We start from the raw sequence: 288,358 nt of genomic DNA, 5'->3' as shown, positions 1-288,358 counted from the left end.
ATGGGAGGATAGGAGGAGTGGATAGGGGGAGGGAGTGGATGGGTGGACAGGGGAGGAGAGGATAGGGAGTGGAGTGGATAGGGGGAGTGGAGGACAGGGAGGAGAGGATAGGGGGAGTGGATGGGTGGACAGGGAGGAGAGGATAGGGGGAGTGGATGGGAGGATAGGAGTGGATAGGGGGAGTGGATAGGTGGACAGGGAGGAGAGGATAGGGGGAGTGGATGGGAGGACAGCGAGGAGAGGATAGGGGGAGTGGATGGGTAGACAGGGAGGAGAGGATAGGAGGAGTGGATGGGTGGACAGGAGGAGAGGATAGGAGGAGTGGATGGGAGGACAGCGAGGAGAGGATAGGGGGAGTGGATGGATGGACAGCGAGGAGAGGATAGGGGGAGTGTATGGATGGACAGGGAGGAGAGGATAGGGGGAGTGGATGGGTGAACAGGGAGGAGAGGATAGGAGGAGTGGATGGGAGGACAGGGAGGAGAGGATAGGGGGAGTGGATGGGTGGACAGGGAGGAGAGGATAGGGGGAGTGGATGGGAGGATAGGAGGAGAGGATAGGGGGAGTGGATGGGAGGACAGCGAGGAGAGGATAGGGGGAGTGGATGGGAGGATAGGAGGAGTGGATAGGGGGAGTGGATGGGTGGACAGGGAGGAGAGGATAGGGGGAGTGGATGGGAGGACAGCGAGGAGAGGATAGGGGGAGTGGATGGATGGACAGGGAGGAGAGGATAGGAGGAGTGGATGGGAGGATAGGAGTAGTGGATGGGAAGACTGGGAAGAGAGGATAGGAGGAGTGGTTGGGAGGACATGAAGGAGAGGATAGGAGGAGTGGTTGGGAGGACTGGGAAGAGAGGATAGGAGGAGTGGATAGGAGGAGTGGTTGGGAGGACTGGGAAGAGAGGATAGGAGGAGTGGATGGGAGGAATGGGAAGAGAGGATAGGAGGAGTGGTTGGGAGGACAGGGAGGAGAGGATAGGGGGAGTGGATGGGTGAACAGGGAGGTGAGGATATGAGGAGTGGATGGGATGAGTGGTTGGGAGGACAGCGAGGAGAGGATAGGGGGAGTGGATGGGTGGACAGGGAGGAGAGGATAGGGGGAGTGGATGGGAGGACAGCGAGGAGAGGATAGGGGGAGTGGATAGGAGGATAGGAGGAGAGGATAGGAGGAGTGTTTGGGAGGACATGCAGGAGAGGATAGGAGGAGTGTTTGGGAGGACATGAAGGAGAGGATAGGAGGAGTGGATGGGAGAACATGAAGGAGAGGATAGGAGGAGTGGATGGGTGGACAGGGAGGAGAGGATAGGAGGAGTGGATGGGTGGACAGGGAGGAGAGGATGGGTGGACAGGGAGGAGAGGATAGGAGGAGTGGATGGGTGGACAGGAGGAGAGGATAGGAAGAGTGGATGGGAGGACAGCGAGGAGAGGATAGGGGGAGTGGATGGATGGACAGCGAGGAGAGGATAGGGGGAGTGGATGGGTGAACAGGGAGGAGAGGATAGGAGGAGTGGATGGGAGGAGTGGATGGGAGGACAGCGAGGAGAGGATAGGGGGAGTGGATGGGTGGACATGGAGGAGAGGATAGGGGGAGTGGATGGGAGGATAGGAGGAGAGGATAGGGGGAGTGGATGGGTGGACATGGAGGAGAGGATAGGGGGAGTGGATGGGAGGACAGCGAGGAGAGGATAGGGGGAGTGGATGGGAGGATAGGAGGAGTGGATAGGGGGAGTGGATGGGTGGACAGGGAGGAGAGGATAGGGGGAGTGGATGGGAGGACAGCGAGGAGAGGATAGGGGGAGTGGATGGGTGGACAGGGAGGAGAGGATAGGAGGAGTGGATGGGAGGACAGGAGGAGAGGATAGGGGGAGTGGATGGGTGAACAGGGAGGAGAGGATAGGAGGAGTGGATGGGAGGAGTGGATGGGAGGATAGGAGGAGTGGATGGGAGGAGTGGATGGGAGGAGTGGATGGGAGGACAGCTAGGAGAGGATAGGGGGAGTGGATGGGAGGACAGCGAGGAGAGGATAGGGGGAGTGGATGGGTGGACAGGGAGGAGAGGATAGGAGGAGTGGATGGGTGGACAGGGAGGAGAGGATAGGAGGAGTGGATGGGTGGACAGGGAGGAGAGGATAGGAGGAGTGGATGGGAGGACAGCGAGGAGAGGATAGGGGGAGTGGATGGATGGACAGCGAGGAGAGGATAGGGGGAGTGGATGGGAGGAGTGGATGGGAGGACAGCGAGGAGAGGATAGGGGGAGTGGATGGGTGGACATGGAGGAGAGGATAGGGGGAGTGGATGGGAGGATAGGAGGAGAGGATAGGGGGAGTGGATGGGTGGACATGGAGGAGAGGATAGGGGGAGTGGATGGGAGGACAGCGAGGAGAGGATAGGGGGAGTGGATGGGAGGATAGGAGGAGTGGATAGGGGGAGTGGATGGGTGGACAGGGAGGAGAGGATAGGGGGAGTGGATGGGTGGACAGGGAGGAGAGGATAGGAGGAGTGGATGGGAGGATAGGAGGAGAGGATAGGGGGAGTGGATGGGTGGACATGGCGGAGAGGATAGGGGGAGTGGATGGGAGGACAGCGAGGAGAGGATAGGGGGAGTGGATGGGAGGATAGGAGGAGTGGATAGGGGGAGTGGATGGGTGGACAGGGAGGAGAGGATAGGGGGAGTGGATGGGTGGACAGGGAGGAGAGGATAGGAGGAGTGGATGGGTGGACAAGAGGAGAGGATAGGGGGAGTGGATGGGTGAACAGGGAGGAGAGGACAGGAGGAGTGGATGGGAGGAGTGGATGGGAGGATAGGAGGAGTGGATGGGAGGAGTGGATGGGAGGACAGCTAGGAGAGGATAGGGGGAGTGGATGGGAGGACAGCGAGGAGAGGATAGGGGGAGTGGATGGGTGGACAGGGAGGAGAGGATAGGGGGAGTGGATGGGAGGATAGGAGGAGAGGATAGGGGGAGTGGATGGGAGGACAGCGAGGAGAGGATAGGGGGAGTGGATGGGAGGATAGGAGGAGTGGATAGGGGGAGTGGATGGGTGGACAGGGAGGAGAGGATAGGGGGAGTGGATGGGAGGACAGGGAGGAGAGGATAGGGGGAGTGGATGGGTGGACAGGGAGGAGAGGATAGGGGGAGTGGATGGGTGGACAGGGAGGAGAGGATAGGGGGAGTGGATGGGAGGATAGGAGGAGAGGATAGGGGGAGTGGATGGGAGGATAGGAGGAGTGGATAGGGGGAGTGGATAGGTGGACAGGGAGGAGAGGATAGGGGGAGTGGATGGGAGGACAGCGAGGAGAGGATAGGGGGAGTGGATGGGTAGACAGGGAGGAGAGGATAGGAGGAGTGGATGGGTGGACAGGAGGAGAGGATAGGAGGAGTGGATGGGAGGACAGCGAGGAGAGGATAGGGGGAGTGGATGGATGGACAGCGAGGAGAGGATAGGGGGAGTGTATGGATGGACAGGGAGGAGAGGATAGGGGGAGTGGATGGGTGAACAGGGAGGAGAGGATAGGAGGAGTGGATGGGTGGACAGGGAGGAGAGGATAGGGGGAGTGGATGGGTGGACAGGGAGGAGAGGATAGGGGGAGTGGATGGGAGGATAGGAGGAGAGGATAGGGGGAGTGGATGGGAGGACAGCGAGGAGAGGATAGGGGGAGTGGATGGGAGGATAGGAGGAGTGGATAGGGGGAGTGGATGGGTGGACAGGGAGGAGAGGATAGGGGGAGTGGATGGGAGGACAGCGAGGAGAGGATAGGGGGAGTGGATGGATGGACAGGGAGGAGAGGATAGGAGGAGTGGATGGGAGGATAGGAGTAGTGGATGGGAAGACTGGGAAGAGAGGATAGGAGGAGTGGTTGGGAGGACATGAAGGAGAGGATAGGAGGAGTGGATAGGAGGAGTGGTTGGGAGGACTGGGAAGAGAGGATAGGAGGAGTGGATGGGAGGAATGGGAAGAGAGGATAGGAGGAGTGGTTGGGAGGACAGGGAGGAGAGGATAGGGGGAGTGGACGGGTGAACAGGGAGGTGAGGATATGAGGAGTGGATGGGATGAGTGGTTGGGAGGACAGCGAGGAGAGGATAGGGGGAGTGGATGGGTGGACAGGGAGGAGAGGATAGGGGGAGTGGATGGGAGGACAGCGAGGAGAGGATAGGGGGAGTGGATAGGAGGATAGGAGGAGAGGATAGGAGGAGTGTTTGGGAGGACATGCAGGAGAGGATAGGAGGAGTGTTTGGGAGGACATGAAGGAGAGGATAGGAGGAGTGGATGGGAGAACATGAAGGAGAGGATAGGAGGAGTGGATGGGAGGACATGAAGGAGAGGATAGGAGGAGTGGATGGGAGGACATGAAGGAGAGGATAGGAGGAAGAGATGTCACAGCATTGTGTGTATACAGTGGCTTCAGAAGGTATTGAATTCTAAATAAACAGAGTAAAACTCACAGACGACTAGTAAATCTCAAACCAAGTTTATTCACCCACTGGGTCACACAGCTGCAGAAGACAAAGACATACTTACAGAAGCACTGTTATTTAAACCTTCCTCCTATGCTGAGTCTCCTCCTTACACATCTGGACAGCCAATACATCTCTGTTACTCGACTGGACTTCAGTGATGCCTGTTCTTTCTCACTTCATCTGACCTAAACTCGGCCCAAATTCCTCACTCTTCCCCAACTCACGGCTGTCCTACAGTACCAAATCTGTTGACTGAAACCAGACTGTGGCCCGTCTCCTCTCCATAGGATACCTGATGGCTAACAATAACATGTTGACAGAATGTAAACGTTATGCATTCCAGCCTCTCTCTCAGTATCATGAATAAGGATATTTCATATTTCAAGTTTAGAAGTCATCAGTTGTAATTACTACAATCTACACAAACTGCTCTGTAATGTCAAAGCGGAAGAAAAATTCTAACTTAAAAAAAAAAAAAAATACACACATCTTGATCAGATAAGTATTCAACTACACGTTAGAATCACATTTGGCAGCAATTACAGCTGTGAGTCTTTCTGGGTAAGACTATAAGAGATTTTCACACCTGGATTGTACAATATTTGCACATGATCCTTTTTAAAATTCTTTAAGCTCTTTCAAGTTGGTTGTTGATCCTTGCTAGACAGCCATTTTCAAGCCGATTTAAGTCAAAACTGTAACTAGGCCATTCAGAAACATTCAATATCATCTTGGTAAGCAACTCCAGTGTATATTTGGCCTTGTGTTTTAGGTTATTGTCCTGCTGAAAGGTGAATTTGTCTCCTAGTATCTGTTGGAAAGCAGACAACCAGGTTTTCCTCTAGGATTGTGCCTGTGCTTAGCTCTATCACATTTATTTTTATCCTAAACAAACTTCCTAGTCCTTGTCAATGACACAATACCCATTACATGATGCAGCCACCACCATGCTTGAACATAGGAATATGAATAGTGGTATTAAGTAATGTGTTGTGTTGGATTTGCCCCAAACATAACACTTTGTATTTTGGACATAAAGTCAATTTCTTTGCCAGATTTTTTGCAGTTTTACTTTACTGCCTTATTACAAACAGGATGCAGGCTTCCTTCTTTTCCCTCTGTCATTTAGGTTAGTATTGTGATGTAACCTCATTGTCACGCCCTGATCTGTTTCACCTGTCTTTGTGATTGTTTCCACCCCCCTCCAGGTGTCGCCCATCTTCCCCATTATCCCCATTATCATCTTGTTTGTTCAAGTCTACCAGTGTTTTGTGTCTCAGCTCCTGCTTGTTCCGGTTTCTCTTTTCTCGTCCTTCTGGTTTTTGACCCTTGCCTGTCCTGACCCTGTACCCGCCCGCCTGACCACTCTGCCTGTCCCTGAGCCTTCCGTCCTGTACCTTTGCTCCACCTCTGGATTACCAACCTCTGCCTGACACTGAGCCTGCCTGCCGTCCTGTACCTTGGTCTCTACTCTGGATTATCAACCCCTGCCTGCCTTGACCTGTCATTTGCCTACCCCTGTTGTTACAATAAACATTGTTACTTCACACAGTCTGCACTTGGGCCTTACCTTGTTATCTGATAGTATGAACTGGCAATGACTGACCCAACAGACTTGGACCAGCTATGCAATGCCATCTCCTCCCAAGGAGCCCTCATTGGTAGACAAGAGCAGATGCTTCGCGGTCTGATGGAAGGGTTCCAGGACGTGGCCGAACGTCACGACCTAGCCTTGGACACATTGCAGGAGCAATTCCGTGAGTTGCCTACTGGGCAGCCTACCACGACGGTACACTCCCAGCCCCTCTGTAACCCGGCTGGTAGTAGTGCCCTCACCCCAGTTTCGCGGGAACCCCACTTACCTCCCCCGGAGCAGTACGATGGAGTTTCCAGAACCTGCCGGGCTTTTCTCTCCCAGTGCTCCCTCATTTTCTCTCTGCAGCCTTCTTCATTCCCCTCGGACCGCTCAAAGATGGCATACATCATTACTCTGATGTCCAGGAGGACACTCGCCTGGGCCACGGCGGTGTGGGAGCAGCAATCCGCCATCTGCTTCAGTCTGGAGGTATTTGTGGCGGAGGTGTGAAGTTTGAGGGTCTGGTGTCTGGGAGAGAGGCTGCCTGGAAGTTACTCCAGCTTCGGCAGGACACCCTCAGTGTGGCAGACTATGAACCTGGAAGTTACTCCAGCTTCGGCAGGACACCCTCAGTGTGACAGACTATGAACCTGGAAGTTACTCCAGCTTTGGCAGGACACCCTCAGTGTGGCAGACTATGAACCTGGAAGTTACTCCAGCTTTGGCAGGACACCCTCAGTGTGGCAGACTATGAACCTGGAAGTTACTCCAGCTTCGGCAGGACACCCTCAGTGTGGCAGACTATGAACCTGGAAGTTACTCCAGCTTCGGCAGGACACCCTCAGTGTGGCAGACTATGCGATGGAGTTCCGCACGCTAGCAGCGGAGGGTACCTGGAACCCGGATGCGCTGCTCGTCACGCTCCTGCACGGATTATCGGAGGAGGTAAAGGATGAGCTGGCAGCCAGAGAACTACCGACAGATCTCGACTCACTCATCACTTTAACCATCCGGATCGATGGTTGGCTATGGGAACGTAGGAGGGAGAATAGGTCTGATTGCGGTCCCAATCGCTCACTCAGGGATCCCACCTGGCATCTGATGAACTCCGGAAGTCCCCGGCGTGTACGTCCCTAAAAGGTCCCGAGCTTACCCAAGTGCCTCCGGAGACTGCTGATTCATCTCTTCCCGAGCCGATGCAGCTCGGCAGGGCTAAGCTGTCTCCAGTCGAACGAGTACCAGAGACCCAGAGTTGTCTGTATTGCGGTACTGCTGGTTATTTTGTGTCTACCTGTCCCTTCAAGAGACCTAGCTCATTTGTTGGAGTGGGTACACTGGTGGGTCTTAAAGATAATTGTTCTTCTCGCCCCCCTCTCCATGCCACCCTGCTCTGGAGCGACCAGGCAAAGTCTCTCCAGGTACTCATTGACTCGGGGGCTGATGTGAGTCTCATGGACGTTACTCTGGTGTCCGAGCTGGGCATCCCCACTCAACCCCTCTCCATTCCCATGGGTGCTACAGCGCTGAATGAGCGGTCACCCACCGGATCACTCCCGTCAACCTACGAGTGTTGGGGAACCACAACGAGACGATCCAATTCCTGCTGGTTGAGTCGTTGCAGGTTCCCGTGGTATTGGGATTCTCTTGGCTCAAGCGACACAATCCCTACATTGACTTTGCTACTGGTGCCATTGTGGGCTGGAACCAGTCCTGCCACACTCATTGCCTGAAGTCAGCTCTGCCTGCCCCGGGATGTCTTCCTGGGGGCTTGGAAATTGCCCTGGACCTCTCTGCCAACGGCGCAGAGTACCAGGACCTTCGGGAGTGGTTCAGTAAGGCTCAGGCCACTTTCCGCAGCAAGCAGTATCTAAGAAGGTCAAGCCTGAGGCGCTGGCACGCTGCTATAGTGCTGCGGCTACACCCCTGGAAGCCGAGACCTTTCCCCCCCAGCTCCAAGATCATTAGCCCCTCTTTCGCCCCGTACCCTCCGTATTTTTCCTACCTTTTCTGTGTCTAGAGTCAAAACCATGTCTGACTGCCCCTTGTCTTCTGTTTCTAGGCCCATCCCTCCCACCCATGCATCGATGTCCCTGAGCCTGCCTGCCTGCCGTCCTGTACCTTTGCTCCACCTCTGGATTACCAACCTCTGCCTGACCTGACACTGAGCCTGCCTGCCGTCCTGTAACTTGGCCCCAACTCTAGATTATCGACCCCCTGCCTGACTTGACCTGCCGTTTGCCTGCCCCTGTTGCAATAAACATTGTTACGTCACGCAGACTGCACTTAGGTCTTACCATGGTGAAATGCCTGAGTGGTTTCCTTCCTCTCCGGCAACTGAGTTAGTAAGGACGCCTGTATCTTTGTAGTGACTGGGTGTATTGATCAAATCAAAAAAACATTTGGTCACATATACAGGATTAGCAGATGTTATTGCGAGTGTAGGGAAATGATTGTGCTTCTAGTTCCGACAGTGCAGTAATATCTAACAATTCCAAAAATATTTTCTGGGCTAACAATGTAAGAAATAATACATAACAAATACTGCATAGTTTCCAGAGGCGATCCTCTCTGTTGGCGCCATCCAAAGTGTAATTTATTACTTCACCATGCTCAAAGGGAAATGCAATGTCTATTGTTGGTCATTTTTTATGTACACCTACCAATAGGTGCCCTTCGAGGCATTGAAAAACCTCCCTGGTCTTTGTGGTTAAATCTTTTTGAAATTAACTGCTCAACTGAGTTAAGCTAGAAAAGGATCAGAGAAAATGGCTTCTCTATCCACCCTGCCTGAACGTCACACCATACTACACAAGAGAGAGAGAGATTAGGCTCAGGAGAAGAGAGAGAGAAAAGGCGAATGGAAAGATGGGATGAAATTGAAGAGGCTGGGGAAGGAAAAGTGAGGGTGGGACAGAAGTAGAGAGAGTGAGAGGAGAGATGGTTCTGTCTGACTCAGGATATGGAGTGAGCTCAACATGACCTTTACATAACACGACCAGTAGGGTTGGGAGGTATCCATAATTTCATACCGTCATAACGTGTCTGTACCATACCGGGGTGCACACAATGGTTTCAAATAACAATTTAGGCAACAGGGATCTTGATCCAGGAGTGGGATGAATGTCTCTGCTGTTGCCAAGAAGCTTGATCTGGACATCCAGCCGCTTAGCTAGCGAGTTAGCAAACCAAATACATAGCTGGAGCCCTGAGCTGGATATCATTTATTTGACACATCTTATATTTCATATAGTTATACTTAATTTATAGTTTATAAGCAGTGGTGTAGCACACACCCCCGTGACAAAAACATTGTCCAAGCCTAACAACCCGGGGCACTGCTCCTCACACACACACAGTGTGCTGACGTGTTCACATAAACACACTTACAGAGCGTGCTGATGTGTTCACATAAACACACACACAGAGCGTGCTGACGTATTCACATAAACACACACAGAGCGTGCTGACGTGTTCACATAAACACACACACAGAGCGTGCTGACGTGTTCACATAAACACACACACAGAGCGTGCTGTTCACATAAACACACACAGAGCGTGCTGACGTGTTCACATAAACACACACAGAGCGTGCTGACGTGTTCACATAAACACACACACAGAGCGTGCTGACGTGTTCACATAAACACACACACAGAGTGTGCTGACGTGTTCACATAAACACACACACAGAGCGTGCTGACGTGTTCACATAAACACACACACAGAGCGTGCTGACGTGTTCACATAAACACGCACACAGAGCGTGCTAACGTGTTCACATAAACACACACACAGAGCGCGCTGACGTGTTCACATAAACACACACACAGAGCGTGCTGACGTGTTCACATAAACACACACACAGAGCGTGCTGACGTGTTCACATAACACACACACAGAGCGTGCTGACGTGTTCACATAAACACACACAGAGCGTGCTGACGTGTTCACATAAACACACACAGAGCGTGCTGACGTGTTCACATAAACACACACACAGAGCGTGCTGACGTGTTCACATAAACACACACACAGAGCGTGCTGACGTGTTCACATAAACACACACACAGAGCGTGCTGACGTGTTCACATAAACACACACACAGCGTGCTGACGTGTTCACATAAACACACACACAGACCGTGCTGACGTGTTCACATAAACACACACACAGAGCGTGCTGACGTGTTCACATAAACACACACACACACACACAGAGCGTGCTGACGTGTTCACTTAAACACACACACACACACAGAGCGTGCTGACATAAACACACACACACACACAGACCGTGCTGACGTGTTCACATAAACACACACACAGAGCGTGCTGACGTGTTCACATAACACACACACAGAGCGTGCTGACGTGTTCACATAACACACACACAGAGCGTGCTGACGTGTTCACATAAACACACACACAGCGTGCTGACGTGTTCACATAAACACACACACAGCGTGCTGACGTGTTCACATAAACGCACACACAGAGCGTGCTGACGTGTTCACATAAACACACACACAGCGTGCTATTCACATAAACACACACAGCATGCTGTTCACATAAACACACACACAGAGCGTGCTGACGTGTTCACATAAACACACACACAGCGTGCTGTTCACATAAACACACACACAGCGTGCTGTTCACATAAACACACACACAGAGCGTGCTGACGTGTTCACATAAACACACACACAGAGCGTACTGACGTGTTCACATAAACACACACACAGAGCGTACTGACGTGTTCACATAAACACACACACAGCGTGCTGACGTTTTCACATAAACACACACAGAGCGTGCTGACGTGTTCACATAAACACACTTACAGAGCGTACTGACGTGTTCACATAAACACACACACACAGCGTGCTGACGTGTTCACATAAACACACACACAGAGCGTGCTGACGTGTTCACATAAACACACACACAGAGCGTACTGACGTGTTCACATAAACACACACACAGCGTGCTGACGTGTTCACATAAACACACACAGAGCGTGCTGACGTGTTCACATAAACACACACACAGCGTGCTATTCACATAAACACACACAGCATGCTGTTCACATAAACACACACACAGAGCGTGCTGACGTGTTCACATAAACACACACACAGCGTGCTGACGTGTTCACATAAACACACACACAGAGCGTGCTGACGTGTTCACATAAACACACACACAGAGCGTACTGACGTGTTCACATAAACACACACACAGCGTGCTGACGTTTTCACATAAACACACACAGAGCGTGCTGACGTGTTCACATAAACACACTTACAGAGCGTACTGATGTGTTCACATAAACACACACACAGCGTGCTGACGTGTTCACATAAACACACACACAGAGCGTGCTGACGTGTTCACATAACACACACACAGAGCGTACTGACGTGTTGACATAAACACACTTACAGAGCGTACTGACGTGTTGACATAAACACACATAAACACACACACAGCGTGCTGTTCACATAAACACACACACAGCGTGCTGACGTGTTCACATAAACACACACACAGCATGCTGACGTGTTCACATAAACACACACAGAGCGTGCTGACGTGTTCACATAAACACACACACAGCGTGCTATTCACATAAACACACACAGCATGCTGTTCACATAAACACACACACAGAGCGTGCTGACGTGTTCACATAAACACACACACAGCGTGCTGTTCACATAAACACACAAACAGCGTGCTGTTCACATAAACACACACACAGAGCGTGCTGACGTGTTCACATAAACACACACACAGCGTGCTGACGTGTTCACATAAACACACACACAGAGCGTGCTGACGTGTTCACATAAACACACACACAGAGCGTACTGACGTGTTCACATAAACACACACACAGCGTGCTGACGTTTTCACATAAACACACACAGAGCGTGCTGACGTGTTCACATAAACACACTTACAGAGCGTACTGATGTGTTCACATAAACACACACACAGCGTGCTGACGTGTTCACATAAACACACACACAGAGCGTGCTGACGTGTTCACATAACACACACACAGAGCGTACTGACGTGTTGACATAAACACACATAAACACACTTACAGAGCGTACTGACGTGTTGACATAAACACACATAAACACACACACAGCGTGCTGTTCACATAAACACACACACAGCGTGCTGACGTGTTCACATAAACACACACACAGAGCGTGCTGACGTGTTCACATAAACACACTTACAGAGCGTACTGACGTGTTGACATAAACACACTTACAGAGCGTACTGACGTGTTGACATAAACACACATAAACACACTTACAGAGCGTACTGACGTGTTGACATAAACACACTTACAGAGCGTACTGACGTGTTGACATAAACACACACACACAGAGCGTGCTGACGTGTTCACATAAACACACACAGAGCGTGCTGACGTGTTCACATAAACACACACACAGAGCGTACTGACGTGTTGACATAAACACACAGAGCGTGCTGACGTGTTCACATAAACACACACAGAGTGTGCTGACGTGTTCACATAAACACACACACAGAGCGTGCTGACGTATTCACATAACACACACACACAGAGCGTGCTGACGTGTTTACATAACACACACACACAGAGCGTGCTGACGTATTCACATAACACACACACACACAGCATGCTGTTCACATAAACACACACACAGCGTGCTGACGTGTTCACATAAACACACACACAGAGCGTGCTAACGTGTTCACATAAACACACACACACAGCGTCCGCACACACACACACACAGCGTGCGCGAACACACACACACTCAAATATAGAGCACAATACTTTACATGCGCACACTCAGGCACACAAACAGACACTAACACACACAATACACATATCTTAACCTTGTGTTAGTCATGTCTCCGGCTCACCAGTTAAGCAGTGTAGTGTGGACTCACACACACACACACACACACACACACACACACACACACACACACACACACACACACACACACACACACACACACACACACACACACACACACACACACACACACACACACACACACACACACACATTCTGTCACAGTGCTAGGGGAAACATTCTCTGTTGTCTCCTTAGACAGCAGCCCTGCATGATTGCTTTGGACCATCTCCCCTGAACTAAACTAGGCCATGTGTCTGTGTGAGTGTTAAAAAGAGCAAGGGGTGAAAGGGGAGGGAGACAGAGGGAGAGAGAGAAAGGGGAAGGCAGCATACTGTAAATGATTTATTCTAGCACTAAGGCAGGCCATGTCACTCACCCATTATTCTAATTTTGCTTCCAATGCTTATTGACCTTCATCAGAGAGAGAGAGATGGGCCTAGCACGTCTGTATAGAAATGGAGTGTGTCTGTAATCAGAGGGGTATGGGGGAGGGTAGCAGTTGTGCCTATTAGTAGTGTAATTAAATGAAATACATGTGGTCTTTACAGTGCTCTATGGGCAAACACCCCCTGTCCACTCAGGACATCCTCTTAACAGTTGTACATCATCATCTCCACATACTCCAATCAAATATACGTGCACTCGCACACGCAAACAATCAGATGTGTTCAGGCACAGAACTCTGATGTCACAGGCCCACTGGACCTCCTCTCATTTAATGAGCAGGCTTTGATCATCATGGTTGTGTGAATGTGCCTAATATACTTACTGTCAGGTTTCAGCACTGACAATGTGTATGACCCAGCCCCCCCCCCCCCCCCCCCCACCCTGCCCACTAAGACACCGACCTCCAGTTAGGTATGGAGTACGGCAAGTAGAGGAAGACAAAGTACTATCTGACACAGAGTTGACGAATAGACCCCTCATCACAGCACTCTTCAACCCTGCACTACTGATAAGACAGAGGGAGAGGAGGGGGAAAGAGAGAGGAGAGGGGGTAGTTCCATTGCTAGGGATGGATGAACCCAGATTGGTTGGACGTCAGTTGTCTGTGAGTGATGATATTAGCCCAGTTAAAGACTTAATGGAGTTGCATGATCCCTGCCCTGCTCTCTCCATAGAAGCATGAACACAAACTCACCCAGTCTCTGTGCATGTCTACCAGGCCACAGATGTACAGTAAGATGCCCCCGCAGTCTCTCTGCAACCCATGACCTTCTACCTCACTGCTCTTTCATATTAGACCACACACACACACGCATGCACACATTGGTACACACACACACAGGCCTTCCCCCAATGCCTGTCAAGCCAGACATGAACCTGCCCAGGGTGACTGGTACAGTCCAGGATTTATTTATGACACTGTGGGGGAGTGTCTGTGCTACTGTGTATAGTCTATAGATCTGGTGTGCGTGTGTTTCTGACTGCATATGACTCTGACTGTAGCTGGTCTGATGATGCATGATGGAAGTCCCTTCAGCATGACTTCAAGACAGTTCCCAGCTATTATATGGTTCCTCTTATTCAGAACAGCCCTGTCCCTGGTTCGGCATTCAACAAGAACTCAGTGGATGTTTGCTATGGGCTACTCCTGCCTGGTGGAGAGGTCAGAATAAACACAGACAAGAGAACAAGCCAGAGAATGGAGAGCAAAATGGCGATGGAGGGAATCTCCATGGTTTAATTTCAGAGGGGTGTGAGGTTGATTGTAACAGTGAGGCTGATGAAGTAAATGCATTTTTGTTGCCAAAGTTTGGCTTTTTATTAGCAGTGAGGAATAACAGTCCTACAATACATACAATATTTACCAAAACAACAAACCGGTCAAAGAGCAACAAAGAACATAAACGTGATAAAATACGAGCTTGCTTCAATCATGCCTGAAAACTTGGCAGTATGCCGACCTGTATATATATTTTTATTGAACCTTTATTTAACAAAGCAAGTCAGTTAATAACAAATTCTTATTTAGAATGAAGGCTCAGGAACAGTGGGTTAACTGCTGTTAACAATTGTGATGACCTTTGCAAAGGAAGATTACCCTTGCAAATAGAAACTCTCGGCCAAACACTCCCTTCCTAATTTCACCCGTGTTAATCATGGCCAAAAAGCTACGTTTTGTTTTCATTAATTTTTCCAACATATCAAATCAAATCAACCTTAGTTCATACAGCACATTTCAGACATGTAATTGAACACAATGTGCTTCATAGGAAAGAATAAATAAAAACAAAATGGAAATATTCACTAGACAAACATAAGAGGATTTTTTAATTTTTTAAAAATAACAATAAAACTGAATGACTTAAAAGCATCCTAAGGAAAAGCAAAGATACAAGTGTGTTTTAACATCTCCTTTAAAAATGTCAACAGTTTCGACCTCCCTCAGGTTCTCTGGCAGGCTATTCCAGAGGCTGGGGGCATAGTAACTAAAGGCTGCCTCTCCATGCCTCTTGGTTCTAGGCTTTGGGATAGTTAAAAGGCCAGAAAACCTGAGTGACCTACTGGGTGCAGAGACCTTAAAACCGGTGTAATGTGTGCTTTTAGTCTGGTCTTGGTCAGTACCCATGCTGCAGCATTCTGCATGTTTTGCAGTTGACCAATGGCTTTCTTGGGTAGACCAGACAGGAGCGCATTACAGTAGTCAAGCCTGCTTGTAAAAAAAGCATGGGTGAGTCTCTCTGTATCAGCCTGAGAGAAAAATGGCCGCACTTTGGCAATGTTCGTCAGGTGATAAAAAGCTGGAGGAAGTTATGAGCCATCCAAGTTGTAAGCCATCATAGTATTTAAATCACTAATACAGTCTAGCAATTTATCCATAGAGCTAAAATCCTCTGGTGACACAGAAAAGTAAAGTTGAGTATCAATGCTGTGTTTTCTGATAACGTTGCAAAGGGGTAACATACACTGCTCAAAAAAATAAAGGGAACACTTAAACAACACAATGTAACTCCAAGTCAATCACACTTCTGTGAAATCAAACTGTCCACTTAGGAAGCAACACTGATTGACAATAAATTTCACATGATGTTGTGCAAATGGAATAGACAACAGGTGGAAATTATAGGCATGTAGCAAGACACCCCCAATAAAGGAGTGGTTCTGCAGGTGGGGACCACAGACCACTTCTCAGTTCCTATGCTTCCCGGCTGATGTTTTGGTCACTTTTGAATGCTGGCAGTGCTTTCACTCTAGTGGTAGCATGAGACGGAGTCTACAACCCACACAAGTGGCTCAAGTAGTGCAGCTCATCCAGGATGGCACATCAATGCGAGATGTGGCAAGAAGGTTTGCTGTGTCTGTCAGCGTAGTGTCCAGAGCATGGAGGCGCTACCAGGAGAAAGGCCAGTACATCAGGAGACGTGGAGGAGGCCGTAGGAGGGCAACAACCCAGCAGCAGGACCGCTACCTCCGCCTTTGTGCAAGGAGGAGCACTGCCAGAGCCCTGCAAAATGACCTCTAGCAGGCCACAAATGTGCATGGGTCTGCTCAAACGGTCAGAAACAGACTCCATGAGGGTGGTATGAGGGTCCGACGTCCACAGGTGGGGACGCAACTGGCGCCCTGTGCTCTTCACAGATGAAAGCAGGTTCATCTGAGCACATGTGACAGAGTCTGGAGACACTGTGGAGAACGTTTTGCTGCCTGCAACATCCTCCAGCATGACCGGTTTGGCGGTGGGTCAGTCATGGTGTGGGGTGGCATTTCTTTGGGGGGCCGCACAGCCCTCCATGTGCTCGCCAGAGGTAGCCTGACTGCCATTAGGTACCGAGACCCCTTGTGAGACCATATGCTGGTGCGGTTGGCCCTGGGTTCCTCCTAATGCAAGACAATGTTAGACCTCATGTGGCTGGAGTGTGTCAGCAGTTCCTGCAAGAGGAAGGCATTGATGCTATGGACTGGCCCGCCCGTTCCCCAGACCTGAATCCAATTGAGCACATCTGCGACATCATGTCTCGCTCCATCCACCAACGCCACGTCGCACCACAGACTGTCCAGGAGTTGGCGGATGCTTTAGTCCAGGTCTGGGAGGAGATCCCTCAGGAGACCATCCGCCACCTCATCAGGAGCATGCCCAGGCATTGTAGGGAGGTCATACAGGCACGTGGAGGCCACACACACTACTGAGCCTCATTTTGACTTGTTTTAAGGACATTACATCAAAGTTGGATCAGCCTGTAGTGTGGTTTTCCACTTTAATTTTGAGTGTGACACCAAATCCAGACCTCCATGGGTTGATAGATTTGATTTCCATTGATAATTTTTGTGTGATTTTGTTGTCAGCACATTCAACTATGTAAAGAAAAACGTTTTTAATAAGAATATTTCATTCATTCAGATCTAGGATGTGTTATTTTAGTGTTCCCTTAATTTTTTTGAGCAGTGTATATAAAGTGAACAGTACTGGACCCAAAATTGAACCTTGTGGAATAGCACGTGATATGTATTTTCTCTGAGTTATGATCACCACGGGTGACAAACTCTCGACTGGTTAAATAGGTCCTAAACCAATTCAGAACTGTACTGGAGAGGCCAACCCACCTCTCCAGTCTGTCCAGAAGGACATCATGATCAACAGCGTCGAATGCAGCACTTAAAACTGAGAGTACAATGACATAGAGCTGTTTGGCATCTGTGTTAGCTCTAATACCATGTCCCACTTTAACTAAGGCTGTCTCTGTGCTGTGGTGGGCACGAAAACCAGACTGGAATTATTCACAAAAACAGCAATAATTTTGCTGTTTGAAAACCAATTTCTCCAGAATTTTCCTTAAAAATGGAAGGTTGGAGATTGGCAGAGAAATGCTAAGAGTTGAAGAATCTAAGCAATTTTTACTTTGTGGCTGTGGAATCTAGTGGAAACTGTTTGTCATCCGCACATGGGCTTGAAAATCACTGCATCAGTTTAAGCACAATCCTGATTTGTCTAAATAATCAATGACAAAAACCCAAAATCAGGAACAACTGCTGATCATAAATCACAATCACATTTCTACATGAGCCTTGACAGATTCTCGCCATTTAATGTCCACGAAAAATCTGTCCACGAGCGATTAAAAGTACAGTAGCATTACAGGTGTGTTGACTGGAGGTGTCGACAGAAGGAGACATTATCTCCTGCTTCAGCAGGGTCCCACTGGGCACAAACTGGTTGAATCAACATAGTTTCAATGTCATTTGTGACGTGGAAAAATCATCAACGTAAACTGTTGTTTTGAGGGTGAAATTTCAACCACAGGACTGTCATCATGGTAACCAAATTTCAACATAGACAAACCTTGCAAAATATGTTGAACTTGTACCTTTAAAATTCAGATTTTCCACTATCAGAAAAATAACAATAGGCTAGGCAGCATCTCCTTCTGGAGAACTCCACGGACAATTCCTTCAACCTCATGGCTTGGTTTTTGCTCTGACATGCACTGTCAACTGTGGGACCAAATCATGCCCAATCAATTGAACTTACCACAGGTGGACTCCAATCAAGTTGTAGAAACATCTCAAGGATGATCAATAGAAACAGGATGCACCTGAGCTCAATTTCAAGTGTCACAGCAAAGGATCTGAATACTTATTTATAAAGCTGTTTATTTAATTTTAAATACATTCGCAAACATTTCTAAAAACCTGTTTTTGCATTTTGCGGTATTGTATGTAGATTGACGATAAAAAAATAAATATTTTATCAATATTAGAATAACGGCAGTAAAGTAACAAAATGCGGTAAAAGTCCATCGATCTGAATACTTTCCGAATGCACCATATACAGTGGGGCAAAAAAGTATTTAGTCAGCCACCAATTGTGCAAGTTCTCCCACTGAAAAAGATGAGAGAGGCCTGTAATTTTCATCATATGTACACTTCAACTATGACAGACAAAATGAAAAAAGAAATCCAGAAAATCACATTGTAGGATTTTTAATGAATTTATTTGCAAATTATGGTGGAAAATAAGTATTTGGTCAATAACAAAAGTTTATCTCAATACTTTGTCATTGCCAACAAAGGGTATATAACTGAGGTCAAACGCTTTCTGTAAGTCTTCACAAGGTTTTCACACACTGTTGCTGGTATTTTGGCCCATTCCTCCATGCAGATCTCCTCTAGAGCAGTGATGTTTTGGGGCGGTTGCTGGGCAACACAGACTTTCAACTCCCTCCAAAGATTTTTTATGGGGTTGAGATCTGGAGACTGGCTAGGCCACTCCAGGACCTTGAAATGCTTCTTACGAAGCCACTCCTTCGTTGCCCGGGCGGTGTGTTTGGGATCATTGTCATGCTGAAAGACCCAGCCACGGTTCATCTTCAATGCCCTTGCTGATGGAAGGTGGTTTTCACTCAAAATCTCACGATGCATGGCCCCATTCATTCTTTCCTTTACACGGATCAGTCGTCTTGGTCCCTTTGCAGAAAAACAGCCCCAAAGCATTATGTTTCCACCCCCATGCTTCACAGTAGGTATGGTGTTCTTTGGATGCAAAAAGTTATATTTTGGTTTCATCTGACCATATGACATTCTCCCAATCTTTTTCTGGATCATCCAAATGCTCTCTAGCAAACTGCAGATGGGCCTGGACATGTACTGGCTTAAGCAGGGGGACACGTCTGTCACTGCAGGATTTGAGTCCCTGGCGGCGTAGTGTGTTACTGATGGTAGGTTTTGTTACTTTGGTCCCAGCTCTCTGCAGGTCATTCACTAGGCCCCCCCGTGTGGTTCTGGGATTTTTGCTCACAGTTCTTGTGATCATTTTGACCCCACGGGGTGAGATCTTGCATGGAGCCCCAGATCGAGGGAGATTATCAGTGGTCTTGTATGTCTTCCATTTCCTAATAATTGCTCCCACAGTTGATTTCTTCAAACCAAGCTGCTTACCTATTGCAGATTCAGTCTTCCCAGCCTGGTGCAGGTCTACAATTTTGTTTCTGGTGTCCTTTGACAGCTCTTTGGTTTTGGCCATAGTGGAGTTTGGAGTGTGACTGTTTGAGGTTGCGAACAGGTGTCTTTTATACTGATAACGAGTGGAGGACAGAGGAGCCTCTTAAATAAGAAGTTACAGGTCTGTGAGAGCCAGAAATCTTACTTGTTTGTAGGTGACCAAATACTTATTTTCCACCATAATTTGCAAATAAATTCATTAAAAATCCTACAATGTGATTTTCTGGATTTTTTTTCTCATTTTGTCTGTCATAGTTGAAGTGTACCTATGATGAAAATTACAGGCCTCTCTCATCTTTTTAAGTGGGAGAACTTGCACAATTTGTGGCTGATTAAATACTTTTTTGCCCCACTGTATAAAAATGGCATTGTTTTAAAGTGGCTAGTGATACTAGTATTACATCAAGATGGCAAGATGCAGTAGATGGTATAGAGTACAGTATATACATATGAGATTAGTAATGTAGGGTATGTAAACATTATATGAAGTGGCATTGTTTCAAGTGGCTGGTGATACATTTTTTACATCAATTCTTACATTATTAAAGTGGCTGGAGTTGAGTAGGTATGTTGGCAGCAGTCATTCAATGTTAGTGGCGGCTGTTTAACAATCTGATGGCCTTGAAAAATAAGCTGTTTTTCAGTCTCTCGGTCCCTGCTTTGATGCACCTGTACTGACCTCGCCTTCTGGATGATAGCGGGGTGAACAGGCAGTGGCTCGGTGGTGTAGGTGTCCTGGAGGGCAGGTAGTTTGCCCCCGGTGATGCGTTGTGCAGACCTCACTACCCTCTGGAGAGCCTTACGGTTGTGGGCGGAGCAGTTGCCGCACCAGACGGTGATACAGCCCGACAGGATGCTCTCGATTGTGCATCTGTAGAAGTTTGTGAGTGCTTTTGTTGACAAGCCAAATTTCTTCAGCCTCCTGAGGTTGAAGAGGCGCTGTTGTGCCTTCTTCACCACGCTGTCTGTGTGGTTGGACCATTTCAGTTTGTCAGTGATGTGTACGCCGAGGAACTTAAAACTTATTACCCTCTCCACTACTGTCCCGTCGATGTGGATAGGGGGGTGCTCCCTCTGCTGTTTCCTGAAGTCCACAATCACCTCCTTTGTTTTGTTGACGTTGAGTGTGAGGTTATTTTCCTGACACCACACTCCGAGGGCCCTAACCTCCTCCCTGTAGGCCGTCTCGTTGTTGTTGGTAATCCAACCTACCACTGTAGTGTCGTCTGCAAACTTGATGATTGAGTTGGAGGCGTGCATGGCCAAGCAGACGTGGGTGAACAGGAGAGGGCTCAGAATGCACCCTTGTGGGGCCCCAGTGTTGAGGATCAGCGGGGTGGAGATGTTGTTACCTACCGTCACCACCTGGGGGCAGCCCGCCAGGAAGTCCAGTACCCAGTTGCACAGTGCGGGGTAGAGACCCAGGGTCTCAAGCTTGATGACGAGTTTGGAGGGTACTATGGTGTTAAATGCTGAGCTGTAGTTGATGAACAGCATTCTCACATAGGTATTCCTCTTGTCCAGATGGTTAAGGGCAGTGTGCAGTGTGGTTGCGATTGCATCGTCTGTGGACCTATTGGGGCGATAAGCAAATTGTAGTGGGTCTAGGGTGTCAGGTAGGGTGGAGGTGATATGGTCCTTGACTAGTCTCTCAAAGCACTTCATGATGACGGAAGTGAGTGCTACGGGGCGGTAGTTGTTTAGCTCAGTTACCTTAGCTTTCTTGGGAACATCAATAATCAGAACCCATGGCTCAATCCGTGGAATAGAGATTGGTGGAGAACAACGTGATATCATTGTATGCAGATTACATTTCACTGTATTTATCTGAACCAGAACATTCAACTGTTGGACACATATGGTGCTGTATCAGGATTCAAGGTGAATTGGGAGAAAACTGAAATAATGCCCATTTCTAATTTCAAGCTTGGAAAGTAGATTTCAGTGAAAATGGACAATGGCCCATAAGAAATGCAGTACCTGAGTGTGTTGATACCATGCACAAATCAACTACTCCTTTACTAGATAAGACTGAATCCGATGTTCAGAGATGGAGAACTCTCCCTATTTCTATGTTAGGTAGGGTCAACATAATTCAAATAAATAATCACCAAGGTTCATGTATTTATTCCAAGACTTTAGCAGTTTCAATTCCATCCAACTTTTTTAAGAAAATGGCCTACTCTCCAACTTTGTTTGGAATGGAAAGCTCTCAAGAGTCAAATTGAATGTTTTCACACTTACCTTATAAAATGTATTACAGGGCCACACAACGGCGTTCACTTAAACAACAGACCAGAATGTTTTCGGCACTGAGCAAATTTCAGGTCTGCTGAGCGCAAACTTGAATGTTGTGAAAATTCTGTGCAACTTCCGGTGAGCGTTTACTGCGAACACTGAGGCTGTATCCACTTTACGTTACAGTTACATTACAGATAGAAGCCTACTGTGGAAATTTGATCTTAATGTCGGCTTATCAGAGTGGCCTACCATCGAAAATAATGGAGAAAAATGCCTCCCATAAAATGTTTATCATTCAGCCTGCTGTAGCAGCCAATGTGTGGTGTTCAATGTAGGTCTACATTCCATGAATCTTTTGAAAATAAACATGCAGAGCTTGACATTAACCTGTTTATCCACTTGTCCTTCAGACAAGGAGGAGGCTGAAAATGTTGTGTTGTTTGATGCAAAAGAAAACTGTTTAGAAAATAAAATACATTTTTATTCCCATACCGTTATCACAGAGAATCAGACAAATTATGCTACCCTCTCCCTATTGGCTATGAAAGCTTATTCAAGACCGTCTCAAAATACAACACTGCCCCTTTAAGATAAATGCACACATTTTGTGCACACATTGTGCTCTTGTAGGAAGCAATCGCTCCCCAATTGTTGACTAGAAATTTGCTATAACTGGGAAAACAACTCACTAACTAGCAAAGAATATGAACAAATGTGCACAGGTGGCTCTTGCTTTGATCTCAAAACAAGCACATCTATTTGCGACCGCTCATGCTGTAAACACAGTCCAGTTGAAAGTGAATGTCACAGATCCATATACGGCAATGGCTATTTGCATATAGGCGTACTGAAGCTCTAATTGGTTATGGCACACCGGTCTGTGTTGAGTATGGGCCTGAGTCGTGCCTGTTAATGCAATAGAATCCAACTTCAATGTGCTCTGCCTACAACAAAATCGCATGCACAGTTAGTTTTGCATGCTAAGTCTTGCATAGTTTGTTTTGTTTTGGTATGTTACATTGACAGTGGCTAATATCGCGTTGATTCAATCACAATTCCCACAGTAGAGCGAAACGTTGATCGTGTTAACTGAAGGGGAAAAACTCGAGAAAGTTGCTTCTCTGCACGGGCTGATATTTCTTCTACGGGGCAGCTTAGAGGGAACATTGCAGCAGAATATCCTTGTGCTTGGAGTATTGAGGCCATACATGTAATGCCCTATGATTTAAAATGTGTTCACTATTTTGGGTCCAAGGCAAAAAAAAAATTATACAAATCCAATGATTTTCAATTTGGATTTGGGAAAATGTACATAAAATTCATGAAATGTAAAAAAACGCAGATCGCCAGGCACCCCTATTTGGAACAACCCCACATTACCTCCAGCATTTAATGACAATACTTTTAAGACCTGGTTCCAAAGTGGCATCAGGATTTTTGAACATATGTATTATCATGGCTCTCCACCGTCATTCAATCAATTATAAGAAAGATGTGGGTTATCCAAGACAAGTTTCTTTAAATCTAAGACATCTTATTAAATCGCTTCAACAGAATCCGGATTAACCTAAAGCATCTAGCATTTAAGAAATACTGAAAGAAGCTCTAAGGACAAAGAAGTTGATTGTCAAGTTATATCAATGGTTGATTTAATTTCTACCTGATAAGTCAGAACCTAAGGAAAAAATGGGAAACAGATCTCAAAGAAGAAATTGATGAGAACTATTGGTCACAGATATGTGAAAATTTTCATATTTGCTCCTTAGTCATAAATTATTGCAATTCAAGATAATCCATATGATTTACTACCCTCCTGCCATAACGCATGTAATGCACCCAGAAATGTCATATCTCTGTTGGAGATACAAAATACTAAAATAAACACGATTACATACATTCGGAAAGTATTCAGACCCCTTGATTTTTTCCACATTTTTATTACGATACTGCGTTATTCTGAAATTGATTAAATTGTTTTTTACCCCCATCAATATACACACTATACCTCCTAATGACAATGCGAAAACAGGATTTTAGAAATGTTTGCACATTTATTACGAATAAAAAAACAGAAGTACCTCATTTAAATAAGTATTCAGACCCTTTGCTATGAGACTCGAAATTGAGCTCAGGTGCATCCTGTTTCCATTGATCATCCTTCATCATCCCGTTTCTTCAACTTGATTGGAGTCCACCTGTGGTAAATTCAATTGATTGGACATGATTTGGAAAGTCACACACCTGTCTATATAAGGTCCAACAGTTGACAGTGCATGTCAGAGCAAAAACCAAGCCATGAGGTTGAAGGAATGGTCCATAGAGCTCTGAGACAGGATTGTGTCGAGGCATAGATCTGGGGAAGGGTACCAAAAAATGTCTGCAGCATTGAAGGTCCCCAAGAACACAGTGGCCTCCATCATTCTTAAAAGGAACAAGTTCGTAGCCACCAGGACTCTTCCTAGAGCTGGCTCACTTGGTCACACTGAGTAATCGGGGGAGAAGGGCCTTGGTCAGGGAGGTGACCAAGAACCTGATGGTCACTTTGACAGAGCTCCAGAGTTCCTCTGAGGAGATGAGAGAACATTCCAGAAGGACAACCATCTCTGTAGCACTCCACCATTCAGGCCAGACGGAAGCCACTCCTCAGTAAAAGGCACATGACATCACGCTTGGAGTTGCCAAAAGGTACCTAAAGACTCTCAGACATGAGAAACAAGAATGCTAAGCGTCACGTCTGGAGGAAACCTGGCACCATCCCTATGGTGAAGCATGGTGGTGGCAGCATCATGCTGTGGGGATGTTTTTCAGTGGCAGGGACTGGGAGATTAGTCAGGATCAAGAGAAAGATGAACGAAGCAAAGTACAGAGAGCTCCTTGATGAAATCTTGCTCTAGAGTGCTCAGGACCTCAGACTGGGGCGAAGGTTCACCTTCCAACAGGACAACGACCCTAAGCACACAGCCAAGACAATGCAGATGTGGTTTTGGGACAAGTCTCTGAATGTCCTTGATTTGTTTTTTTAATTTTTAATTTATTTAACCTTTATTTAACCAGGCAAGTCAGTTAAGAACAATTTCTTATTTTCAATGACGGCCTAGGAACAGTGGGTTAACTGCCTGTTCAGGGGCAGAACGACAGACCTTCCGGTTACTAGTCCAACACTCTAACCACTAGGCTACCCTGCCGCCCCTGATTGGCCCAGGCAGAGCCCGGACTTAACAGCTCTGGTGAGACTTGAAAATAGCTGTGCAGTGATGCTCCCCATCCAACCTGACAGGCCTTGAGAGGATCTGCAGAGAAGAATGGGAGAAACTCCTCAAATACAGGTGTCAAGCTCGTAGCTTCATACCCAATAAGACTCGAGGCTGTAATCGCTGCAAAAAGTGCTTCAACAAAGTTCTGATTAAAGGGTCAGAAAACTTATGTAAGTGTGTATTTCAGTTTTTATTTTATTGTATACATTTCTAAAAATGTATGTAGATTGATGAGGGGGAAAAAACTATTGAATTAATTTCAGAATAAGGCTGTAGCGTAACAAAATGTGAAAAAATTCAAGGGGTTTGAATATTTTCTGAATGCACTGTATGCTGTGGTCCTGTGACAAACGGACACATTTTTGGGATAATGTCTGTGCCATTTTATCATTGTGTCTAGGAATGTATATCCATCCATCTCCACGATTATGTCTCTTGGGAAATTTAAATAATACTTTCAAAAACAGTATAGCTGTCAATTGGAAAGCATCATCCTCACCATCAATAGCGAACTGGAGGGCTGAACTACGTAGTTACATTCCATTCAATTCTGTGTTTGATCAAATTAAGCAAAAAAAAGACGTTTGATATAATCTGTAAACTTTACATTGACCATCTTGAGGAGTGTGACATCTCCCAACATACATCATCGTGTTTGGATTTGATTTGTTCAGTGCCATCAGAAAGTATTCACACACCTTGACTTCTTCTACATTTGAGATGTTTTTGTCACTGGCTTACACACAATATCCCATAATGTCAAAGTGGAATTAGGTTTCTGTTATTTTTCCAATTTAAAAAAAATGAAAAGCTGAAATGTCTTGAGTCAATAAGTATTCAATCCCGTTGTTATGGCAAGCCTAAATAAGTTCAGGAGTAAAAATATGCTTAACAAGTCGCATAACAAGTTGCTTAAAGAGTCATATAATTAGTTGCACCATCCAAACGCTGCACAGTATGAACACACGGGGATCATGCTTTACCATACTGTGTTCTGTCTAGAGATACAGTAGGATTTTAACACAGTTATAGCTCAGGAGGAGATTGCCATCCGGAGAGCTTGACCTCTGCCAGAGGAAAACTATCTGACAGAAGTATATATCAGGAGCTATTGAAGAGAAACTGGACCAGAACAGCAATGGGCTCTCTCTGTCTGTCTGTCTCTCTCTCTGTCTGTCTGTCTGTCTGTCTGTCTGTCTGTCTGTCTGTCTGTCTGTCTGTCTGTCTGTCTGTCTGTCTGTCTGTCTGTCTGTCTGTCTGTCTGTCTGTCTGTCTCTCTGTCTGTCTGTCTGTCTGAATGAATGAATTACACTGGGCTGTGGGTAGGAAGCCTGTTCATCTGTTAATGTGTATACAATATAGGCATTAATGTATGGATAGTGGCCATTGCTATTGACATGTTATAAGAGGTGAGTTAGAATGATAAAACACAAACACTGACTCAGCTCTTCTCCTTCTGGTAAGCAGAGGCAGATGGATGAAGAGATAGGGAGAAATGGAAAGAGAGAGAGAGAGAGAAGCTGCAGCAGTTCTTGGCCATGGCCCACAGTGAAGATGGATGTGGTTTATGTGAATGAGATGTGAGCTCCACATTCCCTCCCCTGGGTGGGTTTGTTTCAGCTGCACTGTCATTTCAGCCCAGGCCTCCCAGTCTTAATGTTGAGATACTGTATACCTACTGAGGAGAGGGAGGAGGAGATGGTGTTTGATATATAGGATAAAAAGAGATTTGTCCTCTATCTTTAATAACTTATTATTTACAGAAGTGATGGTGATCTGTCCTCATCAATCTCACCCCATCTGATGCTATACAAAGGTGATACTGTTAAACAGGTCATCAGCAAAGCAAACGGACAGAATACACATCCAGGCATACTCACATGCACATACCTAACCCTCATCATAGGCTTACATGAGAGACACAAACATTTCAGATCCCCCTGCTGAAATACCATGACATAAATAAACTTTAAAGGGTCATTTCACCGCTGCTCTTTCACTGTATATGTCCATTAATGTCCTTAACATGTCATTTGTGTCACTACACGCAAATACAAGCATTTATGCATCTCACGGGTGGAAACAGGCCATCTACATTTCCTAGTTGTAGCCAACCACAATATCCAGAATTCATAGCTATTGATACAAGGGGGCTGGGTGGATATAGTCAGTGGTGTAGTGGAGGGTGTCCACTGTATACCCACTTATTTTTCAGTGGTCATTGAGTATAATCACTTCTTAATCCCCACTGGTATGTATCAAAGTAGTGTAGTGAAGGTATACTCCATATCAATTATTAGGGCTGAGTGAACAGATTTGTAGCTTAAAATGTTGATAAACTATTATTTCTTAACATTTTAGCTGCAGCATTGTACACACGGCAGAAGGGCTACACGTGAATGTTCCAAAATGCAATTTCCTGGAAAACAAGCGGTTTCATGAACAGAGATGGAAATATATGTCAGAAAGGTGGGATTTAAAGATCCAAAAACTATCATTGGTTGCTAATATGATTAGGATAATGCCTCTAGACATTGTCGCAACGTTTCTATGGTGGAATGTATAGGCTACTTTGAAGCAAGGTAAGACATGCCTCATAATATGAAGCAAAACAGACAGGTTTCAAACAATTAAAGAACAGGAAAGATATAGCGATGCTCAAAAGAGGTCTCCTGATGTGGTTTAAGCATAGTTATAGAATTAGAATATACACTTTAGTTGATTTTCTGTTAAAAAAGTGTGACTTTGAGAACGAAACCCCTGAGAAAATTGGGGTTAATCTGAAACCTGTGAATGTCTGACTCAGTTGATCTGTTTCAATAGAAGGCCTACTATTAGCCTACTGCACAGTACAGCTTGTTGTTGTCCTGACTGTGAAAGACCAATATGGGACTGATCATTTAAGGTCACGTCACTGTTTCTCACAGAATATTTCACGCACAGCACTTTTCCATCGCTGGGTGGGCCATTTAGATTTTTTTGTGCAAAATTTGAGTATACCCACTTCTCAATGGACCACTGGATATTGTAACTTGTTAGAGTGTGTATTGACGGGGACAAAGTAGTGAAATGTTAGTTAATCATTGACTAGTTTGCGTCCTACAGACTAATCCTGCTGATAATGACCTTGACAACAGCTTCAGTAGTACAGATCCCGTAGACCATTGGATGAAAGTGTTCAGCCAGGAATCAGCTCAACATCATCTGACTCTGAGAGTTAAAGACTTCATGGGGCTGGCAAGAGACAAAGTGTATAGTCTATGAGTCCAAGGTCATGGACCTCATGAAGTCCTGCTAGACCAGCTACAACACAGGATGAGGTTCACCAGCTGAAGAACATTCATAACCCTGCCTGGAATATTCAGCCAATACAATATCCATATTCAGTTAGAGTGATGGTGTAGTATAATATAGAATACCTAGTATGCTCACAACTGCATTGTGGTATAGATACTGCTAGTTCTTATACATACTGTATGTATTTAGTACTGACTAAATTATTCCAGCTGCATCAAAAACCAATAAACCAATACATTGAAATGTATTTGGAAATAACTAGCTACAATTTTACTGCATGGGTTTATCATGGGAGTTGGTGTATCATTTCAACTTTCAATATAATATATTAGTCTGTCAATGGAGCAAATAAGTAGACATGGCTTGCATTCAAGACAAAGTGAATTTGCTCTGGAGACCGAGGTGAGTTTACACAGCAGTATTCAGGAACAATTATGGCAATGTATGACATACACACAGTATAATACAAATATAATACTAACTCCTATATAAATACTACAGTTCTACAAAGGCAATAGCTGCATATCATGTGTCTGGGGGGTGCCTCGACCTGACCCTCTACAGTAAGAACTGACCGCAATCTAATTTGTTGCAGCACAGACATTCCTCTTCCGTCGGCATGGATGGACAGCACCCTCAGAAACTGACCGTGGCTCCGCATTGCTTCTTGCTGTCTTTCAATTGTTTTTCTCGCTCTCTCAACTCCTCTTCAGTGTATTCCGGCTCAAATTAACAGGGCTGTATGTCCCTATGTAAAATAACATAAAAAATGGTTTGGTCGTCCAGCTCTTCTTGGAAAGAGGAATCATCAGAAGCCGCCATTGTAATTATTTAGAAATCTCGGATTGACATTGCACGGTAACATAGTTCCCGTTAAAACTGTAGATACCCCCATTTTGAAAAGCCTGCCTTCGAAGGTGGGAACACAGTTGGGAAAGGAAGTACAGTGCCTTGCGAAAGTATTCGGCCCCCTTGAACTTTGCGACCTTTTGCCACATTTCAGGCTTCAAACATAAAGATATAAAACTGTATTTTTTTGTGAAGAATCAACAACAAGTGGGACACAATCATGAAGTGGAACGACATTTATTGGATATTTCAAACTTTTTTACAAATCAAAAACTGAAAAATTGGGCGTGCAAAATTATTCAGCCCCCTTAAGTTAATACTTTGTAGCGCCACCTTTTGCTGCGATTACAGCTGTAAGTCGCTTGGGGTATGTCTCTATCAGTTTTGCACATCGAGAGACTGACATTTTTTCCCATTCCTCCTTGCAAAACAGCTCGAGCTCAGTGAGGTTGGATGGAGAGCATTTGTGAACAGCAGTTTTCAGTTCTTTCCACAGATTCTCGATTGGATTCAGGTCTGGACTTTGACTTGGCCATTCTAACACCTGGATATGTTTATTTTTGAACCATTCCATTGTAGATTTTGCTTTATGTTTTGGATCATTGTCTTGTTGGAAGACAAATCTCCGTCCCAGTCTCAGGTCTTTTGCAGACTCCATCAGGTTTTCTTCCAGAATGGTCCTGTATTTGGCTCCATCCATCTTCCCATCAATTTTAACCATCTTCCCTGTCCCTGCTGAAGAAAAGCAGGCCCAAACCATGATGCTGCCACCACCATGTTTGACAGTGGGTATGGTGTTTTCAGGGTGATGAGCTGTGTTGCTTTTACGCCAAACATAACATTTTGCATTGTTGCCAAAAAGTTCAATTTTGGTTTCATCTGACCAGAGCACCTTCTTCCACATGTTTGGTGTGTCTCCCAGGTGACTTGTGGAAAACTTTAAACAACACTTTTTATGGATATCTTTAAGAAATGGCTTTCTTCTTGCCACTCTTCCATAAAGGCCAGATTTGTGCAATATACGACTGCTTGTTGTCCTATGGACAGAGTCTCCCACCTCAGCTGTAGATCTCTGCAGTTCATCCAGAGTGATCATGGGCCTCTTGGCTGCATTTCTGATCAGTCTTCTCCTTGTATGAGCTGAAAGTTTAGAGGGACGGCCAGGTCTTGGTAGATTTGCAGTGGTCTGATACTCCTTCCATTTCAATATTATCGCTTGTACAGTGCTCCTTGGGATGTTTAAAGCTTGGGAAATCTTTTTGTATCCAAATCCGGCTTTAAACTTCTTCACAACAGTATCTTGGACCTGCCTGGTGTGTTCCTTGTTCTGCATGATGCTCTCTGCGCTTTTAACGGACCTCTGAGACTATCACAGTGCAGGTGCATTTATACGGAGACTTGATTACACACAGGTGGATTGTATTTATCATCATTAGTCATTTAGGTCAACATTGGATCATTCAGAGATCCTCACTGAACTTCTGGAGAGAGTTTGCTGCACTGAAAGTAAAGGGGCTGAATAATTTTGCACGCCCAATTTTTCAGTTTTTGATTTGTTAAAAAAGTTTGAAATATCCAATAAATGTCGTTCCACTTCATGATTGTGTCCCACTTGTTGTTGATTCTTCACAAAAAAATACAGTTTTATATCTTTATGTTTGAAGCCTGAAATGTGGCAAAAGGTTGCAAAGTTCAAGGGGGCCGAATACTTTCGCAAGGCACTGTAGGTCTCCTGGGAAAATGAGTCAACCTAGATATCCTGCAATGTTGTGGCAGGTAGGAACATCATTGAAACAAGTCCAATGGCTTTATTGAACAAGGACAACCATATCTACTCGCTGCCGGCGTGATCGTGTAATCGGCAAAACACAAAGGCCACAATAATTGCTACAATAAATGAAATCAGACAGCAGGCTCGTCATTGGTTGAACTCTCCTGGCGTGAAAATGTAAAAAAATACTACTATGGTGCATAATTATGTCTGAAACACCTCATCACTCAGAATTGCATAGAGAGAATGGAAAAGCATCCCAAATAGTGTCTAGCAGTGAGGTTTCCCTTTTATACCAGGTAAACGTAACTAGTTCATGTATTTCCCACTATAGTCTCTTATCTAAAGGCTCCCAGTCCAGACACTCCATGTACCTCTCCCTGGTTACCTGGTGTTCCAGGGAAACAAACGGGCATCTGACTGGCTAAAAGTGCCTGGTTTTGGGGGGACAGATGGCCCTGGCAGTACCACACAGAGATCGATGGACAGAGGGAGCATGGAGATGAGATGGAACATGGGGCGAGGGAGCTAGCGTAGCAGGCTAATATTCTATTAGCTCTCACAAGTATCAGACTGTGTGGCCCTGGGCCAGGGGCCTGACTTACCCAGCAGGCTACCAGACACATAGTAAAGAGAGGACCCAGCATACACATAAAACGGTGAGAAGATGGGGGTTTCCTGAATATGACTAAACCATTTCATGAATGGATGGAAACAGAATGTGAAGAATATAATACAACAACTGTTTATGTGAGAAATAGTAAATAACAGAGAAGTAGAGAGGGGGGAATTTATGGAGAGAGAGAGGCAAAAAGTGAAATAGCTGAGAAGGACAGAGAGACAATGTCATGTAATGTCAGTCAGAAATACAGCTCTGGGGACATAGAGCAGAGGGATTCATAATTACAGTCCATTTATTTGAACACATTAACATCTCACTGATGGCTAACTCTGACAGTAACCCTGACTGACTCTACCATGGTAACTCTGACAGTAACCCTGACTGACTCTACCATGGTAACTCTGACAGTAACCCTGACTGACTCTACCATGGTAACTCTGACAGTAACCCTGACTGACTCTACCATGGTAACTCTGACTGACTCTACCATGGTAACTCTGACAGTAACCCTGACTGACTCTACCATGGTAACTCTGACAGTAACCCTGACTGACTCTACCATGGTAACTCTGACAGTAACCCTGACTGACTCTACCATGGTAACCCTGACTGACCCTGACTGACTCTACCATGGTAACTCTGACAGTAACCCTGACTGACTCTACCATGGTAACCCTGACTGACTCTACCATGGTAACTCTGACAGTAACCCTGACTGACTCTACCATGGTAACTCTGACAGTAACCCTGACTGACTCTACCATGGTAACTCTGACAGTAACCCTGACTGACTCTACCATGGTAACTCTGACTGACTCTACCATGGTAACTCTGACAATAACCCTGACTGACTCTACCATGGTAACTCTGACTAACTCTACCATGGTAACTCTGACAGTAACCCTGACTGACTCTACCATGGTAACTCTGACAGTAACCCTGACTGACTCTACCATGGTAACTCTGACAGTAACCCTGACTGACTCTACCATGGTAACCCTGACTGACTCTACCATGGTAACTCTGACAGTAACCCTGACTGACTCTACCATGGTAACCCTGACTGACTATACCATGGTAACCCTGACTGACTGACGAGGTTGATTGTTATATAACATTGTATGATGTAAGATTTGGAGGTTATAAGTGAATGTGGATATTTTTTTCACTGAATAACCCTCCTAATGTAAGATGGCGCCGGAGAAGATGAAATAGCTGAGAAGGACAGAGAGACAATGTCATGTAATGTCAGTCAGAAATACAGCTCTGGGGACATAGAGCAGAGGGATTCATAATTACAGTCCATTTATTTGAACACATTAACATCTCACTGATGGCTAACTCTGACAGTAACCCTGACTGACTCTACCATGGTAACTCTGACAGTAACCCTGACTGACTCTACCATGGTAACTCTGACAGTAACCCTGACTGACTCTACCATGGTAACTCTGACAGAAACCCTGACTGACTCTACCATGGTAACTCTGACAGTAACCCTGACTGACTCTACCATGGTAACTCTGACTGACTCTACCATGGTAACTCTGACAGTAACCCTGACTGACTCTACCATGGTAACTCTGACAGTAACCCTGACTGACTCTACCATGGTAACTCTGACAGTAACCCTGACTGACTCTACCATGGTAACCCTGACTGACTCTACCATGGTAACTCTGACAGTAACCCTGACTGACTCTACCATGGTAACCCTGACTGACTATACCATGGTAACTCTGACAGTAACCCTGACTGACTCTACCATGGTAACTCTGACAGTAACCCTGACTGACTCTACCATGGTAACTCTGACAGTAACCCTGACTGACTCTACCATGGTAACTCTGACAGTAACCCTGACTGACTCTACCATGGTAACCCTGACTGACTCTACCATGGTAACTCTGACAGTAACCCTGACTGACTCTACCATGGTAACCCTGACTGACTGACGAGGTTGATTGTTATATAACATTGTATGATGTAAGATTTGGAGGTTATAAGTGAATGTGGATATTTTTTTCACTGAATAACCCTCCTAATGTAAGATGGCGCCGGAGAAGATGGCAGACGTTTTACGTGCCCTCAGCCGATTGTGTTTTTTTGTTGGTCATTTATTTTTGTACTTATTTTGTACATAATGTTGCCGGTACCGTCTCTTTTTTACTGCTGCTCTTTCATTTGTTGTTACTTTTATCTCTTATTCTTATCCTTTTTTTAACTGCATTGTTGGTTAGGGGCTTGTATGTAACTATTTCACTGTAAGGTCTACACTTGTTGTATTCGGCGCATGTGAATAATAACGTTTGATTTTGATTTGATTTAATTTAATATTCTCCCGTCATGGTGCATGAAGCAGCCTTGTCCACCGATGCGTATGCAACGCTAGCCGTGGGCACATCACACACACACACACACACACACACACACACACACACACACACACACACACACACACACACACACACACACACACACACACACACACACACACACACACACACACACACACACACACACACACACACACACACACACACCACTGTTGGATTGTACTTCCGTGTGAAGGACTATGTGCTGACTACTATTTTGCCATACAGTACCCTTAGAGTGGCTGTACTGTTCTGCCCTGTACTGTAATATTGTACTGTACTGTTAGGGGGTTGAGAGGAGCTGTGCAGATGGAACGTATCTGGAGGAGTTATGTCTCCTAATGGAGCAGCTAATGGAGTACTGCTGGGTTATTGATGAGAGAGAACAGGGAGAGAACAGAGGAGAGGACCAAAGAGAGGAGGAGAGGACAGAGTTAAACAGTGGAGGGAGAGAGAGGAACATGAGCAGGACAAGATGATTGGGAAGGAGAGAATAAGGAGAAGAGGAGAGGATGGATTGCTTTTTGGGGAGAGTCCCAGGTTCCAATTTTAAGAACTTTCTGACAAACATGTATTTATTTAAATGTTACTCAGACAATTTGATTGATTGATTACAAAACACTAATCAGATTGGTCACAACGCAAACTACCACAGAAGCATCCTGGAAGAAATAATTATATTCCCTCCCTCTCTTGAAAAGAGAGGGAATAGAAAACCAGGGAGGATCGGAGGAGGGAGGGCAGGAGGAGAGATAGAGGGATGAAGGGCAGGAGGAGGACAGAGACAAAAATACCTGGAGAGAGTGATATCTGAGATGGGAGGAGGATGGTGGAGGCAGGTAACTCTCTCAGGCAGTAGAATATAGCAAGACATAGAAGCCTAATTACAGTGACTCCATTGTGGGTTGTGGACCCACTGAGGCAATATTTCATAGGAAATCCTATTAGGTTGTACATTGGGTTTGGTAACTTGGTGGGTCACAAGAAAAACTGGTAACACTTAATAATAGCTTTCATTAATGAGCCATTAACTATTAACAAGTAGTAGGAGAAGATTACAAGTTAAAATATGTTTATTGTCACGTTACCAAAACACCCCTAAGATGCAATTGGAACACAGTCTGCACATGGTAGCTACATTTACATATTAGTCATTTAGCAGACGCTCTTATCTAAAGTAACTTACAGTAGTGAGTGCCTACATTTTCATACACTTTCCTCCTACTGTTCCCCCGTGGGAATCGAACTCACAACCCTGCTCTACCAACCGGGCCACATGGGACGTATATGTTTTGAAATCCCAGTGAGTACACCTCACCTCAGCCAGTGTAGAGGCATGAAGCGCCAGTAGGACTGTTGCGGTGACCGTATTTACCACCACACCGGCAGTCAGCAGTCATCAAATTCCATGTGACCGTTTAGTCACTGTAATTAGGCTTCTCCAAGCTCTGATGCTGCTGCTGGTCATTAGTAGCCTACCAAACGTGCTAACTGCCTGGTACTCAGCATTCTATTGTCCCTCTAATCACTCTGACATCAATGCAAATGTAATCAAAAATCTAATCATGAGAACACATGAGCTCATGTTGCGCAACATTTCGATAGGCTATGCAATTGCATGAGAAAACAGAGTGATGGCCTCTACTAAAAAGAGGAGGATCCCATCAGCTTTCTATAGGCTAGGCCTACTATATTTATTTCCTAATATTAAGCACATTGCTTATATTTACAACAGGAGTATAGCCTACCTGGCCGGCATGAAAATGAACCACGGAGGACACTTTTTCCATTCGCTATTTAAGTGCATCAATTAAGTGTTTTCCCCCCCGCTGCCCCTGTTTTAAGACAGGTGCATGATAATGTTCCATTCTAAATCAAAACAAATTTCACACATTATTTAGTATATGTAAAGACAAGATTCAATCAAGAATAATCTGATGGGTGACAATATTAGCCTATCACTTGTGAATGATATATTATCACCTGTGAATGATGCTCAGCATAAGAAACAATGCCTTTTTTGTGACTTTTTCTAATCATAGTCACACACCTCATGTAGCCTAGCCCATAAGCCTGTATGTTTTGATAAGGTTTGTATTACAACTAAAGTGGCCAAATAACTTCTTAAAATTAAGCACATTCTGCTTTACAAGGGGTGTAGAGCCTAACTGGCATACATAAACAGCCTGTGAGTTACAAGTTTGGGAAAGATCATTTTCACCATAAAAATGCACCTTTATAATAAAAACATTACATGCATAATTGCTGTTGTGGTCACAAAAGTTCTGATCTGTTGCGTCAGCCTCATTTGGTAAAAATAGTTTTTTTGATGCTACTGGTTGTATTAATTTGGGATCTATCACATCCCACAACTGTCCCAGACTATATTTGGAATATTTATTTCTCACACAGAATAGGTCGACTTTTGTACTATGGGGGATAGTAGATTGACATATGCTAGTGCTTTTGCTGGACGTTAGACCTACTCATCTTGTTGGCTGACGAAAAGTAAATGTGGACAGTTCCAATATCTTCAATATGCACCTCGGAATTGGATAAGAATGCGCACGGTTACATCCCCGATGTGTCTGTCTTCACTTGTAGCCTGTGAGAAGACCTGATCACGTGACGGAGAGCCATGTGAGTGAGAAGTGCTTCGGAGCGCACAGTACTCAGGGAGAAGGGCACTTGCCACAAAAAGCATGGATTTTTACCACACACAAAGGGGATGGCGCCGTGAAATTTGGGCCATTATCAAGTGCTTGTCAAATTGTGAATGAGTGACTGATGAAGTGTGTACAGCCTGCGCAAAAAACAAAGCAGAGCTCATGCCTTTCAAGCAACTTTTTTTCAAATCATCATTAGAGTAGCATCATACAACGTAATAAAAATCTAAACATATAGCCCAACGTTTGTAAAACAACTAAAGTTACATTAATAACTCTAAATTAAGCATATAGGAATCCCTATTTCTTTAACCGCTCAACACAGAATAGCCACGTGAGCACACCCACAAATAGTTGAGAAAATATACTTTCTATTTTGTACAGCTTTGTTCAATTGTATTCTTCATACTATAAAATAATGCCACAGGATTCTAAGCAAATCTTGTCTGCTAAATGAACTAGTGTAGCCCACAGCCATATGACACAGCCAGATCAGGGCCAAAGATAAGGACAACTCAGAATATGCTATTCTGTTCTTCTGAAATAGACTACATTTTCTTCATATCATGCTTCCTCGATCGGGGCTGTTTGATACCCCTGTTTCCTTCCTGCAATCTGAGAGGTGCAGTGGCTACTGAGTCTTTCACCTCCACCCCTCCTTTCTCTACCTCTTTCTCTCTCTTTCAAGTTTCAATGTCAAGTTCACAAATACAGTGAAATGCCTTTCTCGGTAGCTCTAAACCCAACAATGCAGTAATCAATGTCGTGTAGTAATAAAAATACCATAAGGTAGAACAAAGAAAATCAAAATAAGAAATAACAAGAACATGAGAAGTAAGTAAGCTATTTACAGGATCAGATCCAAAACCATATTTACGTGCAGGGATACTGCAGTGATAGATGTAGATATCTATAGGGGAAAGGTGACTAGGCATCAGAATACGATAGAGAAACAGCAGCGTATATGATAATTGTATGTGAGTGTGTATGCGTGTGTTTTAAATGTGTCAGTTATGTGTGTGTGAGCAAATTAAGTGAGTGTGTGTGTGTGTGTGTGTGAGTTGGAATGTCAGTGTGCGTGAGTGTGTAGAGTCCTGTCAGTGTGCACAGAGACAGCGCAAAAATTGTAATAAAATACAAGGGTCAACTCAGATAGTCCGTGTAGCCATTTTGTTAACTATTTAGCAGTCTTATGGCTTGGGGATAGAAGTTGTTCAAAAGCATGTTGGTGTCGGACTTGATACACCGGTACCGCTTGCCATGTGGAAGCAGAGAGAACAGTTTATGGCTTGGGTGTCTGGAGTCTTTAATGATTTTCCAGGCCTTCCTTTCACACCGCCTGATATAAAGGTCCTGGATTGCAGGGAGCCCAGCCCGAGTGATTTACTGGGCTGTCAATCGCATTGACCTACAGAGGGTGGTGCTGTTGCCATATCAAGCACTGATGCAGCCAGGCAAGATGCTCTCAATGGTGCAGATGTAGAACTTTATCAGGATTTGATGGCCCATGCCAAACATTTACAACCTGAGGGGGAAGAGGCGCTGTAGCACCTTCTTCACTCCTGGTTTTGTGTGTGTGGAACATTTGAAGTCTTTAGTGATTTGGGCACAGAGGAAATTGAAGCTCTCGACCCGCTCCACTGCGTCCCGTCGATGTGCTCGTTTTCCTAGTCTCCACGATCAGCTCCTTGGTCTTACTGAAGTTGAGGGAGAAGTTGTTCGTCCCGGCACCATACTGCCAGGTCACTGACCTCCTCCCTGTAGGCTGCCTCATCGTTGCCGGTGATCAGGCCTACCTCTGTTGTGTTGGAGTCATGGGTAGCCACACAGTTGTGGGTGAACAGGGAGTACAGGAGGGGACTCAGCACACACCCCTGTGGGGCCCCCGTATTGAGGGTCAGCGTGTCGGAGGTGATGTTTCCTACCCTCATCACCTGGGGTTGGCCTGTGAGGAAGTCCAGGATCCCATTACAGAGAGAGGTGTTCAGTCCCAGGATCCTAAGCTTGGTGACGAGCTTGGAGGGGACAATGGTGTTGAACGAGCTGTAGTCAATTAACAGCATTCTCACATAGGTATTCCTCTTGTCTATGTGGGTGAGGGCTGTGTGGAGAGCAATTCAGATTACATCATCTATGGATATGTTGGGGCAGTATGCAAATTGGAGTGGGTCTAGGGTGTCTGGGATGATGGAGTTGATGTGTGCCATAACCAGCTTTTCAAAGCATTTCATGATTACTGATGTGAGTGCTTCAGGGCGTTAGACATTGTCGTATAAAGCCTTAAAGGCGCTGCATGGTCATTCCGACATCTGCATTGGCCGTGCATCATTTATGGTGATATAGCCTCTGTAGAAGTTAGGGCATTCATACTTCTTGTGCTTCATGGAGCAGAGCTGTTGTGAAAGAAGTTGTCAAGGAAATTAGTTTGTGTTTATACAAGACCTCCCACCCCCACCTACTGTCAATCAATCATGTCAATGTGGATCTATACAGAGCCCGTGCGGTACCGAGCTCAACTTGGCCTCTGCATGCATTCAGAGGCTCCGCAATTGCGTCACACCATCCGTACAGCGCCTGCGAGCACATTTTCAAATCAAGCATAATTAGTCTCTCAGAGTTCTTGGGAACAGGAATGATGGTGGTCTGCTTGAGACGTGGGGATTACAGACTGGGACAAGGAGAGGTTGAAAATGACTGTGAATATGCCTGCCAGCTGTTCTGCGCATACTCTGAGAATGCACCCTGGAATATTGTCTGGCTACGTGGCCTTGCGAGTGTTGATCTGATTAAAAACCTTACTCAACACGGCCTCGAAGAGAGTCAGATCACCAATTCCTCTGGGTTGGTGGGGGCCCTCACGCACGGCACGGTGTTGTTATTGTCGAAGCATGAATAAAATGCATTGAGTTGGTCTGGTTGGGAAGATCACGGCTGGGTTTTCCGTTGTAATCCGTAATGGACTGTAGCCCCTGCCACATGCGGTGGGCGTCGGAGCCTGTATAATAAGATTCCACCTTGTCCCTATATTATACTTTTGCGCCTTAGGATCTGTGCTGACACAATATTGGGGAGGTGCACAAGCCTGTGTGTGTGCTCAGACTAAAGAGACAGCTGCTTTCAACCCCTATCACATCATTTAGGCTACACGGGCCAGATACAGGGCCCACTGAGTCCGACCTGAACTTCTCTCTCACTCACACACACACACACACACACACACACACACACACACACACACACACACACACACACACACACACACACACACACACACACACACACACACACACACACACACACACACACACACACACACACACACACACACACACACACACACACACACACACACACACACACACACACACAGTGTCTGTCCGGGCCTTCATACAGAGACGCACACATCTCCTGTGACAGTGTCAGAACAACTCTGCTTAAACAGTCACATACAATAGAGAAGAAAGCAGAGGGAGATGTGTGTGTAAGGTAGGGGGAGAGAGAATTTTGATTTAAAAGCTCATTTGTCTGGGGGAGAGCCCACCCCAGAGGGCTGCATTATAAACCGTAATAGCTTAACATGTTAATCTGTGACTCTTTTCTTTGAGCTTAATGAACACATTCATCCTCGGGTGTGTGTGTACTTGGTGTGGGTGTGTGTGTGTCATTAGAGTCAAGTTATTCTGAGATATATGCATACATGAACGCACATTAAACACAGATTACACATAAGCTACCGGTCAAAAGTTTTAGAACACCTATTCATTCAAGGGTTTTCTTGATTTTTACTATTTTCTACATTGTAGAATAATAGTGAAGACATCAACACTATGAAATAACACACATGGAATCATGTAGTTACCAAAAAAAGTGTTCAACAAATCAAAATGTATTTTATAGCTAAGATTCTTCAAATAGCCACCCTTTGCCTTGATGACTGGGTGTCAGGCTGGGGTAATACAGGGTGTCTGGGTGGGGTAATACAGGGTGTTAGGGTGGGGTAAGATAGGGTGTCAGAGTGGGGTAAGACAGGGTGTCAGGGTGGGATAAGACAGGGTGTCAGGGTGGGATAAGACAGGGTGTCAGGGTGGGATAAGACAGGGTGTCAGGATGGGGTAAGACAGGGTGTCCGGGTGGGGTAAGACAGGGTGTCCGGGTGGGGTAAGACAGGGTGTCCGGGTGGGGTAAGACAGGGTGTCCGGGTGGGGTAAGACAGGGTGTCCGGGTGGGGTAAGACAGGGTGTCCAGGTGGGGTAAGACAGGGTATCCGGGTGGGGCAAGACAGGGTGTCAGGTTAGGGTAAGACATGGTGTCAGGTTAGGGTAAGACAGGGTGTCAGGTTGGGTTAAGACAGGGTGTCAGGTTGGGGTAAGACAGGGTGTCAGGTTGGGGTAAGACAGGGTGTCAGGTTGGGGTAAGACAGGGTGTCAGGTTGGGGTAAGACAGGGTTCAGGGTGGGGTAACACAGGGTGTCAGGTTGGGGTAAGACAGGGTGTTAGGGTGGGGTAAGACAGGGTGGAGTAAGACGGTGTCAGGGTAGGGTAAAAAAGGGTGTCAGGGTGGGGTAAGACAGGGTGTCAGGGTAGGGTAAGACAGGGTGTCAACGTGGGGTAAGACAGGGTGTCAACGTGGGGTAAGACAGGGTGTCAGGGTAGGGTAAGACAGGGATCTAATGATGGCATGACTGATAAATCAGCACAATCAGAGCACAGGGGATGGGTATTATTCCCAACCAAAAACACACATCAACATACACACAACATTTACAGACTACAGTATGTGTGTGTGTGTGTGTGTGGTCTCTCCCATCCGCTCTTTCAGTGAGGAGTTAACTGTCTGCTTTAGTGAGCTCGAGCCTCAGCCATAATGCCTCTCTCTGCCCCAGGCTTCTGACTGGATAACTAATATGTCTGTTATAATTGAAATAAAATATTAAGCTGAACCTACCAGAATTTGACAACAGTTCGACAGTGCATTCACACACACACAAACTGAAGCAGACAGCCACAGGCCATGTACAGTAGCAGGCAGCCATGTTCAGTGGTGTAAAGCACTAAGTAAAAATACTTTAAAGTACTACTTAGTAGTTTTTGGGGGTATCTGTACTTTATTTATTTATCTATATTATGTTTTTACCCCAATTTCGTGGTTTCCAATTATTAGTAGTTACTGTTTTGTCTCATCGCTACAACTCCCGTACGGGCTCGGGAGAGACGAAGGTCGAGAGCCATGCGTCCTCCGAAACACAACCCAAACAAGCCGCACTGCTTCTTAACACAGTGTGCATCTAACCCGGAAGCCAGCCGCACCAATGTGTCGGAGGAAACACTGTACACCTAGCGACCTGTTCAGTGTGCACTGCGCCCGGCCCGCCACAGGAGTTGCTAGTGCGCGATGAGACAAGGATATCCCTACCGGCCAAACCCTCCCTAACCCAGACGACACTAGGCCAATTGTGCGTCGCCCCATGGACCTCCCGGTCGCGGCCGGCTGCGACAGAGCCTGGGTTTGAATCCAGAGTCTCTGGTGGCACAGCTAGCACTGCAGTGCCTGAGACCACTGCGATGCAGTGCCTGAGACCACTGGGATGCAGTGCCTGAGACCACTGGGATGCAGTGCCTGAGACCACTGCGATGCAGTGCCTGAGACCACTGCGATGCAGTGCCTGAGACCACTGCGATGCAGTGCCTGAGACCACTACGATGCAGTGCCTGAGACCACTACGATGCAGTGCCTGAGACCACTGCACCACCCGAGAGGCTTACTATTTATATTTTTGACAACTTTTACTCTTCTCTACGATCCTAAAGAAAGTAAATGTACTTTTTACTCCATATATTTTCCCTGACACCCAAAAGTAGTCGTTACATTTTAAAAGCTTAGCAGTACAGGAAAATGGTCCAATTCACACAGGTATCAAGAGAACATCCAAATCAAATAAAATTTTATTGGTCTCATACACGTGTTTAGCAGATGTTATTGAAGGTGTAGTGAAATGTTTGTGTTTCTACCTCCAACAGTGCAGTAATATCTAAAAGTAATATTTAACAATTTCACAACAATACACACAAATCTAAAGTAAAGGAATGGAATTAAAAATATATAAATATTTGGGCGAGCAATGTTGGAGCGGCCTAGACCCAGACACATTAGAATAGAATACACTATATACACATGAGACGAGTAATGCAAAATATGTAAACATTATTAAAGTGACTAGTGTTCCATTATTAAAGTGGCCAGTCTATATTTCAACTGGCTCACCCGTCTCAATGTCTTCTGAATGCCCATCTGCTAGCCTGCTAGCCGCGGCCTGCTAGCTGTCTAGAGCACACCGGACTGTTAGCTGAAGAAGTCCATCAGCACATTTTTTAGGGCTACTATACCTATTTTGCCAATTTGGCCTGGACCCTTCTACGACACGGAGCCCTGCTGATCCATCACGACTGGTCTGACGACATAACCACATGAACGGGCTACACACATCCTACCATACCTTTGTCTGTACATTATGCCTTGAATCTATTCTACCGTGCCCAGAAATCTGCTCCTATTACTCTCTGTTTCGTACTAGACGACCAGTTCTTATAGCCTTTAGCCATACCCTTATCCTGCTCGTCCTCTGTTCCTCTGGTGATGTAGAGGTTAACCCAGGCCCTGCAGTGCCTTCCTAACCATCTTAAATAAGCATGCCCCATTCAGAAAAAGTAAAACCAGGAACAGATATAGCCATTGGTTCACTCCAAACCTGACTGCCCTTGACCAGCACAAAAACATCCTATGGCGTATTGCATTAGCATCGAATAGCCTCTGCGATATGCAACTTTTCAGTTAGGAAGTTAGGAACCAATATACGCAGGCAGTTAGGAAAGCAAAGGCTAGCGTTTTCAAACAGAAATTTGCATCCTGTAGCACAAACTCCAAAAAGTTCTCCTCCCAGCTGCCCACTGCACTGAGGCTAGGAAACACTGTCACCACCGATAAATTCATGACAATTGAGAATTTCAATAAGCATTCTTCTACGGCTGGCCTTGCTTTTCACCTGGCTACACTACCCCGGTCAACAGCCCTGCACCCACCACAGCAACTCGCCCAAGCCTTCCCCATTTCTCTTTCACTCAAATCCAGATAGCTGATGTTATGAAAGAGCAGCAAAATCTGGACCCCTACAAATCAGCCGGGCTAGACAATTTGGACCCTCTCTTTCTAAAATTATCCGCCAAAATTGTTGCAACCCCTATTACTAGCCTGTTCAACCTCTCTTTCGTGTCATCTGAGATCCCCAAAGATTGGAAAGCTGCCACGGTCATCCCCCTCTACAAAGGGGTAGACACTCTAGACCCAAACTGCTACAGACCTATATCTATCCTACCCTGTATTTCTAAGGTTTTCGAAAGCCAAGTCAACAAACAGATCACCAACCATTTAGAATCCCACCGTACCTTCTCCTCCATGCAATCTGGTTTCAGAGCTGGTCATGGGTGCACCTCAGCCACGCTACGCTCAAGGTCCTAAACGATATCATAACCATAAGAGACAATGCTGTACAACTGTATTCATCGACCTGGCCAAGGCTTTCGACTCAACCACCACATTCTTATCGGCAGACTCGACAGCCTTGGTTTCTCAAATGACTGCCTCGCCTGGTTCACCAACTACTTCTCAGACAGAGTTCAGTGTGTCAAATCAGAGGGCCTGTTGTCCGGACTTCTGGCAGTCTCTATAGGGGTGCCACAGGGTTCAATTCTCGGGCCAACTCTCTTCTCTGTATACATCAATAATGTCGCTCTTGCTGCTGGTGATTCTCTGATCCACCTCTACGCAGACGACACCATTCTGTATACTTCTGGCCCTTCGTTGGACACTGTGTTAACTAACCTCCAGACGAGCTTCAATGCCACACACCATTCCTTCAGTGGCCTCCAACTGCTCTTAAATGCAAGTAAAACTAAATGCATGCTCTTCAATCGATCACTGCCCGCACCTGCCCACCCGTCCAGCATCACTACTCTGGACGGTTCTGACTTAGAATATGTGGACAACTACAAATACCTAGTTGTCTGGTTAGACTGTAAACTCTCCTTCCAGACTCACTTTAAGCATCTCCAATCCAAAATTAAATCTAGAACCGGTTTCCTATTTCGCAACAAAGCATCCATCACTCATGCTGCCAAACATCGTAAAACTTACTATCCTACCGATCCTTGACTTCGGCGATGTAATTTACAAAATAGCCTCCAACACTCTACTCAGCAAATTAGATGCAGTCTTTCAAAGTGCCAGCCGTTTTGTCACCAAAGCCTCATATACTACCCACCACTGCGACCTGTATAATCTCATTGGCTGGCCCTCGCTTCATACTCGTCGCCAAACCCACTGGCTCCAGGTCATCTATAAGTCTTTGCTAGGTAAAGCCCCACCTTATCTCAGCTCACTGGTCACCATAGCAGCACCCACCCGTAGCACGCGCTCCAGCAGGTATATCTCTTCTAGATTTAATTTTGGATTGGAGATGCTTAATGTGAGTCTGGAAGGAGAGTTTACAGTCTCACTAACTTTAAGCACCTGAGCCAATTCCTCCTTTGGCCGCCTTTCCTTCCAGTTCTCTGCTGCCAATGACTGGAACAACCTGAAAAAAAAAATCACTGAAGCTGGAGACTCATATCTCCCTCACTAACTTTAAGCACCAGCTGTCAGAGCAGCTCACAGATAACTGTACCTGTATATAGCCCATCTGTAAATAGCCCATCCAACTACCTCATCCCCTATACTATTATTTATTTGATTTATTTTGCTCCTTTTCACCCCAGTATTTTTACTTGCACACTCATCTTCTGCACATCTATCACTCCAGTATTTAATTGCTATAATGTAATTATCTCGCCACTATGGCCTATTTATTGCCTTATCTCCCTTATCCTACCTCATTTTCACACACTGTCTATAGACCTTTCATATTGTATTATTGACTGCATGTTTGTTTATTCCATGTGTAACTCTGTGTTGTTTGTGTCGCACTGCTTTGCTTTATCTTGGCCAGGTCGCAGTTGTAAATGAGAACTTGTTCTCAACTAGCCAACCTGGTTGAAGCTTTCCACCTTCTCCACTGCGGTCCCATCGATGTGGATAGGTGGGTGCTCCCTCTGCTGTTTCCTGAAGTCCACGATCAGCTCCTTTGTTTTAGATACTTTGAGTGAGAGGTTATTTTCCTGGCACCATAATCCCAGGGCCCTCACCTCCTCCCTGTAGGCTGTCTCGTCATTGCTGGTCATCCCTACTGCTTCTGATCTGGCGGATTCCCTAACACAAATGCTTCATTTATAAATTATGGAGTGTGCCCATGGCTATCCATTTCCTGGTTGCTAAAATTCTAATAATTCACCTAATTTCAGTTTATGTGGCAAAACAAGCAAGTAGAAAATCATTTGACCATTTAAACTGCTGTGAAATATATTTTCTATAACCAAAAATATTGTATTTTCAGCTGTTTGAAGCTGGTGTAGAAAAACGAAAGTAAAAGACGCAAAAACAATTCATAAAAGTGGGAAGCATTGAAATAGAGCACATAGAACAGATCTACCGGTTCTTAGACTTGCTTTCAATGAGAATGACAGATCTTTAACTCACATTTCTATGTGAGTTTTGTCAGGTTGCCCAAAAAGGTACATATTGCAGCTTTAATATAAGGAATTTGATATGATTTATACTTTTACGTTCGATACTTAACCCTTGCGTAGTCTTAACATTCTGTATACTCTCCTTGTCCTCATGGTCAAAAATGACCCGCCTTCACTTAAACCCCTAACATAAAGCAGCTTAATTGAATTTTAAACCCCAAATCTTTTGCATGAAGAAACAACCTGTCATTCATCACAAACTTTGTGAATATCCTGGTTTCCCCTCTTCACAATGCAGAAAGACTGCATTTAATCTGTGGACACCATTCGTTTTTATTACAACACACCTGTTATAATTGTTTTCTTTACTAAAGTAGAGGATTATTATTATTATAATTGAGAAAGGTCCTGCATAGGTGTAAACATACCGTAGTTTCCTGACCCAAGACAATTGTCCGCTAGATCTATTCAGATAGCAGCCGATAAGACAGCTAACGATTAGCGGGCCGCAGATGGGCGTTCAGGTAACGTTGCGACAGAGGGGCCAGTTGGATATCTCCCTCGAGCAGATAACGTCTGTAGTCCAGTCGTGAAGGCCCGGTGGGGCTCTGCATCGGCAGTAAAACGGATAGGGTCTGGATAGGTGATTGTAGCCCAGGAGTGGCTGATGGAACTCTTCAGCTGGCTAGCTCTGGAATAATTTATGTTTGCTCTGGGACAAACGTAAGCCAATAGTCACTCGGATAGCAGCTAGCTGGCTGTCAGATCCAAGTGTAAATATCCAGAGCTTGTGGTAGAAATCCGGGGATATGGAGAGAAAATAGGTCCAGTATGCTCTGGTCTGAGTCGTGTTGTACAAAACTGGCGATAGCTTTTCGAGCTAAAGTATAGCTGATGACCACCAACCGTGGTTAGCTGAATACTAACGTTAGCCAGTAAACTGGCTAGCTTCTGGGCTAACTTCTGGCTAACTTCTATTGTGGATTTCAGATTTGAGGTGAATAATACTTTTTTTTTTTTTTTTTTTTTGGTGAGGCGGGTTGCAGGAGAGTGTTTTGAAGTTGAGACTTTAAAAAAATATATATATATAAAAAGATGCGAAGAAAATATGTAAATATATATACAGTGGGGCAAAAAAGTATTTAGTCAGCCACCAATTGTGCAAGTTCACCCACTTAAAAATATGAGAGAGGCCTGTAATTGTCATCATAGGTACACTTCAACTATGACAGACAAAACAAGAAAACAAAATCCAGAAAATCACATTGTAGGATTTTTTATGAATTGATTTGCAAATTATTAAGATGCTCTTCTGGAGGCAGGAGGTCATAGAGTCATTATACCCTAATGTAGGACTATATGCCTACTAGCCAAAATAAAGCGCAGAGCATGCATGATGCTTGCAACTCATCCTTCATTCAGTTCAGTCAGTCAGTATGTCATCCATTCAGTCATTTGCCTGAGTTGCAATAGGAACTAAATCACAGAATAGAACAGTCTTAACCATTTATTTATTTAAATCCATGTGTGTATTCAAATTTGTCAAATTTCTCCAAAGTTTTTTAGCCTATCACTTTAATAATTCAATAATTAATGTTGGCCTATACAAATTAAAAAGGCCTTCAACTTGTATGCATTGCAATTTAAGATATAATTTTGGGTACGAGTGTCTTTTAATTGTAGAACTTTGTGTTTTATAACTGTTTTTATTATAGGGCTCACCTATAGAGACCCTAGCTCACAGTCCTCTAAATATAGCCTCTAAATATTTTTTCACCAAAATAGTTGAAGCACGTGCAGTGGCTGATAGGGAAAACAGATCTGGCAATAGGAATAGGCTATAGATAGTCTTGATCATTTGGGACCCCTTGGCTATTTCGCTCAGGAGAGGTTATAGCCAAGACTTAATCAATATTTTGTTTTGTCTCATTTATTAATATGGATATACCCTCTGTGTGATGAAGTTGTATAACACAAATGGCTATAACAAGCCTACATACAGAGTGGAATTCACTAATAAAACAGTCAAAATGCCTAATATAAGGTCTACAGTCCGCGTTCCCAACTACTGCAAAAAGTGTGATTCATCGTTACATTATCACCACAATAGCCCCACGCAGCTATAAAAATTAATTATGCAATTGTATGGCCATTAAATAACACAAAACAGCATGGCATATTTATATAGTGCAATAGGTCTATCCTAAATCATATTTACTTTCTATTTTGCAGCTCGGGCGGTTATTCTAGACAATGCGTCTTTATCATTCTCACACAAGTCATTTGCTGAAGGCCCAAGCCTATACTAAGTCATTTACTGGTATAACATTGTTATTGAATGCAGTTCTAAAACAAGCTCTAGACTTTTATTTTGGAAATTAAACCAGAAGCTGCAAAGCAACTCTGATGTCTGGTCTGAAGTTGTTTGATTGACTATCTAACTTCAAATAGCTACGTTCGGTTCATGTCCTTTGCAGATGCCACATTACTGACAAAAGTTTGTACGCATACAAAATATGTGTAACCGAGTGAAGGGAGACATAAAGTAAGAATTGAAAGAATAAGTGTTAATTCATAGTTGTAACGTAGGGTTTGTACGTTTACAGATCCATTCATGTTTGACGCATGGCTTTTCTTACGACGCTAACAATTTACGTCCTAACGATACGTTTGTTCAACCTTTTGGCAGGTATCTGGCTACATAGTCTAGTTTGTGGTGCGGGAATAATTACAAGCAGAGAATGCCAAAGCTGTCATCAAGGCAAGAGCTGGCTACTTTGAAGAATCTCTTTGTTTAACACTTTTTTGGTTCCTACATGATTTCACATGTGTTATTTCATAGTTTTGATGTCTTCACTATTATTCTACAATGTAGAAAATAGTAAAAATAAAGAAAAACCCTTGAATGAGTAGGTGTGTCCAAATTTTTTTCACTGGTACTGTACATATTCATATTTTTTTTTAAAGTGGTCATTTAAATCAAATCAAATTTTATTTGTAACATACACATGGTTAGCAGATGTTAATGCGAGTGTAGCGAAATGCTTGTGCTTCTAGTTCCGACATTGCAGTAATAACCAACAAGTAATCTAACTAACAATTCCAAAACTACTGTCTTATACACAGTGGAAGGGGGTAAAGAATATGTACATAAAGATATATGAATGAGTGATGGTACAGAGCAGCATAGGCAAGATACAGTAGATGGTATCGAGTACAGTATATACATATGAGATGAGTATGTAAACAAAGTGGCATAGTTAAAGTGGCTAGTGATACATGTATTACATAAGGATGCAGTAGATGATAAAGAGTACAGTATATACGTATACATATGAGATGAATAATGTAGGGTATGTAAACATTATATTAGGTAGCATTGTTTGAAGTGGCTAGTGATATATTTTACATCATTTCCCATCAATTCCCATTATTAAAGTGGCTGGAGTTGAGTCAGTGTGTTGGCAGCAGCCACTCAATGTTAGTGGTGGCTGTTTAACAGTCTGATGGCCTTGAGATAGAAGCTGTTTTTCAGTCTCTCGGTCCCAGCTTTGATGCACCTGTACTGACCTCGCCTTCTGGATGATAGCGGGGTGAACAGGCAGTGGCTCGGATGGTTGTTGTCCTTGATGATCTTTATGGCCTTCCTGTAACATCGGGTGGTGTAGGTGTCCTGGAGGGCAGGTAGTTTGCCCCCGGTGATGCGTTGTGCAGACCTCACTACCCTCTGGAGAGCCTTACGGTTGTGGGCGGAGCAGTTGCCGTACCAGGCGGTGATACAGCCCGCCAGGATGCTCTCGATTGTGCATCTGTAGAAGTTTGTGAGTGCTTTTGGTGACAAGCCGAATTTCTTCAGCCTCCTGAGGTTGAAGAGGCGCTGCTGCGCCTTCTTCACGATGCTGTCTGTGTGAGTGGACCAATTCAGTTTGTCAGTGATGTGTATGCCGAGGAACTTAAAACTTACTACCCTCTCCACTACTGTTCCGTCGATGTGGATAAGGGGGTGTTCCCTCTGCTGTTTCCTGAAGTCCACAATCATCTCCTTAGTTTTGTTGACGTTGAGTGTGAGGTTATTTTCCTGACACCACACTCCGAGGGCCCTCACCTCCTCCCTGTAGGCCGTCTCGTCGTTGTTGGTAATCAAGCCCACCACTGTTGTGTCGTCCGCAAACTTGATGATTGAGTTGGAGGCGTGCGTGGCCACGCAGTCGTGGGTGAACAGGGAGTACAGGAGAGGGCTCAGAACGCACCCTTGTGGGGCCCCAGTGTTGAGGATCAGCGGGGTGGAGATGTTGTTGCCTACCCTCACCACCTGGGGGCGGCCCGTCAGGAAGTCCAGTACCCAGTTGCACAGGGCGGGGTCGAGACCCAGGGACTCGAGCTTGATGACGAGCTTGGAGGGTACTATGGTGTTGAATGCCGAGCTGTAGTCGATGAACAGCATTCTCACATAGGTATTCCTCTTGTCCAGATGGGTTAGGGCAGTGTGCAGTGTGGTTGAGATTGCATTGTCTGTGGACCTATTTGGGCGGTAAGCAAATTGGAGTGGGTCTAGGGTGTCAGGTAGGGTGGAGGTGATATGGTCCTTGACTAGTCTCTCAAAGCACTTCATGATGACGGAAGTGAGTGCTACGGGGCGGTAGTCGTTTAGCTCAGTTACCTTAGCTTTCTTGGGAACAGGAACAATGGTGGCCCTCTTGAAGCATGTGGGAACAGCAGACTGGTATAGGGATTGATTGAATATGTCCGTAAACACACCGACCAGCTGGTCTGCGCATGCTCTGAGGGCGCGGCTGGGGATGCCGTCTGGGCCTGCAGCCTTGCGAGGGTTAACACGTTTAAATGTTTTACTCACCTCGGCTGCAGTGAAGGAGAGTCCGCATGTTTTCGTTGCAGGCCGTGTCAGTGGCACTGTATTGTCCTCAAAGCGGGCAAAAAAAGTTATTTAGTCTGCCTGGGAGCAATACATCCTGGTCTGTGACTGGGCTGGTTTTCTTCTTGTAGTCCGTGATTGACTGTAGACCCTGCCACATACCTCTTGTGTCTGAGCCGTTGAATTGAGATTCTACTTTGTCTCTATACTGACGCTTAGCTTGTTTTCTAGCCTTGCGGAGGGAATAGCTGCACTGTTTGTATTCGGTCATGTTACCAGTCACCTTGCGCTGATTAAAAGCAGTGGTTCGCGCTTTCAGTTTCACGCGAATGCTGCCATCAATCCACGGTTTCTGGTTAGGGAATGTTTTAATCGTTGCTATGGGAACGACGTCTTCAACGCACGTTCTAATGAACTCGCACACCGAATCAGCGTATTCGTCAATGTTGTTATCTGACGCAATACGAAACATATCCCAGTCCACGTGATGGAAGCAGTCTTGGAGTGTGGAATCAGCTTGGTCGGGCCAGCGTTGGACAGACCTCAGCGTGGGAGCTTCTTGTTTTAGTTTCTGTCTGTAGGCAGGGATCAGCAAAATGGAGTCGTGGTCAGCTTTTCCGAAAGGAGGGCGGGGCAGGGCCTTATATGCGTCGCGGAAGTTAGAATAACTTAGCAGACACTCTTATCGAGAGCAACTTACAGGAGCAATTAGGGTTAAATGCCTTACTCAAGGACAGACAGATTTTTCACCTAGTCTGCTTGGGAATTCGAACCAGCGACCTTTCGATTACTGGACCAATACTCTTTAACTCTAGGCTACCTGCTGCCTGTTCCGGGATTTATCCGATGGCATTGAGGAATTTATCACATCAGTCACAAGGCTTCATTAATAAGGGCATCGATGATGTCGTCCCCAGAAGCTTGGATTACAGGCAACAGGCCAGAGCTTCCGCATTCAAGGAGTGGGACACTAATCTGGACGCTTATAAAAAAAATCCCACTACACACTCCGACAAACCATCAAACAGGCAACGTGTCAATACAGGACCAAGATCGAATCCTACTACATGCTCGTCAGATGTGGCAGGTCTCGCAAAATATAATGGAATACAAAGGGAAAACCAGCCGTGAACTGTCCAGTAACGCAACCACATAGCTGAGAAAAGTAGGGGTGCTGCAGCACCCCCTGAAAAATCTGAACATCAAAAGATATATAAATTCTCACAAAAGTAATGCATTGTATTAGCGGACGAATGTAGCCGACTGTAGAGCGGGCAAATCCACCCTCCCTTCTTCGCTGTGAAAGAAATCACACCACCTCCAAACATCTTCCCGCGGCTATGCGCAAGCCTACCAGATGAGCTAAATACCTTCTATCCTCACTTCGAGGCTAGCAACACTGAACCATGCATGAGAGAACCAGCTGTTCTGGATGATTGAGTGATTACCCTCTCCGTAGCCGATGTAAGTATGACCTTTAAACAGGTTAACATTCACAAAGCCACTGGGCCAGACGGATTACCTGGACGCGTACTCAGAGCATGCGCTGACCTGCTGCCTAGTGTCTTCACTGACATTTTCAACCTCTCCCTGTCTGAGTCTGTAATACCTACATGTTTAAAGCAGACCTCCATAGTCCCTGTGCCCAAGAAAGCCAAGGTAGCCTGTCTAAATTACTATTGGTCCATAGCACTCACATCTGTAGTCATGAAATGCTTTGAAAGGCTGGTCATGGCTCTCATCAACACCATCATCCCAGACACCCTGGACCCACTCCAATTTGTTTACCGCCTCAACACATTTACAGATGATGCAATCTCTATTGCACTCCACACTGCCCTTTCCCACATGGACAAAAGGAATACCTACGTAAGAATACTGTTCATTGACTACAGCTCCGCGTTAAACACCATAGTGCCCTCCAAGCTCATCACTAAGCTAAGGACCTTTGGATTAAAAATCTCCCTCTGCAAATAGATCCTGGACTTCCTGATGGGCCGCCCCCAAGTGTTGAGGGTAGGCAACAACACATCCGCCACACTGACCGTCAACACGGGGGCCACTCAGGGGTGCGTGCTTAGTCCCCTCCTGTACTCCCTGTTCACCCACATCTGCGTGGCCACGTATAACTCAAACACCAGCATTAAGTTTGCTGACAACACAACAGGATAGGCCTGATCACTGACGACGATGAGACAGATTATAGGGAGAAGGTCAGAGACCTGGCAATGTGTTTCCAGGACAACTGCCTCTCCCCCAATGTCTGCAAGACAAAGAAGCTGATCGTGGACTACAGGAAACAGAGGGCCGAGCACGCCCCCATCCACATCGATGAGGCTGTAGTGGAGCAGGTCGAGAGGTTAAAGTTAATCAGTGTCCACATCACTAAAGAATTATCATGGTCCACACACACCAACACAGTCTTCCCCCCGAGGAGTCTGAAAAGATTCGGCATGGCCCCACAGATCGTCAAAAAGTTAGAAAGCTGCACCATTGAGAGCCTCTTGACTGGTTGCATCACATCAGCAGTGTGGTTCTCCAATAAACTCAAAAACCAACAAAAACACATTCCAAATTGAAACACATTTTTTGGTAGGATTTTCTTTTTTTACAATAACAACCTTACACAAACAAAATACAATGAACAGACACAGACAAATTTAAACAAACATGATTGACATCACACCTGCTCAGACGCACATGTTCCCACCTCAACCATGCGTATGTCTCAACCACAATCTCCCTCAACCTTCATCCCCTGGAACTTTCCAGTGCTTGTAGCACTCTATTCTAGATGGCCTCAAATTGCACTCTTCTATTTTTCTCTGTAGCCCACACCTTTTCAATATATAAAAAATAATACATTTAATTCATCCACTGTCGAAGAGACGGAGGATCATTTGATGTTCAGTTTATGAGTAGAAGTTTTTTCAAAATCATTAGTGAGAAAAGTATGGTCCACCCCATTGGGCATATGAGGGTTTGGGCTATGTCCCAATTCTCCAACTTTCTACCGTTGTGCCATTGCACAGTACCCATCATAGATTTCATGCAGACTGACGTTTGATGTCATGAATCTTGCCCTGGAGGCAGAACTGAGCAATTTCCACTCGATGGGCTAGCTGCAAGGTCAAAATTGGCTATATCCCAAAATACATCAAAACAAAAATGTGCTTTTTGTTCTTAATTTGTGGTTAGGGTTAGGTATCAGGGTTAGCAGTGTGGTTAAGGTTAGGGTTAAGATCAAGGTAAGGTTTAAAATCTGATTTGAATTATTTTAATGATCCAGGCTGCATCACTTCTGGCCGTGATTGGGAGTTCTATAGGATGCACAATTGGCCCAGCGTCGCCTGGGTTAGGCCGTCATTGTAAATAAGAATGATTTCTTAACTGACTTGCCTAGTTAAATAAATGTTAAACTTAAAAAAATATATATATGGCTGTGCCAGCTAGTGACCACTGGAGCTGCCTCCAGAACAAGATTCATTACAATAAATACCAACCTGTGGATTCCATGGTGGAACTCCCTCCATTCAATGCTTCCTTACATCAATCCAATGCTTTCTTACACCAATCCAATGCTTTTAAACCAATGACAGGGAGTTGGCAAATGCACACTTTGGCAGAAGGGTGGAGAATCGGGATGCAGCCACAGTCTCTTTTCCTTGTCTCCTGTCCTTCATTGCCATTGATAGGTCATTATAGAGATTGAGGGGAAGAGCAAGGGGGCTTGAACCAGTGACCCTGTGGTAAGAGAGGATTAACTATAGACCATGACCATCATCTCCTCTAGCACAACAGCAGTAGTCTGGGGAGGACACCGCTTAAGATCCACACCTCTTGGCAGAAGCTCTGCTGGGTTATGGAGGTAATTGGATACATGTATGTGTGTGTGGTGTTCTCTCTCACCTGAGGTAGAGCCGCGTAGATCTGACGCTGGAGCACATCCCTTTCATGCAGCGCACCCTGCAGCTTGGTCTGTGATTGGATGAGTGTCTCCTGGGTCTCGCGCAGGGACTCCAGCAGCTTATCTCTCTCGTCCAGCATGTTGACCATCAGTTGTTCGAAGTTGGCTTCCGGGTCCGAGCCGTTCTGAGCCCCTCCACCCCGGGGAGGACCCCCCGAGTCCCCCTCGGTGATCGTTGGCATCACCTCGCACATCATATTTGCTGCTTGGTGCTTATAGTCCTATAGGCGTGTATCGCTGTAATGATATGGGCGATATCCTCTGCTCTCTGTAGGCTACTCGCTGCCGCTGGCTAATAAACACAATGATTGATTGATGTGAATAGACTATTTATCGTTGATGATCGCGATTATTAGAAAATGGCATTAATCATCTTAATGAAAAACTTTCTTCCAGAATCATGAAATTTAAATCAGGCGATTGTTGACCTTTTTTCCATGTCTGCCGGCGATGGTTCATCTGGCACATCCGCCCAACCCCGCGCGCCACTCATGTAATTCCAGTGCGTGTGATTTGATTGACGGATCAGAGACACTGTGATGCCGCCGCTGACCCTGTCGATGACATGTTCCAATCAACTGATCTGGGTTCCGAGGTTTATTAGGCGCTCTTTTGCTTCAACAGACACCAGTTGCCGATAACCTTTTCACAGAGAGACGGCGATAGCCAGCTAGGCATGTCTGCGGCATCTGCCTTCTCAACCCCCCGCTGCCATCTCCACACCGCCACCGAGCAGACACACACACCACTCCTCCTTCTCCCTCACACACGGGCTCCCGCAGCTGTCACCACTACCGCTACGGAAACCGAGCAACTCGCCGCTTTCTACAAAACAATTTAAGCATAATTTACATCGATGTCACCGCATGTGACCACAGCTATCCACATGGTCGCACGTCGTTTATTTCCCCCCTTTTGACCAGCGGACAAATTCAGTATTGTGTTTAGACAACGGAAAATCTTCGAACGCTCTCTCCATAAAAAAAAAATTAAACATTTGCTCTAGCGGCAGAAGAACCCCTCACATCAGCACCACCTTGCGCGTCGACGCGCTATTATGCCACGCCGTGCATGCGCGCTCTGGCGACTGAGACCAAAATTGTGTCATGCGCAGCGCAGCCTGATGGGACCCGTTATGAATTATGGAACTGGAATTAAATGGAAACTAAAATACCGCATTGGGATATAAACTGGATGCTATTCATAAACAAATGCATTAGGGTGCCTAGCCTATAGCCCATTGGACAATAGTCTGCCCATAACCCTTCCAAACATTGGCTTCTGTTTGTCTTATTTTAGTGCGTTGTTCAGTAACACCACCACGCCTGGATGCTTGTGTTATATCTATAAATGCTGCATTTACCATTCATGAATCTATTTCTCATCTGATGCATTTTCGCCGGTATGGCAGAGCTATGACACAAATCCGGGATATTCAAAGATTCTAGTATGACTATGGCTGACATTGCAATTTCCGATTCCTGTAGTGGGCTAGGCTACTGCACTGTAAAGACTATAAATTCATGTTTTGACTAATGTTATGACCAAATCATAAAATGTAGGACGTCAGTAAGCTAAAATGGTTTCATAGTAGCCTGGCTGTCTCTCTTATGCTACTTCATAAGATTTAAGATGACAAAATATGTTGGGATTTTAACTCAACCTTCATCAGAGATACTATTGAGGAGATGGAAAATTCCATTGGAATCGTATTAACGCCCGTTGTGTACGTTGCCCACGCGCCGTCAATGTAGCGGTGCATTCTGGGAGAAGGGGCGCTAGCCCAAAAACACAATATGAACATATATTTCGTAAACAATAAGTGCAACATTATCAAATCTTTTCCGAGATAGTTCACTTGTTATCTGTAATATAGTATAGCTTGAAATCGTGACATTACGTACTTTCGAGGAATAGGCAGGGTTTTCAACATTTGATGCGTTCAAGACAACTGGGACCTACGTGGTCAAATCACAACGTTAGTAATCTTCAAGTCTGAGCTCTAGAAAGAGGCCCGAATTCCCGAGGCGGAATTGTTAGTTGGGTGACCGTTCAAAACTATTTTCCCAGTCAGAGCTAGTTTTTTCAAAGTTAACAGTTGTTTGAACGCGGCATCATACCCTGATTTTGATAAGGGATTGCGTGACGATTACACAATTGTTCGACAGTCTGCTGGTGAGGCGTTATACGGTCCTCCATTCCTTTTCCAATGGGATTCCTATCTCCTCCTTTCCTTAATATATCTGTCCTCATTCTGGGTAACCGACTAATCTGATTGGCGAATGACCACTCTTGTCCAATCAAACTCGATAAGGATGAGCTCGTCGTTGACAACTGAAACGAAGGAAGTCTCGCGTTATTTAATGTACGTCAACTAATTTGCGTCAGTCCCATGATGGCTGAAGATCCTGGAGGAACATTTTTCGATTGCTGTCCCACCTTTTTCTCTTTCTCTTTACCTCTGCTTGTCCTAGAGACATGGCAGGACACACAGCCTCGATAAGTGGCCACAGACCCCTCTTACCGTCATGCCCAAGAAAGGGAACCGAAAACGGCTGAAATTTCGGTCCGGGGACATCTGCTCCGAGTCAGGTAGCTAGCTCGCCAAAGCGAAGTCTTTCAGTGGTGGACATATTGGGTTGATCCTCGAGGATAAAAATCAAACTACCCGATTCTATTACCATCATTGATTAAAAAAAATAATAATTGCATGTGCATATTCATGAGGCTTGCAATGTCAGAAAGGTATGTAGGCCTATTTTTGGTTGATGTCAGGCATACCCATCAGAGGCGCATCGCAGTGTAGCTAACGTTAGTCAGTAGGGTTCGTGGGTGGAATCACTGGTGAAGCCGAGTCAATTTAAAAAAAGTCATTACAACCTACGTTGGGATATTTGCGTTTGCTCTGTAACTTATAAATACAACGTTTTTAATCACAAAACCAGAGAGCAGGTTCAGTCCACAAAGCAAATATTGCTTTGAAAGTTATGACCTGCAGCATGGTCAAGCAAGTTAATGTTTGACAGTTCACTAAAACACATACTGATTTATAACTACAGTTCCTGCAAGTCATCACAAATACAACAGGAGCACTGCCTCTGCTATTCCAGCACCATTTCAAATGAAACATTTAAATAAAATCAAGATATGCTTAGTTTAATACACGGAAAACAAACTTACAGATACCAAAAACAATTTAGTCCAATCAATGTTGCTAAATATCATGTGGCTGTCTATGGTACTGATTTTTGTCAGTGTGCACATGTAAGAACTAAAATTCCCTCACCCTACTTGTAGACTAGTTGAATGCCATCCTCCTCTCTTACATGTTGGCAAAATGGGCTATGGCTCTGTTTATATAGTAAGTTTTTAGTTTTCATTTTCATAGGCTAGCATGCATTTTAGCTAGGTTGCCTAACTTCCTCACATGGGCTAAAATTAACCACATACGTTAGCTAGTTAACGTGTGCTAACTAGGCTTCATCTAAGCTACATATTGAACTTCAATCGTCTCAGACCAGTGGCAGAATATATTCATTTATGGTTGGCTCATTTTTATTGGTCAAATATTTGGGGAAGCCTGGCTTCCCATGGGGCTCCTGAGTGGCGCAGCAGTCTAAGACACTGCATCTCAGTGCTAGACAACACTGAGTGTAGTTAGACTTCTCATTGTATTCCTTTCTCTGCTGTGTTCTGAGAAAAGTGAAAGGGCGTGTTCGAGCGGATCACTTTTGTCAAGCCGGTGACCATCGGCTTGCATACTTGGTTCTTTCAAGACAACTGGGAACTCCGAAAAAACAAATTGGAAAACTGGAGCTGCCATGCATTGAGCCTTGATGTTGATGACGTGTCTGACTTTCTGCTGTCGCAGATGCATCACTCCCCTGACTTGACTGATTGACTTTCGTCTACAGTCGGTTGCTTACCGTTAGCACTGAAATGAGCACAAAGAAAAGTCATGTTTGAGCCTATCAAATACATGATGCATCTTGGGTAAATTGTGACTGATTGACTGACTGATCGACAAGTAGTTATTTATGATGCAAAGGGAGTTGTTAATCAGTCAGTAGGCAGTTGCCTGCAGTGTCGAACAAGCCAAAAGTGTCTGACATACCTAACCAGTGTCTTCAGGTCACCACGGACAAAGGAAAAGGCATGAGGGGAGCAAGAAGTTTAGTACTATTGAGATGCACCCCATGTTATTGTGAGCTCTTGGTAAACGGCATATTCTCCCCTCTCTTGCAGTGACTGTCGCTGATTTTGCCAATGCTGACCCAGCCGTTGTGAAGTCGGGGAGGGTGAAAAAGGCTGTTGCCAATGCAGTTGAAAAAGAAGGTAAGATCATCAATCAAAATGCTTGGGCATGTCCATTCTACACACACAGCAATACATTGATAAACTACATTATTGTGCTTACTAACTTTCCACTGTGCTTGTCCTGCAGTGAAGTTGTTGTGTGGACTGGAGGCGTCGCAGGGTTCCTTACAGGAGGTGTTCTCGTCAGTGTCCAGCCTCACCGGAGACGCCCTTGAGAGTAGCGACGACCTCGACCCCAGGGAGGATGGAGTGAACGAGCCTAAAGAGGCACGCAAGAAGAAAAACAAGAGAAGGAAAGGTACACCGCCTCTAGTCATGCATTTTAGAGTTGAGGGCTGCGTCTCATTCCAGATGGTTGCTCCCTTCCCTCTGTCCATGTTAACTGATATTACAGTGTAACTGGGTAGGTGATAGCAATAAGCTGTAAACTAGGCCTACTTGGAGCTATTGTGTTCACCTATCCAGTCATTTCAGCACCGTATGTGAACAAGGATGGATAGGAGTGAACAACTTTTCTGAATAAAACACAGCCCATCGTTTGACTCTTATCTGTTTTCCCAGAGTGTAGCGAGTGCAGTGATGGAGAGGACTACACAGTGGATATCTGGCTGGTGCTGGCTTCTTATATCCGTCCAGAGGATGTGTGTACGTTTGCTCTGATCTGCAGAAACGCCTGGACCGTCACCTGCACTGCTGCCTTCTGGACCAGACTATACAAAAGGTAGGGTTAGACATTTTCATTGCCACAACTGATATTTTAGGTGGGCTCTTGCAGCTCTTGATAAGACTTGAATCCTGGAAAGTCAGATGCCCTTGGCAACTGGCCCCTAAAGGAGAAGTAGCCTAGTTTTCTTATTTACGTATTTTCTCTCCCTCTCCCTCTATCCCCTGTCTCTCCCGCTCCTATAGACACTACAGTCTGGATGCTTACCTGCCGTTTTGTCTGCAGCCAGACTCCATAGCAAGGAAGCGTTGTCTACGGGCTCGCGTGATTCGCTCCCTCTTCCACCTGTATGAGCCATTCAGCTCACGTGTCTCCCTAAGCCCCGCCCTCCCCGAGTCCCCGCCCACCACGCTACTTAACTCCAAGGTAAAGAATCAAGATGGCAACAGGCTAGCGGTTGTGCCATAGAACTGTATGGTGTGTGGAGTTAGAGGTTCTCGCCTTATTTGGATCCTGTGAGGGTCTGATAAATTGATCTGTACTATAACTCACTAATCCTGATCCATCAAGTTCTGGCTTTAATGTGCACTTGACACTTGTGCAATCCAATGCTAAGAGATGTTTTACTTTTTCTTTACACCCCAGTATCTCTACTTGCACGTTCATCTTCTGCACATCTACCATTCGTGTTTAATTGCTATATTGTAATTACTTTGCCACCAGGGCCTATTTATTGCCTTAACTCCCTTATCTTACCTCATTTGCACTCACTGTATATAGACTTTTTGTCTTTTGTTCTACTGTATTATTGACTGTTTTGTTTATTCTATGTGTAACTCTGTGTTATGTGTCGAACTGCTATGCTTTATCTTGGCCAGGTCGCAGTTGCAAATGAGAACTTGTTCTCAACTAGCCTCCCTGGTTAAATAAAGGTACAAATAAAAAATATGTTTTACCTGTTTTCTCCTCTGCAGTGTCTGCTGTTCTGGGTCAATAAGGTTGTGGGCACTCGTCCTGAGCCCATGTGGGAGTTCAACTTCAAGTTTGTGAAGCAAGTATGTATTCATGCCGAACTGTCTGAAGGACACTAGTGAAACATGTTTACTTTAAATTTGAAATAAAACATTTAATTGTAATGAAGGATACCATAGTTTGTGTGTCTCTCCTCTAGGCGATGAGGTGTAAGGCTGGCAGTGCCACCCGGGGTCTGCTGCTGCCCCGTCAGTATGAGGAGGTCCATGCCAACCCAGACTCGGACTGCTACCTGCTGCAGGTCACCACCCTCAACTTCATCTTCACCTCAATTGTCATGGGGATGACCCTTTCCCTGGTCAGTACACCACTCACTCATCCTGGTTTTTACTCTGTAAAGACCGTCTCCATCCATGAAGTTGCATTGTTAAAGTCACAATGTGGTTGTACCTCATAGTGGGGCTGTTTTAGGAGAGGGGAACCTGTGCCTCCTTCCTGTCTAACCCACTATGTCTCTGTTCCCTCTCCAGTTTAACGTCAATGTGAATGCGGACATGCGTCACCACAGAGTGTGTCTGGTGTTCCAGGACTCTCCTCTCCAGCAGGGGAGGAGGAAAGGGGAGCAGGGGGGGACACAGGTGGTGCTGGACCCTGTACACAGTGTGAGACTCATGGACTGGTGGCATCCTCAGTACCCTTCTTCCCCCTACACCTAGAGCCCTCATATTATCCCACATGCTCCACACAACACCCATTTAGTCCTAGAAATCACTGTAACCGTCTGCTCGAACACCTAGAACGCCCAAAACCATCCACAATACCGTCTCCCTGTACACCCAGAACCTTGCTTCACCTCACCCTTCTCCAGCCCACAACACAGAGTCCTCTAGTGTATTATTTACATCCCCCTACACCAAAAACCACCTACCTCCTCAGTACCCTAGCTCTCTATAGACAAACCCTCAACTTCCGATCCCCCTCACATTGCCTACCCTCAGACCACCCTATAAGTTTGTTGAACAGATGTAGACAATGTAATTTCTTTTAATATTTCCTCTCTAACTGTGACCTCTTTAAGGGACTATTCTACGGGCCAAAATTATGATTTGCTGCTTGCGTAATTATTTGATTTGATACCTCTAATCATTGCTTACTTTTAAATTGTAATTTTTAAAACCCCACCTCCTGATTCATCCCCTGTTTATTCTCCTCAGGAAGTAATGTCAGATCTGAAAACTCTGGTCAGTTCTGAGGCTGCTGCATTGTAACCCTAACCCTAACCCTGTCTGTTAGAATGTTTATGAACACCAGGAGACCAGTTGTATGTAAACAATGACCAGTAGAAACATGTTAATCATGCTTAATTTAAAAAAAAAAGTGGGGTATTTGAGGAATCAACATATAATACCCACAGGAGACTATTTCAGTTTTACTATTTACTCAATCGTCCAATCAAAATGCATTTAAGAACATTTGTTTGAATTCAGAAGTTTATCGTGTGTAGTGAAAAGCAAAGCTTTTTGTTGATGATCAGATCTGAAATTGCTTTATTGTAAATACATGTATAGCTGATTGACCTTGTGAAGGACATGTATACATGTTTGGCTGTGCGAGCCATCCATAATATCATTCTGCATGTAAAGTCTGGAAGCTGTCTGTATGTGATCTGATTGTTTGGCCAACCTCCTGCACTGTAATACAACTGTAAAGAACCCCTTTCATACTATTCTGTATTTCTCTATCAATACAAATGGGGTTTCTTACTATCATATGGTGAAATATACTTAAAATGTTGCTGCTATATAGCCGGTGGGGTAAAGTAATACTGTATTTAGTCCTATCCAACTGTTTCCTTGACAATAGTGCCCTTTTGTGGTAAACAGAGGTAACATGGAAAGTGTAACTTTAAAAAAATATTTTATTTAACCAGGTAAGCCAGTTAAGAACAAATTCTTATTTACAATGACGCCTTATGGGACTCCCAATCACATCTGGTTGTGATACAGCCTGGATTCGAACCAGGGTGTCTGTAGTGACGCCTCTAGTGCTGAGATGCAGTGACTTAATGCTGCACCACTCGAGTGTAGCTGCATAGATATATTTGATAGATTTTGGGGTGAAAGCATTTGTACAGTTTAAACCATTAAAAAAGAGAAATCCCAGAGTATCACACATTAAATTGTTAAATGTGGTCAATTGAATGTTTATCCATGTATTGCAATGTGGATAATTGATTGTTGAATTACACCTGAGCCGGAATCCACAAAGACAATAGGGCGAGGCCACGCAACCAGTAACGGTGCGTGGGTAAAATCACTGGGGAAGCAAGGAAAAAAGCCATATTACAACTTAGTGCATTCAGACCCCTCGGATTTTAACCCGATCGAAAATCTCTGGAGAGACCATAAAAACAGCATGATGACTTTGCTCATTGTAGATATATATAATTCATTCTTCCACCTATCCATGTGCTTTCGTCCTGTCACCTTTTCCATGACTTGTGGACTTCCGTGCACAACACATCAGCGCTCTGTGACTAGGCAAAAAAAACTTTCCAAGTCAAACCTTCATACCATGGCCGCTAACCGCTACACACAGCCTACGTTGTTGTCACATCATAGTCAACTAGAACTAACGCTTTACTAAACCCGCTACAATCATGCAGTACGGTGTACAGTCAGAAAGCAGTTTAGCAGTTACACCAGCGGGCCCTGTGGCAGTAAATTAATCAAACCAAAAGCTTACATTGACTTGGAAGAGTTCCAGTGTTGGATAGACATAGCATCCTTCTCTGTTTGAGTAGGCTGAACTATGGTTACACCATGGTGCTATTCTACAGACTGCTACTGAGGCTACTGTAGACCATCATTGCAAAACTCTGTTTTGATCAATTATTTGGTGGCATGAATATATTTAGTAGTTTGTCTATAAATTATCACTTTTTTTGGTTGACTATTTTTATGAAATTCACTGAGGATGGTCCTCTTCCTTCTCTGAGAAACCTCCACTGGTTGACTCACCCTACTTGTAGATTAATGCCAATGCCATCCTCTCATGTTGATGAAACGGTCTATCACTGTGTCATACAGTACACAATTTTATTTTTGCTGTCCAAGGCTACCCGGCTAAAATGCTTGATCGCTAGCCATACTTCCATTCATGGGCAACGTTAGCAAGTTAACATTAGCCTTCTACAACTAGCTACATATTTAACTTACATCCTCTCAGGGGCACAACAATGTTTGAATTAATGGTTGGCTCAGAATCGTCATTATAATCATTGGCCAGTACGGAGAATTAAGTAAAACCACAAGTCCAAATCCTTATCTCCATCCATGGCTAATTTAGGAAAGGGACAAATTTAGTTAGATAGCTAGAGCACTGGAGGACAACAACACAACAATTCAAGTTCTTTCTGTCAATGACTTATGCTCTCAATGCGATCTGATAGGAGTGATGCCAAAATCCAACCTGGTTACCCTTGACATTTTTTTTTGGTGCTCAGGACCATTCACCATTGAGATTGCCCAGTTTAGCTCAATGCTGGCTTCCCTTGTATTCCATTTAATGCTATGGGCCGCAACAATGTCATACTCGTTTGCACCAGACAGCATCAGCCAGATAGTTGCCAAAAGGTTGAACATGCGTATTGTTAGCATAGTAAGAAAATCCATACTTAAATTGTTAGGATCATAAGAAAAGCCATGCGTGAAACATGAAATGTAACCGTTGAATGAGGTCTGTAAACGTACAAACCCTACGTTACGACTATGAATTAACATTTACACGTCTAATTCTTACTTCGTCTCCTTTCACTTGGTTAGACATTTTTTTTATACGTTACAAACTTTTACCAGGAACGTGGACTCTGCAAAGGACATGAACCGCACGTAGCTAGTTGAAGTTAGCTAGTCAATCAAGCAACTTCATACCAGACAATAGAGTTGCTTTGCAGCTTCTGGTTTAATTTCCCAAATTAAAGTCTAGAGCTTGTTTCAGAACGGCATTCGATAACACTGTTATACCAGTAGATGGCGTAGTATTGGCTTGGGCCTTCAGAAAATTACTTGTGAGAGAATGAAACTATAAAGCCACAGAAGAGCATTGTCTAGGGCAGGTATTCCCAAACTGGGGTACGCGTACCCCCAGGTGTACATGCACCCCCAGGTGTACATGCGAATGCCGTTCTGTACCATCACTCATTCATATATTTGTATGTACATATTCTTCACCCCTTTACACTTGTGTGTATAAGGTAGTTGTTGTGGAATTGTTAGGTTAGATTACTCGTTGGTTATTACTGCATTGTCGGAACTAGAAGCACAAGCATTTCGCTACACTCGCATTAACATCTGCTAACCATGTCTGTGACAAATAACATTTGATTTGATTTGAATGCCTTCGGGGTACGCCAAATAAGCGAGATTTATATAAAATAAAAAAAGAGCCCACAGAATGGGATGGCGCAATATTGAATTAGTCATATTTTGATAAGGTGGATGCATGGGGATGTCCACGTCACCCAGAGATATGCCCATGCTGTAAAAATACACCTAGTGGACTGAAACTTCACTGTTGTAGGCATAATACAGCTAGTATCTAGACTTGCGCTGAGGAGTAATAGAGAATGGAGACTTTGAAAACGGTTTCCCTTACTTTTTTTATACTGTTATGTTTGTTTGGGTAGCACTCCTCACAGGCTGTTTGGTGTAGGGTTTTCTTGTTGGTGAGATGAATCTGCAAAACTCTTAAAGGTATTATTGTACTTCAGAATTGTAACAAGATTTGTTCAAGCCTAAAATGTTAGTCTGTAATCGTAACATGGTGTTTGTATGTTAACAGATTAAATTTCACATTTCATGTTTCACGGATGGCTTTTCTTACGATCCTAACATTGAACGTACGTATTGTTAGGATCGTAAGAAAATCTATAAGTACATTCAATATTTTGGTAGCTATCTGGCTCCATATACAGTGAGGCAAAAAAGTATTTAGTCAGCCACCAATTGTGCAAGTTCTCCCACTTAAAAATATGAGAGAGGCCTGTAATTGTCATCACAGGTACACTTCAACTATGACAGACAAAATGAGAAAAAAAAAATCCAGAAAATCACATTGTAGGATTTTTAATGAATTTATTTGCAAATTATGGTGGAAAATAAGTATTTGGTCACCTACAAACAAGCAATTTCTGGCTCTCACAGAGAGCAATTTCTGGCTCTCACAGATCTGTAACTTCTTCTTTAAGAGGCTCCTCTGTCCTCCACTCGTTACCTGTATTAATGGCACCTGTTTGAACTTGTTATCAGTATAAAAGACACCTGTCCACAACCTCAAACAGTCGCACTCCAAACTCCACTATGGGCAAGACCAAAGAGCTGTCAAAGGACACCAGAAACAAAATTGTAGACCTGCACCAGGCTGGGAAGACTGAATCTGCAATAGGTAAGCAGCTTGGTTTGAAGAAATCAACTGTGGGAGCAATTATTAGGAAATGGAAGAAATACAAGACCACTAATAATCTCCCTCGATCTGGGGCTCCACGCAAGATCTCACCCCGTGGGGTCAAAATGATCACAAGAACGGTGAGCAAAAATCCCAGAACCACACGGGGGGACCTAGTGAATGACCTGCAGAGAGCTGGGACCAAAGTAACAAAGCCTACCATCAGTAACACACTACGCCGCCAGGGACTCAAATCCTGCAGTGCCAGACGTGTCCCCCTGCTTAAGCCAGTACATGTCCAGGCCCGTCTGAAGTTCGCTAGAGAGCATTTGGATGATCCAGAGAAGATTGGGAGAATGTCATATGGTCAGATGAAACCAAAATATAACTTTTTGGTAAAAACTCAACTCGTCATGTTTGGAGGACAAAGAATGCTGAGTTGCACCCAAAGAACACCATACCTACTGTGAAGCATTGGTGTGGAAACATCATGTTTTGGGGCTGTTTTTCTGCAAAGGGACCAGGAAGACTGATCCGTGTAAAGGAAAGAATGAATGGGGCCATGTATCGTGAGATTTTGAGTGAAAACCACCTTCCATTCGCAAGGGCATTGAAGATTAAATGTGGCTGGGTCTTTCAGCATGACAATGATCCCAAACACACCGCCCGGGCAACGAAGGAGTGGCTTCGTAAGAAGCATTTCAAGGTCCTGGAGTGGCCTAGCCAGTCTCCAGATCTCAACCCCATAGAAAATCTTTGGAGGGAGTTGAAAGTCCGTGTTGCCCAGCAACAGCCCCAAAACATCACTGCTCTAGAGGAGATCTGCATGGAGGAATGGGCCAAAATACCAGCAACAGTGTGTGAAAACCTTGTGAAGACTTACAGAAAGCGTTTGACCTCTGTCATTGCCAACAAAGGGTATATAACAAAGTATTGAGATACACTTTTGTTATTGACCAAATACTTATTTTCCACCATCATTTGCAAATAAATTCATTAAAAATCCTACAATGTGATTTTCTGGATTTTTTTTCTCATTTTGTCTATCATAGTTGAAGTGTACCTATGATGAAAATTACAGGCCTCTCTCATCTTTTAAGTGGGAGAACTTGCACAATTGGTGGCTGACTAAATACTTTTTTGCCCCACTGTAGATGGCCTACATGTCAAGAGACAGGGGTGCTGTTTCACTCACTCGGATGCTTTCTCCTGTGAGATACAATTAGGCTCTTGTGAATTTAAGACAAGTAATGAAACACAGAGAGACAAAAGATATATCATTTTATATATTTTTCTTGGTACTTATTTTTGGGAAGCCTGGCTTCTCTTGGCACCATGAATACACTGATTGCAACTACTGTGAAACCCCGCCATACAGTTTCAACACCATGATTTAATAGCAATACACACACAAGCATTAGTGAGAGCGAAGACAAGGAAGGTGTGCAGCAATGTATGGTCCATTTAAAAGGAAAATTGTCAGGCAGTTGGGAATGTGGGACCATTAAAGCCAATCCTGGTTCAACCAAGTAAAGTACTGGGGTATAATCCTTACTCCAAACAGTTGCAAAACGTTTGCAACGTAAACTAGTGTTTCTATTGGACAGGTTCAGCAAACAGGGAGGGTCCTACCTAAATCTGTCCAATAGAAAAATAGTGTTTTGTAACTGTTTAGAGTAGCCTAAGGATAACACCCCATGCATGCACTGACAGTCAACTCGACTATAAAACGTCACTTCCCCTGAAAATACCCTTGTCCAATAGAACTACACGAACCCCGAAAGAATATGCAATTGTTTTTTATGTGATTCCAATGTTTTTTTTTAAATATTGCTTTTATTCCTCTGTGGTTGATGTAAGTAACATAGATTTACATTACAATATATTAATTGCAATATTAACATCAAATATAAATGTAGTAATAAACAGATTAGGAATATTGTTTGTGATACTACATTTCCCTCAGAAAGATTTTTTTGGCCGAATACCTGTGAAACACGCTATGGAAAGATTCAAACTGAATATTCTGTGGAATGGAGAAGGAGACCATTTAGCATTTGTTTTTTTGTTGCCTGTATTTATCGTAGAATGTTTTGGATTGACATACAGAATTTTGTTACAAAGAAAACAGGACAAGTTGTACAATTTAAGGGTTTTTGATAATGATTTATTTCAGAAAATCTGATATTGATAAAATTGTAGTATATTTAATTAAACTGCTAATAATATTAGTTTGTTTAGGATTCATAGCAATATAAATAGTTTGTATATATGTTTGTTTGCAAAACATTTTTTACGACACCCCCCCATATTTCCATGTGCGCTCTTCCAACCCCGTCTATTGGTTGCCGGAGTTGTCACAAGTAAACACAGGTGACCTGGGACGCGCCAAGCCCTGCTGACAACATCACAGCCAGCGGAAATAAAAACAATTAGCAGCTGGAGTGCCAGTGGAGTGTATCATCCATTTTTCTGAAATTATTAATGACACATAATGCCTTTTTTTTATATATTTTTTTTTTAGCGTAGTTTGTGTTTGAGGATACGAGCGATTCCACTGACCGCATTGGAGCGCACTGGTGGAAGACCCACGTAGTTTCCAGAACCTGCACTCCCAACTTCGTATCATCTGACCTTCAGAGCGTGTAAGTAATATTCCACCGATTAACTTCTGCTAATCGTAAATCGCCATGGGCCAACTCTGGAAAACTAGCTAGGTTATTTTTATATTAAAGTAGCTGATCATGCATTGTGCGCCATAGTTTGCACTTTGAAAATCGATTTCACGGTCATTCAGCTCCAGCGTTCACGGACACTGCTGGATAAAAAGGCTTGGGTTTTTACAATTTTAAGTGTCTTGAATTTTTTTATTAATGTTTTGCCTAATAATAAACAATATAGGCTAGGTAATTGCATTAATAAACAGTATAGGTTAAATAATTGTATTTGTTGGATATGAGTTGGTAGTCAGCCCATCCTTTACCTAAAGCATTGACAGCTACAAACATGTTATAAATATTTATGCTATGTTTGTGCAATTTGGTGCACTTTTTTAAATCTCTGAACTGTCAAATGCAATTTCCTACCCTGATGACTTTGCCATTTATGACCAACCTCTGGTTTCCGTGGACATATGGTTGATGACACTCTATCCAGAGCTATGCCGCTGCTATGTATAAACCGTGTTTGTGATACCCCGATACACCTCTTATATAAGGATAACTTTGCTGGAAAGCCGGGCGCTGGGGGCCAAACAGAGCCTATCAAGCAGGCTGGTCTCACTAGACGTACCCATAGTAGGGTGTCCAATCAAATACGCATATATAGACTAATGGGTAAAGTAATGCTCCTCCTCTAAGAAAACAATGGTCCAAACCTAATGTCTCTGTCATCTGTTCAAATGTTATTCGAGTTCTTACCTTTTGTAGGATGGCCAAGAGTACAGCCTGGTGTCATAGACTATACATAACATAGTAAACGTAAATACAGGAAATTCAAAATAGTCTTTATTTTATTTAACCTTTGTTAGGTTAAATAATTTTAACCCCAGAAACAGCTGGGGTTAACTTTAGAACCCAGTTCCTACATTTGAATATAAAAATTGATTTTATCAAACAAAACTATGCTACATTTTATCTCTGGGAGCCTCAGGATGACAAAACAGATTACTGAATGTAAGTACATTATTTACCTTCAGCGGTGAATGTATCAAACCAGTTGCCGTGTAAGTTTGTATTTTTTATGTGTGTTTGTGTGTGTGTGTGTGTGTATTCTCCTCAAACAATAGCGTAGTTTTTAGATTATCCGACAGTACCATCCTATTGTTAACCCTAAACTTAACCTAACCCTAACACCTTAACCCCTAGCCTAGCTAATGTTAGCCACCTAGCTAATGTTAGAATTAGCCACAGCATAATGGAATGCATAACACTTCAAATGTGTTGCAAATTTGTAACATATCATACAAAACAAGTGATGTGCACCACAAAATAATACATGCATAGTAGTTTGTGTCCCAGATTTTCATTTACTATGTTACGTCTGTCTACCAGTGAATCCAGGTTTCAGGAGCGAGATGGCACTGTCAAGTCCATGCGCTACTTGGCGGTACCTGTATTTTTCCTTCGTAGCTTGTCCCCCAACTTCTTTTTAGGGTGTTTTCACATATAATCCTCTTTCAAAAGAGCTGATCTCAGTCGTCTTTAAAGTCAACTCTGGGATAAAAAAAAGAGCAAATTAACTCTGTCCTCTGTATTCATACTGCCCTTGCCTTTGAATGAGGACTCAACTCTTTTGCCAGTTCACTTCAGCTATTTTGTGGTCCGAGTCCTCTTTGTATTTACATTGTTATGTTTAGAAAGGAACAAATATTTTTTTCCAACATTCACAAAGTGAGAGAGCGAGAGAGAGACTCCATCATTCACCTCTCTGTAGTCCAGGGTTTGACTGCAAGAAGCCCAAACGGATATCATTATTTCACTAAAACACAATTTCAAACCTTGCTTACAATTTAACAATTTTTTTATGTCCAACAATGAAAATAAAATTATGAAAAACATTATTTTTGCTCAGAAAACATGGGGGGCCAAATAAAACCACCTGCGGACTGAAGGTTGGGGAACCCTGGTGTAGTTCATACTAGGCCTATATGCAGTATATAATAATAATATATAATAATAATAATAATAATAATAATAATAATAATAATAATAATAATAATAATAATAATAATAATAATAATGATGATGATGATGAACTGGGTGGTTCGAGCCCTGAATGCTGATTGGCTGACAGCCGTGGTATATCAGACTGTATACACCGGGTATGATAAAGCATTTATTTTTACTGCTCTAATTACGTTGGTAACCAGTTTTATAAAATAAATAAGGCACCTCGTGGGTTTGTGGTATATGGCCAATATACCACGGCTAAGGGCTGTATCCAGGCACTCCGCGTTGCATATAAGAATGGCCCTTAGCCGTGGTATATTGGCCATATAACACACCCTCTTGGGCCTTATTGCGTAAGCATATTTGTACATGTTATAACACACAGTGGGAAACTGAGTTCTGTTGCCTGACCCTCACCATTTAAGACAATAGGGTTCAAATTTTAATTTTAATTTGGTTAGGCCTGGTCTTTTGTCCATCTCACTAAGTCCTGACTACATACCATTGACACTTCTATTTTAGAGGAAATCTCCCATTCCCACCCTGACTCAACTACTTTCACTATTGGGCGATTCCATTACATTTGCATGCAAAATCACAACTTTAATGTCTTTATAGACTAGACAAACAAAATAAATTAAACGTTTTATGTTTGTAGGGATGGGCAACTAGTGGCCCCTTTTTTTGTAGGCCTGCTGACCAATAATACAAAAACATACATACATTAGGAACTCAGTCTGGGTCTCAACTTACTGTTGAGAGTTAGAATAATAGAATACACAGACATTTCTGAACACAGAAATGAAAATGTTAAAAAGATTGTCATTTCCATTATTAGGATTTTAGTGAGGAAAAACAACGTGATGGATGTGTCACCCTTCGTTATGGATGTTAGATTCAGAAATTGCCATTAAATTCTTAAAGATTTGGCCTCCCAGGTGGCGCAGTGGTCTGCGCCACGCTGCATCGCAGCGCTAGCTGTGCCACCAGAGACTCTGGGTTCGCGCCCAGGCTCTGTCGCAGCCGGCCGCGACTGGGAGGTCCGTGGCCTAGCGTCGTCCGGGTTAGGGAAAACTTGGGTCAAACATTTCAGGTAGCCTTCCACAAGCTTCCCACAATAAGTTGGGTACATTTCTGCCCATTCCTCCTGACAGAGCTGGTGTAACTGAGTCAGGTTTGTAGGCCTCCTTGCTCGCACACACTTTTTTTCAGTTCTGCCCACAAATTGTCTATAGGATTGAGGTCAGGGCTTTGTGATGGCCTCTCCAATACCTTGACTCTGTTGTCCTGAAGCCATTTTGCCACAACTTTGGATGTATGCTTGTGGTCATTGTCCATTTCAAAGACCCATTTGCGATCAGGCTTTAACTTCCTGACTGTCTTGATGTTGCTTCAATATATCCACATTTCCAATTTTGTGAAGTGCACCAGTCCCTCCTGCAGCAAAGCACACCCACAACATGATGCTGCCACCCATGTTCCTCACGGTTGGGATGGTGTTCTTCGGCTTGCAAGCCTCCCCCTTTTTCCTCCTAACATAACGATGGTCATTATGGCCAAACAGTTATATTTTTGTTTCAACAGACCAGAGGAAATTTCACCAGAAAGTACTATCTTTGTGCAGTTGCAAACCGTAGTTTGGCTTTTTTATGGCGGTTTTGGAGCAGTGGTTTCTTCCTTGCTGAGCGGCCTGTCAGGTTGTCGATATAGGACTTGTTTTACTGTGGATATAGATACTTTTGTGCCTGTTTCCTCCAGCATCTTCACAAGGTCCTTTGCTGCTGTTCTGGGATTGATTTGCACTTTTTACACCAAAGTACGTTCATCTCTAGGAGCCAGAACGCGTCTCCCTCCTGAGCGGTATGATGGCTGCGTGGTCCCATGGTGTTTATACTTGCGTACTATTTTTTGCACAGATGAACGTGGTACCTTCAGGCGTTTAGAAATTGCTCCCAAGGATGAACCAGACTTGTGGAGGTCTACCATTTTTTTTTTCTGAAGTCTTAGCTGATTTCTATTGATTTTCCCATGATGTCAAGCAAAGAGGCACTGGGTTTGAAGGTAGGCATTGAAATGCATCCACAGATAAACCTCCAATTGTCTCAAATGTCAATTAGCCTATCCAAAGCTTCTAAAGCCATGACATCATTTTCCAAGCTGTTTAAAGGCACAGTCAACTTAGTGTATGTAAACTTCTGACCCCCTGGGATTGTGAAATAATTTCTCTGTAAACAATTGTTGGAAAAATTACTTGTGTCATGCGCAAAGTAGTTGTCCTAACCGACTTGCCAAAACTATAGTTTGTTAACAAGAAATTTGTGGAGTAATTGAAAAACTAGTTTTAATGACAAGTCTATGTAAACTTCAGTCTTCAACCGTGTATGTATGTATGTATGTATGTATGTATGTATGTATGTATGTATGTATGTATGTATGTATGTATGTATGTATGTATGTATGTATGTATGTATGTATGTATGTATGTATGTATGTATGTATGTATGTATGTATGTATGTACGGAGTAATGTTATATATATTACTACCGTTCAACAGTTTGGGGTCACTTTTTTTGTCCCTTAAAATACATCGAATTGATCAGTAATAGAGTGGAAACATGGTTAATGTTGTAAATGACTATTGTAGCTGGAAATGGCAGCTTTTTAATGGAATATCTACATAGGAGTACAGAGGCCCATTATCAGCAACCATCACTCCTGTGTTCCAGTGGCACGTTGTGTTCGCTAATCCAAGTTTATAATTTTAAAAGGCTAATTGATCGTTAGGAAACCATTTTGCAATTATGTTAGCACAGCTGAAAACTGTTGTGATGATTTTAAAGAAGCAATAATAACTGGCCTTCTTTAGACTAGGTGAGTATCTGGAGCATCACCATTTGTGGGTTCGATTATAGCCTCAAAATGTCCAGAAACAAAGACCTGAAACTCGTCAGTCTATTCTTGTTTTGAGAAATGAAGACTATTCCATGTGAGAAATTACCAAGAAACTGAAGATCTGGTACAACGCGGTGTACCAGGGAGTGGTACACAGAAGAAAATACAAATCTTTGAAATTGTTGCCAATTTTTTATATTGTTGTTCTCTCTCTCTCTCTCTCTCTCTCTAATTATGAACATGGTTTCATTTGTAAATGACTAACTTGATTTGTGCTCAGGTTGACTTCTACACAGAATCGCCCTATTAGACATTTCTGAGAAATAGCCTGTCAGTGTATGACCTCAAAGCAACCTTTTCACATGTATTCATGACCTTCATATGGGCAATGCTCAATGTCAGCAGGTGTTCCACAACTAAAGTTCCAAGCATACAGACTTTGTTTGTAAACAGAGTCAGAACAATTTAACATCTACATACAGACTTTAACTACAGTAAATTATGTATTTGTATATCAAATATGAATTTCTACAGGTCAACAGCAGAAATATTAGTCTTCTGGCCTGTTCAGTGAATTGTAATATGGAGAACATACAGTAGAATAGACCCATATTGTCTGTAGCACAACAGGTAAGCACTATTTGAGGAATGTGGATGGATGGGCCGTTGTAAAAAAACAACAAAAAAAACATGGTGGGATGTCTGTCTGCAACCCCCCCACTCCCTGTACTTCTATACAGGTTGTGGTATCGTCGTACCATCGTTCTCTCATCCTCAGCTTTACAATATTACCGGCTTATTACACAAGGGGGCGCCAGAGAAATGCAAAAAAGACCATTGGTTGTCGCTTGCCACAAAGCTAACAAAATTGGTACAAGTAACAGTGATTTTCCATGGAGGCTGCTAGCTAAATATGCTAACGATTGCACATGAAAATAAATGAATTGCAAAGACCGGTAATCTAGCTCATAAAGTTATACATAGGTAGGAGCTACTGAATGTCATTTCTGGTGAGTTTGGACATTTACAAGTTAATGTGATCATGGTGTAAATGTATTCGTGTCTGAAGGAAGAACAGTACTGGCTCTGGAGCAGCATGTTTACATGCTGTGTGGATTCTAGTCGCTACGGCTCTGGGAAAAGATTGGGGAGGATCAGACTGCTCAGAATGGAGAGGAGAAAAAAACACAAGGAAATCAAAAGATGTCAGTGGCAGCTGTATAGAACTCAACCAAAGGACTTTGACTGAACAAACACGGCAGAAAGCTAGTTACATATATTGCAGCTTAAAGATTAAATTCGCTGTTAGAACCTTTGTAGGAGCATCGTTAAATCTCAGAGCTGGTTCCCAAAAGCATCGTTATTAACATTGCACTTAAATTATGAGCATTTAACGCTTGCCTAAGGTCACTCGTAGAACATCTAAGTGCTTGGTTAGATACATTTTTGCCCTCCCACGTCGTTTTCTAGTCTACTCAGATATCTGCTAAACACGGAATCACATGGTTTATTCATCTTTGATCAATTGCAAGCGACGTATAAAAAGTGAGATGACTTCATTAAAATATAAACCGTAGGCTATGTCAATCATATTGGAATACATTTAGTATTCAACAGTTGTATTTTGCTACAGACTTCAGTCTATAATTTGTCTCTATATATTTCAAGATGTGTTGCCTAGAGTGCACAATGATTTTTTTGTTTTGTTTTATTGGGTAAGCATTAGAATAAGAATAACCTCAATGTTTGCAGATGTAGGTGGTAATATCTCTCTAGCCGCTGATGCGTCGTGTAGGAGCTGATCCGTCATCAGTATTGTGAAATCATGTAAATGTTAAGGTAATATGGAGAAAGCTGATCCAAGAGCAGCACTGAGTGCTCTGGAGCAGGTTTTCATCAAGGACCTCTCTACTTTGCTCCGTTCATCTTTCCCTCGATCCTGAATATTTCCCGTCCCTACCGCTGAAAAACACCCCCACAGCATGCCTCCACCATACTTCATCTTAGGGTTGGTGCAAGGTTTCCTCCAGACATGATGCTTGGCATTCAGGCCAAAGAGTTCAATCTTGCTTTCATCAGACCAGAGAATCAAAGGAAGCAGCTGCTCTTCCTGTGGTCCAGCAAAATTAATGCAGTTTGAAAATATTGTAATGTTTTTTAAATTGTACAGACTTTGTGCCCTCTGGTCCACCACTCCTACTCCACCACTACTATATATATATATATATATATATATATATGTATGTATGTATGTATGTGTGTATATATATATATATATATGTATGTGTGTGTGTGTATATATATATATATGTATGTGTGTGTGTGTGTATATATATATATAGTGCCTTGCGAAAGTATTCGGCCCCCTTGAACTTTGCGCCCTTTTGCCACATTTCAGGCTTCAAACATAAAGATATAAAACTGTATTTTTTTGTGAAGAATCAACAACAAGTGGGACACAATCATGAAGTGGAACGACATTTATTGGATATTTCAAACTTTTTTAACAAATCAAAAACTGAAAAATTGGGTGTGCAAAATTATTCAGCCCCTTTACTTTCAGTGCAGCAAACTCTCTCCAGAAGTTCAGTGAGGATCTCTGAATGATCCAATGTTGACCTAAATGACTAATGATGATAAATACAATCCACCTGTGTGTAATCAAGTCTCCGTATAAATGCACCTGCACTGTGATAGTCTCAGAGGTCCGTTAAAAGCGCAGAGAGCATCATGAAGAACAAGGAACACACCAGGCAGGTCCGAGATACTGTTGTGAAGAAGTTTAAAGCCGGATTTGGATACAAAAAGATTTCCCAAGCTTTAAACATCCCAAGGAGCACTGTGCAAGCGATAATATTGAAATGGAAGGAGTATCAGACCACTGCAAATCTACCAAGACCTGGCCGTCCCTCTAAACTTTCAGCTGATACAAGGAGAAGACTGATCAGAGATGCAGCCAAGAGGCCCATGATCACTCTGGATGAACTGCAGAGATCTACAGCTGAGGTGGGAGACTCTGTCCATAGGACAACAATCAGTCGTATATTGCACAAATCTGGCCTTTATGGAAGAGTGGCAAGAAGAAAGCCATTTCTTAAAGATATCCATAAAAAGTGTTGTTTAAAGTTTGCCACAAGCCACCTGGGAGACACACCAAACATGTGGAAGAAGGTGCTCTGGTCAGATGAAACCAAAATTGAACTTTTTGGCAACAATGCAAAACGTTATGTTTGGCGTAAAAGCAACACAGCTGAACACACCATCCCCACTGTCAAACATGGTGGTGGCAGCATCATGGTTTGGGCCTGCTTTTCTTCAGCAGGGACAGGGAAGATGGTTAAAATTGATGGGAAGATGGATGGAGCCAAATACAGGACCATTCTTGAAGAAAACCTGATGGAGTCTGCAAAAGACCTGAGACTGGGACGGAGATTTGTCTTCCAACAAGACAATGATCCAAAACATAAAGCAAAATCTACAATGGAATGGTTCAAAAATAAACATATCCAGGTGTTAGAATGGCCAAGTCAAAGTCCAGACCTGAATCCAATCGAGAATCTGTGGAAATAACTGAAAACTGCTGTTCACAAATGCTCTCCATCCAACCTCACTGAGCTCGAGCTGTTTGCTCGGGTGCGTGCTCAGTCCCCTCCTGTATGGCCATGCACGCAGTCAAGTTTGCGGACTACACAATAGTAGTGGGCTTGATTACCATCAACAACGAGCTGGAGGGAGCTCCCCCTTTCCACATCGACGGGACAGCAGTGGAGAAGGTGGAAAGCTTCAAGTTCCTCGACGTACACATCACGGACAAACTGAATTGGTCCACCCAAACAGACAGCGTTGTGAAGAAGGCGCAACAGTGCCTCTTCAACCTCAGGAGGCTGAAGAAATTTGACTTGTCACCTAAATCCTTCACAGATGCACAATTGAGAGCATCCTGTTGCCTGCTACGGCAACTGCTCCGCCCACAACTGCAAGGCTCTCCAGAGGGTAGCGCGGTCTGCAAAACGCATCATCAGGGGCAAACTACCTGCCCTCCAGGACACCTACAGCACCTGATGTCACAGGAAGGTCAAAAATATCATCAAGGACAACAACCACCGAGCCACAGCCTGTTCACCCCGCTACCATCCAGAAGGCGAGGTCAGTACAGGTGCATCAAAGCTGGGACAGAATGACTGAAACAGCTTCTCTCTAGTCCATCAGACTGCTAAACCAACACTTGCTAAACAACCAACACTAACACAGAGATGCTGCTTGCAACAAAGACAGAGGTCAAATGTTTTTTGTAAGTCTTCACAAGGTTTTCACACACTTGCTGGTATGTTGGCCCATTCCTCCATGCAGATCTCCTCTACAGCAGTGATGTTTTGGGGCTGTTGCTGGGCAACACTGACTTTCAACTCCCTCAAATTTTCTATGGGGTTGAGATCTGGAGACTGGCTAGGCCACTCCAGGACCTTGAAATGCTTCTTAAGAAGCCACTCCTTCGTTGCCCGGGCGGTTTGTTTGGGATCATTGTCATGCTGAAAGACCCAGCCACGTTTCATCTTCAATGCCCTTGCTGATGGAAGAAGGTTTTCACTCAAAATCTCACGATACATGGCCCCATTCATTCTTTCCTTTACACGGATCAGTCGTCCTGGTCCCTTTGCAGAAAAACAGCCCCAAAGCATGATTTTTCCACCCCCGTGCTTCACAGTAGGTATGGTGTTCTTTGGATGCAACTCAGCATTCTTTGTCCTCCAAACACGATGAGTTGAATTTTTACCAAAAAGTTATATTTTGGTTTCATCTGACCATATGACATTCTCCCAATCTTCTCTGGATCATCCAAATGCTCTCTAGCGAACTTCAGACGGGCCTGGACATGTACTGGCTTAAGCAGGGGGACACGTCTGGCACTGCAGGATTTGAGTCCCTGGCGGCGTAGTGTGTTACTGATGGTAGGCTTTGTTACTTTGGTCCCAGCTCTCTGCAGGTCATTCACTAGGTCCCCCCGTGCGGTTCTGGGATTTTTGCTCACTGTTCTTGTGATCATTTTGACCCCACGGGTGAGATCTTGCGTGGAGCCCCAGATCGAGGGAGATTATCAGTGGTCTTGTATGTCTTCCATTTCCTAATAATTGCTCCCACAGTTGATTTCTTCAAACCAAGCTGCTTACCTATAGCAGATTCAGTCTTCCCAGCCTGGTGCAGGTCTACAATTTTGTTTCTGGTGTCCTTTGACAGCTCTTTGGTCTTGGCCATAGTGGAGTTTGGAGTGTGACTGTTTGAGGTTGTGGACAGGTGTCTGTTTTATACTGATAACAACTTCAAACAGGTGCCATTAATACAGGTAACGAGTGGAGGACAGAGGAACCTCTTAAAGAAGAAGTTACAGGTCTGTGAGAGCCAGAAATCTTGCGTGTGTCTCCCTTGATCCTAGGTCCTGGCAGTGTTGTGCAGACTCAGGACTACTTAGGTTTGGAGAAATACCCAGATTTAAAGAGGAGTCCGTCATTTTCTTTCTAATGATCATGATCTTTTCGTCAAAGAAGTTAATTAATTTATCACTGCTGAAGTGAAAGCCATCCTCTCTTGGGGAATGCTGCTTTTTAGTTAGCTTTGCGACAGTATCAAAAATACATTTTGGATTCTTCTTATTCTCCTCAATTATGTTGGAAAAATAGGATGATCATGCAGCAGTGAGGCTCTTCGATACTGCATGGTACTGTCTTTCCAAGCTAATCAGAAGACTTCCAGTTTGGTGGAGCACCATTTCCATTCAAGTTTTCTGGAAGTTTGATTCAGGGCTCGGGTATTTTGATTTTTGTATTCTGATGTCCTTGGGTAGGTGGAGGGAGTCTGGAAGGGCATCTAGGAATCTTTGCGTTGTCCGAGAATTTATAGCACGGCTTTTGATGATCCTTGGTTGGGGTCTGAGGAGATTATTTGTTGCGATTACAAACATTATAAAATGGTGGTCCGATAGTCCAGGATTATGAGGAAAAACATTTTAGATCCACAATATTTATTCCACGGGACAAAACTAGGTCCAGAGTATGACAGTGAGTAGGTCCGGAGACACGTTGGACAAAACCCACTGAGTCGATGATGGTTCCGAAAACCTTTTGGAGTGAGTCTGTCTGTGGACTTTTCCATGTGAATATTCATGTCACCAAAAATTGGAATATTATCTGCCATGACTACAAGGTCCAATGAGAATTCAGGGAACTAAGTGAGGAACGCTATATGTGGCCCAGGAGGCCTGTAAACAGTAACTATAAAAAGTGATTGAGTAGGCTGCATAGATTTCATGACTAGAAGCTGAAGAGACAAATGCAGTCATATTTGTATATTTTTTTGTAAATTCAAATTTGCTATCGGAAGTCTTAGCAATACCACAGCTTTTGCAGGATGCTCGGGGGATCTGGTCACCTAGTGTAACTAGGAGGAGAGGTCTCATTTAACACAGTAAATTGATCAGGCTTAAGCCATGTTTCAGTCAGGCCAGTCACATCAAGATTATGATTAGTTCATTGACTAGAACTGCCTTGGAAGTGAGGGTTCTAACATTAAAAGTAGCCCCATTTTGAGAAATCACAATCTCTTTCAATAATGACAGGAATGGAGGAGGTCTTTATTCCAGTGAGATTGCTAGTTCAAACATCGCCATGTTTTTAGTTTTGCTCAACCTAGATCTGAGGCACAGACACGGTCTCAATGGGGATAGCTGAGCTGACTACACTGACTGTGCTAGTGGCAGACTCCACAGAGCTGGCAGGCTGGCTATCTCATTGTGGAGCTAGTGGAGTTAGAGCCAGCCTTGTCTATGTTCATAGATAAGATGAGAGCTAGGATGGAGTCCATCACTCCCCTGCAGGCCAGGCTTGGTCCTGTTTGTGGGTGAGTACCAAAAAGAGGGCCAATTATCTATAAATAATATATTTTGGGAGGGGCAGAAAACAGTTTACAATGAGTGATTGAGTTGTGAGAGACTGCTGTAGTGCTCATCACTCCCCCTAACTGGGAGGGGGGCCAGAGACAATTACTTGATGCCAACATCTTTCTAACTGATTTACATGCTGAAGCTACAGTATGTTGCACTTGGTGACCTCTGACTGTTTCATCCTAACATCGTTGGTGCCGACGTGGATAACAATATCCCTATACTCTCTACACACACCAGTTTTAGCCTTAGCCAGCACCATCTTCAGATTAGCCTTAACGTCGGTAGCCCTGCCTCCGGTAAACAGTGTATGATCGCTGGGTGATTCTTTTTAAGTCTAATACTGCGGGTAATGGAGTCGCCAATGACTCGGGTATTGAATTTGTCAAAGCTAATGGTGGGAGGCTTCGGCGTCTCAAACCCCGTAACAGGTGGAGGAGAGACCAGAGAAGGCTTGTCCTCTGACTCTGACCCGTTGCTTAATGGGGAAAACCAGTTTAAAGTTTCTGTCGGCTGAATGAGCGACACCAGTTGAACATTCCTACAGCATTTTCTTCCAGAAGCCATGAGAAAATTGTCCGGCTGCGGGGACTGTGCCATATACTACTATCTGTACTTATTGGTGGCACAGATTCCTGTTTCATCCTTTCCTAAACTTAAATTACCCTTGCCTAATGATTGCATCTGACGCTGGGCTTGCAGCACGGCTATCCTCACCATAAGGCAATCGTTCTCCTGGGGCTGCAGGTAGCCTAGTGGTTAGAGCATTGGGCCAGTAACCGAAAGGTTGGTAGATCAAATCCCTGGGCTGACAAGGTAAAAATCTGTTGTTCTGCCCCTGAACAAGATACTGTTCCTAGGCTGTTGTAAATAAGAATTTGTTCTTAAGACTTGCCTAGTTAAATAAAATATTATGAGTACAGCGACTACAATTAGAAGGTATAATGTTTCTTAGCTTCGGCTGGTGGAGGTCTTTATAGAACCATGTCCGGGGTGGAACATTTTTAAATATAGAACGGTAATTAAAAAGTAAAAACCGTGAAGTTGGCAGGTAGCTAAGTAACGTTAGCAACAGTAGACTGAGTGGAACCACGTCAAGGTTAATTCCATTCTCTTGACGAGACTCAAAGCTAGCTTGTGTGTGTCAGTGGAGTGCATGACTTTGTCTGTGCCATAGGTCATGAATTAGGAAAATCTATATTGCTAATGACATATGAGAGGAGACATTATTATTATTATTATTATTATTATTATTATTATTGCTAGCCCTTTCTTTGTAATATTGGAATTAAGATATTGAATTACTGTCTGATCGTACATCCTTAATATGATTTAGTTATAAAACCATTGAGTTAAATCTGTCCACACAACCTGCTGACATAGGGACCAGGCAGTTGTTTGTGTGTGTGTCCCTACATTCAGTTTGTGTAGTTGGTGCCAGTGCTCTACTTAGTCAGTTTCTCTAGTTTGGGCCTTTTTCTGTTAATGTGCAACCTGATCTGGTTTCCCCTTCTTTTCTCTCTCCCTCTCGCGCCCTCTCTCTCTCAAAACAAAATGCAGCTGCAGTACACCAACTACCCCTGGAAGATTAAGTTCACCGTAGGTTATAGGCTATTGGGGACATTGTTTGATAAACTAGAATAGACCATGTTAACTGATGCACGGTTAGATTTCTCATAATTTCAACATGGCCTATCACTTGAAGTATCAGTTACACATGTTTACTGTTAACAGCTTCCATTTCCTTAGAAAGGGGTGTGTCAGTAAGACTACCAGACGGGCTTGTTCCAGTGCTCATGTTATGGCTGTATCCTGTGTGTTTTTCTGTATTTTCAGGCTACTTGGACTAGTGTCTACATGGAAGTGGTGGTGACAGGGTTAATTTACTACAGGTAAACACAGGCATCTAGAGATGGGGTCAGTGGTGCCTGTAATCAGATGAGAAAGCAGCCGGTTGTGTGTGTGTGTGTACACGCCCTGCCCTGGTTCCTAGAAGTCTGGTATGGGCAATTCCACAGTAACGGACTTATGCTTTGACTCAGTTTCACTTTAAAGTGGATACCAAACAATTTACATTTTATTTCAAAGTTGAACAAACATTGCAAGTCTATAAACAAGGACTACTTTGAAACATTTATACAGAAAATGGCACAAAAACACATTTGCTGGAAGAATTGTGCTGATGCAAATTTGCTAGCAGAATTAAAATCTCTTTTTTTTTTTATGTGACCACGGTTTCCAGAAAGCTGTTAAAAATGGGAGCAGATACTGTATTTAAGATTCAAAAGATGTCTGCAGAAAGAATGGGGTATCAGATATGACATTCCACACGGAGTTTGAAATGATTATCTTTTGGTTATTGAACTATAGTAGGTGAAGTGGATTTACATCCAGTAATGAATTACGCTAATGGTATTGCATCATGGGTCCCTGATCTGTACTATACAGAAATGCACAATTATGGATTTCATATTTTCTTCTTGGTGATCCTGACTAGGTGCACAAAGGTATAAATATGCAATATCCTTCTTTTGCATATTTGGGTATTATTCTACACACTGGCTATTACCACTGGTTGGTCTGGAACAGACCAAATTTGAACCAATCGTAGATGTCTGTTTCACAAGTTTGGATGTCACTATACAGCACGTTATCGTACAGTAAAGTAGATCTTTTCAGAATAGACTCTACTTCTCTTTACTGTGCTGTACTTTTCTTTACTGTTCTCTACTGTACTGTCCAAACTTGTGAAACATAAGTATTTCTCTACACTCGTTATCTGCTAACCATGTTTATGTGACCAATAACATTTGTTTTGACATAGATGTCTATTTGGTTCAAATGTGGTCCGGCCAGGGTGGACTGACAACAATGTCAACTACTTTTCAACGTCTGTGGTTTTCCGGTGCTCAGTGGGTGAGGATGCTGGTTACAGTAAATGGAAAGCGGGTAGGTGTCAGTAAGATACTGGAGAGGGGACATTTACTAGAGAGCGGGGTCGTCCAGACTGTTTTCAGTCTTGCTTTGACCACAGGAAGAGAAAGAAAACCGTTATAAACTGAACATAACGATATGCCAGTTGAAAGGAGGACAGTAGCAGGTGATCCAACTGTGGTTTGACTACTATAATTTCCAGTAATTGCAGTAATTCTATTACAGATTTGAGTTTTAATCACTTCAAGTTTGTTTAAAGTTTATGAATAATTCAGTAAAAACACTAATTGGTCGGTGTACCACTACTTGTTACTTATGTGAACTTTCATGAATCCTTCAGCATGAGGGAGAGCGATTTAGAAACTATCTTAAAGATGATACAGTAGGTGGGTTTTTCATAAAGGAATTACAAAGCGCAAGGCAATATTTCTTCAACTTAGTTTGAGAAATAGTTTACCCTCTAAGTGTTTTATTAGTTGTCAGGGGTCTTCAAAATGATTATGCTGTGATCTATTTCCATTACCGTATGACCTTTCTTTGGTAGATGTTCTCGAAGATCTGGTTTCCATCTGACCAGAAGTCAAAGCCTTTGTTTATTCCTAACTGTTAGGATGGAAAATGGTTGTAAAATGTATATATGACCAGTTTGTGTTTGTGCCTCTTGCGTTTTGATCGGCTTATACATATGACCAAAGGATCAGGGTTGGTGTTCTGTTAAAGAAAACAACAACATTCATAAATGGAGTGTTATGCAGCCCTAATGCACCAACTCCTCTGTAAAGTACAAATTAACAGGGGACATGAATAGCTATGCTAGCCAAATGATGCCACGTACAGAGAAGGGTACAAATTAACAGGGGACATGAATAGCTATGCTAGCCAAATGATGCCACGTACAGTAATGAGCTAGCATGTACAGGATTCACAAATCAACAGAAATTTAAATGAATGAAATGTGTAAATATCACCAATATACTGGTAGAGGACTATAATATCACTAATCTACTGGTAGAGGACTATAATATCACAATGTCAGTGACAATATACACTAAATATCTGTGTTTAACCATAGAATTGATTATGATTTTCATGGGACAATTTTTCAGTAACCTTCCTCTTCCACATAGACACATTAGAAAGGGAAGAGTTAAGGGGGGCAGGGGATGTTTGAGGGGGAATGCAGAAGAAGGAAGTGTGCGTCATTAAAGGGGCACTTACAACAACATAAGGAATGTACACTAATATCTGGCATGGGAACAATGCAGATTTTGTGTAATTATACAACGTCAAATTCAGCACTTGTTACATATAAATGCTTTCATTTTAAAAAAGACTCTTAGCTTTCATTTGACACCCAATTTGACATGTTCCTATAAACTTCATGTTGGTGCTCATGGGTCCTTTTTAGATGGAAATGCCCTTATTTGAAAGCTTCAGTGGGTGCTCTGTGCTGCCTGATAGGTGTTTTTACTAGAATGCATACTTGGCTGACTCTTCAGTAGCACATGTGAGGTCTGTGATATGGAGTCACGTTATGGGAAATTATGTTGACCTTTAATGATTTGCTTCCGAAGTCATGAGTAGTAGACTTTCGTCTCTCCAGAGTCCGTACGGGAGTTGCAGTGATGAGACAGGACTGTAACTACCAATTGGATCCCACAAAGTTAGGGAGGAAAAATGGGTAAAAAAAGAAATAGAAAAGTAGAAAAAAATAGTTTTCCTCTTATGACAAAACACATTCTGCCAATAACTGCCATGTTCTCATCTATATTTTGAAAAACAAAAACACCAGGGTTAAACTGACAGACTGATTGACCAGAATGATGAAATGAGATTGAATTTGAATGAATTTGAAGCATGTGTGACACTGCTTCCTCTTAGCCCCACCCTCAGGGTCCCACTTCCTCTTTCTGAGTCTGATAGACCACAACCTATCAACTCTTCGCTTAGTAGTAGTCATTTCTGGAACCTGGAGTTTTTCCTGAGCCCATGACCCTGAAACATTTTAGGTCCTCATTATAGGCTACAATGAGAGCCAAGGGTTCATCCTGGACAGCTCATTTCATCAGTTAACTCCTGTCGTCTCGTTCTCCCCAAAGATCAATCTGTCATGATTTTTCCACTCAAAAATAGTCTAACGTGGAGCTGAGTTCATATTTCCTCATCTGTTGCTTAGCCCTGGCTAAATGCATTAGGGGAACTCTGCAGGCCCCGATCTCAAATGAATGGACACGCACACTGTCCAATCCAATGCTACTTTATTGTCAGGAAAAACATGCACAACATCACTACCGAACGGTAGGAATAGTCGATGGGGAAATGAAGGTGGCCTACTGTATAAGGTTTAATTTATATAAGCTCTCTGCCTGAACTGGATGGACATAAAGACAAACTACTATATCCTTCAAAAACACACCCATACATAGTATTCACACACATTTCTCCCAGGCCATTAAGTGCGGGTGAAGACGCGCTGTAAAGACTGTCTGTCCCATCAATGTTCCTGCTCAGTACTCAGTTGTTTCTAAGGTGCTTAAAGCCATCTGATATCAGCACTTCCTGCTTCAGTGTTGAAATAATTCCTTCCCTTAATGTTGATAACAGTACCTCAGCTCCCTCTCCTCCCTCATCTCTTATCTCAGTCTCAGCAGAACACTTATCTAGCAGCATTCATAACGCTGGAAACCATTCCTATTTTAATACTGCCTCATATGACATGGAGAAGCTTTATTGACATTTCTGATATGTCTTTTTGACATGTTTTCTGTCCGTGTTTTATCTAGGCCTAATTGTGTGTGTGTGTGCGTTAAATCCACCAGATCCCCCCCCTCAATGTTTAGTGATAAAGATTTGATGTGTTGAGCAGATCCTAAGTTGGCGTTACTGTTATAGTGACTTCCATGATGGTGCCACCAGTATTAGCAGTTTTAAGATATGATGCACACACACGGTTTGTTCTCTCAGTATTTCTCGTATTGAAACATGGCCACCATCAGCAGCGGCAACTGATTTAGCTCCCAAATCATCTCACCTCTCTCTCGCTCTCTCTCCTCCACTCTATCTGGCAGGCATAGTTGCCATACTTTAAAGTGAGTAGCTCCCTGTGGTGTGGCGGGGAGAGGGAGAGAGAAAAGAAGGGTGGTGGAATGGTGGGTATTCTTTTCGTGACGTCAGTAAGAGTGTGTGAGCGCCCAGACCTCGCCGACATTTCCTAATCTCCCAACTCATCTCCCAAACGCCTTTCATTCCAACTCTGCCAGCATTCCAACTTTTTATCCATGCCCCAAAAATGCTGTGTTGCTGGTAACTACCTCCCCAGTTCCCACCATGACTCTCTTTCTCTCTTACTCATGCTTCTACACCTGCATTGCTTGTTGTTTGGGGTTTTAGGCTGGATTTCTGTACAGCACTTTGAGATATCAGCTGATGTACGAAGGGCTATATAAATACATTTGATTTGATTTATACTCACGTATGAGCAGTGGTGGAAAAAGTATCCAATCGTCATACTTGAGCAAAAGTAAAGATGCCTTAATAGAAAATGACTCAAGTGAAAGTCACCCAGTAAAATACTACTTGATAAAAGTCTAAAAGTATTTGATTTTAAATATATACTAAAGTATCAAAAGTAAAACTATAAATAATTTTAAATTATTATATTAAGCAAACCAGGTGGCACAATTTTATTTAAATGTTTTATTTACAGGTAGCCAGGGGCACATTCCAACACTCCTAATTAGATATGTTCTCTTTAAGTGTGTGAATTGGACTATTTTCCTGTCCTGCTAAGTATTGAAAATGTAACGAGTACTTTTGGGTGTCATGGAAAATGTATGGAGTAAAAAGTATACTTTTCTTTGGGAATGTAGTGAAGTAGAAGTAGTAAAAAATATTAAAATAAAATACAGAACACAAAAAACGACTTAAGTACTTTACACCACTGCATATGAGTGCCTACACAAATGGGCACACATGCATAGTGGCCATATTGGAATGATCTTTTAAAGATTGCTTTCCTTATCCAACCATCCCTCCGAGGCCTCTGTTCTGGCACACCCGCAACAGTGTGAAATGTGTGCTATTTATTGGTCTGTAAAGAATCCTGTAGAATTTAGAAGCGTGTCTGTTGTGACAATTCATTCTGTTCCCTCTATGGCCCTCTCACGAGTCTCTTATTGACAGCAGTGCTTCTCCCATCAGCCCAGTGGAGAATGGAAACACAGATACACACGGCTGTTGTTAAGGCCCTCAACCCTACACAACCCCACACTGATTAACATCTCTCAACATGCACAAGTCATCTGCAGTTCCCTCTTTCTCTCTCTAAGAGGACCTGGTGAGAGCTGAATGTCAGGTTCCTGCTTGTGCGTGTTTTTTAAAATAATTTTCTTATGGGCCTGGCCTCTACATGGGCCATTGACAGGAGTGCAAGGCTTTGTTGGTCAGACTTCCCTCCCACACATGAGCTCAGCGATTGGTCAACAGCAACCAGCAGGCAGCTGCTCCTCTAGCCAATCAGCAGGCGAGCCTGCCCTGACCCAAAATAACACTCAATACACTGAAGTCTTTATCAGGCTATTAAAGATGCCACAGTGTGTTTGCAAACAAGGCCTTGTTAGCACAGATGAATGTGAGACCCATGCCTCAGTCATGTTCTGTTTTTCCTCACACCCCTGATGTTGCTGTGTCTGAATATGTCCAGTGGGTTGGGATGGAAAGAGCAGAGAGGTGAGAGAAGAGAAACACAGCTGGCTCTTTGTAAAGCACAACAAGCTTCCCTCTAGCAAAAGCCAACCAAAATCAGCCTGCTGGATTTCTCGGTCTCTCTCACCCTACAGCAGGGGTCTGCAACATTTTTCATGTGGAGTGCCAATTTACAATTTATCTTAGCATTTTTATGCGCACATTTCGTGGAAGTAATTTTTAAAAATTATAATAACGTCTTTGTATCTCAATCATTGTCATGTGATTAATCTAAATTAAAATGATACAAATCTACTGTGTGCCATTGGCAGCTAAAGAACCCAGAGATTAGCCTAATACAGTGCATTCTGAAAGTATTCAGACCCCTTTCCCACATTTTGTCACATTACACAATACTGGAGGTCGACCGATTTTTAATCGGAATGGCCGATTTTAATTAGGGCCGATTTTCAAGTTTTCATAACGATCAGTATTTTTCAGTATCAGTATTTTTGGACACAGATTTGGCAGATTTTTTTTTTTTTTACACCTTTATTTAACTAGGCAAGTCAGTTAAGAACACATTCTTACTTTCAATGACGGCCTAGGAACGGTGGGTTGAAGGCAGTTAGCCTTGTTCAGGGGCAGAACGACAGATTTTCACCTTGTCAGCTCCGGGATTCAATCTTGCAACCTTACAGTTAACTAGTCCAACGCTCTAACCACCTGCCTCTCATTGCACTCCACAAGGAGCCTACCTGTTACGCGAATGCAGTAAGAAGCCAAGGTAAGTTGCTAGCTAGCATTAAACTTATCTTATAAAAAACTATTAGAATCACTAGTTAAACCTAGTAATATCATCAACCATTGTAGTTATCTAGCATGTCCTGTGTTGCATATAATTGATGCAACACAGGCGGATGATTAAACAAAAGCGCATTTGCGAAAAAAGCACAATCGTTGAACGACTGTACCTAACCATAAACATCAATGCCTTTCTTAAAATCAATACACAGAATTATATATTTTTAAACCTGCATATTTAGCTAAAAGAAATCCAGGTTAGCAGGCAATATTAACCAGGTGAAATTGTGTCACTTCGCTTGCGTTCATTGCACGCAGAGTCAGGGTATATGCAACAGTTTGGGCCGCCTGGCTCGTTGGGAACTAATTTGCCAGAATTTTACGTAATTATGACATACAGTGGGGCAAAAAAGTATTTCGTCAGCCACCAATTGTGCAAGTTCTCCCACTTAAGATGAGAGGCCTGTAATTTTCATCATAGGTACACTTCAACTATGACAGACAAAATGAGAAAAAAAAATCCAGAAAATCACATTGTAGGATTTTTAATGAATTTATTTGCAAATGATGGTGGAAAATAAGTATTTGGTCATAACAAAAGTTTATCTTAATACTTTGTTATATACCCTTTGTTGGAAATGAGGTCAAACGTTTTCTGTAAGTCTTCACAAGGTTTTCACACACTGTTGCTGGTATTTTGGCCCATTCCTCCATGCAGATCTCCTCTAGAGCAGTGATGTTTCGGGGCTGTTGCTGGGCAACACAGACGTTCAACTCCCTCCAAAGATTTTCTATGGGGTTGAGATCTGGAGACAGGCTAGGCCACTCCAGGACCTTGAAATGCTTCTTACGAAGCCACTCCTTCGTTGCCCGGGCGGTGTGTTTGGGATCATTGTCATGCTGAAAGACAGCCACATTTCATCTTGAATGCCCTTGCTGATGGAAGGAGGTTTTCACTCAAAATGTCACGATACATGGCCCCATTCATTCTTTCCTTTACACGGATCAGTCGTCTTGGTCCCTTTGCAGAAAAACAGACCCAAAGCATGATGTTTCCACTCCCATGCTTCACAGTAGGTATGGTGTTCTTTGGATGCAACTCAGCATTCTTTGTCCTCCAAACACGACGAGTTGAGTTTACCAAAAAGTTATATTTTGGTTTCATCTGACCATATGTCATTCTCCCAATCTTCTTCTGGATCATCCAAATGCTCTCTAGCAAACTTCAGATGGGCCTGGACATGTACTGGCTTAAGCAGGGGGACACGTCTGGCACTGCAGGATTTGAGTCCCTGGCGGCATAGTGTGTTACCGATGGTAGGTTTTGTTACTTTGGTCCCAGCTCTCTGCAGGTCATTCACTAGGCCCCCCCGTGTGGTTCTGGGATTTTTGCTCACCGTTCTTGTGATCATTTTGACCCCACGGGGTGAGACCTTGCGTGGAGCCCCAGATCGAGGGAGATTATCAGTGGTCTTGTATGTCTTCCATTTCCTAATAATTGCTCCCACAGTTGATTTCTTCAAACCAAGCTGCTTACCTATTGCAGATTTAGTCTTCCCAGCCTGGTGCAGGTCTACAATTTTGTTTCTGGTGTCCTTTGACAGCTCTTTGGTCTTGGCCATAGTGGAGTTTGGAGTGTGACTGTTTGAGGTTGTGGACAGGTGTCTTTTATACTGATAACAAGTTCAAACAGGTGCCATTAATACAGGTAACCAGTGGAGGACAGAGGAGCCTCTTAGAAGAAGTTACAGGTCTGTGAGAGCCAGAAATCTTGCTTGTTTGTAGGTGACCAAATACTTATTTTCCACCATAATTTGCAAATAAATTCTTTAAAAATCCTACAATGTGATTTTCTGGATTTCTTTTTCTCATTTTGTCTGTCATAGTTGAAGTGTACCTATAAAAACAATTACAGGCCTCTCTCCTTTTTAAGTGGGAGAACTTGCACAATTGGTGGCTGACTAAATACTTTTTTGCCCCACTGTACATTGAAGGTTGTACAATGTAACAGGAATATTTAGACTTATGGATGCCACCCTTTAGATAAAATCCCGAACCGTTCCGTAATATCACTGAAATAATAAATGTTTTGTTTTCGAAATTATAGTTTCCGGATTCGACCATATTAATGACCAAAGGCTCGTATTTCTGTGTGTTATGTTATAATGAAGTCTATGATTTGATAGAGCAGTCTGAGCGAATCTAGGCAGCAGCAGGCTCGTAAGCATTAATTCAAACAGCACTTTCGTGCCGTTTTGCCAGCAGCTCTTCACAATGCTTCAAGCATTGCACTGTTTATGACTTCAAGCCTATCAACTCCCGAGATTAGGCTTGTGTAACCAATGTGAAATGGCTAGCTAGTAAGCGGGGTGCGCGCTAATAGCATTTCAAACGTCACTCGCTCTGAGACTTGGAGTAGTTGTTCCCCTTGCTCTGCAAGGGCCACGGCTTTTGTGGCGCGATGGGTAACGATGCTTCGAGGGTGGCTGTTGTCGATGTGTTCCTGGTTCGAGCCCAGGTAAGGGCGAGAAGAGGGACGGAAGCTATACTGTTACACTGGCAATACTATAGTGCCTATAAGAACATCCAATAATCAAAGGTATATGAAATACAAATGGTATAGAGAAATAGCCCTATAAATACTATATTAACTACAACCTAAAACCTCTTATCTTGGAATATTGAAGTCTCATGTTAAAAGTAAGCACCAACTTTCATATTTTCTGAGCAAGGAACTGAAACGTTAGCTTTTTTACATGGCATATATTGCACTTTTAATTTCTTCAACACGTTGTTTTTGCATTATTTAAACCAAATTGAATATGTTTCATTATTTATTTGAGGCTAAATTGATTTTTATTGATGTATTATATTAAGTTAAAATAAGTGTTCATTCAGTATTGTTTTTGTAATAATGACATTTACAACAATCGGCTGATTTAATCGGTATCGCCTTTTTTGGTCCTCCAGTAATCGGTAGTGGTATTGGCGTTAAATTATAATCGGTCGACCTCGACACAATACCCCATAATGAAGTGAAAACAGGTTTTTAGACATTTTTGCAAATGTATTTAAAAAAAAAACTGAAATATCACATTTACATAATGACCCTTTGCTATGAGACTTGACATTTGAGCTCAGGTGCATACTTTTTTAATTGTTCATCCTTGATGTTTCTACAATTGGATTGGACTCCATCTGTGTTAAATTCAACTGATTAGTCATGATTTGGAAAGGCACACACCTGACTATATAAGGTCCCACAGTTGATGGTGCATGTCGGAGCGAAAACCAAGCCATGAGGTCGAAAGAATTGTCCCTAGAGCTCCGAGACAGAATTTTGTAGAGGCACAGTTCTGGGGAAGGGTACCAAAACATTTCTGCAGCATTGAAGGTCCCCAGGAACACAGTGGCCTCCATCATTCTTAAATGGAAGAAGTTTGTAACCACCAAGACTCATCCTAGAGCTGGCCCCCCAGCCAAACTGAGCAATCGAGAGAGCGAGAGGGCCTTCCTTGGTCAGGGAGATGACAAAGAACCCAATGGTCACTCTGACAGTGTTAGGTGCCAAAACGACACAGACCATGAAAAACATGATTCTCTAGTCTGACATAACTAAGATTAAACTCTTTGGCCTGAGTGCCAAGTGTCATGTCAGGAGGAAACCTGGCACTATCCCTACGGTGAAGCAAGGTGGTAGCAGAATCATGCTGTGGGGAGGTTCTTCAGTGTCCGGGACTGGAAGACTAGTCAGGATCGAGGGAAAGATGAATGGAACAAAGTACAGAGGTCCTTGACGAGAACCTGCTCCAGAGCACTCAGGACCTCAGACCGGGGCAAATGTTTTTGCTTTGTCATTATGGGGTATTGTGTGTAGATTGATGGGGGGGGGGGGGGGGGGGGGGGGGAACTATTTAATACATTTTAGAATAAGGCTGTAACGTAACAAAATGTAGAAAAGGTCAAGGGTTCTGAATACTTTCTGAATGCACTGTACCAATGCAAGTAACATTTATATTACCATCTGGGTAAAAAGATCCTACATAAAGCCAACAAATAAAAACAGTGCAGTTAGAAAATATCCTGATCAAAATAAATATCTTACGAATCATATGCATATGCATGGCTATTTGTTCATGTTCTTTCAATTGCATTCATCTCTCTACTCCACCTGTCTATAACAAACTTGAAACATTGTATCAACTGGGTCCGGCCCAAAGCTCTTGCTAGCAAAATTGTAGGGACTATTCTGGGCTCTTGAGTTTTTCCCGTGCCAGTGAGCTCTGGACAGACACAGCTGTGTACGCGATAGGGAGAAGTAATCGGGAATTTTATTATGTTTCCACTGGATCAGAGAGCATTTTTCCCTTTCATGCCAAGGCTCATTGGTTATCATAAGGGAGAGAGCTGGAATGATTTGTCATATATTGATTGAGGAACAATTGTCATTCTCAATGGCTAAACGCTTTGAGAATGACACACATATTAATTTTCAAAGTCTGCTGCCTCAGTTTGTATGATGGCAATTTGCATATACTCCAGAATGTTATGAAGAGTGATCAGATGAATTGCAATTCATTGCAAAGTCCCTCTTTGCCATGCAAATTAACTGAATCCCCAAAAAACATTTCCTCTGCATTTCAGCCCTGCCACAAAAGGACCAGCTGACATGTCAGTGATTCTCTCGTTAACACAGGTGTGAGTGTTGATGAGGACAAGGCCGGAGATCACTCTGTCATGCTGATTTGAGTTCGAATAAGACTGAAGCTTCAAAAGGAGGGTGGTGCTTGGAATCATTGTTCTTCCTCTGTCAACCATGGTTACCTGCAAGGAAACAAGTGCCTTCATCATTGCTTTGCACAAAAAGGGCTTCACAGGCAAGGATATTGCTGCCAGTAACGTTGCACCTAAATCAACCATTTTTCGGATCATCAAGAACTTCAAGGAGAGTGGTTCAATTGTTGTGAAGAAGGCTTCAGGGCGCCCAAGAAAGTCCAGCAAGCGCCAGGACTCTCTCCTGAAGTTGATTCAGCTGCGGGATCGGGGCACCACCAGTATAGAGCTTGCTCAGGAATGGCAGCAGGCAGGTGTGAGTGCATCTGCATGCACAGTGAGGCAAATACTTTTGGAGAATGGCCTGGTGTCAAGAAGGGCAGCAACGAAGCCACTTCTGTCCAGGGAAGGCATCAGGGACAGACTGATATTCTGCAAAAGGTACAGGGATTGGACTGCTGAGGACTGGGGTAAAGTCATTTTATCTGATGACTCCCCTTTCCGATTGTTTGGGGCATCCGTAAAAAAAAAAGCTTGTCCGGAGAAGACAAGGTGAGCGCTACCATCAGTCCTCTGTCATTCCAACAGTAAAGCATCCTGAGACCATTCATGTGTGGGCTTGCTTCTCAGCCAAAGGAGTGGCTCACTCACAATTTTGCCTAAGAACGCATGATGGAGCACCTTGCCATAAGGCAAAAGTGATAACTAAGTGGCTCAGGGAACAAAACATCGATATTTTGGGTCCATGGCCAGGAAACTCCCCAGACCTTAATCCCATTGAGAACTTGTGGTCAATCCTCAAGAGGCGTGTGGACAAACAAAAAGCCACAAATTCTGACAAACTCCAAGCATTGATTATACAAGAATGGGCTGCCACCAGTCAAGATGTGGCCCAGAAGTTAATTGACAGCATGCCAGGGCGGATTGCAGAGGTCTTGAAAAAGAAGGGTCAACACTGCAAATATTGACTCTTTGCATCAACTTCATGTAATGAAGTCATCAATAAAAGCCTTTGACACGTATGAAATGCTTGTAATTATACTTTAGTATTCCATAGTAACATCTGACAAAAATGTCTGAAGACTTTGTTTACTTGCTGTTTGAGGTGAGAAAATTATGTTGAGAAGCTCCACTGCTCATTAGTGGTGGTGAGTTGAGTTGAAATACTACGCTCCAAACAAGACAATGAATAAATTGACAAAACTCGTAAGTGGAATGAAACAAACCGAAACTTGTTTCTCACGAGTGTAGCATAGTTTGTGTGCTCAGCAAACAATGTGTCAATTCCGACAATGAGAACAGTAAACGACTGTTATAATAGTATATTGAATGCATTAACAGAAATTACTGTAACCAAACATTGTAGATTAGAAATGATGGGGATTAAAGGTATTTCTCTTGCGATATGTCATGGGGAATTTATAGATGCTAACAATCAAAGGGCTAACAAGTCACACAATTAAGTTATGAAACAATGAATGCGCTCAAATTGGCGTGAGATAATGCATTCTGGAGAGAGACTCGCCTTGTGCATTTTAGCCACACTCCCCTTCTTGACTCAGTATTTTTAATAATACCCAAGATGCATTATCTTCACACATACTATAGGCCTAAGGAATACTTTAACAAATAGTGTGAAATTCAAAGCAGTAGTCATTGCTTGGCGTGCCAAGGCAAATACCTTTGCGTGCCAGCCTTGGCACACGTGCCTTACGTTGCCCATGCCTGCTCTACAGAGTGATGTGGCTGTGTCAAGATCCTGATTGATTGGTGAAAGACCACAATCTAAAACACACTGACCAACCAATCAATATGCTCAACACAAAAACAGCACTGTCCACAATGGTCCCCAGAGCCACACTGTGGAGTAAGATAGTTTGACCATCACAATTCCAACCAATAAGCATTAGGATAAACATTTATCGTAAAACTAGAAGACATAACATGATAATACTCAAAGCAGGGAATTATTGACCGGTGACAGCCCTGAGAATTTGCAGAATTGTAAACCTTGTTTAATTGATGTTTCCTTAAGGTGTGTTGTGCTGAAAAGGTCATGACCTCTCTAGAATGAACCCATGTTCAGCATGCTGTTCCTGTGTCAGTCCACATATCCAGGACATGCATACAACAACCATGTTTAGCCAAACCACAAAGATTCTATTTGGATATATATTTAGTGAATGCTGCTCATTAACAAAAGTATCTTATCAGGCTAGGGGAGATAAGAATGACCACAGGATGTTCAGGAAATTCTTCCCTTCTGCCAATAAGCAACTTTCCAATTTTACCCTCCTCTCACTGATTATCAATATGTGGTATTACCTTGGTTATTAGTAGTGACAGCCATAATCTAAGAGGAGTTAGATGGCCCTGTTCTAGATCATCAAATCTGTGATGCATTGTGGGCAAATTGAGACTGAATGATTGATCTACACATAATTTAAGAGTTCTTTATAATCCAAGATGGCGTAGCAGTCGGACGTCTTGTCGTGTCCCTTGTATATATCGTTTTTTACATATTTTTCTTTGCATATCTTTTAAAACATTTTGCTAAACCTCAACTTCGAAATACTCTCCTGCAACCCGCCTCACCCAATGTAGCGCGGATCTGCTTTTTTTTTCTAAAGTACTTATATTTACTTCGGATCCGGAACCCCTCAACTGAAGCTAGCCAGCTAACTACCAGCAAACCATTGCTAGCGGTCATCAGCTAACTGGTCATCAGCTAACCTTTAGCTCGGAAAGCTCTCGCCAGTTCGAACAACGCGACTCTAACCAGAGCATAACGGACCTATTATTATTTTTTATTATTTTATCCCCGGATTCCCACCGGATTCCCACCGCAAACGGAACATTTTCAGCTGGATCTTCACAACTAGCTAACTAGCTAACCGCAACCCCGGATGATTACTCCTGGCTAGCATTTCCATCCACTTAGCTTGAAGCTAGCCCGGCCAGAGCTCCTGTGCTACCACCGAAGCATACTCCTGGGCTACAATATCCGGACCCACGACCGGTCTATCGATGTCACCGCATGAAGAGGCATAAACAGACTCACCCCATCGCGACGTCCCCCAAATACTAACTTTCTAGCCCTTGCTATCTGCTTGTTGCTAATTCGGCCTGCTAACTGCTAGCTTGTTTAGCCCCGGTCCGCTAACTGCTACCTTGCTCAGCCCCGGCCTACTAACTGTTAGCTTGTTAGCACAGGCCTGCTAACTGTCTGTATCACCGCGTCCCCAGCCAGCCCAACCACTCACTGGACCCATATTTACTTTCAATCTCTTTTCGATTTTTAATTCGATTATACCTTCCGGTAACCTGCCTCACCCTGTGATACGGAATCGCTATTATTTTTAATTTTTAGAACACATTCAAGAACCTCCAGAAGCTAACCAGCTAACTAGCTACAAGCTATTTAGTCATTGTTAGCCACTGCTAGCGGCTATACCTTCTGCACAGCCAGCCAGTTTTTAATTTTTTTATTTTATTTTTTAACCTGGATAATACTCGCCAGTCCCATCCACCGCTGCCCCCTGGACACTGATCACTTGGCTACATAGCTGATGCATGCTGGACTGTCCATTAATCACGGTACTCCATTCTGCTTGTTTATGTTTTATCTGTCGGCCCCAGCCGCACTCAGGCTCTGTGTGTAGTTAATCCGACCCTCCCTGCCTAGTCAACGCCATTTTACCTGCTGTTGTTGTGCTAGCTGATTAGCTGTTGTCTCACCTACTGTTTAGCCAGCTCTCCCAATTCAACACCTGTGATTACTGTATGCCTCGCTGTATGTCTCTCTCAAATGTCAATATGCCTTGTATACTGTTGTTCAGGTTAGTTATCATTGTTTTAGTTTACAATGGAGCCCCTAGTTCCACTCTTCATACCCCTGATACCTCCTTTGTCCCACCTCCCACACATGCGGTGACCTCACCCATTACAACCAGCATGTCCAGAGATACAACCTCTCTCATCATCACCCAGTGCCTGGGCTTACCTCCGCTGTACCCGAACCCCACCATACCCCTGTCTGCGCATTATGCCCTGAATATATTCTACCATGCCCAGAAATCTGCTCCTTTTACTCTCTGTCCCCAACGCTCTAGGTGACCAGTTTTGATAGCCTTTAGCCGCACCCTCATACTACTCCTCCTCTGTTCCGCGGGTGATGTGGAGGTAAACCCAGGCCCTGCATGTCCCCAGGCACCCTCATTTGTTGACTTCTGTGATCGAAAAAGCCTTGGTTTCATGCATGTCAACATCAGAAGCCTCCTCCCTAAGTTTGTTTTACTCACTGCTTTAGCACACTCTGCTAACCGTGATGTCCTTGCTGTGTCTGAATCCTGGCTCAGGAAGGCCACCAAAAATTCTGAGATTTCCATTCCCAACTATAACATTTTCCGTCAAGATAGAACCGCCAAAGGGGGAGGAGTTGCAGTCTACTGCAGAGATAGCCTGCAAAGTAATGTCATTACTTTCCAGGTCCATACCCAAACAGTTCGAACTACTAATTAAAAAAATTACTCTCTCCAGAAATAAGTCTCTCACTGTTGCCGCCTGCTACCGACCCCCCCCTCAGCTCCCAGCTGTGCCCTGGACACCATTTGTGAATTGATCGCCCCCCATCTAGCTTCAGAGTTTGTTCTGTTAGGTGACCTAAACTGGGATATGCTTAGGCAGTCCTACAATCTAAGCTAGATGCCCTCAATCTCACGCAAATCATCAAGGAACCCACCAGGTACAACCCTAAATCTGTAAACAAGGGCACCCTCATAGATGTCATCCTGACCAACTGGCCCTACAAATACACCTCTGCTGTCTTCAACCAGGATCTCAGCAATCACTGCCTCATTGCCTGTATCCGCTACAGAGCCGCAGTCAAACGACCACCCCTCATCACTGTCAAACGCTCCCTAAAACACTTCTGTGAGCAGGCCTTTCTAATCGACCTGGCCCGGGTATCCTGGAAGGACATTGACCTCATCCCGTCAGTTGAGGATGCCTGGTCATTCTTTAAAAGTAACTTCCTCACCATTTTAGATAAGCATGCTCCGTTCAAAAAATGCAGAACTAAGAACAGATATAGCCCTTGGTTCACTCCAGACCTGACTGCCCTCGACCAGCACAAAAACATCCTGTGGCGGACTGCAATAGCATCGAATAGTCCCCGCGATATGCAACTGTTCAGGGAAGTCAGGAACCAATACACGCAGTCAGTCAGGAAAGCTAAGGCCAGCTTCTTCAGGCAGAAATTTGCATCTTGTAGCTCCAACTCCAAAAAGTTCTGGGACACTGTGAAGTCCATGGAGAACAAGAGCACCTCCTCCCAGCTGCCCACTGTACTGAGGCTAGGTAACACGGTCACCACCGATAAATCCATGATTATCAAACTTCAACAAGCATTTCTCAACGGCTGGCCATGCCTTCCGCCTGGCTACTCCAACGTCGGCCAACAGCTCCCCCCCCCCCCCCGCAGCTACTCGCCCAAGCTTCTCCGGGTTCTCCTTTACCCAAATCCAGATAGCAGATGTTCTGAAAGAGCTGCAAAACCTGGACCCGTACAAATCAGCTGGGCTTGACAATCTGGACCCTCTATTTCTGAAACTATCCGCCGCCATTGTCGCAACCCCTATTACCAGCCTGTTCAACCTCTCTTTCATATCGTCTGAGATCCCCAAGGATTGGAAAGCTGCCGCAGTCATCCCCCTCTTCAAAGGGGGAGACACCCTGGACCCAAACTGTTACAGACCTATATCCATGCCCTGCCTATCTAAGGTCTTCGAAAGCCAAGTCAACAAACAGGTCACTGACCATCTCGAATCCCACCGTACCTTCTCCGCTGTGCAAATTTCCGAGCCGGTCACGGGTGCACCTCAGCCACGCTCAAGGTACTAAACGATATCATAACCGCCATCGATAAAAGACAGTACTGTGCAGCCGTCTTCATCGACCTTGCCAAGGCTTTCGACTCTGTCAATCACCATATTCTTATCGGCAGACTCAGTAGCCTCGGTTTTTCTGATGACTGCCTTGCCTGGTTCACCAACTACTTTGCAGACAGAGTTCAGTGTGTCAAATCGGAGGGCATGCTGTCCGGTCCTCTGGCAGTCTCTATGGGGGTGCCACAGGGTTCAATTCTTGGGCCGACTCTTTTCTCTGTATATATCAATGATGTTGCTCTTGCTGCGGGCGATTCCCTGATCCACCTCTACGCAGACGACACCATTCTACATACTTCCGGCCCGTCCTTGGACACTGTGCTATCTAACCTCCAAACGAGCTTCAATGCCATACAACACTCCTTCCGTGGCCTCCAACTGCTCTTAAATGCTAGTAAAACCAAATGCATGCTTTTCAACCGCTCGCTGCCTGCACCCGCACGCCTGACTAGCATCACCACCCTGGATGGTTCCGACCTTGAATATGTGGACATCTATAAGTACCTAGGTGTCTGGCTAGACTGTAAACTCTCCTTCCAGACTCATATCAAACATCTCCAATCTAAAATCAAATCTAGAGTCGGCTTTCTATTCCGCAACAAAGCCTTCTTCACTCACGCCGCCAAACTTACCCTAGTAAAACTGACTATCCTACCGATCCTCGACTTCGGCGATGTCATCTACAAAATTGCTTCCAACACTCTACTCAGCAAACTGGATGCAGTTTATCACAGTGCCATCCGTTTTGTCACTAAAGCACCTTATACCACCCACCACTGCGACCTGTATGCTCTAGTCGGCTGGCCCTCGCTACATATTCGTCGCCAGACCCACTGGCTCCAGGTCATCTACAAGTCCATGCTAGGTAAAGCTCCGCCTTATCTCAGTTCACTGGTCACGATGGCAACACCCACCCGTAGCACGTGCTCCAGCAGGTGTATCTCACTGATCATCCCTAAAGCCAACACCTCATTTGGCCGCCTTTCGTTCCAGTTCTCTGCTGCCTGTGACTGGAACGAATTGCAAAAATTGCTGAAGTTGGAGATTTTTATCTCCCTCACCAACTTCAAACATCTGCTATCTGAGCAGCTAACCAATCGCTGCAGCTGTACATAGTCTATCGGTAAATAGCCCACCCATTTTTACCTACCTCATCCCCATACTGTTTTTATTTATTTTATTTTCTGCTCTTTTGCACACCAATATCTCTACCTGTACATGACCATCTGATCATTTATCACTCCAGTGTTAATCTGCAAAATTGTAATTATTCGCCTACCTCCTCATGCCTTTTGCACACAATGTATATAGACTCTCCTTTTTTCTACTGTATTATTGACTTGTTAATTGTTTACTCCATGTGTAACTCTGTGTTGTCTGTTCACACTGCTATGCTTTATCTTGGCCAGGTCGCAGTTGCAAATGAGAACTTGTTCTCAACTAGCCTACCTGGTTAAATAAAGGTGAAATAAAAAAAAAAAAAAAAAAAAATGACAGGTGAATTGTAGTCTGTTGTGACTCACCTGCGATGCCGGCTGCGATGTCAAACAAGCCCACTGTCTTCCATACACTAACAGTTTTTTGGGGGGGTTTTGTTGTCTTGATTTGTTTTGCCTGGTCATCCTTTTGAGTGATCACATGACCTGTTTGTAAACATGAGCCATGTGACCCAGTCAAAGGGTTGGTGTGTGTGTGTGTGTGTGTTAGTGAGTCAGTTGTTTTCCAACCTGGTTTCTGGTAAAGAGCACCTCACACTTTCTACAACTACATGAGGAAAGGGCTTTTCTCCTCTGTAGGATGAACCTGTCAGGGCCTCCATCAGAGGTTGGTACAGAGATCTAATCAGAGGGTTTGGAAAAATATGCCCCCAGGGACACAGCCTATCAGACCTGGGTGTTCCACGGTGGCCATTTTGTGCCAGAGCTTCACTCCACTTGGGCTATCATAGTGGAGAGGTGCGACTGGGGAGTGAATTCCCTCTCTTGGGTTAGGCTGTCGAGACACTGTCACCCATCTGTCTCAGACCTGATTCAGGGAACAGGATATTAGGATATCTTAAAGGGGCAGAATAAGAATAGGAGGTAGATCGAAACTGCCCTTAAAGCTGCAATATGTAACTTTTTGGGCGACCTTACCAAATTCACATATGAGTTATAGATCTGTCATTGAAAGCAAGCCTAACACAGAACCCAAACCAGCTGCGCGCTTGCATCATCGTGCATAAATTTATTTTGCCCCCCCCACACCAAACGTGATCATGACACTCAGGTTAAAATATCAAAACAAACTCTGAACTAATGACATTAATTTGGGGACAGGTTGAAAAGCATTAAACATGAATGGCAATTTAGCTAGCTAGCTTGCACTTGCTAGCTAACTTTAATTTGTCCTATTTAGCTAGCTTGCTGTTGCTAGCTAATTTGTCCTGGGATATAAACATTGAGTTGTTATTTTACCTGAAATGCACAAGGACCTCTACTCCGACAATGAATCCACACATAAAACGGTCAATCGATTCTAGTCATCTCTCCTCCTTCCAGGCTTTCATCTTTGAACTTATATGGGGATCGCATCTAAACTTTCATTATATTACAACGACAACCGGCAACAAAGTTAGTCTTTCAATCACCCACGTGGGTATAACCAATGAGGAGATGGCACGTGTGTACCTGCTTCTATAAACCAATGAGGAGATGACTTTCAGTGTGATCTGCGTCAGAAATAGGAAGGACTTCTATTTTAGCCCTTGGCGTCGTAGACGCTCGTTGGCACGCGCGAGCAGTGTGGGTGCAACAATTGAATAACATGGATTTCTAAATTTATTTTGCGATGCTCGCGCAGACCAGACGTGTCTGGTCTGGTCAGCATGTAAGGAGCGGTATAGCTGTTCTATGTGCTCTATTTCTATGTGTCACATGCACAAGTTTTGATTTTGCACACCAACTTCAAACAGCTGAAACATTTTGTGGGGGGGTATGGAAAATGTATTTATTTCACTGCTGTTTAGATGGTATGATGATTCTATACACTATACTTGCTTGTTTTGTGTCACAAACTGAAATTAGGTGAACTATTGGCGGACAATAGTGCACCTGTAACTACTGATACAGGGTCAGCTGTTAAAGGTAGACTCGGTGAGATGACATTGCAACGTACAGCACTGCAGATATAGAGATGAGTGCAATGCAAGACTTTGTTCTCACAGAGTATCTGCGCATGTGCACGTGTGCCTTTCACGCCGATACAACGTAGTAGCTATGGCAACAATACAGAAGTTTAGCCTCCTGCTTCAATGCTCTAAGGTGTTACCGAAGTTGACCCATGTATTTGCTTTGAGTCGCGTCATCATACTGTCTACCTTTTAATCCACCACCCTAATGAGTTAGTATTGGGAGTAGGGTAATCTGATCCTAGATCTGATGTCAATTTATACCGAGAGTGCAGAGTGGCACCAGCAGATGGGGCTAAACTTTTCTGAACAGATTGGGGAGAAACTCCTACCTGTGTACAGGTGGAATGTGTCTTTTGCTGTCATTCCAGCTATATCAACCCCTCCTTTAATTATTTAGACCAAGATTTCCTCTTAAAATAATCATGAGTTCATGTTTGTTGTTTTAATGGTATGAGATCTACTGTGACTCAATTTATGGTTGGTCAACTGTAGCATTTCTTAAAAATGGTTTAGGGAATGTTTGGTTCCGCCTCTGCACCCATGTGTTTAGGTCTCTGCAATGTCATTCCTTAGGCTGTTATCTGATGAAAAATGCCATTTTATTTCCAGTCTTCAGACTACATGTTTGAACAGCACTCTGTCCTGTAACAGACAGCATAATGGCCAGCCACCTTCTACTGATAACCAACTGGAGATACCAAGCGCAATAAACATGTATTACCTGCTTGTCTTCAGGAGCTTGCGCAGGTGTTATCAGAGATTCTTATCGTTGTGGAAGTGTGTGTCAGTGGACAGGAGTCTGTGTGTCGAGGGCGTCAGGTCCTGACTTGCTCTGTCAGAGATGGAGCGGCCCCCTCTTTCTCACGTGTGAGGAATGGATTTCCCAAGCATGGGAGCGGAGTTCTGTGGGAATTCTGTGTTTTTGGCAGGTGGCGTCTGCTGCGGGGATCCGGACACTGAGTCCCCCATGGGGCGGCAGGGTAGTCTAGTGGTTAGAGCGTTGGACTAGTAACCGAAAGTTTGCAAGTTCAAACCCCCGAGCTGACAAGGTACAAATCTGTAATTCTGCCCCTGAACAGGCAGTTAACCCACTGTTCCTAGGCTGTCATTGAAAATAAGAATGTGTTCTTAACTGACTTGCCTAGTTAAATAAAGGTGTAAAAAAATAAAAAAAAAATAAAAAAATAAAAAATAAAAAAAAATTCTCCCATGGACAGCATTCTGGTTAATTTAGGGGAAGTGGAGGAATAGGAGAGGGAACATAGTTGGCTTGAGGAGGAAGGGACAGGGACTAACCATGTCCCTGTGACTATTTTTGAGTGGAGAGGCACAGTGTCACGAGCAGAGACCAGAGAGAGAGAGTGTCTATAAGAGCTCAACCAGCCTAGCAGAGCGTGTCTCTCGTTTTGTGTGTAGTAGAGGTGTCTGGGATACAGTAACAGAATATGTTGCTCTAAGGATTGTCCTTCTCCCTGGTAAGGATGTGGGATTACCTGTGTCGTGATCTTTTCCCCACATCTGTCTCTGTTTCCATCTCGCTGTGGGATTGTCTCTGTGTGGAAACGACTGGACTCTGGAATTTCCTCATGGTGCTTTGGGTTGTGAGCAAGGAATGGGCTATAATTTGTCACTGGGCCACTGGAAGGTTGTTTGAATACATGCTTTGTGTGGTGGGTTGTTGGGTAGACTGGCTTCATTGTATAATGGGCAACTTGCCATGCAAAATGAAAGAATCATGTTTATTATTAAAGAACTCAGTTATGCGCATCCAAACCATTAGTGTTACTTCGACCAATGGCAAAATGATCTTCTAATGCCTTGTGGTGTTTTTCTGTAATTTATATGGAAATGTGGGAATATCCACTGGTCCTCAAGGTCTTGCTGGCTGTTGTATTTTCGAGTGAAATAGCACGGTGGTTAATTTGTATGGTAAAGGCCTTGCCTACAGGCTTAGTAAAGATAATTCAGATGTGGAACCTTGAGGCCAGAGAGTCCACTCATCTGCTACTGTGACAGGTTTGAATTAGTCCCTGATTTAGAGGGGAAGGATGAAAACCATGATTTTTGTTGACCTGAACGTGTATAGCCCTTGTTTATGATTTGTGTGGTTGATATGGTTGAGGCCAGGCAGGCAGGTTGTTTCCCTGGCCTGCTGTAACAGAGGAAGTTGTTGCTTCACTCCTGATCTCACTAGGAGTTGTGAAATCCAAGCCCATGAGGAAGGGAAACATTGTTTGTGGTTGTTTTGATGATGCAGCTCTTTTGTCTTTATTTAAGACTGATTTTGAATATGGATCGGGCTGCACCTCAGTGTAAAGTGTTGTTCTCTCCTCGTCTTTTCCACTGACATTAAGGACATGGACAGGGGAAAGCAACATCCTGGTAACTTGATTACCTACTTAGCTCCTCCTCTTTGCTCCCTGTGGAAAATAAGGTCGCAAAAAACATCCGCCGTGCCGGGCGGCCCTATGCTTTCAGATAACATGCTGACCATACGGGTGGCCCTCTGCTTTCAGATAACATGCTGACCATACGGGTGGCCCTCTGCTTTCAGATAACATGCTGACACGTGTGTGAGAGTTGCAAAATACATTCACACATGTTATTCAATAATTTCTTCCAAACTGCTTGCGTGTGTCAACGATCATCTGCTTAGCCAGGCGCTAAAATAGAACTTGGACTTCTATCTTTGATGCTTGACGTTCCCATCTCCTCATTGGTTTTTAGGAGCATAAACCCATGTGGGTGATTGAAAGATGAACTTAGGTCCACACTCCAGTCCAGTTGGTGGTGGCAATGCACCTTAAAGTTGGTTGCCAACCGCCATATAAAGTCCACAGAAGAAAAATAATTGTTTACCAGAAACTAACTAGGTTTCACCTTATATCTGTGGATACATTTTTGGAGTAGAGAACACACCATTTTGTGACTCGAAATCTACAAAGATCCCATAAAGGACTGTGCGTTTCAGGTAAAATAACAACCCCATTTTTATATCCCAGGACAAATTAGCTAGCACCAGTAAGCTAGCTAGCTAAATGGCCATGAACGTTTCATGTGTTTCAACCTATCACCAAATTAATACAGTTGGTTCAGAGTTCGTTTTGATATTTCAACCTGCGTCTCCTGATTGCATCTGATGTGGATAGACAAAATCAACATGCGAGCGATGGTGCAAGCACACGTGTACCCGATCTAGTCAACATTCAAGTGCCAATGAAGAAGATGAAGCTCTTTGTCAGTGTCTGCTAGCTCACTGACATTGTTGTGAGCACATACGCAATTAAATTGATGTGCTGTACGCACACACCTCCACACGGTGTTTTGCATCAATTGTTTTGGAAAGTAATTTCTATTATAAACCTGAGTATGTGTGCTGTTGCCTCACAGTAGCCTATGATGCCAGACCACCTGACTGGAACAGTTACTTCTGCTACTGTACTGTCCTACTAATATAACAAAGTACAACCTTGTTACAACAGTGCACATCCAGGTACTGCTGTAGTCTCATAATGTTTTTCTCTCTCTGTGTCTGCCTGTAGTTTCCAGTCCTCTCCAGGGTGTCCAGAGATGTAGGGAGCAGTGGGAGGAGCACCCCCCCCCCCCCCCCCTTCTCACTCTCTCAGCACCACTTTACTTACAAAGAGGTACAGTAAATGTGTGTGTGTGTGTGTGTGTGTGTCACTGTTTGTTTCTCACTTTTGTCTTGGTGTTCCTCTGTGTTAACTGTATTCAGAGAGGGAGTGAAGCAGGGTGTGCCAGGGCTCATTTTCAAAAAGGGATGCTATCCGAATGTGACTTCCCTGGTTTAATAATGGATAATTGCCATGCTGGCAATTTGATGCCATTTAATTTTGGTATCTCAAATTGTTCTGGCAATTCTTAGAAACTTCATTGGTAGGAAGGCTGTTTGATGTTTTTTTTTTTTTTTTTACATTTGGCACAAAAACATTTTCATGAAAGTGGACATTTTTCAGCCCAATGATCTGTTAACTGTACCTAATAGACAACATCTAGGTGTCATTATACTCATAGTAGTGTGCTTTAAAATATGGACTATTGCTATATTCAGACTTTATTTGTCATTGAAACTATTAATATGTCAAAAGTACACTTTTTGATTTGGTTCATATTTAGACATATTGTTTTAAGCAATATAATCTACAAGTACATCACATTTCTAGTGGGCTCTCTACAACTTTTAAAGTTCTGATCTATTTTATGAGCACCCCCAACTCAGTGAATGGAAAAATGGATTCAAAGTCAACTCCCTTCACTGTTGGTTTGTTGCAATCCTAAAGGAGGGCTGTGATTGATTAATGATCTATGATGTAATTTTATATGTATATAATTTATTTAAGAGAGAGAGCCCACTATGGAAAGTTGTTCACTGATCATTACGTGAGGCATGCACGTTCACTGATCATTACGGGAGGCATGCACGTTCACTGATCATTACGGGAGGCATGCACGTTCACTGATCATTACGGGAGGCATGCACGTTCACTGATCATTACGGGAGGCATGCACGTTCACTGATCATTACGGGAGGCATGCACGTTCACTGATCATTACGGGAGGCATGCACGTTCACTGATCATTACGGGAGGCATGCACGTTCACTGATCATTACGGGAGGCATGTATGCTGTAGGTCTAAAAAGGGTGTAAAAGGCCACTTTAATTCTAATAATAATTAAAGTGTGGGCCATGCTGTTGTGGAATCGCCCATTTAATATGTTCCTGCTTAGTTCATGTGGTCAGGACAACACCCTATGAAGAGCTAGTGGTCAGTGTTAAAGGAACTGGTACCTGGAGTCACCTGGATTCACCTTTTCAGGGTCGTAATCCCATCCCTAACCTGTAGCTGCCCCTGTATAGAAGTAGGGAAACCCCTTAACTCTCTGTTCCCTCTCTGGACTCTGTGGTTGAGTCTTCTCAAACCACATCTCCTCTGAGTGAATGCAGCCCTGCTCAGTCTATGGTATCAGATGGAGGTGTTTGTTATATTTGGTGTATCTGATCTGAGGGTGAATGGCAGCTATTTACCAGTCACTGTCTCTCACAGAGTAAATGAGGGAACCACAGAGGTGTGTGTTTCTCACTACCTACAGTAGTCTGTGTTGGATGACACTGCATCTCATGTGACAAAAATATGATTCAGTGAAATTTCCCTCAAAATTACATATCAAGTTTCAGACTGAGAAATAATGATTTTCAAATACCTGTGAATCTGATGCATTTTGTTATTCAATTATACTGAATATCTGTTTGTTGTTAAAGCTACAGTATATAAAAACTGACCCTAGATCAGAAACTTGATGGACCAGGTTTAGAGTGTGTAGTTGGGGAAGTGTTGGTCTTTGTCATTTAGGAGTATAAGCAGTGTGTGAGTTACAGGGCTCAGGGGGGGCTCAGCCCCTTCAAATGAGACACGCACTCCCCTAAATGCAACAAAAGTCAAACTTTGGGAGGACTCAAATTGAACCACTCTCCTATTTGTTTAAAATTCAAATTTGTATTGCCACAGTGGTAAATATGAAAATGAAAACTTATTCCAAATTAAATGAACACCCTCACCTCTGTGTCATGGTTTAAACCAGTGACAGTTGGTTCAGGTTCTTTCAATCACATTAATCTCTCTTCTCCGCCTGTCTGCCTCTCTCTCCATCTGTTTTGAGCTTTCGCTAGTGAACTTACAACATTGTTTCAACTGGGCCCCTCAGTTTCCTGCGCCAATGAGCTCGGGACAGACGCAGCTGTATTTGCGTCCTGTATTTCAGACCCTTTTCAGGTGTCTGGACTTTTCTTGTTACAAAAATGTCTGGCCATTTGTCAGCATGATGAATCCAGTGGCCCTTTACAGTCTTACCTGTATACAGGTTGAAAATGGCAGATTTGGACACTAAGCGCCTAAATTGGATTGCAGTGATTCCTCTGGGGGGTAAATGCTGAGTGATTTTAATGGTGTAAATTACGAGGACTCAAAGTATTTTGAAAGATTAGATTATAATAAATACAGTGGGGCAAAAAAGTATTTAGTCAGCCACCAATTGTGCAAGTTCTCCCACTTAAAAAGATGAGAGGCCTGTAATTTTCATCATAGGTACACTTCAACTATGACAGACAAAATGAGAAGGAAAAAAATCCAGAAATTCACATTGTAGGATTTTTAATGAATTTATTTGCAAATTATGGTGGAAAATAAGTATTTGGTCAATAACAAAAGTTTCTCAATACTTTGTTTATATACCCTTTATTGGCAATGACAGAGGTGAAGACTTACAGAAAACGTTTGACAAGGTTTTCACACAATGTTGCTGGTATTTTGGCCCATTCCTCCATGCAGATCTCCTCTAGAACAGTGATGTTTTGGGGCTGTTGCTGGGCAACACGGACTTTCAACTCCCTCCAAAATGTTCTATGGGGTTGAGATCTGGAGGCTGGCTAAGCCACTCCAGGACCTTGAAATGCTTCTTACGAAGCCACTCCTTCGTTGCCCGGGCGGTGTGTTTGGGATCATTGTCATGCTGAAAGACCCAGCCACGTTTCATCTTCAATGCCCTTGCTGATGGTAGGCTTTGTTACTTTGGTCCCAGCTCTCTGCAGGTCATTCACTAGGTGTGGTTCTGGGATTTGTGCTCACCGTTCTTGTGATCATTTTGACCCCACGGGGTGAGATCTTGCGTGGAGCCCCAGATCGAGGGAGATTATCAGTGGTCTTGTATGTCCTCCATTTCCTAATAATTGCTCCCACAGTTGATTTCTTCAAACCAAGCTGCTTACCTATTGCAGATTCAGTCTTCCCAGCCTGGTGCAGGTCTACAATTTTTCCTCAACAGAATGAGTTTGTTGTATTGAGAAGACAATTTGCTGCGGACCACGCATCTGAATGCACTAATGACTACATTCTATGTAGTATGCGTGCCAAAATGATCTGCTTCTCTAAATTGCATTGTGAAAGCCTAACACTGTAAGATTTATTTTTGTAATTTAGCTAGCTTGTTGGCAATCAAATACAATTTAATTGGTCACATACACATGGTTAGCAGATGTTATTGCGAGTGTAGCGAAATTCTTGTGCTTCTAGATCCGACAGTGCAGCAGTATCTAACAGGTAATATCTAACAATTCCACAACAAAACCTAATATCGAACAAATTCCACAACAAAACCTTAAACACACAATCCAGTGAAGGAATGGAATAAGAATATATACACTGCTCAAAAAAATAAAGGGAACACTAAAATAACACATCCTAGATCTAAATGAATGAAATTCTTATTAAATACTTTTTTCTTTACATAGTTGAATGTGCTGACAACAAAATCACACACAAATTATCAATGGAAATCAAATTTATCAACCCATGGAGGTCTGGATTTGGAGTCACACTCAAAATTAAAGTGGAAAACCACACTACAGGCTGATCCAACTTTGATGTAATGTCCTTAAAACAAGTCAAAATGAGGCTCCGTAGCGTGTGTGGCCTCCACGTGCCTGTATGACCTCCCTACAACGCCTGGGCATGCTCCTGATGAGGTGGCGGATGGTCTCCTGAGGGATCTCTCAGGTCTGGGGAACGGGCGGGCCAGTCCATAGCATCAATGCCTTCCTCTTGCAGGAACTGCTGACACACTCCAGCCACATGAGGTCTAGCATTGTCTTGCATTAGGAGGAACCCAGGGCCAACGGCACCAGCATATGGTCTCACAAGGGGTCTAAGGATCTCATCTCGGTACCTAATGGCAGTCAGGCTACCTCTGGCGAGCACATGGAGGCCCCCCCAAAGAAATGCCACCCCACACCATGACTCACGCACCGCCAAACCGGTCATGCTGGAGGATGTTGCAGGCAGCAGAACGTTCTCCATGGCGTCTCCAGACTGTCACGTCTGTCACGTGCTCAGTGTGAACCTGCTTTCATCTGTGAAGAGCACAGGGCACCCGTGGAGAATTTGCCAATCTTGGTGTTCTCTGGCAAATGCCAAACGTCCTGCACGGTATTGGGCTGTAAGCACAACCCCCACCTGTGGACGTCGGGCTGTCATTACCACCCTCATGGAGTCTGTTTCTGACCGTTTGAGCAGACACATGCACATTTGTGGCCTGCTGTGGAGGTCATTTTGCAGGGCTCTGGCAGTGCTCCTCCTTGCACAAAGGCGGAGGTAGCGGTCCTGCTGCTGGGTTGTTGCCCTCCTACGGCCTCCTCCACATCTCCTGATGTACTGGCCTGTCTCCTGGTAGCGCCTCCATGCTCTGGACACTACGCTGACCGACACAGAAAACCTTCTTGCCACAGCTTGCATTGATGTGCCATCCTGGATGAGCTGCACTACCTGAGCCACTTGTGTGGGTTGTAGACTTCGTCTTATGCTACCACTAGAGTGAAAGCACCGCCAGCATTCAAAAGTGACCAAAACATCAGCCAGGAAGCATAGGAACTGAGAAGTGGTCTGTGGTCAGCACCTGCAGAACCACTCTTTTATTGGGGGTGTCTTGCTAATTGACTATAATTTCCACCTGTTGTCTTTTCCATTTGCACAACAGCATGTGAAAGGAAGCAACACTGACATTACATAAGTGGACAGTTTGATTTCACAGAAGTGTGATTGACTTGGAGTTACATTGTGTTTAAGTGTTCCCTTTATTTTTTTGAGCAGTGTACATATAAGTATATGGATGAGCAATGACCATGTCATAGGCAAGATGGTATAAAATACAGTATATACAGTTGAAGTCAGAAGTTTACATACACCTTAGCCAAATGCATTTAAACTCTGTTTTTTACAATTCCTGACATTTAATCCTAGTAAAAATTCCCTGTCTTAGGTCAGTTAGGATCACCACTTTATTTTAAGAATGTGAAATGTCAGAATAATAGTAGAGTGATTTATTTCAGATTTTATTTCTTTCATCACATTCCCAGTGGGTCAGAAGTTTACATACACTCAATTAGTATTTGGTAGCATTGCCTTCAAAATGTTTAACTTGGGTCAAAAGTTACAGGTAGCCTTCCACAAACTTCCCACAATAAGTTGGATGAATTTTGGCCCATTCCTCCGGACAGAGCTGGTGTAATGGAGTCAGATTTGTAGGACTCCTTGCTTACACACACGTTTTCAGTTCTGCCCACAAATGTTCTATATGATTGAGGTCATGGCTTGGTGATGGCCACTACAATACCTTGACTCTGTTGTCCTGAAGCCATTTTGCCAGAACTTTGGAAGTATGCTTGGGGTCATTGTCCATTTGGAAGACCCATTTGTGACCAAGCTTTAATTTCCCGACTGATGTCTTGAGATGTTTCTTCAATATATCCACATAATTTTCCCTCCTCATGATACCATCTATTTTGTGAAGTGCACCAGTCCCTCCTGTAGCAAAGCACCCCCACAACATGTTGCTGCCACCCCCGTGCTTCACGGTTAGGATGGTGTTCTTCGGCTTGCAAGCCTCCCCATTTGTCCTCCAAAATGGTCATTATGTCCCAAATGTATTTATATAGACCTTCTTACATCAGCTGATATATCAAAGTGCTGTACAGATACCCAGCCTAAAACGGCAAGCAATGCAGGTGTAGAAGCACGGTGGCTAAGAAAATCTCCATAGAAAGGCCGAAACCTAGAGAGGAACCAGGCTATGAGGGGTGGCCAGTCCTCTTCTGGCTGTGCCGGGTGGAGGTTATAACAGAACATGGCCAAGATGTTCAAATGTTCAAGGAATAACCAGTAGGGTCAAATAATAATAATCACATTAGTTGTCGAGGATGCAACAGGTCAGCACCTCAGGAGTACATGTCAGTTGGCTTTTCATAGCCGATCATTCAGAGTATCTCTACTGCTCCTGCTATCTCTAGAGAGTTGAAAACAGCAGGTCTGGGACAGGTAGGTCTGGGACAGGTAGCACGTCCGGTGAACAAGTCAGGGTTCCATAGCCGCAGGCAGAACAGTTGAAGCTGGAGCAGCAGCAGCAAACAGTTCTATTTTTGTTTCATCAGACCAGAGGACATTTCTCCAAAAAGTACCATCTTTGTCCCCATGTGCAGTTGCAAACCGTAGTCTGGCTTTTTTGTGGTGGTTTTGGAGCAGTGGCTTCTTCCTTACTGAGCGGCCTTTCAGGTTATGTCGATATAGGACTCGTTTTACTGTGGATATAGATACTTTTGTACCTGTTTCCTCCAGCATCTTCACAAGGTCCTTTGCTGTTGTTCTGGGATTGATTTGCACTTTTCGCAACAAAGTACGTTCATCTCTAGGAGACAGTCTCCTTCCTGAGCGGTATGACGGCTGCGTGGTCCTATGGTGTTTATACTTGCGTACTATAAAGCCATGACATGTTCTTTAATTTTCCAAGCTGTTTAAAAGGCACAGTCAACTTAGTGTATAAACTTCTGACCCACTGGAATTGTGATACAGTGAAATAATCTGTCCCTTTTAATTGCTACCATAATCTGTCTGTAATCAATTGTTGGAAAAATTACTTGTCATGTAGATGTCCTACCCGACTTGCCTAAACTATAGTTTGTTAACAAGAAATTTGTGGAGTGTTTGAAAAACAAGTTCTATTGACTTCAACCTAAGTGTATGTAAACTTCTGACTTCAACTGTACATATGAGATGAGTAATGCAAGATATGTGAACTTTATTAAAGTGGCATTATTTAAGTGACTAGTTTATTTATTTATAATTTATTAAAGTGGCCAATGACTTCAAGTCTGTATGTAGGCAGAAGCCTCTGTTAGTGATGGCTGTTTAACAGTCTGATGGCCTTGAGATAGAAGCTGTTTTTCAGTCTCTCATTCCCAGCTTTGATGCACCTGTTCTGACCTCGCCTTCTGGATGGTAAGCGGGGTGAACAGGCTGTGGCTCGGGTGGTTGATGTCCTTGATGATCTTTTTGACCTTTCTGTGACATCAGGTGCTGTAGGTGTCTTGCAGGTCAGGTAGTTTGCCCCTGGTGATGCGTTGTGCAGACCGCACCACCCTCTGGTGAGCTCTGCTGTTGTGGGCGGTGCAGTTGCCATACCAGATGGTGATACAGCCTGACAGGATGCTCTCAATTGTGCGTCGGTAAAAGTTTAAGGGATTTAGGTGACAAACTGTTGCGCCGCCTTCACCACACTGGACCATTTCAGTTTGTCCGTGATGTGTACACCGAGGAACTTAACCTTCCACCTTCTCCACTACTGTCCCCTCCATGCGGATAGGGGGGTGCTCCCTCTGCTGTTTCCTGAAATCCACGATCATCTCCTTTGTTTTGTTAAAGTTGAGTGAGAGGTTATTTTCCTGGCACCACACTCAGAGTGCCCTCACCACCTCTTGTCGTTGTTGGTAGTCAATCCTAGTTCTTTTGTACCGTCTGCAAACTTGATGATTGAGTTGGAGGAGTGCATGGACACGCAGTCATGGGTGAACAGGGAGTAGAGGAGGGGGCTGAGCACGCACCCTTGTGGGGCCCCAGTGTTGAGGATCAGCAAAGTGGCGATGTTGTTTCCTACCTTCACCACCTGGGGGCAGCCCGTCAGGAAGTCCAGGACTCAATTATACAGGGTGGGGTTGGAACAAGCTTTCAAATTATGCCCACCTGACCTAGATTGCAATTTCTAATGGACTGCGTAAACAACAGTTATTGTGTAATGGCTGGGATGCAGGGCTGTGTTCAAAACAAGAAAAAATGTGGTTGCTCTAGTTCCTCAATGGCACAGCTTGGAGAGCTCATAAAAGTGTATTGAAATGAATTAGAAACTGCACACTTTGGAGAGGTGTGTGGCCACTTGTAATTACCAGTAAGACATCTCACTCAACATAGGTGCAACGTAAGACAAAACTATACCTCAAATTCTCCAAGAATTTTCCTATTATATTGCTGAATGTATCCAGAGTATTTTCAGATCATGTTATCAACAAATGTGGTGAAAAGTATAGTAAATGTGAAATGCTGATAAAATCAGGCTTGTCAGGTGGACTGTTGTCCTTACATTTAGTCTAATCATTTTCCCTTTTAATTGCCACCATGGTAATGCATATGCTTTCCATATTTCTTATGTAAGAAACATTTTAATTTAGCCCTCTCCATATAGGCCAAGTCCCACTAGTGTACAGGGCTAATTCAGACTACAAGAGTGGAGCACTAATTACAATCACTGCAAGTTATTTCACGCAAGCACAAAGCACACATCTGAGTTTGGTGGATGCCAGGAGAACGCTACCTACCTGAATGCATATTGGAAACTAATGTTTGGAGGAGGAATAATGGTCTGGGACTGCTTTTCATGGCCCCTTAGTTCCAATGACATTCTCAACGATTCTGTGCTCCCAGCTTTGTGGCAACAGTTTGGGGAAGGCCCTTTCTTGTTTCAGCATGACAATGCCCCTGTGCACAAAGCAAGGTTTTGTGGTTTGTCGATTTTAGTGTGGAAGAACTTGACTGGCCTGCACAGAGCCCGTGAATGGAAGCAAGTCCCCTCAGCAATCTAGGCTGTTATAGCAGCAAAAGGGGGGACCAACTCTGTATTTATGCCCATGATTTTGGAATAAAATGTTTGACGAGCACATACTTTTGGCCATGTAGTGTAATTCACACTGAGTGTTAGGTTGGTGTCTATGTAGTCAGAATCGCTAATTGGGTGTGTCCATGGTCGTCGGAAGCAGCTGTTTGTGTGGCAAGACCAAATGGGGAGAAACGGGTGCTGTGAAGCCGGGCAGAAAACTCACTGTCACTGTGGCAACTCTACACTGTGCATGTCTGCCGGTAACGGCTGTATACTGGCATGTTACGGACACTAACTGCAAGGTCTCCATGTTCAGTGACAAGTGTCGCACGCACACACACAAAACAAACAGTGTGCGCACACACACACACACACACACACACACAAACAAACAAACAGTGTGCACACACACAAACACACACACACACACACACACACAAACAAACAGTGTGCACACACACAGAGGACTCAGGGGAATAGGGTGTTACTCAAAAGGGGAACAGAGAGTGAGAAAAGTTATTTAGGGCTTTAGGTGGCATACGTCTTACAATAGAAAGGCTGTTTCTTGCTCTGTGTGTGTCTCTCGCTCTGTGTGTCTCTCGCTCTGTGTGTCTCTCGCTCTGTGTGTCTCTCGCTCTGTGTCTCTCGCGCTCTCCCTCTGTGTCTCTCGCTCTGTGTCTCTCGCGCTCTCCCTCTGTGTCTCTCGCTCTGTGTCGCTCTCGCTCTGTCTCGCGCTCTCGCTCTGTGTGTGTCTCTCGCTCTGTGTGTCTCTCGCTCTGTGTGTCTCTCGCTCTGTGTCTCTCGCGCTCTCGCTCTGTGTCTCTCTCGCTCTCGCTCTGTCTCGCGCTCTCGCTCTGTGTGTGTCTCTCGCTCTGTGTGTCTCTCGCTCTGTCTCTCGCTCTGTGTGTGTCTCTCGCTCTGTGTCTCGCTCTGTGTCTCGCTCTGTGTCTCGCTCTGTGTCTCGCTCTGTGTCTCTCGCTCTGTGTGGTGCTCTCTCTGTGTCGCGCGCTCTCGCTCTGTGTCGCGCGCTCTCGCTCTGTGTCGCGCGCTCTCGCTCTGTGTTGCGCGCTCTGGCTCTGTCTCTCGCTCTGTCTCTCGCTCTGTGTCTCGCTCTGGCTCTGTCTCTCGCTCTGTCTCTCGCTCTGTGTCTCGCTCTGTCTCTCGCTCTCGCTCTGTGTCTCGCTCTCGCTCTGTGTCTCGCTCTCGCTCTGTGTCTCGCTCTCGCTCTGTGTCTCGCTCTGTGTCTCGCTCTCGCTCTGTGTCTCGCTCTCGCTCTGTGTCTCGCTCTCGCTCTCGCTCTGTGTCTCGCTCTCGCTCTGTCTCTCGCTCTGTCTCTCGCTCTGTGTCTCGCTCTCGCTCTGTGTCTCGCTCTCGCTCTGTGTCTCGCTCTCGCTCTGTGTCTCGCTCTCTCTCTCTCGCGCTCTCGCTCTGTGTCTCGCTCTCGCACTCGCTCTGTGTCTCGCTCTGTGTCTCGCTCTGTGTCTCGCTCTCGCTCTCTCTCTCGCGCTCTCGCTCTGTGTCTCGCTCTGTGTCTCGCTCTCTCTCTCTCGCGCTCTCGATCTGTGTGTGTCTCTCGCGCTCTCGCTCTGTGTCTCTCCGCGCTCTCGCTCTCTGTGTGTCTCGCGCTCTGTGTGCGTCTCGCGCTCGCGCTCTGTGTGCGTCTCGCGCTCTGTGTGCGTCTCGCGCTCTCGCTCTGTGTGCGTCTTGCGCTCTGTGTGCGTCTTGCGCTCTGTGTGCGTCTTGCGCTCTGTGTGCGTCTCGCGCAATGTGTGCGTCTCGCGCTCTGTGTGCGGCTCACGCTCTGTGTGCGTCTCTTTCAATTTGCTTTATTGGCATGACGTAACAATGTACATATTGCCAAAGCTTATTTTGGATTTTTACAATATAAAAAATGAGAATCAAGTGTCAACGGGACAACAATAACCAAGGGTCAAAATAACCATAAATTGAACAACAACAATAAGCATACAGTAGAGGACATGTGCAGGTTGATTGGTTTGTCAGACACTGTCCCTCATCTTATGGCAGGCAGCAATGTAGTGCGCTGCCAACCCACAGCTCTCTGCGTCCTCCCCCAACAGGACGGGTAGCCTACTCTCATCAGAGAGGTCTTTGAAACCTTGAATAAGGGTTTCAAATTTGGGGAAATGACACTAATTGTTTTATATATTTTTTTATATTTTGTCAGGAAATGCAGCTTCGTCTCAGGTGCTGCTGTTGTGCAGTGGTTGCACAGCCATTCCTCTACAGGGAGCCAGGTTCTGCTGTTGTGCAGTGGTTGCACACACAGCCTTTCCTCAACTGGGAGCCAGGTTTTCCTGTGTCTACCCTTCTTAATGGCAAGGCTGTGCTCACTGAGCCTGTACTTTTTCAAAGTTTTTCTAAGGTTTTGATCAGTAACCATGGTCAAATATTTAGCCATAGTGTACTGTCGATTTAGGGCCAGATAGCACTGCATTTTGCTCTGTGCTTGTGTTTCCCAATAAGCAATGTAGTTTTTTGTTTTGACTGTTGTAATTTGGTTTATTCTGATTGATTGATTGGATGTTCTGGTCCTGAGGCTTCAGTGTGTTAGTAGAACAGGTTTGTGAACTCAGCCCCAGGACCAGCTGGATGAGGGGACTCTTTTCTTTGGTCAGCTCTTGGCATTGCAGGGCTTGGTAATGATATGAGAGGAGGTCACTGTATTTTAGATGTTTCTAAAACTTAATTGCTCTTTTTTGAGTTTTTATTATTAGTGGATATTGGCCTAATTCTGACCTCCATGCATTGTTTGTAGTTTTCCTCTGGACATGTAGAAAACTCTTAAAGAACTCTGCATGCAGGGTTTCAATGGGGTGTTTGTCCCATTTTATGAAATCTTGTTTTGCAAGTGGACCTCACACCTCGTTACCATAAAGTGCAATTGGTTCAATGACATATTCAATTAGTTTTAGCCAAATTGTTAATAGGTATTTCAATTTAAATTAATTTTTTAATGGTGTAGAATGCCCTCCGTGCTTTCTCTCTCAGTTCATTCACTGCCTCATTAAGGTGTCCAGTTGAGCTTATTTTTAAACCTAAGTAATTGTAGTGTGGGCAGTACTCTATATATTTTGTACCAATTGAGAACTTTGGTCTAATTCCCTGAGATCTGGATCTTCTCTGGAAAATCATTATTTTAGTATTTTTGGGGTTTATTGCTAGGGCCCAGGTCAGGCAGTACTGCTCTAGCAGGTCCAGGCTCTGCTGTAGGCCATGTGCTGTGGGTGACAGCAGGCATAGGTCATCTGCAAAGAGTAGGTATTTAACTTCTGAATTATGGAAACTAACACCAGGGGCTGAGGATTTTTCTAGAATAGTGGCAAATTCGTTGATGTAAATATTGAAGAGTGCAGGGCTCAGATTGCAACCCTGACGAAGGCCCCGCCCCTGGTTAAAGAAGTCTCTGTCTCTCTCTCTCTCTGTGTGCCTGTCTCTCGCGCTCGCTCTCGCCTCTCTTCTATTCAATGGGCTTTATTGGCATGGGAAACGTGTTAACATTGCCAAAGCAAGTGAGGTAGATAATATGCAAAAGTGAAACGAACAATACAAATTAACAGTAAACATTACACATACAGAAGTTTCAAAACAATAAAGACAATAGAAATGTCATATTATATATACATGCATACATGCATGCATACATACATGCATACATGCATACATTGGGGCAAAAAAGTATTTAGTCAGCCACCAATTGTGCAAGATCTCCCACTTAAAAAGATGAGAGGCCTGTAAATTTTCATCATAGGTACACTAACTCTGACAGACAAAATGAGAAAAGAAAATCACATTGTAGGATTTTTAATGAATTTATTTGCAAATTATGGTGGAAAATAAGTATTTGGTCAATAACAAAAGTTTATCTCAATACTTTGTTATATACCCATTGTTGGCAATGACAGAGGTCAACCGTTTTCTGTAAGTCTTCACAAGGTTTTCACACACTGTTGCTGGTATTTTGGCCCATTCCTACATGCAGATCTCCTCTAGAGCAGTGATGTTTTGGGGCTGTTGCTGGGCAACACTGACTTTCAACTCCCTCCAAAGATCTGGAGACGGGCTAGACCACTCCTTCGTTGCCTGGGCGGTGTGTTTGGGATCATTATCATGCTGAAAGACCCAGCCACGTTTCATCTTCAATGCCCTTGCTGATGGAAGGAGGTTTTCACTCAAAATGTCACGATACATGGCCCCATTCATTCTTTCCTTTACACGGATCAGTCGTCTTGGTCCCTTTGCAGAAAAACAGCCCCAAAGCATGATTTTTCCACCCCCATACTTCACAGTAGGTATGGTGTTCTTTGGATGCAACTCAGCTTTCTTTGTCCTCCAAACACGACGAGTTGAGTTTTTACCAAAAAGTTATATTTTGGATTAATCTGACCATATGACATTCTCCCAATCTTCTTCTGGATCATCCAAATGCTCTCTAGCAAACTTCAGACGGGCCTGGACATGTACTGGCTTAAGCAGGGGGACACGTCTGGCACTGCAGAATTTGAGTCCCTGGCAGCGTAGTGTGTTACTGATGGTAGGTTTTGTTACTTTGGTCCCAGCTCTCTGCAGGTCATTCACTAGGTCCCCACCGTGTGGTTCTGGGATTTTTGCTCACCGTTCTTGTGATCATTTTGACCCCACGGAGTGAGATCTTGCGTGGAGCCCCAGATCGAGGGAGATTATCAGTGGTCTGGTATGTCTTCTATTTCCTAATAATTTCTCCCACAGTTGATTTCTTCAAACCAAGCTGCTTACCTATTGCAGATTCAGTCTTCCCAGCCTGGTGCAGGTCTACAATTTTGTTTCTGGTGTCCTTTGACAGCTCTTTGGTCTTGGCCATAGTGGAGTTTGGAGTGTGACTGTTTGAGGTTGTGGACAGGTGTCTTTTATACTGATAACAAGTTCAAACAGGTGCCATTTAATATAGGTAACGAGTGGAGGACAGAGGAGCCTCTTAAAGAAGTTACAGGTCTGTGAGAGCCAGAAATCTTGCTTGTTTGTAGGTGACCAAATACTTATTTTCCACCATAATTTGCAAATAAATTCATAAAAAATCCTACAATGTGATTTTCTGGATTTTTTTTCCTCATTTTGTCTGTCATAGTTGAAGTGTACCTATGATGAAAATTACAGGCCTCATCTTTTTAAGTGGGAGAACTTGCACAATTGGTGGCTGACTAAATACTTTTTTGCCCCACTGTATATATATATATATAATATGACATTTGTAATGTCTTTATTGTTTTGAAACTTCTGTATGTGTAATGTTTACTGTACATTTTTATTGTTATTTCACTTTTGTATATCTACCTCACTTGCATTGGCAATGTTAACATATGTTTCCCATGCCAATAAAGCCCCTTGTATTGAATTGAGAGAGAGAGACACACAAAGAAAGAGATACAGAGAGACACCCAGAGAAACACACAGAGGTAAGGCAGGTGGAGCTGGAACAGCAGGTGATTACACTCCAGTCACCACAGACAACAGTCTAGCACAACAACACTCTCTTAACCAGACCCGGAGAGCTGGAGGTAGAGAGAGACATATCTGCACTCTGGACAGTGATGAGAATACTTCAACAGGAGCAGGAGAAGAACAGAGCACTAGAGGAGAGGATCAGATTGCTGGAGGAGAGGTTGAGGGGGATGGCGTGTGACAGAACAACCCACTAGAGAGGTGGCCACCCCCGCAGAGAAGCCAGCAGAACAGTCCACACCAGACCCTGACCATAGCGTCAACATCACAGCAGAACAGACAAATGAAGAACCCCAAGCCCAGCAGCTCTCACCCCCTCTGAGCACCCCCCCTCCGTCAGCCACCCCGATAGCCCTTCTGACAACCCCCCCACACCCACTGAGGACATACACAAGACACAGATTGTTCTCCTTATGGACTCAAATGGGAAATATATACAACAACAAAAAACTTTCCCCCCAAACACAGTGTGTCTAAACTCTGGTGTCCCAACACGCCCAGACCTTCTGTTTGAGGACCAAGTAGGGTCACCCAGCCACATAATAATACACACCGGTACAAACCACCTGAAAGCACAGCAGGAAAGGGTGGCCACAGCACTGAAGGGAGTGATTGAAAAATCTTCTTCTACTTTCCCCAAATCACAAGTGGTTATCTCCACCCTGCTACCACGAATAGACTTCCTCCCTGCCACAATACAGCGGGTAAATGCAAGTATTTCCCGTGACTGTGCCTCAAAACCAAATGTTTTCCTGGCCCTTGAACAGCCTCTATGACCAGGTCCACCTCTACAAGGCAGCAGTGCCCACCTTTGCCCGGGCTCTAAAGGACATCGCTCTCAAACATAAACCTGTGGGAAGTGTTGGGGCTAACAGGTCAATAGACACCCCGCCCAGACCAGCGAGACACTCTCCCAGAATTGCGGGAATCCCCCCCTGGACCTACACATAGAGGACCCACGCCAAGAGGACTTACAGTGCCTTGCGAAAGTATTCGGCCCCCTTGAACTTTGCGACCTTTTGCCACATTTCAGGCTTCAAACATAAAGATATAAAACTGTATTTTTTTGTGAAGAATCAACAACAAGTGGGACACAATCATGAAGTGGAACGACATTTATTGGATATTTCAAACTTTTTTAACAAATCAAAAACTGAAAAATTGGGCGTGCAAAATTATTCAGCCCCCTTAAGTTAATACTTTGTAGCGCCACCATTTGCTGCGATTACAGCTGTAAGTCGCTTGGGGTATGTCTCTATCAGTTTTGCACATCGAGAGACTGACATTTTTTCCCATTCCTCCTTGCAAAACAGCTCGAGCTCAGTGAGCTTGGATGGAGAGCATTTGAACAGCAGTTTTCAGTTCTTTCCACAGATTCTCGATTGGATTCAGGTCTGGACTTTGACTTGGCCATTCTAACACCTGGATATGTTTGTTTTTGAACCATTCCATTGTAGATTTTGCTTTATGTTTTGGATCATTGTCTTGTTGGAAGACAAATCTCTGTCCCAGTCTCAGGTCTTTTGCAGACTCCATCAGGTTTTCTTCCAGAATGGTCCTGTATTTGGCTCCATCCATCTTCCCATCAATTTTAACCATCTTCCCTGTCCCTGCTGAAGAAAAGCAGGCCCAAACCATGATGCTGCCACCACCATGTTTGACAGTGGGGATGGTGTGTTCAGCTGTGTTGCTTTTACGCCAAACATAACGTTTTGCATTGTTGCCAAAAAGTTCAATTTTGGTTTCATCTGACCAGAGCACCTTCTTCCACATGTTTGGTGTGTCTCCCAGGTGGCTTGTGGCAAACTTTAAATGTCACTTTTTATGGATATCTTTAAGAAATGGCTTTCTTCTTGCCACTCTTCCATAAAGGCCAGATTTGTGCAATATACGACTGATTGTTGTCCTATGGACAGAGTCTCCCACCTCAGCTGTAGATCTCTGCAGTTCATCCAGAGTGATCATGGGCCTCTTGGCTGCATCTCTGATCAGTCTTCTCCTTGTATGAGCTGAAAGTTTAGAGGGACGGCCAGGTCTTGGTAGATTTGCAGTGGTCTGATACTCCTTCCATTTTAATATTATCGCTTGCACAGTGCTCCTTGGGATGTTTAAAGCTTGGGAAATATTTTTGTATCCAAATCTGGCTTTAAACTTCTTCACAACAATATCTCGGACCTGCCTGGTGTGTTCCTTGTTCTTCATGATGCTCTCTGCGCTTTTGACGGACCTCTGAGACTATCACAGTGCAGGTGCATTTATACGGAGACTTGATTACACACAGGTGGATTGTATTTATCATCATTAGTCATTTAGGTCAACATTGGATCATTCAGAGATCCTCACTGAACTTCTGGAGAGAGTTTGCTGCACTGAAAGTAAAGGGGCTGAATAATTTTGCACGCCCAATTATTCAGTTTTTGATTTGTTAAAAAAGTTTGAAATATCCAATAAATGTTGTTCCACTTCATGATTGTGTCCCACTTGTTGTTGATTCTTCACAAAAAAATACAGTTTTATATCTTTATGTTTGAAGCCTGAAATGTGGCAAAAGGTCGCAAAGTTCAAGGGGGCCGAATACTTTCGCAAGGCACTGTACATCCAGACCACAGCACCACAGGCCACACCCTCACCCCAACCAATCAACACCCTCCCACGTCAACCATGCCCACACCCCATTTAGGCCCCCTCAGATCAGACTTATGCCCTTCCTGCCCACCCCATGCACCCCACCCCCGCAAAGAGGGCCTCAACATGGAAGTAACACATACGCCCAGGCAGTGAGCAGGAAAACAGGCCCAACCCCCACTCGTCCACTAGCTTAAGCCAATGGCATGTAACATATGCTCAGCAGGCTCTGCTCACACTTACTGGCCCAAGGCCAAACCACACGACCAACAACATTGGACACTTTATGGAACACAAAGCATTCACTATATCATCCTGGAATATCCCAGGCCTGAGGTCATCTGCCTTTGGCCTAAAGAGCAGGAACCCGGACTTCATCAAAGAAATCGGTAATGCAGACATTGTCATCCTGCAAGAAACCTGGTATAGAGGAGATGGACCCACTGGTTGCCCTCTAGGTTACAGAGAGCTGGTAGTCCCATCCACCAAACTGCCAGGCGTGCTCTGAATTCTGTCACTTGTCACATTACCAAGAGATTTGTAAGTTTGTAGAAAGTTTTGTACATTTGTAGAAAGAAAAATGTGCAAGTTAAAAAAAAATATGGTTTGAGCGTCTTTGGGGGCAGGACCTCTTTTTCTCCTGACCAATCAGCCAAAACAAACCACAGCTGCCTTTTGCTGCAAACGTTGGCTGGATTATTCCATCAATCAAATCTCAGGAAGTACCTTGAAGAGGACAAGTAATTTCTACAAAGTAACGTTATTAATGTTACTCGGCCTGAAGTACTAGAATAAAACATTCTATTTGAAGGTAATCATCTTTTGTGAACATCGTTTTTTGTTTTTAACTTTGGTGAGAAAAGTGCAAATCAATCCCAGATCAAGAGCAAAGGAACTTGTGAAGATGCTGGAGGTAACAGGTAAGAAAGTATCTATATTCACAGTAAAAATTCCTATATCGACGTAATCTGAAAGGCCGATCAGCAAGGAAGAAGCCACTGCTCCAAAATCGCCATAAAGCCAGACTACGGTTTGCAACTGCACATGGGGACAAAGATCATACTTTTTGGATAAATGTCCTCTGGTCTGATGAAACAAAAATAGAACTGTTTGGCCATAATGACCATCGTTATGTTTGGAGGAAAAATGGGGAGGCTTGCAAGCTGAAGAACACCATCCCAACCGTGAAGCACGGGGGTGGCAGCATCATGTTGTGGGGGTGCTTTGCTGCAGGAGGGACTGGTGCACTTCACAAAATAGATATCATCATGAGGTAGGAAAATGTATGTAGATATATTGAAGCAACATCTCAAGACATCAGTCAGGAAGTTAAAGCTTGGTCACAAATGGGTCTTCCAAATGGCCAATGACCCCAAGCATACTTCGAAAGTTGTGGCAAAATGGCTTAAGGACAACAAAGTCAAGGTGTTGGAGTGGCCATCACAAAGCCATGACCTCAATCCTGTAGAAAATGTGTGGCCAGAACTGAAAAAGCATGTGCGAGCAGGGAGGCCTACAAACCTGACTCCGTTACACCAGCTCTGTCAGGAGGAATGGGCTGAAATTCACCCAACTTATTGTGGGAAGCTTGTGGAAGGCTACCGTAAATGTTTGACCCAAGTTAAACATTTTGAAGGCAATGCTACCAAATGCTAATTGAGTGTATGTAAACTTCTGACCCACTGGGAATGTGATGTAAGAAATAAAATCTGAAATAAATCATTATCTCTACTATTATTCTGACATTTCACATTCTTAAAATAAAGTGGTGATCCTAACTGACCTAAGACGGGGAATTTTTACTAGGATTAAATGTCAGGAATTGTGAAAAACTTTGTTGAAATGTATCTGGCTAAGGTGTATGTAAACTTCTGACTTCAACTATAAATGCTAAATTGAAAGTGCTTTGGGGGGGACGACTTCCACCATCACTGTAGCTAATAATGTTGGCTTTCTAGAAAATAACTATTTGCTGTTTTAAAGACTTGTTGCTGACTTTTGAACACTTTTTGTCAAACTACTTCATTCCGCTGCCTGTTTATTGATTAATTGGTGACTGAAAAGGTTGTCAAGAAAAAGGCCCATTCTGCACATAGCTGTGTTGTTTTGGAAAAGTTGCCTGAATAGGCTTGTGCACATTTACATGAGTGTTTAATTAACCTAGTTGGCCAAATTACTGAATGACCAGGCTTATTGTTATTCATGTTTTTGATACAGCATTTTGGGTGGAGAGGGAGTAAGATCACTAAAAAGCAGAATGCTGCCAGACAACCACAAGGACCCTAGAGGTATTACAGGCAATTCTTCTGAACTGGATATTGTATGAGAATTGCCCATTTATATCAATGACACTAACAAAATGGTTGGATTCTTCAGCTACGTGCTGTAATTGCTAATCATGTATTTATTGTAATCTCGCTATCATGCTGTGACATGGAAGAACTGGGACATTTTCAGCTTCCAGGAATTGTGTACAGATCCTTTCGACATGAGGCCGTGCATTATCATGCTGAAACGTGATGGTGGCGTAAGAATGGCACGACAATGGGCCTCAGGATCATTTCATGCTTTCTCGGTGCATTCAAATTGTCATCAATAAAATACAGTTGTGTTCGTTGTCCGTAGCTCATGCATGCCCATACCATAACGCCACTGCCACCATGGGGCACTTTGTTAACAATGTTGACGTCAGCAAACGGCTCACCTACACGCTGCCACACACTGTCATCTGCCCGGTCCAGTTGAAAACAGGATTCGTCTGTGAAGTTCACACTTCTCCAGCGTGCCAGCGGACATCAAAAGTGAGCCCACTGCTGAACTGAAGTCCGGTCAAGACCCTGGTGAGGATGATGAGTGAGCATATGAGCTTCCCTGAGTCATTTAACAGGTTGTGCAAACTCACATTTTCATCAGCTGTCCGGGTGGCTGGTCCCACAGGTGAAGAAGCCAGATGTGGAGGTCCTGGGTTGGTGTGGTTACATGTGGTCTATGGTTGAGGCCGGTTGAACATACTGCCAAATTCTCTAAAATGATGTTGGAGGCAGCTTATGGTAGAGAAATTGACATTAAAATTCTCTGGCAACAACTCTGATAGACTTTCCTCCAGTCAGCGTGCCAATTGCACGCTCCCTCAACTTGAGACATCTGTGGCGTTGTGTGGCACAACTGCACTTTTTAGATTGGCCTTTTATCGTACCAAGCACAAGGTGCACCTGTGTAATAATCATGCTGTTTAAGCAGCTTCTTGATATGCCACACCTGTCTTCTGGATGGATTATCTTGGCAAAGGAGAAATGCTCACTAACAGGGATGTAAACAAATTTGTGCACAATCTGAGAGACATTTTTTGTGCGCATGGAACATTTCTTGGATATTTTATTTCAGCTCATGAAACATGGGACCAACACTTTACATGTTTTATATTTTTGTTCAGTTGTACATGAATAAAAATGTATTCACCCTGGACATGAGACTTGCATTGATTTTTGTTAAAATTTTGGAGTCATAGGTAGGTGTTGTCTTGATGGAGAAGGTCTGCATGTTGTTTTTGAGGTTTAAGTTACAAAAGTAGTTAGCATTTTCCTCACATTTCTATTATGAATAAGGTAGTGTTTTGTAACAGGACTGAGTTTTTGGAAACCCTGATCTAGGGTGCCATGACCCAGCTGGGGACACATGTTAGTTTGTCTGGGAGACTTTGAGGGACGAGATGGCATGAGTTTGAGTGAGCACAGTAAATCCAATTCAACCAGTGGCCCTGGATAATAATGTATGCTATATGTCATCACACAGACAGTCATAGCGAAGGAGGTTTCTACAGTACAGAAAGTTTTCTTCCACCAGCGGCGCTAACTTCTCTGCTCTGAAGAGGTCGCAGGTCAGACGGCTCTGGAGCTACTTGGAATATTCTCTCTGTAGCTCCTGTCGAAATATGGATCGAGGTACTGAATCCAGTTGTCAGAGAGCAAGAGTTAAAGGACAATTCCACACACAATCTATCCTTTTGGTATTTGTTTCATTCAACATTGTTGCCATAGTCGCAATGTTTTGCTTGTCAGCACTCAAGTTTTAAAGATATGCAATTTTGAAAATACAGAAATCATCCCTGTATGCTGCGTTCTATATTGTTGAGGACTACAGATTAAGGGTACCTTCCAATCAGACAAATGGATGTGTAAAAGACATAGTGCCCCAATGGCTTTCGAAAGGAGGAGTGTTTTCAGGGGGAGGCGTTGTGTTGTCTGTCAGAAAAGTTGCCAAAGAGCATCCTTCAACCAATTAAAAAAACATAGAACAGTGTTTTTTTTCTTGGCCAAACAACTGTGTTGGACATTCGTTTCATGCATTTTGGTTTAAAGGCAGCCTTACTCTGTGGTTCTTCATGTCTAGCTTCGCTCTTATTTTCCCTAAACCCCCAGCCCCTCGACCTCCCATTGGCCAAAGGCCTCCTGCCAAACCCTCTGAGTCTCTGACAGGGAGTGACTCCAGGAGAAAACATGTTCATGATGCGTAGGGCTTTTCCACTGCTCATGAGAGTGGAGTATTATAAATCTATTTTTAAAATATGCATGACTTAGTGACTTTAACCTGGATGCAGGGAAATGTCCTGCAGGACTCATGCCTTGGAGTATGGTTGTATCTACAGTCCCTTCAGAAAGTAGTCGCACTCCTTGACATTTTCCACATTTTGCTGTGCTACAGCCTGAATATAAAACGGGTAAAGTGTTGTTTTTGTGTCACTAGCCTACACACTACCCATTAATATAAAAGCGGAATTACGTTTTTAGAAATATTTACAAATGAAAAGCTGAAATGCCTTTAGTCAATAAGTATTCAACCCTTTTGTTATGGCAAGCCTAAATAAGTTCAGGATTTGAAATGTTCTTAACAATTCACATAAATTGCATGATGGTGTTTAGGTACTTATTCAAAAAATCATGTTAATCTCTGTACCCCTCACACACAATTATCTGTAAGGTCATTTTTAGTCGAGCAGTGAATTTCAAACGGACTCGACCACAAAGCCCAGGGAGGTTTTCCAATGCCTTGCGAATAAGGGCACCTATTGGTAGATGGGTTAAAAAAAGGAGACATTGAGTATCCCTAAGAGCATGGTGCAGTTATCAAATACACTTTGCATTGTGTATCAATACACCCAGTCACTACAAAGATACAGGCATCCTTCCTAACTCAGGATCTGCTCAGGGATTTCACCATGAGGCCAAAGGTGACTTTAAAACCGTTAGTTTTTTAATGGCTGTGATAGGAGAAAACTGAGGATGGATCAAAACATTAGTTATTCCACAATACTAACCTAAATGACAGAGTGAAAAGAAGGAAGTCTGTACAGAATAAAAATATTCCAAAACATGCATCCTGTTTGCAATAAGGCACTAAAGTAAAACTTCAAAAAAACGTGGCAAAGACATTTAACTTTGTCCTGAGTACAAAGTGTTCTGTTTTGGGCAAACACAACACACCTATTCATATTTTCAAGCATGGTGGTGGCTGCATCATGTTATGGGTATACTTTGTCATTATGGGGTATTGTGTTTAGTTGGGTGAAAGAGAAATTGATTTAATCCATTTTCAATTGGGGCTGAAACATAAGTTGTGGAATAAGTAAAGGGATCTGAATACTTTCTGAAGGCACCATCTCCACCAGGCTCCTGTAAATCTGATGACAAACCTGCATAGATTTAATACAAATAATGGTACCTGTATTTAGTCAATTGAAGTCATGACAGCCACAAGTTCTTTTTTTTAAACATTTTTATATACACAGGAGTGTACAGGATTTTGTACCAGCACTTCCCTAACACCTCATTCAACTAACTGTGGTCTAAATTGATCAAAAACTTGCACACAGTTCAGTACCCTGGGACAGAAATCACCCACGTCTGTACTATTGAATGAGCTTCTCAAGTTAAAAGCTTACAATTCTGCATGATAGAGAATAACGTGTGGATCTAGTTATATCTAACCTTGTCAATAAACTCCAAGAACAAGTGTCAATTTAGCGAGCTTGCTAAATGCATGTATATCAACTTTATCAAACAGATGGTTAACTAGAAAATATTATGATTTGTTTTCCCCTCGCATCTATAGCCGCCTGATGAAGCTAGTAAGTTGATAAACTTGTATCATGGGTTGAATGTCAGAAGCCAGCTAGCTAGCATTAGCTGCTGTTAATTTAGTTCTGAATTATAACATTTTGTATTTCACAAGTTAAACAAACTACTGTCAAAAAATCGATGTACACATAAAATAGATTGTTTAATTCTAGTACTTCGGGCCGAGTAGCGTTAATACTTTTCCTCCAAGGTACTTCCTGAGATTTGATTGATTGGAACATTTCAGCCAATGTTTGCAGCAATTTTATACTGTGGTTTTGGCTGATTGGTCAGAAGTAAAAGGTCCTACACCCCAAGCTGCTCAAACCATTTTTTTTACTAGTAAATATCTTTCTACAAACTTACAAATATCTTGGTAATGTGACGGAACTCAGAGCGTGCACAGCTAAAAAAAAAAAAGTGTAGTTTTGATTCACAGCAGAATATTCATAGTCGTAAATGGACAAGTAATAAATCGGAAAATTATGCTTTCAAATCTTATTGAATGTATTAAAATGTCAAGTTTGCCACCGTTGTTACATTTCACACATATAATTTTGCAAAATGTAATTGCACATTTGTGAATCGTACTTGCTACCATGAATCTCAATGTGCGACGACAAATTCTAAATACGAACTCACAGGGTTCTGTTGTTATTATCCAATATAAAGAGAGCTTTGAAGCTGAGCCGCTGTGACATCAGTGTCTGGCACACAATGGCCGCTTTGTGCTCCCACCGCGTCACAGATGCCTGCGAAACCAAGTGTATGCCAGGCAATTGGAGGGCTTAGTGGGAGAACCTGCTGCCGGTAACAGTGTGTCACTAAGTGAGATGTGGAAATGAGACTGTATTTATTAGGGATCCCCATTTAGCTGCTGCCAAAAGATAAAATAGTACATCATACAACATTACACAGCTAAATACAGTGGGGCAAAAAAGTATTTAGTCAGCCACCAATTGTGCAAGTTCTCCCACTTAAAAAGATGAGAGAGGCCTGTAATTTTCATCATAGGTACACTTCAACTATGACAGACAAAATGAGGGAGGAAAATCCAGAAAATCACATTGTAGGATTTTTTATGAATTTATTTGCAAATTATGGTGGAAAATAAGTATTTGGTCACCTACAAACAAGCAAGATTTCTGGCTCTCACAGACCTGTAACTTCTTCTTTAATTTCCTCTGTCCTCCACTCGTTACCTGTATTAATGGCACCTGTTTTTGAACCTGTTATCAGTATAAAAGACACCTGTCCACAACCTCAAACAGTCACACTCCAAACTCCACTATGGCCAAGACCAAAGAGCTGTCAAAGGACACCAGAAACAAAATTGTAGACCTGCACCAGGCTGGGAAGAATGAATCTGCAATAGGTAAGCAGCTTGGTTTGAAGAAATCAACTGTGGGAGCAATTATTAGGAAATGGAAGACATACCAGACCACTGATAATCTCCCTCGATCTGGGGCTCCACGCAAGATCTCACTCCGTGGGGTCAAAATGATCACAAGAACGGTGAGAAAAAATCCCAGAACCACACGGGGGGACCTAGTGAATGACCTGCAGAGAGCTGGGACCAAAGTAACAAAACCTACCATCGGTAACACACTACGCCGCCAGGGACTCAAATCCTGCAGTGCCAGACGTGTCCCCCTGCTTAAGCCAGTACATGTCCAGGCCCGTCTGAAGTTTGCTAGAGAGCATTTGGATTATCCAGAAGAAGATTGGGAGAATGTCATATGGTCAGATTAATCCAAAATATAACTTTTTGGTAAAAACTCAACTCGTCGTGTTTGGAGGACAAAGAAGGCTGAGTTGCATCCAAAGAACACCGTACCTACTGTGAAGCATGGGGCTGGAAAAATCATGCTTTGGGGCTGTTTTTCTGCAAAGGGACCAGGACGACTGATCCGTGTAAAGGAAAGAATGAATGTGTTTATTGATAGCATAACATCATGTACACTTAGCATCAGGAAGCTTGGTCACGAAAACCAGAAAAGCAATCAAATTAACTGTTTACCCTTTGATCTTCAGATGTTTTCACTCACGAGACTCCCAGTTACACAACAAATGTTCCTTTTGTTCCATAAAGATTATTTTTACACCCAAAATACCGACGTTTGTTTGTCGCGTTATGTTCAGAAATCCACAGAAAAGAGCGGTCACGACAACACAGACGGAAATTCCAAATAGTCTTCATAATGTCCACAGAAACATATCAAACGTTTTTTATAATCATTCCTCAGGTATTTTTTAAAATATATATTCGATAATATATCAACCGAGTGTGTTCCTCCCGCTGTTATTGAAAAACCTACAATGGCGGCTTTACTCTGTAGCGCAAAAACTCACTCTGAGAGCCCCCACCTATCCACCTACGCAATGTGATCTTTCATGCTAATTTTTCGAAATAAAAGCCTGAAACTATGTCTAAGGACTGTTGACACCTTAGGAAAGCCACAGAAAAAGGAATCTGGTTGACATTCCTTTAAATGGAGGATAGGCATGCATAGGAACAGAGAGGTTTCAAAATAAGAGGCACTTCCTGATTGGATTTTCCTCAGGGTTTCGACTGCAATATCAGTTCTGTTATACTCAGACAATATCTTGACAGTTTTGGAAACTTTAAAGTGTTTTCTATCCTAATCCGTCAATTATATGCATATTCTAACATCTGGTCCTGAGAAATAGGCAGTTTACTTTGGGAACATTATTTTTCCAAACATAAAAAGAGTGCCCCCTTTAATTAAAGACAGCCCAGTGCATTCAGCTTGTCAACACTTCTTACATAAACAAGTAGTGATGAAATCACTCTCCTCCGCTTTGAGCCATGAGAGATTGACATGCAAATCATTGTTAGCTCCCTAACAGCCGTGCTGCCCTGTTCTGAGCCAATTGTAATTTTCCTGTCCCTCTTTGTGCCACCTGACCACACGACTGAACAGTAGTCCAGGTGCAAACAAAACTAGGGCCTGTAGGACCTGCCTTGTTGATAGTGTTGTTAAAGGCAGAGCAGTGCTTTATTATGGGCAGACTTCTCCCCATCTTAGCTACTGTTGTATCAGTATGTTTTGACCATGACAGTTACCATGACATACAGGGTTACTCCAGGCAATTTACAATATTTTAGTTGAGGTTTAGGGTTTAGTGAATGCAGTGGTGTAAAGTAAAAAATACTTTAAAGTAATTCTTAAGTATTTTGGGGGGGGTATCTGTACTTTACTTTACTATTTATATTTTTGGCAACTTTTACTTCACTACATTCCGAAAGAAAATCACTTTTTACTGCATACATTTTCCCTGACACCCAAAAGTACTCGTTACATTTTGACAGGAAAATTGTCCAATTCACACACTTATCAAGAAAACATCCCTGGTCATCCCTACTGCATCTGATCTGGCCGACTCACTAAACAAATTATTTGTTTGTAAATTATGTCTGAGTGATGGAGTGTGCCCAAATCTAACTGCCTGTAGCTCAGGCCCTGAAGCAAGGATATGCATATTCTTGGTAGCATTTGAAAGGAAACACTTTGAAGTTTGTGGAAATGTGAATTGAATGTAGGAGAATATAACACAATAGTTATGGTAATAGAAAATACAATGAAAAAACAACCATTTTCTTTTTTCTACCACAGGTCCCACATCTAGACAGACACTCTGGCAGTGTATGTGCAAAGTTTCAGACGGATAACTTGAGGTATGAGCGAGCTACATGACATTTAGTGTGATGTCACCTAGGTACATTTGGGCAAATTGTGAAGGAGACATTTACATTCACATTACATTTTTCTGCAAGAATATGGTCAAGTCTGTATACTTGGATTTTGATTTAGCTTGTCAAGTATTAGTAGCCACATAAGTTCAACATTTGCAAAACACAGTTTTCGTAATTTGCCATATTCTTATCATTTTTGTCCAAAAGGAAAAGGCTTGCTGTCGCACAAGGTGGGCAGCTACATTTTGCGACAGATACGGGGTTTCCCGATACTCCCGTAAAGCCCAGCTCATTGGTTATCTAGCTAGCTTTGTTTGATCCCGATTGGTGCTTATTCGTCAGAGTTAGTCGATCAAGTGAAGACCACCCGCGTCTTCGGCGTGGAGTGAAGGCGTCGCTCTCTGACCAAATTTGGTGTCCTATAGGATATACTACACCCCTAAGGGTATAGTGAAGTCTGGTTCCGTTCTATGATCTCTGAGGAATAAATACGAACGTGATTTGACTGGTTGAAACAACGTTTAGGGTTAGATTTTTAGAGATTCCTTTCTTTGCAAATTGAATGAGTGGAAATCCAAAAGCACACATTTCACCTCCAGAGGTGAATTTATCAAACCTATCGCAGTGAAAAGTTTTGTTAGGAGCTATCAAACAATAGCATGGCATTTTATCACAGTAATAGCTACTGTAAATTGGGCAGTGCAGATATACTAAAAATAATTTAAGCTTTCAGACGATATTAGACACTTATGTACCGACATTTGTTGCTTCTCTAAAATCTGCGATCGTGACAAGGCGCTGCATGATTTACAACTGTCCCGTTGACGGGACGCCTATCTCTAAGATGCCTCAAGTCCTCAACTGGCAGCTTCATTAAATAGTACTTGCAAAACACCAGTCTCAACGTCAACAGGGAAGAGTCTTCTCCGGGGTGCTGACCTTCTAGTTCCTCTGTCCGGTGTCTGTTCTTTTGCCCATCTTAATCTTTTTATTTGTTATTGGCCAGTCTGAGATATGGCTTTTTCCTTGCAACTCTGCCTAGAAGGCCAGCATCCCAGAGTCGCCTCTTCACTGTTGACGTTGAAACAAGTCCATAAAGTCCTGATTGGTGGAGTGCTGCAGAGATGGTTGCCCTTCTGGAAGGTTCTCCAATCTCCACAGACGAACTCAAGAGCTCTGTCAGTGACCATCAGGTTCTTGGTCACCTCCCTGACCAAGGCCCTTCTCCCCAGATTGCTCAGTTTGGCCGGACGGCCAGCTCTGGTCTTGGTGGTTCCAAACTTCTTCCATTTAAGAATGATGGAGGCCACTGTGTTCCTTCAATGTTGTAGAAATGTTTTGGTACCCTTCCCCAGATATGTGCCTCGACACAATCCTGTTTCGGAGCTCTACGGACAATTCCTTCAACCTCATGGCTTGTTTTTTGCTCTGACATGCACTGTCAACTGTGCTACATTTATATAGACAGGTGTGTGTGCCTTTCCAAATCATGTCCAATCAATTGAATATACCACAGGTGGTCTCCAATCAAGTTGAAAAAAACAAACATCTCAAAGATGATCAATGAAAACAGGATGCTCAACAGGATGCTCAATTTAGAGTTTCATATTAAAGCGGCTGAAATACTTATTAAAGAAGGTATTTCTGTTTTTTGTTTTTAAAAACTGTTCACTTTCTCATTATGGGATATTGTGTGTAGATTGCCGAGGAAACATTTTAGAACAAGGCTGTAATGTAACAAAATGTGGAAAAAGTATTTCCGAATGCACTGTATAGCCTCATTGTAATTTTATTTGGTAAATATTTTCTTAACTCTATTTTCCTAACTGCATCGTTGGTTAAGCATTTCACAGTAAGGTCTACCTACACCTGTTGTTTTCGGCGCATTTGATTTGATTATATACAGGGTCAGTCAGTTCCAGGACCATGTTTACAATGTTAATTTGAGTGTTATTTGTCACATGTGCCAAATACTACAATACTGTCAAATGCTTACTTACCTACAAGCCCTTAACCAACAATGCAGCATTTTTTTTAAATTAAGAAAATATTTGCTTAAAAAAATGTATTCAGGGTTTACCGCTACCGAGTCAATGTGTGGAGATACAGATTAGTTGAGGTAATCAAGGTAACATGTACTGTAGGTAGGGGTAAAGTGAATAAGCATACAGTCGTGGCCAAAAGTTTTGAGAATGACACAAATATTAATATTAATTTTTGTCAGATGTTACTATGGAATACTGAAGTATAATTACAAGCGTTTCATAAGTGTCAAAGGCTTTTATTGACAATTACATGAAGTTGATGCAAAGAGTCAGTATTTGCAGTGTTGACCCTTCTTTTTCAAGACCTCTGCAATCCGCCCTGGCATGCTGTCAATTAACTTCGGGGCCACATCCTGACTGATGACAGCCCATTCTTGCATAATCAATGCTTGGAGTTTGTCAGAATTTGTGGGTTTTTGTTTGTCCACCCGCCTCTTGAGGATTGACCACAAGTTCTCAATGGGATTAAGGCTGGGGAGTTTCCTGGCCATGGACCCAAAATATTGATGTTTTGTTCCCTGAGCCACTTAGTTATCATTTTTGCCTTATGGCAAGGTGCTCCATCATGCTGGAAAAGGCATTGTTCGTCACCAAACTGTTCCTGGATGGTTGGGAGAAGTTGCTCTCGGAGGATGTGTTGGTACCATTCTTTATTCAAGGCTGTGTTCTTAGGCAAAATTGTGAGTGAGCCCACTCCCTTGGCTGAGAAGCAACCCCACACATGAATGGTCTCAGGATGCTTTACTGTTGGCATGACACAGGACTGATGGTAGCGCTCACCTTGTTTTCTCCGCACAAGCTTTTTTCCGGATGCCCCAAACATTCATCAGAGAAAATGACTTTACCCCTGTCCTCAGCAGTCCAATCCCTGTACCTTTTGCAGAATGGAGAGGAGTGGCTTCTTTGCTGCCCTTCTTGACACCAGGCCATCCTCCAAAAGTCTTTGCCTCACTTTGTGTGCACATTAGAGGTCGACCGATTTATGAGTTTTCAACGCCGATACCGATTATTGGAGTACCAAAATACGATTCCGATTAATCGGCCGATTTAATAAGTAAGTAAATAAATAAATATATATATATATATATTTGTAATAATGACAATTACAACAATACTGAATGATCACTTATTTTAACTTAATATAATACATCAATAAAATCAATTTAGCCTCAAGTAAATAATGAAACATGTTCAATTTGTAATTTGGTTTAAATAATGCAAAACAAAGTGTTGGAGAAGAAAGTAAAAGTGCAATATGTGCTATGTAAGAAAGCTAACGTTTCAGTTCCTAGCTCAGAACATGAGAACATATGAAAGCTGGTGGTTCCTTTTAACATGAGTCTTCAATATTCCCAGGTAAGAAGTTTTAGGTTGTAGTTATTATTGGAATTATAGGACTATTTCCCTCTATACCATTTGTATTTCATTAACCTTTGCCTATTGGATGTTCTTATAGGCACTTTAGTATTGCCAGTGAAACAGTATAGCTTCCGTCCCTCTAGTTAGTGCGCGCTAACTAGCTAGCCATTTCACTTCGGTTACACCAGCCTCATCTCGGGAGTTGATAGGCTTGAAGTCATAAACAGCGCAATGCTTGACGCACAACGAAGAAACGCACGAAAGTGCTGTTTGAATGAATGTTTACGCGCCTGCTTCTGCCTACCACCGCTCAGTCAGATACTTGTATGCTTGTATGCTTGCATGCTCAGTCAGATTATATGCAACGCAGGACACGCTAGATAATATCTAGTAATATCATCAATAATGTGTAGTTAACTAGTGATTATGATTGATTGTTTTTTCTAAGATAAGTTTAATGCTAACTAGCAACTTACCTTGGCTTACTGCATTCGCGTAACAGGCAATCTCCTTGTGGAGTGCAATGAGAGAGAGGCAGGTTGTTATTGCGTTGGACTAGTTAACTGTAAGGTTGCAAGATTGGATCCCCCGAGCTGACAAGGTGAAAAGCTGTCGTTCTTCCCCTGAACAAGGCTGTTAACCCACCGTTCCTAGGCCGTCATTGAAAATAAGAATGTGTTCTTAACTGACTTGCCTAGGTAAATAAAGGTATAAAAAAATAAATAATAATAATCGGCGCCCAAAAATACAGATTTCCGATTAATCGGTCGACCTCTAGTGCAGATGCACTCACACCTGCCTGCTGCCATTCCTGAGCAACCTCTGTATTAGTGGTGCCCCGATCCCGCAGCTGAATCAACTGCAGGTGATGGTCCTGCCGCTTGCTGGACTTTCTTGGGCGCCCTGAAGCCTTCTTCACAACAATTGAACCGCTCTCCTTGAAGTTCTTGATGATTTGAAAAATGGTTGATTTAGGTGCAATGTTACTGGCAGTAATATCCTTGCCTGTGAAGCTCTTTTTGCGCAAAGCAATGATGAAGGCACTTGTTTCCTTGCAGGTAACCATGGTTGACAGAGGAAGAACAATGATTCCAAGCACCACCCTCCTTTTGAAGCTTCCAGTCTGTTATTCGAACTCAATCAGCATAACAGAGTGAACTCCAGCCTTGTCCTCGTCAACACTCACACTTGTGTTAACGAGAGAATCACTGACATGATGTCAGCTGGTCCTTTTGTGGCAGGGCTGTAAATGCAGTGGAAATGTTTTTGGGGGATTCAGTTCATTTGCATGGCAAAGAGGGACTTTGCAATGAATTGCAATTCATCTGATCACTCTTCATAACATTCTGGAGTATATGCAAATTGCCATCATACAAACTGAGGCAGCAGACTTTGAAAATTAATATTTGTATCATTCTCAGAACTTTTGGCCACGACTGTAGATCATAAACGGCGAGTAGCAGCAGCGTGTCGAGCAGTTGCCATACCAAGCGGTGATGCAACCAGTCGATGGTGCAGCTGTAGAACTTTTTGAGGATCTGAGGACCCATGCCCATGCCCTCTTCACGACTGTACTTGGTGTGTTTGGACCATAATAGTTTGTTAGTGATATGGACGCCAAGGACCTTGGAGCTCTCTACAATATGCAGGGATATTGGAGTGGAGTGATACTGGAGTGATAGTGGTGGGTAAGGTGACTAGTTATCAGTATACACAGTGTATGATAAACAGAGTAGCAGCAGCGTGTATGTGCGTGTGTGTCGTCAGTGTAAAGGTGTGTGTGTGTGTGTGTGTGTGTGTGTGAGTGAGCAAATGATGTAGTGAGTGTTGGTGTGCATGAATGTGTAGGGCCCTATGAGTGTGTTTTTACACAAATCAACTGTACTAGTTGTTCAGGCTCTGGTCTTGTCCCGCCTTGATTACTGTCTAGTAATATGGTCAAGTGCAGCAAAGATGGATGCAGCTGGCTCAAAACAGAACAGCACATCTTGCCCTCAACTTCACACACAGAACTAACATCAAGAACATGCATGCCAGCTTTTCCTGGTTGAGGGTTGACGAGAGATGAACTGATTCCCTTCTAGTTTTTATGAGAACTATTACTGTGATGAAAATTCCAGATTGTCTGCATAATCAGATAACATACAGCTCAGACACCCATACATACCCCACAAGACATGTCACCAGGGGTCTCTTCACAGTCCCCATGTCCAAAACAAATTCACGGGAATGCACAGTATTTTTTTTTTAAACATACATTTTTATTAACGATCACATAAAGAACATGTACCATACATACACAACTTATCTTTACTGTCTTTACTAAGGAGCGTAGTTAGTCACATGTTAAGGGTACATTTTGGCTGTATAGAGCAACTATTTCTAGAGTTTGAATGATACAATTTTGATTAAGCCACTCAAAAACAACAGACAAACAAAAATCCCATGAATTACAGAATAACGATACGATATGTCAAACTCTGACCAGACACTTTCATACCTATGCTGTCTGTTACAAGATTGAAGTAATTCTCTCAACGTCAGCAAGTTCCTCGCAAAGACCTAACCACACATCTTTGGAGGGTGCATGTTCATTTTTCCAGCATTTTGTTACATTTCCTTGCTGCTGCTTAAAGATGATCTATCAATTTAAAATCAAATTTTATTTGTCACATACACATTATTTAGCAGATGTTAATGCGAGTGTAGCGAAATGCTTTTGCTTCTAGTTCCGACCATGCAGTAATATCTAACAAGTAATCTAACCTAACAATTTCACAACAACTACCTTATACACACAAGTGTAAAGGAATGAATATGTACATAAAAATATATGAATGAGCGATGACCGAACGGCATAGGCAAGATGCAGTAGATGGTATAGAGTACAGTATACTTGAAAATAAAAGAGAGCCGCACACTAGGAGCTCAGATGCAAAAATGTAATTACCAAAAATGTTTCGACAGCCAAGCTGTCTTCATCAGGGTATAATCACAAACACTGCGGGATGACTCGTTTATGTAGTGTCAAAAGACACAGGTGTCTGTAATCATGGCCAAGAGTGGCCTAATATCATTTGTTAATGATCAAATATTAAAATGTCATACAAACAACAAATGGATAGCATACGATCATAGATTAATTTGACTACACAAGCTTACAAACAATTACAATGGCAAAGTCACAATAATCACAAGAATGGCTTCAGATCAAAGTCTACGTTGAGACCGAAGGGCGCAAGGGTCTTTAAGTTAAAGATCCAGGCAGCCTCTCGTTTTAACAATACATTATCAAGGTCACACAGAGTACAGTATATACATATGAGATGAGTAATGTAGGGTATTGTCGTTGTTGGTAATCAAGCCTACCACTTGTGTCGTCTGCAAACTTGATGATTGAGTTGGAGGCATGCATGGCCACGCAGTCATGGGTGAACAGGGAGTACAGGAGAGGGCTGAGAACGCACCCTTATGGGGCCCCAGTGTTTAGGATCAGCGGGGTGGAGATGTTGTTACCTACCCTCATCACCTGGGGAGCGGCCCGTCAAGAAGTCCAGGACCCAGTTGCACAGGGCGGGGTCGAGACCTAGGGTTTCGAGCTTAATGATGAGTTTAGAGGGTACTATGATGTTAAATGCTGAGCTGTAGTCTGAAGAGCATTCTTACATAGGTAATCCTCTTGTCCAGTTGGGTTAGGGCAGTGTGCAGTGTGATTGCGATTGCGTCGTCTGTGGACCTATTGGGGCGATAAGCAAATTGGAGTGGGTCTAGGGTGTCAGGTAGGGTGGAGGTGATATGGTCCTTGACTAGTCTCTCAAAGCACTTCATGATGACGGAAGTGAGTGCTACGGGGAGGTAGTTGTTTAGCTCAGTTACCTTAGCTTTCTTGGGAACAGGAACAATGTTGGCCCTCTTGAAGCATGTGGGAACAGCAGACTGGGATAAGGATTGATTGAATATGTCCGTAAGAGCGCGTGCTCTGAGGACGCGACTGGGGATGCTGTCTGGGCCGGAAGCCTTGCGAGGGTTAACACGTTTAAATGTTTTACTCACATTGGCTGCAGTGAAGGAGAGCCTGCAAGTTTTGGTAGCGGGCCATGTCAGTGGTACTGTATTGTCCTCAAAGCGAGCAAAGAAGTTGTTTAGTTTGTCTGGGAGCAAGACATCGTGGTCCGCGACGGGGCTGGTTTTCCTTTTGTAGTCCGTGATTGACTGTAGACCCTGCCACATACCTCTCGTGTCTGAGCCATTGAATTGCGACCCTACTTTGTCTCTATACTGACGCTTAGCTTCTTTGATTGCCTTGCGGAGGGAATAGCTACACTCTTTGTATTCGGTCATGTTTCCGGTCACCTTGCCCTGATTAAAAGCAGTGGTTCGCGCTTTCAGTTTTGCGAGGAATGCTGCCATTAATCCACGGTTTCTGGTTCAGGAATGTTTTAATAGACGCTGTGGTTACAACATCACCGATGCACTTGCTAATAAACTGGGGCGGCAGGGTAGCCTAGTGGTTAGAACGTTGGACTAGCAGCAAGTTCAAATCCCGAACTGACAAGGTACAAATCTGTCGTTCTGCCCCTGAACAGGAAGTTAACCCACTGTTCCGTCATTGAAAATAAGAATTTGTTCTTAACTGACTTGCCTAGTTAAATAAAGGTAAAATAAAAATTTAAAAACTCGCTCACCGAATCAGCGTATTCATCAATGTTATTGTCCGACGCTATACGGAACATATCCCAGTCCACGTTATCGAAGCAATCTTGAAGCGTGGAATCCGATTGGTCGGACCAGCGTTGAACAGATCTGAGCACGGGCGCTTCCTGTTTTAGTTTCTATCTATAGGCTGGGAGCAACAAAATGGAGTTGTGGTCAGATTTTCCGAAAGGAGGGTGGGGGAGGGCTTTTTATGCAATGATCCAGGGTTTTGCCAGCCCGGGTCGCATATTCGATATGCTGAGAAAATTTAGGGAGCCTTGTTTTCAGATTAGCCTTGTTAAAATCCCCAGCTACAATAAATGCAGCCTCAGGATATGTGGTTTCCAGTTTACATAGTCAGATGAAGTCCTTTCAGGGCCATCGATGTGTCTGCTTGGGGGGGGATATACACGACTGTGATTATGATCGAAGAGAATTCTCTTGGTAGATAATGCGGTCGGCATTTCCAAAAGGAATTCTAGGTCAGTTGAACAAAAGGACTTGAGTTCCTGTATGTTGTTATGATCACACCACGTCTCGTTAATCATAAGGCATACACCCCCGCCCTTCTTCTTACCAGAGAGATGTTTGTTTCTGTCGGCGCGATGCGTGAAGAAGCCAGCTGGCTGTACCAACTCTGATGACGTATCCCGAGTGAGCCATGTTTCCATGAAACAAAGAACGTTACAATCTCTGCGGTCTCTGGAATGCTACCCTTGCTCGGATTTCGTCTACCTTGTTGTCAAGAGACTGGACATTGGCGAGTAGTATGCTCGGGAGTGGTGCGCGATGTGCCCGTCTACGAAGCCTGACCAGAAGACCACTGCTTTTGCCCCTTCTTCGACGCCGTTGTTTTGGGTCGCCGGCTGGGATCCGATCCATTGTCCTGGGTGGTGGACCAAACAAAGGATCCGCTTCGGTAAAGTCGTGTTCCTGCTCGTAATGTTGGTGAGTTGACGTTGCTCTTATATCCAATAGTTCCTCCCGACTGTATGTAATAAAACCTAAGATTTCCTGGGGAAACAATGTAAGAAATATCACAAAAAAACGAAATACTGCATATTTTCCTAGGAACGCGAAGCGAGATGGCCATCTCTGTCAGCGCCAGAAGTAAGTGGAGAGGATTGGAGTGTATCCACAGGACCAATACCTAGGAGGAGATGACCTGGGTCTGGTTAAATAATAATACCTGTGATGTCCTGAATAACATGGAGAATTTCAGACCAAAAAGACTGGATTTTCCGACATTGACAAAATATGTGATAAAGTACCTATTTGTCGACACTCCCTCATACACATAGGTAATATTCATATTTTCATTTTGTTAACTTTATCAGGGATCATAAAAAAACGATGTAGTTTGAATTGAAACTTCTTTGTTCGGTTACATGTAGTGGCTTTATATAGTGTTTTGGCAATGCACAGTATTATACAGAGCTATGATTACATGGAACGCCCATCTCCAATTACTCAAGCAAAATGACATAAAACAAATGGATAAAACAACATCTCATGGCAAAGTAGGGACTGTGAAATGACACACACACACACACACACACACACAGGCCCACTCTATCACACTATAACACTCACAATCTGCACACACTATTCTTTAGTTGTATTTGTTATATATTGTTGTATTTAAAGTGTGTGTGTGAACTTGTTTTGTAACTTTTTGTGTGGACCCCAGGAAGAATAGCTGCTACTTCGGCAAAATAGAGAGCCGAATAAACCAATAATGTCATCATGGCGGTGTGAGCAGAGTGTGTTTGAGAGAGCGTGAAAGAATGCATTGGCAGCACTGAAGTGACTCAGGAGGTGTCCAGTGGGGAAGCTTAGCCAGACACGAACTGTTGAAGCATGTCGCGCTAGTCTCTGCTAGTTTAAAGTTTCGCTATTTTAGTATCATGTTCCCAATTGTTTACTTTTGGGTAGGAGCAAGGGCTCTATTTGGAACAGAACATGCAGTTAAAATCAGAAGTTTACATAACACTTAGGTTGGAGTCATTAAAACTAGTTTTTCAACCACTCCACACATTTCTTGTTAACAGACTATAGTTTTGGCAAGTCGTTTAGGACATCTACTTTGTGCATGACACAAGTAATTTTTCCAAATTATTTCACTTATAATTCAGTGTATCACAATTCTAGTGGGTCAGAAGTTTACATACACTAAGTTGACTGTGCCTTTTAAACAGCTTGGAATATTCCAGAAAATGATGTCATTAGAAGCTTCTGATAGGCTAATTGACATCATTTGAGTCAATTGGAGGTGTACCTGTGGATGCATTTCAAGGCCTACCTTCAAACTCAGTGCCTCTTTGCTTGACATAATGGGAAAATCAAAAGAAATCAGCCAAGACCTCAGAAAAAAAATTGTAGACCTCCACAAGTCTGGTTCATTCTTGGGAGCAATTTCCAAACACCTGAAGGTACCGTGTTCATCTGTACAAACAATAGTACGCAAGTATAAACACCATGGGACCACGCAGCCTTCATACCGCTCAGGAAGGAGACGTGTTCTGTCTCCTAGAGATGAACGTACTTTGGTGCGAAAAGTGCAAATCAATCACAGAACGACAGCAAAGGACCCTTGTGAAGATGCTGGAGGAAACCGGTACAAAAGTATCTATATCCATAGTAAAACAAGTCCTATATCGACATAACCTGAAAGGCCGCTCAGCATGGAAGAAGCCACTGCTCAAAAAACGCGATTAAAATGCCAGACCACAGTTTGCAACTGCACATGGGGACAAAGATTGTACTTTTTTGAGAAATGTCCTCTGGTCTGATGAAACAAAAATAGAACTGTTTGGCCATGATGACCATTGTTATGTTTGGAGGATAAAGGAGGAGGCTTGCAAGCCGAAGAACACCATCCCATCCGTGAAGCACGGGGGTGGCAGCATCATGTTGTGGCGGTGCTTTGCTGCAGAAGGGACTGGTGCACTTCACAAAATAGATGTCATCATGAGGTAGGAAAAGTATGTGGATATATTGAAGCAACATCTCAAGACATCAGTCAGGAAGTTAAAGCCTGGTCGCAAATGGGTCTTCCAAATGGACAATGACCCCAAGCATACTTCCAAAGTTGTGGCAAAATGGCTTAAGGACAACAAAGTCAAGGTATTGGAGTGGCTTGCACAATGTCCTGACCTCAATCCTATAGAAAATTTGTGGGCAGAACTGAAAAAGCATGTGCGAGCAAGGAGACAGTTACACCAGCTCTGAAAGGAGGAATGGGCCAATATTCACCCAACTTATTGTGGGAGGGTTGTGGAAGGCTACCTGAAACATTTGACCCAAGTTAAACATTTTGTAGGCAATGCTACCAAATACTAATTGACTGTATGTAAACGTCTGACCCACTGGGAATGTGATGAAAGAAATAAAAGCTTAAATAAATCATTCTCACTACTATTATTCTGACATTTCACATTCTTAAAATAAAGTGGTGATCCTAACTGACCTAAGACAGATAATTTTTACTAGGATTTAATGTCAGGAATTGTGATAAACTGAGTTTAATGTATTTGGCTAAGGTGTATGTAATTTTCCGACTTCAACTGTATGTCCTTGAGTGTTGGCATGCATTAGCGTTAAGCTAAGCAAAGAATTGTCTGTCACATAAAGGTTTGCTAGCTAATATGCTAAGCCTTAACCTGCTAGAGCACATTGAGGCATGCTAATATGAAGCTCTGCTAGATCACAGATGTGCAGGAAAGATTAGCATGCTAAGCTAAACGAATGCTAAGCTAAACTTTGGAGTGGACACAGAGGCACTTGTCTCCCTCTGGCAAGCATTCCTACCCGAGCCGATTTGAGTTTTGAGATGTAATCACCCCATTCGTCAGGGTGTATAAATACACTGTGTGTGTTGGATGGGTATGTTCAGTGAGGTGAGGGTTGTCTTACAAGTACTTTTAGAGTTATGGGATGGACTAGAGTTGCAGGAAAGAACCTGCTTGAGCACAGGGCCTGTCAGTGTTTTGTTTTGGTGGTAGTAGTAGTGGTGGACAAGAGTTTTTTTTATTTATTTTTTTCTTGGTCAAGTCATGTTTCTGATGTAGTGTATTTGCAGAAGTAAACGTGGTATAGCATTAGGGCATGTAGTGTTAATAGCAGCAGTAGTGGATTTAGTTTGCTCCTAAGTTGAGTGTTGGTTCACTGTGTGTAGTTTGAGGCTTTGCTGTCACGCTGTAGTAGACCGCTCTTGGAGTCAAAAGTGTGTGTGAGTGTGGACCAGCCAGTGGGCACAAAGCGAGCAGTGTGTGCACCTCAGGCACTGAAATGTACGCGGCGGACAACAGGCGGCCTCAGTCCTTCTCAATAGGAGCTGCCCTTCTTATTGTACCTCACACACAATGCGCTTTTTTTTCTCCCCCCCCCTTCTCTCTCGCGCTCTCTCTATGCCCATATATGGGCTGTGTGTCTGATGAAAGGATGAGAAGTCTGCTTTGATTGGTTGGTGCCTCTGGCATGGCTTCTTATTGTGCATCTGGATGAGACGATAGAAACACACTATCAGGCCACGACTGCACTTTTATTGACATTGACTCAACTTTGATTTCTCTGAAAGGAACTGTCCCAGAAGGTAGAATAACACCAGATAAAGAGTAGTTTTAACACTACTGAAAGGCGAACTCTGGGGCTTTCCTAATTGAGAGACAGGTGGGTGGGAGGTGGAGGAAGGAATGGTGTGGAGGTGGGCGAGGTTGAGGGTGCTTCCTTCGAAAGGCTGCTCACATGACCACCACACAACAACAGGACCACATGACTCCCACATGACTTCCCCAATGGTAACCATGGTTACGCTCCTCGGCCCAAGGCTTGGGCCTGGTGGGGGTTTATCTGATGTTCTTCCACCCTACCCTTCCCTTCTCCCCAAACCTCTCCCCACCCATCCTCCACTGCCTCCCTATGCATGGCGTTATTCAATCTAAACCACATTGAGGAAAAGACAGTAACTTGCACTTGAGATTCCTTTTTAGTTTCAAATTGTAAATATGTTTTCTTTGTCTTATCCTGAAGTCAACATTAATATGATTGAATAGGGCCCTTATCTACTCTAAAGATGCCTAAAGACATGTTCTTATGTTGAAAGACTGGCTACTTTGCTAGTCATTCACTAAATTAATAAGATCGTTCATCCTAGTGGCATGTTTTTATTAAAGTCACTTGTTTATGTTTACATGATGTGAACACCATAGATGGTACTAACCACATCTAATAGATGTCTGGTGTGTGTGTGTGTGTGACTGGTGATCCAGTTGTCCTCTCGTCCCCCCTGTTTTAAAGCCCTGGGGTAGCTCCTTGTTAACAGACAGTGAATATATGGCATTGTCTGGTATGGAAACATTTAGAGTGATGTTATTCATTAGATGGCTAGACATCATATGACTGGCTAATACAGCATAAACAGACTGATGTACTGTACAGATATTTACTGTATGTTCGAGCTGTCCTGACTTAGAGCTGTTGAGAGACAGGGGTACATATCTGGAGGGATATGGTAGTGGATTATGTCCTTGTTGATTACACTAATTGATCCATTAGCAATGAATGTGATTGATAGTCTAGTTTTCGTCTGTAGATGATTAGAAGGACATGGTGATTTTGGGTTGGTGGGGTTGATGACCACTGAGACATGAGGCCTTACACTGGATGGACCTGTGTGACCTTGTAACATAGTATTCTAACACCACTTTTTTTCTCTTTTCCTTCAGCTTCCTCTCTCTCTCGGGCTGGACTGTGGTGCATCTGCGTCTGCACGCCCCCCCCTCCCCCCTCGCCCTCCAGCCATGGCCTCGCGAGTAGGGCTGCGTCTGCAGGTAAACATATGTTGGACTAATTGATTGATTGGTTAACAGACATGTTCAGTATTACTGTATACAGTAGACGTATTGACTGACGTGTTGCCTGACTGACTGATGTGTTGCCTGACTGACTGATGTGTTGCCTGACTGACTGATGTGTTGCCTGACTGACTGATGTGTTGCCTGACTGACTGACGTGTTGCCTGACTGACTGACTGACGTGTTGCCTGACTGACTGACTGACGTGTTGCCTGCCTGACTGACTGACTGACTGACGTGTTGCCTGACTGACGGACGTGTTTACTGGCGGATGTGTTGACTGACTGACTGACGTGTTGACTGACGGACTGACTGACGGATGTGTTGACTGACTGACGTGTTGACTGACTGACGTACGTGTCGACTGACTGACGGACGTGTTGACTGACTGACGGACGTGTTGACTGACTGACGGACGTGTTGACTGACTGACGGACGTGTTGACTGACGGACGTGTTGACAGACGGACGTGTTGACAGACGGATGTGTTGACAGACGGATGTGTTGACAGATGGATGTGTTGACTGACGGACGTGTTGCCTGACTGACAGATGTGTTGACTGACTGACTTACCGACTGACTGACGGACGTGTTGCATCCGTCAGTCACTCAAGTCAGTCAACCAGTCAACACATCCGTCAGTCAGTTAGTCTGTCAGTCAGTCAACACATCCGCCAGTAAACACGTTCGTCAGTATGTCAGTCAACACGTGTTGCCTGACTGACGGACGTGTTGCCTGACTGACGGACGGACGTGTTGCCTGACTGACGGACGCGACGACTGCTTGACGGACGCGCTGACTGCTTGACGGACGCGCTGACTGCTTGACGGACGCGCTGACTGCTTGACGGACGCGCTGACTGCTTGACGGACGCGCTGACTGCTTGACGGACGCGCTGACTGCTTGACCTGTTGACTGACTGACTGACTGACGGACCTGTTGACTGACTGACTGACTGACTGACGGACCTGTTGACTGACTGACTGACTGACGGACCTGTTGACTGACTGACTGACTGACGGACCTGTTGACTGACTGACTGACTGACTGATGGATCTGTTGACTGACTGACTGACGGACCTGTTGACTGACTGACTGACGGACCTGTTGACTGACTGACGTGTTGGCTGACTGATGTACTGACTGACATGTTGACTGACTGACAGATGTGTTGACTGACGTACCGACTGACTGACTGACTGACGTACCAACTGGCGTGTTGACTGACTGGCTGATGCTGACGGACATACTAACTGACTGACGGACGTGTTGACTGACTGACCTGTTGATTGACGTACTGACTGGTGTGTTGCCTGACTGATGTACCTACTGACTGACGTACCAACTCGCGTGTTGACTGACTGGCTGATGTTGATGGACGTGTTGACTGACTGATGGACGTGTTGACTGACTGACTGATGGACGTGTTGACTGGCGGACGTGTTGACTGACTGACTGGCGGACATGTTGACTGACTGACTGGCGGACGTGTTGACTGACTGACTGGCGGACGTGTTGACTGACTGACTGGCGGACGTGTTGACTGACTGACTGGCGGACGTGTTGACTGACTGACTGAATGGCGGACGTGTTGACTGACTGACTGAATGGCGGACGTGTTGACTGACTGACTGAATGGAGGACGTGTTGACTGACTGACTGAATGGCGGACGTGTTGACTGACTGACTGAATGGCGGACGTGTTGACTGACTGACTGAATGGCGGACGTGTTGACTGACTGACTGAATGGCGGACGTGTTGACTGACTGACTGAATTGCGGACGTGTTGACTGACTGACTGAATTGCGGACGTGTTGACTGACTGACTGAATTGCGGACGTGTTGACTGACTGACTGAATTGCGGACGTGTTGACTGACTGACTGAATTGCGGACGTACTGACTGACTGACTGAATTGCGGACGTGTTGACTGACTGACTGAATTGCGGACTTGTTGACTGACTGACTGAATTGCGGGCGTGTTGACTGACTGACTGGCGGACGTGTTGACTGAATGATGTGTTGACTGACGTACTGACTGGCTGACATGTTGACTGACTGACATGTTGACTGATGTACTGTCTGATATGTTGACAGACTTATGTTGACAGACTTGCTGCCTGACGTGTTGACTGACTGACGTGTTGACGTACTGGCGGATGTACTGACTGACGGACGTGTTGACTGACGGACGTTTTGACTGACTGACCTGTTGTCTTACATACTGACTGATGTGTTGACTGACATACTGACTGACTGATGTAGCGACTGGCTGACGTACCAACTGGCGTGTTGACTGACTGGCTGATGTTGACTGACTGGCTGATGTTGACTGACTGACGGATGCGTTTATTGACTGACGGACGGATGTGTTTATTGACGGACGGATGTGGTTATTGACAGACGGATGTGGTTATTGACGGACGGATGTGTTTATTGACTGACGGATGTGTTTCTTGACGGACGGATGTGTTGACTGACGTACCGACTGACTGACGTACCAATTGGCGTGTTGACTGACTGGCTGATGTTGACGGACATACTAACTGACTGACGGACGTGTTGACTGACTGACGGACGGACGTGTTGACTGACTGACGGACGTGTTGACTGACTGACTGACGGACGTGTTGACTGACTGATGGACGGACGTGTTGACTGACTGACTGACGGACGTGTTGACTGACTGACGGGCGGACGTGTTGACTGAATGATGTGTTGACTGACGTACTGACTGGCTGACATGTTGACTGATGTACTGTCTGATATGTTCACAGACTTATGTTGACAGACTTGCTGCCTGACGTGTTGACTGCCTGATGTGTTGACTGCATAACGTGTTGACTGACTGACGGACGTTTTGATTGACTGACCTGTTGTCTTACGTACTGACTGACGTGTTGACTGACATACTGACTGATGTAGCGACTGACTGACATACCAACTGGCGTGTTGACTGACTGGCTGATGTTGGCGGACGCGTTGACTAACTGACTGACTGACGGATGCATTGACTGACTGACTGACGGATGCGTTGACTGACTGACGGACGGATGTGTTTATTGACGGACGGATGTGTTTATTGACGGATGTGTTGACTGATGGACGGATGTGTTGATGGACTGACGGACTGATTCATGTACTGACTGACTGATGTATGTATTGTCAGCTAATGCGAGACCAGCTGCAGCAGGAGGAGCAGCGGGAGCGGCAACAGCAGCAGAATGCGGCGCTGCAGTACATTCAACAGCAGAGTATGTCTGCCCCTGCTCCCAGCCCCGCCATCAACGCTCCACAACACTACCAGAGCATGCAGGTTCCTGTTGAGGTGCTCAAGGTAAGACATAGAGTAGATGTGTTTTTGTCCTCTGGGATCGTGCACATTCAATCAACACCCACATCAGAGGGTGGAGGGAGGCAGGGTCAAGGGGAGGGAGGGAAGGGTATGGGCGGAAAAACTTAAGGAAGGTTTAGTTTGCGCTGTGCTGCTGCTGCAGATCAAACACCCACCCACATCCCCAATACCCACCCACATCTCAAACACCAACCCACCTAAATACAGCTCTCCTGGCCCCGGCCTGGTCTACTGTAGTGGTCCTAACCTACTGACTAGCTTGAGATACAGGCACATAACTCTGACTCACCTAAATCATGTAATGATATCATTAGGAGATTTGGGAAAACATTTTGGGTACATGTGCCAATCTTAAATTAGGATTCACGTTTAAATTCATTAGAAGTGCACTGTGCCAAGAGGGGAGATGGGATAGAGAAGGGAAAATGGAAGATAGCGGATATGTGAAAAAGAGAATTTAAATTTAATTTAATTTTACCTTTATTTAACTAGTCAAGTCAGTTAAGGACAATTCTTATTTTCAATGACTGCATAGGAACAGTGTGTAACCTACCTTGTTCAGGGGCAGAACGACAGATTTGTACCTTGTCAGCTGGGGATTTGAACTTGCAACCTTTCGGTTACTAGTCCAACGCTCTAACCACTAGGCTACCCTGCCGCCACAAAGGGGAATGGGGATTTTTGAAAAAGAAAATACACATGAGTTCATAGAGAATGGGGAGATTTAGGGGATAGAAAAATGGAGAGTGAAAGAGGGGAGAGGTTCAGGCAGGGATTTAGGAGTAGGGGTAATCCACTCACGTGTTGCTGAGGGTCAGCCAGCCAGCCAGCCTCACTGAGCACCTCCTGGGAGGAGTGGAGGTGGTCAGGACTGGATCAGTGCTGCTAGCTGGACTGTACTGGAGAGAGGTCGATTCAGCAAAGAAGGAGAGAAGAAAAGAGAGGGAAATAGAGGGAAATAGAGGGAAATAGAGGGAGAAAGAGAAAAATGCGGTGGAACAACAACAAGGTAGGGTGCTGGAGAATCAGTCTTCATCATGGTGTGTGTGTGTGGAGAGATGACAGACAGGAGAGGAAGATACTGAATGTCAGAGGCAAGGAGATAAAGGTTTGCTGACATTTTGCCTGATTCCACAGATAACTGTGAATGTTCTTATCTGTGTGAGTGTGTGGAGTGTACATACGGGTCTGTCTCTCTGTCATTGTCTCTCTGTCACTGTCTCTATGTTTCTGTCTGTGTAGTGGGTTCATACTGTATAAGTGTGTGTGTAAATGTAAGGAGAGGCAAAGGTGGGTGTTTAAAACTATGCATCAGTGTTGAAATGAATTTCTTCCAAGTAGTGAGCAATGCTCCACGCAATGCTCCACTCTATATCTCCACCTCTGTACTGTTGACAAGTGTTGGTTGAAGACAGTCTACTTGTCATTCCTTTCAATTAGTGCATGTGGAGTTAATGTGTTCTGACAGAGTGAGAAATTTGGTATGTCAATAGTTGCGGTTACTGTCTAGTCCATGTGGGCCCATGGCAACGTGTCACTGACACTCTTTAAGCTGACAGTTGTTCAGCTGTCAAAAAACACACCCACACTTACTCATGGACACACACACACACACAAATAGGCACGCACTAATCGTTCAGTACCGTAGCTTATTAACGTCCATAAATAGGCCTACTTCAACTGACCAAAATATCAGAGGCCCATTTTGATATAATCTAGAGGGGTGTACTACAAAGCAGGATCAATGACTTATCCAGCTAACTTTGATAAGCAACCAGGAATAGCTATTGATTTTCTGGTTAATTAAGAAAGCTAAACTGTGTTTTTGGTTTTTCAGTCAATTAGGCCATGTCCATTTTAAGCTTACCTTTCCAAAAAATGTAAAAGTGTAGTATACCCCTCTGGTGTGTTATACAATCTGACGTGAGTGTGTGTGTGTGTGTGTGTGTGTGTGTGTGTGTGTGTGTGTGGGGGGGGGGGGGGGTCGTCATCTCTTAGAGTAGTAGGAGCGTAAGGAATTGCTGATCTCTGCTCTTTGATGTGAAAGAATGAGGCCAAGCCATAACAGTCCCCCCCCTTGCCCTATTCTCTACACTCCTGGTCAGGTCTGGGGACTTACTATAGGCTTTACTATGGGCTCTACTGTAGGATTACAAGAACATTGTTGTGGTTCCATGAACAACATAGGTCTACTGTTGTGGGTCATACCCAATGGACAACCAACACGCAATGTTGAATGAAGCTGTTGACATGTTTAAAAGAGAGAATTCACTAATGTATGCCTAAAATGATGAGCAGTTTGATGTGAACTGCGTGATTAACCCTTGGTGTGCTGTGTTACCTGTGTGTGTTCAGGTCCAGACTCACTTGGAGAACCCAACAGACTACCACATCCGCCAGTCCCAGAGACAACAGGTGAAGGAGTACCTCTCCACCACCTACGCCACCAAGCAGGTACCTCGCTGTCTGTGCCTGTCTTTCTTTCTTTCTCTCTGTCTGTCTGCCTCTTTCCCTTCCCTCTTTCTTCACACACACACACACACACACACACACACACACACACACACACACACACACACACACACACACATACACACACCACACACACACACACACACACACACACACACACACACACACACACACACACACACACACACACTTTCTCTCTCTCCTCCTCTCTGTGCAGACGGTGCATGCAGTAGCAGGTGTGGTGCAGCCCTCCCCTCCCCCTCCCCACCACTCCCCCCGGCTCCGTACGGAGCAGCTCATCACAGGAAACAGCGCCCCCAATAGCCCCATGGCCATGCTCAACATCGGCTCCAGCCACGAGAACGAGGTACACGAGGTACTTATACACACACGTGCACATATACAATTAATACGTGCGCACAGATGCAGTTCATTCTACCGCAGTCCTGGATTATACCTACCTACTGGTCGTCACTAGTTACCATAGCTGCAAAGTCATAAAGCCTGCCTATTTCTACAATTGTTCTTCTTAAAATGTGATTCTAACCTTAACCATCAAATGAACCACACCGCTATCCTTATGCCTAATCCTAGCCTTACATTAAGACCCCCAAAAATGTTAGATTACATTAATTTCTATGATATAGCCAATTTTAACATTGTGGTTGTGGTAACTAGTGGAAACACTAACAGATGGCGCTAACCTTACTGCTGTCCTAAACACACTCAGCAAAAATGGTATTAATACTGTTTTAGGGTCTCCGTTGTGTACCTCTCCTCCATGTTCTCAGTTTTCAGTACATACTTCGTGTCCCACTTCTCATCAATTTGATGGATCGTTGCAGTGATCTATGACAGAATGTTCATAGATGTCCAACAAGTCTGATTCTAGATATGCCATTAGGGTATTGAAGCCAACATCCTTTACCATTGACAATGGCTGCAAATCAACTGCAATCATTTCTGTAATCAGTGATTTTCTCACTCTCTCTTATCGCACTGTTGTCAGCAACAGGTGCACCTGTACTGCCAGTGTAGCTCAAATCCACCTCGCATAAGATATTGGTTTAATTTGTATTTGAACCTTTATGATGATGATGATGATCGTGCCTGTTAGTGGTAGTTTTGTGTTAACTAGATCATTTTTTGTAAAATGTGATGTAAAAAATATATATATATGTAGGTTAGGGATTTTTTTCTAAACGTTAACGATCTCGGTGTCTTTTAAACGTTCCATTAACATTGAGGGGGCTGTAGTGGAGCGGGTCGAGCGTTTCAAGGTCCTTGGTGTCCACATCACCAACAAAATATCATCGCCCAAACATACCAAGACAGTCGTGAAGAGGGCACGACAAAACCTTTTGCCCCTCAGGAGACTGAAAAGATTTGGCATGGTTCCCCAGATCCTCAAAAGGTTCTACAGCTGCACCATCGAGAGCATCCTGACCGGTTGCATCACCACCTGGTATGGCAACTGCTTGGCATCTCACCGTAAGGAGCTACAGAGGGTAGTACCCCAGTACATCTCTGGGGCCAAGCTTCCTGACATCCAGGTCCTATATAATAGGTGGTGTCAGAGGAAAGCCCATAAAATTGTCAGAGACTCCAGTCACCCAAGTTCTAGACTGTTTTCTCTGCTACCGCACGGCAAGCGGTACCGGAGGCTCCTCAACAGCTTCTACCCCCAAGCCATTAGACTGCTGAACAATTCATAAAAATCGCCGCCGGACAATTTACATTGACCCCCCCCCCCCCGTACACTGCTGCTACTCGCTGTTTGTTTGTCACCTATGCATAGTCACTTCGCCCCCACCTACGTGTACAGATTACCCCAACTAGGCTGTACCCCTGCACACTGACTCGGTACCGGTGCCCCTTGTATATAGCCTCATTATTCTTATTGTGTTATTTTTTATTTTAGTCTACTTGGTAAATATTTTCTTCTTCTTGAACTGCACTGTTGGTTAAGGGCTTGTAAGTAAGCATTTCACGGTAAAGTCTACACTTGTTGTATTCGGCGCATGTGGCAAATAAAGCTTGATTTTACACACAAAACCTTGCACACAATTACATTGCGGATATACTCTTGCACACTCAACACAAACGCGTGTTTGAAAACGCTCTTGTACTAAAGGTCATGTCTAGACTAACAGAAAAACCTGTCTCAGCTGTGATAATCTGAGAAAGTGTTGTACTGTAATTCGCTGTGTTTCTGAGGACCTTTGACCTGATGTCAACAAGACATGTCATAAAGCACGTACACATTCCCTTGGTCCATAAATCCTAGAAATGTGTGGGATTTGACATATAACCATGCAATATCTCCGATACAACTTTGATTACCAGCCTGTATATAGATATGGTTTAGAGATTACGTTATGTTCTTCAGTTTATGGAGATCATAACTTTATTGCACCTTGTTATGAGTGAGCTGGGTCTGAGCCAATGTCACCTCTAAAATCTCTGCTTTTTGTGTGATAGTGCATGTGTATGAAGACTGGCTATTGATCTCGGTGGCATCCACAGACTCATGGCCAGCTCTATAAAGGTGTCACCCAAAGGTCGCTGTGTTAGCTAACTCAGACTAACTTGCTCTGATTGTCATTGCACTTTAAATGCTCCATTATGGCCTTGGTAAAGTAATTAGAGTTTAACGAATGACAGGGTATAGCAGACACTGCAAGGCCCTTTGAACCCCACAGACTTTGGTACACACACATGCATGCAGTTTAACTTCACCAGCATCTTCTACAGACCTGAGCAGACCACCAACTGCAGAGTTCAGAAGTGCATCCCACAACTTCAAGAGACAAACAACAGAACCGTTAGTTAACCTTAACCTCCGATCAGTTAGCAGAACAGTTAACCTTAACCTCCGATCAGTTAGCAGAACAGTTAACCAACACTGCTGAGCCGAAAGGCTCTAGTCCTCTGTGACGATGTGGATTTATGCACACGGTCTAATCTGCCATTAGGCCCTATATTAAAATAGCGTGCTATTTCTCTTAAGCATTTTGCTATTTCCTTCTAGAAAAAATGATACTGCACATGACCATATTATTATTCAGCTCCTTTGTAAGCAGTAAGCTACTGTTTATAGTTCATGCCCAGTTCGGTAGGGACATTTTTGTATGGAAAGTTATTTTCGTGTAACTGGTTCGACACAAATTGCGGTTATTTTCCTGTCTCTAACCTTCCAGAGTGAAACGATGTTTCTGTGCACAGAATCATCGTAACACTCACGAGTTAGAGACTCTGTTTCATTCTGTTAATGCATTCCTTTGTTCATACTTCCCACGTTGTGTCGGAGCTCCTTGTGTCCTGTCTGTGGCAGGAGCGTGCACTCCTTTGTGCACCACTATATGTTACTGGGTTGCCGTCATTCGCCGGTTCCATTCATGTAAGAATTACTGTTTAACAGGGTGTACATGTAATGGGGTCATTATGAGTAAGCCAGTTACATTTGTGTACCAGTTATGTGATTACTTATCATTGGACATGGATATGTCTCAGGGAGGGGCTTAGAGGATAGAAGTGCCTGTTTTGGTATTTCTGGGTAGTTTGGGTTTGGTGACAGTGGGGAGGCTGCTTGAGCCTGGTTACCAACAACCTGTAATAGCTATGGAAGCTCCAGCGTAAGCCTGTTTTAGGCTTAGTGCACTTTATTTTGTTTGACAAGTAAGTCTATTGTCTATCTTGTAAATATTCATCACCGGCTATCAGTGTTGGACACTAAAAATAAACATGGACACCTTTGCAACAGAACCTTCTGCCGCCTCCTGAATATCTGCCCTTAAGACCACATCTCTACGTTACCTATTTCACATCCTGTTAGAGAGAAACATAGCCCATTACATACTGTATGTTGCAGTCCAACCAAGGTGTAATATTGTAGGTTGAAGGATAAGCTTATTGTGTTCAATGAAAGTTCAATAAAAAGTTAATGATAAGTGTTTTGTTCCAGTCATCATATTTATTTGGATAGTCTGTAGTGCATCTTCAGATGGACTATCTACTAACCCTAACCTTATCCTAACCCTAAACTTAACCCTAACCCTTATTCTTAACCTAACCTTGGATAAGCAAGTAGTTGCTTATCCACAGATAGTTTGTTGATAGTATGACCATCTGAAGAGCATCTACAGCATCTACAGATGGAAAGTAGGGACTATCCAAATGAAGTGTGACCGTCGTCATAATTAATTTTAACCAAAGATTATGGATATACTGACAAGATACAGGTCTCTCTGCCCTAAACAATGGGAGTTGTGGTCCACAAAGTGGCACGGGGGGCTGCCTAGCTTCCTCCTATCCTTTCTTTGGGTTGGTGGATACATCTCATTATTGTAATCCTTTTTTGAATATTCAATGAGGGTTGTTGACGGCAACTTTGAGAAAAAACACTTCATATTGGCGTTGTCTCAAGATGGCGGTTGCCTGTATTCAATGGAGAGAGATGGTATGCTACTTGCCTCATGCCATGAATATGCATAGCCATCTCCAGACAACTCCAATATTACGTGTTTTTTCTCAAAGTTGCCGGGATGACACGTCCTACTTGTATCAGTACGCTCGTAACAACTTAAGCATTACAAAACTATTAGATAAAAATGTCTGAATGAACCTCACGTAGCAAATAATCCATTAATTTCTTTGTTGACCAAATTCGACATTCTCTCATTGACCCCCATACAAAAACTCCTTGCATGGTGGGTGAAACAATAAAAAAAACGCCACCTGCTGGATGGAATCAGATTTTCAGCCGAGTTGATCCTCTCACTTCCTATTCCTGTCTGTTCTAACACATTTTTCAGAGAGCTGTTTCACACTTCAGTGTTAATGCATTCCATATTATATAGGAAACTCACTTTATCCACCACCCATGTATACAGCATCTACAGTATCTGTAAGAAATGACTCTTATGTGATAATAAAGTTGATTGTCTCTCTATGCACAACATGGCTGCCTTAGTCTGTCTGAATATATTCTCTGGTATCACTGATCTAAATGTATATTAATGTAGAAGTATATATTTTTTTTAAATCCCTCTTTGTTGGCACAGATGGATGAGGTCATCGATGACATCATCAGCATGCAGTCGAGCTATGATGACATCCAACAGTATATTGACCCTCTTCAGACGTCCAACACTGTAAGTATTAAACCATACAGTCACTACGTACCTATAGAACGGCATTTTCACCTGGGTGGGATTGTGAAGGGTTGAACACTTGAACTGGTTGAAATGCTCACGCAAAAGAATAGGTAGGTTAATGGGTGTTGAGATAAGACTTATATTTTAGGGCAATTCCACGGTAACTGAGTGACACTGACACTCAGATCTTTAACTTTAAAATGTATGTCAAACCAAACCAAAACCATACAACTCTATGCACTATGACTACATTTAACCATTTCTACTGAAGATTTTACAAAAATACATTAACATGAAGAACAGTGCCTATGCAAAGTTTGGTAGCACAATGACGGCACAAACCATTCTTCATGTTAGTGTTTTTGTCAAATGAAGTGAATATTGTTAAGTACTCCTTGCGCGTTTCTTCAACAGAGTTGTATGGTTTGTTTAACGTTGCAGTCGTTGATTTTTGTTTGACATACATTTTAATGTGAAATATCTGAGTCTGTGTCCCCCTTCTCTTCCCTCTATCCTTATCTACCTCTAACCCCTGTCTTACCCCCTCTTGTATTTTTTGGTCCACTTCTGCCCCTCCCTGTGTGAGTCAATGGGGTGATTATGCCGACTCATCAGGACTGAGGCTGTGGCTCTGAGAGGAGAGGAGAAAGACTCCTTGTTCTGTTTATCATAATCCCTCCTTCTTTAGCAACAGGCTCCTCCGTGTGTTTGTGTCCCATCTTAAAACTACTGTTGCTGTTTTGCTACTGTTATTGTTGTTGCTGCTGTTGCATGAAACTTCCCAAACATCAAAATGGCTGATATTTGATGTTGACTGGGGGGCATTTGGCCTGTGGCTGTTTGTTCCTCAGTGTTTAATGAATAACTGCTGATCTATAGTGGCTTCAATCAGCTGTCTGCTGCTGCTGCCGTCCCACCCCAGGGGAAACCTTCAGTTGGCTTAAAGGAATCTAAGTTTTTAATTGATTTAAATTATTGACGTGAAGTGCTGTGGTTTCAGAGACCAAGATAGGCATTCGTAGTCCTAAAAAAAATGCAGTGGTCCAAGAGTGTCCATCTTAGAGCAGAAGCACAGAGCTCTGTGTTTAAAGGAATGGCTCCGAATTAACAATTAAACCACCGCCAGTTAGAGTTCAACTTGTTTACAAGGCATTCAGAAAGGGAGGAGGAGGAGGGAGAGGCACAGGAGAGGAGGGGAACAGGGGATGAGGGTCATTTGTGAGAGGGAAAAACAGGCTGAAAGTCCAGTTAGGGGAAAGTTCACTTAAGCGGTGTGGAGAGGGTAGAAGAGAGAGGGATTTGGTGAGACGGAGGTTAGTCTCTGAGGGCTGGAGTGAGTGAGCAAGTAAGTGTTAGAGAGAGAGTGTGTGTAAGAGAGTGAGAGACAGCGTAAGAGAGTGAGAGACAGCGTAAGAGAGTGGGAGACAGCGTAAGAGAGTGAGAGCGCACAGACCCACAGAAGGAAGGATGAAGGAGATGAATAAGACGTATGCCATTGTGGAGATGATAGACGGGGAACAGATCCAACTGGTAAGAAGTCTGAGTTTTACTGTGTGTGTGTGATCTATGTGTGGCTGAGGAATATAAGGTTTGTGTGTTTTGTCCGCCCATCTTGGTCAGTATTGAGGCAGGCTAGTTAGGAGAGTTATGCCCCCCTGCACCCCCCTCTGGGTTGGTGAGGGCTGGAGCCGGGGCAGGGAGGGTCAGCTATAACTCCCAGCCTCAGGTCTCTGATTAGGGGATGAGCCTGGCTCTCGGCCGCCTGGGGCTGGTGATGGAGGCTGAGAGGGAGCAGCTCTTTGAAGTGGTAGCGGTTGAGCTGAGCCCTTCCACTGTGGGCACACTTCCAATGAGGGACACGTTCGGCCATTAGAGATAAGACACAATAGGATGTTAATTGTCCAGCATGATGGTCGCTGCTGGCCTCTCCTCTGTTTCTCTTCTTTGGCCCAGCTCCCTCAGCCCCTCTGTGTGTGTGTGTGTGTGTGTGTGTGTGTGTGTGTGTGTGTGTGTGTGTGTGTGTGTGTGTGTGTGTGTGTGTGTGTGTGTGTGTGTGTGTGTGTGTGTGTGTGTGTGTGTGTGTGTGTGTGTGTGTGTGCGCACAATGTCTCTGAGTGGAATAGAATGGCATTCTCTGGGTTTATCTCTTGGTGCTCATGCTTCAGTTGATTGGCCCTTGATTACTCAGTGTGTGTGATGATACACGATCTCATAGTCATTGATTAGATTGTTATTTTACTATTGATTGGCTCTCAGGGAGCTAAGTTGATCCATATGGAACTCTGATTTGCACACAGGGACAGTGGTATAGTGTGTGTGATAGTGGCTCCGTGCATGAATGCAGCTCTCTGGAGGGACTACTGATGGTGGTTGCTACAATGTTGCCCCAGGTGTGCTTGTATTTTTAGTTTGGTGTAGTCTGATTTAATATACAGGCCTCTAAATAGTTCTGCTGTTCTCTTTCTCTTGGTCTCGCTCTGTCTGAGATGTGTATAATGAGATCCCTCAGGACTAATGTTAGTTACCTTACACATCTCCTCTCTGTTTTTGGAGGTGCTCGCCTCGTTAGCTTTTCTTAAACACAGAGTTTTCCCCCTAATGAATGAAACTCATCTTCTAATCTGTGACCAGGATTATCGCGGTAAACTCAGTAGCATCTGGGAGTTTAAGGAGATCTTGGGAATGCCGCAGAGAGAGAATACTAAGCATGACTGACCTGGGTCTGAATGTGTGTGTGAGAGAGAGTTTGTTATAAAATGGGTAGTTTCTCGCGCTCTGTGTGTGGGTGTGGGCGATGGGGGACAGCAGGAGTCAGTGGTTTGAGACTAAAGCATTCTGTGTGAGAGAGGGGGAGGAAGGGACAAGGTGAGGAGAGGGTTTCACCTAACTGAACAACATGTCCCTGGTTTGACAAAGGAGAGGAAGACCCTACTGATGATGGGATCTGAGGTCTCGGTCCACAGCCTGTAGTTTTACTATGTGTGAGAGAGACCTGGCTGCACTTCAGTTGTCTCAATGATAAGGTATCTGGCTCTCTTATCTGTCAAGCCTCATTAGTATTGTAGAATAGACATTTAACCACATCCTCAAGTTTTTCTATTATTGTAAACCAGCACGTTTCATCACCAATTCCTCATGAGGGAAGTTGACTAGTAGTAGCCATAGGGACTGCTTCAGAAGTTAAACAACGTCTACACAACTTATACAGAGGACACCGCTAGTCTTCCACACAGGTGCTGGGTTACAGATGGGGTCAGAGAATCCACAAAAAGACTTTGACCTGAACCAGACAGCGGGTGAATGCAAGCATTTTGCCAGACTGTGCCTCAACCTATTGTCTACCTGACCCACCACTCCACCCTGGACCTGAACAGTCTTTATGACCAGGCAGCAATCCCAACTTTTGCCAGGACCCTGAAGGATGTCACCCTCAACCGTAGCCCAAGCACCTCACACAGGAGCAACAGATACCCCGCCCAGCGAGATCCCCTCCTAGACCTGCACCAAGAGGACCTACGCCCAGACCACAGCATCACCAGCCACACCCCAACCAGCTAAGACCACCCCAAGCAAACCCTGGACACACCCTGTATAGGCTCCCCCATATCAGACCTATGCCCCTTCTGCCCACCCCATGCCCCCGCACACTGCGGCAATGACCTCAACATGACAAGAGTACATACTGCATGCTAGGCTGTGAGCAGAGCAACAGGCCCGACCCTCACTATTACACCCACCCAAGCCCCATCCTGCAACCTAAGAGGTATGTGTCAGATGCTCAACATGCTCGGCTCACACCTACTGTGATGGTCCAGGCCTAAACCACACAAAAACACTAGACACTATGGAACACAAAGCTTTTACGATCTCATCATGGAATGTACAAGGTCTGAGGTCATCTGCCTTTGTCCTAAAGAGCAGGAACCCAGACTTCATCAAAGCAATTGGAAATACAGACATTGTCATCCTACAAGAAACATGGTATAAATGAGACGGACCCACTGGTTGCCCTCTAGGTTACAGAGAGCTGGTAGAAACTGACAGGTGTGAAACAGGGAAGCGACTCGGGGGGTATGCTAATTTGGTATAGAGCAGATCTAACCCACTCTATTAAATTAGTCAAAACAGGAACATTTTACATCTGGCTAGGAATTAATAACGTACGACAGACCACATATTCACCCTTCACACCCTAATTGACAAGCAAACAAACCAAAACAAAGGCACTCTTGTCATGCTTTGTTGATTTCAAAAAAGCTTTTGACTCAATTTGGCATGAGGGTCTGCTATACAAATTGGAAATTGGTGTTGGGGGGGAAAATATATACGAATTTATAAAATCCATGTACACAAACAAGTGTGTGGTTAAAATTAGCAAAAAACACATTTCTTTCCACAGGGCCGGGGGTGAGACAGGGATACAGCTTAAGCCCCACCCTCTTCAACATATATATCAACGAGCGAGGGCACTAAAACAGTCTGCAGCATCATCTGGCTAAAAATACTTTAATCAGTTATAGAACCCATTGCCCTTTACGGTTGTGAGGTCTGTAGTCCACTCACCAACCAACAATTTACTAAATGGGACAAACACCAAATTGAGACTCTGCATGCAGAATTCTGCAAAAATATCCCCCATGTACAACATAAAACACCAAATAAGGCATGCAGCTGAATTAGGCCAATACCTGCTTTTCAAAATCAAAAGAGCTGTTCAATTCTACAACCACCTAAAAGGAAGCTACTCCCAAACCTTCCATAAAGCCATCACCTACAGAGAAATTAACCCGGAGAAGAGCCCTCTAAGCAAGCTGGTCCTGGGGCTCTGTTCACAAACATAAACAGACCCCACAGATCCCCAGGACAGCAACACAATTGGACCCAACCAAATCACGAGAAAACAAAAAGATAATTACTTGACACATTGGAAAGAATTAACAAAAAAACAGAGCAAACTAGAATGCTATTTTGCCCTTAACAGAGAGTACACAGTGGCAGAATACCTGAACACTGTGACTGACCCAAACTTATGGAAAGCTTTGACTATGTACAGACTCAGTGAGCATAGCCTTGCTATTGAGAAAGGCCGCCGAAGGCAGACATGGCTCTCAAGAGATGACAGGCTATGTGCTCACTGCCCACAAAATAAGGTGGAAACTGAGCTGCACTTCCTAACCTCCTGTCCAATGTATGACCATATTAGAGACACAAATTTCCCTCAGATTACACAGATCCACAAAGAATTAGGTGAAATACCACAGTGTACCATCACAGCAGCAGGATTTGTGACCTGTTGCCACAAGAAAAGGGCAACCAGTGAAGAACAAACACCATTGTAAATCATTTTATACTTTGATTGTTTTATTTTCCCTTTTGTACTTTAACCATTTGCATTTCATTACAACACTGTATATAGACATAATATGACATTTGAAATGTCTTTATTCTTTTGGAACTTTTGTGAGTAATATTTACTATTCATTTTTATTGTTAACTTTTGTTTATCTATTTCACTTGCTTTGGCAATGTAAACATATTTCCCATGCCAATAAAGCCCTTGAATTGAATCAAGCCTTACAGAGATAAGGGATGATTGTGTGTAGGTCAGAGCAGAGGCAGTATTTTCCAGGTGTGATATTGGCCTGAGATCTTCTGCTATCTTCTCTTTACAGCCAGTCACTACACATGTAACACACTGTGTGTTTATAGAGTTTGATCTGGCTCAGAGGGTTAACCAGGGTTACCCACAATATGATGCCATAAAACTCTCATGAGACACCGACTGCCTGTTTGTCTATTATACTCTCTCTCGCTCGCGCTCTGTCTACTCTCTCGCTCTGTCTACGCGCGCTCGCTCTGTCTGCTCTCGCGCTCACTCTGTCTGCTCTCGCTCTCGCTCGCGATGTCTACTCGCTCTCGCTCGCGATGTCTACTCGCTCTCGCTCGCTTTGTCTGCTCTCTCGCTCGCTTTGTCTGCTCTCTCGCTCGCGATATCTACTCGCTCTCGCTCGCTCTGTCCGCTCTCTCGCTCGCGATGTCTACTCGCTCTCACTCTCGCTCTGTCTCGCTCTCTCTAAGGTAATTGAGGGTGATCTCAGTGAATTTGATGGAAAAAGGAGTTTGTCCTCGACCCTTGAGGTTTCCAGCATTGTTTTTAAGATGTTCCTAGGTTTTGTTCATGCATGGTTTCCTGAATGTTGTTGTGTGTCAGGCGATCACCCAACCACAACGGCTTAAAGTGGGGTCCTAACTGACTTGAAAATAGGGTGTCTGGTTAGGATAGTATACTGTATCTATCGTTTCTCCATCTAAAGGATGTGCTTGGTTCATTGTTTGAACCCATCCTTCATTAAACTTGATGATGAATTGACTAGTAATTCATATAACCCCTGCTTAACCCTACAATATTTTCTAGGACAAATGTATTGATACTCTTATTTCTCCTGGATTTCAATCTCACAAAGAGAGTCACCCTATATACTCTTATTGAGATTATAGAGTGAAATGTAGGTTGTGGTGCTCATACTGATTTGTGTGTCCTCCCCAGCTCCCTCTGTCCAGCAGTCACCTGGACGTGTACACGGGCCCTGGGATGACCGGTCAATCTATCGCCATGACAAGCAATTCCTGCCCTGCCAACCTGGCCATCAAACGAGAGCTGACAGGTAGGACCAATCAAAGCCACGGCAACCAATCAGAGACGAGCTTAGACACAGCAAACAAGCAGCCAGCTCTCAGACATTTACAGCTTTCAGAAACATAGTAACCAATCAGAGACAGACCTGCAGGCCAAATGCTTTCCCCACCTGGTTTCCCAGGTCTGAATCAGATGCTAAGTAATGAATGGAAACCAGCAGACCAAAGCTAGAAGGATTAGATAGTTCCAAATACATGGCTACCAGTGGTATATTTTTCTCTAGAATGAGGGGACGATTTAATGTCATTTGTGCTGAGTTTGAATTCAATTCGTAAATTAAGCTAATTAACTAATGATTAGGGGGAAATACTGTATCCATGCATAAACTAAATCTCAATGAATTTGGTTAAAGTGAGCCTCTAACATGATTTTCAAACTCTCTATGACCCCAAACTATATACACTCACTATACACACTTTGTGGACAGTGTTAGTTCATTGCTTGTTGTTTTTATCAATGCAGAAACCCGTGCAATGGCCAAAGAGAGACAGAAGAAAGACAACCACAACCTGAGTGAGTTTATCCCCCTCTTTTGTGTGCTCTCTTTCTCTCTCACTTTCACCCTCCCTCACAAAAACACAATAGGAATGAGTGTGCACTTTTTCAACATCCATCATTTTTACTACCTCGCACAGCTTAAAGTACACCTGCCACTCTGTCTGTCTGTCCCTGCCACTCTCTGTCTGTCTGTCTAAAAACACACACACAGTGGTTTATTCAGCTGACACAGCTCAACCCACAGGTAGATGGTTAACCCACAGCTGTCTGCTGCTCTGGCACTAAAGTCTAATTGCCTGTGACACTTTCTCGGTCTCTCTCTCTCTTTCTTGGACTCTCCCTTTCTTTCTCGGACTCTCGGTCTCTCTCTCGCTCTCTCTCGCTGTGTGTCTCTCTCTCTCTCGCTGTGTGTCTCGCTCTCTCTCGCGGTGTGTGTCTCGCTCTCTCTCGCGGTGTGTGTCTCGCTCTCTCTCGCGGTGTGTCTCTCGCTCTCTCTCGCGGTGTGTCTCTCGCTCTCTCTCGCTGTGTGTCTCTGGCTCTCTCTCGCTGTGTCTCTGGCTCTCTCTCGCTGTATGTCTCTGGCTCTCTCTCGCGGTGTGTCTCTGGCTCTCTCTCGCGGTGTGTCTCTGGCTCTCTCTCGCGGTGTGTCTCTGGCTCTCTCTCGCGGTGTGTCTCTGGCTCTCTCTCGCGGTGTGTCTCTGGCTCTCTCTCGCGGTGTGTCTCTGGCTCTCTCTCGCGGTGTGTCTCTGGCTCTCTCTCGCGGTGTGTCTCTGGCTCTCTCTCGCGGTGTGTCTCTGGCTCTCTCTCGCGGTGTGTCTCTGGCTCTCTCTCGCGGTGTGTCTCTGGCTCTCTCTCGCGGTGTGTCTCTGGCTCTCTCTCGCGGTGTGTCTCTGGCTCTCTCTCGCGGTGTGTCTCTGGCTCTCTCTCGCGGTGTGTCTCTGGCTCTCTCTCGCGGTGTGTCTCTGGCTCTCTCTCGCGGTGTGTCTCTGGCTCTCTCTCGCGGTGTGTCTCTGGCTCTCTCTCGCAGCGTGTCTCTGGCTCTCTCTCGCGGTGTCTCTCGTTCTCTCGTTCTCGTTCTCTCTCTCACTGTGTCTCTCTTGTTCTCTCTCTCACGGTGTGTCTCGTTCTCTCTCTCACAGTGTGTCTCGTTCTCTCTCTCACGGTGTGTCTCTGGCTCTCTCTCTCTCTCACGGTGTCTCTCTCTCGCTCTTTCTCACGGTGTCTCTCTCTCGCTCTTTCTCACGGTGTGTCACTCTCTCGCTCTCTCTCACGGTGTGTCTCTCTCTCGCTCTCTCTCACGGTGTGTCTCTCTCTCGTTCTCTCTCTCACGGTGTGTCTCGTTCTCTCTCTCACGGTGTGTCTCGTTCTCTCTCTCACGGTGTGTCTCGTTCTCTCTCTCACGGTGTGTCTCGTTCTCTCTCTCACGGTGTGTCTCGTTCTCTCTCTCACGGTGTGTCTCGTTCTCTCTCTCACGGTGTGTCTCGTTCTCTCTCTCACGGTGTGTCTCGTTCTCTCTCTCACGGTGTGTCTCTGGTTCTCTCTCTCACGGTGTGTCTCTGGTTCTCTCTCACGGTGTGTCTCTGGCTGGCTCTCTCTCACGGTGTGTCTCTGGCTGGCTCTCTCTCACGGTGTGTCTCTGGCTCTCTCTCTCTCACGGTGTGTCTCTGGCTCTCTCTCTCTCACGGTGTGTCTCTGGCTCTCTCTCTCTCACGGTGTGTCTCTGGCTCTCTCTCTCTCACGGTGTGTCTCTGGCTCTCTCTCTCTCACCGTGTGTCTCTCGCTCTCTCTCTCTCACGGTGTGTCTCTCGCTCTCTCTCTCTCACTGTGTGGCTCTGGCTCTCTCTCTCTCTCACGGTGTGTCTCTGGCTCTCTCTCTCTCTCACGGTGTGTCTCTGGCTCTCTCTCTCTCTCTCACGGTGTGCCTCTGGCTCTCTCTCTCTCTCACGGTGTGTCTCTGGCTCTCTCTCTCTCTCACGGTGTGTCTCTGGCTCTCTCTCTCTCTCACGGTGTCTCTCTCTCGCTCTTTCTCACGGTGTCTCTCTCTCGCTCTTTCTCACGGTGTGTCACTCTCTCGCTCTCTCTCACGGTGTGTCTCTCTCTCGCTCTCTCTCACGGTGTGTCTCTCTCTCGCTCTCTCTCTCACGGTGTCTCTCTCTCACGGTCTCTCTCACGGTGTCTCTCTCACGGTGTCTCTCTCTCGCTCTCTCTCACGGTGTCTCTCTCTCTCACGGTCTCTCTCTCGCTCTCTCACACGGTGTCTCTCTCTCGCTCTCGCTCATGGTGTCTCTCTCTCGCTCTCTCTCACGGTGTCTCTCTCTCGCTCTCTCTCACGGTGTCTCTCTCTCTCACGGTGTCTCTCTCTCGCTCTCTCACACGGTGTCTCTCTCTCGCTCTCGCTCATGGTGTCTCGCTCTCGCTCTCGCTCACGGTGTCTCTCTCTCGCTCTCGCTCACGGTGTCTCTCTCTCGCTCTCGCTCACGGTGTCTCTCTCTCGCTCTCGCTCACGGTGTCTCTCTCTCGCTCTCGCTCACGGTGTCTCTCTCTCGCTCTCGCTCACGGTGTCTCTCGCTCTCGCTCACGGTGTCTCGCTCTCTCACGGTGTCTCTCTCTCTCACGGTGTCTCTCTCTCTCACGGTGTCTCTCTCTCTCACGGTGTCGCTCTCTCACACGGTGTCTCTCTCTCGCTCTCTCGGTGTCTCTCTCTCGCTCTCTCGGTGTCTCTCGCACTCTCTCTCGGTGTCTCCCGCACTCTCTCACGGTGTCTCTCGCACTCTCTCGGTGTCTCTCGCTCTCTCTCTCACGGTGTGTCTCCCTCTCACGGTGTGTCTCTCTCCCTCCCACGGTGTGTCTCTCTCTCCCTCCCACAGTGTCTCTCTCTTTCCCTCCCACGGTGTGTCTCTCTCTCCCTCCCACGGTGTGTCTCTCCCACGGTGTGTCTCTCTCTCCCTCCCACGGTGTGTCTCTCTCTCCCTCCCACGGTGTGTCTCTCTCTCCCTCCCACGGTGTGTCTCTCTCTCTCTCCCTCCCACGGTGTGTCTCTCTCTCTCCCTCCCACGGTGTGTCTCTCTCTCTCCCTCCCACGGTGTGTCTCTCTCTCTCCCTCCCACGGTGTGTCTCTCTCTCTCCCTCCCACGGTGTGTCTCTCTCTCTCCCTCCCACGGTGTGTCTCTCTCTCTCCCTCCCACGGTGTGTCTCTCTCTCTCTCCCTCCCACGGTGTGTCTCTCTCTCTCCCCCTCCCACGGTGTGTGTCGCTCTCTCTCTCACGGTGTGTGTCGCTCTCTCTGTCACGGTGTGTGTCGCTCTCTCTCTCACGGTGTGTCGCTCTCTCTCTCACGGTGTGTCGCTCTCTCTCTCACGGTGTGTCGCTCTCTCTCACACGGTCGGTCTTGCTCTCAATAATAATAATAATAATAGAGATAATAGTATAATACTAATAATAAGTAAGTTACTAATTTCTATGCAGATATTATTCAGTGTCCATCAGGCTATGGCAGGCAAATGCATATTTGGCTGGAAGAGGAGCCGTGGCTCCTTCTCCCATGAGTATGTTTAGTTTTTCCTCTGGGTTTAATAAGTTAACATTTGTAATAAATGTAGTAATATCTGTGAATAATGAATCTCTTGGTGAGGAATATTTCTCACAGTAACGGAGAAAGTGCATCTCTGTTTCTACCTCCCCTGTCGCACAGTGACCACATACACGCTCCTCTTTGTGTAGCCATGTTTTTTTATGTCTGCCGGTTTCTATTGCCAATTGGTGGTCACTCAGCCTGTACTTGGTAAGGATCTGTCTCTGCTTCGTATCTCTGACAGAGTAGAGATAGTCAGCCAATTCATATTCTCTGTTTAGGGTCAGATAGCAGTTTAGTCGGCTTTGGGATTTATTTTTTTCGTTTTTCCAATGTTGTATATATGAGTCCTTTGATTTTGTTTATTGGAATTCTTTATTTTGAAGCAGTGCTGGTGTCAGCTTGGTTGATGAGGTCCAACACCAGCTGACTGAGAGGGCTCGTTTCTGGGCTCAGCTCTTGGGTTTGAAGTGCTTTAAAATGCATACTTGAATTTAGATGTAGCCAAAACTTTAATGATTTTTTCTATATTTTCATTACTACTGGAAAGCGGCCCAATTCTTCCCTACATGCATTAGTTGGTGTATTTCTCTGGACTTGTAGAATCTTCTGACAGAATTCTGCATGTAGGGCTTCAATTAGATGTTTGTCCCACATTTTAAAGTCGAGTTTGAGTGGCTCCCAAACCTCACTTCCGTAAAGAGCTGTTGGTAGGATTCCACTGTCAAATATTTTGGTCCACATTCTAATTGGGATGTTGATATTGAATCATTACATTTTATTACATACATTGCTCTGCGGGCTTTTTCTTTGAGTGCATTCACTGCCATATTAAAGTTTCCCGATGCAGATATAGTCAGACCAAGGTGTTTGTTCAATTCTGGTGTTGTTCAGGGTGAATTTATATTTGTGTTTCTGAATAATTATAGATTTTTGGGGAAAATCCTGATTTTTGCTTTTTGGATATTTACTACCAGAGCCCAAGTATGGCAATATTGCTCTAGAATGTTAAGGTTCTGTTGAAGACCTTCTTTGGTTGGTGATAGAAGTACCAAGTCATCAGCATATAGCAGGTATTTCACCTCTGTGTCAAATAGTGTGAGTCCTGGGGCTGGAGAATGGTCCAACATGTCTGCTAATTCATTGATATAAATGTTGAAAAGATTTGCACTCCAACTTCAGCCTTGTCTCACACCTCGACGTTGTGGAAAGAATTCTGTTTTTTGGTTTTTGATTTTTATTGCACACTTGTTTTCTGTGTACATACATTTTATTAAGTCATACACCTTACCACCAAGCCCACTTTGGAGATTTTTGTAGAATAGCCCTTTGTGCCAAATAGAATCAAATGCTTTTTTAAAGTCAATAAAGCAAGCAAAGATTTTCACCTCTTTTTTTTGGTGGACGTGTTTATTAATTAGTGTGTGTAAGGTGTATATAGGGTCAGTAGTGTGATGGTGTTTATTAATTAGTGTGTGTAAGGTGTATATATGGTCAGTAGTGTGATGGTTAGGGAGAAAGCCAATTTGACATTTACTTATTACATTGGTTTTCTTGAAGAAAGGTTTGAATTCTTGAATTCTAAATGCTACAGAAACCCTTTCTCAAGTTACTGTTTACACAAATTCCCCTGTAATTATTGGGGTCTGAATTGTCTCCACTTTTGTGGTTAGGGGAGATGAGCCCCTGCTTCCAGACATCAGGGAAGTAGCCAGAAGTTAAAACCATGTTGAACTATTTAAGCACAGCATTATGCAATTCAGGTGTGCTGTTTTTCAGCATTTCATTTCTGATGTTGTCTAGACCACAAGCCTTCTTTGATTTTATAGATTTGAGCTTTTCATTTAGTTCCTGTTGGATTATTGGGTAATCTAATGGATTTTAGTTGTTTTTTGTGACTGATTCAAGGATGTTCAATTTCTTTAATTTCTAATTAGTTCTGTTGTATCTTTTTGTGGGATGTTTTTGTATAGATTATCAAAATAAGTTTTCCAAATTCCTACATCTTGTATGGCTAATTATTGTGGCTTTGTCGTGCTTAAATTGTCTTGTTGGTATAATTCAATTTCTTTCAGTGTATGTTTATGCTGTTTCAGAGTATTCATAGCGTAGCTCTGGGTTGTTTTGCTGCTTATGTTTTTCATTTGACATTTGTTTTAGGTGTTTTCTAATTGTTTTAGATTCGTTATCAAACCATTTTCAGAAACATTTTTTTTGTTTGTTTCTGATGTTGCATTTCTCTGGTTTTCTCAAATTTTCTTTTGATGCTGCTTTTTGAAATATGCAGATGATGTTTTGAGTAGCTGAATTGACACCTTTATTGTTTTGGTATTGAGGACCTGTATAGAGTTCATCATTTCATTTGAGTTCAATGTTTCAATGAATCTCTCTGCACTGTTTTGACCCCATTTGTACAGTTGGTTTATGTTGTAGAATTTATTGGGCTGTTTTGACCCCATCTGTACAGTTGGTTTATGTTGTAGAGTTTATTGGGCTGTTTTGACCCCATCTGTACGGTTGGTTTATGTTGTAGAGTTTATTGGGCTGTTTTGACCCCATCTGTACAGTTGGTTTATGTTGTAGAGTTTATTGGGCTGTTTTGACCCCATCTGTACGGTTGGTTTATGTTGTAGAGTTTATTGGGCTGTTTTGACCCCATCTGTACAGTTGGTTTATGTTGTAGAGTTTATTGGGCTGTTTTGACCCCATCTGTACAGTTGGTTTATGCTGTAGAGTTTATTGGGCTGTTTTGACCCCATCTGTACAGTTGGTTTATGTTGTAGAGTTTATTGTGCTGTTTTGACCCCATCTGTACAGTTGGTTTATGTTGTAGAGTTTATTGGGCTGTTTTGACCCCATCTGTACAGTTGGTTTATGTTGTAGAGTTTATTGGGCTGTTTTGACCCCATCTGTACAGTTGGTTATGTTGTAGAGTTTATTGGGCTGTTTTGACCCCATTTGTACGGTTGGTTTATGTTGTAGAGTTTATTGGGCTGTTTTGACCCCATCTGTACGGTTGGTTTATGTTGTAGAGTTTATTGGGCTGTTTTGACCCCATCTGTACAGTTGGTTATGTTGTAGAGTTTATTGGGCTGTTTTGACCCCATCTGTACAGTTGGTTATGTTGTAGAGTTTATTGTGCTGTTTTGACCCCATCTGTACAGTTGGTTTATGTTGTAGAGTTTATTGGGCTGTTTTGACCCCATCTGTACAGTTGGTTTATGTTGTAGAGTTTATTGGGCTGTTTTGACCCCATCTGTACAGTTGCTGTTTTATTGGGCTGTACGGTTGGTTTATGTTGTAGAGTTTATTGGGCTGTATCTGTACAGTTTTATGTGGGCTGTTTTGACCCTGTACAGTTGGTTTATGTTGTAGAGTTTATTGGGCTGTATCTGTACAGTTGGTTTATGTTGTAGAGTTTATTGGGCTGTTTTGACATCCCTGTAGAGTTTATTCTGTACAGTTGGTTTATGTTGTAGAGTTTATTGGGCTGTTTTGACCCCATCTGTACAGTTGGTTTATGTTGTAGAGTTTATTGGGCTGTTTTGACCCCATCTGTACAGTTGGTTTATGTTGTAGAGTTTATTGGGCTGTTTTGACCCCATCTGTACAGTTGGTTTATGTTGTAGAGTTTATTGGGCTGTTTTGACCCCATCTGTACAGTTGGTTTATGTTGTAGAGTTTATTGGGCTGTTTTGACCCCATCTGTACAGTTGGTTTATGTTGTAGAGTTTATTGGGCTGTTTTGACCCCATCTGTACAGTTGGTTTATGTTGTAGAGTTTATTGGGCTGTTTTGACCCCATCTGTACAGTTGGTTTATGTTGTAGAGTTTATTGGGCTGTTTTGACCCCATCTGTACAGTTGGTTATGTTGTAGAGTTTATTGGGCTGTTTTGACCCCATCTGTACAGTTGGTTTATGTTGTAGAGTTTATTGGGCTGTTTTGACCCCATCTGTACGGTTGGTTTATGTTGTAGAGTTTATTGGGCTGTTTTGACCCCACCTGTACGGTTGGTTTATGCTGTAGAGTTTATTGGGCTGTTTTGACCCCATCTGTACGGTTGGTTTATGTTGTAGAGTTTATTGGGCTGTTTTGACCCCATTTGTACGGTTGGTTTATGTTGTAGAGTTTATTGGGCTGTTTTGACCCCATCTGTACGGTTGGTTTATGTTGTAGAGTTTATTGGGCTGTTTTGACCCCATCTGTACAGTTGGTTTATGTTGTAGAGTTTATTGGGCTGTTTTGACCCCATCTGTACAGTTGGTTATGTTGTAGAGTTTATTGGGCTGTTTTGACCCCATTTGTACGGTTGGTTTATGTTGTAGAGTTTATTGGGCTGTTTTGACCCCATCTGTACGGTTGGTTTATGTTGTAGAGTTTATTGGGCTGTTTTGACCCCACCTGTACGGTTGGTTTATGTTGTAGAGTTTATTGGGCTGTTTTGACCCCATCTGTACAGTTGGTTTATGTTGTAGAGTTTATTGGGCTGTTTTGACCCCATCTGTACGGTTGGTTTATGTTGTAGAGTTTATTGGGCTGTTTTGACCCCATCTGTACGGTTGGTTTATGTTGTAGAGTTTATTGGGCTGTTTTGACCCCACCTGTACGGTTGGTTTATGTTGTAGAGTTTATTGGGCTGTTTTGACCCCATCTGTACAGTTGGTTTATGTTGTAGAGTTTATTGGGCTGTTTTGACCCCATCTGTACAGTTGGTTTATGTTGTAGAGTTTATTGGGCTGTTTTGATCTGCTGTTTTGACCCCATCTGTACAGTTGGTTTATGTTGTAGAGTTTATTGGGCTGTTTTGACCCCATCTGTACAGTTGGTTTATGTTGTAGAGTTTATTGGGCTGTTTTGACCCCATCTGTACAGTTGGTTTATGTTGTAGAGTTTATTGGGCTGTTTTGACCCCATCTGTACAGTTGGTTTATGTTGTAGAGTTTATTGGGCTGTTTTGACCCCATCTGTACAGTTGGTTTATGTTGTAGAGTTTATTGGGCTGTTTTGACCCCATCTGTACGGTTGGTTTATGTTGTAGAGTTTATTGGGCTGTTTTGACCCCATCTGTACGGTTGGTTTATGTTGTAGAGTTTATTGGGCTGTTTTGACCCCATCTGTACGGTTGGTTTATGTTGTAGAGTTTATTGGGCTGTTTTGACCCCACCTGTACAGTTGGTTTATGTTGTAGAGTTTATTGGGCTGTTTTGACCCCATCTGTACAGTTGGTTATGTTGTAGAGTTTATTGGGCTGTTTTGACCCCATCTGTACAGTTGGTTTATGTTGTAGAGTTTATTGGGCTGTTTTGACCCCATCTGTACAGTTGGTTTATGTTGTAGAGTTTATTGGGCTGTTTTGACCCCACCTGTACAGTTGGTTTATGTTGCAGAGTTTATTAGGCTGTTTTTTTAAATGAATATTGCCGGTTAATTTCTTCAGAAACACGTTGATTTGACAATGGTGTCTGTGGTCTGACAGTGAATGCACTAATGGAGGAGGGGTCAATGTCAGTGATGGCATAATCGACTACACTTGTCCCAAGAGCTTAGCAGTAAGTAAACCGACCTAAAGAGTCCCATCTGATTCTATCATTAAGCATGTACAGGCCTAAGGCTCGACAGAGATGTACTAACTCCTTCCCATTTTTGTTCAGTATTTGGTCAGGACTGTTTCTATTATTTTATAAAAAGGTTACTGTACAAGGAGGGGTGTCCAAATATGTGATGGTTACCTCCCTCATCAGTGTAGTCAGGCTCAACCTGTTCTTGCATTGAAATCTCCACAAAGATGCACTTTACTGAAATGTTGTTTTAAGGACATTACATCAAAGTTGGATCAGCCTGTAGTGTGGTTTTCCACTTTGGAGTGTGACTCCAAATCCAGACCTCCATGGGTTGATAAATTTGATTTCCATTGATAATTTTTGTGTGATTTTGTTGTCAGCACATTCAACTATGTAAAGAAAAAAGTATTTAATAAGAATATTTAATTCATTCAGATCTAGGATGTGTTATTTTAGTGTTCCCTTTTTTTTGAGCAGTGTATTTTTAAACCTGCATATTTTGCACACAAAAAATCCAGGTTAGCAGGCAATATTAACTAGGTGAAATTGTGTCACTTCTCTTGCGTTCATTGCACGCAGAGTCAGTGTATATGCAACAGTTTGGGTCGCCTAATCTGCCAGAATTTTACGTAATTATGACATAACATTGAAGGTTGTGCAACGTAACAGCAATATTTAGACTTATGGATGCCACCCGTTAGATAAAATATGGAACGGTTCCGTATTTCACTGAAAGAATAAACGTCTGGTTTTCGAGATGATAGCTTCCGGATTCGACGATATTAATGACCTAAGACTCGTATTTCTATGTGTTATTATGTTATAATTAAGTCTATGATTTGATAGAGCAGTCTGACTGAGTGGTGGTAGGCACCAGCAAGCTTGTAAACATTCATTCAAACAGCACTTTCGTGCATTTTGCCAGCAGCTTGTCGCTGTGCTTCAAGCATTGAGCTGTTTATGACTTCAAGCCTATCAACTCCCGAGATTAGGCTAGTCTAACCGATGTGAAATGGCTAGCTAGTTAGCGGGGTGCGTGCTAATAGCGTTTCAAACGTCACTCGCTCTGAGACTTGGAGTGGTTGTTCCCCTTGCTCTGCAAGGGCCGCGTAGCGATGGGTAACGCTGCTTCGAGGGTGGCTTGTCGATGTGTTCCTGGTTCGAGCCCAGGTAGGGGCGAGGAGAGGGACGGAAGCTATACTGTTACACTGGCAATACTAAAGTGCCTATAAGAACATCCAATAGTCAAAGGTATATGAAATACAAATCGTATAGAGAGAAATTGTCCTATAATTCCTATAATAACTACAACCTAAAACTTCTTACCTGGGAATATTGAAGACTCCTGTTAAAAGGAATCACCAGCTTTCATATGTCCTCATGTTCTGAGCAAGGAACTTAAACGTTAGCTTCTTTACATGACACATATTGCACTTTTACTTTCTCCTCCAACACTTTGTTTTTGCATTATTTAAACAAATTGAACATGTTTCATTTTATTTGAGGCTAAATTGATTTTATTGATTAAGTTAAAATAAGTGTTCATTCAGTATTGTTATTGTCATTATTAAAACAACAAAAACATCGGCTGATTAATCGGTATCGGCATTGAAAAATCATAATCGGTCGACTTCTATCTAGTAATGCTATGTGTGATGGGCCGGATCTAGTAGAGCTGTGATGGGCCGGGTCTAGTAGAGTTGTGATGGGCCGGGTCTAGTAGGGTTGTGATGGGCCGGGTCTAGTAGAGTTGTGATGGGCCAGGTCTAGTAGAGTTGTGATGGGCCGGGTCTAGTAGAGTTGTGATGGGCCGGGTCTAGTAGAGTTGTGATGGGCCGGGTCTAGTAGAGTTGTGATGGGCCGGGTCTAGTAGAGCTGTGTAGTGATGGGCCGGGTCTAGTAGAGCCGTGTTGTGACGGGCCTGGTCTAGTAGAGCCGTGTTGTGATGGGCCTGGTCTAGTAGAGCTGTGTTGTGATGGGCCTGGTCTAGTAGAGCCGTGTTGTGACGGGCCTGGTCTAGTTTAGCTGTGTTGTGACGGGCCTGGTCTAGTTTAGCTGTGTTGTGACGGGCCTGGTCTAGTAGAGCCGTGTTGTGACGGGCCTGGTCTAGTAGAGCCGTGTTGTGACGGGCCTGGTCTAGTTTAGCCGTGTTGTGACGGGCCTGGTCTAGTAGAGCCGTGTTGTGATGGGCCGGGTCTAGTAGAGGTGTGTTGTGATGGGACGGGTCTAGTAGAGCTGTGTTGTGATAGGCTGGGTCTAGAAGAGCTGTGTTGTGATGGGACGGGTCTAGTAGAGCTGTGTTGTGATGGGACGGGTCTAGTAGAGCTGTGTTGTGATGGGACGGGTCTAGTAGAGCTGTGTTGTGATGGGACGGGTCTAGTAGAGCTGTGTTGTGATGGGCCTGGTCTAGTAGAGTTGTAATGGGCCGGGTCTAGTAGAGCTGTGTTGTGATGGGCCTGGTCTAGTAGAGCTGTGTTGTGATGGGCCTGGTCTAGTAGAGCCGTGTTGTGACGGGCCGGGTCTAGTAGAGTTGTGATGGGCCGGGTCTAGTAGAGCCGTGTTGTGATGGGCCGGGTCTAGTAGAGCTGTGTTGTGATAGGCCGGGTCTAGTAGAGCTGTGTTGTGACGGGCCTGGTCTAGTAGAGCCGTGTAGTGATGGGCCTGGTCTAGTAGAGCTGTGTTGTGATGGGACGGGTCTAGTAGAGCTGTGTTGTGATGGGCCTGGTCTAGTAGAGCCGTGTTGTGATGGGCCTGGTCTAGTAGAGCCGTGTTGTGATGGGACGGGTCTAGTAGAGCTGTGTTGTGATGGGACGGGTCTAGTAGAGCTGTGTTGTGATGGGACGGGTCTAGTAGAGCTGTGTTGTAATACGCCGTGTCTGGCTTTTCTCTCCTGGGGATGGTGAGGGTACTGACAGAAAGTGCAGCGGGGGGTCTCTGCTGCTGGGTTGATGGGTGTGTGGGTCCCTGCCAAGTGTTGCATCCTTTAGGTCCTTGGCAAAGGTTCTGATACTGTCCTCATCAAGATGTACATTATCGTATAAATGTTGACATGTCAGAGTGGGGTGGTGAGCCGTTCTGACGTTGAGCAGTGAGGCACAGTCCACAGTGATCTGTTGATTTATTTCAATCAACTTTCCTGGGAAGTCTTTTCTTGGTAAGAAGGTGGACACAACTATATTGGTTGTAGGGAACATAGCCTGTGCCCGTTCTGCCACTCTTCTCACTGCCCCAGATACATTTTCACCTTTGGCATGAAGGTGGTTTGTGCCAGTGTGGATGATGATGTTGTCGGGGGTGTCAATCCTGGTCTGATTGAGTAGCTGCATTGCACTGTCAGTTGTAGGACACCAGAACTTATACATCTGGTGTCTAGGGAATAATCTTTCCTGGACTAAGAACTTCCCATTTTAATCAATAAGGATTGCAGTTGTGGGTGACTGTCTGGGTGGAGCAGACTGAGAGGCTGGTATTCTGACCTGGGCTGGAGCAGACTGGGAGGCTGGTATTCTGACCTGGACTGGAGCAGACTGGGAGGCTGGTATTCTGACCTGGGCTGGAGCAGACTGGGAGGCTGGTATTCTTACCTGGACTGGAGCAGACTGGGAGGCTGGTATTCTGACCTGGGCTGGAGCAGACTGGGAGGCTGGTTGGTTGATCTGGGCTGGAGCAGACTGGTAGGCTGGTGCAGTGTCATCAGGCTGTGTGGTGGAGGCCAAGCTGGTGGACATGTTCTCTAGATGCAGAGGACATAATGACTAACTGCTGGTTGAGGGTGTCAATGTACCTTTCTTTGTTCTAGCTCCTTTCTCGTTGTGCTCAGATGGTCTCTGAGGTCATCATTTATCTGACTGTTTGTCCATTCTGCTTTCTAATTTAGCAATAGATGGTCTGCTCTCCTCCCTGGAACTGTTTCATCTCTTCTTTTAGTTTCTGGACAGTGTCCTCCTCTTGAAGCTTGTTCTCTCTGAGTTCTATGACCTCTGCTTCGACTAGAGAGAGGGAGTGGTGGAAACGTTGCATAGCAGGTGTTCTTAGTGTTGTAGGCATGTCCTTGGCTCTGTCTGCTGCAGGTGAGGTAGGTAGCGGGACACTGAGGGCTTCTTGCTGGGTCACAGAGACCGTTGGGGCCTGCTTTTCTCCATCTCCCTCCTTATCGTTTTCCTCCGTTTCTGAGATGAGTTTAGCTTCTGCTTTTAGGGTAGCAAACCTATTCTCAAAAGCCTGGAGACTCAAATCATTGCCTTGTATCAATACAGTTCCATTATTATATAAGTTTACTGTTTGATACGTGCTGCTCTGGTCAGCTTCTTCAAAAATGCTGATCTGACATCCTTGACTGCCTCCTCTTTTTTTAGAAAGGGAAATGGTTGCAAATAACCCTTGGTATTAAATTTGCTCTTGTTTTGCAACTGGTAAGATCGGCAAACAGGCATTTGTGGTTCTGTCCCATCAACAAACTTTTGAAACCTTTCTTAGCGTTCTCCGTTTGGATGTCTGGTGGGCGTAGCAACTGGTAAACAATTCAGCTAGCTAAGATAACTGTACAATTTGATGAAAAGTAAAATAAACTATCTTTGTTTGTTGCTTGTTTTGTCTCCTATTCAGTCTTGCAGTTTTCTTTTGTTTTTGTCCTATGTACTTCACTCTAAAAACCATGTAAATTTCAATATTTGTAGGAGCTAATTTTTTCAGCAGCTGCTGCTCAATTTGGAACTCCGTAATCTTTCTCTCTCTCTCACAAAGTCAGTCTCGGTCAGTCTCGCTCTCTCTCTCTCTCTCACGGTCGGTCTCACGGTCTCTCTCTCTCTCTCTCTCTCTCTCTCTCTCACGGTCGGTCTCTCTCTCTCTCTCACGGTCGGTCTCTCTCTCTCACGGTCGGTCTCTCTCTCTCACGGTCGGTCTCTCTCTCTCACGGTCGGTCTCTCTCTCTCTCTCTCTCTCACGGTCGGTCTCGCTCTCTCTCTCTCTCTCACGGTCGGTCTCGCTCTCTCTCTCTCACGGTCGGTCTCTCTCTCTCTCTCATGGTCGGTCTCTCTCTCTCTCTCACGGTTGCTCTCTCTCTTGCTCTCTCTCACACAGTCTGTCTCGCTCTCTCGCTCTCTCACACGGTCGGTCTCGCTCTCTCACACGGTCGGTCTCGCTCTCTCTCTCACGGTCGGTCTCTCTCTCTCTCATGGTCGGTCTCTCACGGTTGCTCTCTCTCTCGCTCTCTCACACGGTCGGTCTCGCTCTCTCGCTCTCTCACACGGTCGGTCTCGCTCTCTCACACGGTCGGTCTCGCTCTCTCACACGGTCGGTCTCGCTCTCTCACGCGGTCGGTCTCGCTCTCTCACACGGTCGGTCTCGCTCTCTCACACGGTCGGTCTCTCTCTCTCACACGGTCGGTCTCGCTCTCTCACACGGTCGGTCTCGCTCTCTCGCTCTCCCTCTCTCACACGGTTGGTCTCTCTCTCACACGGTTGGTCTCTCTCTCACGCGGTCGGTCTCGCTCTCTCACACGGTCGGTCTCGCTCTCTCACACGGTCGGTCTCGCTCTCTCACACGGTCGGTCTCGCTCTCTCGCTCTCCCTCTCTCACACGGTTGGTCTCTCTCTCACACGGTTGGTCTCTCTCTCACACGGTTGGTCTCACTCTCTCTCTCACACGGTCGGTCTCTCTCTCACACGGTCGGTCTCTCTCTCTCTCTCTCTCTCACACGGTCGGTCTCTCTCTCACACGGTCGGTCTCTCTCTCACACGGTCGGTCTCTCTCTCACACGGTCGGTCTCTCTCTCACACGGTCGGTCTCTCTCTCACACGGTCGGTCTCGCTCTCACACGGTCGGTCTCGCTCTCCCTCTCTCAGACTCTCGGTCTCTCTCTGTCTCTCTCTGTCTCTCTCTCGGTCTCTCTCACACGGTCAGTCTCTCTCTCTCTCTCTCTCTCTCTCTCTCTCTCTCTCTCTCAATTCAATTCAATTTGCTTTATTGGCATGACGTAACAATGTACATATTGCCAAAGCTTACTTTGGATTTTTACAATATGAAAATAATAAGAATAAAAATTGTCAACGGGATAACAGGAACAACACTTCTCAATGGCAAGGCTGTGCTCACTGAGCCTGTACTTTGTCAAGGTTTTTCTAAGGTTGTGATCAGTAACCATGGTCAAATAGTTAGCCACGGTGTACTGTCAAATTAGGGCCAGATAGCACTGCATTTTGCTCTGTGCTTGTGTTTCCCAATAAGCAATGTAGTTTTGTTTTGACTGTGTTGTAATTTGGTTTATTCTGATTGATTGGATGTTCTGGTCCTGAGGCTTCAGTGTGTTAGTAGAGCAGGTTTGTGAACTCAGCCCCAGGACCAGCTGGATGAGGGGACTATTTTCTTTGCTCAGCTCTTGGCATTGCAGGGCTTGGTAATGATATGAGAGGAGGTCACTGTATTTTAGATGTTCCAAAACTTAAATTCTCTTTTTTGAGTTTTTATTATTAGTGGATATTGGCCTAATTCTGCCCTGCATGCATTGTTTGTAGTTTTCCTCTGGGCATGTAGGAGAATCTTACAGAACTCTGCATGCAGGGTTTCAATGGGGTGTTTGTCCCATTTGACGAAATCTTGTTTTGCAAGTGGACCCCACACCTCGCTGCCATGAAGTGCAATTGGTTCAATGACACATTCAATTAGTTTTAGCCAAATTTGTACAGATATTTGAATTTGTACATTCACTGCCTCATTAAGGTGTCCAGTTGAGCTTATTTTTAAACCTAAGTAATTGTAGTGTGGGCAGTACTCTATATTTTGTACCAATTTAGAACGTTGGTCTAATTCCCTGAGATCTGGATCTTCTCTGGAAAATCATTGTTTTAGTATTTTTGGGGTTTACTGCCAGGGCTCAGGTCTGGCAGTACTGCTCTAGCAGGTCCAGGCTCTGCTGTAGGCCATGTGCTGTGGGTGACAGCAGGCATAGGTCATCTGCAAAGAGTAGGCATTTAACCTCTGAATTGTGGAGACTAACACCAAGGGCTGAGGATTTTTCTAGAATAGTGACCAATTTTGTAAATATTGAAGAGTGCAGGGCTCAGATTGCAACCCTGGCAAAGGCCCCGTCCCTGGTTAAATAATTCTGTTATTTTCTTGCCAATTTTAATGCTGCACGTATTACCAGTATACATTGATTTAAATATGTCATACGTTTTACCCCCTACACCACTTTCAATAACTTTGTAGAGCAGTCCTGTATGCCAAATAGAATCAAATGCTTTTTGGAAGTCGATAAAGCAAGCGTATGTTTTAGTATTATGATCAGTCGTGCAATGTTTTGGTATAAATCCAATTTGGATTTTACTCAAGACATTGTGCCTTATTAAGGAAGTTTAGAACTCTAACATTTATAATACTACAGAAAACCTTCCCCAGGTTACTGTTCACACAAATGCCTCTGTAATTGTTAGGGTCAAATTTGTCTCCGTTCTTAATGATTGTGGTTATGAGTCCTTGATTCCAGATGTCAGGGAAATAACTAGAGGTCGACCAATTCATCTGAATGGCCGATTAATTAGGGCCGGTTTCAAGTTTTATTTAACTTGCCTAGTTAAATAAAAGGTATATAATAAAAATAAAAATAAATAAACAATCGGAAATCGGCGCCCAAAAATATTGATTTCCGATTGTTTATTTATTTTTATTATATACCTTTTATTTAACTAGGCAAGTCAGTTATGAACACATTCTTATTTTCAATGACTGCCTAGGAACTGTGGGTTAACTGCCTTGTTCAGGGGCAGAACAACAGATTTTCACCTTGTCAGCTTAGGGGTTTCAATCTTGCAACCGCACAGTTAACTAGTCCAACGCTCTAACCATTGCACTCCACGAGTAGCCTGCCTGTTACGCGAATGCAGTAGAAGCCAAGGTAAATTGCTAGCTAGCATTAAACTTATCTTATAAAACACAATCAATCATAATCACTAGTTATAACTACTGATCCAGTTTAGCAGGCAATATTAACCAGGTGAAATTGTGTCATTTCTCTTGCGTTCATTGCACGCAGAGTCAGGGTATATGCAACAGTTTGGGCTGCCTGGCTCATTGCGAACTAATTTGCCAGAATTTTACGTAATTATGACATACATTGAAGGTTGTGTAATGTAACAAGAATATTTAGACTTAGGGATGCCACCTGTTCGATAAAATACGGAACGGTTCCATATTTCACTGAAATAATAAACGTTTTGTTTCTGTGTGTTATGTTATAATTAAGTCTATGATTTGATAGAGCAGTCTGACTGAAGAGCAGCAGGCCCGTAATCATTCATTCAAACAGCACTTTCGTGCATTTTACCAGCAGCTCGTCGCAAGCACAGCGCTGTTTATGACTTCAAGCCTATCAGCCTAATGGCTGGTGTAACCACTGTGAAATGGCTAGCTAGTTAGCTGGGTGTGCGCTAATACTGTTTCAAACGTCACTCGCTTTTAGATTTAGAGTAGTTATTCCCCTTACGCTGCAAGGGCCGCGGCTTTTGTGGAGCGATGGGTAACGATGCTTCGAGTGTGGCTGTTGTCAATGTGTTCCTGGTTCGAGCCCAGGTAGAGGCGAGGAGGGGGACGGAAGCTATACTGTTACACTGGCAATACTGTAGTGCCTATAAGAACATCCAATAGTCAAAGGTATATGAAATACAAATGATATAGAGAGAAATAGTCCTATTATTCCTATATTAACTACAACCTAAAACCTCTTATCTTGGAATATTGAAGTCTCATGTTAAAAGGAACTACCAACTTTCATATGTTCTCATGTTCTGAGCAAGGAACTTAAACGTTAGCTTTTTTACATGGCACATATTGCACTTTTACTTTCTTCTCTAACACTTTGTTTTTGCATTATTTAAACCAAGTTGAACATGTTTAATTATTTATTTGAGGCTAAATTGATTTTATTGATGTTTTATATTAAGTTAAAATAAGTGTTAATTCAGTATTGTTGTAATTGTCATTATTACAAAAATATAAAAATCGATTAATCGGTATCGGCTTTTTTGGTCCTCCAATAATCGGTATCGGCGTTTAAAAATCATAATCGGTCGACCTCTAGAAATAACTTACACTCAGGATAAAATTAAACAGTTTTAATATAGCCAATTGAAATTCTGCACTGAGTTTGAGCATCTCATTTAGGATGCCATTAGGTCTGGATGCTTTAAAAAAAAATCATTTGAGGGCCTGAAGTTTCTTAGAGTTCCTGGTCAGTAATTGGGGAGTCCAATGGATTTTGATTGTCCTTTACATCTTTTTCTAATCCATTCAACTTCTCATGAATTTGGCGTTTTTCTGCGTTTGTGCCAGAAGTTGTTGTGTTTATGGACTCCTCAATTAGTGTCAGCTGCTTGCTGTTGCACTGTGCTTTTTTTGGTTCTGAGTGTACGTTTATAAGTCTCACAGTAATAAAGGTGTAATTCACCATTATTTGGGTCTCTGTGCTTTTGGTTGGATAGTGTTCTAAGTTTTTTCCTTATAATTTTACAATCTGCATCAAACCAGTTGTCATCTGTGGTCTTTTTTGGTTAGTTTTTTATCAATTTCAATTGTGCTTCTTTTGCCGTTTGCCTGAATATATATATATATATATATATATATATATATAGTTGATGTTTTGTACTGCCAGATTGATGCCTTCTTTACTGTGAGTAAATGTGGTATCCAGAAAGTTATCTAAGAGTGTTTGGATATTTTGGCTACAGGTTGCTTTCTGGTTTTCTTCTGTGATGTTTTGGGCCCATCTGTATGAATTTCTGATGATGTACAGCTTACTGGGCTGTGAATGTGTGGTTGTTTTCATGTCTGTTCTTTTGAGGAACGAAGTCATTTGGCTGTGATCAGACAGATGTGTTAGTGGCTTGACAGTGAATGAGCTGAGAGAGAAAGGGTCAATGTCTGTAATCATACTGTGCTGTGGCCAAGAGGTGAGCAGTAGGTAAATCTCCCCAAAGACTCCCCTGTAACCTACCATTAACTAAGTACAGACTCGGGCTTCTACAGAGCTGCAACAGATCCCTTCCGTTGTTGTTGACGGTGCTGTCACTGTTGTTTCTATGGGGGAGATGAAGATGAAGACTCCTCTGAGTAATATGGGGATTCTGAGGGGGAATATACAGTTGAAGTCAGAAGTGTACATACACGTTAGCCAAATGCATTTAAACTCAGTTTTTCACAATTCCTAACATTTAATCCTAGTATAAATTCCCTGTTTTAGGTCGGTTAGGATCACCACTTTATTTTAAGAATGTTAAATGTCAGAATAATAGTAGAGAGATTTATTTCAGCTATTTCATCACATTCCCAGTGGGTCAGAAGTTTACATACAATCAATTAGTATTTGGTAGCATTGCCTTTAAATTGTTTAACTTACGGTAGGTCAAACCTTTCGGGTAGCCTTCCACAAGTTTCCCACAATAGGTTGTGTGAATTGTGGCCCATTTCTCCTGACAGAGCTGATGTAACTGAGTCAGGTTTGAAGGCCTCCTTGCTCGCACACGCTTTTTCAATTCAATTCTCTCTCGGTCTCTGTCTCTCTCTCGGTCTCTGTCTCTCTCTCGGTCTCTGTCTCTCTCTCGGTCTCTGTCTCTCTCTCGGTCTCTGTCTCTCTCTCGGTCTCGGTCTCTCTCTCGGTCTCGGTCTCTCTCTCGGTCTCGGTCTCTCTCTCGGTCTCGGTCTCTCTCTCGGTCTCGGTCTCTCTCTCGGTCTCTGTCTCTCTCTCGGTCTCTGTCTCTCTCTCGGTCTCTGTCTCTCTCTCGGTCTCTGTCTCTCTCTCGGTCTCTGTCTCTCTCTCGGTCTCTGTCTCTCTCTCGGTCTCTGTCTCTCTCTCGGTCTCTGTCTCTCTCTCGGTCTCTGTCTCTCTCTCGGTCTCTGTCTCTCTCTCGGTCTCTGTCTCTCTCTCGGTCTCTGTCTCTCTCTCAGTCTCTGTCTCTCTCTCAGTCTCTGTCTCTCTCTCGGTCTCTGTCTCTCTCTCGGTCTCTCTCTCGGTCTCGGTCTCTCTCTCGGTCTCTCTCTCGGTCTCTCTCTCGGTCTCTCTCGGTCTCTCTCTCGGTCTCTCTCTCGGTCTCTGTCTCTCTCTCTGTCTCTCTCTCGGTCTCTCTCTCGGTCTCTCTCTCTCGGTCTCTGTCTCTCGGTCGGTCTCTGTCTCTCGGTCGGTCTCTCTCTCTCTGTCTCGGTCGTTCTCGGTCGTTCTCGTTCTCGTTCTCTCTCACATTCTCTCTCTCTCGGGTCCTTTATATTTACATTGAAAGGGAATCGTCCGTGTTCCGCTCTGCATGCATTATTTGGTACTTTTCTTTTGGATATTTAGGATAATGGATATTTAGTACAATGCTTGTACTTGTAATTACAGGTTTCACTCCAAACCTCGCGTCCATATAGTACAATTGGTCAAATTGCACTATTGAACATTTTGCACCAGATTTGGATATGAATATTTGTTTATTTTTATTCAGTTAAATACATTGCAGGCTTTTTCTTTAGCGCATTCACTTCCAGAAAAAATCCCCCAGAGGCAAAGATGTTTTGTTCCAGGTAGTTGCACCATTGGGTATGTTCAACCATGGTATTTCCTAATTTGAAGGAGTGTCTGATCCTCTGATTCCTGGCCTTTTTCTGGAAAATCACATTTTTTAAAAGTTGATATTGATTGCCCAGTTGATGCTGTATTCCCCAAAAATGTTAAGTTGTTCCTGTAGAACTTGCTCTATTGGTGACAGTAGGACAAGGTCATCTACCTAGAGCTGGAATCTGACTTCCTCATCTGTCTCTCTCTCTGTATCTGTCTGTCTCTCTCTGTATCTGTCTGTCTCTCTCTGTATCTGTCTGTCTCTAACCTCCAAGCTGACAACAACTCATCTACACTGTCTTTAGTGTAGTCAGCAATAACAGCCAGAGTGTATAGTCACGTCAGTGTGTGTGTGTGTGCCTTTGTGTTCATGTTATTGAGTTATTGAAGGTGGACTGCCTCACATGAAATTCCAAATGCCATTGTTGTAACACGTTTTCCCATGTTCTCTTCACCTCCTTTCATCGTTCCCTCTTTTCCTGTGGTTTAGTTGAGAGGAGGAGGAGGTTCAACATCAACGACCGCATTAAAGAGCTGGGCGGCATGATCCCCAAAACCAACGACCTGTAAGTCACCTCACTTCACCGTCTTAATATTTGTTGTTCTATGTCTGAGACATGTAGACTTTTTGTATATGTTTTAGCAGAAGATGTATTCTTATGTGTCCTGCTTCTTGTTTGGCCAACTGAACTATACTCATGAGAAAGAAATGTGATCCTTCTAACCGTATGAGCAAAAGATGTTGAAAAGACATATGTTTGGTTGCGAAGACATTGAAAAGACATATTTTCAACATCTAGTGCTCACTGGGAAAGGTGTTCTTCTGTAATGTTCTATAGGGACGTGCGCTGGAATAAGGGCACTATTCTGAGGGCATCCGTAGAGTACATCAAGCGTATGCAGAAGGACATGCAGAGGACCAGAGAGGTAGAGAACAACTTCAAGAGGATGGAGATGGCCAACAAACAGCTGTGGCTGCGCATCGAGGTAACACACACACATTCATTCATGCAACACACTCGGTCACACGCATACAACCATTGAGGTAAAGAGCATGTACAGTATGAGCTCTAGAATGCTGTGCCATGCAGTCATCTGTATTTAATCATCTCTCCCTCTCTTTACCCTCTCTTCTTCCTCCTCTGTGTGTTTGTAGGAGTTGGAGATGCAGGCTCGTCTGCACGGCCTCCCCAGCTCCTCTCCATCTGGGATGGGTTCTGGGGACCTGATGGGTTCCTACATTAAACAGGAAACCAGCCCTGAGGAGAAGCTCCAGCAGCAGCAGCAGGCCCAGCACCAAGCTCTTTCCCAGGGCCAACAACACCTCCACCACCCCCAGTCCCACCACATTCAGCCCCAGCAGGGCCATCCCAGACAGCTGCCTCCTCTCCCCCCTCACCTCCAGCCCCAGCTTCCCCTCCAGTACCCAGCTGTGGGCAGCTCTCAGCCCTTTGACTTTGCCCAGTCGCTGGACTTGTGTGACGGGGTTCCTGGCTACCCGGAGGGCTTGTCAGGGCTAGGTGAGCTTGGCCTCCTGGGTACCCAGGGAAGGAGAGGCGACCTGGGCTTCCTGATGATGGACGAGCCCCTGTCTCCTCTAGGTGGAGACCCTCTGCTCTCTGCCATGTCCCCTGAGGCCTCGGTTGACTCCAGCCGCAGATCCAGCTTCAGCATAGAGGACACAGATATACTGTAGAGGGAGTTTACACACACACAGACACACACACACAGACACAGGCACATATGGTACGTACAGAACACCCAATGGACATACACCCCGAGAGCACAGATATACTGTGATATATGCTTTTGCTCTGTTCCTCAACCCTGCTACATATGCACTCCAGACGCCCTCACATACACTGTAAGCACTCGCGTAGACACTGTACACACACTGAGACATACTTAAACACACACACTCACAATTCTCATGGATGCACACCCTTAACACTCACATTCAACAGCAATATGAGAAACCAAACCCATGTTTCGGATTGCAATAGTTGTTCCCTACCACTGTAAATATCAGAGCACCTCTAAATGATACACAATCTAGTACACACACAAATACACAACGAGCACAGACAGCTTCTTGTTCACTCTAACACAGAAGGGCCCCTGTTATTTGAAGGGAAATATGTGAGGGACTGCCAACGGTTTAACACACACACACACACACACACACACACACACACACACACACACACACACACACACACCCTTCTTCTGTAAAACACACTGCCATGACCTCTATGGTACTGCCATCTCCTGTGTGATCTATGACCTTTAGCCTTTAGGGTACTGCCAAGTCTACTCCATGACCTCTGACCCCTGTGTGAATGTTGAGGAGAGATGGATTGGCCCTGCATTGTGAGATAGTGTAGCGATTGAAGAGGTTATGTCGCTCCACAGTGTAAGTAATTCCACGTAGCGACTCAGGATCTTCTGTAGCCCAGTCCTTAACCTGCCAACGTGCCTTGTGTTAGCCACCTGAAGCCCCACTCTATCTGGGTGGAGAGTGAAGGAGTGGGTTGTGTTTTAGTATATTGTAGTGCAGGGTTCCCCAACTGGTGGCCTGCGCTACATACAACATACCCCGCAAGTTTTCCGAGACACTTTTTAAAAAAAAAGATTGTTTACATAAAAGACTGTTAAATGCCAGAAAATCAGCTCCAAGTAATTTTAGGGGTAGTAAAATAAAAGTATTCCCAAGCGTAATAGATGTGATCGTATACAAATGTAAGAAAGGTTTGAAATTATGTTTTGATATCTGTTTGGGCTTCTTGCAGTCAATTAGCAGTCTACAAATTCTTTGTAATTATGTTCTGGCCCCCTGACCATCCGCTCAAGAAATAATTGGCCCGCAGCTGAATCTAGTTGATGATCCCTGTTGTAGTTTGTAGTTAGGAGATAGAGGAGCAGTCAAATAGATTGGTCTGTAGTGTCGTATTCCACACTGTAAAAACACAGCACCAGCCTAACACACACACGCACACAAAGCAGTGTGCCATTAGGCTGTGTTCAAATCAACACTTTGAGCGAGACTTCTGTACCTCACCCAGTTTGTGCTTGTAGAACTGCCAGCTTTGGGTCAGCCAGATAAAACTACACACACTCACCAGGTACAAACCAAACCAACCCTGTAGAAACCAAACTACGGCTGTACAATACATGAATAAACTAACAGGTAACAAATGAGTTTGGATGAGGGACTAGGGGTAACACTTTGATTTGATATGGCTTATGATCAGTAAAGAAAAAAAGGAAGAAACATGATGATTTAAAAGGTATTTGTTTGTATTCTTGTTTATAGTTGGTTTTATTTTATCTCCCAAAGCACTGGAACCTATATTTTATTGACTTTGTACATGAAATAATTTATGAAATTAGTTTTATTTCATATGTTTTATGCCACTAAGCCACTTAAATGTATTTGTCCTTTTTTATTTGATTTTATTCCAAAAGTACCTTTTTCCTCTAACAGCCATTTAAATATGAAAGTATTTAAGCCTCTAGTGTGAAAGTGTACAACCAGTGGGGAGACATATTCTATACTTTTCTTTGTGTGAAGATTTGTTCAAATTTCACCTGAGAACAACATGTACAATTATATTATGCCATTTGTATATTGATTGGGATTGGTTTCTCTTTTTTAACCTGTAGAAATTGGAACCAGAGACTGTTGAGAGGTGATTTATTTGATTTGATTCTGTTTTAATTGTGCTTTTTGTGAATGTGAAGATGGCCTGTAGTACTGGTCCCCAGCCAAACCCAAATACCACAAGATAAGGGTATTTTCCTTCATGGTCTTTGATTTCCATGGAGATAACTACCTTCTAATGGTACTCAGAAATACCATCGAGGAGATCCGTTGGCATAACCTTGAACAGACCCGACTTTCTCTCTCTCTGTCTGCCAGAGTTTGTCTTCATCCTAATCAATTGTTTTATTTTTGTTTTTATTGTCCAACCGACACGCCAAAGAGCTTGTCTGCAGATAATGTGGCGTGTTGTCCCCTCTTTGACTGTCCCCCTCCCCCATGTCACTGTATGGGACTGAAACTGGCTGACTGGGCAGGGGAATCTGGCATTCTGGTTTTGCTTTGGATATAAAATGTTTTACCAAAATCTGAGTATTTTTTTTGTGTTTGTGAGATGCTTTTATTTTAGTTATTTAAATAGGGAAATCCCATTGACACCAAAAGCCTTATTTACAAGGGTTCCCTGCATCTACACAATTATCCGAATTCTCAATATTTACAATTGCAAAGCAATACAAATATACAATATTTACAACCCAATTTTAGAAAACTAACTTACAAAACACTAACACATTCCTTAGTAAAAAGGTCATCAACCAGCTGTCTGAACTGTCCTAGATGCACCAAAACATCAAAGTAAGGTGCAAAAAAACTAAATGCAGGTCTACTTAACTCAGGAGACAAAAGGGATCTCCAGAGTTAGCCATCTCTGACACTGGGTCTAGTAGCTCGTATGTCTGTAGGTTAACAATGAAGTAAGATTTGTGCAAGAGGTCTTTATAAACAGAAATAGTCTAATCCATCCAATGGACACCTGCAAAGCAAAAATGCGATTTGTAATTCTGAAAGAGCCTTGTCAACAAAGTGGCAGAAGAATACAAAACATTATCGTCCACATAAAATGGAGGATTCAAATTTCTTACAGACAAACCAATATTGTTTATAGAGCTAGTAAAAAAATACTGGGCCTGAAATCAACCCTTGTGGGCACCTTTTAGTAATACCAAGGAAACCTTAACACCATCCGAAGAGACACATTGTGTCCTGATGCATGCAGATGAAGAGTGCTATGAGGATGTGTGCATGTATCAGTGCCACGAGACAACTTAATCATACTGTCATTGTATTTGTCACATGCTTCCAACTGTAGACCAACTGAAATGCTTACTTACAGGCCCTTCCCAACCATGCAGAGAGAAAAAAAGGAATAAATGCACAATTCATAACAGTAACTTGGCTATATACACGGGATACCAGTACCGAGTCGATGTGCAGGTACGAGCTAATTGAAATAGCCAAATCCACTAATTTGAACGAGTGTCCACATACCTTTTGTGTATATATAGTGTATGTACATATAGGTAGGGGTAAAGTGACTAGGCAATAGGAGAGAATAATAAACCATAGCAGCAGTGTATGTCATGAGTCAAAAGAGATAGTCTGGGACGCTATTTGGTTAACTCTTTAGCATATTACGGCTTCAGGGTAGACGCTGTTCAGGGTCCTGTTGTTTCTACACTTGGTGCATCATTACCGCTGGCTGTTCAGTAGCAGAGAGAACATATGACTTTGGTGGCTGGAGTCTTTGACCATTTTTGGGGCCTTCCTCTGGCACCGCCTGGTATAGAGGTCCTGGATGGCAGGGAGCTTGGCCCCATGTACTGGGCCATACACACTACCGTCTGGCGCCTTGTGGACGGATGCCAAGCAGTTGCCATACCAAGCAGGGATACAGCCAGTCAAGATGCTCTCAATGATGCAGCTGTATAACTTTTTGAGGATCTTTGGGCCCATACCAAATCTTTTCAGCCTCCTGGGGGGGAAGAGGCGTTGTCAGGCCCTGTTCACGACTGTGTTGCTTTATTCGGACACCGAGGAACTTGACGCTCTTGACCCGCTCCACTACAGCCCTGTCGATGTGGATGGGGGCGTGCTCAGCCCTCTGTTTCATGTAGTCCACGATCAGCTCCTTGTTTTCTTGCTGACGATGAGGGCGAGGTTGTTGTCCTGGCACCACACTGACAGTTCACTGACCTTTTCCCTATAGGCTGTCTCATCGTCATGTGTGATCAGGCCTACCACCTCTGTGTCATCCACAAATTTAATGATGGTATTTGAGTCGTGCATGGCCATGAAGTCGTGAGTGAAGAGGAGGGGACTAAGCGTGCTCCCCTGGGTTGAGGGTCAGCGTGGCGGATGTGTTGCTTAACCTCAACACCTGGGGCCGGCCCGTCAGGATCCAGTTGCAGAGGGAGGTGTTCAGTCCTACGGCCCTGCTTAGTGATGAGCTCTGAGGGCACTATGGTGTTGAACTCTAGTCAATGAACAGCATTCTCACATACAGTGCCTTGCGAAAGTATTCGGCCCCCTTGAACTTTGCGACCTTTTGCCACATTTCAGGCTTCAAACATAAAGATATAAAACTGTATTTTTTTGTGAAGAATCAACAACAAGTGGGACACAATCATGAAGTGGAACGACATTTATTGGATATTTCAAACTTTTTTAACAAATCAAAAACTGAAAAATTGGGCGTGCAAAATTATACAGCCCCCTTAAGTTAATACTTTGTAGCGCCACCATTTGCTGCGATTACAGCTGTAAGTCGCTTGGGGTATGTCTCTATCAGTTTTCCACATCGAGAGACTGAAATTTTTTCCCATTCCTCCTTGCAAAACAGCTCGAGCTCAGTGAGGTTGGATGGAGAGCATTTGTGAACAGCAGTTTTCAGTTCTTTCCACAGATTCTCGATTGGATTCAGGTCTGGACTTTGACTTGGCCATTCTAACACCTGGATATGTTTATAATTGAACCATTCCATTGTAGATTTTGCTTTATGTTTTGGATCATTGTCTTGTTGGAAGACAAATCTCCGTCCCAGTCTCAGGTCTTTTGCAGACTCCATCAGGTTTTCTTCCAGAATGGTCCTGTATTTGGCTCCATCCATCTTCCCATCAATTTTAACCATCTTCCCTGTCCCTGCTGAAGAAAAGCAGGCCCAAACCATGATGCTGCCACCACCATGTTTGACAGTGGGGATGGTGTGTTCAGCTGTGTTGCTTTTACGCCAAACATAACGTTTTGCATTGTTGCCAAAAAGTTCAATTTTGGTTTCATCTGACCAGAGCACCTTCTTCCACATGTTTGGTGTGTCTCCCAGGTGGCTCGTGGCAAACTTTAAACAACACTTTTTATGGATATCTTTAAGAAATGGCTTTCTTCTTGCCACTCTTCCATAAAGGCCAGATTTGTGCAATATACGACTGATTGTTGTCCTATGGACAGAGTCTCCCACCTCAGCTGTAGATCTCTGCAGTTCATCCAGAGTGATCATGGGCCTCTTGGCTGCATCTCTGATCAGTCTTCTCCTTGTATGAGCTGAAAGTTTAGAGGGACGGCCAGGTCTTGGTAGATTTGCAGTGGTCTGATACTCCTTCCATTTCAATATTATCGCTTGCACAGTGCTCCTTGGGATGTTTAAAGCTTGGGAAATCTTTTTGTATCCAAATCCGGCTTTAAACTTCTTCACAACAGTATCTCGGACCTGCCTGGTGTGTTCCTTGTTCTTCATGATGCTCTCTGCGCTTTTAACGGACCTCTGAGACTATCACAGTGCAGGTGCATTTATACGGAGACTTGATTACACACAGGTGGATTGTATTTATCATCATTAGTCATTTAGGTCAACATTGGATCATTCAGAGATCCTCACGGAACTTCTGGAGAGAGTTTGCTGCACTGAAAGTAAAGGGGCTGAATAATTTTGCACGCCCAATTTTTCAGTTTTTGAGTTGTTAAAAAAGTTTGAAATATCCAATAAATGTTGTTCCACTTCATGATTGTGTCCCACTTGTTGTTGATTATTCACAAAAAAAATACAGTTTTATATCTTTATGTTTGAAGCCTGAAATGTGGCAAAAGGTCGCAAAGTTCAAGGGGGCCGAATACTTTCGCAAGGCACTGTATATACACTACCAGTCAAAATTTTGGACACACCTACTCATTCAAGGGTTTTTCTTTCTTTATTTTTTACTATTTTCTACATTGTGGATTAATAGTGAAGACATCAAAACTATGAAATAACGCGTATGGAATTATTACCAAAAACGTGTTCAACAAATCAAAATGTATTTTTGGTTCTTCAAAATACCCACCCTTTGCTTTGATGACAGCTTTTTCACACTCTTGGCATTCTCTCAACCAGTTTCATTAGGAATGCTTTTCCAACAGTCTTGAAGGAGTTCCCACATATGCTGAGCACTTGTTGTTTGCTTTTCCTTCACTCTGTGGTCCAACTCATCCCAAACCATCTCAATACGTTGAGGTCGGGTGATTGTGGAGGCTAGGTAATCTGATGCAGCACCATCTCTCTCCTTCTTGGTCAAATAGCCCGTACACAGCCTGGAGGTGTGTTTTGGGTCATTGTCCTGTTGAAAAACAAATGATAGTCACACAAAGTGCAAACCAGGTGGGATGGCGTATTGCTTCAGAATTTTGTGGTAGCCATGCTGGTTAAGTGTGCATTGAATTCGAAATAAATCAGTGTCATCAGCAAAGCGCCATCGCTCCTCCTCCATGCTTCACGGTGGGAAACACACATGCAGTGATCATCCGTCTCACAAAGACACAGAGGCTGGAACCAAAAATCTCAAATTTGAACTCTTCAGACCAAACGACAGATTTCCACCGGTCTAATGTCCATTGCTCATGTTTCTTGGCCCAAGCAAGTCTCTTATTATTATTGGTGTCCTTTTAGTAGTTTTTTTGTTGTTGCAGAAATTCGACCATGAAGGCCTGATTCACACAGTCTCCTCTGAACAGTTCATGTTGAGATGCGTCTGTTACTTGAACTCTGTGAAGCATTTATTTGGGCTGCAATCTGAGGTGCAGATAACTCTAATGAACTTATCCTCTGCAGAAGGGGTAACTCTGGGTCTTCCTTTCCTGTGGCGGTCCTCATGAGAGACAGTTTCATCATAGCGCTAGATCGTTTTTGCGACTGCACTTGAAGAAACTTTCAAAGTTTTTTTTAATTTTCAGAATTGACTTAAGTAATGATGGACTGTCATTTCTCTTTGCTTATTTGAGCTGTTCTTGCTATAATATGGACTTGGTCTTTTACTAAATAGGGCTATCTTCTGTATACCACCCCTACCTTGTCACAACACAACTGATTGGCTCAAACACATTGAAAAGGAAAGAAATTCCACAAATCAACTTTTAAAAAAAAGCCACACCTGATGCCAAGCGTTTGCAAAGCTGTTTTTAAGGCAATGGGTGGCTACTTTGAAGAATCTCAAATATTAAATGTAGTTTGATTAGTTTAACACTTTTTTGGTTACTACATGATTCCATATGTGTTATTTTGTAGTTTTGATGTTTTCACTATTATTTTACAATGTTGAAAATAGTAAAAAAAATAAAGAAAAACCCTGGAATGAGTAGGTGTGTCCAAACTTTTGACTGGTACTGTACGTACGGTCACTGTGGGGACGTCGTCGTTGTCGATGCACTTAATAATGAAGCCGGTAACAGATGTGGTGAACTCAATATTATCAGATGAATCCCAGAACATGTTACAGTCTGTGCTAGTGAAACAGTTCTGTAGTTTAGCATCTACTTAATCTGACCACTTCTGCATTGAGTGCGTCACTGGTAGTTCCTGCTTTGACTTTTTGCTTGTAAGCAGGAATCAGGAGGATGGGATTCTGCTCAGATTTGCCGAAGGGAGGGCGAAAGCCATCGATCACTTGAGAGTTCATTCATTCCTATGTGAAGACTCAATAGCGCATTTGAAGCCAAGGAAGTCGGTTAAGATGGCGTCATGTGGGAGATTTATGTAGACATACGATGCACAGTTTGAGCTACTCCAGGAAGTGATATTGCAGGCCAGCTCAGTGTTTTTCCTCTAATTGAGGATCTCAAGTTGAGGGCCAACCGGGTTACTGCAGGCTGCCATTAGCTACTAAATTATCCTTAACCTCTTCTGTGTGTGATTTAAAAAATTATAATAATTGGTTCAAAGGCATACATCTTGTGTAATAGAATAAATTATTGGTACCAGGAATGCTTCAAAATGTGTGTTTATTTACACAAATATTGCCATTTACCCCTTCTATAATGGGGGATCCTGTTTTCTGCAAACAATGCCTGCAGTACCGTGCTCAGCCTTGAACTTCGGGGCTTCAATGAGAAGGAGCAGTAAGTTCTCCCCTGGACCTGACACTAACACTGCTGTTCTTATTTCTGTCCACCAGGGAGAGGCAGAGAACCACCAAACTCCAGGTTGAGACCCTCCACAATTGTCCCCTTCTGTCTTTTTCTCTCTCTCTCTCTCCCCCTCTCTCTCCCTCTCCCCACAGCTCTCATCTCATTATTCTCCATAACAATCACAGGAATAGAGCTGCAATGCAATTAACCTATTTTTAAATACCATTTTATTAGGGCAGTTTATCCCCTATGAAGAGAGGCTTAAAATAGGACGAGGGAGGGAGGATAATGAGTGCTGTAATTTCACGATGGCTCACTCACCACGTCTTTCACACACACACACACACACTGTCACACCCTGACCATAGTTTACTTTGTATGTTTCTATGTTTTGGTTGGTCAGGGTGTGATCTGAGTGGGCATTCTATGTTACATGTCTAGTTTGTCCAGTTCTATGTTCGGCCTGATATGGTTCTCAATCAGAGGCAGGTGTTCGTCATTGTCTCTGATTGGGAACCATATTTAGGTAGCCTGGGTTTCACTGTGTTTGTGGGTGATTGTTCCTGTCTATGTGTTTTCACCAGATAGGCTGTTTAGGTTTTCGTTACGTTCTTTATTTTTGTAGTGTTTGTTTATTAAAACATGGATCGAAATCTACACGCTGCATTTTGGTCCGACTCTCCTTCTCATACGGAAAACCGTTACAGAATCACCCACCACCAACGGACCAAGCAGCGTGTCAACAGGCAGCAACAGCAGCGAAAAGAGGAGATACATAGTAAGGATTTCTGGACATGGGAGGAAATCCTCGACGGGAGAGGACCCTGGGCTAAACCAGTGTAGCCGCACAGGTGCAGCAGGAGAAGGAACAGAGGCAGCAGCAGCAGGAGCAGCTGCAGTGGGAGAGGCTGCACCACTGGAGAAATGGACATGGGAGGAGGAACTGGACGGTAAAGGACCCTGGGCTCAGCCTGGAGAATATCGCCGCCCCAAGGAAGAACTGGAGGCGGCGAAAGCTGAGAGGCGCAGATATGAGGAGGCAGCACGACGTAGTGGATGGAACTGAGAGGCACACTTAGGGGGGGGCTAACAGGGAGTATGGCTACGCCAGGTAGGAAACCTGGGCAGACTCCCTGTGCTTACCGGGGGGCTAGAGAGACCGGACAGGCACCGTGTTATGCAGTGGTGCGCACGGTGTCTCCAGTGCGGGTGCATAGCCCGGTGCGGTATATTCCAGCTCCGCGTGTCGGCCGGGCTAGATTGAGCGTCGAGCCTAATGCCATGAAGCCGGCTCTACGCAGCTGGTCCCCAGTGCGTCTCCTTGGGCCGGCTTACATGGCACCAGCCTTGCGCTCGGTGTCTCCGGTTCGCCTGCATAGCCCAGTGCGGGCTATTCCACCTCGCCGCACAGGGCGACCGTGAGCATTCAACCAGGTAAGGTTGGGCAGGCTCGGTGCACAGTGCGCCTGCACGGTCCGGTTTTTCCAGTACCACCTCCACACCCCAGCCCTCCGGTAGCAGCTCCCCGCACCAGGCTTCCTGTGCGTGTCCTCGGCCCAGTACCACCAGTGCCAGCACCACGCATCAGGCCTACAGTGCGCCTCGCCTGTCCAGCGCTGCCAGAGCCTTCCTCCTCTTCAGCGCTGTCGGAGTCTCCCGCCTGTTTAGCGCTGTTAGAGCCTTCCTTCTCTACAGCGCTGCCGGAGTCTCCCGCCTGTTCAGAACTGCCAGTTTGCAAGGAGCTGCCAGTTTGCAAGGAGCTGCCAGTTTGCAAGGAGCTGCCAGTTTGCAAGGAGCTGCCAGTTTGCAAGGAGCTGCCAGTTTGCAAGGAGCTGCCAGTTTGCAAGGAGCTGCCAGTCTGCATAGAGCTGCCAGTCTGCAAGGAGCTGCCAGTCTGCATAGAGCTGCCAGTCTGCAAGGAGCTGCCAGTCTGCAGGGAGCCGCCAGAGCTGCCAGTCTGCAGGATGCCGCCAAAGCTGCCAGTTTGCAAGGAGCTGCCAGAGCTGCCAGTCTGCAAGGAGCCGCCAGAGCTCCCTGCAAGGAGCCGCCAGTTCATCTGAAAACAACACAGGAACAAAGAGAAAGAAAGATTGAAAAGGGCCTGCAATCTTTGGTTTGTCTTGGCCTCTGTGTAAAAAAGCCAACAACCACAATGTATTAGGAAAGCCAATGTTACGGTTGGGGCGTGTTTATTTGTGCAAATCATCCATCAATGTCAATGGGCTTGTATTTGTGAAACTTCGAAATGTGAATGAGTTAGGTTTGAGGCCAATGTTTTGTCTGCAGTTATTATTGGGCCTAGTGTTCCCTTTAGTTGTGAGCCAGTGGTTTTCCCACCCTCCCATTGGTCTGAGCCAACCCTCAACACCCCCTTCTCCTCAGCACATGGTGTGGTCTGTCTGTCCTCTGTCAAAACCCTGATCCATCATGCCTCCCAAATCTGGGTGAGTATATACTTGATATTTTAACACACACACACACAAAGTCTAACAGTTGATAGTGTGGTAATCCAACGTTACCATTAAGTGGTTTGGGACCTACAATGTCATGACACATTCCTGCTGGGTCACAGGAAAGAAAATGGGTCATGAATAATGTTATCTGGTTTATACAGTAGGTGGATGGGTCACAGAATATTGGAAAACCTTGAGGTTGTGGGTGTGCGTGCATGTCTGTGTGTAGAGTGTGGTTTTCAGCGTTGACGTGTGTGTGTAGCTTTCCCAGTGTGCGTGTGCTGTCATTCATTAGTGGTCATCAGTCAGTACAGTAGCAGATCTCTCCGAACCCTCCACCCTCCTTCTACCCCTCTTCTCCTCCCTCTCTGATTCATTAGGTCCAGTGCTGCCATGGGGTGATCCATATTTGCCGTTTAACATTCTTTATGGGCTTAAATCACAGCAATCCGATTCCTCCAACACACACATGCTCCAGAGTGTGTGTGGCTGGCGTACACCGGCCATCCAAAGCCCTATTCTCCCAGGTCTTTATGATGCTAATGCACTCCCCAGTCTAATAAATCCCTGTAGAGCTGAAATGGCTTCCTTAGAACAGCCCCCCCCCCCCCCCCCCCCCCCCCACCACACACACCTTGATTAACAGAGCAGGGAGCCTGTTCGCCTCCTCTCCCCACAGTCAGGCCCTGACCTGGGCTTGGCAGCAGCACAGCCCTCTCTGGCCATTGCTGGGCTCCATAGATGAATAACAGAAGAGAGTGAAAGGGGAAGAAGGAGAGACTGGAATGGTGATGAAAATGAATCAGAGATTCTTTTACTTGTTCAATAAATAGAAAACAAGGAGCACCATTCAGGGCTGGGAATATCCCCAGTATCAGATTAGGCTGAATTCATGTTTTTTCTCTCTCTCACTCTCTTTCCCTCTCACTCAGCCTCCCTCTCTGCCCCACTTTCTCTCTCTACCTCTGGAGCTTTCATGCCACTCCCATTCTCCTCCCTTTCATTCCTTTTCCTCCTCCCATTCCTCATTTCCTCTCTCCCTCTCAGTCTTATCTGTCTCTGTCAGTATCTATCTGTAGGCCTATCTATCTATCTGTTGCTGGGCTCTACTCTATGTCTATGAGTCCAGCGCCTCCCAGGGGACCAGTATGTCACTCAGCTCCAGGCCCAGTGAGGGGAGGTGAAAGGGGGCTGATTGAGCTAATTTAGCCCCTGGATGCGAGAACAGGGAAGGCCTCACCCTCCACTAATAGACAGACATCAAAATGGAGATGAGGGAAGAGGAAAGGAGGGGGATTAGAAAAAGAGGAATGACTATGAAAACCAAGCAGAGTTTTTGATGGATTTATCCCTTTTTATCCTAAGATATGAGGAGGAGAGGCTTTTATGAACCGTGAGTGAGTGACATTGTGAAGTTGGTAAAGGTTTATGTGTATTGCCTTGTGTTAAAACTTCTGATATTGCTTATTGATCCCCATACATTAAGTCAGTCAATCACAGGCCTGGTGTGTGAACTTTTCTGGCCTCTGACAGCCCATATCCCACTGACACACAGCCTGAAATGGGCCCAAGACCTCTACTTTTAGTGCTGGTCTCAGCCGTAATGAGAGAAAGCCTAACGAAGACAACTGGCTGCTGAGACACTGCTTTATGACTTTGATAAATCATTGGAGCAAGAGTCTGAGGCTAGATTGCTTCTTTTAGTCTTTTAAGACCGAATCCTAACATAAAGATATCAATCATAGATTGACTTCAATTAGATATTTGTGTGAAAATGTGAGTTATACGCTGGCATCTTTAGTCATTGGGTAATGCAGTCTGATGAAGGTCAGCATTGATTATATGTTTTTAGTGTCATTCATCAAGGAGGGATTTTTTTTATCCTGGTAACTTATTCTTCTACTATTTGCACAGGGCCATGAGTGTTTTGTGACACACGACTTGACCAGAAAAAACTCCAGTACTCATGGTCACCAGGAGGTTGCACACCTGAAGGCGGGATATTGAAGCAGACACCAAAACATCTGACATGGGCTAGAACAAGATTGAGAATACTGCTGATGGCCTATTGATGGCCTATTCTCCCTGGGGGACGATGGTCCTAAGTAAATAAGTAACCTGTGATCTATTTCAGACAGTATCTCAATTAAACACCAGTACAAGTAGTGTCCTCTAGTGTCTCTTAGTCCCAGCAGTAATATTTATTTCTCTGGCTTTTACTGTATGAGGGGCTGATGGGATTGATGTAAATTAGCGCTTGGTCCCTGTCCAATGGCAGGCCTCAGAAAGGTAATAATAAAGGCAGAGCTTTGACACACTGGGGGTGGTGTCACCGCAGTAAGAGGCCTCTCATCTAAAAAGGTCATGGATGTTCAGGGACGGCTTCCACTGTGACAGACACACCGTCTATCACTTCTCTTTCTTCACTATTTCCTTTTTTCTCTTCCCTTCGTCCGGTGTTCTCACTCTATGTACATATTTAATATTTTCACACCTTGTCACATCTCTCTTAATTCCTTCACTCCTTTTTCTCTTCCTTCCCTCTGTCCGTTGTTCTACATATTTAATCCTCCTCCCTGACTCTTCACATGCCTTCATCTCTGAAAGTAGCCCCATTGGCAGGAGAGATGAATAATGTGCCTACCATTAACACCCAGAGAGAGGGATCATTCTTTTCATGTGCAGAGGAGAGGACTGGGAGACATCGCTCGGTCTTGGGACACAGGCATGCCCACATCCACGTACACACACATGCACACACACACACACTTTTTGTTTCACAAGGAACACTGAAGAAGGGGAAGGGGGCAGGGGGAAAAACCTGTTCAGTCTTGTGGGGGTCTTTATGGGCCTCAAACTGTATTCCCAGGGTGTGGCCTGTGACCTGCTGCCTGATGGAGTAATAGGCAGAGAGATGGAAGAATAAGAGCCCTATAGAGACCTCTCACAGCAGCTAGATCCAATCACCTCCCTGGTTATTAATGTGTGGAGGGACAGAATAAAGGAATAAACGACAGTGTATGTGTTCTTTTAGTGCTGCCACTCTGCAGTCATTAAGGATTAACCCGCAAGGTTGCTTTGAACCAGGGGATGACCTTGGAGATCAGCTGCCATCACCCTAGTGCAGGCAGGCTGGCTTGCTTGCTTATGAGTGTGACTGTGTGTGTGATTTTATTTTATTAGGATCCCCATTAGCTGACAACATGAAGACAGCTAGTCTTCCTGGGGCCTGACACATAACGAAAAAGACATTGCAGACAAAAATACTTTACAATTTACATACATTTAAAATACCCGAATGGTAACATTTAACTGTCAATAAGCATATCCAGGGATCAGTATCTGTCCAGACTTATGGTAAATCACATTCGATGTTCATATTTTCTTGAATGGGAATTTACTTTTCACTTGGAAAAAGAGTTGGTAAGGAGTTCCATTCAGTGATGGACAAGCATTTCATTGTTTAATAGACCAATAAGAAAGAGTTCCAAACCTCTCTGCCAATAACAGCTAGTTTCTTGCTTGAGAAATTGCTCTTTGCTAACAAGCTATTTTTTATTTATTTTTTACCATTCTAATTGAAATAGATAAAATCACAGTAAATACTTAATTGTTACCCAGAAATAATTTGATATTGAGATAAAAATGGCTGCATTGGACCTTTAAAGAAAACTCTTGGCCTTCTCCTGGATAGTTAGCCAGGATTGAGCAGTGGATATGAATCCATGTCACTCAAATTCACCTATCAATTACATCAAAAGCAGCGCTAAAGTCTAACACTGCACCCACTAACTTCCTGTTATCCATACTCTAGCTAATCATCTGTCATTTGCAAGACCATACATGTAGAATGACCTCCGTATAAATACAGCTAACCCATTATCAGACCGTTACGTGAGACAAATCTGCACAAATAAAAATGTTGCCATTAATTTAATCAACACAGGATGTTCAATCTTATAGGATGTTAGGACCAGTGAAGGTAGATTTTAGCCACTGCCCTTAGCCACTGCGCCACGCGGGAGGCCCCCGCACTTAAAAATATGTCAAATTGGGGTGGATATATGGTTGGCTGTGGCTACGCAATTTTCAGAAAGAGACATCTTTTCAACCTCTTTTTCTACTTGGTGAAATTCAAGCATGAATTGCATCTCTTTAATGATACAATCTTTTATAAGGGTATAACAGTAAGCCATCAGATGGACTCAGGGCATTTCTCAATATGTCTACCTTGCCTGTAAAGTAGTTACTAAATTAATTAGCAATGGCACATGGTTTAGTAATAAAAACACCTTCTGTTTCAACAAAATAGGCAGACATGTTTGAATTCCTACACATTATGTCATTCAGAGTTCTCCACAGTTTTTCCCATCATTCTTAACTTCATCATTTTTGTGCTGATAATATCTCTGTTTCTTCTTCTTTTTAAATGTTTTTATTTTATTTATTTTTTTTACATTTGTTTAGTTTGGTCACTACATGCCTTAATTTACAACAAATTTGCTGATCAGATCTGTCTGCTACCTTTTTGGCATCATTACGCTGAACCATCCGATTTCTCAGCTCATTATCAATCCATGAGCCACTGTTTCATCAGATACTTTATCCAACATTTCACAAATTATACTGAACAAAAATATAAAATGCAACAAGCAACAATTTCAGAGATTTTACTGAGTTACAGTTCATAGTTTTCTCTGTATATATCAATGATGTTGCTCTTGCTGCGGGCGATTCTCTGATCCACCTCTACGCAGACGACACCATTCTGTATACTTCTGGCCCTTCCTTAGACACTGTGCTAGCTAACCTCCAGACGAGCTTCAATGCCATACAACTCTCCTTCCGTGGCCTCCAACTGCTCTTAAACGCTAGTAAAACCAAATGCATGCTTTTCAACCGCTCGCTGCCTGCACTAGCATCACCACCCTGGATGGTTCCGACCTAGAATATGTGGACATCTATAAGTACCTAGGTGTCTGGCTAAACTGTAAACTCTCCTTCCAGACTCATATAAAACATCTCCAATCTAAAATCAAATCTAGACTCAGCTTTCTATTCCGCAACAAAGCCTCCTTCACTCACGCCTCCAAACTTACCCTAGTAAAACTGACTATCCTAGGATCCCGCCTTTCCCTCACCAACTTTAAACATCTGCTATCTGAGCAGCTAACCGATCGCTGCAGCTGTACATAGTCCATCGGTAAACAGCCCACCCAATTTACCTACCTCATCCCCATACTGTTTTTATTTATTTACTTTTCTTCTCTTTGCACACCAGTATCTCTACCTGCACATGACCATTTGATAATTCATCACTCCAGTGTTAATCTGCTAAATTGTAATTATTCGCCTACCTCCTCATGCCTTTTGCACACAATGTATATAGACTCTTTTTTTCTTTTTTCTACTGTGTTATTGACTTGTTTATTGTTTATTCCATGTGTAACTCTGTGTTGTTGTCTGTTCACACTGCTATGCTTTATCTTGGCCAGGTCGCAGTTGTAAATGAGAACCTGTTCTCAACTAGCTGGTTAAATAAAGGTGAAATAAAATAAAATAAAATAAAAATACAAAATCTGTCAATTTAATTAAATTAATTATTCCCTAATCTAAGGATTTCACATGACTGGGAATACAGATATGCATCTGTTGGTCACAGATACCTTTAACAAAAATGGACTCACAATGGGCCTCAGGATCTCGTCATGGTAATTCAGTGCATTCAAATTGCTATAGATAAAATGCAATTATGTTTGTTGTCCGTAGCTTAAGCCTGCCCATACCATAACCCCCCCACCACCATGGGGCACTCTATTCACAACGTTGACATCAGCAAACCGTGCGGCCACACAATGCTATACAGGTGACTTGCGGTTGTGAGGCTGGTTGGACGTGCTAAATTCTCTAAAATGACAGCTTATGGTAGAGAAATGGACATTGAATTCTCTGGCAACAGCTCTGGTGGACATTCCTGCAGTCAGCATACCAATTACACGCTCCCTCAAAACTTGAGACATCTGTGACATTGTGTTGTGTGACAAAATGCACATTTAAGAGTGGCCTTTTATTGTCACCAGCACAAGGTGCACCTGTTTAATGATCATGCTATTTAATCAGCTTCTTGATTTGCCACACCTGTCAGGTGGATGGATTATCTTGGGAAAGGAGAAATGCTCACTAACATGGATGTAGACAAATTTGTACACAGAATTTGAGAGAAATAAGCTTTTTGTGCATATGGAACATTTCTGGGATCTTTTATTTCAGCTCATGAAACATGGGACCAACACTTTACATGTTGCGTTTAGATTTTTGTTCAGTGTACATCAAGATATTTCACATCAGTGAATGCACTCAGTCATTTTTGGCGTTGGTCAGTGTAGAGCATAGAGCGAGGCTAGAAAAACACTGTTTTAGATCAGGAAGGTGCCCTGCACTCAGATGACCAGTAGGGGGAGTGGAGGGTCCACACAGATCACCAACCCCAATAAGCTACAATCAATCAGGCTTCAAGGTAAATACATGTTTTAGAGAATAAGAAGACGTATGTAACCTGTATCAACACACTTCGTGGTGCTATAAGTGGGGTACTATACGTGATTTCTGAAGTCTCCATACCATGCCCCCGTGGTGGGGTACATGGTGACAGTAGGCTACCTCAGGTCACAGGGAAGGTGACATCACTCTAGAGAAGCTAAGCTCACTTTGACTTGATTCCATCCCTTATACAGGGAGCATGTGCATTTTTCCCATTTTCAGAGACTTGAACCAATCTCCACCCCCTTTCACTCTCCTGGAGACAGTCCCTTTGCAGAGCCAATCACAATGGCAGAGGAGCAGCACATTCCAAATAGACTCCTAGCCCTATATATAAAGTACCAGTCAAAAGTTTGGACAAATCAAAATATATTTGACATTTGAGATTCTTCAAAGTAGCCACCCTTTGCCTTGATGACAGCTTTGCACACTCTTGGCATTCTCTCAACAAGCTTAATGAGGTAGTCACCTGGAATACATTTCAATTAACAGGTGTGCCTTATTAAAAGTTCATTTGTGGAATGTATTTCCTTCTTAATGCGTTTGAGCCAATCAGTTGTGTTGGGTAGGGGTGGAATACAGAAGAGAGCCCTATTTGTACAGAAGATAGCCCTAGTCCATATTATGGCAAGAACAGCTCAAATAAGCAAAAAGAAACGACAGTCCATCATTACTTTAAGACATGAAGGTCAGTCAATGTGGAACATTTCAAGAACTTTTAAAGTTTCAAGTGCAGTCGCAAAAACCATCAAGAGCTATGATGAAACGGGCTCTCATGAGGACCGCCACAGGACAGGAAGACCCAGAGTTACCTCTGCTGCAAAGGATAAGATCGTTAAGTTAGCAGCCTCAGAAATTGCAACCCAAATAAATGCTTGAGTTCGAGTAAAACACGCATCTCAACATCATCTGTTCAGAGGAGACTGTGTGAATCTTTATGGTCGAATTGCTGCAAAGAAACCACTACTAAAGAACAACAATAATAAGAAGAGACTTGTTTGGGCCAAGAAACACGAGCAATGGACATTAGACCGGTGGATATCTGTCCTTTGGTCTGATGAGTCCAAATTTGAGATTTTTGGTTCCAACCGCCGTGTCTTTGTGAGACGCAGAGTAGGGGAACGGATGATCTCCGCATATGTGGTTCTTACCGTGAAGCATGGAAGAGGAGGTGTGATGGTATGGGGGTGCTTTGCTGATGACCCTCAGTGATTTATTTAGAATTCAAGGCACACTTAACCAGCATGGCTACCACAGCATTCTGCAGCGATACGCCATCCCATCTGGTATGCGCTTAGTGGGACTATCATTTGTTTTTCAACAGAACAATGACCCAAAACACACCTCCAGTTGGTGTAAGGGCTATTTGACCAAGAAGGAGCGTGATGGTGCTGCATCAGATTACCTAGCCTCCACAATCACCTGACCTCCACAATCACCTGACCTCAACCCAATTGAGATGGTTTGGGATGAGTTGGACCGCAGAGTTAAGGAAAAGCAGCCAACAAGTGCTCAGCATATGTGGGAACTCCTTCAAGACTGTTGTAAAAAGCATTGCAGGTGAAGCTGGTTGAGAGAACGCCAAGCGTGTGCAAAGCTGTCATCAAGGCAAAGGGTGGCACCTTTGAAGAATCTATAATATAAAATATATTTAAATTTCTTTAACACTTTTTTTGGTTACTTAATGATTCCATATGTGTTATTTCATAGTTTTGATGTCTTCACTATTATTCTACAATGTAGAAAATAGTAAAAATAAAGAAAAACCCTTGAATGAGTAGGTGTGCACAAACTTTTGACTGGTACTGTACATCCTGGGCACTGCATAGATCAGAAAAGAAAGGAACTTTCACCGTGTTCCTCACATTGTCTTGTAAAAGGAGCTAGAGGTTGGACTGGAACTGGGTAACTGTCTCCATGACAATAAGTCGAGCCTCTCAGATGACAGACAGTTGTCCTTGAATGCCAGTGGGGTGTGAGGATCACAGTCACTATCACCCGGACACGCAAGATTTAATTTATCCTAAGCTTTTAACATCTATTTGTCTATTTGTTACTTTACTATTCGTCCTTCCATCCATCCATCCAACAAGCGATCCAATCCTCTTTAATTTGTTTTGTTTCATGGTGAGTGTATGAGTGAGAACTGTGCCTGACTGTTTCAGCGAGCTGACTCTCTGAAGGTCGCTGAGCTTTCCCACCCCCAAACTTAGCATAATTATATAGCCTACAGCACTTATCACACATTTATACACTTCCATTCTCTTCTTCTTTTCTCTTCTCTCTTCTCTCATTCCCAGAGACCTGTAGATAACGACATGACGCCGTCGTCCTCAATCACTCTGATACTAAGAGCTTTAAAGTTCTGTTCTAAAACTGACATTGTTCCAATCCTACTTAACCCCTCCCACCCCTCATCCTTCCTCCCTCCCCTCCCCTTCTCCTGAGTATACTAACTAACCTAACCCTTGTGAACTTCAGTCAGAGTTACCGAAGACCCACTATGCCCCTGGGAGTGGGCTACCGCTGAGACAGAGACAGAGACAGAAACAGAGATAGACAGAGACTTAGCCGCCTGCTATTCTCTCCCTCTCTCCGGTAATAAGAAAAGTTTCTGTTCTCTCCTCTGTGGTACAGCACTGAGATAATTCTAGGGATCACACACACACACATGCAGGGAAGCACACACACCTAAAGTACGAACATACACACTGGCACACACACAGGCTTGCCTACACCTACACACACACATGCCAGGGATCACTCCTCCGCACAGAGCTTTATCCAAGCGGAGGACTCAGTGAAAACCTCTCCCATATATTACGAAAGAGAGCGGGAGAGAGATAGAGATACAACAAGTTTAGTCTGTAAATGCAACAGAACGCTGGTAAGAATTGGAGGGCTATTTCCAAAAAGGTCAATGTATTCAGACAATATCCTAAGAGAGAGGAAATGTAATACCCCTTTTTGGTTGAATTAATTCATTATAATATTAGGCTAGCTCAAAGGGACCCTTTTCCCAGTAATTAAGTGAGCACATATTTTAAAGACTTTCCAAATCTCCTGGGCACTGTGCTTGTGAACATGAGGTGAGACAGATATGTATAGATGATGGGATGGACTCACCTCTATGGCAGACACCACTGGCTTATTTATTTACACCTGCAATGAAGTGTTCCTCTGTTCTGTATGGAGGTTTTCTGTCATTCTTATTCCTCTGGCCTGTTCTGGAACCATGTGCTGTTCTGGCGTCAGCATGTTTCCTCTTTAAATATCACGGATGGATTGAATAGTTTCACTCGCTTTGGCCAGTGCGTGTGTGTGTGTGTGTAAATAGTAACTTGGCTGACTTTTGACCCTCAGCTGTCAATCATATGCTTAACGCCAATGTGTGTTTGTGTGTGTGTGTTGATCTGCCAATCAACAATCAGGAAGGCCATTTTATCTAATTTGAATAGCCCCTCCCCAACCCCTCTAAATGTCCTTCATGTACACGATCATTGAACTCATGATGATGTTGAAATGGCCCAACACACACACACACACACACAGTTGAACCAAAGGAGTAAGTTGAGTCATCCTTGTTTCTAGGAAACCATACACAAAATGTATAATTTGACCAAATCTTTAGGAAGAGGTCATTATTTAATGAAGTCTGTGAAGGAAGAAATCACATGGAGTAAGTGGAAAGCCAGTTAGGTCCAAAAAATGAATTTTCACTAAGTCAAAATAATTTGTTTTAGATGTTTCATGATGCTTGTATATTTTAAGATTTCTCTATACATCAGTTGGGATCTTTATAAGCTTCAATATGAGGTCCTAAACCTAGCATGGAAATGCATCCTTGTAACTGTGTGGGCTAATGTAGTCAAAATGTTTGTTTGGGGTAAGTTTGGCCAATGGTTGAGCCAATGGAAAGTTGAGCAAATTTAAGTGTTTTCTTCTCAGGTGTAATGCAAAGAATTATCACTGGCATATGAGGTAACGACAGGGCCTGGCCTATGTTAAAAGTGTTAAGAAAAGTTCAAAGGTGTTAAGCCTGTGTTAAAAGATGGTGTTAAGCCTGTGTTAAAAGATGGTGTTAAGCCTGTGTTAAAAGATGATTAAAATAAAAAAAGGTGATTGTGTTGAATTGTGTTTGGGAAATAAAGATAGACATGAGGTAGTGGTAATATTTCATTCAGTTAAGAAATTTGTAGTCGGCTTAACTTACCTGTTCCGTGGCTTAATTTACCCCATTTCCGGGGTAAGTTGTGCCAAGAGACCACTTTCTCTGGAAAACTTGTTTTCAAAATGATGATGTTCACATCAATTCTGAATATTTCCAGGGATAAACAACATCCTGAATATATATATATACACAAACGTTTGGGGTCACTTAGAAATGTCCTTGTTTTTGAAGGAAAAGGAAATTTTTTGGACATTAAAATAACATCAAATTGATCAGGAATACAGTGTAGACATTGTTATTATTAATGTTGTAAATGACTATTGTAGCTGGAAACGGCCCATTATCAGCAACCATCACTCCTGTGTTCCAATGGCATGTTGGCACGTCCAATGGCACTCCTGTGTTTATCTGTCACGTTCTGACCTTTATTTCCTTTGTTTTGTATGTAGTTTGTATGGTCAGGGCGTGAGTTGGGTGGGCAGTCTATGTTTGATTTTCTATGATTTGGGGATTTCTATGTTTCGGCCTAGTATGGTTCTCAATCAGAGGCAGGTGTCATTAGTTGTCTCTGATTGAGAATCATACTTAGGTAGCCTGGGTTTCACTGTTTGTTTGTGGGTGATTGTCTATGTTAGTGGCTTGTGTCAGCACAGGTCTCATTTGTAGTTCACGGTCGTCATTGGTTTATTGTTTTTGTATAGTGTTGCAGTGTTCAGTGTTTTCGTTATTAAAATTCACTATGAACACATACCATGCCGCATTTTGGTCCTCTGATCCTTCTCGCCTCTCCTCTTCAGATGAAGAGGAGGAAGACCGCCGGACAGAATCACCCACCAACCAAGGACCAAGCGGCGTGGTAAAAGACAGCGACGACCGCAGCAGCAGCAGCAACAACCGCGGCCAGCATCACAGGACTCCTGGACATGGGAGGAGATACTGAACGGAGAGGGACCCTGGGCACAGGCTGGGGAATATCGCCGCCCCAAAGCAGAGCTGGAGGCAGCGAAAGCTGAGCGGCGGTGGTATGAAGAGGCAGCACGGCAGTGCGACAGGTACGAGAGACAGCCCCCCCAAAAATTTTTGGGGGGGCACACGAGGTGTGGAGCTAAGCCAGGTAGCAGACCTGAGCTCACTCCTCGTGCTTATTATAAGCAGTGCGTTACTGGTCAGGCACCGTGTTATGCGGTTAAGCGCACGGTGTCGCCAGTACGTGTCCATAGCCCGGTGCGCTATAGGACAGCCCCCCAAGAGTGTCATGCGAGTGCGGGCATCGAGCCAGGGCGTATGGTGCCTGCTCAGCGGGTCTGGTCTCCGGTACGCCGTTTTGGTCCAGGGTATCCTGCGCCGGCTCTGCGTGCTGTGTCTCTGGGGCGCTGGGAGGGTGCAGTGGGTCCTCTGCCTGCGCTCCGCTCGTGCCGGGCAAATGTGGGAGTGGAGCCTAAGGGAGAGGTGCGCGTAGTAAGCACTAGATCTCCCGTGCTTACCCACAGCCCGGTTCAACCTGTGCCTGCACTCTGGAGGGTCCGGGCTAGAGTAGTTGTCCAGCCTGGGGAAGTGGTGCCAAGGTTGCGCCCCAGAGCTCCAGTGCTCCCCCACAGCCCGGTCCTTCAGGTGCCTCCTAACACCAAGCCTCCTGAAGGTCTCCCCAGCCTGGTGGTTCCTGTGGCAGCAACACACACCAGGCTGTCACTCTGTCTCCTCTCTTTAGGTGGTCCCGCCCGTCCGGCGCTGCTGCCGGAGTCTCCCGCCCGTCCGGCGCTGCTGCCGGAGTCTCCCGCCCGTCCGGCGCTGCTGCCGGAGCCCCTCAGCCCAGAGGCGCCAGAGCCCCTCTGTCTCGAGCTTCCGCCCCTCTGTCCCGAGCTTAAGGTTTTGCGGCCGGAGTCCGCACCTTTGGGAGGGGGGGGGGGGGGGGGGGGGTACTGTCACGTTCTGACCTTTATTTCCTTTGTTTTGTATTTATTTAGTATGGTCAGGGCGTGAGTTGGGTGGGCAGTCTGTTTGATTTTCTATGATTTGGGGATTTCTATGTTTCGGCCTATGGTTCTCAATCAGAGGCAGGTGTCATTAGTTGTCTCTGATTGAGAATCATACTTAGGTAGCCTGGGTTGCACTGTTTGTTTGTGGGTGATTGTCTATGTTAGTGGCTTGTGTCAGCACAGGTCTAATTTGTAGCTTCACGGTCGTCATTGGTATATTGTTTTTGTATAGTGTTGCAGTGTTCAGTGTTTTCGTTATTAAAATTCACTATGAACACATACCATGGCGCATTTTGGTCCTCTGATCCTTCTCGCCTCTCCTCTTCAGATGAAGAGGAGGAAGACCGTGACATTATCATTTTAAAAGGCTAATTGATCATTCGAAAACCCTTTTGCAATTATGTTAGCACAGCTGAAAACTGTTGTTCTGATTATATGTGTATGTTTATGTATCCTTGTTAGAGTACTATATGTTCCTTGACTGAGTGATGCTGAATGTAAGAAATGGCTAAACTTACCCAACTCTCCCCTATATGACACTCAGGTTTCCTTTAGCAATAATGATCTAAGCCAAATTAAAGCCCTGCTGGTTTCTGACACAGGGGACAAGGGTGAGGACAGAAGATAAGGGGTTAGGAGGAAGGAGTAGGGTGAGGAAAGGAGGGGTAGGAGTATTGAGATGGAGAATGAGGGGAGACAGGATGAGTGGAGGAGAGTGAGGGATAAGGAAAATGAGAGTAGGATGAGGATAGCAAGATGTATGGCGGAGAGTAGAAGGGGTTCAAATGGATTGGGTGGGGAGAAGAAGAGAAGACAGGAGAAAAAGGGTAAAAGGAGTGGTGAAAGCAGACCAGGGTGATTGTGGGCTCTGTACTTCCTGCATTCATTTCCATGTGATGCTAATAGTTTAGCTAGCGTTAGCGACTGTTGTAACAGCTCACCATAGTGAGTCTGCCACCACACACACAAACATGCATGTGCATGCAAGGATACACACAAACACACACACACACACTAAACACCACAGGCGGTGTGCCCAGCTGCATGACCTCACTAAAGATTCAGGTACAATTAATTATTCCTTCCTGATCTAACGAACACCATGCACTGATTGGACACCCTGAGGGGGCTGGACTTTATTTTAAAAACACTTTCTGGTCATGAATTTTAATCACGCCAAATGTATTGATAAATGATTTATTAAGTGACTTAAAGCAATGCCAGGTGGGCATAGATTCAGAAAGAATAGTAAAATGCTGTTGGGGAGTAAACTCTGTGAAGTAAACTCTGCTGTTTTATTCAAAGGACTATTTCCAGGCTATTATTAAAGAGTTGGTCCATGGTCCTGTTTGGAGTATCTAGGAGTGGGCATTTTTCGCTCATTTGTGGGAATTAAGAGTTTTTCACTATTTATTTTATTGCAGCAGTGTGTCTGCTGAAGGCTAGACACACACACAGTTTTGTATAGTCTCTCGCTCTGTGTGTGTGTGTGTGTGAACCTCGCTCAATAACCTACCACTAGATACAGTATGTACAGTACATGAGTCTAGCCAGCAGGTGTTAAAACAAAGTGTGTGTGTGTGCTGTGTGTCTGTGTGTGTGTGTGTGTGTGTGTGCTGTGGGTTAACCTGGTGAGTGGGAACAGCGCAAATGACAAATTACCTGCTTTATTAGACCTGACCTAAAATGTCCTCCTCATGAATATTCTTTATGCAGGCCTCTCGGTGGTCCCAGAAATGAGTTCCCTCTCTCCTCGGAGTGGCCGCTGAATAAGAGTGATTAATGGAATTCTCTCCCATATGAATCCTAATTCCCCGGATGGAGGCAGGGATGGTAATAAGGATCCAATTAGACCCTCAGCAGGTGGGACTCCGCAGGAACGCTGGGAAGACTGGACAGGATGGGAAGACCGTTCCTCACTGCTCTTCACTCATGCCGGAACCACATACTTATTGAACAAATCCATGTACCTGTCTATCTCTCTTTCTCCTCCCTCACTTTCTCTTGATCTTGCCCGGGACAATGGCTGCTCAGATCATACCTTAACTTTACTTGAAAAACCACAACATGGCTTTGGGGTTGAACCTGCCAGTCAACTATTATCACTACTCCCCCTCCCTATCATGGTGTGTGTCTGTCTCCCTAGCTCTCTGTGACTGAGGTGCTGTTTTGTGTGGGCACCCTTGCCTACCCTCTCTCCTGGTTAATTTCATGTTCTGGTGCATTCTGAGATGGCTCATCCTGCAGCCAAATATTTGTGCTGGGAGACTGGCTAATATAGGGATGGGTACACACACACACGCTTATCTGCCTCTGGAGAGTAAGTGTGGGAGGTAGGTGTGTGTATAAATGTTGTGCGTGTACTTGTGTGTGTGAGTCCACTGTATGAGCAGTGTAGTGGTCCCAGGGTATGGAGATTAGAGGTGCAGTCATGTTTAGAGTTATACACTACAGGCCACGGACCTCTGGCTTTGATGGCTTGGAGAGCACTGGTGATGGTGGGGAATGTAGGGCACGTCAGAGGGAGAGAGTTTAAGGAGTAATCTATGACAGGTCTACTTCTCATAACCTCACCCCACCATTCCAAGATGGCATGTTTAGCCTGTAGCCAACATGATATCCACTTCCTCCAACATCTCTATTGTATCTTCTTCCATTCCATCAGCCTCCTTTCTCTCTCTCTCTCTCTCTCTCTCTCTCTCTCTCTCTCTCTCTCTCTCTCTCTCTCTCTCTCTCTCTCTCTCTCTCTCTCTCTCTCTCTCTCTCTCTCTCTCCCTCTCCCCCTCTCTCTCTCCCTCTCCCTCCCTCTCTCTCTCTCTCTCTCTCTCTCTCTCTCTCTCTTTCTCCCTCTCTCTCAGTAATTAGCTAAAAGGCTTATCAGGGATATAATCAGTGTGCTGGCTCCTATCTGGTTTGGCACGTTTCCATGGCGTCCACCTCGATGGCAGAGATTGGTCTTATATGGGCGGTGTTGGGGAGGTGTCACCCCACTCTTATTTGTTCTGAATATAGATGTGATGTGGATTGAATATAATCATAAAGGCAGGCAGAGCAGAGATGAATCCTAAAGACCTGGCATTTATCTAACGGTGTTCCTTCTTTAAGAAAGTCTAATTCAGGACGCCATGTAGTCAACCAGAGAGAGAGAGAGAGGGCTGTTGAAAGAGAGACAGATTGACATTTGTTCTTTTACATGTCTCCCTCAGCCACACACACAATAACGTTGCTTATACTCATTAACAATTAGCAGACACTTGCTGGCTAATTGTGTTATTGCTGCTAATTAAGCAGGTAATTATTGAATGTCAATTTAAATTTAATTACTAAGTGCTTTGTTAATTCCTACTGAGCATAAGTTACCCTTTTCTCTATCTCCTTCCCCCTCCTTTCCTCACCCTCTTTTCCATATGAAACCTTTCATCTGTTCTGAGGTCCTGCACTTGGTGCCAGGATGAGGATGGGGTACATAAATAAATGAGGCTAGGTGTTTGAGCAGAGAGAACAGGGGGTTTACAGAGTAATGAAGAGCTTTTACCCACGGCTTTCCAATTGGCCAGCTGTTCTTAACGAACATCACAGAAAGCCAGTTCCTCTAGGGCCTCTTAGCTGCCTGATTGTCTCTCTGCCCCGCTACATACACACGCTGTCCTACTGGTGCTCTGTGCTGTGACGTGTGTTTGTGTGTGCTTGAGCGCGTTTGTGTGCTTGTTGTCACGTGGCTAATAATTATCCTCCTCATTTTAACGTAATCCCTAAGAAATATAAACTCGCACTCACATACTATATACAAACAATATCATGCTCATTTTGCAGACACTTATCCAAAGCGACTTAACGTTCATACAGTGCATTCAGAAAGTACTCAGACCCCTTCCCTTTTTCCACATTTTGTTACGTTACATCCTTATTCTAAAATTGATTAAATAGAAACATTTCCTCATCAATCTACACACAATACCCCATAACGACAAAGCAAAAACAGGTTTTTAGAAAATGTTGCAAATATAGAAAAATGTAAAACAGAAACACCTTATTTACATACAGTACCAGTCATAAGTTTGGACACACCTACTCATTCCTTGGTTTTTCCTTATTTTTACTATTTCTACATTGTAGAATAATAGTGAAGACATTACATCCATGAAATAACACATATGGAATCATATAGTAAGCAAAAAAGTTTTAAACAAATCAAAATATATTTTATTTTGGAGATTCTTCAAAGTAGCCATCCTTTGACATGATGACAGTGTTGCACACTATTGGCATTCTCTCAACCAGATTCATGAGGTTGTCACCTGGAATGCATTTCAATTAAACGGTGTGCCTTGTTATAAGTTAATTTGTGGAATTTCTTTCCTTAATGCGTTTGGGTCAATCAGTTGTGTTGTGACAAGGTAGGGGTGGTATACAGAAGATAGCCCTATTTGGTAAAAGATCAAGTCCATATTATGGCAAGAACAGCTCAAATAAGCAAAGAGAAATGACAGCTCATCATTACTTTAAAACAAGAAGGTCAGTCAATCCGGAAAATGTAAAGAACTTTGAAAGTTTCTTCAAGTGCAGTCACAAAAACCATCAAGCGCTATAATGAAACTGGCTTTCATGAGGGCCGCCACAGGAAATGAATACCCAGAGTTACCTCTGCTGCAGAGGATAAGTTAATTTGAGGTAACTGCACCTAAGATTGCAGCCCAAATAAATGCTTCACAGAGTTCAAGTAACAGACGCATCTCAACATCAACTGTTCAGAGGAGACTGCGTGAATCAGGCCTTCATGATCAAACTGCTGCAAAGAAACCACTACTAAAGGACACCAATAATAAAAATAGACGCTCTTGGGCCAAGAATCACGATCAATTGACATTAGACTGGTGGAAATACGTCCTTTGGTCTGATGAGTACAAATTTGAGATTTCTGGTTTCAACCGCTGTGTCTTTGTGAGACGCAGAGTAGGGGAGCGGATGATCTCTGCATGTGTGGTTCCCACCGTGAAGCATGAAGGAGGAGGTGTGGGGGTGCTTTGCTGGTGACACTGTCAGTGATTTATTTAGACTTCAAGGCACACTTAACCAGCATTGCTACCAAAGCAATCCCATCTGGTTTACACTTAGTTGGACTATAATTTGTTTTCAACAGGACAAGACCCAAAACACACCTCCAGGCTGTGTAAGGGCTTGTCGTGACATGACCATCATTAATCTGATGACTTATTGATTTTATGAATCATGTAACAATGAACTCATTAGGAATCTGGGGCACCACGGGAAAAGTTGTTTAACAAGTTACTATCTCCCGACTTAAATTCTAAAGATATATAGATATCTCTTACATCAATAACAGTCAATTATTAATTATTTGTAGCGGTCCTATGTGTAGCTGGTGTAGGGAGTCAGGTGCAGGACAGCAGATATGAGTAATTGAAGTATTTTACTCAAAAAACACAAATATACAAGGCAACAAATGATAGCCCACAAACACGGACCGAATTACAACAAACAGTCACTCACGACACAACATGGGGAACAGTATAATAATCAGTACTACACAAATTGATTTAATCATTTATTTACTAATTAACTAAATAATAACACAGAATACACATACACACTTACATGAGATAAAAATCCCTAGTGGACTGACATGATATGACGGCTTGTTACACAGTGGAAAGGGGGTGGGGAAAGATAAAGAGAGGGAGAAACAAAGAGAGTCAACTTATCGTACATACATTTGGAAACTACGTTCACAGTAACCAGTATACTTAGCACACTAACCACTGTTAATTCGGATTAGAAATGCAATATATATTTACGCGTAGCTGTCTCTCTCTGTCGTCTCTCTGTAGAAACCAATCAATCCGTCTATGGGTAGTCGCTCGATGTACGGTTCTGGTTGTCCACCAGAAGTCACAATGTCCTTCTTCTTTGTAGAGTTTCTCAGGTCTTGGAATAGTCATTAGAATAGATATTTCAGATGTACCAACTGTTGTATCACAGGGGATTGTCCCCCCCCCCCCCCCCGTGTCTTCAGTCAAAGTTCTATGGACTACTTTTACATGCACAGCTGCAGACTTGAATGTTCTGATGTAATCTTTACCTTCTACACTCGTGTTGAGAGTTTCAGAGATTCTAACCATTTTCAGCTGTGTAGCCACCACTCCACGCTGTCTGGTCTCAGTACAAAGTTTCTAACCATTTCAACGTGTATACCACGGCCTCACGTCTTTTTGGTATGTAGAGGTTAAACCATTTCGTAATGTTCAACTGACGCTGTACGTCAGGCTGGTCTTGGCTAAATTTGGTTAGCTAGTCCTTTTAAGCACTCTGGCCAAAAGGGGGCATTCCATCACACAGACACAATGTCTGTGCTCACTTGGGAGTGGTAATTGACTGGGCACAAGTTTATATGGAAAGCAATTATCTCATTTAGAAGGATAAAGTCACATTGCTATCTTCACAAAAGTATTTTCATATTTAATCATATATTTTATACAACATTTAGAACTGGATACATAGGATGAGTACACTTTCAAAGTTACAGTTACTTATTCATACTGTCCTTAATGACATCACAAAATAATAAACCATATGACAGGACTATTCTTTAGATCCCCACGGACCATTCTTACCATTCCTGTCTTATGAATATTGTTCCAAATTTCATTCTTTGGCTGTTAGAGTTGTTGAAGGCAAAGGTCTGTAGACAAAAGGATTTGTTTCGCGATACTGCAAGGCAATGAAGGAGAGTTTCTGCAAACGATTTATGACCAGCTGTTAAGTTATAACCCCCCCTTATCTGTCAGCCATGTGCCAAGCTGATTTGGCATCTTTTACCCTCACCAAGGAGAGAGAGTCATGACAGGCAATTTGACCAAAGAGAGTGATGGAGTGCTGCATCAGATGACCTGGCCTCCATAATCACCCGACCTCAACCCAATTGAGATGGTTTGGGATGAGTTGGATAGCAGGGTGAAGGAAAAGCAGCCAACAAGTCCTCAGCATATGTGGGAACTTCTTCAAGATTGTTTGAAAAGCATTCCTCATGAAGCTGGTTGAGAGAATGCCAAGAGTGTGCAAAGGTCTCATTAAGGCAAAGGGCAGCTACTTTGAATCTAAAATATAAAATAGATACTGATTTGTTTAACACTTTTTTGGTTACTACATGATTCCATATGTGCTATTTCATAGTTTGGATGTATTCAATTTTATTCTACAATGTAGAAAATAGTACAAATAAAAACCGTTGAATGAGTAGGTGTGTCAACTTTTGACTGGCACTGTAATTATTCAGACCCTTTGCTATGAGACTCGAGCGCAGGTGTATCCTGAGCTCAGGTGTATCCTGTTTCCATTGATCATCCTTGATTGGAGTCCACCTGTGGTAAATTCAACTGGTTGGACATGATTTGGAAAGGCACACACCTGTCTATATAAGGTCCCACAGTTGACAGTGCATGTCAGAGCAAAAACCATGCCATGGAAGGAATTGTCCGTAGAGCTCCAATACAGGACTGTGTACCAAAACATTTCTGCAACATTGAAGGTCACCAAGAACACAATAGCCTCCATCATTCTTAAATGGAAGAAGTTTGGAACCACAAATACTCTTCCTAGACCTGGCCGCCCGGCCAAACTGACCTATCAGGGGAGAAGGGCCTTGGTCAGGGAGGTGACCAAGAACCCGATGGTCACTCTGATAGAGCTCCAGTCCCTCTGTGGAGATGGGAGACCCTTCCAGAAGGACAACCATTTCTGCTGCACCTTTCCAATCAGGCCTTTATGGCAGAGTGGCCAGGCGGAAGCCACTCCTCAGTAAAAGCCACTAGACATCCCGCTTGGAGTTTGCCAAAAGGCACTTAAAGGACTATCAGACCATGAGAAACAATATTCTCTGGTCTGATGAAACCAAGATTGAACTCTTTGTCCTGAATGCCAAATGTCACATCCGGAGGAAACCTGTCACCATCCTTATGGTGGCAGCAGCATCACGCTGTGGGGATGTTTATCAGCGGCAGGGACTGGGAGACTAGTCAGGATCGAGGGAAAGATTAACAGAGCAAAGTACAGAGAGATTCTTGAGCAAAACCTGCTCCAGAGCACTCAGGACCTCAGACTGGGGGATGGTTCACCTTCCAACAGGACAACGACCCTAAGCTCACAGCCAAGACAACACAGGAGTGGCTTCGAGACACTTCTCTGAATGTCCTTGAGTGGCCCAGCCAGAGCCAAGCCTTGAACCCTATCTAACATCTCTGGAGAGACCTGAAAATGGTTGTGCAGCAACGCTCCCCATCCAACCTGACAGAGCAGGAGAGGATCTGCAGAGAAGAATGGGGAAAAACTCCCCAAATACAGATGTACCAAGCTTGTAGCGTCATACCCAAGAAGACTTAAGGCTGTAATCGCTGCCCAAGGTGCTTCAACAAAGTACTGAGGAAAGGGTCTGAATAGTTATTTAAATGTGATAAAGTTTTTGCTTTCTCTCTCTCTCTCTCAGCGCTTTCACTCTTCTCCTAACTGCCTAGTTCCTTCATAGTCCTGCCAAAATACCATAAGATAGGGTATAATATATATAATTATACCCACTTACATTAGCCATTATGCCAGTGGAGCATTGCTCGACAAATGACACACGACCTGTCAAGACTTCATTCAGGCCATTAATAAGAGTCATTAGTGTCTAGTTTGAATACCCCTCTTGCACACTGCAGTCATTTCAACATGTCATAGATTTTAATTTGAGGGTAAAAATAGCTATGAGGATATTATGCACTCTCCCAGCCTGTCTTTGTGATCGTATAATGGGGGGTGGGGGGTAGTTCACCGTATGACCTTGCCTTTTCTCTTTATTGGAATTAAAACTATAACTGCATCTCAAATGACACCATATTCCCCCGTAAACTGTGCTAGTTTTGACCAGAGTCCTACAGAGGCCTATGGAGCTCTGGTCAAAAGAAATGCACTTAAAGGGGAATAGGGTGTAATTTTCCACATTTGCTTTATTACTACTTCTACACTGATGTCGCAGCACTGAACGCCCTACCATCAGGGCTTAGCTGAGGTTTCACTTTATGATCCTGATGAACAAGGTTCTACTTCACTCACAGGTCTATTGTGGTATAGAAATGTAGTTTATTATGATTGTATTATATTCTTTTGATATGAAAAATGAATAATTATGCTTTTTGGGGGGGGGGGGGGGTAAATCTCCTGAAATGTGTCTGTCAGAAATGTTCTAAACCTACCCCTCTGTGTATTGCACTGGAATGAATAATTTATTTAGTGATCCACCTAGCTAATATCTTTGAAGTTTCTTTTTTCTTTTTATACAAAACAATTCTTCTTGCGTAGGCAACGACCCCAAAGGGAATCGGCAATGGCCCACCAGTGTATCTCCTCCCATTATTTGGGAAACACATGTTTTTGATTAGGTGATCCAACAAAGAGTATTGGTGTGTTTTAAGCCTTGTTCACATTATCAATTTGAAGTGACTCAAATACATATTTTTTTGCATACTTGACTCTAATCTATTATTTTTCATAAAGTCTGAACAGCCAAAAAGCACATGGAATCGGACATATCAAGCCACATTTCAAATGACCTTCGTAGGTAGTTTAGATTTTCTTTCACTAGCCTACACACAATACCCCATAATGTAAAAGTGTAATTATGTTTTTAGAGATTTTTACAAATTAATTTAAAATGAACAGCTGAAATGTCTTTAGTCAATACGTTTTCAACCCCTTTGTTATGGCAGCCTAAATAAGTTCAAGAATAAAAATGTGCTTAACAAGTTACATAATAAGTTACATGGACTTTCTGTGTGCAATTATAGTGTTTAACATCATTTTTTAATTACTACCTCATCTCTGTACCCCACATAAAATTATCTGTAAGGTCCCCTAGTCGAAAAGTACATTTCAAACACATATTCAACCACAAAGACCAAGGAGGTTTTCCAATGCCTTTCAAAGAAGGGCACCTATTAGTAGATGGGTAAATAAAAAAATAAGCAAACATTGAATATCCCTTTGAGCTTGGTGAAGTTATTAATTACACTTTGGATGGTGTATCAATACACCCAATCACTACAAAGATACAGGCGTCCTTCCTAACTCAGTTGCCGGAGAGGAAGAAAACCGCTTAGGGATCTCACCATGAGGCCAATGGTTACTTTAGTAACAGAGTTTAATGGCTGTATCCAGGATCGATCAACAACACTAACCTAAATGACAAAGTGAAAAGAAAGAAGCCTATTGTCGTGTCTGTTACTATCATTAAATGTGAAGACTATTATTTTAGCAAATCAATTCTCTATGTGTAATTATTATTTTGTGATTAAACTAATCTTGTAAACTTTAATTAACTAGGAAGTCTGAGCACCATGGGAAAATGTTGATAGTCTCTATTTCCCGAAGAGACTCTTCAGATATTTTCATATCTTATCAGTCTTCTATTAATTCATTATTAAATGTTACCTCATTAGTCTCATTCCAAACGTCGTAAAATTCTTGGTTATCTGCACGAACCCTAGTTTTCAAAATTTATTTATTGCTCCTACTTGAGACGCAGACGTCCCTGGCACCTGGAAATGCAAATGCACTACGCTAAATGCTAAATGTACTCGTTAAAACTCAAACGTTCATTAAAATATACATGTAGGGTATTGAATTAAAGCTACACTCGTTGTGAATCTAGCCAACAAGTCAGATTTTTAAAATGCTTTTCGGCGAAAGAATGAGAAGCTATTATCTGATAGCATGCAACACCCCAAAATGCCTGAAGGCGACGTAAACAAAAGAATTAGCGTAGCCGGTGCTACACAAAAACGCAGAAATAAAATATAAAACATTCATTACCTTTGATGATATTCTTTGTTGGCACTCCTATATGTCCCATAAACATCACAAATTGGTCTTTTTCCCGATTAAATCCGTCCATGAATGCCCAAAATATCCATTTGTATAGCCTGTCTGCATCACGAAAAAAGCTCTCTTCCAACACGCAACGTCATGTTTAAAAATTATATAAGTTGCCTATATTCCTTGACAAAACACTTCAACCTACTTTTATAACCCAACTTTAGGTATTTGTAAACGTTAATAAGCGATCAAATTGATCACTGGGCGATCTGTATTCAATAGCAGCTACAAAAGAAAACAGTGTCCATTTTTCAATCTTCCAAAATCGATTGAGGTAGGCTGGATGGAATCACGGATCTATTGATAATGTCTCAATGGATTTTTGTCAATGAAAATGACGTTTTTGGCGACATCGTGTGGAAGCTGTAGGAATTGCATCTGTCTCCATATTAAATTTGGTTTCCTTTAAATAATCCATGAAAGGGGCGCATGGATACTTTTTTCAGATTTCAGTGACCAGTTTTTCTTGCGCTTTTCGATGAAACACACGCTCTGTTATAGTCACAGCCGTGATTTAACCAGTTTTAGAAACTTCAGAGTGTTTTCTATCCACACATACTAATCATATGCATATACCATATTCATGGCATGAGTAGCAGGACGCTGAAAAGTTGCACGATTTTTAACAGAATGTTCGAAAAAGGAGGGGGTAGGATAAAGAGGTTAATCAGCAATATACAAATTGGCTTAATTATTTATTTACTAAGTAACTAAATAATCACAGAAATACATCACAAACAAACAGTAGATATTGGTTGTTAACAATGATAGAAAAGTCTCTAGTGGGCTAAGCCGATATGACGATTTGATAGACAAAGGGAAGGGGTGGGGACAGAGAGCGGGAAAGACAAAATGGATTCACTACACACAGTCTATAATTATATTCATTGAAATGCTAAACCTTTGCACATGAACGGCCGCTCATTCGAGAATGTTTGCAATTTATATATTTATGCCCATATGTCGTTGTTGTCTTCTCTGTTGGAATCCTCGATCGTCCTGTAGAGTTCATCAGAGTCTCTGGTTAACTCTCCCAGAAGTCACAATGGCTGCGGTCCAAACACTTAAAAGACACACCCTATCCCCTCAGCCCTCAAATTAAGTGGACACTTCTGATGACGTATCATGACGTCTGATGAGTATACGCTTGCAGGGCAAGGGGCGAGGGAGGAAGGAATGATTTTTAAATGGACCACCATTGGCCGGAAATTCGTCACTCATTCATGCGCAGTGATTGTGATTTCAGCCACCGGTAGCTTGTGGGTGATTTATATGTGCTATATTCAATTATGAGTGCATGTCTACTTATATTAAATATACAATTATTAATATATGCGTACTGTATGATAGCTAGCAAATTAATGAGCTAACTAATGTTAGCCTGCCTAGCTGTAACTTCTGAAGAAGGGAAATGTTTTATTTCTACAATTTCCAAAGATAACCAAACAAAAATATATTTACTTTTTACGTAGTAGCAAAATGTCTAACTTATTTGCATTCATTTTCACTTACACCTGTATGTTGTCTTCTCCATTGATGTTGTTTTTAGGTTTTTAGGTTTTCAGGTACTTTCTTAGCGGATGTACAATCGTCGTGAATTTAATTACGGGGAGTTTCAGGCCTCGGAGTGAACATAATTGTACACTCGCAAAGCCGACTGAAAACGAGGGCTGAGGGGCTAACGATGCAAACTATCCTTGCTTGGCTATTAATTTGGACCACCCTCCAAGATGGCGACCACCAAGGGCATAAGGTGTGGGTAAGTGGACAAGTGTTATGACCGCACCCAATGTCTTTCGTGGTTGTAGGTTAGAATGGATACTTCAACGGACCATTCGGAAATGTTCTCATAGAATAGTTACTTCGGCGGTTGTCTGTATTCTCGCTCTAGACTTATGTCATTTCTAGCTGCAGACTAGTAATTCTACGTCTAAGATTTGTTCTTATTCTGTAGTGATCGATAGTCTCAGAGTTTAACCATTTCCAGCCGTGTAGCCAAACTACAGCTGTATGGTCTCCGTTCTTGTAGTTGTAAACCATTTCACACATAGCTTCAGCTACATGTTTTCTAGTCTCATGTACATTTTATTAGGTAGTATTGTTGTTCAACCATTTGCAACCTCAGCTTACACCGTGGTTTGCGTGGTCTCGGGTGAATTGTGTCACAAGTGGGTTTTATACAAGGACGGTCCGTGTCTATGCTCACATGGGTGTGGCCATTGATTTGGTTCACTTTATATGAAAAACCCATACTCTCATTTAGAAGGTTAACATCACATTACATCTTTTCACAAATAGTTTCATGTTTAATCACATACTTTTCACAATATTTAATGTAAACCTGATAAAGCTGGGAAATTATAAAGCTGGGAAATGTACACTTTAAGAGAGACAGATATGTGTGTTTCCTGTCCTTCATGAGATCAACAAATGAAACACACTTGTCATAACTGTCCCATAAGTGTCCACAGACCATGCCCACATTCTCAAAAGTATAAATATTGTTTATTTCTCCCATTTTGGGGATTAGGAGTTTGGCCAAGAGAGGTCTTTGTTAATTTAGACTCTCTCAATACTGTGTGGCAGGTTCTACCAGGTATTTATGACCTGTCGTAAAGTCATAAAAAACTGTGGAGAGAGCTTATGGTTATGATCCTCCCCCAGGGCACGTCATGACACTGTACAAAATACATATATTCCTAAACACGTATCCTGTTTGCAATAAGGCACTAAAGTTAAACTACAAAAACTGTGGTAAAGAAATTAACGTTGTCCTGAATACAAAGCGTAATGTTTGGGGCAAACACGACACATCACTGAGTACCACTCTTCATATTTTCAAGCATGGTAATGGTTGCATCATGTTATGGGTATGCTTGTCACTGGCGAGGACTAGTGAGTTGTTTTTGGGAAAAAATTAATGGAATAGAGCTACGCACAGGCACAATCCTTGAGGAAAACCTGGTTCAGTCTGCTTTCCAACAGACACTGGGAGACAAATTCACCTTTCATCAAGACAATAACCTAAACACAAGGCTAGATATACACTGGAGTTGCTTACCAAGACCATATTGAATGTTTTTGAGTAGCCTAGTGATAGTTTCGACTAAAATCGTCTTGAAAATCTATGGCAAGACTTGAAAATTGATGTCTAATAATGATCAACAACAACAACAATCAACAACAACCAACATGACAAGCTTAAAGAATTTTAAAAAGAACAACGTGCAAATATTGTACAATCCAGGTGAGCAAAGCTCTTAGAGACTTACCCAGAAAGACTTGCAGCTGTAATTGCTGCCAAAAGTGATTCTAACATGTATTGACTCAGGGGTGTGAATACTAATGTAAATGAGATATTTTCAATACATTTGCTAACATTACTAAAAACATGTTTTCACTTTATCATTAGGGGTTATTGTTTGTAGATGAGTGAGAAAAAAATATATAATCCATTTTTAATTCAGGCTGTAACACAACAAAATGTGGAATAAGTCAAGGGGTATACATACTTTTTGAAGGCACCTTACACTATAATATGGAACTTTCAAAGCAATTGGGAAACATCCACGGCAGGCATTGTTGTCACTTTAGCTTGCTACATAACTTCTGAGCACCACCACCAATCAGCCTACACCACTGTGCACACACCCGTCATTACTATGACAACTAGAGTAGCCATGTCAGCAAATTACTTCTGTCTGAACACACAAAAATCCGATTTGGTCACTTGTAACTTGTTGTTTGGACAGTCAGGATTCCAAAACGGATCTGAAAAAGGGATTTAAGCATTAAGGCCTGCAGTGTTTACAAAGCTTTAGAGTGTTGCTCGAGTAGAGTAGCATCCCACAGGTGTAAGTGTGTGTGTGTGATTGTCCCACAGGTGCGAGTGTGTGTTCCCCTTCTGACAGGCGTGGTGCAGTGGCTTTGATCGTTAGTGACTCAAGTTGTTTATTTAGTCTGTTTCTGTAACAACTGGCGGGGCTAATTAATCACAGAAAGTACTACATCAAATCACCATGAAGCTTGCCTCCTGTCAACCACCATGCACCTTGGCATTCCACTGCACAGCACAGCCATTCATGTTTCCTCTGTACTACACGCACGCACACACACACAACACTCTCCATCACTGCGAGACATTCAAACACTGATCTGTGCTTTAGGACTCCCACTGAGAGGGTAGTGTGTGCGAGACAAGGAAATAACCTGATCAGAGCTTAGTCCCACAGCTTTCTGTGATTTACCACATTACAAAAGAAGATAGGGAGGGAGAGACGGAAAGATGAAGAGAGGAAGACAGATGCTTCGTAAACAACAGGTATAGACTAACAGTGAAATTCTTACTTACGGGCCCTTCCCAACAATGCAGAGAGAAACATAAAGTCGATGTGCAAGGGCATGAGGTAATTGAGGTAGATATGTACATATACAGTGCATTCTGAAAGTATTCAGACCCCTTGACTTTTTATAGCCTTATTCTGAAATTGATTAAACTGTTTTTTCCCCCTCATCAATCTACACACAATATCCCACAGTGACAAAGCAAAACCAGCCTTGAGCCTTGAGTCTTCCTGGGTATGACGCTACAAGCTTGGCACACCTGTATTTGGGGAGTTTCTCCCACGCTTCTCTGCAGATCCTCTAAAGCTCTCAGGATGGATGGGGAGCGTCGCTGCACAGCTATTTTCAGGTCTCTCCAGAGAAGTTTGATTGGGTTCAAGTCCGAGCTCTGGCTGAGCCTCTCAAGGACATTCAGAGACTGTGCTGAAGCCACTCCTTCTTTCCTTTATGTGCCTTTTGACAAACTCCTAGCGGGCTGTCATTTGCCTTTTACAGAGGAGTGGCTTCCATCTGGCCACTACCATAAAGGCCTGATTGGTGGAGTGCTGCAGAGATGGTTATCCTTCTGGAAGGTTCTCCCATCTTCACAGAGGAACTCTGAAGCTCTATCAGAGTGACCATCAGGTTCTTGGTCACCTCCCTGACCAAGACACTTCTCCCTTGATTGCTCAGTTTGATCGGGCGGACAGTTCTAGGAAGAGTCTTGGTGGTTCCAAACTTCTTCCATTTAAGAGGGATGGAGGCCACGGTGTTCTTGGGGACCGTCAATGCTGAATAATTGTTTTGGTACCATTCCCCAGATCTCTGCCTCGACACAATTCTGTCTCGGAGCTCTACGGAGAATTCCTTCAACCTCATGGCTTGGTTTTTGCTCTGACATGCACTATCAACTGTGTGACCTTATATAGACAGGTGTGTGACTTTCCAAATCATGTCCAATCAATTGAATTTAGCACAGGTGGACTCTAATCAATTTGTAGAAACATCTCAACGGTGATCAATGGAAACAGGATGCACCTGAGGTCAATGTCAAGTCTCATAGCAAAGGATCTAAATACCTATGTAAATAATGTATTTCTGTTTTCACTTTCACTTTCACTTTGTCATTATGGAGTATTGTGTGTAAAATGATGAGGATTTAGAATAAGGCTGTAACGTAACAAAATGTAGAAAAATGGAAGGGGTCTGACTACTTTCTGAATGCACTGTAGGTAGGGGTAAAGTGACTAGGCAACAGGATAGATAATAAACATTAGCAGCAGCGTATGTGGTGAGTTGAAATAGTTACTGCAAAGAGAATCAATGCAGATAGTCCGGGTAGCTATTTGGTTAACTACAGTGCCTTGCGAAAGTATTCGGCCCCCTTGAACTTTGCGACCATTTGCCACATTTCAGGCTTCAAACATAAAGATATAAAACTGTATTTTTTTGTGAAGAATCAACAACAAGTGGGACACAATCATGAAGTGGAACGACATTTATTGGATATTTCAAACTTTTTTAACAAAAATTAACAAAAAATTGGGCGTGCAAAATTATTCAGCCCCTTTACTTTCAGTGCAGCAAACTCTCTCCAGAAGTTCAGTGAGGATCTCTGAATGATCCAATGTTGACCTAAATGACTAATGATGATAAATACAATCCACCTGTGTGTAATCAAGTCTCCGTATAAATGCACCTGCACTGTGATAGTCTCAGAGGTCCGTTAAAAGCGCAGAGAGCATCATGAAGAACAAGGAACACTCCAGGCAGGTCCGAGATACTGTTGTGAAGAAGTTATAAGCTGGATTTGGATTTGGATTTCCCAAGCTTTAAACATCCCAAGGAGCACTGTGCAAGCGATAATATTGAAATGGAAGGAGTATCAGACCACTGCAAATCTACCAAGACCTGGCCGTCCATCTAAACTTTCAGCTCATACAAGGAGAAGACTGATCAGAGATGCAGCCAAGAGGCCCATGATCACTCTGGATGAACTGCAGAGATCTACAGCTGAGGTGGGAGACTCTGTCCATAGGACAACAATCAGTCGTATATTGCACAAATCTGGCCTTTATGGAAGAGTGGCAAGAAGAAAGCCATTTCTTAAAGATATCCATAAAAAGTGTCGTTTAAAGTTTGCCACAAGCCACCTGGGAGACACACCAAACATGTGGAAGAAGGTGCTCTGGTCAGATGAAACCAAAATTGAACTTTTTGGCAACAATGCAAAACGTTATGTTTGGCGTAAAAGCAACACAGCTGAACACACCATCCCCACTGTCAAACATGGTGGTGGCAGCATCATGGTTTGGGCCTGCTTTTCTTCAGCAGGGACAGGGAAGATGGTTAAAATTGATGGGAAGACGGATGGAGCCAAATACAGGACCATTCTGGAAGAAAACCTGATGGAATCTGCAAAAGACCTGAGACTGGGACGGAGATTTGTCTTCCAACAAGACAATGATCCAAAACATAAAGCAAAATCTACAATGGAATGGTTCAAAAATAAACATATCCAGGTGTTAGAATGGCCAAGTCAAAGTCCAGACCTGAATCCAATCGAGAATCTGTGGAAAGAACTGAAAACTGCTGTTCACAAATGCTCTCCATCCAACCTCACTGAGCTCGAGCTGTTTTGCAAGGAGGAATGGGAAAAAATTTCAGTCTCTCGATGTGAAAAACTGATAGAGACATACCCCAAGCGACTTACAGCTGTAATCGCAGCAAAAGGTGGCGCTACAAAGTATTAACTTAAGGGGGCTGAATAATTTTGCACGCCCAATTTTTCAGTTTTTGATTTGTTAAAAAAGTTTGAAATATCCAATAAATGTTGTACCACTTCATGATTGTGTCCCACTTGTTGTTGATTCTTCACAAAAAAATACAGTTTTATATCTTTATGTTTGAAGCCTGAAATGTGGCAAAAGGTCGCAAAGTTCAAGGGGGCCGAATACTTTCGCAAGGCACTGTATTTAGTAGTCTTATGGCTTTGGGGTAGAAGCTGTTCAGGGACCTGTTGGTTACAGGCACCGGTACTGCTTGCCGTGTGGTAGCAGAGAAAACAGTTTATGACTTGGGTGGCTGGAGACTTTGACAATATTTAGTGCCTTTCTCTGACACCGTCTGATATAGAGGTCCTGGATAGCAGGGAACTGGGCCGTACGCACCATCCTCTGTAGCGTCTTATGGATGCCAAGCAGTTGCCATTCCAAGCGGTGATGCAGCCAGTCAATATGCTCTCACTGTTGCAGCTGTAGAACTGTTTGAGGGTCCATGTCAAATCTTTTCAGCCTCCTGAGGGGGAAGAGGTGTTGTTGTGCCTTCTTCACGACTGTTTTGCTGTGTGTGGACCATGTTAATTCCTTAGCGATGTGGACACAGAGGAACTTGAAGCTCTCAAACCGCTCCTCTACAGCCCCGTCGATGTGGATGGTGATGTGCTTGGCCCTCCGTTTCTTGTAGTCCTGGCACCACACTGCCAGGTCATTAACCTCTCTATAGGCGGTATTATGGTCGTTGGTGATCAGGCCGACCATCGTCATGTCGTAAGCAAACTTAATGATGGCGTTGGAGTCGTACTCCATGTTCACCCATGACACACATGAGGGGACTAAACACGCACTCCTGAGGGACCCCCATGTTGAGGGTCAGTGTGGCGGATGTGTTATTGCCTACCTTCACCACCTGGGGATGACCCATCAAGAAGTTCAGGATCCAGTTTCAGAGGGATGTGTTCAGTCACAGGGTCCTGAGCTTAGTGATGAGGAAGGCACTATGGTGTTGAATTCAATGAACAGCATTCTCACAATTGTCCAGGTCGGAGAGGGCAGTGTGGAGTGCAATAGAGATTGTGGCATCTGTTGGGATGGTATGCAAATTGGAGTGGATCCAGGGTGTCTGGGATAATGGTGTTGATGTGAGCCAGCCTTTCAAAGCATTGCTATGGGGGTGATAGTCATTTAGACAGGTTACCTTTGTTTTCTTGGGCACAGGGACTATGGTGGTCTGCTTGAAACATGTAGGTATTACAGACTGGGTCAGGGAGAGGTTGAAAATGTCAGTGAAGATACCTGTCAGCTGGTCAGTGCATGCTCTGAGTTCGCATTCTGGTAATCCGTCTGACCCACGGCCTTATGAATGTTAACCTGTTTAAAGGTCTTAATCACATCGGCTACGGAGAGATAGATCACACAGCCTTCCGGAACTGCTGGTGCACTCATGCGTGGTTCAGTGCTGCTTGCCTCGAATCGAGCATAGATGGCATTTGGCTTGTCTGGTAGGCTCGCATTACTGGGCAGCTTCTCCCGGCTTTCTTTTTGATTATCCAAACTTTATAATTACTGACAGTGTTGGATAATTATCAAGCATACAGCTGAATATTCTCACCCTGGACTTAACCCTGGTGTGAATCTGTGATAGAAGGGGAGAAGGGGGTTGAGAGAGGGTAGAGCGAGGTCTGAGTGTCTGTGTTTTAATTGGTGTGTGTTGTCAGTAAGGGCTTGTCCTTGGTGTGATATCTCTGTCTCTCTCTCCATCTATTCATCCCTCTCTCCCTTTCTCTCTCTTTCAAAGCAGTCTCACACTGTCAGTCTTATAGCAGTCCACTGATCGGGTTGAGAAGATGAGCGGAGGAGATGGGGGCAGGGTGGGATGGGACATCATCTTGTTAGAGTTATCTCCCACTACGACATACACACACCGCCCAAAACATGCATCCGTCACCCGCCTCGTCCATTACAGACCCACATGAGCCAAGATGGCTGACATGAGGTCCTGTCGCTGTTAGAGATAGTGTGATCGATGGGACTCTGCGATGCCAGGGCACGGAATGGTTGCCGTCTGGCACAATCTAACTAACAGCAGAGTAAATAGAGTCAGACCACTCCGAGGTGGAATGATTGCCATGACACACAGAGGCATACACACTCGCATAGACACACACACATGCCTAATATAAACGTGCACGCACGCACGCACGCACTCTCACACAGACACGCACGCACACACACACAGTGCCCTAGCCAGTGCTGTACATGGATGGTGTAATGATGGAAGAGATTATCTAAATATGCAAGAGAAGAGTAATTACACATTGGTCATAAAACTGTCCTGTCTTTGTGGGTAATAATGACATTAATGTAAGATGGTCATCTTTAATTCACTCTACCCAGTGGGCTCAATAACCCAACTCGCATCCATCACTCACACACTGGATGGAGATGATCTACAGAAAAACAGTTGACTGAATATTTTTGAAAAATCACTGATGTTTTTATTACGCAATGAGAGAGAGAGAGAGAGAAATGGTCAGGTCAAGGGCTTGGCCGATTATGTGTGCTTAATTAGAAACAGACAGAGGAGGGTGGGGAAGGAATAAAGAGACTGTGACTGTCCATCATTCATCACTCAGTAGGAATCTGCTGCCATTTTAGTGGTGTTTGAAATTACCAGTGGCGGCCATTTTGTTAGTATTTGATTGCACAGAACAGTTATAGCACCCTTCTGTGTCACGCTCAATCTCCATGGGTCTGGCAGACATATAGCTACAGTAGACAAGGCCAAAAGAAGAGGGGAATTAGTGAAGTGAGGGAAGGAGTGGTAGAACAGGAGGATGGGGTGAAAGAGTGATGGAGTCAAAAGCAGTTGGGATTGATGGGGGATTAAGAGAAAATAATGAAGGTAGAAGGAATAACAAGGGGACGAGGAGGAGGAAAGTGGATGTAGTGCTAGAGAACGGAGGTATAGGTGTATGGTCTTTCTCTGTCTCTAACTCTCTCTCCTTCAGCTCTCCTCTGAATCTGTGTGATTGGCAGGGATGTTAAGTGACGTTTGACACCTGAGAGTGAGATGCGTGTGATAGAAGGAGAGAGAGATGGACAAAAGATGGGCGAGGTAATGAATTGGAGTCGTCGGCAAGATTAAAATGGCTGTTAATTTCTCCTGGGAGATAGGAGCCCCCAGCAGCATGAATCACACTGCCATGGGATGACTCACCATGACCTGGGATGGAGAGAAGGAAGGAAGGAAGGAAGGAAGGAAGGAAGGAAGGGAGAAAGAGCTATGGGTAAACGTTGGGATGGGAAAACACTATGGGGTAAGGAGAGAGGAACGGGAGAATGGAGGGGTAGAGGGAGGAAAAGGAAAGGGGAATGAGTGGCGAGAGGGATGGAATAGGGAGAGAGGTTGGGGGGATGAGCGGAGAGGGAGATGGGAGGTGTGCCTCTAAAAGAACACTGAGTGGTCCTCAGAAATTAGAAAAGAGGAGGAGAGGGGGGGAGTGGGAAGGAGATAAGTAGGCAGCAGGCCTTGTTAGCAGTGAAGCGTGCAGTGTGATTATGAAATCTACAGTAATAGTCTTGATTGTTCAGTTCCATCTGTCTGAAAATGGCTTTTTGTTTCTCATGCCCAATGACAACATAAAAGTAGACATCCTCAGCAGTCCACTAAGCAGCAGTTCTCACAGAGCAGGAAGCACCACATCTTACCCAACACAACAGTAACATTTAAATACACAGGAAGATAACTAAGCATAAAGGATGTTGTAATACTGCAGCTCTCCATTGCACCATGTAGATGGACTGTTTACTTTAGATCCATATACGTGATTGCTGCCACATCCTGGACATCATAAAAAGAGAGGTTTAGGGAGGAAGAAATGGAAGTATTATGATTAATACATGGATGTGTGTATTTCAGTTATGAGACAGAAGATGTCACCCAAACATGTTTTTTTAGGCCAGACCAGGATGCAGGTTCAACTTTGATACCATGCAGATGTGTGTTCATCACACTATTTCCTGTACAGAGACCAAGAACACACACACACACACACACATTTAACCTATGACCTGTGTGTGTTCCACACAGTATGACCCTAAGACTTCCTGCCCACCATGACTCACAGGAAGCTGTCATCACTTATTTTTGTCAATGGCAGCTGACCCTGATAAAGAGGGTTCTGTGGGGTCAAAGCTCAAAAGGTTAACAGAGGTCCAAGTGGCTAAATGGCAGGTCACAGGGCGGTTGGTGTTCTTTGGTCACAGTCAGCCTGCTTATCTAGTGTGTCATTGTCACCCTGTCATCATGGTGATTATGTGTGGTCATGGTGAGTTTGGGGTGTGAGGGGTTTGGGATTGAGTCACAGTGGAAAGTCTCACTAGAGACAGAAAGTTTCTCCACTTCCCTCCTCTCCCCTTTCCTCTCCTCTCCTCCTGTCCCATCTTCCCTGCCTCCAGCCTTGTGGCCATTGACAGCAAGTAAATTACCTCCCGCTGGCACTCAAATTACAGAGGGCAGGGAGAGGGGGAAAGTGGGAGAGTGCGGGAGAGAGAGGGGATGAGAAAGTGAAGAGTATCCACGGTCACATTCTTCCCCTCTCTCTACACCTGATAATTAGGTAGAGTCCGTTCTCCCCTCCCTCCCACTGGGCCTATATGCTATGGCACAAAAGCTCTGCATTTCTGGAGTCCCTCTTCTAATTTATTTCCTTGATTTGGCAACGATAATCGTAATAATTGTGCTGGAGGTGCCGTATTCAAATTAACTGCTATTCCTCCGGCACTATCGGCCAACCATCACCTCCGAAAGTGTCGCCGCACCTCCTCTTCCACTCTCCTCTCCGTGCCTCGCTCTCTCAATCTCTCTCTCCCTCCCTCCGTCGCTCCCTCCCTCCTGGCAGGAACACAAAGGCCATTGAAGCAGGTCCTCCTGATATGTTTCCTTGTTGAGCTTATTCAAATCAGCTGTTTGAAAACTAGCCTTGTTTGCATTGTAATGTTGGGACGCGGCTGTTGACAATTTACTGATAGAGCCCTTGTAAGAGGGCCGGGTGTGCCTCCCGCCTGTGAATATGAAATTAATTCCATTACTCCCTGTCTGTATTCACATCACAGTGGAAACATGATAGTTTACACGAGTGTCTTTGAAAGCGACTCTAACTAAATAAATTAGATTTTGAAAGGGTGTGTTTGTCAGATTGGCCCCCTCGCCTCGCCAGGTGCTGTCAAGGATAAAGCAGCCAGTTTATTGTACATAATAGGATGCAGTGATCCTTAAATATACATGAATTATATTAAGCGTCGCTCGACAGGACGGGAGGCACAAAAGGCAACGCTTGCGGAGAGGGAACCACACACATTCATCAGTATGCTAAAGAGATGTGCGTGCACTGAAGAGGCCATTGCACTGTCACTCTTACTTTGCACCTTTTAGGAACAAAGACAATAAAATGTTGCTGCAGCACAAACCACCTGGGGGATGACTGTCACAGCGGAGACACCCCTCTAAGAGAGTGGAGACCCGGATTGTGGTGTGTTTGTCTGTGTGTGTGTGTCTTGTAGGGTGTTTTATGGAGACAGTCCCCCCCTATTTTAGCTTTGAAGTACCAGCTGCAGTGCACCTGTCAACTGAGGTGTTTCTGTGTTGGTTATTGTCCATTGTAACAGATGGACAATAAAGTACTGCATGAAGTACTACTGTTTTCTATTTGGCATTTTCCAATATGACTAGTAAATTCTGTCTCCAAGCTGTTAGGCTCTGGCTGTGTATCCTCTCCTGTTCTCTCGCGTGTTCTCTGGCCCAGCTGAGCTCTTAATTACATGATGGAGCTTGTTATGTGCTTAATTAGAGAGGTTCAGCACAGGGCAGAGACAAGGAGGGAGGAGAGAGAGAGAGAGAGAGAGAGAGAGAGAGAGAGAGAGAGAGAGAGAGAGAAATAGAAGAGGTGGCTAAGACCAGTAACACAAGGTTCATGGTAGCGGATCAACAGCCCAACATTAACTCTTCACCCCCCACATTAAGCCAGGCTCTCTCTGGTCCTGCCCTTGTTAGTGGGTGTCAACACAAGGCCTGCATTAAGGATGCTTTCAAACTGATTGAACACTCCACAGTGCAAACAGAGGGTTTTCTTAGTTGCAGCTTTGATTGTGGTAATATTCAAATATCAATAAAATAATTTGACACAACATAATAGTATTTTATTCTAAATGATCTGTTTATCATGTAGTGCTAAAGTAAATGTCAGGTGAATAGTGGACTGTGAAATAGTGCAAAAGTAACAGCACAACCCTGAGGAAAGAAAAAGTTGACGTGTGTAACTCCGAGAAAGAGAGAGCAATGTTTTAGTTGTACATTTTTAAGAGTATACTTTTGGGTCAGTTAACGATAAAGATCAATTGATTTAATTTTTTCTCTGATTTTTTCCTCTGGTAAGGAGATAAATATTTATGAAGGCAAAAAGTCCCCTGCCTCTCCTCCTTGTGTCAAACACTCCACATGATCAAAGCCATCGCCAAAAAACACACGACACACTAAAAAACATCAAGGCTTTGTTGGCATTGTTGTTCCATAGCATGCACATAGCATATTGCACAGCACACACTCCCCTCCCCTCCTATCCCCTTCCCATCCCTATCCCCTCAAATAACAGCTCAAGACAGCGCTAGGTTTGGGACCGGTGCACTGTCGCTTTAAGATAGAATATTCTATCTCCTACATCATAATTATCTCCTTAAGGTAGAAATATTAGCATATCCACCAATCTTATTATCTGAGAAATTGGCTCATTAAGTCAGCAGGCTCCCCTTGTGCCCACCTTGCTCTCCGTTGTCCACATTTCATCAGTGTGCTGTGGGGCATTGTGACAGACAGACGACAAACAGGACCCTCCCGTAAAACAGCCTCCACTGGGAGGAGAGGCCGAGGGGGCATCTCAATAGGACACATGAAGGAAAGGAGAAGAGGGGCGGAAAAATGTTTAGACTATTGAGATGTACCCCAGGAGACACATCCTTCTGGCAGTGGGCACCACATCACTTTGAGTTCAGGTGCAAGCCGAGATCTACCGCTCAGATTGTTATAAACATGACTTAAAAAACATAAGCCTATGCAACATTAACCAATCAGGGGAGGGAGGGAGCAGCGGTGAACCGCTAATAATAACGCAAGCCTATGGAACACTTTCCTGTAGTCATTCATTGCATCTGCAGTGCTGGTTGTAGCATGAGTGGAAGTAGGGAGAACGTGTATTTTATGGCTTATAACATTTTGAATAAAGTGTTGACAGTGCTAAATAACCACTTAGGCCTAAACATATACAGTATATAAAATAGCAGCTCTTTGCTGTATTCTTTGAATCTCTCTCTAGTCATGGTTTTAAGAGATTTGAAATCTCACAGTACAAACTTTGATGTGCGTTCAATGATGTGCGTTTTTTTTTACAGTCTGTGGCTCGAGGAAACTGTGCAGACACAGTGATCGGAGCTATCTGATTGGCCAGCGGTAAGCCTATAGGTGCACTTGATTTGCTCTCTGGGCCTGCTGGGTAGGCAGAGTTCTACCTTCAGACACATTAATTGTTTTAAAATGTGAACACTTTGCCTTCCCAGCGCTAGAGTTGCAGAATAAAGTGCACCTACCGCCAACAGCAGGAATGGAATATATATATTTTTTTAAATGCAAGGCTTTATCATTGGGTTTTTAACAGAACTGTTTGGTGATTGACTAGGAATGCCTTGGAGCGATCGACCACAACTCTATGGGGACTAGGAGAGACTAAGCCAGGACAAAGGTGTATCTCAATAGGGTAGATGGAGAGGAGACAAGGGAAGGAAACATGTTTAGACGACATCAGAACAGCCTTATACAGTGAGACCAAGGTATGTGTATTCAAGGATGAGTGTATGTATGCTAAATGTGCCTATATGTACACTAGACCTACAAGGTCTCCTTCTCAGCCAATACACCATATCTTTACATTGGGAGGCCTGGCATATGAGTGGGAACCACAGAACCACTAAGACCAGCCCAGAAACAGTGTTGAAATAGCCATTTAGGGCTTACAGATAAAAGTATACGTTCGTTTAGTAATCAGAAAGAGGGTCCCCACAAACTACATTTCCCTGCTATTAGATATTAATGAGATGCCTTAGAATATCCCAGGCCTATTATCTGCACAATATAATCCCCAAAATGGAACCTGACTGGTTAGTCCTAATGAAATCATCCCTTTTAATCCTGGAAATGGTCTTTATTAATCTCACGGCTTTACTGAACAATGGGACACTATGGAGAAACAGCGCTATGGACTGCAAGGCCTGAGGGAGAAAAAGAGAGAGAGGAGGACAGGAAGGGGGGGGGGGGGGGGGGGGCAGAGAGCGAGTGAGATACCAGAGAAGTGTGAAAGAATGGATGGAAGGCAGACAGCGGTTGAAAATGGATGAAAAGAAGGCGAAGGAGAGAGACAGATGGAGAAAAAGAATGATAGCGAATATATATCTGTTAAACAATAGTTTAGCTCTTTCTCGTGTGCAGCAGTGTGGGTGTGTAATTCAGTGGTTAATTAGAAGCCTGGCTAGGCTAAATTAATTCAGCCCCTTTTTCTACTGTAATACAGGACCACAAGCTGGGCGCTCTAATGCTCTGCTTAGGAGTCACAGGGGGAAAAAATTACATTTCTTTCATTCATCTGCCAGATTCATTAACAAACCAAAGGTAATAATCATGAAGGAAAATTTCACCATGAATCTATACATATATTATTATATACATACTATTAAGCAGATCAATTTATAATATCTTATTATGGAATTTCATATCACCAATTCAATGCAGTAAAGATGTTATCAAATCATCATATAGCAAATGTATTTCTTAGAATCTGGAATACAAAAATGTCAGCTTGGCTGTGAGTGGCTGTCTTCACTTTATAATGGCACATCTCTTATGGTCAAATGTTTAACCTGGGAGGTATGTTTGGGAGAAGAAGTTTGATTATTACAAATAAATGGTATTAGGAATCCCATACATTTGTGCCTGCATGAGTGTGTCCGCACACCTAGGTGTAGGTACGCGTGCGTGTGTGTTGGCGGTCATGTAAGGGGCAGGTGGGTCGAGTCCCGATCTGCTTAACAGCCAATTTACAAAGGTCAGGTGAGAGAGATCAAACCACTGGGTAAATCACACCTCACACTCATAAATGAGAAACAATCATTCAGGAAAGGTCATACAGCCAGAACTGAAGATTATAATAATAGAGTAGGCCTCCCCTCCTTGCTCACTCCCTTGCTCCATCGCTCTCTCCCTCTCTCTACAGGGGGTACAACACCTCTCTCAATAGTTCTCCAGACTGCTGGGAGTCAAGACCTCTGTATTTAAATCAGAGGTAAGGAAAGACACACATTTGAACTACAACCAGTATGTAGAACTTACATCGCGGGGGTATTCTCTCCTGTACAAGAGATATGGTTATTACATGGCCAACCAATTGAAATATTGCACACAACCAAAAGGGCAAAAGCAAATTATCTTTGTAGATTTGATCTATAAATGTTGCTCCTAGTCCATCAGGTGGTAGGTTTAATCTACTACACATACCCAGTGTGTCCCACCTCCTATCTCTGATTGTCCTTCACACTGACCCTCAATTAATTAGAATTAAGCTGCTTGTGGCTGTACAAGTACAACATTACTAATGAGTTGATCACAGGGTTAAAATAACATCCATCATAAAATGACATACTACATACACCTATCAGCAGGGCAAGGAGTTTTTCCTGAACATGTGACCTGACCAGGAAAACCACAGGGCCCTGAGTCACATGGTAAGGTAAAACTCCTGGCCCTAACCATTACAGATAGTCTCTCTATCTCTCCCTTCCTCTTCTCACTCTTGCTTTCTGTGTCATAGTTAAGCGAAACACTTTGAAAATATTTGACAGTGCAACAACAGGGGGCAGTATTGGGTCACAATGCCGACCAGAGAAGCTCCCTCCCTCCCGCTCTCTCTCTCTCTCAATTCAATTCAATTCAATTCAAAGGGCTTTATTGGCATGGGAAACATGTGTTTACATTGCCAAAGCAAATGAAATAGATAATAAACAAAAGTGAAATAAACAATAAAAAATGAACAGTTAACATTACACTCACAAGTTTCAAAGGAATACACACATTTCAAATGTCATTATGGCTATGTACAGTGTTATAATGATCTCGCTCTCTCTCGGGTCCAGTCTCGCCACCTCTCAGGATTAATTACACTTTTTCAATTAATGTCTTAACGAGAACTGGTGGAGCCGCGCTGATAACACTGTTATATCTCAGTATGGAGGGAGAGATGGAGGGAGATGGGGATGGAGAGATGGAGGGAGACGGGGATGGAGAGATGGAGGGAGATGGAGAATAGAGAGAAACAGAAAGGTAGATGGGAGATAACATAGGGTTATGGAGTATCATCTCAGCTCTAACTATGGCTGCAAGAGAAAGACACACAGAACAAACACAAACAGCTCCAAAAAGAGCATTTAATGTGTCAGATAACACACCCTTTATCTATATACAGTACATACACATCGAAAACACATACATACTGTACATCGACAGAAAACAGCCGCCTTGTGACATTTTGACTTCGCTATAGTGACATCCCTAGTCCGGCTCTGACACACACTCTTTCCCATAATTCTTCGGGTTACCACAGTAATGAGCTCTACTGGCACGCACCAGGAAACCTGTCACACTCACACTCTCTCTCTCATACACACACACACACACACACACACACACACACACACACACACACACACACACACACACACACACACACACACACACACACACTAGGAGATCTGTCATATGTAAATTATGCTGCTGATGTGTCACATGACAAGCCTTAAGGTCATTAATTGGTCAGCAATCGGAGGTTTGTGTGTCGGATATTGGAGGGACAATTTGCATAAGGCAGCGGAGCACTTAAGATCCTTTCAAGCAGCCTTTACAATGAGAAATCTTTCCATAGGCTCGCTCTCTCCCTTCCTCTATCTCTGTCTCTTGCTCCCTTCCTCTATCTGTCTCTCGCTCCCTTCCTCTATCTCTCTCTCCCTTCCTCTATCTCTGTCTCTCGCTCCCTTCCTCTATCTCTCGCTCCCTTCCTCTATCTCTCTCTCCCTTCCTCTATCTCTCTCTCCCTTCCTCTGTCTCTCTCTCCTTTCCTCTGTCTCTTTCCCTTCCTCTATATCTATCTCTCTCTATCCCTGTCTCTTTCCCTTCCTCTGTCTCTATCTCTCTCTTCCTCTCTCAATTCAATTTAAAGCAAATCAGAGGGCTTTATTGGCATGAGAAAGATGTTAACATTGCTAAAGCAAGTGAAATAGATCATAAACAAAGGTGAAATAAACAATCAGAAGTTAACAGTAAACATGACAATTTTTGGTAATATATACATGTAAACAGGGCTGAAAGGTGACTGGTAGCAGGACTACTGGTAATATATACATGTAAACAGGGCTGAAAGGTGACTGATAGCAGGACTACTGGTAATATATACATGTAAACAGGGCTGAAGGTGTCTGGTAGCAGGACTACTGGTAATATACACATGTAAACAGAGCTGAAAGGTGACTGGTAGCAGGACGACTGGTAATATAAACATGTAAACAGGGCTGAAAGGTGACTGGTAGCAGTAATACTGGTAATATATACATGTAAACAGGGCTGAAGGTGACTGGTAGCAGGACTACTGGTAATATATACATGTAAACAGGGCTGAAAGGTGACTGGTAGCAGGACTACTGGTAATATAAGTACTGGTAATATATACATGTAAACAGAGCTGAAAGATGACTGTTAGCAGGACTACTGGTAATATATACATGTAAACAGGGCTGAAAGGTGACTGGTAGCAGTACTACTGGTAATATATACATGTAAACAGGGCTGAAGGTGTCTGGTAGCAGGACTACTGGTAATATATACATGTAAACAAGGCTGAAAGGTGACTGGTAGCAGGACTACTGGTAATATAAGTACTGGTAATATATACATGTAAACAGAGCTGAAAGGTGACTGTTAGCAGGACTACTGGTAATATATACATGTAAACAGGGCTGAAAGGTGACTGGTAGCAGTACTACTGGTAATATAAGTACTGGTAATATATACATGTAAACAGGGCTGAAGGTGTCTGGTAGCAGGACTACTGGTAATAAATACATGTAAACAAGGCTGAAAGGTGACTGGTAGCAGTACTACTGGTAATATATACATGTAAACAGGGCTGAAAGGTGACTGGTAGCAGCACTACTGGTAATATAAACATGTAAACAGGGCTGAAGGTGACTGGTAGCAGTACTACTGGTAATATATACATGTAAAAAGGGCTGAAGGTGACTGGTAGCAGGACTACTGGTAATATATACATGTAAACAGGGCTGAAAGGTGACTGGTAGCAGGAATACTGGTAATATAAGTACTGGTAATATATACATGTAAACAGAGCTGAAAGGTGACTGGTAGCAGTACTACTGGTAATATATACATGTAAACAGGGCTGAAGGTGACTGGTAGCAGGACTACTGGTAATATATACATGTAAACAGGGCTGAAAGGTGACTGGTAGCAGGACTACTGGTAATATAACTACTGGTAATATATACACGTAAACAGGGCTGAAAGGTGACTGGTAGCAGGACTACTGGTAATAAATACATGTAAACAGAGCTGAAAGGTGACTGGTAGCAGTACTACTGGTAATATATACATGTAAACAGGGCTGAAAGGTGACTGGTAGCAGGACTACTGATAATATATACATGTAAACAGGGCTGAAAGGTGACTGGTAGCAGTACTACTGGTAATATATACATGTACACAGTGCTGAAGGTGACTGGTAGCAGTACTACTGGTAATATATACATGTAAACAGGGCTGAAAGGTGACTGGTAGCAGGACTACTGGTAATATATACATGTAAACAGGGCTGAAAGGTGACTGGCAGCAGGACTACTGGTAATATATACATGTAAACAGGGCTGAAAGGTGAATGGTAGCGGGACTACTGGTAATATAACTACTGGTAATATATACATGTAAACAGGGCTGAAAGGTGACTGGTAGCAGGACTACTGGTAATATAACTACTTGTAATATATACATGTAAACAGGGCTAAAAGTTGACTGGTAGCAGTACTACTGGTAATATATACATGTAAACAGGGCTGAAAGGTGAGTGGTAGCAGGACTACTGGTAATATATACATGTAAACAGGGCTGAAAGGTGAGTGGTAGCAGGACTACTGGTAATATATACATGTAAACAGGGCTGAAAGATGAGTGGTAGCAGGACTACTGGTAATATATACATGTAAACAGGACTGAAAGGTGAGTGGTAGCAGGACTACTGGTAATATATACATGTAAACAGGGCTGAAAGGTGACTGGTAGCAGCACTACTGGTTATATAACTACTGGTAATATATACATGTAAACAGGGCTGAAGGTGACTGGTAGCAGGACTACTGGTAATATATACATGTAAACAGGGCTGAAAGGTGACTGGTAGCAGGACTACTGGTAATATAACTACTTGTAATATATACATGTAAACAGGGCTGAAAGATGACTGGTAGCAGGACTACTGGTAATATATACATGTAAACAGGGCTGAAAGGTGACTGGTAGCAGTACTACTGGTAATATATACATGTAAACAGGGCTGAAGGTGACTGGTAGCAGTACTACTGGTAATATATACATGTAAACAGGGCTGAAGGTGACTGGTAGCAGTACTACTGGTAATATATACATGTAAACAGGGCTGAAGGTGACTGGTAGCAGGACTACTGGTAATATATACATGTAAACAGGGCTGAAAGGTGACTGGTAGCAGGACTACTGGTAATATAACTACTTGTAATATATACATGTAAACAGGGCTGAAAGGTGACTGGTAGCAGGACTACTGGTAATATATACATGTAAACAGGGCTGAAAGGTGACTGGTAGCAGGACTACTGGTAATATATACATGTAAACAGGGCTGAAAGGTGACTGGTAGCAGGACTACTGGTAATATATACATGTAAACAGGGCTGTAAAAGGTGACTGGTAGCAGGACTACTGGTAATATATACATGTAAACAGGGCTGAAAGGTGACTGGTAGCAGGACTACTGGTAATATATACATGTAAACAGGGCTGAAAGGTGACTGGTAGCAGGACTACTGGTAATATATACATGTAAACAGGGCTGAAAGGTGACTGGTAGCAGGACTACTGGTAATATATACATGTAAACAGGGCTGAAAGGTGACTGGTAGCAGTACTACTGGTAATATATACATGTAAACAGGGCTGAAAGGTGAGTGGTAGCAGGACTACTGGTAATATATACATGTAAACAGGGCTGAAAGGTGATTGGTAGCAGGACTACTGGTAATATATACATGTAAACAGGGCTGAAGGTGACTGGTAGCAGGACTACTGGTAATATATACATGTAAACAGGGCTGAAAGGTGACTGGTAGCAGGACTACTACTGGTAATATATACATGTAAACAGAGCTGAAAGGTGACTGGTAGCAGGACTACTGGTAATATATACATGTAAACAGGGCTGAAAGGTGACTGGTAGCAGTACTACTGGTAATATATACATGTAAACAGGGCTGAAAGGTGACTGGTAGCAGTACTACTGGTAATATATACATGTAAACAGGGCTGAAGGTGTCTGGTAGCAGGACTACTGGTAATATATACATGTAAACAAGGCTGAAAGGTGACTGGTAGCAGGACTACTGGTAATATAAGTACTGGTAATATATACATGTAAACAGAGCTGAAAGGTGACTGTTAGCAGGACTACTGGTAATATATACATGTAAACAGGGCTGAAAGGTGACTGGTAGCAGTACTACTGGTAATATAAGTACTGGTAATATATACATGTAAACAGGGCTGAAGGTGTCTGGTAGCAGGACTACTGGTAATAAATACATGTAAACAAGGCTGAAAGGTGACTGGTAGCAGTACTACTGGTAATATATACATGTAAACAGGGCTGAAAGGTGACTGGTAGCAGCACTACTGGTAATATAAACATGTAAACAGGGCTGAAGGTGACTGGTAGCAGTACTACTGGTAATATATACATGTAAAAAGGGCTGAAGGTGACTGGTAGCAGGACTACTGGTAATATATACATGTAAACAGGGCTGAAAGGTGACTGGTAGCAGGAATACTGGTAATATAAGTACTGGTAATATATACATGTAAACAGAGCTGAAAGGTGACTGGTAGAAGTACTACTGGTAATATATACATGTAAACAGGGCTGAAGGTGACTGGTAGCAGGACTACTGGTAATATATACATGTAAACAGGGCTGAAAGGTGACTGGTAGCAGGACTACTGGTAATATAACTACTGGTAATATATACACGTAAACAGGGCTGAAAGGTGACTGGTAGCAGGACTACTGGTAATAAATACATGTAAACAGAGCTGAAAGGTGACTGGTAGCAGTACTACTGGTAATATATACATGTAAACAGGGCTGAAAGGTGACTGGTAGCAGGACTACTGATAATATATACATGTAAACAGGGCTGAAAGGTGACTGGTAGCAGTACTACTGGTAATATATACATGTACACAGGGCTGAAGGTGACTGGTAGCAGTACTACTGGTAATATATACATGTAAACAGGGCTGAAAGGTGACTGGTAGCAGGACTACTGGTAATATATACATGTAAACAGGGCTGAAAGGTGACTGGCAGCAGGACTACTGGTAATATATACATGTAAACAGGGCTGAAAGGTGAGTGGTAGCAGGACTACTGGTAATATATACATGTAAACAGGGCTGAAAGATGAGTGTAGCAGGACTACTGGTAATATATACATGTAAACAGGGCTGAAAGGTGACTGGTAGCAGTACTACTGGTAATATATACATGTAAACAGGGCTGAAAGGTGAATGGTAGCGGGACTACTGGTAATATAACTACTGGTAATATATACATGTAAACAGGGCTGAAAGGTGACGACTGGTAGCAGGACTACTGGTAATATATACATGTAAACAGGGCTGAAAGGTGAGTGGTAGCAGGACTACTGGTAATATATACATGTAAACAGGGCTGAAAGGTGAGTGGTAGCAGGACTACTGGTAATATATACATGTAAACAGGGCTGAAAGATGAGTGGTAGCAGGACTACTGGTAATATATACATGTAAACAGGACTGAAAGGTGAGTGGTAGCAGGACTACTGGTAATATATACATGTAAACAGGGCTGAAAGGTGACTGGTAGCAGCACTACTGGTTATATAACTACTGGTAATATATACATGTAAACAGGGCTGAAGGTGACTGGTAGCAGGACTACTGGTAATATATACATGTAAACAGGGCTGAAAGGTGACTGGTAGCAGGACTACTGGTAATATAACTACTTGTAATATATACATGTAAACAGGGCTGAAAGGTGACTGGTAGCAGGACTACTGGTAATATATACATGTAAACAGGGCTGAAAGGTGACTGGTAGCAGTTATATAACTACTGGTAATGTATACATGTAAACAGGGCTGAAGGTGACTGGTAGCAGGACTACTGGTAATATATACATGTAAACAGGGCTGAAAGGTGACTGGTAGCAGGACTACTGGTAATATATACATGTAAACAGGGCTGAAAGGTGACTGGTAGCAGGACTACTGGTAATATATACATGTAAACAGGGCTGAAAGGTGACTGGTAGCAGGACTACTGGTAATATAACTACTTGTAATATATACATGTAAACAGGGCTGAAAGATGACTGGTAGCAGGACTACTGGTAATATATACATGTAAACAGGGCTGAAAGGTGACTGGTAGCAGTACTACTGGTAATATATACATGTAAACAGGGCTGAAGGTGACTGGTAGCAGTACTACTGGTAATGTATACATGTAAACAGGGCTGAAAGGTGACTGGTAGCAGTACTACTGGTAATATATACATGTAAACAGGGCTGAAAGGTGACTGGTAGCAGGACTACTGGTAATATATACATGTAAACAGGGCTGAAAGGTGACTGGTAGCAGGACTACTGGGTAATATATACATGTAAACAGGGCTGAAAGGTGACTGGTAGCAGGACTACTGGTAATATATACATGTAAACAGGGCTGAAAGGTGACTGGTAGCAGGACTACTGGTAATATATACATGTAAACAGGGCTGAAAGGTGACTGGTAGCAGGACTACTGTAATATATACATGTAAACAGGGCTGAAAGGTGACTGGTAGCAGGACTACTGGTAATATATACATGTAAACAGGGCTGAAAGGTGACTGGTAGCAGGACTACTGGTAATATATACATGTAAACAGGGCTGAAAGGTGACTGGTAGCAGGACTACTGGTAATATATACATGTAAACAGGGCTGAAAGGTGACTGGTAGCAGGACTACTGGTAATATATACATGTAAACAGGGCTGAAAGGTGACTGGTAGCAGTACTACTGGTAATATATACATGTAAACAGGGCTGAAAGGTGACTGGTAGCAGGACTACTGGTAATATATACATGTAAACAGGGCTGAAAGGTGACTGGTAGCAGGACTACTGGTAATATATACATGTAAACAGGGCTGAAAGGTGACTGGTAGCAGGACTACTGGTAATATATACATGTAAACAGGTCTGAAAGGTGACTGGTAGCAGGACTACTGGTAATATAAGTACTGGTAATATATACATGTAAACAGAGCTGAAAGGTGACTGTTAGCAGGACTACTGGTAATATATACATGTAAACAGGGCTGAAAGGTGACTGGTAGCAGTACTACTGGTAATATATACATGTAAACAGGGCTGAAAGGTGACTGGTAGCAGTACTACTGGTAATATATACATGTAAACAGGGCTGAAGGTGTCTGGTAGCAGGACTACTGGTAATATATACATGTAAACAAGGCTGAAAGGTGACTGGTGGCAGGACTAATGGTAATATAAGTACTGGTAATATATACATGTAAACAGAGCTGAAAGGTGACTGTTAGCAGGACTACTGGTAATATATACATGTAAACAGGACTGAAAGGTGACTGGTAGCAGTACTACTGGTAATATAAGTACTGGTAATATATACATGTAAACAGGGCTGAAGGTGTCTGGTAGCAGGACTACTGGTAATAAATACATGTAAACAAGGCTGAAAGGTGACTGGTAGCAGTACTACTGGTAATATATACATGTAAACAGGGCTGAAAGGTGACTGGTAGCAGCACTACTGGTAATATAAACATGTAAACAGGGCTGAAGGTGACTGGTAGCAGTACTACTGGTAATATATACATGTAAAAAGGGCTGAAGGTGACTGGTAGCAGGACTACTGGTAATATATACATGTAAACAGGGCTGAAAGGTGACTGGTAGCAGGAATACTGGTAATATAAGTACTGGTAATATATACATGTAAACAGAGCTGAAAGGTGACTGGTAGCAGTACTACTGGTAATATATACATGTAAACAGGGCTGAAGGTGACTGGTAGCAGGACTACTGGTAATATATACATGTAAACAGGGCTGAAAGGTGACTGGTAGCAGGACTACTGGTAATATAACTACTGGTAATATATACACGTAAACAGGGCTGAAAGGTGACTGGTAGCAGGACTACTGGTAATAAATACATGTAAACAGAGCTGAAAGGTGACTGGTAGCAGGACTACTGGTAATATATACATGTAAACAGGGCTGAAAGGTGACTGGTAGCAGGACTACTGATAATATATACATGTAAACAGGGCTGAAAGGTGACTGGTAGCAGTACTACTGGTAATATATACATGTACACAGGGCTGAAGGTGACTGGTAGCAGTACTACTGGTAATATATACATGTAAACAGGGCTGAAAGGTGACTGGTAGCAGGACTACTGGTAATATATACATGTAAACAGGGCTGAAAGGTGACTGGTAGCAGGACTACTGGTAATATATACATGTAAACAGGGCTGAAAGGTGAGTGGTAGCAGGACTACTGGTAATATATACATGTAAACAGGGCTGAAAGGTGACTGGTAGCAGGACTACTGGTAATATATACATGTAAACAGGGCTGAAAGGTGACTGGTAGCAGTACTACTGGTAATATATACATGTAAACAGGGCTGAAAGGTGAATGGTAGCGGGACTACTGGTAATATAACTACTGGTAATATATACATGTAAACAGGGCTGAAAGGTGACGACTGGTAGCAGGACTACTGGTAATATATACATGTAAACAGGGCTGAAAGGTGAGTGGTAGCAGGACTACTGGTAATATATACATGTAAACAGGGCTGAAAGGTGAGTGGTAGCAGGACTACTGGTAATATATACATGTAAACAGGGCTGAAAGATGAGTGGTAGCAGGACTACTGGTAATATATACATGTAAACAGGACTGAAAGGTGAGTGGTAGCAGGACTACTGGTAATATATACATGTAAACAGGGCTGAAAGGTGACTGGTAGCAGCACTACTGGTTATATAACTACTGGTAATATATACATGTAAACAGGGCTGAAGGTGACTGGTAGCAGGACTACTGGTAATATATACATGTAAACAGGGCTGAAAGGTGAGCGGTAGCAGGACTACTGTTAATATAACTACTGGTAATATATACACGTAAACAGGGCTGAAAGGTGACTGGTAGCAGGACTACTGGTAATATATACATGTAAACAGGGCTGAAAAGGTGACTGGTAGCAGTACTACTGGTAATATATACATGTAAACAGGGCTGAAGGTGACTGGTAGCAGGACTACTGGTAATATATACATGTAAACAGGGCTGAAGGTGACTGGTAGCAGGACTACTGGTAATATATACATGTAAACAGGGCTGAAAGGTGACTGGTAGCAGGACTACTGGTAATATATACATGTAAACAGGGCTGAAAGGTGACTGGTAGCAGGACTACTGGTAATATAATTACTTGTAATATATACATGTAAACAGGGCTGAAAGGTGACTGGTAGCAGGACTACTGGTAATATATACATGTAAACAGGGCTGAAAGGTGACTGGTAGCAGGACTACTGGTAATATATACATGTAAACAGGGCTGAAAGGTGACTGGTAGCAGGACTACTGGTAATATATACATGTAAACAGGGCTGAAGGTGTCTGGTAGCAGGACTACTGGTAATATATACATGTAAACAGAGCTGAAAGGTGACTGGTAGCAGGACTACTGGTAATATATACATGTAAACAGGGCTGAAAGGTGACTGGTAGCAGGACTACTGGTAATATATACATGTAAACAGGTCTGAAAGGTGACTGGTAGCAGGACTACTGGTAATATAAGTACTGGTAATATATACATGTAAACAGGGCTGAAAGGTGACTGGTAGCAGGACTACTGGTAATATATACATGTAAACAGGGCTGAAAGGTGACTGGTAGCAGTACTACTGGTAATATATACATGTAAACAGGGCTGAAAGGTGACTGGTAGCAGCACTACTGGTAATATATACATGTAAACAGGGCTGAAAGGTGACTGGTAGCAGTACTACTGGTAATATATACATGTAAACAGGGCTGAAAGGTGACTGGTAGCAGGACTACTGGTAATATATACATGTAAACAGGGCTGAAAGGTGACTGGTAGCAGAATACTGACTACTGGTAATATATACATGTAAACAGGGCTAAAAGGTGACTGGTAGCAGTACTACTGGTAATATATACATGTAAACAGGGCTGAAGGTGACTGGTAGCAGGACTACTGGTAATATATACATGTAAACAGGGCTGAAAGGTGACTGGTAGCAGGACTACTGGTAATATAACTACTGGTAATATATACATGTAAACAGGGCTGAATGTGATTGGTAGCAGGACTACTGGTAATATATACACGTAAACAGGGCTGAAAGGTGACTGGTAGCAGTACTACTGGTAATATATACATGTAAACAGGGCTGAACAATGACTGGTAGCAGTACTACTGGTAATATATACATGTAAACAGGGCTGAAAGGTGACTGGTAGCAGTACTACTGGTAATATATACATGTAAACAGGGCTGAAAGATGACTGGTAGCAGTACTACTGGTAATATATACATGTAAACAGGGCTGAAAGGTGACTGGTAGCAGTACTACTGGTAATATATACATGTAAACAGGGCTGAAAGGTGACTGGTAGCAGGACTACTGGTAATATATATACATGTAAACAGGGCTGAAAGGTGAGTGGTAGCAGGACTACTGGTAATATATACATGTAAACAGGGCTGAAAGGTGAGTGGTAGCAGGACTACTGGTAATATATACATGTAAACAGGGCTGAAAGGTGACTGGTAGCAGTACTACTGGTAATATATACATGTAAACAGGGCTGAAAGGTGAATGGTAGCGGGACTACTGGTAATATAACTACTGGTAATATATACATGTAAACAGGGCTGAAAGGTGACGACTGGTAGCAGGACTACTGGTAATATATACATGTAAACAGGGCTGAAAGGTGAGTGGTAGCAGGACTACTGGTAATATATACATGTAAACAGGGCTGAAAGGTGAGTGGTAGCAGGACTACTGGTAATATATACATGTAAACAGGGCTGAAAGATGAGTGGTAGCAGGACTACTGGTAATATATACATGTAAACAGGACTGAAAGGTGAGTGGTAGCAGGACTACTGGTAATATATACATGTAAACAGGGCTGAAAGGTGACTGGTAGCAGCACTACTGGTTATATAACTACTGGTAATATATACATGTAAACAGGTCTGAAGGTGACTGGTAGCAGGACTACTGGTAATATATACATGTAAACAGGGCTGAAAGGTGACTGGTAGCAGGACTACTGGTAATATAACTACTTGTAATATATACATGTAAACAGGGCTGAAAGATGACTGGTAGCAGGACTACTGGTAATATATACATGTAAACAGGGCTGAAAAGTGACTGGTAGCAGTACTACTGGTAATATATACATGTAAACAGGGCTGAAGGTGACTGGTAGCAGTTCTACTGGTAATGTATACATGTAAACAGGGCTGAAGGTGACTGGTAGCAGTACTACTAGTAATATATACATGTAAACAGGGCTGAAGGTGACTGGTAGCAGGACTACTGGTAATATATACATGTAAACAGGGCTGAAAGGTGACTGGTAGCAGGACTACTGGTAATATAAGTACTTGTAATATATACATGTAAACAGGGCTGAAAGGTGACTGGTAGAAGGAATACTGGTAATATATACATGTAAACAGGGCTGAAAGGTGACTGGTAGCAGGACTACTGGTAATATATACATGTAAACAGGGCTGAAAGGTGACTGGTAGCAGGACTACTGATAATATATACATGTAAACAGGGCTGAAGGTGACTGGTAGCAGGACTACTGGTAATATATACATGTAAACAGGGCTGAAAGGTGACTGGTAGCAGGACTACTGGTAATATATACATGTAAACAGGGCTGAAAGGTGACTGGCAGCAGGACTACTGGTAATGTATACATTTAAACAGGGCTGAAAGGTGACTGGTAGCAGTACTACTGGTAATATATACATGTAAACAGGGCTGAAAGGTGAATGGTAGCGGGACTACTGGTAATATAACTACTTGTAATATATACATGTAAACAGGGCTGAAAGGTGAGTGGTAGCAGGACTACTGGTAATATATACATGTAAACAGGGCTGAAAGGTGAGTGGTAGCAGGACTACTGGTAATATATACATGTAAACAGGGCTGAAAGATGAGTGGTAGCAGGACTACTGGTAATATATACATGTAAACAGGGCTGAAAGGTGAGTGGTAGCAGGACTACTGGTAATATATACATGTAAACAGGGCTGAAAGGTGACTGGTAGCAGTACTACTGGTAATATATACATGTAAACAGGGCTGAAAGGTGATGGTGGTAGCTACTGGTAATATTTACATGTAAACAGGGCTGAAAGATGAGTGTAGCAGGACTACTGGTAATATATACATGTAAACAGGGCTGAAAGGTGACTGGTAGCAGTACTACTGGTAATATATACATGTAAACAGGGCTGAAAGGTGAATGGTAGCGGGACTACTGGTAATATAACTACTGGTAATATATACATGTAAACAGGGCTGAAAGGTGACTGGTAGCAGGACTACTGGTAATATATACATGTAAACAGGGCTGAAAGGTGAGTGGTAGCAGGACTACTGGTAATATATACATGTAAACAGGGCTGAAAGGTGAGTGGTAGCAGAACTACTGGTAATATATACATGCAAACAGGGCTGAAAGATGAGTGGTAGCAGGACTACTGGTAATATATACATGTAAACAGGACTGAAAGGTGACTGGTAGCAGTACTACTGGTAATATATACATGTAAACAGGGCTGAAAGGTGAATGGTAGCAGGTAATATAACTACTGGTAATATATACATGTAAACAGGGCTGAAAGGTGACTGGTAGCAGGACTACTGGTAATATATACATGTAAACAGGGCTGAAAGGTGAGTGGTAGCAGGACTACTGGTAATATATACATGTAAACAGGGCTGAAAGGTGACTGGTAGCAGGACTACTGGTAATATATACATGTAAACAGGGCTGAAAGGTGAGTGGTAGCAGGACTACTGGTAATATATACATGTAAACAGGGCTGAAAGGTGACTGGTAGCAGTACTACTGGTAATATATACATGTAAACAGGGCTGAAAGGTGAATGGTAGCGGGACTACTGGTAATATAACTACTGGTAATATACATGTAAACAGGGCTGTAAGGACTACTGACATGTGGTAGCAGGTACTACTGGTAATATATACATGTAAACAGGGCTGAAAGGTGAATGGTAGCGGGACTACTGGTAATATAACTACTGGTAATATATACATGTAAACAGGGCTGAAAGGTGACGACTGGTAGCAGGACTACTGGTAATATATACATGTAAACAGGGCTGAAAGGTGAGTGGTAGCAGGACTACTGGTAATATATACATGTAAACAGGGCTGAAAGATGAGTGGTAGCAGGACTACTGGTAATATATACATGTAAACAGGGCTGAAAGGTGAGTGGTAGCAGGACTACTGGTAATATATACATGTAAACAGGGCTGAAAGGTGACTGGTAGCAGTACTACTGGTAATATATACATGTAAACAGGGCTGAAAGGTGAATGGTAGCGGGACTACTGGTAATATAACTACTGGTAATATATACATGTAAACAGGGCTGAAAGGTGACTGGTAGCAGGACTACTGGTAATATATACATGTAAACAGGGCTGAAAGGTGAGTGGTAGCAGGACTACTGGTAATATATACATGTAAACAGGGCTGAAAGGTGAGTGGTAGCAGGACTACTGGTAATATATACATGTAAACAGGGCTGAAAGATGAGTGGTAGCAGGACTACTGGTAATATATACATGTAAACAGGGCTGAAAGGTGAGTGGTAGCAGGACTACTGGTAATATATACATGTAAACAGGGCTGAAAGGTGACTGGTAGCAGCACTACTACTACTGGTAATATATACATGTAAACAGGGCTGAAGGTGACTGGTAGCAGGACTACTGGTAATATATACATGTAAACAGGGCTGAAAGGTGACTGGTAGCGGGACTACTGGTAATATAACTACTGGTAATATATACATGTAAACAGGGCTGAAAGGTGACTGGTAGCAGGACTACTGGTAATATATACATGTAAACAGGGCTGAAAAAGGTGACTGTAATATATACATGTAAACAGGGCTGAAGGTGACTGGTAGCTACTGGTAATGTATACATGTAAACACTACTAGCAGTACTACTAGTAATATATACATGTAAACAGGGCTGAAAGGTGACTGGTAGCAGGACTACTGGTAATATATACATGTAAACAGGGCTGAAAGGTGAGTGGTAGCAGGACTACTGGTAATATAACTACTTGTAATATATACATGTAAACAGGGCTGAAAGGTGAGTGGTAGCAGGACTACTGGTAATATATACATGTAAACAGGGCTGAAAGGTGACTGGTAGCAGGACTACTGGTAATATATACATGTAAACAGGGCTGAAAGGTGACTGGTAGCAGGACTCCTGGTAATATATACATGTAAACAGGGCTGAAGGTGACTGGTAGCAGGACTACTGGTAATATATACATGTAAACAGGGCTGAAAGGTGACTGGTAGCAGGACTACTGGTAATATATACATGTAAACAGGGCTGAAAGGTGACTGGTAGCAGGACTACTGGTAATGTAATATATACATGTAAACAGGGCTGAAAAGGTGACTGGTAGCAGTACTACTGGTAATATATACATGTAAACAGGGCTGAAAGGTGAATGGTAGCAGGACTACTGGTAATATAACTACTTGTAATATATACATGTAAACAGGGCTGAAAGGTGAGTGGTAGCAGGACTACTGGTAATATATACATGTAAACAGGGCTGAAAGGTGAGTGGTAGCAGGACTACTGGTAATATATACATGTAAACAGGGCTGAAAGATGAGTGGTAGCAGGACTACTGGTAATATATACATGTAAACAGGGCTGAAAGGTGAGTGGTAGCAGGACTACTGGTAATATATACATGTAAACAGGGCTGAAAGGTGACTGGTAGCAGTACTACTGGTAATATATACATGTAAACAGGGCTGAAAGGTGAATGGTAGCGGGACTACTGGTAATATAACTACTGGTAATATATACATGTAAACAGGGCTGAAAGGTGACTGGTAGCAGGACTACTGGTAATATAACTACTTGTAATATATACATGTAAACAGGGCTAAAAGGTGACTGGTAGCAGTACTACTGGTAATATATACATGTAAACAGGGCTGAAAGGTGAGTGGTAGCAGGACTACTGGTAATATATACATGTAAACAGGGCTGAAAGGTGAGTGGTAGCAGGACTCCTGGTAATATATACATGTAAACAGGGCTGAAAGATGAGTGGTAGCAGGACTACTGGTAATATATACATGTAAACAGGGCTGAAAGGTGAGTGGTAGCAGGGCTACTGGTAATATATACATGTACACAGGGCTGAAGGTGACTGGTAGCAGTACTACTGGTAATATATACATGTAAACAGGGCTGAAGGTGACTGGTAGCAGGACTACTGGTAATATATACATGTAAACAGGGCTGAAAGGTGACTGGTAGCAAGACTACTGGTAATATAAGTACTGGTAATATCTACATGTAAACAGAGCTGAAAGGTGACTGGTAGCAGGACTATTGGTAATATATACATGTAAACAGGGCTGAAAGGTGACTGGTAGCAGGACTACTGGTAATATATACATGTAAACAGGGCTGAAATGTGACTGGTAGCAGGGTAAACTACTGGTAATATAACTACTGGTAATATATACATGTAAACAGGGCTGAAAGATGACTGGTAGCAGTACTACTGGTAATATATACATGTAAACAGGGCTGAAAGGTGACTGGTAGCAGTACTACTGGTAATATATACATGTAAACAGGGCTGAAAGGTGACTGGTAGCAGTACTACTGGTAATATATACATGTAAACAGGGCTGAAGGTGACTGGTAGCAGTACTACTGGTAATATATACATGTAAACAGGGCTGAAGGTGACTGGTAGCAGGACTACTGGTAATATATACATGTAAACAGGGCTGAAAGGTGACTGGTAGCAGGACTACTGGTAATATAACTACTGGTAATATATACATGTAAACAGGGCTGAAAGGTGACTGGTAGCAGGACTACTGGTAATATATACATGTAAACAGGGCTGAAAGGTGACTGGTAGCAGGACTACTGGTAATATATACATGTAAACAGGGCTGAAAGGTGACTGGTAGCAGGACTACTGGTAATATATACATGTAAACAGGGCTGAAAGGTGACTGGTAGCAGGACTACTGGTAATATATACATGTAAACAGGGCTGAAAGGTGACTGGTAGCAGGACTACTGGTAATATATACATGTAAACAGGGCTGAAAGGTGACTGGCAGCAGGACTACTGGTAATATATACATGTAAACAGGGCTGAAAGGTGACTGGTAGCAGTACTACTGGTAATATATACATGTAAACAGGGCTGAAAGGTGAGTGGTAGCAGGACTACTGGTAATATATACATGTAAACAGGGCTGAAAGGTGAGTGGTAGCAGGACTACTGGTAATATATACATGTAAACAGGGCTGAAAGATGAGTGGTAGCAGGACTACTGGTAATATATACATGTAAACAGGGCTGAAAGGTGAGTGGTAGCAGGACTACTGGTAATATATACATGTAAACAGGGCTGAAAGGTGACTGGTAGCAGGACTACTGGTAATATATACATGTAAACAGGGCTGAAAGGTGACTGGTAGCAGGACTACTGGTAATATATACATGTAAACAGGGCTGAAAGGTGACTGGTAGCGGGACTACTGGTAATATAACTACTGGTAATATATACATGTAAACAGGGCTGAAAGGTGACTGGTAGCAGGACTACTGGTAATATAACTACTTGTAATATATACATGTAAACAGGGCTAAAAGGTGACTGGTAGCAGTACTACTGGTAATATATACATGTAAACAGGGCTGAAAGGTGAGTGGTAGCAGGACTACTGGTAATATATACATGTAAACAGGGCTGAAAGGTGAGTGGTAGCAGGACTCCTGGTAATATATACATGTAAACAGGGCTGAAAGATGAGTGGTAGCAGGACTACTGGTAATATATACATGTAAACAGGGCTGAAAGGTGAGTGGTAGCAGGACTACTGGTAATATATACATGTACACAGGGCTGAAGGTGACTGGTAGCAGTACTACTGGTAATATATACATGTAAACAGGGCTGAAGGTGACTGGTAGCAGGACTACTGGTAATATATACATGTAAACAGGGCTGAAAGGTGACTGGTAGCAGGACTACTGGTAATATAAGTACTGGTAATATCTACATGTAAACAGAGCTGAAAGGTGACTGGTAGCAGGACTATTGGTAATATATACATGTAAACAGGGCTGAAAGGTGACTGGTAGCAGGACTACTGGTAATATAACTACTGGTAATATATACATGTAAACATGGCTGAAAGGTGACTGGTAGCAGGACTACTGGTAATATATACACGTAAACAGGGCTGAAAGGTGACTGGTAGCAGTACTACTGGTAATATATACATGTAAACAGGGCTGAAGGTGACTGGTAGCAGTACTACTGGTAATGTATACATGTAAACAGGGCTGAAGGTGACTGGTAGCAGTACTACTAGTAATATATACATGTAAACAGGGCTGAAGGTGACTGGTAGCAGGACTACTGGTAATATATACATGTAAACAGGGCTGAAAGGTGACTGGTAGCAGGACTACTGGTAATATAATTACTTGTAATATATACATGTAAACAGGGCTGAAAGGTGACTGGTAGCAGGACTACTGGTAATATATACATGTAAACAGGGCTGAAAGGTGACTGGTAGCAGGACTACTGGTAATATATACATGTAAACAGGGCTGAAAGGTGACTGGTAGCAGTACTACTGGTAATATATACATGTACACAGGGCTGAAGGTGACTGGTAGCAGTACTACTGTTAATATATACATGTAAACAGGGCTGAAGGTGACTGGTAGCAGGACTACTGGTAATATATACATGTAAACAGGCCTGAAAGGTGACTGGTAGCAGGACTACTGGTAATATATACATGTAAACAGGGCTGAAAGGTGACTGGCAGCAGGACTACTGGTAATATATACATGTAAACAGGACTGAAAGGTGACTGGTAGCAGTACTACTGGTAATATATACATGTAAACAGGGCTGAAAGGTGACTGGTAGCAGGACTACTGGTAATATAACTACTTGTAATATATACATGTAAACAGGGCTGAAAGGTGAGTGGTAGCAGGACTACTGGTAATATATACATGTAAACAGGGCTGAAAGGTGAGTGGTAGCAGGACTACTGGTAGTTTAACTACTGGTAATATATACATGTAAACAGGCCTTAAAGGTGACTGGTAGCAGGACTACTGGTAATATATACATGTAAACAGGGCTGAAAGGTGACTGGCAGCAGGACTACTGGTAATATATACATGTAAACAGGACTGAAAGGTGACTGGTAGCAGTACTACTGGTAATATATACATGTAAACAGGGCTGAAAGGTGACTGGTAGCAGGACTACTGGTAATATAACTACTTGTAATATATACATGTAAACAGGGCTGAAAGGTGAGTGGTAGCAGGACTACTGGTAGTTTAACTACTGGTAATATATACATGTAAACAGGGCTGAAAGGTGAGTGGTAGCAGGACTACTGGTAATATATACATGTAAACAGGGCTGAAAGATGAGTGTAGCAGGACTACTGGTAATATATACATGTAAACAGGGCTGAAAGGTGAGTGGTAGCAGGACTACTGGTAATATATACATGTAAACAGGGCTGAAAGGTGACTGGTAGCAGTACTACTGGTAATATATACATGTAAACAGGGCTGAAAGGTGAATGGTAGCGGGACTACTGGTAATATATACATGTAAACAGGGCTGAAAGGTGACTGGTAGCAGGACTACTGGTAATATATACATGTAAACAGGGCTGAAAGATGAGTGGTAGCAGGACTACTGGTAATATATACATGTAAACAGGGCTGAAAGGTGAGTGGTAGCAGGACTACTGGTAATATATACATGTAAACAGGGCTGAAAGGTGAGTGGTAGCAGGACTACTGGTAATATATACATGTAAACAGGGCTGAAAGGTGAGTGGTAGCAGGACTACTGGTAATATATACATGTAAACAGGGCTGAAAGGTGACTGGTAGCAGCACTACTGGTTATATAACTACTGGTAATATATACATGTAAACAGGGCTGAAAGGTGAGTGGTAGCAGGACTACTGGTAATATAACTACTTGTAATATATACATGTAAACAGGGCTGAAAGGTGAGTGGTAGCAGGACTACTGATAATATATACATGTAAACAGGGCTGAAAGGTGACTGGTAGCAGCACTACTGGTTATATAACTACTGGTAATATATACATGTAAACAGGGCTGAAAGGTGAGTGGTAGCAGGACTACTGGTAATATATACATGTAAACAGGGCTGAAAGATGAGTGGTAGCAGGACTACTGGTAATATATACATGTAAACAGGGCTGAAAGGTGAGTGGTAGCAGGACTACTGATAATATATACATGTAAACAGGGCTGAAAGGTGACTGGTAGCAGCACTACTGGTTATATAACTACTGGTAATATATACATGTAAACAGGGCTGAAAGGTGAGTGGTAGCAGGACTACTGGTAATATAACTACTGGTAATATAACTACTGGTAATATATACAGTACCAGTCAAAAGTTTGGACACACCTACTCATTCCAGTTTAAAAAAAAAAAAAATTGTTGTAGAATAATAGTGAAGACATCTACAATGTATAAAATAGTAAAAATAAAGAAAATCCCTGCAATGAGTAGGTGTGTCCAAACTTTTGACTGGTACTGTATATATTTCTTCACTTTCATTTTAATATTTATTCTTACATTCTTATTGATTCTATGGTGTTTTCTTGAAATCCTCCTAGAAACAAGACAATTCTTCCCAAGTGCTTTACCCCTCTCATGTTCAATTAAAGTGGAACTGATAGCGTTTTAGCAACATTAAATCTTCTTCAAATATGTTCATATACACCCCTCGGAAGAATGTGATGCCTTTTTAAAATTTGTTTTACATTTTCTGACAAGCAAGCACTTAGATATGGTCATTTTGACATTTTCGAACATTCATATAATGTTTGGGAAAGAAGTAGAGTAAGGCATTTGTAAAGGTTAAATATCAATATAGAGTGGGAAAGCTGCCATGCGTTTGGACAATTAATAGAAACTGGAGTAACTAAAAAACTTCTCAGTCTTGTCCAGGACTTTACACAGACCGGTGCGCCATAGCCAATCAGAAATACAATAGACATATCATTCCCTTTGAACTGGACTGTGTGTTTACAGGCAGTCCCAGCTCTGTGACTTTAGATCATTAGAAAGCATTCGCCAAAACCACAAAATGCACTTGAATGGATTTCTGCAAGTATGTAAATACCACGGGAGTCCCTCGGTTGCATATGCACATCAACAAGATCAACAACTAATGCTAGCTAGAGCAAGATGAGCAAAAATCTAACTAGGGGACAGTAAGTTAGATAAACCCCCTCTTTTTTCAGCTTGTAGTTTGGTCGTCAAAATTGCACTGATACATTATGGGGAATAGTAGCCTGCTCGTCCTTCTGCAGCTTGCCTGCTAATGCATCCTTCTCCCAACCCACGTTTTGTCAACTGATTGGGAACTTGCTTGCCTGCCCGTCCTTTGGATCGATCCCAAATACATTTGATTGACAACTAAGATATTCTAACTGGATAACCGCAGTTCAAGTTCAGCATAGCTAGCTAGCAAAGGGAATTACATTTCTTGCTATTTAACCAAATGAAACCTGCATCTCTAGCTGTAGCCACCGAAAAACGATATGTGGAAAAAGTCATCCACTCACCCAAATACATTACATTCTCCCAGCAGCTAGCTAGCTAACATTAGGCTCAGTGTTTTTAGCTTGCTATATACATAGATAAGCTAGCCTATTAGCCAAATTGGGACGGATTTGTGATCATTGCACTTGCTACTTTGATTGTATTGACATTCACAGCTTTTGTTACGATCGTCCGTTTTCGTCCAAAATATTGAGTCATTGAATTGAGTCATTGAAACTGAAACAGTGCATCCCGAATGGATGGAGGCAGCAAACAATGTACTTGGCCAGCTTTGATTTACAACCTGATAGCAATATTTGTTGCACTACCAAAGCATCCATGTATTCTGCCAATAATGCCTTACTCTACGTCATTGAGTGTGGAAGTTTTCAAATATAACCTATTTTTAAAACCTCTTATGAAGTTGGTTTGTAGCATAAACTGGGGATTTGATATTTTTGACTGATATGGGTGCGTTTGTAAATTCTACTTCTTGTACTTCGATTTCAGAGCACTCTCGTCCGAGGGTGCCAGATTCTTGTCTGAGGGTGCCAGAGCACAGAATAACTGATGAATTTACAAACGCTCAAAATGTGTTGAATATGGCCGGTGTCAGTAAACGTCGGCAAAATAAGCTTAATGAAATTGTCGCCAGCAGTACAGTTACAGTCTCCAACGATATGGATAACATGAAAACAGCCTAACCATATCTATTAGGACTAGTAAAATGGTCAGAGTGAGGTGTTCTCTCATTTGTTTCTGGAAGTATTTAGCAAGCTAGCCAACGTTAGACAGTTAGCCGGGTGCTTGACCGCTCGGATCAACCCTACTCCTCCTCCAGAGCGTCCAGCGTGTCTCTGAACGCTCCGAGGGCGAAACGCTCTGAATTTACGGTCGACCAGAGCGCTCTCTGGCATTCCAGACTGAATTTACGAACACACCCTATGATTCTCTTTTTGTGTACCCCCTTCCTGCAGGCAATGACCAAAAGCGCTCTCTTTGGCCTCATGGGTGGAATGTTATGCATATATTTAACTAATTTCATCATTAATAACGGTTATTAAAGAAAAATTGAAAAATCTGGTGTTTCTCTGTCAAACCGTTTTGATATTTCAGTCTTCTGTGATGTATATAAAGTGTAATATTGGGAAGCAAATTACAAATGTAATACATGTCAACTCTATGTATTTAAGCCCATAACCATGTGTGTGTGAGGTGTATACTTTTGTTTCAAAGTAGATTTATTTAAGACCACCAATAATCACTCTGTGTGACCCTGTTTTAGCCCACTACAGTTAAAGGCTAATATCTGCAAGTAGTTAAATCGCTGTCAGTTCCACTTTAAATAAAAAAATAAAATTAAGAGATATCTTCCAAAATACGTTTTTAAATACTCTAAAAAAATCGAAGCAGGGAAACAGGGAATAAATTGAGCTCAGAAATCATATCTAGAGATCTGACGAACATAAAAAGGTGGTATTGTTCAAGAAAACAAGTGAAGGTCAAATAGGAAAAATTGAAAATCTGTGACTTGCTGTCGACATCCTTTTGAAAAACATCTGTTCTTAGTGGAGAGAGCGAGAGAGAGCAGCACCATTTGTCTGGTCTGCTGTGTGTCAGTGGGAAGGAGAAAGAGGGATCAACAGATAAGATAAGTGATGGTTCATTCTTAGTATTAGGGCAACCAGTGAAGAACAAACACCATTGTAAATACAACCAATATTTATGTTTATTCATTTTCCCTTTTGTACTTTCACTATTTGCACATTGTCACAACACTGTATATATACATACTATGACATTTGAAATGTATTTATTCTTTTCACTTTTGTTTATTATCTATTTCACTTGCTTTGGCAATGTTAACATATGTTTCCCATGGATGGATGGAGGGAGAGAGAGAGGGAGGGAGAGAGAGAGAGAGGGAGGGAGGGAGGGAGGGAGGGAGGGAGGGAGGGAGATTTAGCCCTGAACATGATTCTAATTCTCACAATCAGACCAAACCAATACATTTTATTTTACACTTTTAAAGACAATATTAATTAACATTGTGTTCAATTAGACTCTAACAGACTATACACACACTCTTCACACTGGTGTGGAAGAAAATAATACTAAGAATGAGCCATCACTTATCTTATCTGTTGATCCCCCTTTCCCTTTCTTCTTCCCTCTGACACACAGCAGACCAGACAGAACTCTCTCTTTTCTTCTCTTTCGTTTCCTCTCTCTCTCCGTCTCATTGCCCCATAACCACAGAGCCGAGTTCAAGCCACCATTAAAGCGTTAAACATTTCAATACAGAAATCTAACACACTTTTTAATTAAAAAGGATCCTAATAATCCACATCTTATTATAGTGTGCAGATTCATCGGTCAATTTAATAAGAGTGAGGCTTTTGGATGTAATATCTCTGCTAGCAGGTTTCTTTCATAACTGAGAGGCTTGCTTAATTACACTCTAGGCTAATGACGGGGAATATTCAGGGCCTCTCCATGTTTTGATAAATGGCTTTCCACTAAGATTTATTCCTAATTATCTCATTTGTCTTTCTCCATTACTTTTTATAGCTTAAATTTATGAAGTCATTAAAACGTTAGTGGGCCTGATAATGATTAGGAGAAGGAATTGTATGAAAGTGAATTATATGAAAATTATTATGGCTAAAGGAGTGTTTAAAATGGGGCAGAGGAGGAAGTGTGTGCGCATGTGTAGGCGTTTGTGTGTGTGTGTGTTCCCGTGTGTGTAGGAAGTACAGTGGGCTTTGTTATAAGGTGCAGGCTGCCTCCTCGGCTGGCTGACGCTCCCACCTTACGCCAGCGGAAATAACCATGATTAAAACATCTTTGTCACCCTCCTCTAGCCCTGTCTACCTATCTCTCCCTCCTTCTCTCTCCCTCCTCTCTCCCTTTTTCTATTTCCTCTAGCTGCCTATCTCTCTCTTCTGCATCCTTTAATACTGTCTCCATTCTATCCCTCTTCTCCTTCCTTTAATACTGTCTCCATTCTATCCCTCTTCTGCTTTCTTTAATACTGTCTCCATTCTATCCCTCTTCTCCTTCCTTTAATACTGTCTCCATTCTCTCTCTCCTCTTTTTAATTCCTCCTCCTTCTCCCCTATTCTCTCTCCCCACTCCCCAGTGTCTCTGCTCTCTTTATCCTCTGTGCTCATCTCTCCCTCCTCACCCTTCTCTTCCCCTCTCTCCCTTCTTCTCTCTGTCTCTCCAGTCTCCCCAATCCCCCTCCCTCATGGTTATGTTCTCTCTATCCTCATTGCCCATCTCCCTCCCTATCTCCACCCACCCTCTCCTCTCTCCTCTCCCCCTTGTCTCTGTTCTCTCTATCCTACTACTCATCTCTATCACTCCCTGTCTGGCATTGCTGCTGACGGAAGTAATGCTCTCACCTCTCTTCCAGAGAACAGAGGATCTCTCTCTCTCTCTCTCTCTCTCTCTCTCTCTCTCTCTCTCTCTCTTTCTCTCAGAACAGGGCTATTTTTACCCAGGCCCTTTTGTACTGACGTCTGCGTTTGTTTAATTTCATTGGTCTTTGAAGATATAATGAAACACATAAATACAGACCCTCACATCTGTGTTCGGGTTTTAGAATATTATTCTGACATTTTTACAGGGTGAGACAAGCTTGCAGGGTAATCTTTTAAATGAAGCCTTTTAGTCCAGAAACATAAAGGGCCTTGCCATATTCCATGCCACACACACACACATGCACGCACGCACACACATACGTGCACGCACGCCTCACAGTCTAGCATCCATTTCAAGCAGCCACCACCAGCCTGCTTTATCGCTTATCTAGTATAAATTTGTCTGTCCAGTTGTCATTCTTGCACCTTCGCTTCAAGCCATTTTGTTCTTTCAGAGCTTTTTAAGGATTTGAAATGATTTGAAATTGAGTCCTTGGTGCCTGTACTCCGTTCTAGAGTGGTGGGCTGTTAAATATACTTGTACACTCATCCTGCCCACAACCATTAGTCTATCAGTGCCATATGAGCCAGCCAGGGTTGGGGCCAACTTCATTGCAATTTAAAATAAAATTGCCTATTGAAAAGAAAATACACTTTTCATTACTTGAAGTGGAATTTTTATTAATGTCTTGAATTGACTGCATTGAAATGAACTGAACTTGACCCCAGCACAGGTGTACGTCATAGACCAAAAGAAGGTCTTAACTCGAAAGGCTCCATTAGGTTGTTATAGAAAGAGAATGGGTAGTAGATCCAAAATTGTCAAGACCTTAGCCCAGACAGTGGGTTGATGGTGGAGTTTTGGGTCTCTCCCTATCTCTCCCACCCTTTCTCTACCCCTCTCTCTATCTCTCTCTCTCTATCCCACTCTCCCTCTCGCCTCTCTCTCTCCTTCCCGTCTAGTCTTCCCTTGCTCTCTCTGCGAGCCAGATCATAGGAGGTTGTGTAGGCCTGTGGTTAATTAATTATTTGATTATTTAATCAGCCCAGATGAAGAGCATCTTTAACACCAGTGGTAATTAGGAAACATCTGGGGCAGTGAGCGGGCAAGCCACAGAGAGAGATAGGGAGATGTAGAGAGAGATGGAATATCAACACAGGGGCTGGCAACATTCACTGTTCTCTCTCTTGCCAGCTGTCACTGCCTTTCCGTCGTCTATCCCTCCATTAACCCTCTCTTACCATCCATCTCTATTCCTCCATCCCTGCCACTTTCTCTTTATCCCCTCTATCTTTTTCTCTCTCATTCTGTACTCTTAAGTGTAATGCCAGTGTGGCCCATCAAGGGGGGGGGGGTGTATAGTAGGTTTATTTCAGTGTACCAATATACTGTATACTCTGCAAGGATATCCATATAATATTAACCCATTTTAATGGACGATAAAGTATTCTATTATTTTCTAATATGACCTGATTGAATTCATCACTTTTCTTTTCTCTGTCATCAAACCAGTGGAGCCCCATGTTCTGTTCCTCTCTTATCATTAACACATGAACAGCACCTGAAGGTCAGAACACTGACCGCTATGACAACTCCTTCTTAGAGAGAAGAACGATAAAGAAAGGGAGAGAGTGGGGGAGGGGGAAGAGAGAATGGAGGAGAGAGAGAAGGGGGTATAGGGAGTATTTGTACAACTCCTCTCTGATTAAGACCACTCCAGTCCAGTGACGATCCTTCACAACCATCGCACAATGAACCGAGGGATGAGGGGAAGAGAGGAGGTGGAAGGGATGGAGGGAAGGAGGGAGAGAGTCCCTTTAATTGCAATCATCCTGAGCAGCTCTGTGTGTCGTGCTGGCAGCAGCACTGTAGGGTTGCACACGTCATGCATAAAATTAACACAGGAGAGTGGGGGAGTAGGGTGGGGGGGCACATAATTGGGCCTTCTCCCTCTCTCAAGTCACGCAATCCTACAATGTGTGTTTCCTACATTGAGTGTGTCCTACAGCTTGTGTGTGTCTCCTTCAGTGTGTGTGTGTCTCCTTCAGTGTGTGTGTTTCTCCTTCCGTGTGTGTGTGTGTCTCCTTCAGTGTGTGTGTGTCTCCTTCAGTGTGTGTCTGTCTCCTTCAGTGTGTGTGTCTCCTTCAGTGTGTGTGTTTCTCCTTCCGTGTGTGTGTGTGTCTCCTTCAGTGTGTGTGTGTCTCCTTCAGTGTGTGTCTGGCTCCTTCAGTGTGTGTGTCTCCTTCAGTGTGTGTGTTTCTCCTTCAGTGTGTGTGTGTGTCTCCTTCAGTGTGTGTGTGTCTCCTTCCGTGTGCGTGTGTGTCTCCTTCAGTGTGTGTGTGTCTCCTTCAGTGGAGTGTGCGTCTCTTACAGAGTGTCTGAGGTCACGGGTCCTGATTTTAGTCCAACACTAAAAACACATATTCCATGTTCATACCCTCATTTTTGCCCATATCTTTATATCTCCAGTATGTGATTGTACATACACTGAACACAAATATCAATGCAACAATCAACAATTTCAAAGATTCAAAGGTACTTAAATATTTTGTCTTGCCCATTCACCCTCAATGGTATACATACACAATCCATGTCTCAATTGTCTCAAGGCTTCAAAGTTTTTCTTTAACCTGTCTCCTCCCCTTCATCTACACTGATTGAAGTGGATTTAACAGGTGACATCACTAAGGGATCATAGCTTTCACCTGGATTCACCTGGTCAGTCTATGTCATGGAAAGAGCAGGTGTTCCTAATGTTTTGTACACTCAGTGTATTTGTTTTTATTTATTTATTTAGCATTTATTTAACTAGGCAAGTCAGTTAAGAACAAATTATTATTTACAATGACGGCCTACCAAAAGGCAAAAGGCCTCCTGTGGGGATGGGGGCTGGGATAAAAAAATAAAAACAATCTAAATATAGGACAAAACACACATCACAACAAGGGAGATACAACACTACATAAAGAGAGACCTAAGACAACAACATAGCATGGCAGCAACACAACATAACAACAACATGGTAGCAACACAACATGGTAGCAGCACAAAAACATGGTACAAACATTATTGGGCACAGACAACAGCACAAAGGTCAGGAGGTAGAGACAACAATATATAATGCAAAGCAGCCACAACTGTCAGTAAGAGTCTGTATGTATCTGTGTTGCCAGTGTGTTGTGTCTGTGTTGCCAGTGTGTTGTGTCTTTGTTGCCAGTGTGTTGTGTCAGTGTTGCCAGTGTGTTGTGTCTTTGTTGGCAGTGTGTTGTGTCAGTGTTGCCAGTAAGTTATGTCTTTGTTGGCAGTGTGTTGTGTCAGTGTTGCCAGTATGTTATGTCTTTGTTGGCAGTGTGTTGCCAGTGTGTTGTGTCTTTGTTGGCAGTGTGTTGTGTCAGTGTTGGCAATGTGTTGTGTCTTTTTTGCCAGTGTGTTGTGTCACTGTTGCCAGTGTGTTGTGTCAGTGTTGCCAGTGTGTTGTGTCAGTGTTGCCAGTGTGTTGTGTCAGTGTTGCCACTGTGTTGTGTCAGTGTTGCCAGTGTGTTGTGTCTTTGTTGCCAATGTGTTGTGTCAGTGTTGCCAGTGTGTTGTGTCTTTGTTGGCAGTGTGTTGTGTCAGTGTTGCCAGTGTGTTGTGTCTTTGTTGTCAGTGTGTTGTGTCAGTGTTGCCAGTGTGTTGTGTCAGTGTTGCCAGTGTGTTGTGTCTTTGTTGGCAGTGTGTTGTGTCAGTGTTGCCAGTATGTTATGTCTTTAATGGCAGTGTGTTGCCAGTGTGTTGTGTCTTTGTTGCCAGTGTGTTGTGTCTGTGTTGGCAGTGTGTTGTCTTTGTTGGCAGTGTGTTGTACTAGTGTTGCCAGTGTGTTGTCTTTGTTGGCAGTATGTTGTATTATTGTTGCCAGTGTGTTGTCTTTGTTGGCAGTATGTTGAATTAGTGTTGCCAGTGTGTTGTCTTTGTTGGCAGTATGTTGTATTAGTGTTGCCAGTGTGTTGTCTTTGTTGGCAGTATGTTGTATTAGTGTTGCCAGTGTGTTGTCTTTGTTGGCAGTATGTTGTATTAGTGTTGCCAGTGTGTTGTCTTTGTTGGCAGTGTGTTGTGTCAGTGTTGGCAATGTGTTGTGTCAGTGTTGCCAGTGTGTTGTGTCTTTGTTGCCAGTGTGTTGTCTTTGTTGGCAGTGTGTTGTGTCAGTGTTGGCAATGTGTTGTGTCAGTGTTGCCAGTGTGTTGTGTCTTTGTTGCCAGTGAGTTGTGTCTGTGTTGCCAGTGTGTTGTGTCTTTGTTGGCAGTGTGTTGTATCAGTGTTGGCAATGTGTTGTGTCTTTGTTGTCAGTGTGTTGTGTCTTTGTTGCCAGTGTTTTGTGTCAGTGTTGCCAGTGTGTTGTGTCTTTGTTGGCAGTGTGTTGTGTCAGTGTTGCCAGTGTGTTGTCTTTGTTGGCAGTATGTTGTATTAGTGTTGCCAGTGTGTTGTCTTTGTTGGCAGTATGTTGTATTAGTGTTGCCAGTGTGTTGTCTTTGTTGGCAGTATGTTGTATTAGTGTTGCCAGTGTGTTGTCTTTGTTGGCAGTGTGTTGTGTAAGTGTTGCCAGTGTGTTGTGTCTTTGTTGCCAGTGAGTTGTGTCTGTGTTGCCAGTGTGTTGTGTCTTTGTTGGCAGTGTGCTGTGTCAGTGTTGGCAATGTGTTGTGTCAGTGTTGCCAGTGTGTTGTGTCTTTGTTGGCAGTGTGTTGTGTCAGTGTTGGCAATGTGTTGTGTCAGTGTTGCCAGTGTGTTGTGTCTTTGTTGCCAGTGTGTTGTGTCTGTGTTGCCAGTGTGTTGTGTCTTTGTTGGCAGTGTGTTGTGTCAGTGTTGGCAATGTGTTGTGTCTTTGTTGGCAGTGTGTTGTATCAGTGTTGGCAATGTGTTGTGTCTTTGTTGGCAGTGTGTTGTGTCTTTGTTGCCAGTGTTTTGTGTCAGTGTTGCCAGTGTGTTGTGTCAGTGTTGCCAGTGTGTTGTGTTTTTGTTCGAACACACGCTCACACTTTAGCTGCCTGCTCTGTAATCAAGCAATGATGATGATCCTCTGTTCCGCTGTTTTGACTTCCTGTATCTTATTCATCCCTCTAACTCTCTGAAAACAAACACACACATGAGCGCACAACCTACTCTTGGCCACTACTCTGTCATTTACCCCCTTTCATATCTGAGCATGGTTATTTTGGGCTCCCGGGTGGTACAGCGGTCTAAGTCACTGCATCTCAGTGCTAGAGGTGTCATTACAGACACCCTGGTTCAAATCCAGGCTGTATCACAACCGGACGTGATTGGGAGTCCCATAGGGGTGGCACACAATTGGCCCAGCAGCGTCTGGGTTTGGCTTGTGTAGGCCGTCATTGTAAAGAAGAATTTGTTCTTAAGTGACTTGCCTAGTTCAATAAATGTTGCATAAAAATATATATAACAAAATCCCTCACCTATTTCAGAGAGTTCACTTTCTCTCTCATCTACTGCTGCTACCCCTACACACACCCCTTTACGCACTACCATCGATCTGCACACTGCCCAACACCCTACACTACCCCTACACACTCCCCTACACATGACACTCACTTACACACTACACTTCCCCTACACATTCCCCTACACACTACACTCCACCTAAACACTCCTCTACACACTACACTCCTCTACACACTCCTCTACACACTACACACTAAACTCCCCCTACACACTCCTCTACACACCACACTCCCACAAACACACTCCTCTACACACTCCACTCCACCTACACCCCTCTACACACGACACTCCTCTACACACAACACTCCCCCCCTACACACTACACTACCCCTATACACTCGCCTACACTCTACACTACCCCTACACACTCCCCTACACACTACACTCCCCTACACACAACACTCCCCCCCTACACACTACACTACCCCAACACACACCCCCTACACACTCCTCTACACACTACACTACCCCTACAACCTCCTCTACACACTACACTCCCCTACACACAACACTCCCCCCTACAAACTACACTACCCCTACACACTCCTCTACAAACGACATTACCCCTACATCCTCCTCTACACACTACACTCCCCTACACACAACACTCCCCCCTACACACTACACTACCCCTACACACTCCCCTACACACTAAACTACCCATACACACTCTCCTACACACTAAACTACCCATACACACTCCCCTACACACTAAACTACCCCTACACACTCCCCTACACACTACACTCCCATACACACTACACTCCCCCTACACACTCGCCTACACTCTACACTCCTCTACACACTCCTCTACACACTACACTCCCATACACACAACACTCCCCCCTACACACAACACTACCCCTAACCACAACACTACCCCTACATACTCCCTTACACACTACACTACCCCTACACACTCCCCTACACATTACACTCCCCTACACACTACACTCCCCCTACACACTCCTCTACACACTACACTACGCCTACACACTCCTCTACACACTACCACTACACACTCCTCTACACACTACACTACCCCTACATACTCCCTTACACACTATACTACCCCTACACACTCCCCTACACATTACACTCCCCTACACACTACACTCCCCCTACACACTCCTCTACACACTACACTACGCCTACACACTCCTCTACACACTACCACTACACACTCCTCTACACACTACACTACCCCTACATACTCCCTTACACACTACACTACCCCTACACACTCCCTTACACAATACACTACCCCTACACACAACACTCCCCCCTACACACTACACTTCCCCTACACATTCCTCTGCACACTACACTACATTCCCCTACACACTACACCCCACCTACACACTCCTCTACACACTCCACTCCCCTACACCTATACACTCCTCTACACACTACACTGCCCCTACACACTCCCCTACACACTACACTCCCCTACACACTACTCTCCCCCTACACACTCCTCTACACACTACACTCCCCCTACACACTCCTCTACACACTACACTCCCCTACACACTACACTCCCCCCTACACACTCCCCTACACACTACAGTATCCCTACACACTCCTCTACACACTACACTCCCCTACACAGTACACTCTGTCCTCGGAATGGGCCACAGTGTCTCCTGACCCCTCCTGTCTCAGCCTCCAGTATTTATGCTGCAGTAGTAGTTTATGTGTCGGGGGGCTAGGGTCAGTTTGTTATATCTGGAGTACTTCTCCTGTCCTATTCGGTGTCCTGTGTGAATCTAGGTGTGCGTTCTCTAATTCTCTCCTTCTCTCTTTCTCTCTCTCGGAGGACCTGAGCCCTAAAACCATGCCCCAGGACTACCTGACATGATGACTCCTTGCTGTCTCCAGTCCACCTGGCTGTGCTGCTGCTCCAGTTTCAACTGTTCTGCCTTAATATTATTCGACCATGCTGGTCATTTATGAACATTTGAACATCTTGGCCATGTTCTGTTATAATCTCCACCCGGCACAGCCAGAAGAGGACTGGCCACCCCACATAGCCTGGTTCCTCTCTAGGTTTCTTCCTAGGTTTTGGCCTTTCTAGGGAGTTTTTCCTAGCCACCGTGCTTCTACACCTGCATTGCTTGCTGTTTGGGGTTTTAGGCTGGGTTTCTGTACAGCACTTTGAGATATCAGCTGATGTACGAAGGGCTATATAAATAAATTTGATTTGATTTGATTTGACACTACTCTCCCCCTACACACTCCTTTACACACTACACTCCCCTACACACTACACTCCCCCTACACACTCCTCTACACACTACACTCCCCCTACACACCCCTTTACACACTACACTACCCCTACACACTCCTCTACACACAACACTCCCCTACACACAACACTCCCCCCTACACACTACACTACCCCTACACACTCCCCTACACACTACACTACCCATACACACTCCCCTACACACTTCACTATCCCTACACACTCCCCTACACACTACACTCCCATACACACTACACTCCCCCTACACACTCCTCTACACACTACACTCCCTTTACACACTACACTACCCCTACACACTCCTCTACACACAACACTCCCCCCTACACACTACACTACCCTTATACACTCCCCTACACACTACACTACCCCTAAACACTCCCCTACACACTACACTATCCCTACACACTCCCCTACACACTACACTCCCCCATACACACTACACTACCCCTACACACTCCCCTACACACTAAACTACCCATACACACTCCCCTACACACTACACTATCCCTACACACTCCCCTACACACTACACTCCCATACACACTACACTCCCCCTACACTCCCCCCTACACACTACACTACCCCTGCACACAACACTCCCCCTACACACTACACTACCCCTACACACTACACTACCCCTACATATTCCCTTACACAAAAAACTACCCCTACACACTACATAATCCCTAAACACTCCCCTACACACTACACTCCCCCATACACACTACACTACCCCTACACACTCCCATACACACTACACTACCCCTTCACCCTCCGCTACACACTACACTCCCCCTACACACTACACTCCCCCTACACACTCCTCTACACACTACACTCCCCCTACAACCTCCTCTACACACTACACTACCCCTACACACAACTCTACACACTACACTACACTACCCCTACACACTCCCCTACACACTACACTCCCCCTACAACCTCCTCTACACACTACACTACCCCTACACACTCCTCTACACACTACACTCCCCTACACACTACACATCCCCTACACACTCCTCTACACACTACACTACCCCTACACACTCCTCTACACACTACCCCTACACACTCCTCTACACACTACCCCTACACACTCCTCTACACACTACACTCCCCTAAACACTACACATCCCCTACACACTCCTCTACACACTACACTACCCCTACACACTCCTCTACACACTACCCCTACACACTCCTCTACACACTACCCCTACACACTCCTCTACACACTACACTCCCCTACACACTACACATCCCCTACACACTCCTCTACACACTACACTACCCCTACACACTCCTCTACACACTACCCCTACACACTCCTCTACACACTACCCCTACACACTCCTCTACACACTACACTACCCCTACACACTACACTCTCCCTACACACTCCCCTCTAGGCCCAAAACACACCTGGAACACATGGCTATCAGAGACTCAATTGTTTAGGACTCTCAGACATGCATGTATCTCTGACAGTATGACACAATATTTTCTTTCCTACAATACTGCCAAATGGTTGTATCAGAGTAACAGTGGCTTGATGTGTACAGGTCTTTGGACACACAAATACATCTGGGCTCAACTTACTATTAAATGAACCGTCTACACAAAGTTACAATTGCGATTGGAAGGGTTTAAAAAAGCAGGAAATTAGCTCTGTAAAAACGAGGGAGCGCTTTAGTCTAAACGGATTGTCTCCATCGTTAGGTTTGCTCTCTCTCTCTCTTTCTCCAGAAAGGTTAATGGTCAGAGGCCCTCCTGGAGACGCACAAGACATATCTCCTTTAATTGCCTTTCTCATCCTTTCCTTTCTCCACTGGGGTCAGCGAGACAGAGGGATCGCTCTGTAACACACACACGCACATGCACGAACGCACGCACGCAGGCACGCACGCGCACACACACACGCACACCATGTCACTGAGGCACTCAGGCTGAACTGAGGACTGGAGGCAAGGGTGGTGGGGGCATGGTAGGGGGCAGGGGAGATGTAGGCCTGTGTGTGTGTGCACATGTGCCAGTGTGTGTGTGTGTGTGTGGTACTTCAAGTGTCTGCGCTTACACACACACACACTCTCTCATTAGAAGCAGAGGGGTACTGTAGTGTACCTGTGTTGAGCTGCAGTGGTCACCAGGCCTCAGTGATGCCCCCATCCTTGAAACAGCTAGCTGACACCAGCACTGTTATACTCACTGTGTCTTTAGGATATTACTATTTTAGCTGGGAGAACTAGCCAGAACATGTAGCTTCTGAAATCATATAGAACATTTGACCATAGGACCTGTACTAAAGTTCTCCACCATTGCCAGTCTTGGGCTGCTTTCTTTGCCTCAGGCCATGACAATCAGAGTGTGAATAGTAATGACAATCGAGTGTGAATAGTAATGACAATAAGAGTGTGAATAGTAATGACAATCAGAGTGTGAATAGTAATGACAATCAGAGTGTGAATAGTAATGACAATCAGAGTGTGAATAGTAATGACAATCAGAGTGTGAATAGTAATGACAATCAGAGTGTGAATAGTAATGACAATCAGAGTGTGAATAGTAATGACAATCAGAGTGTGAATAGTAATGACAATCAGTGTGAATAGTAATGACAATCAGAGTGTGAATAGTAATGACAATCAGAGTGTGAATAGTAATGACAATCAGAGTGTGAATAGTAATGACAATCAGAGTGTGAATAGTAGAACATCATTAGAAGTTCTGCAATTGGATTTGTTGAAAGCTGTAACTTTTCACGTTGACCTTGGAACATGCAATTCTATGAACTGATGAAAGGAAATGGTTTCATGCTTTTCATATGAAGGGGTTTCCTTTATAGGCTACTCTGTTCTGTCATGAGACTAATAATGAATAAACTGAATATAGAATAAAAATGAAATAGTGAATAAAATGTAACATCTTTCCAGAGAATAATCCAAGATATGTCAATTTCTAAATCTGTAATCATGCTTCCTTTAATCTCTTAGAAATTGTAAAGACAGTTTGAAAAATAGCCATTCTAAACTTCTGAAAGTGACATAAAAGCCTCTTAATGATCTCTTCACCGGTCAAATGATTCTCTGGTGTAGATTGGCAGCAGAAGACTGTGTGATATGGGCTCCTCACTGTGCGAGCATTAGTCTGGCTGTGTGGGTGAAGCAGAGAATCAAAACGAGTAGAATCAACATACCCATTCAAAGCAACTCTCTGTAGACTGATGGACTGTCTGTTCTACTCATTCTATCTCTGAGGCCATTTGAGTCAGAGCTCTGAGTGTGAGAGGAGATCATTAGGAACTGTCGGCAGAGCAGACGAGTTGTGTGTTATCTCACTCTCACACCTAAAACACTACGACTGAGAGAGAGATGGAGAAAATTGAGAGAGAGAGTAAAAGTGTATGTGTGTATGCACGAGAGAGAGCGAGAGAGATGGAGAGAGAGTGAGAAAGAGAGGGAGATAATGGAGAGAGAGTTGAGGGGGAGACAGACAAGAGATTTGAGAAAAGGCTCATTCCCATCTGACAGGTAAAGATTGGTCGTAAAGATGTCTCCAGTCTATATCATTCTGATTGTGGAGGACAGGTCTGGCTTCATAGAGCCAATGGAAAAGTACCACTTTCTTACAGTATTTTCCAAATAGCAAGCCAAAAGAAAATATTCCTATTCAAAACCATCCATATACAGTACCTTGCGAAAGTATTCGGCCCCCTTGAACTTTACGACCTTTTGCCACATTTCAGGCTTCAAACATAAAGATGTAAAACTGTATTTTTTTGTGAAGAATCAACAACAAGTGGGACACAATCATGAAGTGGAACGACATTTATTGGATATTTCAAACTTTTTTTAACAAATCAAAAACTGAAAAATTGGGCGTGCAAAATTATTCAGCCCCCTTAAGTTAATACTTTGTAGCGCCACCTTTTGCTGCGATTACAGCTGTAAGTCGCTTGGGGTATGTCTCTATCAGGTTTGCACATCGAGAGACTGAAATTTTTTCCCATTCCTCCTTGCAAAACAGCTCGAGCTCAGTGAGGTTGGATGGAGAGCATTTGTGAACAGCAGTTTTCAGTTCTTTCCACAGATTCTCGATTGGATTCAGGTCTGGACTTTGACTTGGCCATTCTAACACCTGGATATGTTTATTTTTGAACCATTCCATTGTAGATTTTGCTTTATGTTTTGGATCATTGTCTTGTTGGAAGACAAATCTCCGTCCCAGTCTCAGGTCTTTTGCAGACTCCATCAGGTTTTCTTCCAGAATGGTCCTGTATTTGGCTCCATCCATCTTCCCATCAATTTTAACCATCTTCCCTGTCCCTGCTGAAGAAAAGCAGGCCCAAACCATGATGCTGCCTCCACCATGTTTGACAGTGGGGATGGTGTGTTCAGGGTGATGAGCTGTGTTGCTTTTACGCCAAACATAACGTTTTGCATTGTTGCCAAAAAGTTCCATTTTGGTTTCATCTGACCAGAGCACCTTCTTCCACATGTTTGGTGTGTCTCCCAGGTGGCTTGTGGCAAACTTTAAACGACACTTTTTATGGATATCTTTAAGAAATGGCTTTCTTCTTGCCACTCTTCCATAAAGGCCAGATTTGTGCAATATACGACTGATTGTTGTCCTATGGACAGAGTCTCCCACCTCAGCTGTAGATCTCTGCAGTTCATCCAGAGTGATCATGGGCCTCTTGGCTGCATCTCTGATCAGTCTTCTCCTTGTATGAGCTGAAAGTTTAGAGGGACGGCCAGGTCTTGGTAGATTTGCAGTGGTCTGATACTCCTTCCATTTCAATATTATCGCTTGCACAGTGCTCCTTGGGATGTTTAAAGCTTGGGAAATCTTTTTGTATCCAAATCCGGCTTTAAACTTCTTCACAACAGTATCTCGGACCTGCCTGGTGTGTTCCTTGTTCTTCATGATGCTCTCTGCGCTTTTAACGGACCTCTGAGACTATCACAGTGCAGGTGCATTTATACGGAGCATTGATTACACACAGGTGGATTGTATTTATCATCATTAGTCATTTAGGTCAACATTGGATCATTCAGAGATCCTCACTGAAATTCTGGAGAGAGTTTGCTGCACTGAAAGTAAAGGGGCTGAATAATTTTGCACGCCCAATTTTTCAGTTTTTGATTTGTTAAAAAAGTTTGAAATATCCAATAAATGTCATTCCACTTCATGATTGTGTCCCACTTGATGTTGATTCTTCACAAACAAATACACTTTTATATCTTTATGTTTGAAGCCTGAAATGTGGCAAAAGGTCGCAAAGTTCAAGGGGGCCGAATACTTTCGCAAGGCACTGTATATTTTATGAAGATGCTTCCTGGCTGGATATGTGCAGTAATTCACAAAATGGCGGTGTTGTGCTATGGGGTTGTGCCCTTGGGTTGTGCCGTGGTGGAGATCTTTGTGGGCTATACTCGGCCTTGTCTCAGGATGGTAAGTTGGTGGTTGAAGATATCCCTCTAGTTGTGTGGGGGCTGTGCTTTGGCAAAGTGGGTGGGGTTATATCCTTTCTGTTTGGCCCTGTCTGGGGGTATCATCGGATGGGGCCACAGTGTCTCCTGACCCCTCCTGTCTCAGCCTCCAGTATTTATGCTGAAGTAGTTTATGTGTCGGGGGGCTAGGGTCAGTTTGTTATATCTGGTGTACTTCTCCTGTCATATCCGGTGTCCTGTGTGAATTTAAGTATGCTCTCTCTAATTCTCTCTTTCTCTCTTTCTTTCTCTCTCTCGGAGGAACTGAGCCCTAGGACCATGCCTCAGGACTATTTGGCATGATGACCCTGCTGTCCCCAGTCCACCTGGCCGTGCTGCTGCTCCAGTTTCAACTGTTCTACCTGCGGCTATGGAACCCTGAGCTGTTCACCGGACGTGCTACCTGTCCCAGACCTATTATTTGACCATGCTGGTCATTTATGAACATTTGAACATCGTGGCCATGTTCTGTTATAATCTCCACCCGGCACAGCCAGAAGAGGACTGGCCACCCCTCAGAGCCTGGTTCCTCTCTAGGTTTCTTCCTAGGTTTTGGCCTTTCTATGGAGTTTTTCCTAGCCAACATGCTTCAACACCTGCATTGCTTGCTGTTTGGGGTTTTAGGCTGGGTTTCTGTACAGCACTTTGAGATATCAGCTGATGTACGAAGGGCTATATAAATAAATTTGATTTGATTTGATATAGAGGACGGCCACACAGAAATATGGCTGACCTTCTTAAGCAGGAGTGGCCAGCATTAGTCTGTGTGTCCCTAAGCAGAGGCTTCCATAACCACCCCACCACCCACGCTGGCTGCACACCCGCAAACCTTCTTACCCAGACCCTGTCACTGAGGGGACTTTTCCTCCACTTTACAATGTGATGGGTTTCACTGGCGCCCTATATAACTGAATATCATATATAATACAGTGTAATAGTGTAATGATATTCTGCTCTGGAGCACAGCTCTGGCCAGTCAGCCATTTCCTCCTCCTCCGCCCACTGGCTAGGCAGCACAGAGGAAAGGGAGCTGTGGAACAGATATAAAGACAGGTGGCACAACCAGGTGTTGATGTTCTGTATGTGAGTCTTAACATAATCACAGACAGTAAGCACCTCCATTGGCCCAAAATATACACATTTAGTGTGCCATCTTTGCCATTCAGCTGAAAAGCTACAAGGAACCATAGGTAGGCAATCCAATAGAGGAAATTCATGTTAAGTTCAATGTTTAGAAATCACTACATTGGCATGGATTTCGAAGTATGCACACTTTGCAATAAAATCTAACCGCGTTTTAGTTCTAGCCACATGCACAGGTGTGAGGAGAACAGGATTTGGGAAAATCCCAGTTCTCAAGAACATGTGTAGCCATGCACCACCATTTTGTTCCCTTCTCTGTTCTGTTACACAGGACTGTAACATACCACGATAAAGATTTATGGAACATTTAAGTCATTCTTTAATATAAAGTACATGTATTCTGGAACATTTAAGTCATTCTTTAATATAAAGTACATGTAGTCTGGAACATTTAAGTCATTCTTTAATATAAAGTACATGTAGTCTGGAACATTTAAGTCATTCTTTAATATAAAGTACATGTAGTATGGAACATTTAAGTCATTCTTTAATATAAAGTACATGTAGTCTGGAACATTTAAGTCCTTCTTTAATATAAAGTACATGTAGTCTGGAACATTTAAGTCCTTCTTTAATATAAAGTACATGTAGTCTGGAACATTTAAGTCCTTCTTTAATATAAAGTACATGTAGTCTGGAACATTTAAGTCCTTCTTTAATATAAAGTACATGTAGTCTGGAACATTTAAATCCTTCTTTAATATAAAGTACATGTAGTCTGGAACATTTAAGTCCTTCTTTAATATAAAGTACATGTAGTCTGGAACATTTAAGTCATTCTTTAATGTAAAGTACATGTAGTCTGGAACATTTAAGTCCTTCTTTAATATAAAGTACATGTAGTCTGGAACATTTAAGTCATTCTTTAATATAAAGTACATGTAGTCTGGAACATTTAAGTCCTTCTTTAATGTAAAGTACATGTAGTCTGGAACATTTAAGTCATTCTTTAATATAAAGTACATGTAGTCTGGAACATTTAAGTCCTTCTTTAATGTAAAGTACATGTAGTCTGGAACATTTAAATCCTTCTTTAATATAAAGTACATGTAGTCTGGAACATTTAAGTCCTTCTTTAATATAAAGTACATGTAGTCTGGAACATTTAAGTCCTTCTTTAATATAAAGTACATGTAGTCTGGAACATTTAAATCCTTCTTTAATATAAAGTACATGTAGTCTGGAACATTTAAGTCCTTCTTTAATATAAAGTACATGTAGTCTGGAACATTTAAGTCATTCTTTAATATAAAGTACATGTAGTGTGGAACTGTTGGACAGTAGGCTTTATGTTTCAGGACTGTTATTTTTCCTTCTTTTACAGTAAGGAGCGAAGCGTGAATTAAATAAATGATTAAAGTTCTGAGCTTTACAGAAAGCTATGAATATAAACTTTCAACAAGAAGAGATTAAATGGATGTTTCTATTTCATTGTGGTTTAAAAATGAGAGACAGAAGTAATGAAAACAGTGTCGTGATTTTGGCCTTTTAGACGTTTAGATGTTAGAAATATTTATGCCTTGCTGAACTGGACGTGTGACAGCAGGTGGGCAACAACGCAAGAGCAACAGTCGCTACGGAACAGGGTTCTGACGTTAACACGGTGATCAGTGTGTTATGACCCAAACAGGACAGGGCTCACTTCTCTCCCTCCCCCATCCTCACTGCCCCCTTTCTCCCCCATCTTCTCCTCACCTCTTTTACACCCCCTCCACTCCCCCTCTCTCCCTCTCTCTCCCTGGGGTGTATGTTGTGTGTCCAGGTCAAATGGACTGGATCCGTTTGAGCGGCTGCCATCACACGCTCACACACTTGGCCAGAGATCACACATGCACACACACATGCTCACACACTAATGGCAGGAAATGTTGGTTTGTACGGACGAGGTGCCTCTTCCTGTGCACTCCCTAAGGGCTCCCTCTGGTCTGGGTTCTCATTGTGTGCTCTTGCTTTTGCCTTCCCCACTCCACACTCCTCAACTTGTTATTCTCTCTCTATCCTTTGGTCCCTGTCTCATCTCTCTGCTCCCTTTCTCTTCTCTGGTCTATGTCTATGAATTCCAAGTGGCTAATGCTAACGTTAGCTTGGTGGCTAACATTAGCTAGGCGGCTAACATTAGCTAGAGTAGGAGTTTGATTTAGGGTTTAAGGTTAGAGTTAAGGTTAGGGTTAGGAGTTAGATTAAAGGGTTAAGGTTAGGGAAAGGGTTAGCTAGCATGCTTTTCATATGAGGGGTTTATTTATAGGCTACTCTGTTCTGTCATGTGACTAATAATGATTACATGGAATAGTGAATATAAAATGGAATAGCAAATAAATGTAACATCTTTCCAGAGAATAATCCAAGATATGTAAATGTCTCAATCTATAATCATATTTCCTTTAATCTCTTAGCAATTGTAAAGGAAGTTTGAAAAATACCATTCTAAACTTCTGAAAGTGATATAAAAGCCTCTTAATGATCTCTTCACCAGTAAAATGATTATCTGGTATAGATTGGCAGCAGAAGACTGTGTGATATGAGCTCCTCACTGTGCTAGCATTAGTCTGGCTGTGTGGGTGAAGCTAAAAAGTAGTAAGTAGTCACAAGTTGCTAATTAGCTAAAATGCTAAGGTTGTCCGTGATGAGATTCAAACACGTTCTTGTTATACGCCTACCCATTTACCTCAACCAACCACCCTCCTTTGCTTTTAAGTTACATTCTGTCCTATGTAACTATACCAAACGTAACATACTGTATTATAGTAATTTGATTAACTACGTTTGTCTCATCTATGAGACCAGGCTGCTCATCCCCTAACCCCCTCCTCTCTAGTTTTTTTTCTATCTACAAAGGATAGGGGATGGAGCTGTTGTTTTTCTAGAGGATCTTTTTCACTCACAGACCAGGAGCTGTTTTCAGCATGTCTTGGTCTCTGTGATCTCTTACAATGCTAAATGTCTCATTTGACCTTCATGTTAATTTCTCATTTATGATGCGTTTCCTCACCGATTGGCTAAACTCAAGTCTTTATATTGACGATTTTAAATGGCAGCATATATCTCTAAATCAAGATAAAATGAACTATGAAATGGACAGGATTCTGTGTGTGAGACCCAACTGGAGGACTGGCAGAAACCAGAGAGGCTGTTTAGACCAGGGGGGGGGGGGGTGTGTGTGTGTGTGTGTGTGTGTGGGGGGGGGGTGTGTGTGTGTGTGTGTGTGTGTGTGTGTGTGTGTGTGTGTGTGTGTGTGTGTGTGTGTGTGTGTGTGTGTATGTGTGTGTGTGTATGTGTGTGTGTGTGTGTGGACAAGGCCCTGGTCTATGCTGGCTGTTTACTTAAAATGGCATGAGTCAGCAAGACTCGAACAGGAGCCTGTTATTGCACGGCCTGCCAACTGCCTGTCTGACATTAAGCTCACACACACAGAAACACACACATGCCGCAAGTCAACATCACTCTGCACTAGTAGTCTTTTTACTTTCTGTTCTTTTAGCGTTTTCAGTTTCCTACAGGGCACTAAATACCTATAACAATTTTTAGGTATCTGACCAAAATGAAGCAGCTACAGTAGCACTATGAGTTCCATCAGGGGAGGGGTAAGAGAATAGACCAAGCTACAGACATAGTGAGTGCTGTGAAGCAGTTGAGTGCTCTCTAGAGAGCTCAGTTTTATGGTTGTATGTGATGATGATGCACTGCAAACCCCAATGCGCTGCCATTATTCAAAACTTTTTAGGAAACCCGTTATACTATAGTGCATTCAGGAAAGTATTCAGACCCATTGATTGTTTCCACATTTTGTAACATTTCAGCCTTATTCTAAAATTGATGTAATTGTTTTTTCCCCTCATCAATCTACACACAATACCCCATAACGACAAAGCAAAAACAGCAAAAACAACTGAAATATCACATCTATGTAAGTATTCAGACCCTTACTCAATACTCCTTTGGCAGCGATTACAGCCTCAAGTCTTCTTGGGTATGACACTACAAGCTTCGCATACCTGTATTTGGGGAGTTTCTCCCATTCTTCTCTGCAGATCTTCTCAAACTCTGCACAGCTGCACAGCTATTTTCAGGTCTCTCCAGAGATGTTCGATGGGTTCAAGTCCGAGCTCTGGCTGGGCCACTCAAGGACATTCAGAGACTTGTCCCGAAGCTACTCCTGCGTTGTCTTGGCTGTGTGCTTAGGGTCGTTGTCCTTTTGGTAGATGAACCTTCACCCCCAATCTGAGGCCCTGAGGGCTCTGGAGCAGGTTTTCATCCAGGATCTCTCTGTACCTTGCTCTGTTCATCTTTCCCTCGATCATGACTAGTCTCCCAGTCCCTGCCGCAAAAAACATCCCCACAGCATGATGCTGCCCACACTATGCTTCCCCATAGGGATGGTGCCTGGTTTCCTCCAGACGTGTCGCTTGGCATTCAGGCCAAAGTGTTCAATCTTGGTTTCATCAGACCAGAGAATCTTGTTTCTCATGGTCTGAGAATCCTTTAGGTGCTTTTTGGCAAACTCCAAGCGGGCTGTCATGTGCCTTTTACTGAGGAGTGGCTTCCGTTTGGCCACTCTACCATAAAGGCCTGATTGGTGGAGTGCTGCAGAGACCCATTTCAGGAAACTAGGCATATGTCGCAGGTCACTACTTCACATGAGAAAATCAAAATGCATTTTTTGGCAGAAATGCCAATAAGAAACTTGTATGCCATCGGTAAATATGGATAAAATTGTTAAATTACGAGCCTAGTTGGTTTAGCCACAGAAAAAGAGGCAACCTTCCCGCTACCCATGATTATCTGAGATAATGAGTGGGCTGGACATGCCGAGAGATGCGTTCAGATTGATCTGCCATATAGCACGCTTCTGTCTATTTGAGCTGGTTACTATGTGTAGGTAAAACTTTTAAATGCGGCTTTAAAAAAATATATATTGCGTGTTGTTCTCCACTTTCTGGAGGGCCGAGTTTTGAAATCAGTGGAATTGGAGTGTGATAGCTAAGGAGATAGAGAAAACACCTGTCTCCGGATCAAATAAAGGTCAACCATAGCATCCGTGCCAGGGAGAAATGTCCAAACATGCTGCACACGGGTAAGATAGTCTAGCTAGCTACAGTTTCAGATATTACACATTTCTAATTTTGACAAACTCATTTTCATTTCAAGTTAATGTGTACTGTTAGCTAGCTAGCTAACGTTAGCTGCCTGGCTTGTTAGCTAACGTTACGTGTATGATCTTATTATTCGTATCTCAGAGCCATCTGCTTGGCTAGTTATAGCCTAATGTTAGCTAGCTAACATTGAACCTGGTTGGTTAGCTACCTGTAGATTCATGCAGGGTAGTAATGTAATGAGTTGCGATTATGGTTCATTGTTTACCTAGCTAGCTAGCTACATGTCTTAACAAAAGACTCCACTACGCAAGTAACCATTTCGGGTGTGTTCGTAAATTCAGTCTGGCCATCTACTCCGATTTCAGAGCACTCTCGTCTGAGTGTGCCAGAGTGCAGTATAGCTGATTAATTTACGAACGCTCAACACCCGTTTGAATATGGCCGGTGTCAGTAAACGTCAGCAAAAAAGCCAGCATCACAGTTATAGTCACCAATGCTCTGGATAACATGAAAACAGCCTAATCAGCTCTGCTAGGGCGAGTAAAATAGTCAGAGTGGGGTGTTCTCTCATTTGTGTCTGGAAGTAGCTAGCAAGTTAGCCAATTTTAGCCAATTAGCTTGGGTGCTTGACTGCCGTTGTGAGGTCAGAACGCTCGGATCAACCCTAATTATCGGCCAGAGCGTCCAGTGTGTGCTGGGTCGTCAAAAGCTTCAGCGGGTGTGAACGATGCTGAATGGGTGTAGACAAAGAATAGCTCTTCAGTTGGTACCAAAACATTCCAAGGCCATTTTCTCAAAAGTGAGGTTACAAGTTTATCAACTTTCAAAGCAGAATGACTTTCCCATTGTTCCTCAAATGCAGTGTATGATATACCATTTTGTAGCTCCGTGTCTCTGCTTTTATCCAATGTAAAAACCACAATTTCAAATTGTTCCACATAATGGTTGTGGGATGGGCGCTTGCTGAAGGTTTGAAGGCTTTGGGGTTTACAGTGTGGTTGTGGGATGGACGCTAGCTGAAGGTTTGAAGGCTTTGGGGTTTACAGTGTTGTTGTGGGATGGACGCTAGCTGAAGGTTTGAAGGCTTTGGGGTTTACAGTGTGGTTGTGGGATGGACGCTAGCTGACGGTTTGAAGGCTTTGGGGTTTACAGTGGTGTTGTGGGATGGACGCTAGCTGAAGGTTTGAAGGCTTTGGGGTTTACAGTGTGGTTGTGGGATGGACGCTAGCTGAAGGTTTGAAGGCCTTGGGGTTTACAGTGTGGTTGTGGGATGGACGCTAGCTGAAGGTTTGAAGGCTTTGGGGTTTACAGTGTGGTTGTGGGATGGACGCTAGCTGACGGTTTGAAGGCTTTGGGGTTTACAGTGTGGTTGTGGGATGGACGCTAGCTGAAGGTTTGAAGGCTTTGGGGTTTACAGTGTGGTTGTGGGATGGACGCTAGCTGAAGGTTTGAAGGCTTTGGGGTTTACAGTGTGGTTGTGGGATGGACGCTAGCTGAAGGTTTGAAGGCTTTGGGGTTTACAGTGTGGTTGTGGGATGGACGCTAGCTGAAGGTTTGAAGGCCTTGGGGTTTACAGTGTGGTTGTGGGATGGACGCTAGCTGAAGGTTTGAAGGCTTTGGGGTTTACAGTGTGGTTGTGGGATGGACGCTAGCTGACGGTTTGAAGGCTTTGGGGTTTACAGTGGTGTTGTGGGATGGACGCTAGCTGAAGGTTTGAAGGCTTTGGGGTTTACAGTGTGGTTGTGGGATGGACGCTAGCTGAAGGTTTGAAGGTGGGCTATGTGGCACAGGGGTTGTAGAGTGAGCTAGGACTGAGATGTAAGCAGTGAGTTGGTTGGAGTTTGGGGGTACTGTGTGTGTGTGTGTGTGTGTGTGTGTGTGTGTGTGTGTGTGTGTGTGTGTGTGTGTTGAATGCATGCATGGCAGTTTCATTACCATAAATAAGGACTGGGTTATCTCCTCCATCCAATTTTTCATCTTTTAATTATTTTCTCTCCATCTCATGTTTGATGAAGTAAAAGCAGATGGGATGGATAGGGCATTTAATTACCCTGCACTGATACTGCCTCACAACCAACAGACAGGTGAGGACCCCCCTTCTCTCACTCACAGACACACGCACACACAAACAATATAGAGTAAGAGTTGAGGTTCGGTTGTGTGGTAGAATTGTCTAATATGGTGATGGCTCATGCAGTGTCTCTTCTCCCTCTGGAGGCTGAAACGATTTGACATGGCTCCTCAGATCCTCAGGAACTTTTACAGCTGCACCAACGAGAGGATTCTGACTGGTTGCAGCACCGTCTGGTATGGCAACTGTCCCGCCCTCGACCAGAAGGCTCTACAGTATATAGGTACGGACGGCCAAGCGCATCACTAGGGGTGAACTCCCAGCCATCCAGGAAGTACATGCCAGGCGATGTCTGAGAAAGGCCAGAAAAATTACCAAAGACTCCAGCCTCCAGAGACATGGACTGTTCTCCATGCTCTCATCCGGCAGACGTAACCGGCGCGTCAATGCACAGACCAACATGCTCCTAAACATCTTCAAATTAATCAAATCAAATGTATTTGTCACACCGTGAAATGCTTACTTACTAAATGGTTAACAACTACTGGAAACAGATTAGGAACACCTGTTATTTTCATAACAGGTGAATCCAGGTGAAAGCTATAGTCCCTTATCGATGTCACCTGTTAAATCCACTTCAATCAGCGTAGATGAAGGTGAGGAGACAGGTTAAATAAGGATTTTTAAGGCTTGAGACAATTGAGACATGGATTGTGTGTGTGTGCCATTCAGAGGGTGAATGGACATGACAAAATATTTAAGTGCCTTTGAATGGGGTATGGTAGTAGGTTCCAGGCGCACCAGTTTGAGTATGTCAAGAACTGCAACGTTGCTGGGTTTTTCAAGCTCAACAGTTTCCCGTGTGTGTCAAGGATGGTCCACCACCCAAAGGACATCCAACCAACTTGACACAAATGTGAGAAGCATTGGAGTCAACATGGGCCAGCATCCCTGTGGAACGCTTTCAACAACCTTGTAGAGTCTATGCCCCGACAAATTGAGGCTGTTCTGAGGGAAAAAGGGGTGCAATTCAATAGTAGGAAGGTGTTCCTAATGTTTTGTACACTCAGTGTATATACATTACCATTAGTAATGTTTATATAGTTCTGCTTACCAGTCACTTGGAAGGTTCAGCCTTCTAGTGTGTCAGCCCATTAAAATCTCTCAGATATTTTCCTTAAAGTTGCAGATATATTCTCTGTAATATTCTCATTTACCACTCACAGAATTGTAAATAATAATGTTGAAATGTATTAATAATGATGACACCTAATAAAAATGTTAAATATGTGTTTTGGTTGTTTGCCTTTGACTTGTGTACAGAATCCACTCAACACCTTAAACCTATTATTTTGAATTGGGCAAATGTATTTATTTTGTTAAACTTATTATTTTACATTTGTTTAGCCTGTTTGGTTAGCTCTTTTTTTTCAGTCAGGCAAAATTTGGTATAAAGCTGAGGCATGGGCCTAGAGAAAAGTAACCAAGTCAAGTAAACTTTTTTTTTGTTTAAAGGTACAGTATGTAACAATTGCTATTTGAAACAGCTCTAAAAAGCCATAATAAAGTGGCAAGGATAACAGAATATAATGCTTTCAAGATTGGAATTACAGTCGTATGGTACAATTTTCCGGGAAAACGTGGCCTGCACACTCTCACATAAGACACGCGCTTCTCCCAGGACAGAGAGGAAGAGGCGAAGCGAGAGTGTTTACTCTGCCCAAAATCTGTCCACTTTAAGAAGATACTTAATTATTAAGCAAG

The 288,358-nt window shown here is 43.6% G+C and overlaps 2 protein-coding genes across 9 annotated transcripts; both read left to right on the top strand.

The window, feature by feature from the left end:
- The first annotated feature begins 57,822 nt into the window (after positions 1-57,822).
- Positions 57,823-63,580, top strand: LOC139413466 (transmembrane protein 183A-like). Its single transcript, XM_071160911.1, has 8 exons — positions 57,823-58,028; positions 59,682-59,771; positions 59,881-60,051; positions 60,315-60,474; positions 60,663-60,843; positions 61,392-61,472; positions 61,589-61,747; positions 61,920-63,580. The coding sequence occupies exons 1-8, from the start codon at positions 57,965-57,967 to the stop codon at positions 62,103-62,105; spliced, it is 1,092 nt and encodes a 363-aa protein (XP_071017012.1). The 5' UTR covers positions 57,823-57,964; the 3' UTR covers positions 62,106-63,580.
- Positions 63,581-69,174: 5,594 nt separating this feature from the next.
- LOC139413464 (transcription factor EB-like) lies at positions 69,175-191,898 on the top strand. Of its 8 annotated transcripts, none has more exons than XM_071160904.1 (13): positions 69,200-69,479; positions 107,184-107,288; positions 134,007-134,068; positions 147,912-148,016; positions 151,212-151,379; positions 153,753-153,851; positions 154,087-154,245; positions 158,933-159,022; positions 165,573-165,690; positions 166,185-166,235; positions 187,425-187,500; positions 187,774-187,921; positions 188,091-191,069. In XM_071160904.1, exons 4-13 carry the CDS (start codon positions 147,987-147,989, stop codon positions 188,628-188,630), a joined length of 1,479 nt encoding a protein of 492 aa, XP_071017005.1. In that variant the 5' UTR covers positions 69,200-69,479; positions 107,184-107,288; positions 134,007-134,068; positions 147,912-147,986; the 3' UTR covers positions 188,631-191,069. The 8 variants fall into 8 exon arrangements, with proteins under 8 accessions (XP_071017009.1, XP_071017004.1, XP_071017005.1 ...); XM_071160909.1 differs by having other exon boundaries at positions 154,087-154,236; positions 188,091-191,061; XM_071160906.1 differs by lacking the exon at positions 69,200-69,479 and adding an exon at positions 104,992-105,116.
- The last annotated feature ends 96,460 nt before the right edge of the window (positions 191,899-288,358 follow it).

This window comes from Oncorhynchus clarkii, chromosome 7 (genome assembly GCF_045791955.1).
Source record: "Oncorhynchus clarkii lewisi isolate Uvic-CL-2024 chromosome 7, UVic_Ocla_1.0, whole genome shotgun sequence".
Classification (NCBI taxonomy): Eukaryota; Metazoa; Chordata; class Actinopteri; order Salmoniformes; family Salmonidae; genus Oncorhynchus; species Oncorhynchus clarkii.
This window is presented reverse-complemented; position numbering and strand designations above follow the sequence as displayed.

Excerpts from the sequence above, each read along its gene's own strand:
- LOC139413466 (XM_071160911.1), top strand. The coding sequence starts at position 57,965 with ATGCCCAAGAAAGGGAACCGAAAACGGCTGAAATTTCGGTCCGGGGAC. Across the intron at positions 60,052-60,314 it reads GAAAAACAAGAGAAGGAAAG|AGTGTAGCGAGTGCAGTGAT; the intron begins GTACACCGCCTC and ends CTGTTTTCCCAG. Across the intron at positions 60,475-60,662 it reads TGGACCAGACTATACAAAAG|ACACTACAGTCTGGATGCTT; the intron begins GTAGGGTTAGAC and ends CCGCTCCTATAG.
- LOC139413464 (XM_071160903.1), top strand. The coding sequence starts at position 147,987 with ATGGCCTCGCGAGTAGGGCTGCGTCTGCAG. Across the intron at positions 151,380-153,752 it reads TTCCTGTTGAGGTGCTCAAG|GTCCAGACTCACTTGGAGAA; the intron begins GTAAGACATAGA and ends GTGTGTGTTCAG. Across the intron at positions 187,501-187,773 it reads ATCCCCAAAACCAACGACCT|GGACGTGCGCTGGAATAAGG; the intron begins GTAAGTCACCTC and ends AATGTTCTATAG.